Source organism: Rattus norvegicus, chromosome 5 (genome assembly GCF_036323735.1).
Source record: "Rattus norvegicus strain BN/NHsdMcwi chromosome 5, GRCr8, whole genome shotgun sequence".
Lineage (NCBI taxonomy): Eukaryota > Metazoa > Chordata > Mammalia > Rodentia > Muridae > Rattus > Rattus norvegicus.
In genome coordinates this window covers 78,289,821-78,533,613 of record NC_086023.1, presented here as the reverse complement: position 1 = coordinate 78,533,613, position 243,793 = coordinate 78,289,821, and the positions used below count along the sequence as shown (strand labels likewise).

Sequence of the window (243,793 nt, the reverse complement as noted above, 5' to 3'; positions counted from 1 at the left end):
TGTTAATCTGTGTCTTTTTATTTGGGAATTGAGTCCATTGATTTTGAGAGATATTAAGGAGTAGTGATTGTTGCTTCCTGTTATCTTCGTATTTGGAGGCGAGATTATGTTTGTGTGCTTGTCTTCTCTTTGTTTTGTTGGTAAATGATTAGTTTCTTTCTTTTTCTAGGGTGTAGCTTGCCTCCTTGTGTTTGGCTTTACCATTTATTATCCTTTGTAGCACTGGATTTGTAGAAAGATATTGTGTAAATTTGTTTTTTTCGTAGAATCTCTTTGTTTCTCCATCTATGTTAATTGAGAGTTTTGCTGGATACAGTAACCTGGGCTGGCATTTGTGTTCTCTTAGGGTCTGTATTAAATCAGTCCAGGATCTTCTGGCTTTCATAGTCTCTGGTGAGAAGTCTGGTGTGATTCTGATAGGTCTGCCTTTATATGTTACTTGACCTTTTTCCCTTACTGCTTTTAATATTCTTTCTTTGTTTTGTGCATTTGGTGTTTTGACTATTATGTGACAGGAGGAGTTTCTTTTCTGGTCCAATCTATTTGGAGTTCTGTAGGCTTCTTGTATGTTTATGGGCATCTCTTTCTTTAGGTTAGGGAAGTTTTCTTCTATGATTTTGTTGAAGATATTTACTGGTCCTTTGAGCTGGGAGTCTTCACTCTCTTCTATACCTATTATCCTTAGGTTTGATCTTCTCATTGAGTCCTGGATTTCTTGCATGTTTTGGGCCAGTAGCTTTTTCCGTTTTACATTGTCTTTTACAGTTGTGTCGATGATTTCTATGGAATCTTCTGCTCTGAGATTCTCTCTTCTATCTCTTGTATTCTGTTGGTGATGTTTGTATCTACGGCTCCTTGTCTCTTCCTTAGTTTTTCTGTATCCGGGGTTGTCTCCCTTTGTGCTTTCTTTATTGTTTCTACTTCCATTTTCAATTCCTTCACCTGTTTGATTGTGTTTTCCTGTAATTCTTTCAGAGATTTTTGTTTTTCCTCTCTAAGGGCTTCTACTTGTTTATTTGTGTTTTCCTGCATTTCTCTAAGGGAGTTTTTTTTTTTTTTTTTTTTTTTTTTTTTTTTTTTTTTTTACATCTTTCTTAAAGTCCTCCATCATCATGATCAAATGTGATTTTAAATCTATATCTTGCTTTTCTGGTGTGTTTGGATATTCAGTGTTTGCTTTGGTGGGAGAATTGGGCTCCGATGATGCCATGTAGTCTTGGTTTCTGTGCTTGGGTTCCTGTGCTTGCCTCTTGCCATCAGGTTGTCTCTCGTGTTACCTTGTTCTGCTATTTCTGACAGTGACTTGACCGTCCTATAGGCCTGTGTGTCAGGAGTGCTGTAGACCTGTTTTCCTGTTTTCTTTCAGCCAGTTTTGGGAACAGAGTGTTCTGCTTTCAGGCATGTAGTTGTTCCTGTCTACTGGCTTTCAGCTGTTCCTGTGGGCGTGTATCCTGAGTCTGCCAGGCAGGTTACTTGGAGCAGAAAAGTTGGTCTTACCTCTGGTCTCCGGCCTGAAGTCCCTCCTCAGGCCTGGGTTTCAGCTCTCTGTGAGGGCAGCAACCAGAAGGGCCTGCCCTGCCTTCTCTGGTGTCCCTTCACACAGGGGACCCATATGGTGCTAGGCATTTTCCTCTAGAGTCAGAAATGTGGGCAGAGAGTAGTCTCCTCTGGTTTCTCAGGTGTGTCTGTCCCTCTTTGAAGGTCTATCTCTCCCTCCCGTGGGATTTGGGTGCAGGGAGCTGTTTGACTGGGTCCCTTCTGATCCAGGCACAGTCTGGACTGCAGGGCTCCTGCAGCTTGAGTCCCCCTATCTTCCTGTTCCCAGAGTCAGTATACAGTTTCCTCTTGGGCCAGGGATGTGGGCAAAGGTGGGCAGAAGTGGCGGTCTCTCCTGCCCTGCAGTCTCAGGAGTGCCCACACATCTAGGCAATGAGCTCTCTCTCCCGCATGGGTTTGGGAGCAGGGAACTGTGGGCCGGGATCAGCAAGGTTCGGGTGCCAGCTAGAAACCAGAAGCGTCTGGTCCCAGAAGAATTTTGCCTTTGTGTGTCCTGAGTCCACCAGGCAGGTCACTTGGAGCAGAAAAGTTGATCTTACCTCTGGCCTCGGGCCTGAAGTCACTCTTCGGGGCTGGGTTTCAGCTCTCCATGAGGGCAGTAACCAGAAGCACAGTTAGTTCTCTTAACCACTGAACCATCTCTCCAGGCCATCAGTCAGCTCTTCAATTTGATCAATTTTGAAGGAATAAACTCTGTTGTGTGGATGCATCCAGTCACTTTAATGCTATGGAAGAGGAGTCAACAGAGTGGCTTTTTAAATACAAAAATATTAGATGGATTTTTTTTGGGGGGGTGATCTTTTTGTGCACTGTGTAAAGATTGTCTTTGTATTATTCAAATGCTGATTCCTGTACACAGAGATCTGATTACAGGCTGGACTTTGGTACTGTCATTTTAATGAAGTCATCTCCTGCCTCAGTATTTTGTAAACGTTGTTCTCCTTCATCTTCTGATTGGTTAAATACAGAGCTGAATGGCCAATTTGAGGCAAGAGAGGAGAGGCAGGACTTCTGTCTGAGATAGGAGCTCTTGGAAGGAACCTCAGGGGCCGGGGCTCACCAGCCCAACTTGGAGGAAGAAGCAATCGCTAGGACAAGAGACTGAGAGGTAACGTGCCACACAGTACAACATAGAGTGGTATTGTTGAGGCCCACCCCCAGCATAGTTATAGCCATTTTGTTGCCTGCCTGCTAGTCATTGACAGAAAAATAACTTGCTGATCTCTGTTGTGCTGTGAGGAGGAGGAAGAAGAGAAAGAGGAGACGTAATGGAAACTCTCCAACTGTAGCTTTCACTTAGAGCCAAGCAAGATGGAGGTCTGCTTGAACTGTTAGGTCTAAACCACTAAAGAAACTCAGGGAAAGGCCAACCATCCTTCAGTGCACTCCCCCCACCCCCTTATCTGTTTATGAGCTCATCATGTTTTGTTCCCTATATAAACTGACCCTGCCCAATGTGGGGGGGGGGTGTAGCTTTCAGTTCCGGAATCTGAGTTATAGCCTTGATTGATCAGTCTTGGGGTGTGCATCAATAAACCAACCCTGTTTAACTGGAGACCAGTGTTTGAGTGGTTTGTGTGGAGATTCCTGAACCCCAACATTCCGTGCATTGGCTTGGAAAGCCCCCTACCCTTAACAACCCCCTCCTTCCTGACATGGACACCACCAAGCCAGCTGGGCCCTCTGCGAGGAGGTAGGTTTTTCTGGACCTTTGCCATTCTTTTTCTTAATTTGGTCTTGTTCCTGGTATGATATGGAACCTTAAGGGTTCTTTGGAAAGTCAGTTGGATGGTGTTTTGCTGGGCAAACATGTGAAGGAACATTTTGTTAAAGTGGACACAGGTGTGAGAGGCTAAGGCAGACCTGTGAAGGAACATTTTGCTAAAGCAGACACAGGAGAGAGGACATTCTTCTGAAGTAAGCATGTGAAAGGACACATGAAGAAGGATTCTTTGCTAATGACATGCACGTGTTGATCTGCATTACATTGTGTAGTTGAGTTGCATTTGACAGGCTGCCATAGAGAGAAATGTGCCAAAAAACTTGGGGTGCACTGCAGTTTGTTGCCGTTTTCAAGAACTCAGGCTGATTGGATGCACTTGCTGAGGCAAGGCACATGGAGGACATGTGACGTTTGGAGGGTATAAATAGGACTGCATGGAGTGACCGAGACAGAGCTTGGCTTGCTGGTACAGCTAGCCGTGCAACGCTTGTGGGTCAGTCTGCTGATCTTCACTTCCCTGAGAGAGACGCGTCTCCTGGTGTTCCTGTTGGTCCCTCCTGCTGACTGGATCTGAGGCTGAGGCCTGGCTGTCTGCTAGGTGTCACTGCTGTTGCTAACCCAACTGTACTGAACTAGACTGCTGGAGTTTCTGTGAAGTGTTTGCGAGTGGATTAAGCTGCTGCTGCCTGCTAACCTGTGAACTGAACTGTGTCAGAAAACACAGACGGGAGTTGCTCCAAAGAATCTTTCTAAACAAATCTACTTCCCCACTGCCCCATATCCTTTCTTTTCTACTACCTCTGGTGGGTGGGTGGTGGGTTACAAGGAAGGTTAAAGGGTTTAAGAACCATCATTAAAAATAGGATTTGAAAAAAAATAAAGTTATTCTGATACCTTTTGGTGACTCAAGTGAGAGAAGCTGAGTGCAATGGTGCTCTTGATCAGGAGACCGAGGACACCCTGCTTCTCCTCTTGGCTAGGGGCTTGGAATACAATCCACCTCTTTGGACTTGGACTTGGTCAGGATTCTAGCTCATTGAGACTCTGTCGTCGTCGTCTTCTTCTTCTTCTTCTTCTTCTTCTTCTTCTTCTTCTTCTTCTTCTTCTTCTTCTTCTTCTTCTTCCTCTTCCTCTTCCTCTTCCTCTTCCTCTTCTTCTTCTTCTTCTTCTTCTTCTTCTTCTTCTTCTTCTTCTTTCTTCTTCTTAGATTTGTTTTATTTTATTTATATGAATATACGGTAGCTGTCAGACATACTAGAAGAGGGCATCAGATCCCATTACAGATGGTTGTGAGCCACCATATGGTTGCTGGGAATTGAACTCAGGACCTTCTGGAGAATAGTCAGTGCTGTTAACTGCTGAGCCATCTCACCAGTCCAAGAGACTTGGCTTTCTCTGTGTCTACCACTTTAGTTTTGTTTCTTGGTGCCTCTCTCCCCTATCTAACCTTTACCTCCTTCACTATGGGATATTTAGGTCCCTTTGGTGAGATGTCTGGGTCTCTTCCCTCTTTTCCCCAACTCTGTTGGTTGTTCTTGGCAGGCCAGCCTGACCATGTCTGTCAATGTATGTTGGTTGTTTTGTCTAATTGCTAGGCTCTATGCTTTATAGTCAGAGGAAATAAATGGTTGAAAGTTCATCTGCTGGTCATTTTCCTCTTGCCTTAGCTTTAACTGAGTTCAGAGATAATTAGGGGAAAATGGCTGAATTGGGACAACAAAGCTCGATAAACTGGTGCTGCCCTTGAAACTCTACCTGCGGCTAGGAGTCTAGCACTGCTGGAGAAGTCCTGCCTCCTGCCTGGATCAAACGAGCCTGGAGCTGTTGGGCTTTGATTTGTGCTTACATGGGATTTCACACTTTTTTTGATGTGTCAATAAAGAACCTACAGCAAGTGGTTGGGCAGGGGGACAGAGGTGTGACTTTGAGGATTGGGGCAAGAAATGCAGAGGAGAGGAGGGGCAGAATTGCCATGATGGGGAAGCAGAGAGATCAGACTTAAGAGCCCACGGACATATAAGAGGCAGATAAAGTGGTTCCATGGACCACTCTCCTGACTGGGTTTGGGGTAGTAGAGGTGAAATATAGATTTACCAAATGTTAACTCAGGAATATTGGAGGGAAGCGCATAAGCCACATGGAGGTTCAGGAGTGGCCCAGTCTTTGAGCTAGTAAGACTTATTAAAAATCTCTCTCTCTCTCTCTCTCTCTCTCTCTCTCTCTCTCTCTCTCTGTTTCATTTGTGAATCCAGAGCTCTTGGATGGGTGCAGAGCCACATGCACCCAGCAGGAGCACAGAATGGTATAACAATTCATCACTAGAGGAAGCTGCTTGGTCTGTACCAGATGCTTCTTGGCTTCTCTAGTAAGAAAGCTGATGGCTACTCCGGTTACAAAACCCCGGAGCACATGAGAATTGGATTCAACAGGTGGCAAGGTGCTCCTCCTTTGAAATTACAGCTAAAAGAAGTGAAGGAAGATTTGTGTGTTTTAAATGTACGTGGTCAGTACATCTTCATTTCTGACTGGCCTTCAATGTATACATTTTCTATTTCTGCATATCTTGGTTATAGACTATTGGAATGTAAGTTATTAAGTATGGTTGAAAATCTGTAATATCAGACTTTTTGAGAAGACCCACTCTCTGAGCTAGACTAGCCATGGCAGCAGAGAAGACCTAAATCCTAAAGCCGAGGTGGCCCCAGGCTCAGGCAGCACTAGTGGTGAACATCAGTGTGGCACAGGGCCTGTAGGATGTTTTGAGGACCAACTTGGGGCCTAAGGGCACCATGAAGATGCTAGTATCTGGTTCTGGAGACATCGAACTTACTAAAGATGGCAATGTGCTGCTTCATGAAATGCAAATTCAACACCCAACAGCCTCTTTGATAGCAAAAATGGCTACAGCCCAGGGTGACATAACTGGCGATGGCACTACATCCAATGTCCTCATCATTGGGAGCTGCTCAAACAAGTGGACCTCTACATTTCTGAAGGTCCTCGTCCCAGAATAATAACCGAAGGTTTTGAAGCTGCAAAGGAAAAGCACTCCAGTTTTTGGAACAAGTCAAAGTAAGCAAAGAGATGGACAGAGAAGCACTCATCGATGTGGCCAGGACATCTCTGTGGACTAAAGTTCATGCTGAACTTGCAGATGTCTTTACAGAGGCTATGGTGGACTCCATTTTGGCCATTGGGAAAAAGAAGAGCCCACTGAACTTTTCATGGTTGAGACCATGGAGATGAAGCATAAATATGAAACTGATACAAGCTTAATCAGAGGGCTTGTTTTGGATCATGGGGCGTGGCATCCTGATATGAAGAAAAGAGTAGAAAATGCCTACATCCTCACAGGCAACGTGTCCTTGGAGTATGAGAAGACAGAAGGGAATTCTGGGTCTTTTACAAGAGTGCAGAAGAGAGAGAGAAACTAGTAAAGGCTGAAAGAAAACTCATTGAAAATAGAGTTAAAAAAATCATAGAACTGAAGAAGAAAGTCTGTGGTGATTTGGATAAAGGATTTCTCATTATTAATCAAAAGGGCATTGACCCCTTTTCTTTAGATGCCCTTGCAAAAGAAGGTATCGTAGCTCTGTGCAGAGCCAAGAGGAGAAAGGCTGACTCTTGCTTGTGGTAGGATAGCTCTGAACTCCTTTGATGACCTGCATCCTGACTGTTTGGGGCATGCAGGGCTTGTCTGTGAGTATACACTGGGTGAGGAGAAGTTCACCTTTATTGAGAAAAGTAACAATCCCAGTTCTGTCACTTAACTGGTTAAAGGATCAAACAAGCACATGCTGACTCAGATCAAGGATGCAATCAGAGATGACTCGAGGAATGTTAAATGCTACTGATGATGGCTGTGTTGTCCAGTGCAGGTGCAGCAGAAGTGGCACTGGCAGAGGCTCTGATTAAATACAAGCCCAGTGTGAAGGGCAGGACTCAGCTTGGAGTCCAGGCATTTGCAGATGCCTTGCTTATCATTCCCAAGGTTCTTCTGCAGAACTCTGGTTTTGGCCTTCAGGAAACACTAGTTAAAGTTCATGCTGAACATTTAGAATCCGGTCAGCTTGTAGGTGTGGATCTGAACACAGGTGAACCGATGGTGGCCTCAGAAATGGGTGTGTGGGATAACTACTGTGTGAAGAAGCAGCTGCTTCCCTCCTGTACTCTGATCGCCACCAACATTCTCCTGGTTGACAAGATCATGAGAGCTGGGATGTCCTCTCTGAAGAGTTTAAGCCTGCCTGTGATGCTACAGAGTGTTGGGAGGATTGGTTATTTTTGTCCAAGCTTCAAGTGATTTGGTAAAGAATTTTCTCTTCTTGATTGGAGAAAAGGAGCAGGACATTTGACACCTATTCAAATTATAATACTGTAAATTTTTATTTAATTTTTTTTTGCATTGAGTGAACACACTCAAAGGAGGTCTTTTTAAATCCACTGAACAAGATGTTTTCATTACAGGGATACAAAATTACATAATAAGGTAAGCATTGTTGTCTACCAGGTATGTTCCTTAAGTGTTCTTTGAAATTTTGTAATGGTTTTCTCCTAAATAAGGCATGGTGTTGCATGCCTGTAAGCATAGCACTTTGGAAATAAAGTCAGAAGTTCTGCACCAAAAAACAAAACAAAACAAAACAAAACTGTAATATCTGTAACATCTGTATGAAAAGGTTAGCTTAACACAAGTAACTCAGGGTTGAAGCCATTCTGGGCAAGCCATGGCATGAGCCAGCCCAGAGAAAAAGGTTTCTAAAGATACTTTTAAACTGGGGTAAAATTTTTATATAATTCCCGACCTAAAAAACAAACTTCTAAAAGATAGGGTTTAAAGCAATCTTTCTTTAATGAGGTATTGAAATAGTACCTCCATGTATTTGTATACAATAACTGTTCTTGTTAAACTATATATCAAAAATAATGATTTTTGATTTTAGAGACTAGATTGTTAAAACTGTTAAACACTGGTTTTGTCTTCTATAAACTATGGTTATGCTCTATGACTTCACTCTCAAAAAAGAAACTTGAGGCTGGATCCCTCACTCATCACAGCTGTCCTGCCTCCCCTTGTGTTCTCCCGCCTCGTGCTCTCCTGCTACCGCCCCACAGAAATGCTTCAACTACCCACAGTCCTTCACCAGATGAGGCCAGTGACTCGGGCCTATGCCAAAAATGTAAAATTTGGTGCGGATGCTCGAGCCTTAATGCATATCTTTTAGCTAATGCTGTAGCTGTTACAATGGAGTCAAAGAGAACAGTGCTTATTGAACAGAGTTTGGGAAGTCCCAAAGTAACAAAAGATGGGGTCACTGTTGCAAAGTCAATTAATTTAAAGGATAAATAAAAAAATATCGGAGCTGAACTTGTTGCCAATGGCACCACCCCTGCACTGTTCTGGCACAGTCTATTGCCAAGGAGGGCTTTGAGATGATCAGCCAAGGGGCTAAGGAAGTCGAAATCCAGAGAGACCTGGAGGACGGCTGTTGATGCTGTAATTGCTGAACTTAAGAAACAATCTAAACCTGTGACAACCCCTGAAGAGATTGTTCAGGTTGCTACAATTTCTGCAAACGGAGACAAAGACATTGGGAACATCATTTCTGATTCAACGAAGGTTGGAAGAAAGGGCGCCATCACAGTGAAGGATGGAAAAACCCTGAATGATGACCTAGAAATTATTGAAGGCATGAAGTTTGATAGAAGGTGTATTTCCCTGTATTTTATTACCACATCCAAAGGTCAAAAATGTGAATTCCAAGATGCCTATGTTTTGTTGAGTGAAAAGAAAATTTCTAGTGTTCAGTCCATTGTACCTGCTCTTGAAATTGCCAATGCTCATCGGAAGCCCTTGGTCATAATTGCTGAAGATGTTGATGGAGAAGCTCTAAGCACACTGGTTTTGGACAGGTTAAAAGTTGGACTTCAGGTTGTAGCAGTCCAAAGCTCCAGGGTTTGGAGACAATAGGAAAAACCAGCTTAAAGACATGGCTATCACTACTGGTGGTACGGTGTTTGGAGAAGAGGGCTTGAATCTAAATCTTGAAGATGTTCAAGCTCATGACCTAGGAAACTTTGGAGATGTCATTGTCACCAAAGATGATGCGATGCTTTTGGAAGGAAAAGCTCACATTGAAAAACGTAAAAGGAAAAGGTGACAAGGCTCATATTGAGAAGCATGTTCAAGAAATCACTGAGCAGCTAGACATCACAACCAGTGAATATAAAAAGGAAAAGCCTAACGAGTGGCTTGGTAAACTTGCAGATGGAGTAGCTGTGCTGCAGGTGGGAAGGACAAGTGGCATGGAAGCGAGTGAGAAGAAAGACAGAGTTACAGATGCTTTCAATGCTTCGAGAGCAACGTTTGAAGAAGGCATTGTTCTAGGAGGGGGCTGTGCTCTGCTTCGGTGCATCCCAGCCTTGGATTCATTAAAGCCTGCCAATGAAGATCAGAATATAGGTATAGAAATTATTAAAAGAGCACTTAAAATTCCTGCAGTGACTATTGCTAAGAATGCAATCTTGATAGTTGAGAAAATTCTGTAGAGTTCCTCAGAAGTTGGTTATGACGCCAAGCTTAGAGATTTTGTGAACATGGTGGAAAAGAGAATTATTGACCCAACAAAGGTTGTAAGAACTGTTTTACTGGATGCTGCTGGGGTGGCCTCCTTGCTAACTACAGCTGAAGCTGTAGTGACAGAAATTCCTAAAGAAAAGAAGGACCCTGGAATGGGTGCAATGGAGGGATGGGAGGGGGGTATGAGAGATGGCATGTTCTAACTCCTAGAATAGAGCTTTGCCCTTATCAATGAACTGTGACAGGAAGCTCAAGGCAGGTTCCTCACTGATAACTTCAGAGAGGTCACCTGAAGAAAATGACTGAAGAGATGGCTGCCTGATCACTGTAACCATCAATTACTGGTTTCCTTTGACGATATATAATGGTTTACTGCTGCCATTGTCAACACCTACAGATAGTTTATTTTGTATTTTTGAATAAAGTCATTTGTACATTCCTGAAAAAAAGGAAACTTTATTTTGATATTGCAAAAACAACTTTTAAATATTTTAAATATTTAAATAATAAAGCTATGGGACACTTTACATTTTATTAAATATTTTATTATAATGTCTTTATTAATATATGGTGGTTAAATGAAGGAAATTTTAATGAAAATAGCTATAATGATGATGGAAATGATGACTTTAAAAATTATAATGAACAACAATAATCATTTTGGACCCATGATGGGGGAACAATCAATAATAGAAGAAGCTCAGGCAGTCTCTATGATGATAGTTGTGGATCTGATATGAAAATAAAGGATATAGTAACACAAGATTTTTATTTTTAAAAATATAGCTACTGATTAATGCAATATGATGCCAATTAGATATACATTCCTGAGGTCATTTTGTCTTTTCCTTTTCATTACATTAGGTATATTGCCTGCAAATCATGTTAATGATTCCAGGAATAAAAATTAAGAAGTTTTAAGTTAAACTACCTTATGATAACAGCTTGTCTTAGTTAAAGGTTTTACTGCTTTGAGCAGACACCATGACCAAGGCAAATCAATGACAACATTTAATTGGGGCTGGATTACAGGTTCAGAGGTTCAGTCCAGTATCGTCAAGGCAGGAACATGGCAGTGTCCAGGCAGGCCTGGTGCAGGCAGAACTGAGAGTTCTACATCTTCATCTGAAGGCTGCTAGCAGAATACTCACTTCCAGGCAGCTAGGATGAGAGTCTTATAACCCATACCCACAGAGACACACCTATTCTAACAGGGCCACACCTTCTAATAGTGCCACTCCCTGGGCCAATCATATACACACCATCACACAGCTCTCTCAGCCAAAGTCCTTGCCATTTTCCCCAACTTGTTAACCCTTTTCTGTACTGATAGTATCATTAGCATAAATGTAATTAATTATACAGATAACTGTTATATTCTATAATGATATACCATATAAATGTCAGAGTTATGTTTATGGATTAAAAGGTTTTATTTTGATATTAAAAGAGGTTCAATTCAAAACTATGAGTTTTAAGGCTCAAACCTAACGCAGATTGACAGTCAGTAACTTTATAAATAATCAAATCTTTTAATGTGTTCAGAAATATATTTGAAGTCATTCTAAGAACTGATGTAGTTAATTATAAGATTAAGCTTTATTTTGTCTCCTATTTTATGCTTGTAAGGTATAGTTTAGAGCAGATAACTAAAAACATACAAAGGCTGTTTAACTCAGATATGCTTGGTAGGAACTAGCCCTCAAACCCATCAGAGATCTGCTGAATATGACATTTATTTGTTTAAATTTACCATGAAGGACAGAGACTCCCTGATCCTAAGAGTGACCCCCCTGCGCCCCCAAGTTCTCCAAGAAGATATGGACATAATGATAAAGGACACCACTGGGTTGTGGTACCATAAACACTGGGCATAATTGCTTCAATGTCTTGCTCACTGCCAGGGCCCTGTATGAAATGTGGACAAACGGGACAAATGATGAATTGATTGCCATGAGTTGCTTAAGACAAGGTGAGGCCAGTCTCTTCCATGTTCTTCCTCCACAGAAAAAGCCTCTTCATATTCTAGGCCCGATGGCCTAAGACAGCCATTGCTGATGTGTGGCTCAGTGGCAGAGAGATCTATTGCAATAATGGAAAGCATAGATTAGCATTCCTCCAACGTCAAGGCCAAACCATAAAGCAGGAGATTTTACTGACAAAGATATTGAAAAATGTTATCAAGAACAGTCACGGATTGTCCAGTTTGTCAATAAACAAGACACAGCAGATGTTGGTCCTTCACCTTTATATGGGGGAGCCAATTCTGGCAGAACACCAACCATGCTTCCACTAAGGTAGTTGATTAATAGTCATGTTTAGGTAGAACAATGGCTATGAGGAAAAAAATTACAGGCACTAGAATAGCTAGTTGAAGAGCAGCTGGAGGCTCAACATGTAGAGGAGTCCAACATATGTCTCTAGTAAAATGAAATATATTTTTTGCATATTATAACATAAAGCACATTACAGGTGTGCCACACAAACCTACAGAATGAGCAGTTGAGGAAAACTCTAACACTTTCAGAGAGATGCTTAATAAACAGAAAGGGGTTACACAGACCCCTGGAGATAGGTTACATAGTGTTTTATTAACGTTAATTTTTAAACGCTAATGAACAAAAACAATTGCTCTTGAGAGACATTGTAAAATATCTGCTGATCCCTCTACATGGGGAACAAGTTTGAAAATGGCTGAGACATGAATGTCTTCAGCCAGGGCTTCAGCAAATCATTACCAACAAATCTTGTTGGCTACAGAGTCCTCGGGACTTATTATTAATGCCAATCTTTCAAATGGCATGGATCGAAATTTATTGCAGTTATACAAGTATACTTGTATTGGTTATACAAGTCTGAACTGACTTATAGAGAAAGACAGATGCCTTTCCTCATTGAACATAGAGCAGAGAATAGCCTTTAGCTGATTTATGCACATTGCACATTCTATACATGTGTATTAGTCAGGGTTTCCATTGCTGTGAAGGGACACCATAGCCAAGGCAACTCTTACAAGGACAACATTTAATTGGGGCTGGCTTACAGGTTCAGAGGTTCAGTCCATTATCATCATGGCGGGAAGTATGGCAACTTGCAGGTAGACATGGTGATGCAGGAGCTGAAAGTTCTTGATCCAAAGGCAAATAGAAGACTGACTTTCAGGCAGCTGGGAGGAGGCTCTCAAAGCCCACCCCCATAGTGACATATTTCCTACAACAAGGCCACACCTGCTCCAATAAGGCCACATCTCCTAATAGGGCCACTTCCATGCGCCAACCATATTCACCATCACAGTGTGTTAATGCAGAAATGTATATTACTTTTAAAAGTTTACAGAGCAAAAGGACCAAACGTCAAAGAAGACAAGCCACTCAGGTGATCAAGCCTCACAGAATCCTCCAATAGCTATTTCCTGAAAGGTTTCATGAATTTTACAGGAAAGTGAGTGGAACTTGTGAATATCATCCTGAGTGAGGTCAGAGCCAGAAAGTCATGTGCGGTGTGTACTCACTTATAAGTGGATATAAGTGCAGGATAACCATGCTACAATTCATAGACCCAAAGGAGGATGTGTGCACCTTACTCAGAAGAGGAAACTAAATAGTCATAGGAGGTGGATGGAAAGGGGGAACTGTGTGAAGAAGAGAACAGGGATGTCAATTAGGTGTGAGGAGATGGAGGGAGGGAGAAGGCTGGGAGTGAGAATGGAAATCAGCAGGGTCACCTCTAGTTGGAGACTTGGGAAAGGAGAGGATATAGGGAGTCTATAGGTGTGACTCTAGCTGAGATTCCTACCAGAGGGGGATATAGAGACTGAAGTGGCCACCTCCTATAGCCATGCAGGACTTCCAGAGGAGGGAGGGAGTCATCAATCCACCCATAAAACCTTCAACTCCAAATTTGTCTTGCTTACAACATGTGCAGGGATAAGAATGGAGCAGAGACTGAGGGTACAGCTAACCAATGACTGCCCCAATTTGAGATGGATGCCACGTGAAAGAGTAAACTATTAATGATACTCTGCTATGCCTTCAGACAAGAACTGAGTATAACTCTCTCCTTCATCTGGAAGCCTCTCCATCCTGAGAGGTTGGAGGCAGATGCAGAGATCTACAGCCAAATATCAGACAGAGCTTGGGGAATCTTGTAGAGGAATGGGAGATAGAAATGAGCAAGGTAGAAGGGTCAAGGACACCAAACATAGACCTATATAATCAACTATCCTGGGACGATGGGTCCTACAGAGCCTGGGCCACCAACCAGGGAACATGCAGGGGCCAAACCTAGACTGTCTACACATCTGTGGCAAATGTGCAACTTGGTCTTCATGTGGGTCCCCTAACAAGTGGAGTGGGCTTGTCTTGTTCTCTGTTGCCTACCATTGGATCCCCTTCTCCCCTACCTTTGGGTCTTAGTGGGAAAGGATGTACCTAGTCCTGTTGGGACCAAATGTCCTAGGGTGGAGTGGTACCCATGGTGGGGGCTCCCCTTCTCTGAGGAGAAGGAAAGGGTGCAATGGTATTTGTAAGGACTGGGAAGAGAGGAGGGAGGGGGCTGTGATGGGATGTAAACTGAATAAAAATATCTGCATACAGAACAACTTCAAAATGGCCATTTAAGATTGTCTAGTCTCACAGACTGTTCCAGTCAGGACTGCAATTAAAGCCTTGGACTTTTCCATCACATAGACACTAGACAGCCACTGTTACAGCCAGCTTTCTTAGGACTTGACTATCTATCCAATTTTCTTACGGCCCCCAAAAGATGCTGCAACCCCCAGGCAGCAGGAAGCAATTTTATGAGAACAATGTCCCATTCCCAAGAGGTGGGTGGGTGGTTTTTGGTCATTTGATGTGTGGTGGATGTTAAGGGGGTGGGGGAGGAGGAAGAAGGGTTGACAGCAAGTTGTTAATGGTCTCGGTCAGGCAGGAACAAAGGCAAGGAGGTTGGTTTCAGGAATCTTTTTCTCCTTTTTATTTCATCTATCCTTCTTTCTCTCCTATCTAGTATTAAGAGAAAAGAGGGAAGAAGGGATATAGGGAAAAGAGAGAAAAGGGATATAGGGATGACATGATAAATCACTCAAACTATTGAATCTACTTTTGAACTAAAGAGCATTAACAGGTCAATACTTTACATCGGTATGGACTTTTGTATACTGATAGAAATTTAAGGTTACATTTTGCTGCAGCACGCTATGCATGCATGTTTCAACTCTTAGGCATTGTACTTATGGAACTAATTTAAAGATGTAATGTAAAGTTCTAGTCCCTGAAAGTTACGGTTACAAAATATTAGGATAATTAAGAAATGCAAGTTTGTGGTCAGTCTGAAATGGAAACTTAAGGGTTCTTTGGAAAGTCAGTTGTGTTGAATGGTGTTTTGCTGGGAAACACATGAAGCAATGTTTTCCTGAAGTGGACACTGGTGAAAGACTAAGGCAGAGTTGTGATGGAATGTTTTCACTGAAGCAGACTGTCTTAGTTAGGGTTTTACTGCTGTAAACAGACACCATGACCAAAACAAGTCTTATAAAGGTCAACACTTATTTGGGGCTGGCTTACAGGTTCAGAGGTTCAGTCCATTATTATCAAGGTGGGAGCATGGCAGCATTCAGGCAGGCATGGTGCAGGAGGAGCTGAGAGCTCTACATCTGCATCTGGATTGATAGTGGAAGACTGACTTCCAGGCAGTTGGGTAAGGGTCTTAAGACCATGCCCACAGTGACACACCTACTCCAACAGGACCACAACTCCAGATAGTAACACTCCCTGGGCCAAGCATATTCAAACCATGACACAGACACAAGAGAAAGGATGTTCTGCTAAAGCAAGCATGTGAAAGAACACGAGTTGAAGGATTTTTTGCCAAGGACGTGCATGTCTTGGTCTGCCTTATGTTGTGTAGTTGAGCTCCATTAGTTGGGACTCCATAGAGAGAAATACACCAAAAAACTTCTGGTGGTGTACTGCAGTTTTCTGGCCACTTCCTCAGGCTTGGGTTGATAGGAAGAATGATGTCAGCTGGGACAGATGTATGTGCTGTGGCAAGACACATGGAGAGCATGTGATGTTTGAAGAGAGTATAAGTACAACTTGATGGACAGTGACAAGGCTGAGCTAGGCTTACTTATAGAGCTAGCTGTGCAATGCTTGTGGGTCTCGTGTCTTTGCTGAACTTTGCTTCACCGAGAGAGGCACAACTGTGTAGAGGCTGAGGCCTGGCTGTCTCTGCTAGGTCATGGCACCCCTGCTGATTCATGTTTGCTATCTACACTCTACCAGTCTTGACTGCTGGTGTATCTGTGAGGTGTTTGCGAGTGGATGGAGCTGCATGGGCCAACCTGTGAACTGAACGGCCGATTTCCAGTCAACACAGATGGGAGCTGCTCCAAAGAACCTTTCTAAACAGCTCCACTCCCTGTAGCTTTCCTTTCCCACTACCTCTGGTGAGTGGTGGGCTACAAGGGAGGTTAAAGCATTTAAGAACCATCATTAAAAATCAGGTTTGAAGAAATTAGTTACACCAGTCAATCAAACTTGTGTTCATGTTTTGTATTAGTTTAGATAACTACAGATATAACCATTTTTAGTCTCCTGTACAAGTTTTCAAAGTTAAACAGATAGTAAATAGTTAGAAAGAAGCAATGTTTGCCTATTCAGATGAACTGTAGATAGACAAAAGCTCTTCAAATACTTCAGAGATCTACGGACTGTGGCGTCTAAAGATTTTGTTATTAACAAGGCTTTTCTTGACAGCTTTTCTTGACAGGTGCTCCTGGCAGCACCCCCACTCTCCTTCAAAGAAGATAATGGGCACCAGAGAACCCCCCTGTGGAGTATTCTTCAAATGTGGCAAAGCTAGCCACTGGGCAAGAAAGTGCCCTTCCCTTGCCTCAACTCCTGACAGCATGCTGTCCAAGCTCTGGACAAGCAGGACAAGGAAGCTGACTGCCACAGCTTGCTAAGTAGGCAAGTCCTTCCATGTTCCTGCTTCACAGGTAAGTCTGTCAGATATACTGAAGGGCCAGAAGCCTGAAAACTGAATGCTCTAACATTACAGAGGAACCTTGGCTGACTGTACAGGTTAGCTATCAACCTCTGTCATTTCTGCAGTTTTGGAAGCTGCTTACTCTGCACTTCCTGTCTACTCCGATAATATTTATCCATCTCAGGTCTCTGACAGGGTTGAGGACTAGATAGTTATAGTCTCATAATTAAGCTTAAATTGTTTAGGATTTAAGAACATGTTTTAAGGTCTAAAAAGATATTTATAGGCTGATAAATGTAAGTTATGATAGAAAATGATTTAGGTATAGAACCTTGGACTCACCAAGATAGGATTGGTCTCATTAGAATGCTTTCTCCAGTGTTGCTGTCTTACTTAGGGTTTCCTTGCTATGAAGGCACTGACCAAGGCTCTTATAAAGGCCAATATTTAATTGGGAATAGATTACAGGTTCAGAAGTTCAGTCCATTATCATCATGATGGGAAGCATGGCAGTGTCCAGACAGACATGGTGCTACAGAAGGAGCTGAGAGTTCTACATCTTGATCTGAAAGCAGTCAGTAGGAGGCTCTGGGTCACATTGGCCAGACTTGAGCATGTATATGAGACTTCAAAGCCCCACCTCCACAATGATAGACATTTTCTAACAAGGCCAATAAGGCCACACATCCTAATAGTGCCACTCTCTATGAGCCAAGCTTATTCAAACCACTATAGTTGCCATGCAAATGTACTGGACATTGTCAATATAATTCTTACCTGATAGTTTTCATACCTGTTCTTGCTGTATATAGTTTATTGATATTTTAGGAAGAGCCTTTTATTAGACCGGAAGGTAGAGACGTTGGGGTGATGTTTTTATGCAGGGTGCAAAGATCGTCTATATATTATATAAATGCTGATTTCTGATTCAGCAAAGATCTGATTACAGGCCAGACTTTGCTATTGTTGAGTCTTATCTGTCTCAGTGCTTCATAAACTCTCCCTCCCTCACCCGATTGGTTAAAAAAAGAATGGAAAGGCCAAGAGCTGAGGCAAGAGGAGGAGGCAGGAGTTCCTGCAGAGACAGGGAGACCAGGAAAGAAAGAAACATGGGCAGGGAGGCAGAGGAGCAGGCAGGAACCAGGACCAAGATTGAGAGATAATGAAACATGGGACACTACTTGGCCAGGACAATACTGGCCAGGGCAGTATTGTCGGGCTAGAATAGCTAATAATCTGCCCAGCTATAGTGCCTAAGCTATTATAAATATCTTATAACTATGTTTATTATTGTAAATATAGTAGGTCTTTGTGTCATTATTCAGAACTGGCGCTGGCAAAGAGAGGCCTACAGTTATGTGTGTGTGCCTGCACGCATGTGCACACAGGTAGTGGTGATGAGGTACAGGCCTATGTAAATGTACAAAAGGTCCTACCATTCCCATTAGAAGGTATTTCTCCAATATAGACATACATAATTGCATAAAGAATACTTTTTGATGGCATTGCTCATGATAGTAAACATTATGAACCTAAGTGCATGCTTATCTGTGTGTATGCATATCTGTGTGTGAAGGTGTGTGTGCACATGTGTCAGTTTTCAGGTCAGAGTTCAATGGCAGATGTCTTTCTCAGTCATTTTCCACCATACTGTTTTTGAGATAGGGTCTCTCACTGAACCTGGAGTTCTTGGTTTAGTAGATTAGCTGGCCAGCAAACCCCAGGAACTTCCTCTTTCTGCCTATCCCGTAACGGAAATTATATACCCATCCCGTGCTTTGGGCTTTTTATGTAGTTGCTGGGGATGGAACTCAGGTTCTCATGGTTGTACAACAAGCACTTTTTTGACTCAGTCATTCCCCAAGCCCTGAAAGCACAATTTAAAAGCCAGACCCTAAGGACAATTTAAACATATATTTTGTTATATATTTACCATATAGATGTTTAAAAGAGTGAATAGTTCTGTACTTTGTGGTTATAGTGGGTAAGAATATGGGTGTGAGCAGGTGTGGTAGCACATGTAATCCCAGCTCTGGGGACTCTGATTTAGAAAATTGTGGAGGCCAGCCTGGTCTAAACAGTGAGTTCCTGGTTTAGACAAGTTTCCCTCCGAATAAGAGCTCAGTTTGTATCCCTGTGACAGAGTGCTCCTCTAGGGCTGCCTAACTAGTCAGACTGAATCAAGTAAGAAAACAAATATATTCAGAGTACTGACAGCATAGTTCAGTGGTAGAAGCCTGTTTAGTATGTACCAGGCATTGGGGGCCATTCCAACACAGCACAACATGCTATAGTACAGGTACAACGGAATACAACACAGCCAGACAAAACCAAACCACTCTAATCCACTGTCTAGACTCAAGCCTCCACTCCTCATTTACTTTCTAGTTTGTGGTGCTGCGGCTGTGTCCCTGAATCACTCTGTGCCACAAAGATCCCACTTCATAAACCTGTTGAGAGGAGTATATGAGTCCAATACTTCATTTTGTACCAGGAAGAATTAACACTTTATTAACCATGATTATTATCAGTGATATGGAAAGGGTACTTGTGAGGTTTTAATTGGTATGATGATAACACACAATAATATGTACAACAAGATTCCACTGCTCTGGTTAAAAATCTCAGTGTACACACACGCCGGTGATTTGCACATGTGGAGACTGGAATTTCCATATATGATAAGTTGCTAATTATTCTTGTCTAAAGGCTAACATTGCCTCAGCGACTGTGGAAAGGCCTTCAGGAGACCCAGCTGTAAGGCATTTTCTCAACTAGTGGTCAAGGTGGGAGGACCCAGCCCATTGTGGGTGGTACCGTTCCTGGGCTGGTGTTCTTGGCAAGCTGAGCAAGCCAGGGGAAGCAAGCCAGTAAGTAACACGCCTTCATGGCCTCTGCATCAGCTCCTGCTTCCTGACCTGCTTGAGTTCCAGTCCTGACTTCCTTTGGTGATGAACAGCAATGTGGAAGTGTAAGCTGAATAAACCCTTTCCTCCCCAACTTGCTTCTTGGTCATGATGTTTGTGCAGGAATAGAAACCCTGATTAAGACAAATTGGTACCAGCATAGTGGGGTATTCCTGTGACAACCTGACCAGGTTTTGGGGAGGACTATGGAAGGACTTTGGAACTTAGAGCTAGAAGAGCTATTGGGATGTTAGGAGCTTTGAAGATAATGTTAAGAACAGTGCAGAAGATGGAGGCCTGGCTTCTGAAATTTCATAGGGAAGATTAAAGACTCTTGTCAGGGCTATGTTGTTTTGATTGTGAAGATTCTGTGGTTTTGGTTAGCTGGGGCTGAAGAATCAGCTGTGATTAACAAGATACCAGAACACTAAAGCAAACCTTTGCAGTACTGGAACTATTGATACTTGTCAGCTGGAGCTAAGAAATTAGTGGTGATTAAGAAGAGACCAGCGGGGTTGGGGATTTAGCTCAGTGGTAGAGTGCTTGCTAAGCAAGCGCAAGGCCCTGGGTTCGGTCCCCAGCTCCGAAAAATAGAAAAGAAAAAAAAGAAGAGACCAACATCATTGAGGTGAGATCTTCTGGGAAGTGTTTGAGAATACAAAGAGGCTGTTTTCCAGAGATAGCCAATGTGTAAGAGTCACCCAAGTGGTACTGGTTTTGAAGGCATGAAGGGGTCATGAAGAGCAGCTGAGGCTGGACACTGTGAGAGGCTATGGAAGGCCATTGGTGAAGGTGCAGCCTCAGTTGCAGTTGATGGCCCAGGACTGAAGGGGTCATGCAAAGGAGTTGAGGCCTGGCACCATGAAGAGAGCCTGTGAGAGGCTATTGGTGAAGCCTAGTTGCAGCAGAGGACCCCAGCGTATTGGAGATGCCAGTACCATGAGATGACCACCAAGAGCAGCAGCAGCAGTGGAGTACAGGCATCTGGAGCCTAGAAGACAAGGTGTGCGCTACAAAGGGCAGAGCTGGAGAAGTGACCTAAGCCCTTGGAGGAGCCCAGAAGATTGTGAGTGGATCCCAGACGTTGAACAGTTAGTTTGATTTTGCTTTTGATTGTTTGTGACTGTGCCCTGATATTCTTCCCTCTTGAAGGAAGAAAGTATTTTAGCGGAGTCCATAGTTAAGAGATTTTGAATTTTAAAAGATATTGGATATTTTAAAGGGATTGAACTTTTAATATGTAAAGTCTGCGGGACTCTCAAAGTTATTTAGATCTTGGGGATGAGTAAAAAAGTAAGGGTTGAGGCTTAATAGTGATGTGTTGTGTGTCAAGTTGACAAGAGGGTCAATTGTACTGGCTGGTTTTGTGTGTCAACTTGACACAAGCTGGAGTTATCACAGAAAAGGAGCCTCAGTTGTGGAAAGGCCTTTAGGAGACCCAGCTGTAGGGCATTTTCTCAACTAGTGGTCAAGGTGGGAGGACCCAGCCCATTGTGGGAACACCCTGGGATGGTGTTCTTGGCAAGCTGAGCAAGCCAGGGGAAGTAAGTCAGTAAGTCAGTAAGAAACATCCCTCTATGGCCTCTGCATCAGCTCCTGCTTCCTGACCTGCTTGAGTTCCAGTCCTGACTTCCTTTGGTGATGAAACGCAATGTGGAAGTGTAAGCTGAATAAACCCTTTCCTCCCCAACTTGCTTCTTGGTCATGATGTTTGTGCAGGAATAGAAACACCGACTAAGATAGTGGCCATCTTTTACTTGGTTTTTATTCGACATGGCTATGAAAGGATCCACCTGAAATTAAGGAAAGACACTTTCCCTAACCTTGGGGACTCAAGGCACTCAAATCTCTTTGAGCTTCCTTTTACTAGAGGTTGAGTAACATTAAACGCTGTGAGGTAGGTGCTGGTTCGTGAAGGGCCTTTAATGTAAATACTCTTTCATATCTTCTCCTTTTAAATGACCAAAGCTGTCGTGACTGCGCCTCTCGCCATTTGACAGACAACTCTTAAGGCTCTTCCCAGGTATCGGACTGTTTCGACTAGGAAATGTCAGTCAAGCCGTCCCTTTCAGGGGATTACGGCAGGATAGCTATCATGGTGGCCTGGCAGCTTTGAATACTGCATTGAAACCGAGGACATTCAGCTGTAGTTTTGAGCACCATTATGACGATATATGCTCTAAAGGTCTCATTTTAGGCTTGTCCATCCTAGTCAGCTTGCACTAGCTCTCGGAGACGTCACTTTCAACAGGGTAAGTCTCAGTGACATTTTGATGGGGCTACCTATCTTGGGCTATGTCTGCTTAGGCCAAGGGGAACACGTTCCCTGGTGACTCAGCAAAAAGCTCTTAATTGACACACACAAACTAGGTCATGATTGCTAAACACAAAGCTTTGACTGGTGGGGCTAGAAGCTGCTCCTAAACATGCTCCACCCTCTTTCTGGCTCTAAAAGCAGCCTGCTTCTTAGTCTCATGGGGTCAGTTTTGAAGGCTTCTTTTCCATGTATTATTTCTGTATCATATTAGGCTCCTATAAAAGTCTCTCTAGAGTGACCTTTCATTGGCCCACACACAGTCTTTACTACAGGTAGAGCAGGCTGAACTTGTTGCATGGAGAGAAGACAGCACTGGGGTGGTGTTCAGCCTGAGCAGGGGTACTAAACAGAAGAGGTGGAGGCAGCAGCGGGAATGAGAAAGTAGCTGGAGAGCTTCAGAGAGCAGCTCATGGCAGGAAACTGTAGAGAGAAGAGCCCAAAGGTAAGGAACCGTGAAGAGCTGAGTCAGTGAGGCTGAAAGCCCCTTCCATGGAAGACTTGTAGAGAGAGCTGACCAGGGTTCAGAGCCAAGGGTCCTGATAATTGAAGTTTGCTGCTGTAACACCAGCTGCTGGGTTCTGTGCCTAGAGTGATAGCCTCTGACCTGAGTTCCTAAGGTTCCAAGTCTCTGGCTGAGCAATTTTGGAGCAAAAGACCCCTGACTAAGGCTTGCTTTGACCTGAGCACTTACATGTATAGTATAAGCCTCTGGCTTTTAAAACTTACAGTCATACACCTCTGGGTCTCAGGGCTGGACTATATGCCTCTGAGTCAGTAAGCTTCTAATGCTCAAGAGCTCAGGAAGGCTAACACTAAGGAAGCTACTCTTGACACTTTGAGATTTTATTTATTTTATGTGTATGGGTGTTCTGTCTGCACACGTATGTTTGTTCACCACATGCATGCAGTGCCCACAGAGGTTAGTCAGATCTTGTGAAACTTGAGTTACAGATGGTTGTTAACTGCCATGTGGACCCTGGGAAGTGAACAAGGGTCCCCTGGGAGGGCAACCATGCTTTTAGGCTGAGCTGTCTCTAGCATCTATTTTTGCCATCTCTGAACATCTAAGTGAATCAAAAAGACCCTTGGCCAGCCTTTCACGACATTTGGACTGCTCTCCTATAGTACATAACTAGGAGAGTGTGTATGCATCAAAGTGCTGACAAGTTTTGAATTATTTCTGAGGAGTAAACTGAGGGGATAATGGTACTGGGAGGGGAGAGACATATTTCTGTACTTCAGTATTGTGCATTAATGACCACTGCACACTTATTTTGGAAGAAATACCGAACCAAAGAGCAAGAATGTCCACTAAAAAGGGACTGAGGTTCAGAGAAGTATGTAAATCTATAGTCAGTTTCAAGGCCCCAGGAGGGAGAGTAGCACCAGATTGGGGAATATGGGAGTAAGGGTGGGGAGAAGGTAAATATACTCTCCAATCATTAATAAACACGATGGTAATATAGTTCTTTGAATTAATGTTGAAAAATGTTTGTGGGGGTTGAAAACATTTACCTAGAACCTTGATCCCCACCTGTGTTTGTTTTTCTGTCACTGTGAAAAATGACCATTTAAAACAAGTAAAATTATATTTGGCTCACAGGTTTAGAGGTTTGGCACATGGTCACTTTGTTCCATTGCTGTGGACTTGAGGTGAGGCTGGACACATGGCAGGCTGTGTGTAGTGAAATAAAGCAGCTCCTCTCATGGCAAACAGGAAGCAGACAGCAATGACAGGAAGAGACCATTGCAACACAGACCCTAAGGACACACCTCCAGTGACATACTTCCTTCAATTAGCCCAACCTCTTGCTTTTCCATGGGCAATGAAACTGTGCAATCATCATTAACCTCTGATTAGGCCAGACTCTGAGGATCCAATTATTGTCCCAAAGTCCAGCATCTGGCATAACAAGCATTAGAGAAGGAGCGTGTGTGTGTGTGTGTGTGTGTGTGTGTGTGTGTGTCCCCATATCCATGTTTTATCACTATGAACCAAACTGTACCTGGTGCTGTACCTTAGGTCTTGAAACATCAACAAATCTTACATTTCATAATTTTTCTCTTGGGTATGAGATGGATGAGGTATCTGAACAAGAGAAAGGATTATTTTTTATGATAATTATAAAGATAATGTAAATTTCTTTGTAACTGTAATATTACTACAGGAAGAAAGATAATGTAAATTTCTTTGTAAGTGTAAAATTACTACAGGAAGTAATATCATTGGTGTTTGTTGCTATTTCGCACTTGTCTGTGTTACATTCGGAAACACATGCATTCAAATTTCAAGGCATTGCTAGAGCCCTGGGGAGTCCATTTTGGGGGAATATATGCAATTTCAATTCATTTTTAGGGTCTCTATTATTTTTTTCTCTAAAAAAAAAGCATTTGATCTGGACCTAATTTCTTCGTATTCATATAATCCTTTGATTTGAATTCCATTTTGCAGCTGTACACGACCATAAGACCTCGTGGATAAACTAGAGGCTTAAAGTTAAAAGTCGGGATTTCCACTAAACTCGGGTTAAGAGGAAGGAATCTAAACCACGTCTTGGTAGCTCAAATATCGTGGTTCCCGGCTCGCAGCTCGCTCGGGAGGCTAACATTGTTAGATGGGCATCCCTCAGTGCGATCTCTCGGTGCAGGTCCCTCTGTGCTCTAACTTCGGGGTTGCTCGGAGGCTCGGCCTGAGTCAGCTCGCTGGCCGAGAAGTTGGGCGCGAGGTGCAGGGCGGGGCTTCCTCCTCCGACTCGAGCCCCGCTCTACTTTTCCGAGTCCGCGTTTCTTCCTCCGTCCGGGCGCGTGTTCCTTCAGCTCCGGCCAGGCGGACGTGACAGCCGCAGACCTTCAACGCCAGAGCCCGGGGCCGCACGCCTCGGGGAAGCTCTCTGGCTCAGCTCGGCCGCCCACAGGCTCTTCAGGAGCGGCCGCGGGTCTCCTCAGGCCCGGCCCATCCTACACCTCGCTGGTCGCCGCAGCATCCCGAGCTATGGATACCGGCTCCGACTCAGGTCAGAGGCCGCGTGCGTGCGGCTGAGGGAAGAGGCTGAGGTGGGGTTGGCTCGCCGCGTCTCCGCTCCGCGCTGGGGAAGCTTGGCGGCGGCAGGTGGGCAGGACGAGGCGCGAGCGAGCGAGGGCGGGCGCGCGGGGGGAGGGGGAGGATGGCTCAGCTCTTTCTAAATATAAGAGCCGGCAAGAGGCGAGCAAGCCGGGCGCCGTGCCGAAGAGCCGCCGCGCGGTCTCTTGGCCGCACGGGTGGCAGCGGCGGCGGCGGCTCCTCAGAGGCGCGAGGCTGAGGGGAGCTCCCGAGTCGTGAGCTCGCGAGGCGCGGCGAGAGCGACGCTCGCAACGCGGAGGACGCAGGCGGCGGGCGGGCCTCGAGGGCGCAGCGCGTCCCGCGTGAGAGACTCAAGGCGGCCCCGGGCCCCTGCGACACCGCACGGCGACGGCCGCGAGCCCCCCTCGCCGGCCGTCCGCCCCTCCCTCGCTCGCTCCCGGGCGCAACATGGCTGCGGCGGCCGCCTCCGCCTCCCAGGACGAGCTGAGTAAGTGCGGCGCAGAGCCTGCGGCCGCGAGCCGGACTCAGCTCCACACAGGGCCGGGCCCGGCCAGACACTGGAGGCTGGTGGGACGCGGGGCCCGGGCAAGAGGGCGTGCGGTGGTTTCGGTGTGCAGGGGGCTCGGGCGCTTGGGCCTGGCGGGAGGGCGGGCGAACGGGCGAGCCGCCGCCGCGGGCGCTTGTAGGCCTCAGGTTTGCACTGTCACGTCGTGAAATTGAAACCAGAGCTCTGGGCATAGCTAGCCCTGCTCGAAATCTGCTTCGGCCCGGGCTCTGGGGGATCCCGGTCTCCTGACTTGCTACCGGAGCTGGCGTGCGGCCTGTCGCCCTAGGTTGGACAGTGTCCACCCGTCCGTTCCGTCTGACCCCCGCATGTCCCCAGATTCTGACTGACGGGCGACTTCTGGAAATGGAGCTTTTGGGAAGGAGAGAGGGTGCCTTTTCCCCCTCACGTCCAAGGAATCAGCAGAAAGGTCACAGATAGGAGATGACTTTCAGGTTGAAGCAGTAAAGACCAATAGGGCCGCTGTTAATGGTAGAAAAAAAGGACCCAAAACGCGGGGTGACTGAGCTGTCAGAAAGGAGAGACAATCCCACTCCATGCCAAGCGTTGCAATTTTCCATGGGATGACGATCCAAGCTCTCTGGGAGCAGTGGTCACTCTTAGTGCCAGGCCGCCCAGCCTGCTGCCAGTATTCCACTCTATGCTTTGTGGGAAGTGTAGTTCTAGGATGTTGTCGGCCTATTCTGGGGTCATAAATATTCAATTTTCATGGAATATGTAGAATAATTTATTTCGTTTTGGGTGGTTAATTCAAACGCTTTAGGGTATTTAAGAGCAACCACCCCCCCCCCCCATGTTGCCCTTCAGTAAAGACTAAAGAAGAAAGGTGCTATTTGGGAATGATGTATATTTTAAATGCCGGGATGGGTGAAGTGTTGTAAGCTTATGTTTGTGAAGCTTATGTTATTAAAGCGTCTCAATCGCCATGTGAAAGTAGTTAAACTTAATTCATGTTTCTTTGGTGCTTGGCAGTTGAAAGCTACTTTTATGAATGTGATCTCACTTTTGCCCTCATAACAACCTTGTGTGACAGGTAGGTAGGAATTATCCTTGGTTTAAAGAGGAGGCATAAACGTTTAGAGGGATTAAGTTCCTTGCTGCTTTGAACTGGTGGAGCAGGAGTACTAGTTGCTGAAGTAAACGTTTGATATGACTCTGGGAAGAAAGAAGAATCTGAAGAGAGCAAGATGAGGTCTCAGGGTGAGGAAAGGTAGATGTAAGGTAGCCACAACGTTGAGTGTTTGCCTGTCAGTCCCAGTGGAATCACCACTTGACCTTTGAAGAGACCAATTTCTCAATTTTACTTCTCAGTATTTTTATTGTGGTAAGATACACATTACAAAACTTATCATCTAACCATGTTTTAAGTGTATAGTTCAGGGTCATTGTGTACATATGCTCTGTTGTTTGATCACCACCTTCATCCATCTTCAGAATTCCTCATCTTGCAAGACTGAAATTCTGTACTTGTTAAACAACTCTCCTTTCCCTCCTCTTCCTTGCATCCCCTGGCAGCTACTTTTCTGCTTTTGTCTCTGAACTTCCCTAGCTAACTTTTCACTGTGCTTGTTTTGGCGTGTGGTTGTTTTTTTTTATTTAATATAATGCCTTCAAAGTTTGTCCTTGCTGTAACATCTGCCATGACTTTCTTTTGTAAGATTGAATAATGCACCCTGGCATGTAATACATTTCTTACCCATTCATCTCTCTATGGACAAGTTGCTTTCAAATTTTAGTTGTCATACATAATGCTGCTCTGGTCCTCCCTTCGGTTCTTCTGGGAATATACCCTTAACTTTTGAGGAACTGCCATTTTTTGGTTTGTCGTTTGTGGCTCTGGGGATTGAAGACAGGAATGTTCACATACTAGGCGAGTGCCCTACCACGAGTTACCCTTACTCCCAGCCTGCCATTTGTTTTCTCAGTGACTGTAACCACTCCCACTCCCACCATCATTGCATAAAGGCTTTCACTGCTCCATATCATTGCCAATAATTATTGTTTTCTGTATTCTCACTGGTACCATTTTAGCAGATATCAGGTCATCTGATATTAATCAGGAATAAAAAATATATATTTTAAAATTGATATATCTCATGGTGTTTGGGTTTCTGTTGTAACACTAACTAAATTAACATTTCAGTTACTGGTAGAGATGGGAAAGAAAATGAGAAAGAATTAACAATTTGGAGTGGCTCACGTGTTTCTGTATCTACAGTCTGTACCTGTATATCAGGTACCTGTTAAAATGCTGATAGTATTTCTGGTTAAGGGATTTATTGACATTAGCAGCAAATGTTAAGTTAGGAACACATAGTCCAATTCTAGCTGTTCTGTTTTCTTTGGTCAGATTACCAAAGAAGTGTGTTGCTTTAGCCTCTGTTTTTATTCTGGAGAGATTAAAGACTTGATATTTGGTACCATAGAATAAGGAGATCATATACATGTACACAGGTTAAGATATATCAAATGAGGATGGTAACATTTCTGGCAATCCCAAGCATTTATAAAGCTGAAGCCAGAGTGACTATAGGTTGAGGTAAACCTGAAGTAAATAGCAAGAGTCCTCGGCCCTCCCCCCTCCGGTCCACAGAAGCAATTTTTTATTTTCGGTAAGAATGACAGTATTAAGAGGAGATGAATAGTAAAGGTGCCTTGAGGGCTCCAAGAAAAAGGCATCTGGTGGTATTTTACTGTTTTTGAGATTGGGCTTGTTATGTTGCACATGCTAGTCTCCAACTCTTTGGCTCCAGTAATCTTCCTGCCTCAGCCTCCAGAATGCTAGGACTAGTACTAACTACAGGCTGTTACTACTGTGTCTGACTTTCTGTATAATACATGATAATAGCATTCCTCTGGGTGGCAGCATCGATTTTTATCCTACTAGTTTATTATGGAACGCAACACTCAGAGAAACTGAAAGTAAACACACACACACACACACACACACACACACACACATACACACCCCACCTGGTGGCATATTGTTCAGTTACATTAAGTCCTCTATCTTTCATATACACAGCCACTTTTAATTATATTGCCATAGTACACTGTAGGAGCTCCTGAGTAGCAAAACTGACATTCACTACATTCTTCCTTCTGTTATCCCTTCTTTCTTTCCCCTCACCCCCCTTGAAACAGGGTGTGAGTATATTGTCCAGGCTAGCCTCAAACTATTGGCTCTTTTACAGGCATGGACTACCATGCCCAGCCTTTGGTTGATTGAATGATACAGACCTTTGAACTTGGAAGTGACTAAAAGGTAGGAAGACGAGATAGTCTTCAGTTTTGTTAGATTTTATGTTCTTTTTAAAAAAATATTTAAATCATATATTTTTCTTCAAATCATATGGTTATAACAGAATAGTAGTAAAACTAATGTTTTTTTTGAGAGTAACTACTCTCTTGTACTCTAGAGAGGTCCTCTAGTTTGTCCCTACTTACTGATTCCTGAGTGACTGAGTTTGGTGCTGTCAACCAAATGGTACCATTATCTTAGAGCATAGTTAGGGCTTGAACTTAGGTTCTTTGATTTAAAAAATTATGTCAGTTCTGCTCTGTCAGCGGTTAATTTCCTTACAGTTATACTATAAAGAAGTAGTTATATTTTCAATTTTTTTCTTTTAGTTTCTTGTGTAAGGATCAGAATCAGGGTGAGTATGCTGGAGAAAGCTTCTATTGTGCCAGTGTTCTATGTTTGATGAGCAGAATGTACTTTTGGATAGTATGTGGAAAGAGAGATTAATTAGTTCATATTAAAAGTGTTTTTTAAAATCTAGTTTGTAATTACTTATGTCTGGTTTTCTTTGTATTTAGGCTCATATTTGCAATTGGAGTGAATTCAGTAGAGGGCAGATAGCTAGATTTTATTCTAACATTATCCTTTATTAGTTTATGGAAAAACCAGCACTGTAACTGATTGAGTAGCTGGGAGAGGTGCTCCTGACATAGGAAGAAAGGACTCAAGAGTTTTTGCTTGAACGACTGCTTAGTAGTTTCATGGCCTTGGCTTATAACTGTTAGGCGGCATTCAAACCTGATCTTTGTTGGGTTATAGACACTCTTTAAGAAGCAACATATAATCTTAAGATTAATTTGATCTTAGGCACAGCCATGTGAAATCTTAGTGGTATCATATAATCAACATTTCCAGCAATCTTCAGAGTGGTTTTTTTTAGAGGGTATGTGGCAAGCTGGTATGTAGTTGGGTAGTTGAATAATTAATTATTTGGTCATACAGAAATAGTGCTTCAAAGCTAATCATTGTAATCACAGATATAGACTATTGAGTTGAACTTTGTAAAAAGGCTGTCAAGCCCATATCATTGAATTTTGGTTACTTAAGCAAATAGGAAGTTAAGTTAAAATGGAAAATGACTACAGGATTTCTCTTTCTCTCACTCTCTCTTATCCCACAGTTTATTACTACTCTATTCTTTTTGAATTATGCTTCAGGTAAACAATAATTTTAATAAAGGCCAATGACAACAGTTGGCATGGAGATACTGGTCTTGTTCAGAAGATAGGTGTTAAAACTGTAGGCAGTGCTAGTATGCTCAGATGGTTTGATCCAGTTGTTGATTTCTCCTTTTAGTCCTAACCAAGACTCTTGTATTATTTGTTTTATATACATATTTCCCAATTCAGTAAGCAGACTTTTAAGATTGAGTGAATAATTTTTGGTTTTGTCTTCAGAGTGCTTATAGTTAATTAGACACTGATTTATATTGTCAGTATAAATAGCTAATATGAAGCATGATATGAAAAATGTTTAATATGGGTCTTTGGAAACCTCAATGAATGAGTATAGTATTCTAGGGTCTAAGGAATAATCGCTTAAATTGAAACATGGAAGAAGAGCGATAATCATGCATTTTAAGAAAAAGGCTAAATAAGTCATATGAGAGGAATAAAGATGTGTTTTCTGTGGCTGTATGAAGAACTAGGAAAAGAAATAAACTTGGTAGTCTGAGATTTGGTAAATAGTGCCTTCATTTTTTGGGATCTAGAACAAATTACTTTTCTGAATATCCTTTCTTTCTCATAAAATGGAGTGATGGCAAGAAATACTCATGGTGGTGTTAAGATAGTTATATGTGCAAGTGCTCTGTATAAACAGTTTGGGAATCTAAATTTACTAGCATTTCGGTATGGGGAAAGGCAAGAACAGAAAACACTAGAAAGTTAGGATGGGGCCAAGGTATAGAAATGCCAACCAATGTAAAGAGTTTGAACTTAGTTCTGTAGACAGTAGAGAACCAGCAGAGTTCTGAAAGGGCTGTTACACAGCAGGAGAAGGTCTGCTTTATAAGGATAACAGATGATGGTGGTGAAATAATTAATTGCAAGAATCCACAGATCAAAAGCACAAGATTACAAGGAGGGGATCAAAACGGGTAAAGAAATGCAGGGTCTGAATTGAGACAGTGGAAATGGATTTGGCAAGGAGATAATACTAATTGGAGTCCTAAAGTTTGTAGAAATGATTGGGTTGTTATTGTATAGGTGACGGTTATTAAAGAGAGGGAAGAATTAGGTACAATCTAACTGGAGACTGTAGGATAGGGAAATGGGGCAGAAAGTAGCTTTTAGGCAGACTTAGAGAATTGGAAATGGAGAAGAAACAAAAATAAGATTATAGTCAACAAATGAATGAATGCTGGAGAAATCTTTATTGAATAGTTTAAGAAGAACGGTTTGGATGGTAATTCTGAAATTACAGTCAAAGCTGGTTTCAAATTTATCCATTTATCACTTTTGGTTAATGTGTCCTTGAACACAAAACTGCCTACCTTTGGGCCTTGGTATTCCCATTTGTAAAATAGGGTTATAACAAAACAAGCTTATAGGGTTCTAAGAATGGGAAGAATTGATGCATGATGCATGTTAAAAACTTGGTAGTATTTGGCACATGGGTTGCACATGGGTCCATGTGGGAAATTTGATTCTAAAGCTTTGAAGAGGTGGGGATGATGGGCTCATAGGAATGGATGGCTTGTTCTGAAGATAGCTCTTTGGAGCCTGTGAATATGTAGGGAGGGTTGAGATGACAATATTCAAGGAGCTAATAAGTCCTGGGAGAAGTCCTGGAGTTATTGTTATTAACTTTTGTTTTCTCCTGAGTTTTGAGACAAAGTCACACTATATAGCCCATGCTGACTTCAAACTCTTGATCCTTGTGTTTTGACTTCCTAAGTACTTAAGCATTTATATTTTTCAGTTACATTCTGGTAACATGTGTACTGGCTAACTAACCCTCTTCTTCCAAAACCACTGTGTAACTGAGATACTTCCTTCGATTTTAATGTAAGGTTTTAATATACTTATGATATGCACATATTTATATGATAATTACATGTTGAATTAGTACTGGAGTTTTAAAATCTTTAGTCAGTTATTATCAGTATATTTTTTGAAGCTTTAAGTAGGCTCAAATTCTGTTTATGCAATACCCTTCTTCACCAAATTTGATAATCACTGTATTTTTCCTTATTCTATTTGCAAAGGAGGGCATCAAAGATGTTAGCAAGAAATGAAAAGTGCTTATTTTTCTTAAAATGGTAGCTCTGTGTACAAGTCTTAATTGTATTTTTTTTGGTGTTCTAAATAATAGATTCTTTATACAATTGCATATGTACGAGTGGATGAACATACCATTGGTGATCCAGAGGACTTTTGTCAAGATTGGATAAACCATGTATCACATTGATTGTAGAGGTTAGTAGATTTAGTTCCTGAGGATATGTGCATTTTTATAGCAGATTTAAAAATGCATAGGTTATTAGGTAGAAATTTCCACTAAGATCTTCACTTTTCCCCCCATTTTTCCTTTTTCCTTTCCTAGTAACCTGAGACAACCAGTGAAGTTCATATTAGTTTGTATGTGTCTGATACTTTTATTCTCTGTGGTGATAAATATAAAAGAATGAGCAAAAAAAGAAGAAAAAAAATCTAAAACTTGAAGTTATTAGTTAGCAATGTGCACAGGTAGAAACAATGAATGACAGTTTATAACTAATGTGATCTGCTATACAAAAAACATTTTACAGTTTCAGGAACATTGTTATGGAATCAATTATTTTAACTTTGACAAAGAGGTACTGTAGGAGGCATCTTTATGGTAATTGGGTATTCCTGATTCTGCTACTTTAATATGTACTGTGATTTTTTTTTTTAAGAGCTGTTTTATTCTGTTAGTGTTACAAAGTTTTGCTTTTCGATAATACTGGATAGTTCTTTGAAACTCCATGAATTCAATACTAGTGACTACTTGCGGTTTAGTAACTTCAGTCCAAAAGTCTATTGTGTGCCTGCCTATCTTCTATAATTCTTAGACTAATTTAACTATTATTTTATGACTTTAGTATGTATACTGCTAAATACAGTATATAATGGCTAATTCATTTAAGTGGAATTTTGAGGGCCGGAATGTTTTATAAATCAGATTTCAACTTCAGAATAAATTTTGGTTTATTTTTGCTGTTTCTCATCTTTTTCTGTGGTATGTGGAGGAATAAAAATTGGGAGGTTGGAGACCTGTTTAGTAGAACAATGAGCACATTGCTTATTCCACCCTAGATTCTTTGTTTTGGAACCATGAGAAATGTATAATACTTTTATGATATACTGAAGACAAGCAGTCCAGAACACAAGTGCTAGGATTTAAATTGTGACTTTTTAGGCAGGAATGGTGGTTACATGCCTGTGTGGTAATCCCTGTATGGAGGAAGCAGACACAGGAGGATTACCACAACTTTGAGGCCGTCCTGGACTACATAATGAGTTCCAGGGCAGTTGGGGTTATAGTGTGAGATACTGCCTTAATGAACAAAACTCAAGCAAAGAAACAAACAAAAAAATTCAGAAATTTTCACATCCAAATGAGCATTTTTCTTCCAAGTAATTAACTGCTTTTGATGGATATTAACTCTTCTGCATTGGACTATTATGCAACCTGAATTCTTATGTAGTATCTCCCTCAAACTTGCTTTTGTAAGCCAAAGTGATCTTTCTGCTCACTACCTTATTAAAATTAATTTCTACCTGGTTCCTGCCAGTTGCTTGCTCTGAGGAGGAAGGCCTTTTTAGAGGTAGGAGTATTTGTAAACTTAAGAGTGTTTATTAGGACTCTGGTACTTAACTCACTGCATCTCATAAATTGATGAGGACTCTTGTCAAATCATCTGGTCCAGCTGTCATACTGCCTTCATGATTTCTTTCCTATGTGTATGTGTGAAGAGGTGAGAAGTTGAAGGCAGTAAGGAAATAAACTTGTAGGGAGTTGAGGTGAGCAAGAAGAGGGACGCCTTTTTATGAATCTTACTGAGTTGGTAGGGAGTTTAAAGTAGTCTGGCATCTTATACAGAAGGCAAGGATTTCATACATACCAGGAAATAGATTTGTAACTTTGCCTTGCTTAAGGAGTTTGCTACTAGTTTTGTAGATAAAAAGGCCCATGACTTCTGAGGATGAAATAATGTCTATCCACCCCTAACATGTACCAGTGGCAAACTAAAGAAATTCTACCCAAGTTGAGCTTAGCCAAACAAGGAGTTTATCTGTGCTTCCTACTGGAGCCTGGGTGAGGGGCGACTTAAAGGAGAGCTCATTGCAAAGAATGTCAATTGTCACGAAAATTGAGCAAAGAGCTGTGTAGATGACTCCTCTTTTCTCTGCAGTTGTTTACTGTTTATGTGACTGGGGAAGGAATAGCATAACATTTTGGGCTCTTGAGCCTCCAAAGTTTCATTAGCTTCCAAAGTCTTAAGATCCTTTCCCCCCTCTCTATGAGGGAATGTTTCAGTTTGGAGAAAATAACTATAAAGGGCATTTTTAATTGGGCATTTGTCTTGGCCCTGAGGACAGAGAGACAAACATGCTTTGCCAGCCTTAGTTCTGCGGGGCAGGAGTACTAGAAGTGCTGCATAGGTAAGGAGGGCCATGCCGGTCCCCTCAGACTGTCCTAGCTAGAGGTAGGCAGCTTTTGCAGGAGCTGACAGATTGTTTCATTCTGGGATTCAGTCATTCCTTATTCCCAATATACTATTGTATTTGTGCTTTCTACAGGAGCACTTGGCATTTGTTTTTTAAAAAGTATATTTGCATTTAGTTGAGTTCCTTTTAAAAAGGCTGGAGTAGGGGCAAACTTCTATTTTAAAAAATCTTAGGAATGAAGATGGGAATTCTGATTTCTAGTATTATTTTATGAAGAAAAACCCTGCTGTCCTTATTTGGGTCCTGCAGGTGTTACAGAGTGACAGTTAATGACTTAAAGTGGTATTTAGGAATCAACAGATGGAGTGGACTTTCAGGACTAGAACTAGTTAGATTTATAAGAGAATAATCATATCAGTCAGGTCTTTCTTATTTTTCAGTTTTAGCCTCAAAATAATTAAAAATGGTTTTCAATGTTTGAAGATTCCCAGTCTCTTCTTTACATGTCTTGATCATCACTTCCAATTGTATAATTTAGTTCAATTTTTCTTAGCTTGTAGGTTCCCATTTTTGAAAACACTGCTTGGGTTCTGCTTATTTCAGGTTGACACAAGAATCAACTCACAACAGTGAGTGTCTGTCATACACTCACTATTTTCTTTACTCTTAAATATTTCTAAGAAATATTTATTATTATTTATTGAAGCTGAGGTAAGTTACAGGGCAGCCTTGTGTTTAGAGCACTTGATTTTCTATGCTCCAGTTGGTCCCCTTGTCATTTCCCTCTTTTTCTTTTTTCCTTTTGCTGTAGAAACAGCTTGCTGTAACTCCCCTGATTTGGATGAGTACAGCTTTGGCACATAACAGGGAATCTTACTTTCTTGTCATGGCATTAAAACATGTCTCATTTTCATCCTAATTATAAGTAATCACCAGTTTCTTTTCTTATTACAGTTGTTAGATGCATAAACTTCTAAATAGCTTTCATAATGCATAAAGAATTACTATTCTCTGCATTCAACCAGTATTTGAGCATTTACTTTCTTAAAGGAGCTGAGTTGAGTATTTGGTTAAAAGAGACTCAGTCATAGGTTCTGAACATAAGCTGGAAGAAGATGGAGGCATAAGCATGCAGTAGGGTAGAGTCTGATCAAATTGGTCTAGAAAAGGGAAGATTGAGCAGTTACAGAATATGTAGCAAAAGATGGTGATCATCAGAAGTATAGAAAATGTAAATGATGGGGCAGGTGTTGGGAGGGTGTTGAGCTGAGACAGCTCCAGGATGCCTCCTGTAGCTGCATTCAGCAGAGGCTGGGAGATTTGAATTGCCCACAGAAGAGAATTTTTGGAGTCAGTATGAACAGAATTGGAGTTCATTAAGAAGAAATCATGGGAATCGTTAGAAAGAGGGGTGCTCAATGAAAATATAAGACAGACAAAAGTGTGGGTGTGGGTTACTCAACAGAGAGTTGCAATTACTTGTCTCTCTAATAATTATTTAGATGATTTTGGTGGGTTCTGAAGTTACATCTAATAGGGTTGTTAAGAGACTTAAATGTGGCCATAGGATGGTTTCTAATGTGCATGTGTTGTGTAGGATTACACTCAGTAGAAGTCAACCTTGGGTTATAGATTTCTTCTCTTCCCTCCTGAATTTTTTTTAAGCCTCTGTACTTTGTATCCTACCCAGAAAAGGACTATAGTGAGCCCATAGGACCAGGTTGAAAATGGTGTGTGTGTATAGTGTAGTGAGTAGCTTATGAGTTGGGCCGCAAGTAGGATAGATTTAGATATGTGTAGACAGAAGAGCGGTCTAGTGCATTTGGGAGAGTGCACTATGTTGAGTGACTTGCTTGGTCAAAAGAACTGGACTGGGATAAACTGGATGTGGTGGCACACATTTCGATTCTAGTACTTGGGAAGTGGAAGGAAGAGATCTGGAATTTGAGGACAGTGAGCTAGAGCAAGGATGTCTCAAAACATTTGGGCTGGGAGAATGTATGGCATATGTAAGAAACAGGGATTTGGATGGCTTTGGGGAGTGATAGCGTACATAGGTAAATGTTTGTCTAGGCTAGACAGCCTACTCCCAGGAAAGATTCCCTTTCTGATATTAATTACAATGCATCGGTAGCATGTTTTTTAAATGTACTTCATGGAGGTGTTTTTCTTTTCTTCTACAAGGTCTTTATTTATATTTGGATCAAGTTGATCGCTGGCTTAAACCAAGATGGTACTTGCAGTGAATCAAAATACTTACGGAACAGAGAGGGACCTTTCGGAGAGCCTTGGAATTTCAGCTAGAAATTGTTCAGATCTTCTTTCAGCTTTTCCAAGCCTTCATGCCATTCTTTCTTCAGTTCGACTTTCTCTGATTTTGTGATTGATAGGATGGGGTTGAGATATCTATCATATTTGTAGTTTATGATTCTAGATTCAGCCAGTCAGAGGAGGCTTGACTTTTTTTTTTTTTTTTTTTTTGAATCCCAATTCTGAATACCTGAAGAAAGTTGCATCAGAGATCTGTCCTGATTGATATATTTGATACTGGCTGTGGTCAAGGTCAAATGAATGCTGTATACAGTTGTCTCAGGATTTAGTATCTTCTCTGTCTTCTTTTTCTGCTGAAACCAAGCTATATTTTAGCACATTGGAAGGAACATTGTGATCAGAGATGAACTGCCAGGTAATAGCTTTGTAATCTTGATCAACATAGATTTGTAGGTCCTTTCATCTCATATAAAGTGGAGTGACTTTTACCTACTTGAATAATGGTTTGTGGGAGAGATACTTCTGTGTCTCGTTTAGTTATCTTTGGCAAGCGTGTTAGGTCATGAGTTCCAGTTTTTATTTTCATCTATAAATACAAATATCTATATTATATTATGTTTTTCTGAGACCCAAAAGACCCCATGGTCATTTTACATACAAAAATTTAAAAAAAGTAACTATTGTTGAGAAGATGTTCATAAATTATTTTATTATAGTCTAGGATATTTTTGTGGTAATTAACCAGATAATTAAAAATATGCTGCAGCTTTAGGTGGTAATTGGTTTGCTATATGCTGGGACATGGTCTAGGTATTTCTCAGCTTCTTTTCCAAGCTCAGCTTAAGACCTCTAATATTTGTTTTAGCTTTTATTTTTCTGTGCTGGGTATTGAACTCAGGTTTTACACATGCTAGGCAGGTGTTCTACCACTAAGCTACATTCCAGAGCCCCTCATTTATATTCTGACATTTACTCTCATATTCATAAAACTTGATGTCTTCATTAGAAAATTATATAAAAACAGACTTATCACTCAGAAATACCTGTTTTCTTTTATGCTCTTGAAGAAATTAATAATTAAACAAATGTCAGGCAGTATGCTTTTTTTCTTTGCATAATCTATGAGGAGTGTTGTGATAGCAGGTTGTCCTGAAAAGGTTACCCTTTCCCATTCTTTTTGTGTTTTCCCCACAAGTAATGGTATGACTTAGAAATATATCTTTATATCTTTTTCCTTACATGGATATAATAGTTGGCATTGCTGAACTAGAAATTTTTTTTTTGGGGGGGGAGTTACGCTTTAAAGTAGTTCTAAAGGTTTTGGTACTTTTCCTTAGACCAAATACTCTTATTTTATTCTTTTACATTTAAGATTCTTTAAAGGTTCTGTGATTAAGATTCTTTCCTTATTCTTGAAATAGAAATTATTTTAATTGTTCTGTACTTTTTAAATAAAGAAATTTATTGTTATCGAAATTTAAAAATACAAAGAAACGTCAATGATACATTTTCTTCCCTCTTTTATACATGTAAACATAAACAAAATTTTTGTGTATATATAATATCTTTAAAATAAATGTTTCAAGTAAAACCAAGAATATTAAGAAGAAATTGTGGAGAACTATGGTGAAGACTTGAGTTTGAGTTGTGTTGTCAGGGATAGAACCCTGAGAACATGTTAAGCAAATGCTCTATTACCGTCCTTTACCCCTACTTAATTGACTCATGCGTATTCTATCTCTCATAATTTTTGAGACTTTTTCTACTAGCTTCAGATCCTTTCTTTTAAAAAAATTGTAGAGATCATTCAAGTCCTCTGCTATTGCTCTTTCTTTCCCCCTTTGTATATTTCTTCTCCCTCCTCTCCTAGACATGGTCATTTATTCCTGTAGTGTTTATATCATGAACAGTATACATTCTGCATTTAGAAACTTTCTATAAGTACAAGTGCCTTGTACACGCCTATCTTTCTGACTTGTTTTCTTGCTATGATCTTAAGATTTTTTTCCAACATAGTACTATTGTTCATGTAAATATGACTCTTGTTTTTAATCACTTGTGACCCGCTACATTTAATCCACTCTCCTGTTGACTGATTTTTGGTTGCTTTCAGTTTTCACTCTTGCTATTGACCCTGTGACTATGAATGGTTTTATGCATATGTCCTTAGCTCTTCTTAGAAGATTTGTTCCTTCCACCTCCAGGATCATGCGTGCTATACAAAGTGCTATACCCAACGGCCTGCCTGCCTGCCTATCTTTTCTTTCTCTTTCCTTCCTTGATTTTCTTTGGATTTTGGGACAGCATATTTGGAACTCACTACACTGGCTTCAAATTTGTGGCAGCTCTCTGGAGTCCTATATGTGTGAGTCACTGTATCTAGCTTGGTTCTCTAAAGTATTTGTATTCAGTTTTTTTTTTTAAAGTTAAAAACATACAAGATATTTATAATGTACTCCTTTCCCTTTTTACTTTATAGAACTAGTTTTTTAAAAAATATCTTGTTGGTATTTTATGCTCTGTGCTTGAGAGTATGTTTGAATTTTTCATTTCCAGATTTTCATTCAATGTTTAAAATACCTTAGTTTTTAATCCATATTATTAATTTACCTGAAAGTATTTTTTATGATATTTATTTCTGGTTATCTTCTGTATTCTCTATTTCAGTTTGTTGATTTGTTCCTCTTAAATATTTTTGTTATATAGACTCTTAATTACTGTAACTTTATAATAAGTCTTAAAATGTAGTAGAGTGACTAACTTTGTGGGAATTATTGGTTATCTTTGATATTCCATCTTATTTTTATTCACATTCCACCTGATTTTTATCTTTTCAACTTTCATGAATTCTTTTCTATAGAACATATTCTACTATTTTTATAATGACGGGTTTATTTGTAGATTTTTTACTGTCTTCCAGATATTTTTGACTCTTCTGGTACAAAATAAAGTCATGGTGGACTTTTGGCTAGGGACGTAGCATGACGTGTGTATAAGGCGTTGAGATTGGTTTAACCTCTTTGTAGAGCAGAAGGCCTGAGGTTATGAAGGCAGGCAGCAGGGTTTCAGCTGCAGTTGGCCTTGCCAGGTGATTGCTGAGCAGAGCCTTTCTACTGAGCTTTGGATGCTGAGTATTGTGGAAGGTTAGTGTCAGTTTCTTTAAATTGTGGGGACTTAGGCATTTTAATCATAGAATCCACCAACCTGTTTCATCTGATACAGAAATCTGAATATTTCTAATCTCCTTATTCTAGCCATTAGAATTGTTATAATTCAGAATACCATTTTCCCCTATAAGAACTTTGACGTGTTGCACACATTTTAATACTTCCTTTTTGGAGTCTGTTCTCATGTATCTCAGTTGTCTTCTTTACCCTGATCCTGTATGCAGCATGAACTTCTTGTTCCACATACTCTTCTCATAGCTATTATACAAGCTATGAGATACTGGCAGTGTATTCTTTATACTGCATTCTCATGAACCTTTTGTTCACTTTGCTTAGAAGTAGTAATAATGTGTGCTTTCTGTGTTGTCTGGGTTTTGTATGTAATATCATATTTGCTGTAGATTTTATAGAGATATATTTTGTCAGAGTGGTAATTTCTTTCTAGGCTGGTTGTTTTCAAATCTACATTTACCAGCTCTGCTCTGTGATACTGGGTTTCTGTATTTTCCAGACTCCTCTACCAATTAGCTTCCTGTCTTAAGCCTCCCCCTTTCTTGCCTCAGTAAGAATATTCTTTCTTCCTTCTAGAAATTGTATTGTTTTATCTTTCATATTTTGAGTTTTGGGAATGGTGCTAAGGATGGAACACAGGGGCTTGTTTATGCCCATACTCCATCACTGCCTGTCTTTAGCTTTTCATATTTAGATTTATGATTCATCAGAAATTTATCTTCTTTCATGTTTGATGTGATGAGGTAGGAGTTACATTTTGTTTTCCCATAATACAATGCAACTGTTAGTGCAGTTTACTGAAATAACAATATTTACTTACTCATTTCATTCATAACTTTGTTTTAAAACAGGTGACTCGTTTATGTTTATCTTTTAAGGATTTTGTATTTTTTTCAACTGGTCTTTTTTTTTTTTTTTATTAACTTGAGTATTTCTTATATACATTTCAAGTGTTATTCCCTTTCCCGGTTTCCGGGCAAACATCCCCCTCCCCCCTCCCCTTCCTTATGGTTGTTCCCCTCCCAACCCTCCCCCTATTGCCACCCTCCCCCCCATAGTCTAGTTCACTGGGGGTTCAGTCTTAGCAGGACCCAGGGCTTCCCCTTCCACTGGTGCTCTTACTAGGATATTCATTGCTACCTATGAGGTCAGAGTCCAGGGTCAGTCCATGTATAGTCTTTAGGTAGTGGCTTAGTCCCTGGAAGCTCTGGTTGCTTGACATTGTTGTACATATGGGGTCTCGAGCCCCTCCAAGCTCTTCCAGTTCTTTCTCTGATTCCTTCAACGGGGGACCTATTCTCATGGCATTCGCCTCTGTATTTGCTGTATTCTGGCTGTGTCTCTCAGGAGCGATCTACATCCGGCTCCTGTCGGTCTGCACTTCTTTGCTTCATCCATCTTGTCTAATTGGGTGGCTGTATATGTATGGGCCACATGTGGGGCAGGCTCTGAATGGGTGTTCCTTCAGTCTCTGTTTTAATCTTTGCCTCTCCCTTCCCTGCCAAGGGTATTCTTTTTCCTCATTTAAAGAAGGAGTGAAGCATTCACATTTTGTTTTGCACTTTTTTTTTTTTTTTTTGGTTCTTTTTTTCGGAGCTGGGGACCGAACCCAGGGCCTTGCGCTTCCTAGGTAAGCGCTCTACCACTGAGCTAAATCCCCAGCCCTGTTTTGCACTTTTAATTATTGTAGTTTTTGGCAACTTTTGATATCTTGTCATATAAGCTGTTTTTCCTCTTCAGCATCAATTAGTTTGATAAATACTGGTGTTTTTTTTCCTCTGACTTTTTTCTTTTTTCTTTTAAAATCATCCAGGTTATCCTTTGTAAATCTTAGTGCTTTGTAGAAATGGTAGAGTCAGACTTTTATTTAGTACTCTTTAAAATACTTTTGCATTGATATTGGATAATGTTTTCTACAGATCCGTTTGGGGATAATTGACGTGTTGTTAGTATGTATAAATTGTAACTCTTACCTGAAAGGCTCTGAAACAGAATATTTGATTTTTGTTTTTAGATTAAGAAGCTTTATGTATTTATAACTTGGTAGCTTATGGATGAGATCCAAGTCTAACCAGAAAATTTCCTTATGTCTTCCATTTACTTATATAATAGGCTTAATATACTTGCATTTTGACTGTGATCTATGTTAGTTCAAGTATAGCATCAGTAGTAGTCTTGGATTGTGAATATCAGATTTTAAATTATTGGATGAAGAGATCTGTTTTATTGTGATCCATGCTTATTGGGTACTCTTTGAATTTTCTTCAATTTTTTACAGCACAGTACATTTTGGTTTTCTGTTTAGAGGTCTTACATAATTTCCCCTTAATATCTCTCTCTCTCTCTCTCTCTCTATATATATATATATATATATATATACACACACACACACATATATGTATATATACATACACATATATGTATATATACATACACATATATGTATATATACATACACATATATGTATATATGTATAAACACATGTATATGTGTATGTACATATATATGTTTTTATGTGTCACTGAAAAAGATTTTTTCAAATTAGATAAATTGATTGACACAGTCTTGCCGTATAGCTCAACCTGGCCTTGAATACATGTTCCTATTGCCTTAGCCTCCTGTGTGCTGCAATTACTAGTTGTGCTATGTGCCTGAATCACAAATTCTATTTTTAATGATTTGTTATTAGTATATAGACAATTAACTTGTTGTATATTGTTATTTTAATAATTTATAAATTTTGTTGTTCTGAAAATATTCTTTCCAATTTAGTGCATTTTATTATTTTTGTCTTATTATTTTGAAAAAAATTTGCAGCAAATATTTTAGTAGATTTATTTATTTATTTATTTATTTATTTATTTATTTATTTATTTGCAGTGCTAGAGATTGAATTTGGGGCCTTGCAAGTGATAGACAAGTGCTTTACTACTGACTTACATTCTTAGCCCTTGAATAAAATTCTTCCGTTTTTTCATTTTTTATTGGTTATTTTATTTATTTACATTTCAAATGTTATCTCCCGTCCCCATTTCCCTTGTAAACCCTTTATCCCAATCCCTCTACCCCCTGCTTCGATGAGGGAACTCCCCCACCCACCCACCTACTCCCACCTTACCACCCTAGCATTCCCCTATATTGGTCTCCACAGGACCTCCCTTTCTATTGATGCCAGATAAGGCAATCCTCTGCTATGTAAGCAGCCGGAGCCATGGGTCTCTCCATGTATATTTACTCTTTGGTTGGTGGTTTAGTCCCTAGGAGCTCTGGGGGTCTGGTTGGTTGATATTATTGTTCTCCTTATGGGGTTGCAAACCCCTTCAGCTCCTTTAGTCCTTCCCCTAACTCCTTCATTGGGGTCCCAATGTTCAGTCTGATGGTTGGCCATGAGCATCCACATCTGTATTGGTAAGGCTCTGGCAGAGCATCTCAGGGACAGCCATACCTGGCTCCTGTCAGCATGTACTTCTTGGCATCAGCAGTAGTGTCTGGGTTTGGTGTCTGCAGATGGGATGGATCCCTAGGTGGGGCAGTCTCTGGATGGCCTTTCTTTTAGTTTCTGCTCTACTCTTTTCCCTGCATTTCCTTTAGATAGGAACAAACAACACTATGTCAGTATTTTTGAGATGGGTGGTTAGTCCCATCCCTCAACATGGGGCTCTATATATACCCCATATAATTATATGTATGAGTTTTATGTGTGTGAGTGCTTTTCTGCATATACATGTGCACACCATGGCATTCCAGATGCTCTTAGAGGGCAGAAGAAGATGTTGGATCCCTTGGAACTCCAGTTACAGATGGCTGTGAGTCTCCATGCTGCTGATAAACTAAACCCAGGTCCTCTGCAAGACCAGCGAGTAGTTTTAACCACTGAGTCATCTCTCCAGTCTCTGAATGGAATTCATACTAGTGAACTTTTTCTGTGTTATTCCCCAAATAATGGAGAACGTAGTTAGTATTTTATCATTAAATACAAAGCTGTAAATAAAAAAATAAAATTCTTATCAGATTAAAGAAGTTCTCTTTTTAACCGTATTCAACATGGATAATTTATTCCTGTCTTATTAACCTGGGTACCTTTTAAAAATATGTTGAAATATTACAGATTTAACTTTTTTTAAATCCTGCTAGTATGATTAAATACATTTAAAATGTACTTAAATGTTAAATTTTAACATTTTAAATGTTAAACTGATTTTAAATGTTAAACTAACTTTTCAAACATTTTTGAAATAAGCCCTCCTTTAGCACATGATGTATTATTTTTATGTAACATGTCTTTGCTTTGCTATTTGACTTACAATTTTTACTTGCCTTTGTGTTCAAGTAACCTACACTTTATTATATATACACATAATATGTATTAATTATATGATTATGATTTTATATAGTACATGTTATATATGATTTTATATAGTACATGTACTTTACTGCCACGCTTGACAAGCTTGGATTTGACAGTTTGATCCCTGAGCACACATGGTAGGAAGAGAAAACCAATTCTAGCAACTTGCCTTTGGACTTCCAATAAATGTACTCTTTTGTCTGTTGGCACATGGGATTTTAACTCTCAGGCTGGCCTTAGTTTTCTTTTGGTGGTGGTAAATGGAGGTGTTAACATCCAGTATAGGACTCCTATTGCCTGTGAGATTCTACATTTAATCTTAGCTGAAACGTGTTCTGAAACTAAAAATGTGGCTAAGTTTCTAATTTATATTATTAACACTGAACCAGAGTTGCTGTTGAAGCAATGACTTTGGTTTTAGGACATCTTGCTCTAGTCACAACCTCTTCAAACAGTTTGCACTCACTGTGGAGTGCCATGACAGTGGCCATGACAGTACTTGGTGATTTTTAGATGATCCTACCTGTGTTGCTGCTATCCCCACTCAGAGCATGAGTGAGGTCATTTTTCCTTGTGCTTTAACAAAAACTGCTAGGCAGGAATCTGTGCACATTTAAAGCTTGTGATTGGTGGAACTGGAATCTGTGTACAAGTTTGCTCTGACAGTTTCATTGGGCCAGTCTGAGGCTTCCCTTCTATGTACAACTACCCCCTGGGTTGCAACTTTTGGCTCCCGTAAAATTTAGTGTCTGTCTCTGTCTTTGCCTTTGTCTCTGTTTCTTCCTCTTTCCCCCTTCCTCTTCCCACCTCACTTTCCTTCCCTCTCTTTCTTCTCCTTCCCCCTTCCCTCTTCTTTTCCCTTCTGCCCCCCTTCCTTTTTTCTTTCTTGCCTTCCTTCTTAGAGCTCATGTAGTGCTGGAATTACAGGTATGTGACACTATGTTAGCTATTAGATGTGATTGTTTTATGTTAGATAATATTCTGTAATGGTTAATATTGTCAACTTGATAGAATTTATAATCCATCACCGGGGAGACAAATCTCTGGATGTAGCTATGAAGGAGTTTCTAGATTAGGTTAAAGTGGGAAGAAGACAGATCCTAAGTTCAGATAGCACCATTTCATGAACTAGGGTCCTGAGCTAAATAAAAACGAGAGAGGCCTGGAGAAATGGCTCAGTAGTTAAGCAGAGAACTGAATTTGAATCCTAGCACCCATCATGGCAGACTCACAACCACCAGCTCTGGGATCTGATACCCTCTTCTGGCCTCTATGGTCAATCATACTATATGTGTGGGCATGTGCATGCATGTACACACAAAATTTAAAAACATAAAAGTATTGTTTTTAAAGGAGAAAGTGAGCCGAGTACCAGCTTTCATTAGTCTTTGTTTCCTGAATAGGAATTCAATCTGACCAGTTTCATTGTATTCTTAATACCATGTCTTTCCTGTGCTGATAGATTGTGTTCCCATACTGAGATCCAAAATAAACTTTTCCTTTCCAAGCTAATTTTTGTCACTTATTAAATCATAGCAATGAGAAAAAAAAAGTCCTTTTCAATTCTGTGAATATAGTAAGGGTTTTTTCCCCCCCTTTTCTTTTCTTTCTTTTTTTGATATTGGAGTTTGAACCTAGGTTTTTGTACATAGTAAGTATATACTGTGCCCTAGACTAAACCTGCAGCCCTCTAAATCTTTCCGTCTCTGTCAGCCTCTTTTCTTCATCTCTTCCCATCCATCCATCCATCCTCCTTTCTTTAAACAGGGTCTAATTGTGTATTTCAGGTTAGCCTTGGGCTGTTTCTTCTTTTACCTCAGCCAGCCCTTTGAGTGCTGAAGTTCTATGCTCTATCTTGCTTGGCCCACATCTGTTTTTAATCACATTTCAAAACACATTTTCCCCTTCTGGGCTCTGTGAGAGTTTCTAATAATTATGTGCTTGTGCTTTACATATTTTATGTTTTATTTCACAATGAATAAATCTTAAAGACTCCAGAAACAATTTAATTTCCTACATTTCTCCATATGCTAAAGGAGCATTTTAGATAGATTTTAAAGACTTGAATACAGAAAGCAAAATCATAAGGCATATGAAAATATAGAAAAATATATATCTTAGGTCTCTCCAAGGCTACTACTAGGTTCAGTACTTCAGAGTCTAGGAGGACTCAGAACACTGAACAGATATTTGTACTCTTAGATTTATTACAGTGAAACCCCCAAAGGGAAAAATGTATGGAGTGAGTCTGGAGGAAACCATGTGCAAGCTTCCAAGACTCCTTTGCTGGCAGTCACACAAAACAGGCTTTAATGCCTAATTCCTCTCCCATTGAGTTGATGAGCTATGACATGAGTGAAATGGTGTCTACTAGGGATAGTCATCACAGACTCAGTGTCATTCTTGTCATTTGGAACTGGTCACATTGACACTATTTGCCCAATGTAACAGAATTCTCCAAGAAGTAGAATAGTGTTTAGCATAAAGTATATTGTTTGTATAAACAATTCAGACATGGTGAGCCATTCTTACCTGAATGGTGAGAATGCTCTTGTCCATGTTTCCAGATGTCAGTTCTACTGTGCTTTTCTCTATACATTGTAATTTTTAAAACAATGATCTTGGCATGATAAACAAAATTTTAGGCATGGCTAGAAGAAACTAAATATAGCCATAAAGCAAAGTAATGGTAAATTGAACTGTATTTAGACACTGAGAAAAGAAAAAAGACATCTGGAAAAGAAAAAAAAAAGCTTTATAAAGGGTCAGAAGGGAAACTAAAAAGTGGTTTACTATATGGGGAAAAAGTGTTAAATTTTACTTGGCAAATATGTAAAAAGCTCTTATAAAGGCCAGCAAGATGGCTTAGTGGATAAACTTGCTTGCTGTTCAAGCTTGCTGATAGCATTTTGATCCCTAGATCAAAAAGGTAGAAGGAGAAAACTGACTCCACATATGCACTGTGGCACAGCTTTTCCTCCCTATCTTTACCTCTTCTTCCCTCCCTCCTGTCTTCTCTTCCACCCCTTACTCTCTCACACACAGTAGTGATAGCAAATACAATTAAAAACCTTTTATAAATAATCAGTAAACTGAGCAGTGGGTTTGTTTATCTATACTCCCCATATGTAGGAAGCTGAGACTGGAGGATCACAATTTCATTGCTTGCTTAAGGCATATTGTAAGTTTTGAAATACATATCTTATATGCTATGTGTAAAATCTGAAAAGAGATTTATCATTCTAAAGGCCTAAGATAAAAATTTATGTAAATTGAGGCCTAAGATAAAAATTTATGTAAATTGAATGCCAGCAGCAAACCACTGAACTGAGAATAGGACCCCCGTTGAAGGAATCAGAGAAAGAACTGGAAGAGCTTGAAGGGGCTCGAGACCCCATATGTACAACAATGCCAAGCAACCAGAGCTTCCAGGGACTAAGCCACTACCTAAAGACTATACATGAACTGACCCTGGACTCTGACCTCATAGGTAGCAATGAATATCCTAGTAAGAGCACCAGTGGAAGGGGAAGCCCTGGGTCCTGCTAAGACTGAACCCCCAGTGAACTAGACTGTTGGGGGAGGGCGGGGAGGGTTGGGAGGGGAACACCCGTAAGGAAGGGGAGGGGGGAGGGAGATGTTTGCCCGGAAACCGGGAAAGGGAATAACACTCGAAATGTATATAAGAAATACTCAAGTTAATAAAAAAAATTTATGTAAATTAAAAGAGGAAAGGGAGGCCAGGTTTGGTAGCGTACACCTTTAGTCCCAGCTCTTAGAAGGCAGAGATAGGCAGTTATTTGTGGGTTCAAGGCCTGCCTGGCCTGCAGAGATCCAGGATGGTCAGGGCTCTGTAGAGTCTCTGTCTATAAACAAAACAAAAGAGAGCCTGTCTCAAAACAATAACAAGGGAAAGGCAAAGTATAAATTAATGTTATGTTCTAGTTTTGAGATTATGTAATATTAACATATGAATAAAAATAGCTGTCAAAAATGTTTCCTGTATTTGAACTGGGGACATATGAGCCTCCTTCAGTGAAATGCTTGCTGTACAAGCAGGAAGACTTGGTAGAGATCCTCCAGCATCCTCACAAAAGCCAGAGGGTGGCATGTAGTTGTAATCAAAGTGGTGGGTCACTTCTGGGGCTTACTGATCAGCTCAGTTCACTGAATTGATGAGTTTCAGATTCAGTGAGAGATTTTTGTCTCAAAAAATGAAATGGAGAGTAGTGGAGGAAGAGAACTGTTATTGACCTCTGACTTCCTCATACAGTGGGTCTGCACATGGATACAACCCCCCCCCCATTGAATCAATTACTTTTCCTGTTGCTATAATAAAATTTGTAACAAAAGCAACTTAATGAAGGAAGAAAGCACACAGGCACACAGGAATTTCAGCTAGCTGGCCACATTGTACCTACAGTTGGGAAGTAGAAGTGAGTGGCCATATTTAATTCACTTTCTCCTTTTTCAACTCAGGATCTCAGTCCATAGAATGGTACTGCCTGCATGAAGGATGGGTCTTCTCATCCATGTAACTGAATTTAGAAGCTTTTTTATTGATGCATTCAGACTTTTGTCTCTCAGGTGATTCTAGATTTTGTCAAGTAGACAGTATTATCTCTTTTTCTCTCACATTCTCACTAACTCTCTTCCCCCTCCTATCCCTCCACATTTAGCTGATTGTTTAAAGGGAAATATTAATGTTTAAAGGGAAATAATAGTGTCTCCAACTTTTTGATAAGCAAAACAGTGGGAGTTTTGAGTAGAAAAATATGAAAAGATGGAGCTTTCTCCTGTTTCACATTCTGTTTATCATCTGTTAGAATCTACTGTGATAATTAGGAGAATATCACTTAGCACTAACAGCTTATGAAAGAAAGATAGATGTGAGTTTTAGATTCCCTTTGAATCTTCAGAACATAAGGTTCTATCTCTTCCTAATTTTGAAAAGGTCCTTTTGTTGCTATAACAGAATACTTTAGATAATTTATAATGAAATGCCTTTCATTTTCTTGCTTTTTTTTTTTTTTTTTGTCCCTCTTCTTGAGACGGAACCTTACATATCTTAGGCTAACCTTGAACTTGTTATATAGCTAAGGATGTCCTTGAAATTAAAATACTATTGCTCACACCCCCTAAGAGACATCATGTTTGATAAAATGTAGTACTGAACTTTTTACCAGTGGATCCATACACATCCTCTCACCCCAGTATTTCTGTTCTTTCTGAAAGCTGGAAGTCCACATTGAGAGGCTTTCAAATGTTGAGGTTCTTTTTTTTCCTTTTTTTTTTTTTTATGTCATACCATGTGGAAGAATAAAAGTACAAGAGGGTCACAATCTTAGGAAGAAAAATACCTGTATGTCCTCATATGTGGATCCTCATGTGTGGATCCTAGGTGTGTGCATGTGTGTTTAGGGATGCACTTATACCACATAATCACATATATGGAGGTCAGAAGACAACTTGCAGGAATTCTCTCCTTCCACCTTGTGATCCTGGGAATCAGCTCAGGTACAGGCTTGGCAGCAAGTACCTTACCCTAGGAGCCATTTCTCGGTACCCTGCTCCCCTCTTTAAGATAGACTCTTGGTATGAGTAGGGCAGCCTTGAACTTCTTAGCATCCTGACTCAGCCTTCATCATGCTAGGATTGCAGGACTAGGTTAACCACACCCAGCTTGATTAGCTTGTACTTAAAAGAACATTGTTTCTAAAAGATGACCTGAGTAGTTATACATTGATCCTTTCTCAATTGAATGTGGAACATTTAACTGCCTGCTTGAGAAGTAATAAATACCCTTGTATGATGTTTGGTAATTTTTATATTATCACATTGCATTACAAATGATTATATGAAAAATAACTATAATATATGTCCCTTTTTAACTTTGTCATAGATTTTTCTAGGTTAATTTTAAGAAAATCTAACTTTTTGTCTTGTCTGTAAACAGTTTTTTCCTGCCTAGGAGCTGTAGTACACTGAAGAATATGCTTTTTACTTGGACCTTTCACAGATGTAGTGGCTGAATTCACCATTTCTAAGGAGCAAGTTCTAGGACAGCCAAGGCTACACAGAGAAATCCTGTCTTGAAAAGCAAAAAAAAAAAAACAAAAAAAAAAAACCCCAAAAATTTCTTTTACAATAACATTCAGTGTTTATTAAGTAGAATCATCTTGTCAAGTATTCCCAGAGTTTACCTGCTTCACTTTCTTTGTTCTAGTTTCCTTTCTTAAACTAAACTTGAACTTTACTTGGGATTTTATTAGGCTTTTAAAAACATTTTATAGATTATTTGTGAGTTTCATATCATGTGCCCCATCCTGCTCATCTTCTTATCCCCTCATATCTGCCCTTCACCCTTGCAAAACTCCCCCCACCCCAAAAATAAAACACATACTTAGTTGTGTTCACATGCACGTGTGCTCACACTCCACCACCACCACCACCACCACCACCACCACCACCACCACCACCACCACCACCACCACCACCACCACCACCACCACCGAAACCCCAGAGCACAGAAAACATCTCTTGGTGGAAGCTGTAGTATGTCAACAGTGTGGCCCACTGTACATGCCTGTGTCCACACATTGTAAATATCTTTTGCAATGAGTCATTGGTCTGGTCAAGGTCTCTGGCTTCTGTGTCAGCATCAATATTGGATCCTCATTGAGACTCCTCCTGGTTATACTGTTGTTGCCCTGTGTCATGGAGATCCTGCAGCTTTGGAACAGCAAGACTGGGCCTTTCACCAGTCCCAACCATTCTCAGATGGTATAGATTTTGGGGTGGGCAATTCTAATATTATTATTATTGAATGTCTTTTGTTTCCCAGTATCCTGTTCAAGACTGCATTTAATAGTTAACCCTAGCCTCTCTGGGGCAGTATCTTAGTTTGCCTCCCCCAACCCCCTACCTTTTCACGATCTTGGCAGTATTGAGGAGTACTGATCAGGTACCCTATAGAGTGTCTTCCAGTTTGGATTTTCTGATGTTTTACCAGCAAATAGACTTGGATGGTGGGTTGTTGAATGAATACAAGAGTGCTAAAATGTCTGTCTCGTTACATCCCATCCTGCACACATTATATGATATGACTGCTGAGAAAAATGGCTTTTCTTGGGCGAGAGTATTTTTCCATTGTAAAGTTAATATATTTCCTTCTGTTCTAAGTAGAAACTAAATCCAGGGTACCCTGAAAAGAGAAAGAGGACAGGGATGAAGTATACTTCCTTTAGGAATATATTATTTTGAGTTCTTCCATAAGAAAGATTTACCTTTTTTCTTTAGTTTGTTGACATCAATAAAGACCTATGTGGGTTTTCTAATTTGGCTTTTTAACCCAGCCCTATACAATTTATTGTTTTCTGTTAGTTGATCTAGTATTGGCTAGCAGGAGTTCTTTCAGGTAGATTTCAGTACCTTTTTGACATTTTCATCTCTAGTACTATAAGATGTTCCAGGCTTCTTTTTAAGTCTTTTTTTCCTGTCCTAAGCTCTAGAATTATTTTCCCAAGAAGTCTATCTCCTTCTATTATATTTAAATTATATTTAAATTATATTTAAATATATTTAATTATATTTAAAATAAGATTCATGTTGGATACAGGGCTTGTATGTTTCTCTGTGTGTGTTGCTACTGCTGTTCTTTCAGGGCTCACTGATTGATAGATCTATCTACTTTCTTTCACAGATGGAATATTTGAGGCAAACAAAAAAGTAATTCTTGGGGCTGGAGAGAAGGTTTTGTAGTTAAGAGCACTGTTCTTCCTAGCATCTATATGGCAGCTTACAACTGTCTGTAACTCCAGTTCCAGGGGACCTGATACCCTCACACAGACATACATACATATAAAATACCAATACATATAAAATAAAAAAGTAATTTTTAGTATCTGTTATAAAACTTAGCTAGTTATCAGTCAGTGGGTAGTCTGAGTTTCATTTATATGATTCCTGATGCCTGTCTTTTGGCTAACATTATTTGAAGTAAGTTTCAGTAACTGTATTAGCTCATCTGAATATTTTTTCATTTTTATCACTAAGTAGTAAAAATTTTCAAAAATAAATTTTAAAATTGAGGTATAGTTGGCATGATGCACTGATCAAGAGATAACATCTTTTCAGCTCATTCCTACTGATAATTTTTTTTTTACACACTGATTTGTGGTGTGTGTGTGTCTTTGTGTGTGGGTATTGTGTGGTGTAGTATTTGCCCACGTGTATTTTTGTAGTTATGTACCCTCATGCACAGGGAGCCCAACTCTATTAACTCCATACTTATTCACTTGAGATAAGGTTGCTTATCAGCAAGCCCCAGTAATCCTTTTGTGTCTGCTAGTTCACTTATAGGGTTATAGGTGTGCATGTGACTATACCCAGGTGTTTGCCTGGTGGTTTGAACTCATATCTTCATCCAAGAGCTTTTACTTGCTGAGACATCCCTATCTCTTTTTCAGACAGTTATCTTGTTATACAGATAAGCCTGACCTTAAATGTAGAGTGATCCTCCTGCCTCAGCCTTTCAAATGCTGAGTTACATTACAGTCAAGCACCACTGTGCTCAGTGCTTCTTACAGTTTTTATAAGAGCCTTTGAGAAATAAATATCTCATTATGGTACTTTTTTTTTCAGTGCTGAGGTTCAAACCTATGACCTCATAAATGCCTAGTATTTAAAAAATTAACAGTAATTTGCAATCAGGTATTTGGCATTTGTGTGAATTCTCTTCTTCATCACCTTCCCCTCTGTCCTATATAGTACATAGGTCAAAGATATATGGTGGCTTGTTTAATAATTACTATCTACATTCTGTTGAACATACCCCCATGGTCTTGTCTAACATGGTTCTCACTATGGCTTTCCTGTGGGATACTTGTCTCTGATTTTCTAGTTCAGTCCCACCATAGCAGTGGTCATTGGTTTTGTCTTTGGAGAAACTTCATCAGTTTGTCCCTGAATCTGGTCAAAGTTCCTCTGTTGTGTTCTAGCCAGGTTTATAAGATTACTTAAAAAACAAAACAAAACAAAACACTTTTTTCTTAGTAACTGACTCCTTCAGAAAGACTAACTGAATTACTCTGGATTATTCTCCTTTCTAGAGATTAAATGTCTAAAAACAGTTGTACATGGTTAGCTAATAGACCCTTTTTTTAGCAGTACAGTCACAATCATATGTCTGTGGGGCTAGTCTGCTTCAAATTCTTGACTGAAGGATCTGCAGTACAGAAAAAAGAAATAAGCTATAAAAATAGGCTTGTTTATGTTTGGTTTGCCAAATTTTCTTGTTTTCTTTTATATTATAGATCAGCTCGAACGGGTCTTTTTACGACTTGGCCATGCTGAAACAGATGAACAGTTACAAAATATTATATCTAAATTTCTTCCTCCTGTTTTGCTCAAACTGTCCAGCACCCAAGAAGGAGTACGGAAAAAAGTAAGCATGTTGGGGACCCTTTAGGGAAATAAATGATGAATAAGTGAATATATATATATATCATGAAGTGAGTTTTTTATTTTCATGTTGGAATGTAGGTTCATGATCCTAATTAAAGCTTTCCAAATGTATGGTAAGTCCAAGAATTAGCTTTCATAATGAAAGAGCTTAAATGCCTACCTAGTACAGCTGCCTTCACTACTTACTGCACTTGTTACCAGTGTCAGGTAATTTAATCAGGATAATTATCTGGACTGATTGAAAACTGAATATGAAAGCCAGTTTAGAAAGGGGAAATATTCTTTAATCATTAGTTGATGGTGAATATATCCTTAAATAAAGGTAAAGATAACCAAATAAGCTTTTTGAAAGCAAACTATTCATAAATAAGACTAGACTTTACATCTTCAAAATACTGTTTCAAAAAGCTATATAATTATAATATCACTATTTATTTTTAAATTATTCTGTTTGGAGCACTTTCCCCTTTAGTTTGTAACATAGTTTATTATTTCTTTTCCAGTATATTTGTGACAGACCTTCTGGTCTTGCAGCTGTCATCGGGTTTCTTCCCTTGGGATACTATAATTGGTTGACATTGACTTGAATGTCTACCCTAAGAGACTCTGATTTGCTTTCAATGGGAAGAGTATCTCCCAGAATGTCTTTGTTGCAGGAAAAGATGGACAGTCTTGACATATACTTGTTATTTTTATTTGCTGTTAATCCTTATTTGCTGAGGTAGAGTGTGATTGATTGGTCATGCCATTTTCCTATTTAAAGCCCTTCAGTGGATTTTTCTTGCTTTCAGGGTATCAAAGGCCTTTTACAAATTGATCTTTACTTATTGTTGTTAGTCTGGTTATTTACTGAATTAGGATTTATGGTATATGCTATATTTGCTTTCCTCTTGCTGAGACAAAATATATAACAAAAGCTAGTTAAGGAAGGAAGAACTTATTTTGGCTCAGAGTTTAAGAAAGGATGATTAGAAGACATAGTAGCAAGAATATGAAGAATATGAAGGCAAATGCTCATATTATATCCACTCAGTAAGAAGAGAGTGGGTGGAAAGTGTGGCCTGTCTATAAAGCCAGAAGATCTGCTCCGCAGTGACCAACTTCTCTTAGTGAGATGTCCTATCCTCAAATGGTTTTATTTTTCAAAATAGCATCACCAACTGGGTACCAAGGAATAAAATATATGGGCTCATGGGAGCACATTTTACTTTTGCTGAGAGGGAAGAAGAAAGGAGAAGATGAAAGAACAGGAGGCCGTGGTTATGGTAGATGGAGTTCTCTTGGTTGACAAGGAGATCCACCAGATTAAGAAATGGTGGACTGAATGTGATTTCCCTGGAACTAAAGAGGTCACAGTGGATGACAGAATGAGGGATTGGAGGAAACAGGATTCTAGGGCACTGATTTGAAAGGGTGTTAGCGATATCTTTACTTGGCTGCTGGAGATTTAGAGTGGAAGCCCAGAGGAAGTAGCCAGAGAACCATTTAGACTGAGTATTTTTAGTAGATTGTAAAACAAACAAACAAACAAACAAACAAACAAAAAAACCCCTAAAAACTCAAACTTGTTTATATAAGATATTTTTATTTCTTTGTATTTGATCTTTTTTTTAGGGTAGAAAATCATCTATTCCTAATCATTACTAATTTTTGGTTATATACCGTTCAATTCTGTTGTACTATTTATCCTATTATCTTTTCAAATGGAGACTTTTATTCTTGTTCTTAGGTTTCTTTTTGTATGTATGTATGCATGTTTATGTGTGTGTGTTTGTGTGTATGTGTTTACATGCTTGTATATGCATGTGATTACATGCTTGTATGTGCATGTGATCACACATATGTAATAGCTAGAGATTGATGTTGGGTGTCTCTCCTAGTTGTATACCACTTTTTAAATATGCTTAAAGATTTTTAAATTTTCATTTTGTTTGCAAGGATGTTTTACCTACATGAATGAATGTCTATGTACCATGTGGATGCCTGGTGCCCACTGAGGCTAGAAGAGGGCATCAGATCCCCTAGAACTGGAGTTACAGATGGTTGTGAGCCTCTAAGTGGGTTCTGGGAATTGAATCTGGGTCATCTAAAAGAGCAGCTTATAGCTCCCATGCCAACTTCCCATTCCTTTCTTATGCTTTGAAGGAGGCCTGATCTCTTACTACACCTGGACCTCTCTGATTTGGCTAGACTGGCTGGCTAGTGAGCCACAGGGAACCTGCTGGCTTCATTTCCCCAGTACAGGCACATGTGGCATCATGTCCAGCTTTTTTCTTTTTTAAAATATGGATTCTGGAAAAAAAATGAATTCTGAGAGGTTGGACTCAGGCCTATGTAGCTAGCATTTTATTGATTGAACTGTCTTCTCAGTTCTTAGCCCTAGTTGTTATTGATTATTTTTTTTTTTTTTTACTTATTCTTTAGTGGTGTTAGGTGATTTTTAAGGATAAAGTAAACATACTTCAGTGTTTTGCTAAATTCTATTATAATCCAGATCCTACTTTTATTTACTCTGGATTTACTCTGGATTTCAGAAAGATATAATTTGCTATATTTTTTTAGACCCTGATTCTTTTTAAAATCATTTTTCTCCTTGAAGTTTATTCCTTAGAACTCAGTGTTCCTACTACATTTTCTCAGAAGTACTCCTTGATTTGGCAAACCAAGTATATCTAGAAACAGTAAAATCTTATATTTTACATTGTAATAATCTTGGTATATTGCAAAACATAGATACTGTATTTCTGATTCTGATACATCCCATTAAAAGATGAAGTAGCTACTTCTCACTAAAATAAGTAATATCTAAGAAATGAATTTATTTTTAAGATATGATTGATAATTCCAGTTTTGTCTTTGCTTTAGGTAATGGAACTGCTGGTTCATCTGAATAAACGCATAAAAAGCCGTCCCAAAATACAACTTCCAGTAGAAACACTATTGGTTCAGTACCAGGACCCTGCTGCAGTTTCCTTTGTCACGGTGAGAGTTCTTTTGAAATGTTTTTGTTTTGTTTTGTTTTTATTTTTTTTATTTTTTTTATTTTTTTTGTTTTTTGGCTTAAGTCAATCTTCTCAATGTTTAGTTGATGCCATCAATGTATATTGGCAAACTTAAAGTTTCATTCTTAGACCATACCTAACTGAAACAGTTCTTTTAAAAAAAAAAAAAGGTGTGTTATTTTCTCATGGAGTACTGATTCACAGGTACTACTGCTTCAAAGAAGTTAGAGGAACATGATAATGAATGGCCATTTATTGGGCAAAGAAATGTTGGTGAATAACTGTAAGGTATTTAATATAAAAGAAGAATGACTTTACTTACGTAGAATCTGAACAAGTTGGTCTCAAAGAAATTAAGAGTAGAATAGCGGTTATCAGAAGTTGGGGAAAATTAATTGCTAGGTACTAAGGTTAGAGAACAGGAACTTCTGTTGTTGCTCAGTTAGAATGACTGTAGGTAATCAATACTTTACATAGAGGTGCCCAGGATGATGATGGGACTTGTAGTTCCTTTGACTTGTTCGGTTTTTTTTTCGCTTGAGCTCAGAAGTTTAGGAACAGCCGGAACAAGTTATGGAATGCTCTTCTTGAACAGCAAAAGTAACTCACAGAAAGCTATAAAAAAAGGCTCTCAAGGTTTCGCCTTAATGAAATGATTAATATTTAAGGGTATGTTTAACCTAATGGATTAATGGATAAAATGTATACATAAATTTAAGTGTCACATGGTACTCTATAATGTGTATACTTTTTAAAAAAATTGCAGTACAGGAGATTAAGTCAAGGGACTTTTGTATCTAAGGTAAGCATTCTAACTGAGCTATATCTCAACCCAGTACATATAATTTTTGTTTTTATGTAAATAAGAGTGATTTAGTTCTTAGTTTATGAGGCAAATCTGGAAAGAGAGAAGGGTTATAGAATATAGGCACAGTACAGCGATTCTCTTTCTGATGTGTGTACTCAAAAGATACCCTCTTTTGTAGTGCAGTAAACCTGAGACTGGCAAGTATTCCTCTTCAGTTCATGAAAACAAAGTTTAAAAAATGTTGGTGTTATATGATGACAGATAGTGTTTTTTCCTGGCTCTTGTAAGTTTTCACAGTGGGGCAAAATTTCCCAAATTGTTTTATCAGGAGTCACAAAACTTTTGGGAGGTGCTGTGTTTGTTTTTGACATATAAGTTCCATTATAAGACAGTATCTTTCCTTTAAGCAAATACAAACATTGAAGTCAGTAGCTATGCCAAACAGGAGGCCTTATGAGGCTTGTTCATTTTTGTGAAGAGTCCTTCAGATTAGCAACTATCCTATTTGTAAGTGTGGATTTATACTCATGAGTTTTATTCAGGTGTAAATTTTGCATGGGTTATAGAGTTACTGACCACATGTGCAGCGCCCAGCTTCCCTGGCTTACCTGTCATCCATTGCTGAGTTGTTACTGGATTGAGGAAACCACAGAGTGCTGCAGTTTCTAAAGATGGTTTTAGTAACTGACCTGTGAAATGGAAGCTTGAGATTTATTAGCATGTGATCTCGGATTAATACAGCAAACTGGGAGATCTGATGATACTGTTTGCTATTCAGGTTTAGATAGGCTAAATGGTTTTTCTTCCTAGCAATAGTGATTGCACATGTGACTGCTTTACCTTTCTTACATAAAAAGCTGACTTTAAAACAAACCGTTTGAAGAAGTTGTGCTTAAGTTCTTCCCCTGAGATGAGTCAGTTGGATAAGCTGTAATAAACAGAAGACGATTCTTGTGATGCTTTTGTTACAGCTGTAACTTTCTGTAATTAGACTTTTCTTCCATACTCACTTGCTTTCTCTTACTGCATTAGAATTTTACTATAATTTATGTTAAGATGGGCTATCCTCGCCTGCCAGTGGAAAAACAATGTGAGCTGGCCCCTACACTTCTTACTGCCATGGAAGGGAAACCTCAGCCACAGCAGGACAGGTATGGCTCCCTCACTTCTCTGCTTCCCATCTGTAAGAGTCATCAACCTGTGCCTTTTGTATACTGGTCACATTTGGTTTTACTTGGCAAATGGAAAGACTTGGGATTAGTTACCTGAAGGATAGTTGAATTTTCTGTGATATTTTAGTTACTGTTTTATTAGTAGCATTATAAAATTCTTCATATGAATAAAAAAATGTGTAAGACTGATGACATTTTTCTAAATTTAACTGCTTCAAACTTTTTTGTTTTTTAAAGTTTATGTGAGGTTAAAAATCTTTTTCTTTGATTTGTTTTTCTTTTCATCTGGAGAGATGGCTTGGTAGTTAAGAGTGCCGTCTGCTCTTTCAGATGATCCAAGTTCAATTCCTATCACTCACATAGTTCTTGCAACTACTTGTTAACTCCAGTTCCAGGGCATCCAGCGTCCTTTTCTGGCTCTGGACACTAGGCTATCTTTGTAGTGTACATACTTGCATGTATGTGAAATACTCATGTATGCATTAAATAACTCAAAAGAACATTTTCCCTTAACATTTCTGTATTGATGGATAAAACATTTCTTAGCAAGTTTGAGAAGCAATAGAGTCTCGTTAATATAGGCACTGGAAAAAATGAAGGCCTTACATGACATCATTTGTATGTGGGCTTAGTGAAGACATCTTAATCTCAGACCTGTCAATGAGAAAGTTTCCAGTTCTGGTTTACTTGTCAGTCAATCAATTGTTTGATAATGGTCTTGGGGATCAAACTCAGGGCCTCACAAGCCTTGCTCAAAAGACTACAGCTGTTTACAATCAGATTAATAATTGAAGCAAATTTTTATTGAAAGAATATGTTGAACTTTACTTATCTTAAATGTAATATGAAGTACCTTCTGGTAAAGTCAAATCTACTTTATACACATTTTTCTAGATTTTTAAAGTGATGAACCATGTTGGCTAAATGCCAATTATCACCAATACTTTGAGATCTTTGTTCATTTGTTGCTTTTTTGTTTTTGTTTTTTGTTTTTTGGGTGTTTTTTTTGTTTGTTTTTTGTGGTTTTGAGACAGGGTTTCTCTCTGTAGTTCTCTGTGTTGTGGAACTTGATCTCTTAGCCAGCCTGATCTCAAATTCCTGAGTGCTGGGATTAAAGGCATGTACCGCCCCCATGCCCAGCTTAATACTTGAGCCTTTTATTTTTATTTATATGTTTTTTTTTTTATTAACTTGAGTATTTCTTATATACATTTTGAGTGTTATTCCCTTTCCCGGTTTCCGGGCAGACATCCCCCTCCCCCCTCCCCTTCCTTATGGGTGTTCCCCTCCCAACCCTCCCCCCATTGCCGCCCTCCCCCCATAGACTAGTTCACTGGGGGTTCAGTCTTAGCAGGACCCAGGGCTTCCCCTTCCACTGGTGCTCTTACTAGGATATTCATTGCTACCTATGGGATCAGAGTCCAGGGTCAGTCCATGTATAGTCTTTAGGTAGTGGCTTAGTCCCTGGAAGCTCTGGTTGCTTGGCATTGTTGTACTTTTGGGGTCTCGAGCCCCTTCAAGCTCTTCCAGTTCTTTCTCTGATTCCTTCAATAGGGGACCTATTCTCAGTTCAGTGGTTTGCTGCTGGCATTTGCCTCTGTATTTGCTGTATTCTGGCTGTGTCTCTCAGGAGCGATCTACATCCGGCTCCTGTCGGTCTGCACTTCTTTGCTTCATCCATCTTGTCTAATTGGGTGGCTGTATATGTATGGGCCACATGTGGGGCAGGCTCTGAATGGGTGTTCCTTAAGTCTCTGATTTAATCTTTGCCTCTCCCTTCCCTGCCAAGGGTATTCTTTTTCCTCATTTAAAGAAGGAGTGAAGCATTCACATTTTGATCATCCATCTTGAGTTTCGTTTGTTCTAGGGATCTAGGGTAATTCAAGCATTTGGGCTAATAGCCACTTATCAATGAGTGCATACCATGTATGTCTTTCTGTGATTGGGTTAGCTCACTCAGGATGATATTTTCCAGTTCCAACCATTTGCCTACGAATTTCATAAACTCGTTGTTTTTGATAGCTGAGTAATATTCCATTGTGTAGATGTACCACATTTTCTGTATCCATTCCTCTGTTGAAGGGCATCTGGGTTCTTTCCAGCTTCTGGCTATTATAAATAAGGCTGCGATGAACATAGTGGAGCACGTGTCTCTTTTATATGTTGAGGCATCTTTTGGGTATATGCCCAAGAGAGGTATGGCTGGATCCTCAGGCAGTTCAATGTCCAATTTTCTGAGGAACCTCCAGACTGATTTCCAGAATGGTTTTACCAGTCTGCAATCCCACCAACAATGGAGGAGTGTTCCTCTTTCTCCACATCCTCGCCAGCATCTGCTGTCACCTGAGTTTTTGATCTTAGCCAATCGCACTGGTGTGAGGTGAAATCTCAGGGTGGTTTTGATTTGCATTTCCCTTATGACTAAAGATGTTGAACATTTCTTTAGGTGTTTCTCAGCCATTCGGCATTCCTCAGCTGTGAATTCTTTGTTTAGCTCTGAACCCCATTTTTTAATAGGGTTATTAGTTTCCTTGCGGTCTAACTTCTTGAGTTCTTTGTATATTTTGGATATAAGGCCTCTATCTGTTGTAGGATTGGTAAAGATCTTTTCCCAATCTGTTGGTTGCCGTTTTGTCCTAACCACAGTGTCCTTTGCCTTACAGAAGCTTTGCAGTTTTATGAGATCCCATTTGTCGATTCTTGATCTTAGAGCATAAGCCATTGGTGTTTTGTTCAGGAATTTTTTTCCAGTGCCCATGTGTTCCAGATGCTTCCCTAGTTTTTCTTCTATTAGTTTGAGTGTGTCTGGTTTGATGTGGAGGTCCTTGATCCACTTGGACTTAAGCTTTGTACAGGGTGATAAGCATGGATCGATCTGCATTCTTCTACATGTTGACCTCCAGTTGAACCAGCACCATTTGCTGAAAATGCTATCTTTTTTCCATTGGATGGTTTTGGCTCCTTTGTCAAAAATCAAGTGACCATAGGTGTGTGGGTTCATTTCTGGGTCTTCAATTCTATTCCATTGGTCTATCTGTCTGTCTCTGTACCAATACCATGCAGTTTTTATCACTATTGCTCTGTAATACTGCTTGAGTTCAGGGATAGTGATTCCCCCTGAAGTCCTTTTATTGTTGAGGATAGCTTTAGCTATCCTGGGTTTTTTGTTATTCCAGATGAATTTGCAAATTGTTCTGTCTAACTCTTTGAAGAATTGGATTGGTATTTTGATGGGGATTGCATTGAATTATTTGTATGTTTTTTGAGGCAGGGTTTCTTTGTGTAGCCCTGGCTGTCCTGGAACCAACCCTGTAGATCCAGGCTAGCTTCAAACTCACAGAAATCTACCTGCTTCTGTCTCCTGAATGCTGGGTATTAGGAAATCAAGGCAATTCCCTAAATTAAGATTTGTTCTTAATTGGTACCAAAGACGAATAGCTCCTCATATAATTGCCAATTTATATTAAGTGTTCTTTGCCATGTTTTTTATTTGCATGTATAAAAATTGATTTATAAAGTAGCTGCAATAAATACAATTTTTCTTTCAGCTTAATGCATCTTTTAATACCAACTCTTTTTCACATGAAATACCCGGCTGAATCATCCAAATCAGCTTCTCCATTTAATCTTGCTGAGAAACCAAAGACTGTGCAGCTGCTCTTGGACTTTATGCTGGACGTCCTTCTGATGCCTTACGGGTGAGTCAGAGTGACAAAGCCAAGCAGTGTGGTTCTGAGAGTGTGCTCTCTGGGGATTATGTACTGCTTTAAATGATTCCGCTTACTTGTGACATAGCTCTGAGGATTTGCATCAGTCGTAAATGCTGAAGTCCAGCTCTCCATACTGGCTGTATAGATGAAGTAATGCTGTTGTGAGTTTAGACTTCACCAGTTCCAGCTGAAGTAAATGCTGAGCTCCTAGTTCCATGTACCTGTAGGAAATCCTATCTGGCTTTTCTTTTTCTTTTTTCCTTGATGTCCTGAAATCTCTTTTGCACTGCTACCATTTAGTTGTGGATCTGTTTGGCTCTTACTACAATTTTGTTCTCATAGCTTCATTTTCTGATTCACTTTCTTTAGTTAGTGTACAAAATGAGATGTATATTGTACTTATGTGCATATCATCAGACCTTGCTTACCCCTCTATGTCTTCAAAGAGCCCTGTAGAGTTGCCTGATTCTTAGCACAGATCTTGTAGCACATCTTAGAACCATCTTCTCAATAGTACATGTATTTAGTGGTTCATCCTCCCCTCCAAGTACTTTCTACCTTATTCTTCAAGGTAATGCAGTTCTCACTTTACGATGTTTCTCTACAGTGAAAAGAGCAAAGTCACTTTGGAAAATATCTCTTACTGGCTTGATGTCAACTCGGTGTCTGACAGACATTTCTCCTCCTGTGTAGACATATTTGCTCTACTTTCTGTGTCCCTCACAACTGCCACGAACCACCTGTGTAGTACTTTGTGTTTTTATCACATTGTGGACATTCCTCTTTCTGAATAGTTTGAAGTGTTTTAGCACACTTTTGAATCTGGCCTAGCTTCCAGATTGTGCTCTGCCATTAGCCACCCGATTTGGTCTTGTTGCTAGAGCTTGTTTTCTAAACGGCTACTTTTATTCCATTTTTTCCCTGATCTTGAGTGTATGTGCACATAGAGAACCATGCACACGCAGCAGAGACGAGAGGTTCAGGCTGTATGATCTTTCTCTTCCAGTTTACCCTCCTGCTGCTCCTCTAGTTTAATAGCTTGACTTTTCAGGGCCTTCACTGCAGGCAGGAAGCTGAGATGGTGAACTGGAAGTGGGGTGAGGCTATAAAAACTCCCATATCTCACCTTCAGTGACTTCACTTCCTCCTGCAGAATTCCACCTTATGGTTATGGGATGTAATCTTCCCCAGAAGCACCAGCAATTGGGAGCTCATTCAAACCACCACAGCTTCCAAGCTTTCAATTCTTTACTTATAATGAGAATTTTCGTATCTATTATTATCAGTATAGAATTATATCAGTATAGAGTTAAAGGGATTTCAACTGTTTATATCAAATATGATTATGAGGAATAATAGTTTTAATTGGATAAAAAATGAACTCATTAGAGTTCTTATTTCTACTCTACAAGCTAAAAAGTATATAAGATAACAATAACAAGGAAATACATACAAAGAGCTTTGAATATATCATGAAAAAATTCTTAATTTTTTTTCAAATTTTCCTACTTTTAAAACTTTGTTATTATTCTTTATATCTGTACAGAGTATGAGTGGAGGTCAAAGTATAGTTTTACGGAGTTGGGTCTCTTACCTTTAATGGATTTTAGGAATTAAACTCAGGTTGTCAGGCTTGTGTGGCAAATGCCTTTAACCATTGAGCCATCTTGCCAGGCCCTGCCTTTTTCTCTTTAATGCCTTTTACTTTGGTTTTAACTTTTAGAATGTTATGTGCTTGTATGGTAGGCATTTGTGAGAGGCTTCAGTGAGTTTTCTTTTCTTTTCTTTTTTTTTTTTTGGTTCTTTTCTTGGAGCTGGGGACCGAACCCAGCACCTTGCGCTTGCTAGGCAAGCGCTCTACCACTGAGCTAAATCCCCAACCCCTTCAGTGAGTTTTCTAATGTGAATTACAAAGTAAGGAAAATAACTGTAAAAGCTTTGTTTGGAGCCTAGAACAATACTAACTCATAAGCCTTGTGGAGTCAACAGGCTTATGTCTGTATTTGTCATTAAAAAAATCAAAATGCAGTGAGTCTGTACTAATTTATCAGACAATAATATGTACTTGGAAATGGCATAAACATTTTGGACTTCATTTACAACTGCCTCAAGTTATTGGTTCTTCTGATTAATTTGCTGAAGATATAGATACCTTTGTGATTTTTATGCTGCCAGGCAGCCTTTAATCCTCACAGAGGCAGGTGGATCTCTGAGTTTGAGGCCATCTTGGGCTACAAAACCAAAATAATAACAAAAGTGATTCTTACGTGGAAAATTTTATTTTAGTTGTTCTTCTGGCACAGTGATGCTAGAAGTGACTCTTTAATAGAGTTCTACATGTTGTGATGACCCCAACTATGATGTTACCTTTGTTTCTATTTCATAACTGTAATTTTGCTAGTGTTATGAATTGTAATGTAAATAGCTGTATTTTCTGATATTCTTAGGCGACCCTGAGATAGTCATTTTACTCCCACAGGGAGCATGACCCAAAGGTTAAAAACCTCAGCTCTAGCATAATACTGTACACGGACAGTGAGTGTTTTTTGTATATATGTGCATATATATGCACAAATGCATGTTTTTAATAGAGAGTTAAAGTTTTATTTCCTTTTCAGATATGTGTTAAATGAATCCCAGAGTCGCCAGAATTCATCTTCATCACAGGGTTCTTCTTCAAACAGTGGGGGAAGTTCTGGAATTCCGCAGCCTCCCCCAGGAATGAGCTTTTATGCAGCTAAACGAGTTATTGGTGACAACCCGTGGACACCTGAACAGTTGGAACAGGTATCACACAGTTTGTTCTTTATAGGAGTTATTGGCCCTGAACGCTTGCCCCTATGAGGTTCATGGAAGCATGTGCAATGTAATTCCTGTATATTCAGGTTCTCAAAAGAATATGTTGGAAAGGAGCAAACTATGTAAAACGTTCTTTTCTCCTGTCATTTATTTGTTAAGCCCTAGGGATGGGGGGGAGTGGGAAATGATCTTAGGTTTTTCTAACATTGTTCACATCTTTCAAATACTATGCATAACCCATTTTATATTGAGCAAATTTAGCTTTCTGTCATTTTAATTTATAACTATAGGTCTTAATTATGTAGCTCCTTTGATGCAATTAAAATACAATATATCTTCCATTATTCAATTTTTTAGGGCTTTACATTTTGTGTAAAGTGAGGAACCTCTATACGTCACAAGTGACAATGTGGGGAAAAGCATGACTCCCTTTTATATTTCTTCTTGGGGTTTTAAAATTGGCATTAAGAATTTTATTCTGGATTTAAACAGGACACAGATGTTCTCTGAGCAGCTTTTAAAAATGACTGGTGCTCTACAGAGAAGGTGCCTCCCTGTGTCTGTCACCAGGCACCTCAGGGAAGAACAGAGATCAGTATGTAATTATTTTGGAATTCAAGCAACATGGGTTAGTCTTCCACTCCTTCCTTTACTTCTCCATAGCAGTCTCAGTGGTGTGGTCCTTTTCTTTTGGGAATGTGAGTGATCATTGACAAAAGTGCTTTCAGGAGGGGAAAGAAGCAAGTGGCATTCTTGCCACTCAGAACTGGTAGTGTTGTATTCAGTGAGGACTATGACTGATTAGATCTACCTCATGCTTATACACCTCTTATTCCCCCTAAGCCATAGTGTGAGTCTGGAGACCACTCTAATGAGTGTGACCTACGGCAGGCACTATACTGGGTACTTTGAGAACACTGTCTCATTTAATCCTCACAGCAACTAATGAGGTAGAGAAATTAAGCTCCTCTTCTAAAAGGTACGGAAGTTGTGAGATTCACCAGGGTCTCCTTTGTGTTACCACACTCTGAACCTAGTCCTCTGTGAGGCTTAAAGCTGGTTATACTGGAGAGTACTAGTTACTGCTAGTATTCATTTATGGTCTTGAGTTGGTCATTGCCTGCTGAGTTTAAAGGTTTCTGTATATGTTTTGTCTGTTTCATAATCTGGTGCTGAAATGAATAGTTTAGCTTTAAAAACAAAAACTTCTTAATTTTGAACACTGTTTTTTCTCAAATCAACTTTCTTTCTCTCTCCCTCTCCTCTCCCTTCCTCCCTTCCTCCTTTCCTTCCTTCCTCCCTTCCTCCCTTCCTCCCTTCCTCTCTCTCTCTTGGTTTTTCAAGACAGGGTTTCCCTTTGTAGCCCTGGCTGTCCTGGACTGTCTCTGTAGACCAGACTGGCCTCAAACCCAGAGATCCACCTTCCACTGCCTCCTTTGAGTGTTGGGCTTAAAGGCATGTGCTACCACACCTGACTAAATATTATCCATTCTTTTTTAAAAATATTAAAAATATTTTTATTTTTTTCTGATTCTAAAGGTAAAGGCTTAAGTAGTCAGGAATAGAATTAAAGGGTGCGGGATATGTAGCTTAGTCGATAAGAGAGTTTATCTAGCATGCATGAAGCTGTGGTTGAGGCCTGGCACTCCATGACTAAAACATGGTGGTGTATGTTTAAAATCCAGCACTCAGGTGTGAAGGCAAGGACATTCAAAGTGATCACAATTATTCTTGGTTCATTTGAGACCCTGATTCATAAAAAAGAAAAGAAACCCCCCCAAACAGCAAAACCTCCCAAAAGAATGCTCAGTGGTAGAGTGCCTAGCAGGCGGGTGTAGGGTCCTGAGTTCAATCCACAGCCCTACAAGGAAATGATGTAACAATCCGCCTCTAGTTCTGCCTCTTGTCTGTCTGTCTGTCTCTGTCTTTCTCTCTGTGTGTGAACAGTTTTATATAATACATTTATATTTGCCATATAATAGTTTCTTTCTGTGTGTGTGAACCATTTTATATAATACATTTTTATTTGCTACATAATAGTTTAGTCTTTTTACTACATAGTCTTTGAAGATTAAAGAAAAATTTGTCCTTTTACTGATTGTATAAAATTTAATTATGTAAATTATGTTTTAACTTGTCTTTTATTGATGAGACTCTTGTCATTTTTAGTTTTTAGTATATTTATTTTCATTACATATTGTATATTTGACTTTTATAACCATCCCCTTTGCAGTTTATTTAGTGAAACTGTATCTCTTATAATTAAGTTCTGCTGAGTAGACCTTTTTTGTCATCAGCTACATTTTTTTATTGGCATTCTTTTTCATTTAATTTTTAAAAATTTCTCATTTAATAATTGAATATTTTATTATTCCTAATTCATACATCTGAGAATTATTATGTAACTGGTTTTTAAAGTGAGGTTAAAGTTTTACTTTTCAGGTGTATTTGTCCCAGAATGATTGGTAGTGAAGTTCATAGTTTTTTCACATTTCAGGAAATTCTTAGGATCTATTGTGCTTCATTGAGCAAGTTAGATTAAATACTACTCTTTGGATTGAGTCACATTGGATTAACTAGCGTGGGTTTGAAATCATAGTCTATTTTTAGTCTTAAAATAGAGGACAAGGATGTTAGCAGTAGAGTAAAACTGAAATGTGAGTTGTTCAGCTTTTTTTCTCACAAGCATCCATCAAACACTGTCTGTAATGAGTCACCTTTCTCAGGATGGAGACAGAGATGTTAAGTCCTCCTCAGTCTAGGAAGGTTGTGTGCCCTAGTTCGGAGACTCTTCATTTGTGTTGCCGTAGACTTGTCTTTGAAGCCTACCTTCATCATTTGTTGTGTGGTTAATATCTTAAGACTTGCCTCAGTTCCTTCATCTAAAAGTGTCTGTAACAATATCTACCTCATAGGTTGTGAGGGTTAAATGAAATTGTGATGGTTATGACATTTAGTGTAGTGTCTGGCAGATTATAAACCTAAGGAGGAGCTCTACTGTCCGTTAATCCGTGGCTGCGACCATGTTGATATGTTAAACAGTAGTTTTAGTGAGTGCGCTTTGTTTTCCTGACCCTCCTTTCTCCTTCCCTTCACGTATTTACAGTGCAAATTGGGTATAGTGAAATTTATAGAAGCTGAACAGGTGCCTGAACTTGAAGCTGTTCTCCACCTGGTGATTGCTTCTAGTGACACACGCCATAGTGTGGCAACCGCGGCAGACCTGGAATTGAAAAGCAAGCAGAGGTAATTACTTCCTTGTTAAGCTTTCGAAATCAAAGGGCCAGCGCTCTTAACCTTTTGCAGGGCTTTATGAAGTGATGTATTCAGCTTAGGACACTAGGACAAAGTGCAAATGCATTTCAGAGCCGAGATAGGTTAGGTATGTCATCCTAGGAAGTAACACTCACTGCTAGGCAGATAAAGCAAGAGTTAATGTTGACAATGATAGACCCAAGAAATAATCAACTTCTGATTTTTCTTCTGTCTCAAACCAGTTAAGATCACTTTTAATAATGAATGTATATGTGTTATAGTTGTTATAGTAAAAACCAGGTTTATTGAAAGAATTGCTGAGTAAAACTTACATTTACATTGAAAAAAAGATACAAAAAGAAATAGACTTAGAGAAATATTCTGTATGAATAAAAATCAACAGGAAATGAGTATCTTGTACCTATGTTAAATATAGCTGTTGGTATATGTTGGTAAATCCATTTACGTTTCTGCAGTAGTACTGTATCTTATTTCCTATTTAAGCAGCAAAAATACACAGACACAGACACAGACACACACACACACACACACACACACACACACACAGAAGACCTGCGAATTCACCTTCTAATATCATTCAAAAGAAGAAAAATATATTTAGAAATGTTATAACTTTCGTTATTATATCATATCATATAGATATTGAAAAATAAAAACATCAAATTTCCACAATAGGGATAAATTAGTAGATAGACTATTGTGTATCTTTCAAAATTATAAAAATGTTGTAGCAACATATAAATTAAGCAGAATACAAAATGATATGTTTGTCTAATTCTAAAATTTAAACATTACATAGATCGAAGAATAACATAGATTGAATCTATTTGGCTAAAAAGTAAAATCAAACCAGACAGTAGTGGCTCATGCGTTATTCCCAAGTCGAGTGTCACATAATTCAGCACTTGGGAGATGGGGTAGGAAGACCATAGGTTAAAGTTAGCTTTTGCTACATAGTGAGATCCTGTATGTATATTTAAAGTTTAAGTGATGAGGTTTTAGTAAGTGGTTTATTTTGAGATGGTTTTGTTATGTAGCTGATGCTGTCCTTAGGCTTTCTACCGTTGTGACTCCGCCCACTGAGGATTATAGGTATGTGGTTCCACGTCCAGAAGGTTGAATGCATATAGTTTGTTAAAATAACATTTTACAAGACAGAGAAATAGTGAAAATGCCATAAAACTTTATAAATGCTGTATGTATTTTACTTTGCTTCCTCTAAGAAGACAGTGCAAGGAAGTATAATAAAATAAGGAAATTAACTTAATGAATCTTAGTTTGTTCTATTGCAGTGTTTGGGTAGTGGCTGGGAATAACTTCCACTAAAGAGCACATGAGGTGCAGGGCTCCGTAAACTTTTTTAAGTGATTTTTTTGTTTGTGATCCTTTTTGTTTGAGAATTTTTTATGTGAGTTTGGATATATATTGTATGAAATAGATTTAGAGAGCAAATATTTGCTGGTAATAAATCATAAACTCATGTAAAAATTTTTGCTATACATACAATTTTTCCATTTATTTATAAGGAAATCAGCTTTTTTATTAATAAGATGGATAGGCTTGTTCAGTTTTACACACAGAATTAACTCTTGGCTGGATATTGGTATTTAAGACAGAATATCGCTAACATGCTTGGGGTTGGTTGCTATTTTGGTTTTATAATGGTTACCACTAAGAACTCTTGCTTTATCTACTCAGTACAGAATTGCAGAAGGAAGGGTAAAGCATCTAGAAATTATTGGAGATTCTGTCCTAATCCTATGCCAAATCCCTTGCAATGATTTTTTTTTTAAAGTTAAACTAAAGTCAGCAACTCAGCAAGTTTTAATCAAGTATTCTAACATGATACAATTCAAAGATAGACTCATTTGATATTTGCATACTGAGGAATGAAAGTAGGAAAATATACAAGTTTTATTTTCTGTGTTTAACCCAGTTTCTATAAGAGATGGAGTGAAATGTATAACGTGCTGGTCTTTAATAGGTTTCAGTCATGCTTGTGTAGTGTGGACTGATACCAAGTTCAGTGCAAAGTGTCTATGTAGCATTCAGACTAAGGCTGCAGGGAAGCTGCATGCTTCAACACAGGTTAGCACTGCCAGGACACTGGATGCATTACAGTTGATTTTCAGTAAACTTCTGGTTTTTCCATTTTTAGAAATTTTACTACTCAAAATTTGTAATGACCCCATATTTAGTAATGTGATACCTACATGGAAGTCTTGACCCACAGTTAAGGAGGGGGCAAATCTTAATTTTGCTCATGGCTTTTATTGATTGAATTTGAGAGCCAAGCTTAACCTGCTAGACTAGATGAAGAGAATTGAAGTACATTATTTTCCCTAACATTCTTTCAGGTCTCAATTTTTTTCTTTTCTTTTTTCTTTTAGTTACTATTTTTATTTTCAGGGGATGACTTACATGTGTGTAGGCATACCACACGCATGCAGTGCTCACAGAGCCCAGAAGAGGGCATTGAATTCCCTGGGACTGTACTTACAGATGGTTGTGAATGACCATGTGGTTGCTGGGAATTGAACTCAGGACCTCTGGCAGAGCAGTCAGTGCTCTTAACCACTGAGCCATCTCTCCAGCTCAATTTTTTTTCTTAGTGCTTATAATTTAGAGTATTTCTGGTATCCATTTGAGGGAACAAATTTTGGAGTGTTAAAAAATTCTTCCTTCAAAATTTTAAGTTTGAACTGGCATCATTTTGGCTTCATCTTTATACCATATTGTAGATTTTGTTGTCGGAAGCCTAAATGTATAAAAATGTATTAATTTTGCTTTTAGGATAAAAAATGTATATACCATAAAAGTACATTAAGATTGTAAAATTCTGTGGGGGAGAACACATAGGTAATCATTTTATGGGAAAAAAAAAAACCCTCAGAGTATCTCTCCAGGCTTTGTTTGTGCTGTTCTTTTTCTACTTCTTGCTGTACTGTCATGCTGTTAGAACCTGGAAAAAGATGTCACCACAGTCAGTGGTTGTCACAATGAAAAGCCGTAGCACCAGGTGGTGGTAGCACAGGCCTTTAATCCAGCACTCAAGAGGCAGAGGCAGGCAGATCTTTGGAAGTTCATGGCCAGTCTGGTCTAGAAAGTGAGTCTAGGATAGCCAGAGTCACACAGAGAGACTCCTTCTGAAAAAACAAACAAATAAAAGATTAACTGCAAAATACATAGTCAGAAAAGTAAACCTTAAAAAAGAATGGTAAAGCAAAATAAGAGGAACAGTGAAATCTCTCCTCAGTGGGTGATGAAGGACACGGAGCAGACAAGCAGTGAGTGGGGCAGCCTAACACTTTCACACACATACAGCGTAAGCTGAAAGCAGAACAAATGCTGAGAGTCAGAGAGAAGACAGCATGGGAGGACTTCAGCAGTCAAACGAAGTGAAAGATGCTGCTATTATTAGGCTTGTAAATGAGTGAATGAGGCCCACTGGTGGTGATGGTCACTACTCCCCTTCTCTTTATAGAGCTCAGATAGGGATGCCTCTCTGTGACAGATGACTTTGTCACTTCTCAGATTTAGATATTGAGACTATTAGGCTAGTTGAAGGATTGGATGGTGCCAGGAACCAAATAACAAAATTGGAGAAAGACAATAGCTTCCAAGTTCCTAGGGTGTGAGATTTGAGGCATAAAACCATTTTGTTGTTTATCATTTTAAAATTCTAAATGGTTAAAAAGAAGCATCAACCACTGACCTAAGGGCTTTTGGAACAAGGGCAGTACATGTCTGCTCTTCAGAGTCACTCCATGGTGTTGTTGACTCTGACCCACCTGTGTGGGAACTTTGTCCCGTTTTCTCCCCACCTGTGGTGCCGAGAAGGGCCATTGCTGCAGTCATCAGTTGAGTCAAGAAGGAAGAACTGGATCTGTAGTTTTTAAAGCTAAGTTTGGCAGTAGTCACTTTTATTTCTTCTCTTCCACAGTATCAGTTGTCAATTCGTGTGTTTCTGACATTTTTCTTTGATGATAAATATTAGGATTATTTTTTTAATCATTGAAATGGGAACAAAAAAATTTTAACTATTTCTATTGAAATCTTCCATAGCTTAATTGACTGGAATAATCCTGCCATCATTAATAAGATGTACAAGGTATACCTTGGGGATATACCACTGAAAACAAAAGAGGTAAGCTGTTTTGATTTAGTCTCAAATTAGCATAAAAGCATTTGTTCTTATGAACTGTATTCCCTAGTTTGTAAGCTGAATCCACGGCTTTTGAATTACTAGTTTTAAGCCCTGTTTGTCTGTATGAATTAAACTCCTGAAAGGCGAGTTTCATAGATTTGGTGTTTTCAGTGAAGATGCATAAATAATCTAGATGAGGGATCTGCAAACTTTCCACAGTCTCTGAGCCTATAACTACTCAATTTCTATAACATGAAAGAAGCAATAGGCAGTATATAAATGAACGGATATGGTTATATTTCGGTAGAAATGATATAACTGATACTTGAATGTCATATAATTTCATGGGCTACAAATACTATTTCTTTTATTTTTTTCCACTTAAAAATATAAAAGCAATTTTTAGAAGTCTCAGTTCTTGTTGAAATAAATGATGGGCCATATGTGATTTATAAACTATATTTTACTACTTCCTGGCTTTGAATCTAGAACAAAAGATTGTTTCTGCAGCCTCCAAGTAAGATCATTGCTTAATAAGGTCTTCTCCCTGCGCCAGTCCAAACACACAGTGTGATTTGTGTATTTGGTTGCTTTCTTTTAAGATCATAAGTAGGAGCTAATAATTCTAGCTAGATTAAATTACTTTAGCAGAAAGAAGAATGAATTGAGGCCCTTGGAGTGTAGCTTTGCGTGCCTATACACAAATGTGTTTGGAAGAGAGATTTGGCTAATCATTCAACTCCTCTCTGCCTCGTATTCTTTGTGTAGAAAATGAAAGAATTGGATAGAGTACACTCTATTGACCTCTTCGGAGTCACACATTTTTAGAGATTGTCAGTTGTTTTTTAAAGTTGATATTTGCACTGATATCATAGAAGTGAAGGTGGTGCTACAGACCAAAGAAAGCTGTGCCTTGTGCTTATGGAAGAAGGAGAGGAAGGGAGAGGGAGAGCAGGACACAAAGGGACGGGGAGGGAGAGGGAGAGTCAGAAGGGAAGGGGGATAGTGGGGGCAGAGTAATTGTGCTTTTTCTTAAGAATATCTTCATGAAGCATTAGAAATTATTTTACTTGAATAGGTACATAAGCTATATGTATTATGACTGGTATTTTGACAGACCTTTTCTCTCAAAAGAAAAAAGAACATATTAATGAAAACTGAAGTGACTTTTTTTTACCTCTCCTTATTGGAATGGTAAAAATTGAACTTACAAGGAAATATTAGAATTGTAGGAAATTTGAACTCATTGATATAATAACTTAGCAATATACTTCCTGAAGAGATTGATGTTGCAAGAAATATTTAAAAAATATGTATTGGGATAGTTTATGTTGCTATGTGTTGTTTAACTCAGTAAGACAGTATTTTCCAGATAATTGGTGATAATTACAGAAGCATGCAACCTAAGGACTCCATCCACACTGTAAGACAGGGGGACTTTATTTAACAGCATCTGCAGGAGCTCACCGATTTGGCTTAAACTCTAAATTATAATTAGGCTTTCAGAAACTATTATTTATTAAGCTTTGGTTTAGAATCAAAGATCTACAATTACTTTTAAAAAGGACAGAAATCATCTCTATTTTCTCACCATGTGTCCATGCAAGCTGGGATTTAGCCCATCAAGCAAAACAACTACCACAGCAGTTTGAAAACAGAGTATGAAAAAAACCCAGCTCTGTTCTAGATGCTTCCAAAAATAAAATGATTCTCTTCTTCAGTGTAGTTTTTTAAAAGTTTGCCTTTTAAAAGAAAACTATTGCTTATTAAGACATTAATTTATTGATGTCTCAGATTTCTCGGTTTTAATATCTAATGTAACAATTGTTGGTTGGTGATACTGGTAAGTGAGAGCTTTTGGAATCTTCAGTAATTAAAGCAATTTCAGAAAAAAAACATTTGTTTTATGTTTGTGAGTATTTTTGCCTGTCTGTATTGTGTGTACCACATGGGTGTCTGTTTCCCACAGAGGCTAGAGGAAGGTACTGAATTCCCTGAAACAGTAGTTATGACTGTTTGTAACCCACCATTTGAGCCCTGGGAATCAAGTTAGTTCCTCTGCAAGAGTAACAGGTGCTTTTAAACTCCTAGGCTTTCTCTCCAGGACCTAGGACTCTTAAGTACCTTTAAAGAGTAAAAAGACAAAAATAATTTTAAAAAGCTGTTATAACAAACATGTTTTTCTCAGGGAGCAGTTCTAAAGCCAGAGCTAAAAAGAGACCCAGTCAGTACCAGAGTGAAGTTAAAGATCGTTCCTCATCTCCTGCGTTCTAGACAAGCTGCTGAAACGTTCCCAGCTAACATTCAGGTAATCTCTATTGTCTGGAGGGAAAAAGTGGTTTCAACAAATAGCTTTACTTACCCCCGAAATGGAATCAGTGAATATTCAGGAAGTAGGCATATATATATATATATATATATATATATATATATATATACACACACACATACATACATATATATGCTGATATATCATGACTAACAATTTTATTTATTGATTTTAACTGTGTAAATTATTATATAAAAATATACTTTGAATATGATGGTAACTTCATCCAGACCAGTTTTCTAGTCTCATAGGAAACAAAACTAGGCTGGAGGATGGTGGTGCACTCCTTTAATCCCAGCACTTGGGAGACAGAGGCAGGCAGATTTCTGTGAGTTTGAGGCCAGCCTGGTCTAAAGAGTGACTTCCAGGACAGCCAGGGCTACATAGTAAGACCCTGTATAAAGCAAACAAAACCAAAAACCAAACCAAAACAAGCAACAACAGAGTAGAACAAAACAAATAAAAAAACCAAACAAACTAATGTGTGTGTGTATCTTCAAAAATATTATCATAGTTATGTAAATAAGAGGCAGTGGGCAGTTCTGACTTTGCCTTCTCAACATCCTCACCTTCTGTGCTTATAGATGATATTAGCTCACTGTTGCTTCTTTTTTTTTTTTTTTAAAGATTTATTTATTTATCATATACAAGTACACTGTAGCTGTCTTCAGATACACCAGAAGAGGGCATCAGATCCCATTACAGATGGTTGAGAGCCACCATGTAGTTGCTGGGAATTGAACTCAGGACCTCTGGAAGAGCAGTCCGTGCTCTTAACCTCTGAGCCATCTCTCCAGCCCTCACTGTGCTTCTTGATGTAATGACTGCAGAAGTCTTTCCCCTTGTCTCCTAGCCCCATTGAGTCTGTTTTCTGTGTTGACACCAAACTATCTTTGTAGTGGGAAATTATTGACGGTGTGGATGGGCGGGTACTGGGTGGGTAAAGGGTACTAGATCCTGCAAAAGGTCTTATTTTTAACCAAGTTACATCTGCCTCAACCCTCAAGGCAAATTTTTGGTAATCTAATGTATTTATATTAGTTCATGTTTAAAATTATGATATAATGCACTTGACATTTGCTGTCTTAGTCATTTAATACAGTTACACTGGCTTTAGAAAAATCCATTGCTACAATTCTTTTCATCCTGTAAAACTGAAACTGTTTATAGAACATTATCATTGTTCTTTACCCCCCTGCCAATCATTATTCTGGCTTTTGTCTCTGAATTTCAGTTCTTTATGAATGTCTCATATGTGAAATTTAATAGTATTTGCTTGTGACTAGCTTGTTTGAGTACAATGTCATTGAGGTCTATCTGCTGTAGCATCCTGGCATACTTTACATTTCAGTTTTTATATAATGCTGCCATGAACACGAATCTTCAGGGATCTCTTTGGAACGTTGTTCTCAGTTGTTTTATGAATAGATTCTACTTCTGAGTTGTTTGATTATATGGTAATTTTCAGGTTTTGAAGAGTTGCCATACTATGTTTCTTGTTGGCTGTATATGATTCACCCTTTCTCCATATCTTAGTAACACTTAGTTTTCAAAGGAAGTTTCACAGGGAAATGGTAGCCTCCCTAGTAGATATGATGCCATGTTTCTTTGTAGTGTGCTTTTTACTGTTCTCTTCCTCTCTCTCTCTCTCTCTCTCTCTCTCTCTCTCTCTCTCTCTCTCTCCCTCTCTCCCTCTCTCCCTCTCTCCCTCTCTCCCTCTCTCCCTCTCTCCCTCTCTCCCTCTCTCCCTCTCTCCCTCTCTCCCCCCCCCTCCCCCCCCTCCCCCTTTCCCCCCTTTGCCCTTTTCTCCCCTCCCCCCCGCTCCAACTCTCCCTTTCTAGTTTTGTTTTTCAGATGGGAGCTGCTTGCTTCCTTGCTTAGACTTAAGAATTTCCTAGCACAATTCCTAGTAGAATTGTGTGCCCTACTCCCCTCTCTGCTGGGATTTGGTCTCATTTTGGCTAGCACAGGGTGTGTGCATGCTGTCATAACCACAGCGAGTTCATGTGTGTAGCTTGTAGACTCCTTTTTATGGCAGGGCAGCATTCTGTCTTGGCCTTGGGTTTGGACTGTTGCAGATCCTCCATGGTGACTGCAGGGTTGACAGTGAGGGCAGGAGAAGGCCCCTCCTCCCTCACCAAGCTGTGCCCAGTTGTGTCATGTCTCATCTATGCATTGAGCCCAAACTGGTTGCTGCAGATCTTCAGTTGTGACCTGGAGTGTGATACTGGGAACCCCTACGCTCACATATATATTCTATATTATGTATAAAATGCCTGTTAGATTGTTCTTACACCTAACCATGTTTATGCTGTTCCTCAGCTACTGTCAGTGCTTAACAACGACTTTGGGTTTGTCAGTTAGCAGTGAGCATCTGCTTCTACAGTTGCTATTATGCTGCTTCTACAAGAGAGATTTTTTAAGTGTTGGTAGCAGATAAGATAGTCATAATTTTATTGGATTTATTATAGAAGTTCTTCCCATTAGGGTGTTACTGTTTAAAGGTGTTTGCTGCCAAGCCTGACAGTCCTGAGCTCAATCTCTGGAACCTACATTGTGGATGGAGAGATCTGACTCTTTCACATTGCCCACTGATCTTCCACACACATGCCATGAAATGCCCCCACCACCAATAAAGAAATATAAAACAATAAAAAATGAAATGACAAAAATATAATCCAGTATTAGACTATTTTTGGACCTGGTGTTTTAAAAATCATTCATTTTATAATATGGCGAGGTGATAAAAGGATTAATTCGAATGCTGATGTTTTATAGAAGAAAAAGATTTATGATCCACATATGATATGCAATTGTTAGGTGTTTTCCCTGTTTGTAACAGAGGTGGAATATCATATACCTGTCAAAGGTGTACCAGGGAAGAAGAGGCTCATCTGCATAGCAGCTTGAAGGACTATGTGACTGACGGGGGAAGAGAGGCAGAATCAACTGTTAAGTAGAATGGTGATCCTGTCATTAGAAATGCGAATACAAGGAAAAGTAGAATCTTACGGAAGCTGGGCAATAAGTTTTGAAAACACTCAAAACTGGACTTATTTTCAAAACACAAAATTACTAGAAATGTTATTTAAACCCTATGAGATACATGAATATTTGATCCAAAACTTCTGGGAGATGTTCATGTATATTACGTACCATCTTCTGAATCAGAATGATCAGAACACTACCTAGGAAATGGTGCTTGGAGACTGGTATCTAAGTTGGTCCGTGGCCATTTTTCCTGCTTATGGAAACAAGACAGATCTGCAATCATTGCAATGTTAAGGAATCCATTCTAGATGTGGGAAACTGAGGCCTTTATCACCTAGAAGGATGAAATGGACACATAAACACCAAGCCATAGACTGGTGAGGTACTGTGGTAGAAGCCAATGCCTACCAATACAAGAAAGAGTGTGTTCAGTGGGAAAAGAGGTGTGACCTGGAACATTGTAGGTACAGTGGCATGCTTTAGTGAATAGCAGGACATGTGGACATGTTTATTACAGGAGAGGGAGTCTGTGCTGGATATGGGTTAAAGCAGCAGCATGAGAGAGACCTAACCATGAAAACTGTATTTAAGGAGCTTTTGTTCACATACAAGATGTGGGACCAGAAGGGGAAAATTCCTAACTATTCACCAGTTACTAAGAACAAGATGAGATTACCAGCTTCTGTTCTCTAAGCTTCACCCATTATTTTAGTCTTTGGAATATTGGTATGAGGTAGGTGTTAATAAAATTTGGTTTTTTTTTGTTTTGTTTTATGGTTTTTAATTTTTTTTTTTTAAGAATCACAGAACATTTAATTGCACATTAAATTCACATCCATCATCAGACACTGGGATTATATTGGCCACTTCCACTGGTCAGCAGGGGGTCCTCCACCAGTGGCTCCCCTGGCTTCCATTGCAACATTTTTCTTGCCAGGCTTAGTTCTTTTTCAGCCTGAAGAATCACCTCTTCTACTTCACCACCCTGAAGCAAGTTTTCTAATTTTTTAACATCTGGTTCCAGTTTGACCATATCCAGCTTCTCACTGGTGATCGGTTCTGTGTATTTTCTGTAGGCTGCATGTTTAGGAAAGTGCTTCAGAAGATCAAGAAACTTTGTATACAATATTGTTAGTCTCTCGTGTGGTGTGTCGCAAACGGCCAATCCCACCAGACCAGTAGTCTTCTTCACCAAGCCTGCCATGACTCTTAAAAATTTTTTTTATTCAGTATATTTCAATCACATTTTTCCCCTCCTTCAAGTCATTTTAGAGTCTCCCTACCTACCCAATCCAGTGTTGGTTCTTTATCTCACCTCTCAACAAAATAACAGCAAATCAAAGAACATTCCTCCGTACATACTATAGTAACCTCCAAACAAAAATCAAAGCAAACAGGCAAAACACCAATAAGAAAGAAAAAAAAACCTCCATGAGTTTGTTTGGTGTTGTCCCGCTATTGGGAATGTGGTTGATGTATCCAGTGACGCTCCACTGCCAAACACTGATACACTGATCTTCCTTCTGCCAGTAGGTACCAGAAGCAAATAGCTTCTTGGTTAGGGGAGGGACTTGATGTCCATTTCCCCATCTCTGTGCTGAGACCCTGTCTGGCTTGTACCTGTGTGGGTCTTGTGAGTGCTGCTACAGTTTCTGTCAGTTTATCAGTGCATCAATATCGCTATGTCTGGAAGACACTTTATCATCTCTGCTTTATAATCTTTCCACCTCCTCTTCCTCATAGTCTCCCAAGCCTTGATTCTTGGGAAGAAAGAGCTGCTTTTGTGATGTGATAGTGAGGTACTTATCTTTTTTTTTTTTTCTTACCTCCGAATTTTATTTGTAGTGATGATGGGTGTAAAAATTTAAATATGAGACAACCTGGTCAAAGAAAACATGCCAATCCTACCTAACAGCCTTAAAAGTGGTGTTTGCAGAGTGGGATCATACCATTGCACACTCATTCCTGAAGTGCAAATGTTGCTATAATTTAATGCTGCTTTTGATTCATTTTCACAAATTAAACATTACACAGGATTGAAAAGTACACCCAGGGCCTTTACCCATGTCCCAAAGGCCCTCCCATTCAGTCTTCTTCCAATGTTAACGTGGACCCCAACGTGTTCATTGGAGTTTAAATTTACTTCCCACAGTCAACAAAGTATACGTGAACAGAAGCTCTGTATATAACTATATAAAGAAGACTGCATCATAAAGTCCAAGGGATCCAGGTGACATGAATATATCCGCAAACTGTCTTTACCATCCCCTTCTCTGAAACACGACATACGTGTGCTTCTTCCTGGAACACAGTCAAATGCTTCTACATCTTTGATTTCACTGTGGTTCTAGAGAAAACTCCAGCGTCACCTGACCTTTCCAGTCTATTGAATGAAAAGGCTGGTTGCTACTCGGACTCTATAACCTGAATGACGCTGACCCTGGGAAAGGGAAAAGTCAGTTCCTCTTCTGCCCGATTCCAGCCATGCTGCTTTCCTTTTTTTTTTTTTTTTTTTAAGATTTATTTATTATATATAAGTACACTGTAGCTGTCTTCAGACACACCAGAAGAGGGCACTGGATCTCATTACAAATGGTTGTGAGCCACCATGTGGTTGCTGGGATATGAACTCAGGACCATAAAATTTGTTAAAAACAGCAAACAAAGTAAAAGATAGGACCAGTGACATGGCTTATCAGGTAAAGGAGCTTGCTATCACACCCAAGAAACCTGAGTTTGATCCTTGGAACCCATATAAGAGAATAAAAACTGACTCCAATTATGTGCTTTTCTGTCTATTAGCACAGGGGATTTTTCTCTCTCCGCCATGGCTTGATTTTCTTTTGGTGGTAGTAAATGAAGGTCCATTCTACAAGTAATCCCAGCTGAGTTTGTATTTTGAAACTGAAAAACACTTGGTAAATTCCTAACTTATATTATCATTTTTGGATATATAAATAATATTTTACCTTTTAAAATTGGTCAGCTAGTGTTGTTCAGTATAGAAACTATACTTGCTTTGAGGAGTGTGGTGTAGTGCAGAGGTTTGAATCTTGTTGAATCTTGTTGAATCTTGACTGCTATTTGAAAATGCCAGAGTGTTATTTGTTAATGGGTGTCTTTGACTTTGTTCATTTTACATAGGTGGTATATGATGGACTTTTTGGCACAAATACAAACTCAAAGTTAAGAACATTGTCCCTGCAGTTTGTACATCACATTTGCATAACGTAAGTTTTATTTTATCTTAGAAACTAATTAACTATTCACTTTTTTTAGAGTAATCAAGTTTCAGATATTTTTCTTCCATCTTTCCTAACAAGCAATTTTTGTTTATGTTAGAGGGCTTCCTCCCCCCCACCCCCCCCTCCGGAGCTGGGGACCGAACCCAGGGCCTTGCACTTGCTAGGCAAGCGCTCTACCACTGAGCTAAATCCCCAACCCCTCCTCTTTTTTTTTTTTCAGATTTATTTTTATCATTTTAAAATTAGTTGTACTGGATATGTCTGTGTGGGCATGTGCATGTGTGTGATGGTTCCTGCAGAGTCCAGAAGAAATTGTTGAATCTCCTGGAGCTGGAGCGGCAGCTTGTGAATAGTTTGTAAATTGCCCAGTGGCAGTGCTGAGAATAACACTTGGGTTCTGTGGAAGCCAGCAGTACAAGCGTTTACTGTTGAGTTATGTATCAAATCTCTAGAAAGATTCAGTTCTTAAATAATGTTTAGTTTCTTTTATTGCTAATATTTTAAATGATCTTCTGAAAGGATATCTTGATTTTTTTTTTCAAGTTGCCCAGAAATCAAGATTAAACCACTTGGTCCTATGCTTTTGAATGGTCTCACTAAGCTAATAAATGAATATAAAGAGGTAAGTGACTTGTCTTAAATTTTAGCATTTCATAAAGTATTTAATGTAACAAATCTTCTAGGCCCATCCATTGATATAGTTAGTTTGGCATTGACCTTTGTTTCTTAACATTTTTATTTGAAGTGACAATTTTATATACTATTGCCATTTTTTTGCCTTTTAAAGAATAGTTGTGGGGCTGGAGAGATGGCTCAGTGTGTTAAGAGCACTGGCTGCTCTTCCAGAGGTCCTGAGTTCAAATCCCAGCAACCACATGGTGGCTCACAACCATCTGTAATGGGATCTGATGCTGTCTTCTGGTGTGAGTGAAGACAGCGGCAGTGTACACATATAGATAAAATAAATAAATCTAAACAAAAAGAAATGAAACAAGATTATAAAGTTTAAAAAAAAAAGAATAGTTGTTAAAACTGATAATATCTTTAAGGATGTCATCACTTTAAGCCATGTATGGAAGCGAATATATTTTATGATACATGTATGTCCTATATAAAATTGAAGTTAAATTAATTTTATGCTTTATTTCTATATAGAACTATTTACAGTTGACTTAAATAGTGTTAATTATTAAGGGGCTCAGATTTTACTAATTTATAATTTTATCAAAATATATATATATATTCAGTAAACTTTTGATTCTTTAAGTGGTAGGATTTCTTGGAGTGTAGAGTTTCAATATGTGATTTTCTTTGCTACGTTTCTTCCACTCTTATATATCTTGAATATGCTAAATAGATAAAGGATTAAGTCCAGGTAACATTGAATTTCTCAGGCTTAGTTAAACATGAGTCCATCTTTGCAGTACTTGAGATCAGTATCTAAAGCTAGAGTTGTATTTGCATCCTAGGTCTGTTCTTTGATGAGCTACTCAAGTTGTTTGGACTCTTGTTTATAGTATTCTGAAAATGAAATGTGTTAGCAAAGTTGTTTAGCATAGGCAGGACACGTTATTTAGATATTACAGATGGAACTGTTGATTTGTTTATACAATTTGGGATCAAGCTTTTTTCTTCCATTGGATAATGCTTACCTGTTTTTTTTTTTTTTTAAAGCATTAGAAGTTAAAGTAAATTTTTTTGCGTTGCTTTTTGAACCCTGACTGTCCTGGAACCTGCTTGTAGATCTGGCTGTCCTTGAACTCAAGAGTTCTGCCTGCCTCAGCTTCCCAGTGCTGGGATTAAAGGCGTGTACCATCCCAGGACACTTGGCCATTTTTCCCCTTCAGGGTCTAATACATTTTAGCATTGTTTTATGGCATAGATTATGGTATAATCAGGTGCTTTAGAGTGGCTGGTAGAAATAAAAATGCTTTGAAACTTTTAGAGAGAAACCATATTGCAAAATAAGTTTCAGGTGGGTTCAACCTTGTGGATTATGATAGGTATGCATGTAGGGTAACCCAAAATTATAAACTGACGTAAAACGTACGTGTGTGTGTGTGTGTGTGTGTGTGTGTGTGTGTGTGTGTGTGTGTGTGTGTGTGTGTGTTCCCTCCCTCCCTTCTTCCCTCCCTTAGTCTATACCTCCCTCCCTCACTCTGTCCGTCTTTCCTCTTCCCTCCTTTTGTAACTCAGTTGCAGATTAGGTGACAATCATGTTAGCAAGTTGGACATTCCTGACCCAGTCCAGACAAAACACAGAACTGAATCTTACTTCCAAGTAGCATTTACAAACTTTCCCAAGAGATGTCAATAAGTCAATAAGTTGGTGTTCAGCCATTGGACGCTGAATTCTAGGTCAGATGGACAGTGTTTATCTTATAGCAGTTTTACTGTGTTCTGAGTAATGCTGATTCTCAGTTTTTGCGACGCTGTAAAGCTCTGTCTATATCTTAGGTGGACGCTACTTACTTTCAAATGACTCAGATCTCATTAATTTGCTATAGTATAAGAAATGAAAAGAAGCCATTTATTTTATTATAGGTGTTTAGAAAATTGTACTTATGTGTATTACAGTTTTGTTGGGGGAGGGAAGATAAGGGATAAATTTCCCAATAAGTCAAGTGTATTGGAAATTAATTTGGTGTTGGCAGAATACATGGTATTGAAAATACGATGAAAATAGTGCCAGATAAGAGAAGTCTTTCATGTGTGACCAGTGTATTTGGATGCAAGATTTTGTTTGTATTTTCTTGTGTTCTGGGTTAGGATTTTTTTGTGGTTTGGATGGTATTATTATGTAGGACACTGACTGAAAAGTAAAATAATACATGTGATTGTGGCAAAAGGACTTGCCGTTTATTGCATTTTTTTGTTGCTTTTTTATTATTTCAAGGACCCTAAACTATTGTCAATGGCGTATTCAGCTGTTGGAAAACTCTCTAGGTGAGTAATGTTTTTTCTTTCATTTTTGCTTTTTTCTGTGAGAGATAATCTGTTGGAAAATGAGAAAAATTTATCTGGTATTAATGGATGGAGAATAATTTGCTATGATTCCAATAGGAAATGTATTTTATAGCAATAAACTAATGTCTTTTTAGAAAAGATATGAGTCATTTAAGTTTGAAAAATATAATATAATCTTAAATTTAGTTTTCTAATTAAGTTTTAAACGTAATTGCGTCAAAATAGGTTACTATTATGCTTGCATAATAGATTACAATAGACATTCAGTTAACCTTAAGTGTTCTTGTTGCTTCTTATCACTAAATCTTTTAATGCCCTCTGATAGTACTTGTATTAGAACATGAATGATCCTGTTTTCAAGGATATGTCTATTTCCATCTGCTCAATACGATCTCCTCACTTCAGTTCCTTCTGGTGTCATGTTTCTTCACTCACACTGGAGGGGACAGATGAAATGTTGTCAGTGGTTCCATATGCTGCTGTGCTCCACACACTGACTGTGCATTGCTCTCCTTTGATATAAAGGGAAATAGGATTCAGAAGAAAGTCACCCAAGGTCATTTTACAGCATGGGATTGTCACAAACTTTGTCTTTATATCTATCAGCAAAAAGTAGGAAAACCTCTTACTATGACAGATTTTCATTTAACTTGTAATTTATTATCTCGTCACATTAAAATCAGGAAGATTACCTGAGTATATGGAATATTATAGAAGGAATATCTGGAAAACATATATGTTAGTGGAGGATTATATAATTGAAAAGTTAAATAATCACTTTAAAAAATATTTGGTCCTGGAGAAAGTAAGCTAATAATACCGACATTCAGTGTTGTGAAAGTGTGAGTTGAGGAATGTTTCTATATATAGCTTCTTTTTCTCTCCTTTCATTCCATTGAAATTTATGATAATGTTATTCATACATTCTCTTACAGTCGAATGCCTCATTTATTCACTAAGGATATAGCTCTTGTACAACAGCTTTTTGAAGCCCTGTGTAAGGTAGGGAAACATTGTTAAGTATATACTTCTTCATGGATACTTTCCTGAAAGTCAGCAGGAGAGAACCACCATTTTTACTGCCTTTATAGGAAGAACCTGAGACTCGACTCGCTATTCAGGAAGCATTGTCTATGATGGTTGGAGCTTATAGTACCTTAGAAGGAGCACAGAGAACTTTAATGGAGGCACTTGTAGCTTCATATTTAATAAAGGTAGGCCCACCTATATGAATGACAATGGCCAGAGGTGTGTGTGTGTGTGTGTGTGTGTGTGTGTGTGTGTGTGTATTTTAGATTAACTTTTTTGTGTAAATTGTCCATATCATTTTCAGTAAGTGTGTACAGTTACATACTATTCCAAACAGGATAAATGAAAAATCCTCTTTCTGGTTTTCTTTTTAAATATGCAATATACTTTAGTATCTCTAGTCATCCTTTTATATACTGGGGCACCAGAACTTACTTTTTTGTATCTAACTTCCTTGTTACCTACCTTTCCTGATCTTTCCCTGTCCTCTATTTTTCTTTTTTTTTTCCGGAGCTGAGGACCGAACCTAGGGCAGCGCTCTACCACTGAGCTAAATCCCCAACCCGCCCCCCCGCCCCTCCCCCGTCCTCTTCTTTATCTGTAAACTGGCTATTCTCAGTTTCCATGAGAGCGACTTTCTTAGAAAGTTGTCTTAGGAAGACTGACAGGACTCTTAGAGGTATGGAGTGAGATAGTGAGGCATTTGTTTTTCTCTGCCTAGTTAACCTGTTTTGTAGTTCATTCGTGTTGCTGCATTTGACAGTACTACTTTTTAAATTGTTTTATAATTCTGAGGATTCAACCCAGGGTCTTGCTCAATTACAAATACTATGCAAATACACTTCTACTGAGCTTATTGCCATATTGTATAGTGTTTAGAAGGAAATTTGATTGTTTTTCTCTGTAAAATTTTGATTATTAAGAGGTATATTGGTTGTATTTATGACTTATGATCGGTTTTAATTCTTCATAATGGAAATGAGGTTTTGGGTTGAAGGGAATATTTGTAGGTATTTTGGAATGTCTATAGTATGTGTAATATATAAAATATAGATTATTACAGGCTATATATATTCGTAACAGGTATATATTATAGGTTATATGTATATGTGTGTTATATGTAACATATATATGTTATATGTATATATAACCTGTAATAAATAATAAAACATTATCGAATGTTTGCCTTAATTAGTTCTTTTTCTTTTATTTTAAGAGATAGAGGAAATTGAGAAAGGTAATTAATAGAATATACGGATGAGATTAACATGAATTTTTTTTTTTAAAGATTTATTTATTCTATATAAGTACACTGTAGCTGTCTTCAGACACACCAGAAGAGGGCATCAGATCCCATTACAGATGGTTGCAAGCCACCATGTGGTTGCTGGGATTTGAACTCAGGACCTCTGGAAGAGCAGTCAGTGCTTTTAACCACTGAGCCATCTGTCCAGCCCCATGAATATTTTTTTAAATTAGACTACCATGATATATTTAAGCATGCAATGGAATTCTTAAGAGGGTCAGAAAAAGCATCTGGTGTCTACTGAAATACAAAGAGCAAATTATATGTGTTTAGAAGCTTGCTCTGTGTGTGTGTGTGTGTGTGTGTGTGTGTGTGTGTGTGTGTATATATATATATATATGTATATGTATTGTTCTGATGAGCTCTTGGTGTGTTGTTTGTGTGCTTCATGGTCTTATATCATAGCAAAGTCTTAGACATATCTGGACGCTCATTAGAACACTTAAACATTTTTCCAGAAAATCTTACGAGTAGGAGTGATGCTTGCTATAATGCTTGCAGATAATGCTTCTGCTCACTTAAATAAAATCAAGTAGCAGTGTAACCAAGACAAAAATAAGCTTCTTTTTTTCATAGACTGCTTTTAAAGTAACCAAAACCGTAGGTTAAATTGTTTAATTTAAACTAGTCTTTAACATCATTCTTCTTTTTGTAGCCCAGGGAATGTAGATAGTATGAATTTCAGAAGAATAAGGCATATATTTCTTGATTTTTTTTTTCACATACTTCACTTAGCTTTGTGGCTGGAGGAATATGTTGAGGGAAGGTATGTAGAAGTAAGCCTTTAGCATCAGTAAATTAAACTGCCAGTTTCATACATTTTTAATCTAAGTTATGTGAATATATTTGCATAGTTGAGTTTCAGCTTTGAAATCAGTTGTTAACCAGAACAAATCTAAGAAAGATAGAAATTTTTTTGTTGCAAAATTATAGTAAATAAGGTCAGATTCTGTTCCTTGTAAAACAGCTGAATTTCACTTTCTCTTGATTAAGAGTCTACAGCTGGGGAGATGAGGCTAGTAATGAAAAACCTCACAATGACCCACCTCCACGTGTGCACTGGAGATGTGTGTGTAGAGATTCTTTGTAGCTAGGATCTTTGTAAGTCATAAAAGCGCTCATTACAAAATGTTAAATACTTCTAAGCAGCATGATTCAAGGTCTTCAAAAGGGCTAACTAAGTAGTAGAGCTTGTATATAATAATTGTGAGATCTGGGGTTAATATCCAGCATTTCCTATCCCCTCAAAAGAGAGTTCTTGAACAAATGATTTTTATTTGTTTAGACATACATTTATTGATATGTTAAATTTGATATGTTAAATTTGACTTATGGCTGGATGGAGATGCTGATAATTGAATTCTTTTTTTGGGGTGTTTGTGGGTGGATGCCTTTGTGTGTGTGTTCAATAGCCTGAAGTTCAAGTTCGGCAAGTTGCAGTGAAATTTGCCAGCACGGTGTTTCCCTCAGATCATATACCTTCCAGATACTTGCTCCTACTGGCTGCCGGAGACCCGTAAGTTTAACAAGCTGTCAATTTGAATTTGGGTTACCTTTAAGTATATTTAAAATTACTAAAATTTATGTTGGTTGTTGTGTTGGCTTATGAATTTAGAAGTAATTTATTAAGGAATTCAAAGTATACCCCTTCAAGTAACTTGCAGTCATGTAGCTATATATTTATGTTGGGTTTGCTGGGAGTTGAACTCAGGAACTTTGGAAGTGCAGCCAGTGCTCTTTACCGCTGAGCCATATCACCAACACATCGTAAGATGTGTGAAGTACTCTAATATCTGCCATAATATGTTCTTATTCCTTTTAAATTAGATCATCATTTTAAAGCCACATTTATGATGAAGCACTAAATAAAATTAAGCTTCCTTTTATCACTTGCATATCCATTCTATATACTCTGTGGTCTTTTTAAAAATAACAAGAAGTTACTTGATAACTGTTTGAAAATTTTAACTAGTTCAGTTTTATGCCTTTAATATCCACTTTTGGTATAAATTTTATACCAAAATTTGTATACATATATATTTTGTACACACACACACACACACACACACACACATATATATATGATCTTTTTGTTTGATATTTTACAGATCCTCTACTTCTGATTTCTGATCTTGATTTTTTTTTCCTTTTTTATTTGCATTTCAGTTTGGCACCACTGGCTTGGATTGTTAATCTTGATTTTGTTGACCTTTTTTTTTTTTTTTTTTTTAACCCCCTTTTCTACCTTAAGCTTTCTGACTACATGCCAGATTGCTTAGGGTTTTTGAGCTAATGTAAGATTAGAACAAGATTTCAATCAGGAACTTAGACAGACTTTAGCTGGTGTTTATTTATACCACACACAAAACAAAACAAAACATGACTCAGTATTTTTCCTTTTTAGTTTAATAAAAATTGTTCTGTTCAAGTGAGAGCTCCCGACAGTGTGAGACTCTGCCTGGTCATTCCTTCCTGTCTGCTGTTAATTAGGTGCTATCAGGAATTCAGGACCAGCCCAGAGGTAGTTAAGGAATATTCAAAAGACTTCTGTGGTATAGAAGCAAAGCTGTGAGGTCATTTTCTTGGTGTCTTGAAATAGATTTTATATTGTATTACTAATGCCATTCATTCACCAGGTTTTGTAGATTTGTAGGCTAACTACTGAGATGTGTGAGAATTGAGGGGGGATACAGAACACAGGATGCTCTACTATTTCTAATGAATGTTATAGTTGTTTGTGACTTAGTTTTAATAAGAGTAAAGCATGCAAATAGAGCTTGTTTTACATAATGAGTTGTTGTAATTAATTTGTCTTGTTAGCAGTGCATGCCAAGTGACTCTGTAGATTGCATTAAATTATGAAAAGGATATAATTTTTTTTATATTTAAGCAATATAGCCAAAAGTATACCCAAGACATTTTGTTAGAACCCTAGCTATCAAATAAAATTTGTTTCCATTTTTCAAGTGTTGACTTTCCAGTTAGTAAAATTTATGTTTTACTCTTACTTGTCCATCTCAAAGGCGAGAAGAAGTTCATGGTGAAGCACAGCGTGTATTACGGTGTCTTCCTGGTAGAAACAAAAAGGAGAGTGCTTCTAAGCAGATGCCGTCTTTTCCAGAAATGGTGTATTACATTCAAGAAAAGGTAGGGATTTTAACTATAGGTAATTAGTTTGAAACATTTAATAAATATTGAAAATCAAAATCAGCATTTTAGAAGTACAGTTGCAATAATTAAATAGTAAGGTTCCTAGGAATTACAGTATTTATAGTAAGAGGAAACCGCAAGGTAAGGAGACAAGTATAATTTTTACATGCAGTTAATTTGTTTCTTCAAAATATGAATGACTTGTAATTCCTTTAGTGCTTGTTAACATTTTGAGTATGTTGAAAAAAATTTTCCTTCGGTAAGGCATAGGTAAAAACAAATCTTTAAAAAAATTAAATTTTCTTGTTGTTCTTATTAGATACCAGGTGTTATAAATTTAAGGGTGCTTTAGAGAGCAGTTGAGATTTTCCATGATTTTTATTCCATATTTTGTTGTAAATCTTCACTTTGTACAGTGTTTCTGCAGCTGAATCAGAGCAGTGGTCTTCAGTGCTGACTTTTTACCTTGGTGTCACTTTGATTTTGTTAGAGCGTAATTACATTTTTGTGAGAGGGACAGGACACGCCCTGGGAAAGTGTTTTGTTCACACTGGAGGGTTAGCTAAGTGCACCTGTGGCTTTTGTAGTAGATGTGAATTTGATTTCCAGGACCCATGTACTCCTGCCTGTGGCTATTGCTTCAGATGATCCAGTGCATCTGTCCTCTGTGGGCACCCGCACTCACATGTGCATAACCACATCCAGATAACTTAAAATGATAAATAAGTCTTCAGGAGTGGAGAGAAGGCTGAGCAGCCAGGAACAGTGAAGAGCATTTGCTACCTTGCAGAGGATCTGAGTTTGGGTTCCTGTGTCCACATGACACCTCACAGTTATTTCTAACTCCAGCTCCAGGGGATCTAACACCCTCTTGCCTCCAAGAGCTGTGCATGCATATGGTACACTTAGATATGTTCAGAGAAAACATGTATATAAATAAAACAAGAATAATTAATTTTTCTAAAAAAGAAAAACTCTTTAAAAAGGCAAAAGGTACCGAGAGATGGCTCAGGGGTTAGGAGCGTAAGCAGCTCTTTCGGAAGACTTGCGTTTGATTCCCAACATCTGCATGGTGGCTCACATTCTTCTATAACTCCCAATTGCAGAGGACATGGATATGATGCCCTCCCTGGCCTCGGTGCACACACACATTCAGCCAAACACCTATACATACATATATATGTACATATGCACACACATACAAACATACAAATGCATATATGAAACAAAACAAAAATCAAAGATAAATGCAAATGATCAGAGATAGAGATAGCTGTAAAGTTATTTTCAGCTGAATAAGAACAGTTAATTTTCAAAAATTTAATTTGTTTTGGGATTATTTTTATTAGGCTTCCCATCGAATGAAAACTCCAGTCAAATACATGACCGGAACAACTGTCCTTCCATTTAATCCAGCAGCATTTGGAGAGGTAGGGCTTGAGCATCTTTGTGTGATGACTGTGAAAGCTAACACCGTACCTGAGCTGTTGTGTCTGACCTTGTTGCTTTATAGGTAAACTTGTACTATGGTTGCAATGTACTGGTAGGTTGTTTATTTTGAAAAACAAGACCTGCATTTGGTAACTAGTTTTGTTTTAGTTTATAATTAACTCGAGGTTCTCTACCCATACCCAGCCCCTATACTGGGAATCAAATGTGGGGCCTTAGACATGCCAGGAAAGTACTCTACTGCTGAGTCAGTCCTAGGTTCCCAGCCCCAGGAAGAGTTTTGCTTGTTCTTATGACAGAACACTTGGTTACTTTGTAGTAAGTTGGATTTAACTCCTAAAGCCAACGTACTATTGAAGTTGCTAGAGTTTTCCAGGTTAGAAAGCAAAATAGGATTTATCACATATTTTAGGAGGATTAAGTTACCACATCCATTAAGGTGAATTTTATGTTTTAAATTATTTAAACTATTAAATAGCAAATAGTCTTGTTTAGAGTAAGAAGATGGGTGGGGCGGAATTCCTTGGTAGACTGTATACTTAGCATCTGAAAGAATATGACTTCAATCTCAGCATGAAGAAGAAAAAAAGTCAAGCTTTTTACTTTCATTAAAAAACATATCTGGATTTGTGAAATCTTGTAATACCTTTTGTTAAATTATAATAATTTAGTTATCATTGAATCTTGCTTCCTGACTTCCATTAAGATTTTGTAAAGTTTTGTGAATAAGGGTGGGGATGTAAAAACTGAAAATTATCACTTTGACGAATATGCCCCAATACTGATTTTTTAAGAAGCTGATACTTTGGGGCTGCAGAAGAGCTGGGTTTAATTCCCAGGACCTACATGCAGCTTATTTAATTCCCAGGACCCACATGGCAACTGTCTGTAACTCCATTTCCAAGGGATCTGACACCCTCACACCAATGCGAATCAAATCAAATCAAATCAATTTTAAAAAAGAAGCTGGTATTTCTCATCCTTCTTGTTTTAGATAGTTCTGTACCTGCGCATGTGCCTGGCTCATAGTGCAGGGGTGGTGCCCACCTCTCAGAGTTTGGCCGATATGCAAGATCATGCTCCAGCCATTGGACGATACATACGGACTCTAATGTCAAGCAGCCAGGCCACAGCTTCATCTTGTAACAAGAGTGGAGAAACCAACCCTGTTCAGATCTACATTGGCCTGCTTCAACAACTGTTAGCAGGTGTTGGAGGTAGGAAGCTAATCATACTAAGAAAAATACTAAAGCAAGTAAGCAAAAAGTTAATTTTACTTTCTCTTCAGTATTTGCCCATCTGCCTTAATGGATAGGTTCCAAACTCATGGTCTCACAGGTGACCCTGGTTAAACTCTGTGGGCCTCAAAATAAAATAAAAAGACAGTAATTTGGGAGAGCTACTTGTAGGGAGAAGATAGTTATATATGCGTATGTGTGTGATGATAGGGATGAGAGAAATAATGGAGGGTTGAGGGTTACACTAATCAGAATATACTATATAAATAGATGAAATTATCAAGGAAAATTTGGTAACAATTTACAGCAGAACTATTCCAACCTTCTTGACTTCTGTAACTAAACACTGACCTTTGTTTACTTTCTAAGCCTACCTGCTTGATCCTTGATATATTTTTCATTTCAGAAAGAAAATGTTGATGTAGATACAGATTTTGTCTTTAATATGTAGAGTGTAATTTTTCGATTTTTAGGCCAGAATTTGTGTTTCAGCAGTAGCATTATATTTGAGAGAAATTTAGGGGTTTCTGTATAGAAAGTGCATTCTCTTTTCATGAGAGTTCAAATGGTTCTAAATTCTTACTTAGGTTTACCAGTCATGTACTGTCTATTGGAAGCTGTGTCGGTGTATCCAGAAAAATTGGCTACCAAATTTGTAGACAAAACAGAATGGATCAAGGTATCTCCTTATGTTTTTCTCTATGAATTCAGATATTTCAAACTAATCGAAACGTTTTGGTCTTCCTACTAGTCTTATGCCTTTCACTGCCTTCAGGACATTTAAAAATTCCCCACAAGCAAATCCTTACTGAAAAGCATGTAGGCTAACATTGCTCATGACCCATCTCCATGATGCTGGGAGACGAATTTAAGAATCATCAATTTAAAAAAGTTATTTTTCTTCTTCAAAAAATAACATTTTATAATAATAGGTATACATATTTTGAAAACACTTATATTATAAATTTACTTGTCAGTAAAACACCTCTTTTCTGTAATTGTATACTGCCTCCTTAAATCTTTTCAATGTTCTACCCTTTTCTTGTTTCTGACAAACATGCAAAGTACATTAATCGTTTTATGGGGGAACCTTCTGTTTTACTTATGCACATAAAACAATGCATTTAAAATGATTTTCTTTCTTTTATAGAAAAGATAGTGCACTGTTGCACAGTTTGTACCTATAATGGGTAGTAGAGCCTGTAGTTCATCTTATAGCTGTGGAGAGAACTCCCATTTATTTTAGCCTCACCATTATCCATTGCATGGTTAATTCTGGATCACGGCTGCTGACCACTTAGGATACTCATGTTTTCATGACTAACTACTATATAATTCTGTTTTTCATACAAGGAAATGTCACACTTTTTTTTTATAGCTAAGAGTTTTATTGTATTTCATGGAAGAGATGTAGTAGTGAGAAGTGTACTTTTATATTTCCCAGATGTGGAGGACATGGTGTCTGTGATGTGTACAGTGCCCAGTTTTCATGCAGGCAGCACTGTGCATGTGGCCAGCTAGGTGGGAGTGCTACTCGATCAGGGTAGCACTGCAAATGTTATCAGGTGTAGCAAGTAAGAATGTAAGTTACATTTGAGTCTTAGATTAGACATTTTAGTGAAAATATAGCCCATACAGTTATATACCTCTGTTGTGCTTTGTAATATAGTTCTTTTTGGAAACTGTAGCTTGAGTTATAGTAAAGTCTATGGATTTTATCTTTAAATGTGAAAAAGGGGATATAGTTTGTCAAGAGAGAATACTTTTGTATTTCTCAAGAAAAAATTTGGTCTCCTAAAAGTGCTTCTTGTTTTTTTTAAAGGCTTTTTATTCTTTGTGAATTTTTTTAATTTAAACTAATCTTGTGAGTATTGATTTCTTAGTAGAAGATAAAAGTTTTCTATGGGGGTTGGGGATTTGGCTCAGAGGTAGAGCGCTTGCCTAGCAATCGCAAGGCCCTGGGTTCGGTCCCCAGCTCCGGGAAAAAAAAAAAAAGTTTTCTATGATCTGAAGAGAGACTAGACTATGAGTTTGATTCCAATGCCTGTTATTTTGTGACTTGTGAACAAAAAATACAGTTTGACTCTTGCATTTTATGGTCTATAGGATATTAATGCTTTTCACTTTATTAAAAAAATTTTATGCTGGATTTTGGAAACAGGACTTTACACATGGTAGATAGGTGTTTTCCCTCTGATCTACAATTATAGTCTCTTTATATTTTTAAATAGTTGAAAAAAAGAACAAAGGACATTATTTCATGACATACAAACTGTAGTTCTCATTTTTTTGGAACCCAGCTGTGTGTTATCTGTGCCTGCTTCTGTGAACTGCAGTGGCACAATGTGGTAGTCTCAGCAGTGACTAGGTAGCCCATCTAGCCTGTTTGCTCCTCCACACAAAAAGATTTGCTGATCTCTATTTGAAATCAAATGTATTTATTTTATCTGTTTCAAAGTTTTGTATCTCTTTATGAAAATGCAGCTACGATTTTTATATATAATTTCAACTCATAAAGTTTTTTCATTTAATTTATCTTTAATTAAAATGTAATTATCATTCCTCCTTCTATTTTCTCCTTGTAGCCCTTCCCATGTTCCTTCCAACCTTTCAAATTGATAGCCTGTTTTTCTTTTATTATTATTTCATATATATATGTGTGTGTGTATATACATATGCACACATACATACATATACTCATATAATTTAATATTTGTTTTTTATGTGTATGTCATTTTAGGGCTGACCACTTTGTATTAGATAACCAGTCAGGGAGCTCATCTCTGAGAGTGGCTAATTCTCCCTCAGCAATCATTGCTTGCCTGTAGTTTTTTGTCTAGGGGTAGGACCTGATACTATTTCCCTCTTGGTGTGTTAGCATGTCTATTGATGTTGTCACTGTTTGCATCTTGTTAATTCAGTCATTTTGAAGAGAGGCAGTCTTGGTATTCTGGCTCTTACAACATCTCTATCCATCAACTGTTTTTGCTATTATGTGAGCTAAAGAGGCAGGAACTATGCTGCAGATGTATCCATTCATGCTGAGTTTTCCCCCACAATCTATTGGTATTTTATTTGCACTATGTTCAGTTATGGTTTTCTATAACAGTCTCCATTGTTCTAGAGAGAAGCCTTTTTGATGAGACATGATAGCTGTACTTACAGTGATAGGGACAAGATTTAGAGTGTGGTTAGAAATTATCCTGGTGTCAGTAGTGCTAGTATATTCTCTTCTAAAGTCTGTGACCTCACCAGTCCTGGGCAGTTGGCTAACTTTCTGGTACCAGGAATAATTTTCCTCCTGTTGAATAGGTCTTGAGTGGTTAGCATGGGTGTGTGGGGACTGCCACTCCTGCACCTTTATGGATAGATGCCTTATCTATCGTGCCAGTCATTGTGATTAATAGGTGTCTCAGCTGAGTAGGACTGCTAATTGTTTCCCTCCCTTTGTAGCTTTCATAGTGCTTTCTGGTACTGTGGAAGCTAGATTGCAGGAAGAAGGATTTCAGGTTAGATCCAGTTCAAATATATTAAGCTTGTTCTTTCATAATTTCATATGCATACATAATTCTTTCTGATGGTTCTCTCCCTCATTCTCCTTTATCTTCCTTTCACCCATATTACCATCCCAGCACCAGCCTCTTTCCCATATTTATTACTTTTGATTTTGCTTTTCGTAAACATTTAATTTAACTGACCATGTGTGTGACCTTTGTATTATAACTCTCCATTGAAGCCTTTCAGAGTATTTTTTGTTTTAAAAAATAGCTTTTGCATTATTTTTTCATGGATACCAATAGATTGAGTGTTAAAATCTATCATTTACTTTTGTACATGTTAGCTGTCAGCAGGACGATGGTTATGATAGTTATCTATTTCTTTTTCTCTTGCTCAGAGCTTGATGAGTAGCAGTAAAGAAGAAATGCGTGAATTGGCGGCTTTGTTCTATTCTGTGGTTGTGTCAACAGTGTCTGGAAAGGAGTTAAAGTCAATGGTAGAACAACTGATAAAGGCCACAAAAGACAATCATGTATGTTATCAGTTTATCTTCTTTGTTATTTAAATAACTTTGTATTTTAACAAAGCACAGAAACTTGCATCTGATATTTAGGCACTGTTATTAATCATAAAGGCAAAGTTTGGTTTTTTTTTTTTTTCATTCCAACAGATTTATCACACTTGAGCTAAGTACTGTTATGGCAAGAACTTAGGAATTGCTTTGCTAGAAAGCATCAGTTTCTGCTTTGAGCCTGTAAGATAGTGAAAAAATATGAAAGTTTGACATTTTTTTTAATACCCTTTCTTTCAGTTCTGAAATAGGTGAATCTCACAGGACCATCTTCCTAGATTAGGAAATTTACTTATAAGGTTGAATTTACCTGATTTTGTTAGATCTTTTTGAGCCTGGGTCTCACTGTGTAGTCCCAACTGCCCCTAGACTTGCGATCTTTCTACCTTAGCATGTTCCACCACATCTCGGCCCCATTCTTCTTCAGTAGACGATAGGGTTTTACAAAATATTTGATAGTACTAGTTTTTAGGTTTCCATTTATAAAGTAAACTTACAAATTCTTCGCCTTCATAAGTAATAATTGAGATTGTGATGATTTAGTCATTTCATTTAACAGATTTTAATTGTTTCTGAAAAGTACTGTTTTTAAGGTACTGTGCACATTGTAGTAGGTAATTAATTGGGAATCCCTAGAACTGCCTGGTGTCCAGAATTATTAGCTCTCCTGCCACATCTCTGCTACCACTTAATCATAGTACCTACAAGAAAGCAAACTTTATTAGTATAGTGCTTACTTGTATTTGAAGATTTTAGCAGTTAGAAAAAGGACTGCTCATTGTATTTTGTTGGCAGTATAGAGAAGAGAAATTAATTACTAGCTATATAGTGATATAAACAAGAAAGTGTCATGGATTGAAGTGATGCTCAATGGGTAAGGACACTGGCTGCTCTTTGAGAGAACCTGGGTTCAATTTCCAACACCCTCATGGTTACTAAAAACCATATGTAACTCCAGTTCCAGGGAGTAGACATCTTCTGGTTTCTGGAGGCATTGCATGAGCATGGAACAAAAGCATACATTCAGGCAAACACTCATACACATAAAATACAACTAAGAAAGTATAAGGACCATAGAGGCTTATTTTAAATGTCCCACAGCTGGAGGTTTTATGAGATTAAGGTACCTAATTCTGGATGTCAGTAAAGATCCAGCTTAATTTCTCAGAATTCTGTTAGAAACTCTTGTTAAAAATTGCCATTGCCTAATTTTGATTCATTGACTTCCAGTAAAGGCCAGAGTAATCATTTTCTTTTTTAGTCATAGGTTTATCAGGGACATTATCCTAACAAGTTATTTCAGTGTATTTCTTCATGTGTGAAAAAGAAACAGTGCTGTTACATTGTTAAATTCAGAGCCCTGAGGTACAACATGGATCTTTGCTTGCCTTGGGATTCACGGTGGGAAGATACTTGGCTAAGAAGAGAGTGAGAATGGCAGAGCAGCATGACCTGGAGACAGATGATGACCTCTTGCCTGAACAAGAGGAGGTCATTCGGAGTGCTACAGAAACAATAGGTCAGTGTGTGAACTGGTTTGCTTGGCTGCTTCAGGTTTTCAATTATTTTAAAATTTTAATATGGTATTTTTGTTTCTTCTTATAGCACTTGTAAAGGCACAAGCTTTTCCATAAAATAATTTCTGTTTTTAGTAAAAATGAAAGTGTGTGTGTGTGTGTGTGTGTGTGTGTGTGTGTGTAAACATGTTTTTATATTCCGGTGCCACTTATGGGGAAAAAACTTAACATTCAAGGACTCTAAGCCTTATTGCCATGGTATCTTACTGTTGCATAATGTCAACAAATGGTCAATCAGAAAACGTTATAGACCTTGATTTTCTGTTGCTACCTTAAATAATTAGTACATAGCCAATTGGTTTAAATCATAAGAATAATTAGTATGTGATTCTCTTGTGTCTAAATATGCTTACAGGTTCATTTTTAGATAGTACATCACCTCTGTTGGCAATTGCTGCCTGTACAGCCCTGGGTGAAATTGGCAGAAATGGTCCTCTCCCGATCCCCAGCGAAGGATCTGGATTTACTAAGCTGCACCTGGTAGAAAGCTTACTCAATAGAATTCCTTCCAGTAAAGAAACAAATAAGGCAAGCCTTTTCATTTCTTCCCCTTGTATAATTCTGTTTCTATTCATAGCTGTATAATCTAACAAGACTGGGTTATTATGATTATAGTCATCTTCCGATATTCATCCATGCACACTGCAGCTAGAGTAAGGTTTTATTAATGTGTTAAAAATGATAAATAAGAAACTTTGATAAACTTAGCATTTGCTTTGGAATCAGGGAGATGTGAATAAACTATTTTGTGTTATCTTTTGACCTAGTTATTCTAATTTAACTCCTTTAACAGTTAGACTTACAGTAAAGTTAAAAATTCATTGAATAACCATTTTTTTTATACAAAAGCTGGTTAATAAAATACTAGTTTCACGATTTGTATAATTTTAGGGCAGTTCTAAATCTTATTTTTCCTACAGCCAGTTTTGTTTGAAGCAGAATGAATAATCTGAGGAAAAGAACAGTTGTAGGTTTTTTGTTTTAAATTTTTTTATTAGATATATTTCTTTACTTACATTTCAAATGTTATTTCCCTTCCCGGTTTCCTGTCTGTAAGCCTCCATCCCTTCCCCTCCCTCTACCCCATATGGGTATTCCCCCCCATACATTCCCTTTACTGGAGGTCCAACCTTGGCAGGACCAAGGGCTTCCCCTTCCCCTGCTGCCCCAACAAGGCTATCCTCTGCTACTTATGCAGTTGGAGCCCAGGGTCAGTCCATGTATAGTCTTTGGGTAGTGGTTTAGTCCCTGGAAGCTCTGGTTGGTTGGCATTGTTGTTTTTATGGGTACAGTTGCAGTTTTTTTAAGTTGAGATAATTGTTTTCATAGACATTAAGACATTCTTTATAATTAAGTACCTGATGTTGAAAGAAAATGATTTAATGAGTAGAAAATATCAGTTTACTATAAGTTAAAAAGATTTTGTAATCTTCTTCTTGGTTTAGCTGTCACTTAAAACCAAAACAGTCACACGTGTCACTTTCTTTTTAACTATCATTAACCAGTCATCATTAGCCATTGATAAATAATACTGCAATGTGCCCATGGAATATGCTATAAGTTTCTCATGTATTAAAATTAAGACTTTAAAAAGATACCATGAAATAGATATAGTTGTCTTTTCTGTGAGATAGCAGAGCACGACTTTCAGAGAGTTGATATAATTGCCTAAAGGATGCTAGGTAGTAGAGACAGTTGGTTCCTGGGTTCTCTGGGCTTGTCAACCACATTTGCGATGTTGGCAGTTTACATGGTAAGCCTAGGGCTTTCTTCTTAGTTTTAATTTTTGAAGATATGGGTCCTTAATGGGCTTAATTTTCTGTTTTTAATGTCTTTAATATAATCTTGTAAAACTGGGTGCTTTTGTGACAACGTAGGCATCAGTACCTGAGACAGGCTGCCTCTTCCTGCCATCTTGGGAGCACTGTTTTTGAAGTAAAGTTTCTGTTTGTTTAAACTTAAAACAAGAATCTGTGCTCTTCCAGATGAAAGAACGAGCAATCCAAACATTGGGCTACTTTCCCGTTGGAGACGGGGATTTTCCCCACCAGAAGCTCCTTTTACAAGGTCTGATGGATTCTGTGGAGGTATTTATATTTTTAGTTATTCAAATAAAATGTGATTTTAGTTGTTTTGTTTACTATGAGATTTTAGAATTTTGTTTTATTAGGAGGTTATTAATTTAGTGTCTATGTTAGCACTCGCATGCAGTGTTCATAGAGGCCAAAAATGGGAATTGGATCCCTTGAAACTGTAATTACAGATGGTCATTAGTTACTGTGTGGGTGCTGGTGACTGAACCTGGGTTCTCAGGAAGAGCAGTCAGTACTCTTAAGCACTGAACCATCTCTCCAGCCCATACTCTTGAGATTTTTTTTTTAAAAATTTAAACATTTGTTTCTTTATCAAATATTTAATTTTGAGTTTTAGCTTTAGGTTTACTACTGTGTTAGATATACATAGCTCTGTAAATTGCATGTCTGGGAAAGACTCTAATTGTTTTTGAGCGAACCATGGTGTAGTATAAGTAGAAGAAACCACTTAGCAATCTTTGGGGAGTGGAGACTGGTTCTCTAGTTGTTCTTGAGTTGCTGATGCCTAATGTGGGGACAGAACTCTAGGTAGTGAATTGTAATGTGTCTTAGCATGACCTAATCTTTTCTCTACCACATTAGAGGTGATCCTTCAGATTTCCTCATACATACTTTGTATGCCCACCTGTTTGCTCTGACCCTCTGTAAACCTTGTACTTCCATTTCAGATTATTGTTATGCTCCTTGAAATAATTTTTCTGACACTTAAACTGTTAGATTCTTTTGGAAACCTTTTCATTATGGCATCATCACACCTGACTGTACTCGGAAGGCAGGGTCTGCTTTGCTTATCATTACACAAGTATCTAACAGTGTGGTTGCAAAGGTAGATTCTCATAAATCTTGGTAGAAGTGTGAATGGGAATGTATTTGCATAGAATCAGGAGAACACTAAAAGGAGTGTGCGATTGTGTCCAAGATGTCTGGTGTAATCTGCTTGGAGGGGAAGTTACTACTGAGCCCTGAAGGATGAGAAAGGGGATAAATGTTAGTTGAAGATAAAAGATGTAAGGATTGAGATTACTGAGTAAGAGAACTGGTATTGAAGTTCAGGCTTAGAGTCTTTTGTTTCTCCTCTGTTGGAGAGTAAATCCAGGGCCTTGCCCATACTAAGCATACACTCCCCTGCTGAACTGCTTCCCAATTCTCATGTAATGTTTTCAAAGTGAGTTATACTAATATCATTATCATCATCAGATGCCTGATGTCTTAGTTACTTTTCAACTGCTGTGACAAAACACTACAGCCAATGTAACTTGCAGAAGAAAGTTTATTTGTGGCTTACAGTTCAGAGTGTGAGTTCATGACTTTCATGGCAGCAGGCAGACAGGTAGGCATGGCACTGGAGTAGTAGGTTGAGAGCTCATGTCCAGATCCACAAGTCCCAAGTTAGAGAAAGCTGACTTGGAATGGCCTAGCTCCAAAACCTACTCCCAGTGACACACTTCCTCCAACAAGGCCATGCCTCTTAATCCTTCCCAAACAGTTCTACCAACTGGGGACCAAACATTCAAATATATGAGCCTACGGACTAGCCTGAGTCACTGAGTTAGTTTCAGTGTGGCAAAAGAATGAAAATAAAGCTGAGAAGTAGGGTATCAAGCAGCTCTTTTATCGAAATGGATATTTCTCTTATTAATGGGTTTCACTTTCCTTCCTTGTAGGCCAAGCAGATTGAACTTCAGTTCACTATTGGTGAAGCCATTACCAGTGCTGCAATAGGAACTAGTTCTGTGGCTGCCCGAGATGCCTGGCTGGTGACTGAAGAAGAATATATACCTCCTGCTGGTATCAAATACTTACCTAATTGATTTATAGTTGCTGAGTGGTTTCTTCTCTGTTAGTTGCAAAAGTAATGTTTTCCCCAAATATTGATACATGCCTTACTAATTTGGTCTGCCAAGCAGGATTAAAGAAGATTGAGCATAGCTGGGCATGGTGGTGTATGCCTTTAATCCTAGCATTCAGGAGGCAGAGGCAGGAGGATCTCTGTGAATTCAAGGCCCGCCTAGTCCATGTAACAAGTTCCAGCCAGAGCTATGTAATGAGATTCTGTTTGGGGGGAAAAAAGGAAAGATTGAACATGAAAATTAGAACTTCCTTAGACTCTTTTATCTAATTCTTTACTACGTAAGGAGACTTCTCTGTCCTCTGCCAGTCCTGGAAGTACATTACAATTTAGTTACTGCATCATTTGAAAGAAAATTTTGAGCATATGTTAACAGATACTAAAATCTCAAACTAAAATGATGTATGCTTGAAATCCCAGCACTTGGGAAGCTAAAGCAGGAGGATTACAAGTTAGAGGACATGTGGGATATATAATGAGATCAGAGCCAGTCTGGGCAACACAGTGAGACTTTATCTCATAAACAAAGCAAAACAAAGCAAAAACCAACAACAAAAGAAAAAAAAGAAAACCAAACAAGGTCTAGTGAGACCACTCAGCAAGTGCTGCCAAGCCATGGCCTGAGTTCTATCCCTGGATCCACATGGTGTAGAAACAACTTTGGCAAAGCTGACCTCTGACCTGCACGTGTGTGCTGTGGCATGTGCTCTCATGTATGTGCACATATGTGTACATGTACACAGAAATGTGAATAAGCCTAATGTTAACAATTAAAGAAGAAACAACAGAGCAAAACAAAAAAAAATCCGAAACATAGACTCAAATAATTATTTTAGTTGATTTAAATTTAGAATTGAAATACATTTTATTATTGGACCAGGATTTTTGGTTTTACTTTTTAAAGCTAAAAGAAAAGTCAGAAAGCATATGTATTTTATCTTCTTAGTTGGGAAAATTGAATAAGAATATTTTCATGGCAACAGTACTATTGTGGATTGTATCCATACTGAAAACAGTTACTGCACTTAGTCTGAAGTTAACATCTAACAGTGCAGTGTCTTCTTCATTTCTTGTTTGGTGTCTGTCATAGAGAGACTGTAAAGGAAACGGGGAAACAGTTTTTCCAGTAGTAGTAGGTACCAGTAGTAGTAGGTACCAGTAGTAGTAGGTACCAGTAGTATTAGGCAGGATGACTGTGACTGGTAGAAGCCAAACTAGCTGGCCGAGGCTTTTGTTTGGATACATAGACAGTAAAACAATAATGGGGAGAGACAAATGTGTCACAACTTGAGGAGAAAATGAAACCCAATGATATTGTTCAGTTTTTAGCTGGAAATTTAGAAATATTTAATAAAGAAAAATTGCCGAGATTGAAGAGACTAGGATAATTTTTATCCAATAAAATTTGAATAATATGAGATTATTATTCAGATATTTATTTGAATAATATAAGAAGATTATTTAGCTTATGTTAGCTTCTGGACATTCTTGGTCATTTGGATTTTAACATTGGGTTATTGTGTGGTTGTTGATTTAAATATGTTTTTTTAAAGAAAATTATATTTGGTTATTTTAATTGTAATCTTTCTTTGCTTATTCCTCAGGTGCCAAAGTGAATGATGTTGTCCCATGGGTTTTAGATGTTATTTTAAATAAACATATTATCAGCCCCAACCCACATGTGAGGCAAGCAGCCTGCATCTGGCTCCTTTCTCTTGTGAGAAAGCTAAGTACCCACGTAGAAGTGAAGGTGAGTTTCATAAAATTCATTGGATACGTGATGAACTCTGTAAGGATCCCGAAGTACTTAAGAATTGAAAGCAGGAAGAAAGTAGATCAGAGTTGGAATCATTGAAAAGTAGCAGAAGTTTTGAAATAATTACCATGTGAAGCACTAAAGGATGGTGATCTGATTAATACTGGCAAGAAAATGATCTAAATGCAAAGATGTCGAGTCAGAAGGGCTAAGAATGAAAGACTCATATTGGGACAGTGGTTAGACTGGACTGAGTGCTTAGACAACCTGTGTGTGGTACAACCTAAGACAATATGGATGCCTGGAAAGTTGACCGCATAGAAAGGGTCATGACTGCCATGATCCTTAGACTCTCTGGCCTCAATGGACAATAGCAGTGAGAGTCTTGTTTTCTTGGAGAGGTAGGATTTCAGTGCTCTAATGCCTGTTCTTTTCTTCCAGTCCCATCTTAAAGAAATCCAGAGTGCATTTGTTTCTGTTCTGTCAGAAAATGATGGTAAGTTGTTGGTAAATATTTGATTTGTCACCTTTATTTTACTTATATTTAATTTTAAAAGTGTGAGTGAATGAATTATAACACAAAAACTTGAGCCATGTGACTAAAACAAAACTAGCCACATGCCTTTAATCCCAGCATGTGGAGCTAAAAGGCAAGGAGGATCATGAGTTCTAGACCATCCCGAGTTATATATAGTAAGGCTCTGTCTCTACTACAGAACTGCAATAAAATTAAAAAATAAAGATAATTGTATTAAGGTGAAAGCCAACACTAAGTACCACAGTACTATCTTCCCACTAACGTTCTGAAGTACAGGAAATAGACATTCATTCTTTTACGCACGTTAGAACATCTACAGTTTTACATTTTTTAAATGCAGCTGAGGCCTTAACATTAGTGTTAAAGTTCTTCTATTTTGGATTACTTTTCCTTTTCGATTAAAGCCAGCAGAACATGTTATATGTTAGAAATTTAAATAATAATTTAAAAAATCTTATTTAAAACACATGGACTAGTATTGCCTCTATTTTTCTAAAATTGGATATGGATGTCTTAAAATCCTAGGAGAGTATATTATCTCTAATATAAACAGTATATGTAGATATTCTGATACTGTGGCTTTTATAGTGACACTAGTTCATTGGCATTTTATTAGTTTTTGGTCATGATTCTCATCTTTATTTATTGATGATGCCTTTTCCACTAACTTGATTTAGGAAAATAAGAGTACTTCTACTTTTTATATCTTTACTTTTGTAGAATTTTAGAGTGAAGAGAATACTTGAAAGAAAGTAAGTGGCCAGGAGACAAATTTCTTTTAGAATAGTATAATTTTGTCTACCTTTTTTGTAGAACTCAGCCAAGATGTCGCCTCAAAGGGGCTCGGGTTGGTTTATGATCTGGGCAGTGAGCAAGATCAACAGGAGTTGGTGTCTACACTTGTAGACACACTTAGGACTGGCAAAAGGTACAGTGCACCTCAAATTTCAGCTATGAATGCTTTGGACATTGAGGATGACATATGGAAGAAGAAGAATTCCACCTTCTGCTTACTAAGCCATTGCATATAAATGATTGCAAACGGTTTAATTATCCCGATGATTACTGTTAACTTTCAGAAAATGTCAAAATTGAATGGTCTTATGACACAGCATTGGATTAGAAAAGCATTTTAATACTTTTGGTAAAAAAAAAAAACAGTTAAGATGTGATATGAAGAAACTTGAATGTCATTCATAGTCTGATGTGGATGATTACATGGAGGGAGATTGGTTTTGTAATTGCTTGCTGCTTTCTGTGACTCCCTTGAGGAAAGGGTAGTTTTTATGTGTGATATATTGGCTGTAATTAATTTGTGAAATTTTTTGTTTATATTTGATTTTAGAAAATTTGCAGTCTGGTATGAAAGAATAATTTTATATATTATATATACTAGACACAGGTTTTATCAGTTTGCAAATGGATTGTATCCCATTGTTGTTGGTATGGAAAATTTGAAGCTAATTTAAATTCTTACTGATTTGTTTTAGAGTGAAACATGAAGTTTCTGGAGAGACAGTGGTATTTCAAGGGGGTGGCCTTGGCAAAACACCTGATGGGTAAGTGTGCTAAATCTAAACACATTGATCAACTAAGGGAGTATAGGAATGTTGTTTGCTGATGGATTAAATAAAAATGGCCTGGAAAAAACCCCTACTGTCTTAGATTGGGTTTTACTAGGCTTTAAGATAGAGATTTATATGCTGCAAGTTTATTGGAGAATACCATTAGGATTGTCTTTGGGAGCAGTGAGCCAGGAGACTGCTGGTGACAGAGGGAACGTTGATCTGAAGCCATAACCTCACTAGATTCTTGAGGATCTTCAAGCTAGGATCACGTGAACCTTCATGGCTGTCTGCTTTGAGCCACAGAGCCTGGCCTTTCGGCTTCCTTCTTAGGCCTTTATGCCTGTTCAGTGAGTAATCATTTGTGACAGGCTGCTCAAAGACTAAAGTTAGTTCTCAGAGACTGATACTAGGTCTAGAACTGTCTGCTTCTAGGAAACTGAGTCCTGAGTAGATATCCTACAGTGTAGAACTACATTAAATTCATCTCAATTTTTTTTTCTGGAGATACTTTTTGTGTTTGATTAGTCTGCTAGTTTAATATTTCAAATTTACTTTGGTGTTGTCCCTCTTTCATTATTATTATTTCAGTATGGTTATATTGTCATTTGTTTCCTCTAAGAATTGTCAGATAATTGCTGTCTTTCTGTGACATTTGGAACATGAGAACATTGCAGGTGGTTTCTCTGTCCTATGCTATTCTTTATCTTACTGTTTTCACATTCAAAGTTCTTTTTATTTGCTTGTTTTTCTAAATTTTTCTGAGCTTTTCTCTTTGTTTTCTTCTTCCTCCTCTCAACTTTTTGGGTGGGTGAGGTCTCATTATCTTATCTTTGTTGTTCTTGAACTAGTTGGCTCAGTTGAATCCTCTGGTACAATTACAGATGTACAAACCACTTCTTTATGAATTTTTAAAAAGTGCTAATGTTTCATAAAATGATATACCTAGAGGATATTTAACATAGTGATATTTTCTAATCACTCATGGTTATGAGAGATTGCATACAACATGATGAACTTTCAAGGTGTCTCCAGAGCTACCAAGAGCTTCACTTCCGGGGAACATGCAGGCACATTTTAGGTATCGTGCTCGTGACTGTCAAGTATCAATCCGGTTTACAGTTGGAGGCTGTAAGGTCCATCATAGAAGGGAAGGAATGCGTGGTTGCAGGACTCTGCCTCCTCACCCCTTAGCAAAATAGAAATTGAGATTGGACAGGAATTGGAACCGGACTCTACCATCTCAAAGCTCACCTCTTAGTAACCTCCTTCCTCCATACAACAAAGATCCACCTCTTACAGATCCTGCAACCTTCCAAAAGAGCAGCCTGAGCTGGGAGCCAAATATTCAAACACTTGAGCCTATGGGAGGTATTTCCCATTTAATTTGCAATAAATAGGTGTTTACCAGCAGGAAGATTCAGGAATTATTGATAACTGAGGTGTATGACTTTTTATATTTTCCTCAACCTAGTTTTCAGTCTCCTCAGGGATTGTGGTATTAGCAATGGAGGGGAATACAGTTTAAAAGAGCCCCTGCAATATTGATGCTGAAATTTAAATCAGGCCAAAGTAGCTACAAAAATATTTTATTGTGTGTTTCTTTTTGTTTGTTTCTAAGTCAGGGCCTCTCTACATACAAGGAGCTTTGCTCTCTGGCAAGTGATCTCAGTCAGCCAGATCTGGTTTATAAGTTTATGAATCTGGCAAATCATCATGCAATGTGGAACTCCAGGAAAGTAAGTTGTTACTTTATTTCATTTCTTTCTTCACTTTTTGCTGGAGAACAAACTCAAGCTGTCATTGTATATATGACAAGTGCTCTACCACTGAACTTTATACCCCAGCTCTTACTGAGTTTTTAGTTTTTTACTTTAAAACCAAACTTGTTACATTAGCCATGTAGAGCGAGTTCGTGTATAGTTAATTTTGAAAATCTGTGTCTGAGAGCCAGATTACCACATTAGCCATTATTTGGTAAAGCTGGAATACTAAGTAATGTTCTATTTAGGGATAAATTTGGGAAAGAATATTTGAGGCCTTTTTGTATTTAATATGTAAACATTTGATTATGGCAGTCATGTATAAATTAACCTTTATTATTTTTAGGGTGCTGCTTTTGGTTTTAACGTAATTGCTACCAGAGCTGGAGAACAGTTGGCTCCTTTTCTGCCTCAACTAGTTCCTCGACTTTATCGTTACCAGTTTGATCCCAACCTGGGAATTCGACAGGCTATGACAAGCATTTGGAATGCATTGGTCACCGACAAATCAATGGCAAGTATCTGTGAACCTGTTTGCTGAGGAAAACATGGTAGCTTGCTTGTGGCACCACATAGGATTTAAACCAAACACCTGCTGGCCCTTTTATATTTCTTTGCTTTTCACTGCTTGTTTGCTTTTTTCTTTCAGTGATGCTGTTCACTGGTTGGACAGATAGTTAAAAGAACATTAGTACGTTCACACAAATGGAGTATTGTATGTTCATAAGGACCACTGATGCCATGGAGAATGAGTCTCAACCTATGCTTAAAGAGTTATTTTAGTTGGGGAAGACAGACAAAAGAAATCAACAGAACCAAGGAAATATATTATTATATATTGTATAAATATATTAATATATATATAACATATTCCCTTGGTTCTGTAATCTGGCTGTTGATTACATTCAATCCTCCTTTCAGATGTGAAGGTTTCTTGAGAACAACCTCTAAATACTGTTGTCCTCTTAGCTTTCTTTTTACTAACCACTGGGCATATAAACAGTCCATTTACTGTAATGGTATTACTCAGTTCTGTACTGGCTTAGATAGGACATGTACTCCATCCATGTTGCAAATCGAATTTCCTGCTTCATGTCTTCACTTGACTGTTCTTTACATGTACTATGAATATAACAGATCCAGTCAGAAGCTGAAAAGAAAAGACAAAAGACACATTTCCTTTGTTCTCACTGCTCATGTATTTGTCCAAGCCAGACAGCTTGATATCACCCCCCCCCCTTTTGTCTGTGTCTTATAATGCCCAGAATCCCACATCAAATTTAGCAGTAGTTTCTGTTGATTCTGCTTCTATCAAATGTTCCTTGAATCTGCTCCAGTCCCTGAATTCTTCCTTTTCTTCTCTGTCCTGTGTTTTATTATCCACATAGCAGTAAAAGTGGTTTTTAAAATTACAAATTGGATTTTGGTTAAAATTCTTAAATGAATTTTTTCAGTTCATGTTTCCCCCCAGTATTGGAGTTTGTACCCAGTCTCTTAAATGTGCTGGGCAAGTGCTCTTCCACTGACAATACTCCCCTTAAAAACACCTATTTTCATACAAGATCTCGATCTGTTTCAGGCTAGGTCTGAACCTTTGTGTTTGCCCTCATCCTCTCGAATATCGTAGGTTACAGGGGTGCGCAATTACTTTTAGCTCGCAGCCTACTGTTATTATTAAATTGTTATCACAAAAGCTTAGATCAAACTCACTTTCCTTCTGAGCCATTATCTAATATTTATTTTTGTACCAAGTGCAGACCAGTGAGATACCATCTTGCCACTGAAGTCCTGTGTGATAGAGCAGTGCAGTAATGCGTTGTTGGATAGGGTTTAACCTCAAGAGGGTGCTGTAGGAGCAGGGGAGAGCCAGTAGGCCAGGATTCTCTGAGTGCGGTCACTCCGAATCTCTATGGACAAAGATTGCACATGGAAGAGAACTGAGAGGTATTATATGTGTGCCAAGGAACAGAACTGAGACTAATAAGAAACTTTTGTGACAAGATGAGTCACAGTGGGCATTGTGTTGTATAAAGCCCAAGTAATTAGACTTCATTCTCATGCACCATGGAAAAGAATCATCTTTCTTTACATTTTTAAGTTATTGGAAAATAGTAAGAGAGTTTCAGACTGAGAGGCCTACGGTCACTTTTAATTAAAAAAAAAAAAAAAGATCAGTGTTGTTGGAAGGCAAATAATTGGATTGTTAGATTTTACAATTTTCATTTTATCCTTTTGCTTTTATTAGGTGGATAAATATTTGAAGGAAATTCTTCAAGATTTGATTAAAAACCTTACCAGCAACATGTGGCGAGTTCGAGAATCCAGGTATCACTTGGAAACTTTGATTAGCCAGATAGAGCTGGAAAATTCCCCTTCAACTTTCTAAGGATTTTTTTTTAATATGATGCAACAAAAATTAAGTTAAAACCATCATATTTTTAGTTGAGTTCTTTAATTATTAAACTCTACTCACTTTGCTTGAGTAGTAGTAGTTTATATAAGTATGAAATTAAAAATTTGTGAATCATTTGTTAAATTGATAGACATCAAGTTGTATAATTTCATGGCTTTATATTTTAGAATGTATTTATATATGCAGTTTGTACACATTAAATGCTTGTTATGTACTTGGTGATGTATTGGTTTATCATTTAAAGGGATAGATTTGATATATTTGAGGTAATACTAGAATAATCATGATTGTCTTAGGGTGAGAGGTTAGGACTAGAAGTATAGGTAGGAGTCTGTTATTGTTCAGTATGACTGTTTGATAGTAAAATATTGGACTTGCTTGATCATATATTTGAAATCAAGTTTTTATTTTCAGCTGTTTAGCTCTGAATGATTTATTGAGAGGAAGACCTTTAGATGACGTCATTGACAAACTTCCAGAAATGTGGGAAACACTTTTTAGAGTACAAGATGATATTAAGGTATTAGAGAAATAAACCTACATTTATATATATTCGTACATATTTTTAAAGTGGAATCATTAAAATATACTATAGCTTTTTAAAATGTATTTCAAAATTCCCTATCTTGATAATTTTGGGAAACTGTTTTATTTCTAAATTTCAGCTTTCATGTATATGTCAAGTTAAAAGTTTGGATATCTTTATTTGGGTCTAAACTGAACTGACTTAAAGTGATGGCTACAGCCTGCCTTTTTCAATAGAAATTTCATGATGATGTTGGATTAGGAGCAAATCCCCGTTATGAAGTAATTCATAATGACTAAAGTTTATACTGTGATTAATGCCAAAGTATCTCAGTTTCCTAGGGTACCTCACTTGCTTCCTGGGATCACTGTAAAAGTGTTTAGGTGATTATTTTGAAAGGAAAATATCTAAGCTATTTTGGAGATTGTTATTTTATCATAGATGGATGCTGTTGTCGCGGTCCTATGACCAAGGCAGTCTGTCAAGGTCAGATTCTGGGTAGAAGAAAACATTTACTTGAGATAAAGAACAAAGAGAAGGAGGAAGAATCTGAGGCCTGGTAATCCCCTTCAAAGGCTTGCTCTCAGCGATCTAGACTTTCTTCCCCTATTACTAAGACTGTAGAAGTGCCTTTCCTGGGACCCAGCCGCTAGCATGTTATCTTTTGAAGATAAGCAACTAAAGTTGGATCTATACTAAAGGATCGAAAGCTGGACTAAGTTTGAAGCTATTTTGACAATAGCTTAAAATTAGGTAGACGACTAAGCTTGTCTGTCTTGTTGCTTTATTCATCAGGAAATTTTTTGACCAATAGCTATTTTTTTTACATGGTCAAAAATAGATCAAACATATATGTTCTTTAATGGGCTAAGAGTCTAACAGAACAACATGTATCTAAACCCGTTATTGAAGATTATGCTATTTCGTATTCGGATCTAATTAGAGAATGGATGAAAATGAGTGCTGTCTAGTACGGATAATGGCAGGCTTTTTCCATTTTGTAGGAGTCTGTACGGAAGGCAGCAGAGCTAGCTCTGAAAACTCTGAGCAAGGTGAGAATACTCATCTCACGGTGGGGAACAGGAGGGTGGGGTTCGGTTCACCATAGACTGGACAGTGCTTTTTTTTTGTCATATGAAGTAGTGTTTCCTTGTAATTGGCTTCTTGTGTAGTTTACTACTTTTAATAGCGAATAAGAGAGTGGGTCTCAATATACTATGTTTAGTGTATATATGTAGTGTACCTTGAAAGCCTTTTACTTTTGGCTCTTTAAATGGTGAACATCTGCAGGACTCCATGAGAGATATGTGTTTGCTTTGACCCTGAAGAACACATGGCTCACTTAAATGAAGCCACATATGCCTTTCCCAAATTAAGAGGGTGACAAGCTTTTTGAAACTAAATAGTCTGCCCCTTGGACTTAATTTTGTAATTTACACTCTAATTGCCTAAGCCTTATCCTCTATCACATTACTGAGTAGTAAAAGAGTACATTTTAAATCCTGATGCCTTTCATGTCTAGGCTTGTGTTCTTTACCACAATGTTGTCCTGCAACCTGCAGTGGTGAAAATGGTTACACACAAGCACTTTAAAAAAGTGCTCTCTCAAACATTTTTCATCATATTTTTAGCTCCTTTGTTTCTCACTATACAAATTAGAAAGTCAAAACTTAAAAGAATAGAATATATTATCAGATTTTCTGTTTAGATAGAGCAGTCCTCTAGGACTTAGTACTGGTCATTCCTCTATTTCCCTATAGCCCCCACAGTGGCATAGAAAGTAGACTCAGTTTTTATTCCCAATAGTGACATAAAAAACACTTTGTCAGAGAAATGCTTTAATAGTTGTGAGGCCAGCTTCACTAATGTCCCTGCTCTTTGTATGTGAGGTTTGTGTGAAAATGTGTGACCCTGCCAAAGGAGCAGCTGGCCAGAGAACCATTGCTGTCCTCCTGCCCTGCCTTCTGGACAAAGGAATGATGAGTCCTGTGACGGAAGTCCGAGCCCTCAGGTGTGGTTTGGTTGAAGTGAATGTATTGGAATTAACTTAGCTTCTAGCCAGTCTTGTAGAATATGTGTTTTCTTGAATGTTAGATCACTAAAAATTTGAAAATGGATGGAGAGAATCCATTGAGGTAACTTAAGCCTTTGTGAAAAGATGTGGGCCAGAGTATTGTTATAGCCATACCTCCCGGGGACCTTGATTTTGACTACTATTCTGAGTTGCATATATTCTATTGGCATTGGCCCTTTTCCTTAGCAAACACATATCTTCCTGTTATGCCACATGTCTTGAGGGGCTTGCTTGTTGAGCATAACTTACTGTCCTTGGTAAACTAGTCTATATGGTGATGGTTAATGGCTTCTAAGTCTACCAGCTAAAAGGCAAATGTGGAACTTAGTGATGGTTCAGGCTTTCCAAACTTGAGCCCAGTCATGACTCTAATAGGGTAAAATGACTCAAGAGGATGTGCATCCTGATGTAGTGGGATAGGATATATTCAGCCTTGCTTAAGAAAGAGCCTTGTCTGGTTTCAGAGGCAGAGTCCACTCATATTAGATATATATATATATAGTAGCCCAGCCTGGTCTCAAACTAGTGATTCTCTGGCCTCATACATCATATTTTTAAAATAATTGAACCTTGTTTTAGTCTACACATATGTATAGGGGATATGTTAAATAGCACAATTTGAATGGAATCAGTGAGGTTAAATGAGAAAACAAGAGAAAGATCCTGGTAAGGTTTCAAGAATCAAGCTGGGTATGATGGCACATGCCTTTAATTCCACTACTTGTGCATAGAGGCCATTAGATATCTGTGAGTTCAAAACCAGCCTGGTCTAGATAGCAGGTTCCAGGTTAGCCAATGTTGAATAGAGTGAAACCTTGTCTGGAAAAAAAAAAAAAGAAAAAAGAAAAAAGAAAAAAGGAAAGGAAAGGAAAGGGGGAGAGGTGGGGGAAGCTAGTTTGAGAATGGTAATGGATAGACTTTGAACTCTGAGTTTGGATTCCAACAGACTCATTTTTTTTCACTCCTCTATGTGTTATGTGTGCTTGCTTAAAAATATCCATAATTGCCAGATGGTGGTAGTGCATGCCTTTAATCGCAGTGCTTGTGAGGCAGAGGCAACCAGATCTCTATGACTTCGAAGCCAGTCTACAGAGCGAGTTTCAGGACAGGCTATTCAGAGAAACCCTGTCTCAAATAAAACATTGCAAAACAAATCTGTAATTTTTTTAAGTGCCAAGAGATGAGAGAACCTGGGTCCAGTCATAATCAGAAACCCCACTTTTCAGTTGCCAGGATTAGGCTTTGAACCATGAGTGTATATCTGAATGCAAGTGCAGAACATCCTCATGATTAGGTTGTAGGCCTTCTTATTTGTGAAGGGATTCAGACAATGTTTTCTGTGTGTCCAGCATTAACACTCTTGTGAAGATAAGCAAAAGTGCAGGAGCCATGTTGAAACCACACGCACCCAAACTCATACCAGCACTCCTAGAGTCCTTAAGTGTGCTGGAGCCTCAAGTTCTCAATTATTTGAGTCTCCGGGCTACGGAACAAGAAAAGGTAGGTTGATAGCAGGAGGTATATTTGTAAGTATTGCTAAGGTATGATCACTGTTAAGATTTGTTCAGTGCCCATAGATAAACACTCTATGCAGTGGATTTTCTTTGTTTTTTAGATTTTTTTAAAGGGGGAAGGTCCTGTTCAGCATATATATTTGTTAATCAGATAAAAATCAACAACTTATTAACATAATTTTAACAGTCTAAAAATTATTTTTATACTTTTTATGGCTGGATATATATCTAACCATCTACAAAATGTCGAAGTAAAAATTTATTTGTAGACTTTGATCTAAAGTTGCTCTGCTTTGTCTTTGATAGTTATTTTTCAAAGGTTGTATATGAGTCATTTATTGAGGAAAAATTAAATCAACCTGGAAGGGTAGGAAGCAATCCCCTAGAGTCTCCTCTATGAACAGTTTCCTGGGGGATTTTAAAAATTCTTTCATACTTATAAGTCAAAAAAGCCCCAGATAATCCAATTTAAAAACAAAATCAGACTTGAGGATCTTTTCAAAATCTGTCGATTGCCGTTTTGTCCTATTAGTCTTTTCCTTATAGAAGCTTTTCAGTTTCAAGGTTCCGTTTATCAATTGTTGATCTTCGAACCTGAGCCATTAGTATTCCGTTCAAGCAGTTTTCCCTGTACCAATGTGTTCAAGGCTCTTTCCCACTCTCTCTTCTGTTAGATTCAGTGTATTTGGTTTTGTGTTGAGGTCCTTGATCCACTTGGACTTGAGCTGTGTGCAGAGTAATAAACATGGATCAAATTGCATTCTTCTACATGAAGACCAGCACCATTTGTCAGAGAAGCTTTCTTTCTTCCATTGTATGGTTTTGGCTTCTCTGTCAAAGATCAAGTGTTTATAGGTATGTGGGTTTATTTCTGGGTCTTTAACCTGTCTGTTTTTATCACTATTTTTCTGTAGTACAGCTTGAGGTCAGGGATGATGATTCCCCCAGAAGTTTTTTTTATTGTCGAGAATTGTTTTGACAATTCTGGGTTTTTGTTTTTCCATCTGAAGTTGAGAATTGCTCTTTCCATGTCTGTGAAGAATTGTGTTGCAATTTTGATAGGAATTGCATTGAATCTGTAGATTTCTTTTGGTAAAATGACCATTTTCATTATGTTAACCCTACTGACCAATGTTCATGGGAGGTCTCTCTATCTTCTGAGGTCGTCTTCAATAATTTTTGTTCTTCAGGGACTTGAGGTTCTTGTCATACAGATCTTTCACTTGCTTGGTAGAGTCACACCAGATGCTTCGTATTATTTGTGGCTATTGTGAAGGGTGTTGTTTTCCTAATTGCTTTCTCAGCCTGATTATAAAAGAAGGCCACTGATTTCTTTCAGTTAATTTATATCCAGCCACTTTACTGAAGTTGTTTATCAGTTGTAGAAGTTCTCTGGTAGAATTTTGGGGGTAGCTTATGTATACTATCATATCATCTGCAAAGAGTGATATTTTGACTTCTTCCTTTCCAATTTGTATCCTCTTGCTCTCCATTTGTTGTCTAATTGCTCTGGTTAGAACTTCGAGTACTACATTAAATACACAGGGAGAAAGTGGGCAGCCTTGACTTACCCCTGATTTTAGTAGGATTGCTTCAAGTTTTTCTCCATTTAATTTGATGTTGGCTGTTGGTTTGCTGTACATTTCTTTTATTATGTTTTGGTATGCGCCTTGAATTCCTCATTTCTCATGAAGGGGTTTGGATTTTGTCAAAAGCTTTTTGATCACCTAATGAGATGATCATGTGTTTTTTTTTTCTTTTATTTATATAGTGGATTACACTGATGGATTTCCATATATTGAACCATCCCTGCATCCCTGGGATGAAACCTACTTGATTGTGGTGAATGGTGTTTTTGATGTATTTTTGGATTTGGTTTATGAGAATTTTATTGAGTATTTTTGCATCGCTGTTCATAAGTGAAATTGGTCTGAAGTTCTCTTTCTTTATTGGGTCTTTGTATGGATTAGGTATCAAAGTAACTATGGCCTCATAGAATGAATTAGGTAGTTGTCCTTCTGTTTCTATTTTGTTAGAATAGTTTGATTATTCTGTAATTGCATTTTTAATTTACTGGGGTATAAAGTCTATGTATGTTTTATTTCATTCTTTTTAATTCATTCATACTAAAGTCAGGTGATTACATTTTGTACGGAGGTTTTACAAGAGTAAAGGCTATAAACCCCCTTTTTTCTCTATATCTTTGATAATAGTGAGTAATTGAATATAATTGCATTGAATTGAATATAATTGAACAACATCAGTTTTATTTTGAATGTCTCTTTTATATATGTTGTCCATTATCTTTTTATACTCTCTTAGCTCCAGCCTGTTCATCCCCTCCCACCTGCCCAAACCGAGACCTTTTGTTTGGAACACTGTATCAACTGAGCTAAATTCCTAACTCTTGGATCTAAAGAGATATCATAGCAATTAGCTACTCTTATAGAGGCCTGGAGTTCGATTCTTAGCACTCACATTAGACATTTTATACCTTTCTGTAACTGGCATTTGTGAGCATACAGTTATTTGCACATGCCTTACTTTTATACTTTATGACTCTTGTTAGCCATTTATATATTTCTCTGAATTTTGTTTCTATTCTGTACCTAGTTATTTTTTTATATTTATGTTTTGTTTATTGGGATGATTTTATATATTATATATATATAATATATAACATGTAGTGTCAGTGTTTTCTCTCAGTTCACTATTTGATTATTAATTTGCATAATCTCTTGTAAATTACTTTTTTCCTTTGCTTCTTAATAATGTTTGTTGTTTCTTCTTTTTTTTCTTTTCTTTTCTTTTCTTTTTTTTTTTTGGAGCTGGGGACCGAACCCAGGGCCTTGCGCTTGCTAGGCAAGCGCTCTACCACTGAGCTAAATCCCCAACCCCGTTGTTTCTTCTTTATTGGGCACTCTTTCCTGTTTCAGTAGATTTGACACCTCCTATAAAATATTTACTAGTATTAAAAATTAGGGAACATAAATTCTATATCTTTTTGCAAACCTCAGCAAATCACTTGTACATGCCTAACTCTCTGGATAGTAATAACCTTTCCATTAGTGTAGTTTTGATCAAAATAGCATTGTAAATATGAATCCACATAATAAAATTAAAGAATTAAATGGATTATATAAACATATACACTATTTTGGTGGGTTCTTTTTAGACAGTGTTTTAAACATTATGTTGTAATTCAGTGTATTATCTTTTTAAGTGGCTAGAGAACCTGAGACTCATGAAGGTTGAATGACTTGCTTAGAGCCATGGTATCTTTGTTAATAAATACATCATTACTTAATTTCTGGTAGTAGAAGGGATTGATCCTGGCACCTTGTTCGTGTTAAGCTACTAGTGAGGTGCACTACCAGCCCTCAGATTTTGTTTAACTGTTGTCTGAATTGGGATATGCTAATTTTACAGTTAAGTGAGGTCAGAAGAAATTAGAATTAGTCTGTCATCTGGTTTCCATATTGATTGATTACTTAAAGACCTTTAGAAATAAGACCCTTTAGTTAGTGTTTGTATGGTTAATTCCTGAGTATCTTGCATTTCTGCTCTTCAGGATGCAATGGACAGTGCTCGGCTCAGTGCTGCCAAATCCTCCCCCATGATGGAGACAATCAACATGGTGAGTTCCAAACACAACTGAAAATATGGTTCTCCAAAGACCTAATGCTGTGTACCATGACACAAACCTAAGGGGATTTATTGATAAAATACTATGACCGCAATTGTTTCTTTCAAAATTCTTAAGTATTTGACCAGCATACAAAAATTTTGCTTATTTATAGACATTTTTCTTAACTACTAATAAAAGTAAATTGTCTGAATAGCAAAATTTGTCAAATTTCATGTTACATGGAAAACTGCATATTAGGAGATCTATCTGTAGCTTGTATCTATTTTTGGTCAGGTTCAGTGATGTGTTATTTACTTTATCATCATTAATTATTTTTATTATTATCATTGTCGTTGTCATTGCTCTCTTGCCTACCTCTGTTGGAGAAATGTCTTTGGAAAAGAAAGGTGTAAGATGAGAGGCATTTTAATGAGATAGACAGCATAGAAGGTGGACAGGAGCTGAGCGATAGTGGTGTGCTACAGGTGTTAGAAATGTGGAGTGAAGAGGTCGTGGCACCGGGAGGCTCTGAGAACCTTGGCAGAGTCACCTTCTGGGCATTTCCTGTAGTGATTATTAAGAGCTTGCAAGCTACCAGAAACTGATTGCTAAGCAGATGATAAATGGGACAAAAGTCAGGTTTTAGTGTCTACTGGGGACTGCTGCCAATATTCTAAGAATCTTATGTTTTAGTTTTATTATTGGAGCAAATGAGAGGAATATTTAGCAAGCATCATTTATTTAGAAATATTTATAAGTAATGAAGTGTGTGCTTGTATTTTAAAAAATATAACAAGCTATGATAAATCATCTAAGAATCTGACTTATTTGTGGTCTAGTAGGCTAGCCCCAGTATGGAAGGTCAGTTGTAATCTAGGCATTTTACATTTGATATAGATTGATAGAGAGGGATTGAAGAGAGGTAATCATTTATTTCCTTTTAGTAAATTCATGCTTTTCATTATTTTGTGTTTCAATTTAATAGTTGTTTCTAATTTAATGTCAAACCATTAGTGAATTTTCTGTTTGTAGTACTGTAGTAGTTTTAATTTTTCCAGAGCAAAATCAAACCAGCGATTTTTCAACTTAGTATTAAAACTAGTAGGTGCATATTTTGACAGACATAGTTTTTAAGTAAAGATATGGTACTGACTTAATTATCTGCTTAGGCTTACTTTTATATTTACTCTCTTTTCAAAGTGCCTGCAGTATCTCGATGTTTCGGTGCTAGGTGAGCTAGTTCCTAGATTATGTGAGCTGATCAGAAGTGGTGTAGGTCTTGGGACAAAGGTAAGATTTGTGTGTGTGTGTGTGTGTGTGTGTGTGTGTGTGTGTGTGTGTGCGTGTGCGTGTGCGTGTGCGTGTGTGTGTGTATGTGTATGTGTTGGGGGCATGTATGTGTGTGTTTATGCACATGCATGTGGAGGCCAAATGTATCTTTATTTTTACCTTTTTGTGTATCTTTCACTATTGCTTTCCACATTATCTTTTGAGAGTGAGTCTATTGCTGAACCAGGTGCTCACTGACTGCCTAGGCTGGCTGCCAGCGAGCTCAGTGGATCTCGCTCTCCCTGCCCTCAAAGTTCTTAACATTACAGATATGAACCCAGGTTTTTATGTTGATGCTAATGTGATCTTAGGTCCTCATGGTCCTCATCGTAGGTTCTTCACCTACTGAGCCATCTTCCCAGGTCACAGAAGTATATTTTTATAAGAGCAAATATGTGTTTGTGATAATTGTTTTAAACAACAAAAAAATGACCATCATGTTTAAAAATTAATGTTTCTGTAAAACATAATCCACATTAAGTATTTTGTTTCTCTGGTTACATGAGTAACTTAAAATGTGTAACTGATTCGAAAGTATGTATTTATTTAAGATAAGGCCTCTTATAGTTTAGTGTAGTCTCACGCTTACTATGCAGTGAGGATGGCTTTGAACTTTGATACTTCTGCCTATTTTTCCTAGTGCAGTGATTACAAGTATCATGTTGTATACTGTCGTGCTTACATGTTTCAGACTCTGCTTGTCTTGTTTTTGTTTATGGTTACCATGTAAGTGCTCTTGAATTTTCTGTTATTACCAGTTAATGGAGAAGCTCACTTATCTGTTAGAGGAGTAATCATTTTAGATAGTAATTAGAAGTTTTCATGTAAGGTTTAATAGATGTTTGGGTAGAAAAATACCTTTCGTTTGTTTGTTTGAAAATCTTAAAAAGGTCAGATACTCCCTTTATCTGTTTAACTTTTCCTATTGTTAATTTTTTTTTTGTTGTTGTTTTAGACTAAATCTCATGGTGTCCCCACACTGCCTTCTTGCATCATAGTGCTGAGATTGTGCGTGTCACGGGATTCAGCCTTGCCTCCTTTTAGATGAAATAGATAACTCATTTCTTCATCTGAAAAATTAATACTTGAGTTCCAATTAACATATAAATCAGGAGAAAGTTAAAAATGCCAGCACTTTTTACCTTGCAGAGAAAACGGCTGTTTATGTCTGAGTGTTTCCCTCCCATGTGTTTTCCGCATGCATGTCTTCCTCTTTATCTTCTCTAAAGGGTACATGATGCTCTGTTTATAACGGCACATCATTTATTTCAGTCAAATAAGCAGCATCTGATTTTTCAGAATTTAAAGAGCTATTAAATACAGTACCCTTTTTCTCTTTGTACATATAAAAACTGTTTTCTTAGAGATTTCTGGTCATGGAGTTGTTAATGCAGTTGTTTGTAATAACACGTGTTATTTCCAAAGTTATACTTGTCTTCTTTCTTATTCACACTTTAAGTTCTTACTCCTTTTTTTTTTTTTTCTTTTCTTTTTTTCGGAGCTGGGGACCGAACCCAGGGCCTTGAGCTTGCTAGGCAAGCTCTCTACCACTGAGCTAAATCCCCAACCCCAAGTTCTTACTCCTAAAATAATAATGTGTGTAATGATTTTAAAATGTTTTCCTTTTTCTATATTGAATCTCAGAGGGCTATTAGACTGTGTATGTTTTACGTTTAAATTATTGGTGCCTAAAGGAAGTAGTTTGATAGTGCATAGAGACAACAAACTTAGACCTTTGTTTTGGTGACCTTAAAGGGAGGCTGTGCCAGTGTCATCGTGTCTTTAACTACACAGTGTCCCCAGGACCTGACACCTTACTCAGGTGAGTTTTTCATATGTAGGGGGTACTGCTTCATGACTGTGTTTATTTCAGAGGGTTTTTTCTTTGTTTCTTTTTGCTTTTGTTTTTTTGAGACATGGTTTTTCTGTGTAGCTCTGACCGTCCTGCAAACTCTCTGTAGACCAGGCTGGCTTTGATCTCAGAGACCTATCTGCTTTTGCCTTCTGAATGCTGGCATTAAAGGCATGCACTACCACTGCTTGGCTATTTCAAAGTTTTAAAAGGAAAATTACTGGGTCATGTTTGTGTGCTTTGCATCCACTTAACCTCTGACCCAACCATTCTGTAAGCAAACTTTTATTGTCTCACAGTTAAGTTTGTCAGTAGCATAAGGATATAAAAGTATCTTTCATTCTGCAGAACTTTTTAATTGTTCAAAGCTAATTTTACATGAGTGCTTTTTTTTCTTCCTCGTCTAGATAGGCTTCTAGGTGAGATTCTATATCTACCTCTCATTTTTGTACCTTTTTTACGATATTCTGGACAGAAGTTAATTTTTAGTTTTGAATGAAATGAGATTAAGAAAGTAGGTAGTACACATAATATTTAAAAGACCTAAACTTCTATGTAGTAAACCTGATTAACAATATTTAGCCAACCATATAATTGACTGTTTTTATTATTTCTGTAGGTAAACTTATGAGTGCTTTGCTTAGTGGTCTGACAGATCGGAACAGTGTAATTCAGAAATCCTGTGCATTTGCCATGGGCCATTTAGTTCGGGTGAGTTGACTTTCATTCAGTTAAGCACAAGTCTGGTAATTCTATAGAGAAGTGATGAGAAGTGTTTGTTTTCAGACTTCACGGGATAGCAGCACTGAAAAACTGCTACAGAAGCTCACTGCCTGGTACATGGAGAAGGAAGGTACTTTTGTTAGTCATTCTAAATCTAGATATTAGCCAAATAAGCTGTATACTGTTTTGGTGGAAACATTTAAATTGCTTTATCTAGCTTACTTACCCTGAAAAATAGTTAAATAACAAAATTTTGGTTTCTTTTCTTTAGAACCTATCTATAAGACCTCTTGTGCTTTGACAATTCATGCAATTGGAAGATACAGCCCTGATGTATTGAAGAACCATGCTAAAGAAGTTCTGCCCTTAGCATTTTTAGGCATGCATGAAATTGCTGATGAGGAGAAATCCGAAAAAGAAGAGTGTAATATGTGGACTGAAGTGTGGCAGGAAAATGTACCTGGTTAGTAAATGATGGTTGCAAAATAAACGTGTTTCCTATGAATACAGCTGGAATTTTTGACTCACATTGTCTGATCATAACTCTCCCAAGAAGTTCAGCAACATATATCACATTTTGAGCACATCCTGATTTATTTCTAAGTTTGCAAAGTGCCACTCAGAGCTCTTCTCTTTGACTTGCTACTTTCTGTGTGAGAGAGAATATAAACAGTATAAAGCAAGGGAGGGCTTTGTGTAGGTTAGCGGAGTGTAATGTGATCTTGTGTTGCCTTAGGGTGTTACTGTAGAGTTGTGTTTTAACCTCGATACACATTGTGATGATGACCTTTTAGAGTAACATTCCTGGCAGTGTGTCCAAGCTCATGAATTCCTACTGTTAAAGAAGCCATACTACCCACTGTCTCTCCAGTTAGCAGGTGATATGCTTTATCAGCTGACAGTCACTGCTTTAAATGAATGACACTGACTTACTCACAGTTAAAAATTATCTTTTAAAAATTTTCTTGTCACTTAAGTGTTACAACTTCTCTTTTTCTTTTTAAATGTAGGTTCCTTTGGAGGTATTCGATTGTACCTGCAGGAATTGATTACTATTACCCAGAAGGCTTTACAATCACAGTCTTGGAAAATGAAAGCCCAGGGTGCAATTGCTATGGCATCAATTGCAAAACAAACAAGCTCTCTTGTACCTCCTTATCTGGGGATGATACTGAGTGCATTGGTACAAGGCCTGGCTGGAAGAACATGGGCAGGAAAGGTAAAGGAATTCATGCTAAAGAATTGGGACTGGATCTTCCTGTAGAATAGGAATCTGATTTTATGTGACTTTGGATTATTTTTGCAGCTAAATTTTCTAGCTAGAGGAAGACTGCCTCATTATCTATGGAATTTTATTTCAAAGTATGCCCCATATGTTCTTGATCTTGAATAAAGCATAGTAATACTGGAGATTGATATATTTTTACATATTGAGCTTTACAAGTTACCTCTTAAACGGTTACCATTTTGTGCCCACTGACCTTCAGTAGAGCCAGAACTGGTTATATGTGAAACTGAGTGCACTGAACTGCTTTGGATCCTGACATCTTTGAGAGTTGGGAACTCTCAAGGGCTATAGAGAAGTGTGTATAGTGAGCATTCTATGGAGCATACATTCTATGGGGCAGTGTATGTACTCTGTTTCATAAAGGCCACTATTGGCCACCATAGTATTGTGGACATAGTACTGAATAGCCTGTAATCTTGATTACTAGTTCTTGGGCCTTTATGAATTAGAGATTCATGTGCACAGTGCATTAAAGGTGAGATAAATGTTACTTTTGTTGTTATGAGAATGTAACGTGTGGGTTTAATAGTTTTCTTTCATCTTTAATGTATCAGGAAGAACTATTGAAAGCCATTGCCTGTGTAGTGACGGCTTCCAGGTAAATCTTCTTTTAATGAACGTATCATTTCCTAAAATGAAACTTAAAGTTGTAGCTTTCCTAACTACGCTGATGTTTTTGGTTGAATCCTATAGTACAGAGTTGGAAAAGTCTGTGCCCAATCAACCCACCACAAATGAAATTCTTCAGGCTGTCCTGAAGGAGTGTTGCAAAGAGAATCTGAAATATAAGATTGTTGCAATCAGCTGTGCAGCTGATGTTCTGAAAGCCACCAAAGAAGACAGGTTCCAGGAGTTTTCGGACATTGTCATGCCCCTCATCAAGAAGGTAATGGCTGCCCATGTCATCTCTCAGCTTTTCATCCATCCTGGCTGTATGTTTTGTTAGGTGGGACAAGGTTAGCTGCAAAATAGCAGAAAAATCCCAAAGTATTAAGGCTTCAAACAAGATGGAAGTTTGTTTCTCACTTGCTAGATGGAAGCCCCATAAATTCTTGAGGGATCCCCTTCTTATACATTACTCTCACGCTCTGTGGTTTATCTGGGTCCCAGGAGATGACAGAATAGATGAAGTACGGTCATAGTGAGCTCATAATTTCTCTCAAGAAAAGTTTTGTAAATGGAAACATCATGTTGATTCATGTTCCACCAGCCAGCACTTCATCACATAGCCCCCATTGGCAGCAGCTGAGGTTGGAAAGGTAATTTTCCATGTGAACATCCAGTCTCTGCCTGTTGGAGGAGGACGAGAGTACCTATGTAGTGAGCAGCTTCTACCTTTCCCTTGCTAGCGTGTGCACGTGCCAAGTAGTTATTCAGTATGAACGCAAGGAATACTGTGTGTTGTATAGTTCACCTCTGCATTGTCCTGGGGAAATTTTTGGTTAGAAAAAAGATGACCTGCTTAATTTGGAAACCAATGTTTCAAAAAAAAAATTTTTTTTTTTTAATAAATTGGGCATCATAAGGAAAGAAGGATGTCATTGGTTTCTTTACTTGTTTTGGTTTTCTGAGACAGACTCGTTTATTTTACTGTAGTGCTAGCTGTCCTGGAACCCACTATGTGGTTATGTATACCAGGCTGGCCTCAAACGCACAGAGATCCATCTGCCTCTGCATCCCAAATGCTGGGATTAAAGACATGTGCCACCATGCCTATTTATTTTTAAAGCATGAAATATTTTAAACATTCTTATGTCTTATGTTGCCCCTATTTCATATATTTGTTTTCTTTCAGTAATAAGGCTGCCTTGGTTATTTCTCTAATAATGTGTGGGTCTTGGAGGCATATTTTAAGTGGATTATATTGCCTATAAATTGATTGGTCTTTTTACCAGTTTATCAAGTTTGTGTGTTTGAAACATTGCCAAGTTCTTTCCATCTTTAATTCTCCTGCTCCAAATGCAGGTCTTTTTAGGTTATACTCAACATACTACATATATAGTATTTTCAGATACAAATTGTTTAAAAGTATTTCTCAAATTTATTCGATATGTATAATTTTAATACAAATGGAGAACTCCCGGTAGAGAGCTCAGCATTTAGTTCTTGGTCAATATCTCCTGTTCTACACTCTGTTTTAATAGTATAACTGTAGCTTTAAAGAATTTCCTTCCCTCTCTTCTCCTCCCCCTCTTCTCCCTCCTCCTTTCTTCCTCTCCTCCCCTCCCCCTCACCTTCCCCCCACTCCCCTCTTCTTCCCTCTCCTCTGATATATCTTAGAACTCACTTGAAAGCATGGGAGTTCGTACAACCAAAGCTGAAGACGAAAATGAGAAGGAAAGAGAGCTGCAGCTGGAGTCTCTGCTGGGCGCCTTCGAGAGCCTGGGAAAAGCATGGCCTAGGAACCCAGACACCCAACGTAAGCACTGGAACACACATTTATACAAGTGCTGTAGCCAGGAGTCACTTAGTAAGAACATAGTTTTTTTTTTTTCTGTGTGGCATAGTAATATCCCTTAGGTAGTCTGAATATTAACAGTGAGAATTTTTACTCTTTCATCAGCAAATAAGAACCTGGATCACTGTATTACTAGGGATAGAATAAGAAAGAGAGATGGCTTAGCACTTAGGCATACTCATTGGCTTCTCTCCAGAGAACCTGATAAGTTTGATTCCCAGTACCCACATATGTCATCCAAGGGCACTGGGCACCCATGTGATGCACAGATACACATGCAGGCAAAACACTCATACACAAAAGAAATAAGATAAAAATAAAATAAATCTTTAAAACAAAAGTATCAAGAACTGGATGGCTTTAAATAACAAGAATTTCCCCCCACCTCCCAATTCTGGTGAGTAGAAGTCTAAGATCAAGTTGTTGGTGGGGTTGGTGTCTTCTGAGATTTCTCTCTTTAGCTTCTGAGTGCTTGCCTTTCCTGTCTTCACATGGCCTCCCTCTGTGTTGCTGTGTCCTGATCTCTTATAAGGGGGTCCCATATGAGTCTTTTAAATAAGTATATCTTCTAGTACAGCACACTAATGTTGGTTGTACAGTTGGATGCATAACAACCACAAAGTACTTTATGTAGATAATTTGACTGTAGGTAGAGGGAATAACACTCGAAATGTATATAAGAAATACTCAAGTTAATAAAAAAAAAAGTTTTGTTAACTTTGAATTCGTAGCTATTCTCTGATAAACTCACAATAAATATTAAGAGTTCCTTCCTTCTAAAGTCGCCTGCCTTGCCGTCATGTCTTCAGTAAGCAAGTGATAGCTGTTTTATTGAGAAACTCATGACAGAGATTTTCAGAATTAAACATATATTTACAGAAAATTGAATAGTAAGCCATGATTATTAGTTCAAGTTATAGTTACAACCTATTGACAAGGCCATTACATTTAAACAGGTGCTATTTAAGTTTGTCTTGTTCTGGGAACTATACTCTGTCCCAATGACAGTCTTTGTGTTAATTATTTGTAAACTCAGGCATAACATTTTCTTTGAGCCTATCATTCTTTGTTTAACATATGAAGAATTTCCTAAAGAAACTATCACTTTGTGAGTAGTATTATGGATTATAGTAGAAGTTGGATTGCTTGATACCATTAGCATGAATGACTGTTGCTTAATAGCCAGAGAAAGTTGAAAAAGGGAATTCCATAGGAAAGATAGCATTCCACGCGAAGAGTTTTAACACAAGACATGGAAAATGTACGTTAGTTTACCAGACACTGAGTAGAGCCAAGGGTGTTCTCTAAGAATGTCAGCGTTGCATACGAGCTTCTCACACTTCATAGTGTCAGCGGGAATTCCTGGGTTTTGTCTTTTTAAATTAGAGAAACAAATTACAAGCCGATAGGGGTAGAATTTTTACCCCTTCCTCTCATGTTTTATATTTTAACCTTATTAAATTTTATAGTAGATATCCAATTTATGACCTGCCCTTTGGCCGTGTGCCAGCAGGGTAGCTATGAATGTGGCCTGACATGTTGAAGTGACCGAAGTTTGGAAAGCCCTGTTCAAAGCATTTAAAATCAACTTCTATTTTTTATTTTTGTTGAGTTTATTCTCCTATCAGTATATTAATTGTATAATGATGGTGACAATTGTGATCAGACTAGCTTACGATAAAAGACAACTGACCATTGATAAACCCACAGTTGGAAGAGTATTTAAGGGTACTTAAGGGTTCCAGACCTTTTGGTTTTATTAAGGGAATTTACAAGGGAAGGGGAGTGTAGCTAAGCTATTGTCTCTATTTTATGGAGGGCAAAATGCCTTAAGATCAAATCATTAGAATACATTCGTGTGTGTGTGTGTGTGTGTGTGTGTGTGTGTGTGTTAATGTTAATGGCTTAGGGAAAATTCCATGTCTTTAGTTAAATTGCCCTCACATTACTCCACTTTAGTCTTTGTCTAATGCTACTTTCTGTTTTTTTCTCCATCCTTTGTTATCTTACATATTTCTTCCTCTTTCCCACTTGGTCATCTGCCTAGGTTGTTATCGTCAGGAGATGTGCAAACTGATGTGTGAGCGGCTAAGACTCAGCACATGGAAAGTGCAACTAGGTGTCCTCCAGTCAATGAACGCCTTTTTTCAGGGGTAATGTGCTTCATGATTCAGGTTTTTATTTTATCTCCCTATTGAATGGATTCCTTAACCTTTACACATTCTTCTTTCAAAACAGAAAAGATTCTTTTCTCATACAGTATATCCTAATTATAGTTTATTCTCCTTCTACTCCTCCCCGTTTCTCCCCACTTTCCCTCTCCTCTTATCCACTCCGTTTATGTCTCCCATAAAGCTCTCTTTAGGCTTCTAAGAGATAACAACCAAACATGACAAAATAAAATACAATAAGATGAAACAAAAACCATCACAGCAACCCAGTGGGAAGAAAAGAGTCCCAGGAGCCATCACAAGAGTCAGAGAGCCACTCGCTCTCCTAGTCAGGAACCCCATAGAATTTTAAGCTAGTAACTGTAAACTATACGCAGTGGACAAGCTGTAGAGCCATAAAGCCCTGTGCTTAGTGTTCCAGTCTCCGTGAGCTCATATGGCTCTTACTTGAAGTTGGTGTCCTCCTCCCTTCTTGCTCTTAACAGTTTTTCTACCTCTGCTTCCTAGGAATTTCCTGAGCTCTAAGGGGAGGGATTTGATGGAGACCTCCCATTTAGACTCTTTCCCCACATTGTCTGGCTGTGGGTCTCTGCATCTGTTCCCATCTGCTTCTGGTGGAAGCCTCTCTGTTGATGACTAGATAAGGCACTGATCCATGAGTATAACAAAATATCACTAGGAGTCATACTATTGATACTTTGATACTTTTTATTTTCTTCTTAGACCAGTAGTGTTTGGTTTTATGCTAGGTCTCTGGGCTATCTAGTCTCTTTGTTCTTGGTTACCCAAGCAGTGTTGGATATGGGTTCCTTCTTATGGAGTGATACATAAGTCAAATCAGACATTGGATGGATTCTCCCACAAGTTCTGTGCCACCATTGCCCTAACATATTTTGCAGGGAGGACAGATTTTAGATCAAACGTTTTATGGCTAGGTTGTTGACATTTCTATTTTGGTAGATTGCTGTGTACCTTCCCACACCAAAGAGACAAGAACGTAAGGGTGAAGGCTTCATGTAGGCACCAGCTCATCTTCACCATGTTAATGAGTTGTGTGGATGTTGTCCTCTGCATTGGGGCCCTGATTTTAGTTTGCAGAGAGCCACCCTTTGTCTTAACAGCAACTTGGGTAGTTTGGGGATTTCCATGGGATCCCCTTGACCAACAGCTCAATTGAATACAACCCAGTCCTGCTACTGGGATCCTTGCCTGGCAACAAGAGATGACCAGCTGAGACTCTATCCCATTACTAGGAGTCCTCATTACGATCACCTCCATAAATTCCAGGTTTCCACTGCACTAGGTTTTTACATCACCGTATGAATGCCTACCGGTTTCAGCCATTTCTCCCCATATTTTCCTCTATCTCCCCCACACCTTGCCTTTCCCTGCCTGCTCCCATCCTTATTCTCTCCCAATCTGCCTGTAAATCCAATTTTCCCCTCCCAGGGAGATCCATGCATCTCCTCAGACTTCTCTTTACCTAACCTCTCTGAGTCTATGGATTGTAGCTTGGTTATCATTTACTTAATGGTTAATATCCACTTATAAATGAGTATATATAAAATTTATCTTTTTGGATATAGGCTACCTTATTCAGAATGATTTCCTAATTTCATCCATTTGCCTTCAAACTTCATGATGTCATTTTTTTTAAACAGCTGAGTAAGACTCCAATGTGTAAATATACACATTCTTATGATCAGTTTAGCTATTACAAGTGTCTCAGATAACATGGTAAGATGTCATGTACAGATAGAAGTTATGTTAGGCAGGATTTAAATGGTTAAGAGTCGCATTATACATCACTTTCACACTTACAGGTTAATGCTTCTGGAAGAAGAGCATGCAGATCCTGAAGCTCTGGCTGAGATTCTTCTTGAAACTTGTCAGTCAATTACGTATTCTTTAGGTGAGCAAGTAACAAGAACTTGAGTGATTTGTTGTTGTTGTGGCTGTTGTTTATTTTGTTCTTGGTGTTTATGATCAGGCACAGTCCCTCATGCGGCCACTCTACCACTGAGCTGCACCCTCACCCCTTTTTATTCTGAGTTAGGTCTCGTTGTGTTACCTGGGCTGAGATTCACTTTATGGCCCCAGTCACCAAGGTAACTAGGATTATAGCTTGTGTCCCGATACTTGGCTTAAATAACCCTGATTTTAAAACTAAGGAGCTGAGTCTCAGGATCTAGACTTGTGGAACAACTACTGACTGTTCTGTTTATGTGCCACATGTCCCCCAGCAGGGGCATGTTATCTAGAATTACAGTAGACTTTTAGATTGTACCTTTACTTTATGTCAGTTTTAAACACTAGTTCCTAGTTTATAAAATAGTTGTTAAAATAGGTTAGGTAGTACGTATATATACTTTATGTTTTTCCTGGGATGTTTAAAAGTGTATTACTTACAACTTGTCCCTTTATTACTAAATTCTTCAGTGTATATTCCTTTTTATAACATCATTATGGTATCAGATTTATACAGTTTTGCATGGATGCAATGTTTTATTGTTTTTTTCCCTCATTCATACTTTAATTTCTTCAATAATTTTTTGTAGGATCTCATATTCCTTATTACTCTCCATTAAAACATTACAGTCAAGGATCACATATAAAATATTATATCTTTTAGTCTCTTCATCTGGTACACTTCTTCAGCTTCTTGTTCTCTTATATTACACTCATGATTTTGCAGGATAAAGTCTTTCCCTCTCTCCTTTTTGGAAAAAATAATACAGTTCTCATTTGCTCTTTGTCTGACATTTCCTCAGGCTTGGATCTGGCTTATGAATTCTGATGCTAATGATAACAATTTTTCTTACATCAAGAGGCATGCCATGTCCACAGCTCTGACTTTCAAAGATAATTTTGTTTACCTAATTCAAGGTACCATGGTTTTTCTCTATAGTATTGTTCTTACTTTTTTTTTTTAATATCTAATAGGTAGTGCTTGAAAACATGCTATTGCTACCTGCCTTACCTCCAGGAACAGGCTGCACTACCAGCTCCCACCCAGAGTCCTTTGAACCCATGGATAAAAAACACAGACACACACAGTTGTTCAGTTTCGACTTGCCTTTGACACAATTGCTGGGTGCTACTTATCTCCCACCTGGAAAAGCACGCCCTTATCAATACTCTGAGCTCCTCTCCACCTGCCCAAACTTTAGCTGCTCAGTTATATCTAATCCCACCTAAACATCCCCAACTGCCCACTTGTAGGATCAGCCTGTGGCCATACAGTCTGAGGTCTAACATGGCTGGTTCCCTTTTTCCCCTCTCTCCTCGCATGTCTCTTTGCCTGTGGGGAACTGGAAATCCTGCCTATTCTTTCCATCCAGCAATTGGCCCATGGCTTCTTTACTGACAAGTAGACTATAGAGAACTAAAATCATTAAATTTTAATTTCAATCAATTCAACCAATTGGGGAACAGGACCTTAGCATCAGAACCACCCCTACAACATACTTTAAGATTATTCAAATAATCTCTTCGAAATTGTAACTGTTAAACAGTCCATAAAAATACAAAATAAGGCCATGTAAATGTACTTCTCTCCAAGGTGTTTGCTTTAGATTTTTACATACATTTGTGATTCTTCTATGAGCCAATTTAACATTAACCATTTAGTAGCTGGCATTTTATTTTGAACAAGATTATTCTCTTTTTCTTTATTTATGCATCATTAACTGGTATTAGTTCATACCCCCTAACCTCTTAATGCTTTGTAATTAATTATTTTTAGGATTTATTTTTAATTATGTATATGTACAAATAAGTACTACTGTCCACAGAGGCCAGAGGTGTTAGGCCCTCCTAGAACTGAAGTTACATGCAGTTGTGAGCTGCCAATGTGAGTGCTGAGACTCGAACTCTTGGCCTCTGCAAGAGGATTATATGCTGAGCCATCTCTCCAGCCCCTGATTATTTTTATTAATTAGTTAATTGTTTAGGTGACCCAGGTAGGGTTAATGAAAGTCTTTTAAAGCTGAATGCCCTGTCCTTTTGATGGGTCACTATTGGTTTTTGTAATACATCTTCCCCGCTGTGGACTAGGATGCATATTAGTTTTTGTTTGACAGTTGATCAAAAAATTCGATGCCTTTTGTAAAACAGTGTGAATCAACGCAAAATTTGTTTTATTTGTAATTTTTGGAAATAGCTTGCATTTCTAGATATAGAATAGAAAGCTAACAAAATTGTCTTTTTAGGTTTGAAGGTGTCCCTAGATGATATTCTTCAGTGAAATGAGGAGGATCATGAAGATCCAAGATTGGTCTTAGGTGTGACATGATGATGACTGTGCGTTTGGGATAATACTTTTAAATCCCTCACATCTAAGATGGGTCTTTTAAATATTACCACTTAGGATTAATGGATGGCTATCTACAGCGCCTCAAAATAGTGTGTGTGGACATACAGCATAACTTAAGTATTTGATAATAGTTATTGAATAGACCTTGACTTCAAGAATGAATCCATAAGAGTTTTAACTTTTTATCTTTCAGTAACATTAATTTAATTTTGGAAGTTCTCTTTTTACAACATACTCTTGAATTGCATATTTTTCTTCTTAGAAAATAAAACCTACTCGTCTGTGAGAACAGAAGCTTTATCTGTGATAGAATTACTGCTTAAAAAACTTGAAGGTGAGTTCTTCATAACTTTGATTAGAGCACCATAAATCCAAGGTACATCCTGTGAAACACTTCAGAAAATTTTTTCTGTTTTGCGTATATGGTATAAAGTGCATATTAATGTATCTGTACATACAAGTAGACTATAGAGAACTAAAATCATTAAATTTTAATTCCAATCTTGTTCTTTTTGTTTACATATTTCTAATGATTATTAAGCTATATTATCATAAAGTAATAAAGTTTTGTTTCTTTCATGAACTCTGACATACTCTTGGTTAATTACAAGAAGTGGTTGGCAGTGATAGAGTAGACTTGTTTGCATGTAAATAATAGGACACAGCAAGAAGAGGGCCAGGTTATTTTATCAAAGACCCACTTGAGTTTACCATATTTGACAACAGCTTACTTTTAGTCCTGTTTCTTTTCTTTCTCCTTTTTCTTCTTTATGAAACCTTATAAATTTTATGTTGTGTCAATGGTAGAAGAAAAATGGCTTTTTTTCCTCCCAGTGTTAAATATCTGTTACTGGTTTCAGTGAGGGCCCCTTCTGCCTTCACTGCCTTTTCTTTTTCCTATTCTGGTCCATGAGCTAATAGTGAAGATGATGAAACAGTTTACTTCCCACCCTTGTGAATTGGTGTTTGTACTTTTTCCTCTTTCGGCCAGAACCTATCATAGGTTTCTACAAAATGGGCCCTTTAGTCTCAGAGATATCATATGATCTATTTTTTTCTTGTTAAAATAAAAAGGCATAGGCACTTGGCCATATGGTTGAATTCTCAGTTTTCCAGGTAACTTTCTTGAAGCTGGACATGTTGGTACAGGCCTGTAATCCCGGCCTTGAGAGGTAGAGGTAGAAGATCAGGAGTTCAAGGCCAACTTGAACTACATGAAACCCTGCTACAGTTATAGTACTTGCTTGAAGTCACATCACTAGAAAATAAAAGCATTATCAATGGAGTTAAGATTTGCTGTGCTTCCTTGTTTTTAAAACTTTGTAGTATTTATTTGGTTCTTTAGGGCTTTTGTGTAAGAAAGGAGTAATAAAGTGTTAACTATACAATTATAAAACCTTTTAAGGTGCTTCTTTTTATGAGTCTTACTAAATAGCATTCTGTTATGGTTGAAGTGACTATCTTGCTCCTGTGCCTTGATACGTCATTCTTCCCTCTGTGCTTTGGTAGTTTATCTCCCCAATGTCTCAGTCTCACTCATACTAGGGAAAGGGTGGAACTCCCCAACCTGCTTTCAGGCTATTGTCAGAAATTGGGTTTGAGACACCTGACCAACCTGTGATTGTTATATACTGTGCTCTTAATGATAGAGTTGCTGTGTGGTTGTTTGGGGAATAGGATATAGAAAATTTTTATTCTTATTCTATAATGATTTTCTTTGTTTTCTTTCCCTTCAGAAGGTAAACAGTGGGAAAGTTTGACAGCAGAATGCAGAAGACTTTTGATTGAGTCTTTAGCTACTATGGAGACAGACAACAGGCCAGAGCTGCAGGAGAAAGCCTCAGTATTGAAGAAAACACTTGAAAGTCTGGAATGAATGAGGAGGGGAAAAACAAGTGCCATGTTCTTTCGGGATTGAAAATAGTGGTGATTTTTTAAAAACCAAGTGGGGGAAAGTAAAGGTTACTCTGTAGCATGCATCATTCCGTGGCTGAAATAAAAAAAAAAAGCCTTAAATTTTGCTCCTTATTAGCTTTATTTTACTTGTCTTTAAAGTATGTGGGCTAAGTGAACTATTAACTTGGGTTTTTGAAAGGTAGTTGTAAATATGTCTGGCAACCATTGTTGCCAAAAGAACTGAAACTATTATAAATGAAATACAGGGCAAGCAGGATTAAGATTTTAGCACTACATCCATGCTGAACTCGCTGTAGAAAGGGATCCTGTAGGTCACTCGATATGTAACCTTACTTCTTGCACTCCCTAAGATATAGGATTGGGATGGCAAAGCCTCTGAGGCCAGGCGCCAAGGCCACAGACCCAAAGTTTAACATCCTGCCTTGGATATTTTTCTCAGCCTCTTACCAAACCAGTGTTTATCCTGCCCCTATCCTAGAAATTCCCAAAGTGAGGTACATTTTAGGGTGTCATACAACAGTTCTCATTCTAGCGCTAAACTGACTCTTATCACTGGACTCTGAAACTCACATGCTATGCATTTCCTGTGCATAGGTGGTCACTTTTCAGGGAATGGTTTATTCAGCCTGTTTATAGGTTGAGAATATTCGAACTTCATAAAATTCTGATTGCTGTCATGTTACTGGAAAATAAAAGTAGATTGGAGTAAGGTTAGAGCAAGTCTGTCTGTATTTGTGATCATGTATTTTTCCAAAATCTAAAATAGCAGTAAAAATTAGAGATTGCCTTGGTTTAGACCACTTAAAAACCTGGAAACAGTAACTTAACACTTTCTACTGTCATGCATACAGTGTGACTTGGAAGGAAGGATGGGAAGCCTTTTAGTTAACTGTCTGAGATTAAATGCCCTCTCTCAAATTAGCATGATAACATTCAAGTAAACTGTTGTTGCCAGGGTCTTCCCCCTGCTTTCTGCTGCTCCTGTACCTGCTGAAGGGTGCAGGGTTGTTAACTTAAGTTTATGGTAAGCTAAAACCTCTAGCTTGTCTTTTTGGAGCACAAGATTGATTTATATATTCAGTACTATCTCTTTGATGACATCAACACCTGGAATCTTCATGGTCAGTATTTTTGGTCAAAACTCCATGTTTAGTTTGGTAGTCTGCAGACCAGTGTATTTCAAGTATTTTTAACTGTGACTCACAATAAAAATAACATCTGATTCAGAATGTGTGTGTGTCTGTGTGTGTGTGAGTGTTGGTGTATGTATGTGTGAATGTAAAGCCCTTAACTGAACTATTTCATGAAGAAATACTTAGTTGCTAAGTTTGGTACACTTTAATCTCTTTGTGTCTCACTGTTGTAAATGTTCTTCAGACTCACTCGATTCATTTCCTGATTCACAAACTAGGTTGCTATTTAAGTTTGAACAATACTGCCACTGATAACACCTAAACTTCTACTGTATTTGAGACTGTTTCTGACTGAAGCTCTCTACTGAAATGTTCATTGCTCATTTGGTATCATCTTTGCTGATACTGGACTACAGTAGTGAGTTTGTAGAACATCGTGAGTTCTAAAGAATCTGTCGTAGAATTGCATTTAAGAATGGCTTTTGCTCTAGAGAAAAACAAATGGTTTCAAATGTTCTTTAGAAAGATGTGGCCTCTCAGGATATGATGGGTTTTTTTTTTTTTTTTTGGATCAGCATTGAATGCATTAAGGACCTACCTGACTTTCATTTGTAGTGTCCAGGACGCTGCCTTGGCAAGAATGCAATGCAGGTCAGGTATGTTGTTGAAGATGAGAGGGTAAGGGCAAGAATAATGTACTTGGTCTGTAGCAAATGTTGAAATCTCATCCAATATTATGCTTTTTAAATTTTTTTGTTATTTAACATTGGGGATTTCCCTTGGTGCTGAGATGGTGCTAAGACACCTGAACCTTAGTGCTATTGCTTTACATGTCTTTTACTTTCCTGAGCACATTTCTAATTATATACTTAATGCCTTCATGCTCGCCAGCAAATCATCTTCACAGCTAGTAATGCTGTGTTACTGTTTCAAATATACTTTATGCTTGGTATGCATATATGTTTATTTTAAAAGGTTAATAATCAGGACTCTGTAATTGTAGAATGTTGGTACTGGTGAACATGTGGTAAAGTACCTGTACATGCATATATCATCAGTCTTTATTTGCCAAAGCTATCTTGAATGACTTGATTTTTCTCTATATATTCATTTCTGTTTGTCACACAAATAACTAGTTTGGAAGACTTGTTCCTTATTCCTGCCATTAGTTCAGTAACTCTATCTTTATTGAGACGTGAAAAATGTCTGGATTGTAGCAGTTGGGTTGAATATGAAAATGGTCTACGGTTTGGTGGTCAAGAGTAGCTGTTCCATTGAATGTTCGTGTCCTGCTTACACTTTCTTGGGGATCTGTCTATAACACAGTCCACTTAAATAAGAGGGCTACCAAATCCCCATTGCTTTGCCCTTCCATTTTTTTTTTTAAACTCATGTATTATACAGTAAGAAAAGAATGTGACCTCACTGGTTGGTGCCCTATCAGCAGTTGTGCTGTCTGAGCACTGCCTGCCCTTGTGGAACATTTCTACCTGCTGCTGTCACAGTATATTCATGCTGCTTGTTAAGTTCAGGGAGTTATTTTGACATTGGCACTTACAAAACTGTGCAATCTGTCATTAAATGGATGTATATGTAACAGATTTTTGTATTTTATATGCAACTTCGTAGATCCTCTGCAATATGTACTTAGCTACCTAAGCATGAAATAGACTTATTTGAAAGAAAAAAAAACTCACTTACTCCCCAAAGATATTAAATGGTAAATAAAAGTTGCATGACCTGGCATTTTGACGTAGTGCTTTAGTTTTTCCTAGTTCTGTAGGAAAGTAATCTAACTGCTAACACGTTGATTGTTACGCTTGAGGAAGGAAAGAAGCCCCACTATTCTCAGCTATGTCTAATTAATCAAAATTGCTGGCTTAAATGTCTGGGGTACTTAAGTTCCAAAACAGCATGAACTGCCGCTGCTGCCACATCTTGGAAGAAAATTGTTTCATGATACAATTTTCTGGTAAAAGTGACTTTCCATGAGCAAGTGGAGACAGCAGGTAGTTGTGTTGATCACGGCGAATGTACGTCATTGTGGACAGTGATGCTTAGGTACAGGAAAACATACTTGCAGTATAGAAGATAGGATTAAAGCATTATGTTGATTAGTCACAGGTAAAAGCTTACCAGCTTGAGCCGTTAAAATGCCTTTAGTAGTCTTGTCATACTGGCTTTGAATTGATGAGAAAGGATTGAAATAGCCAGTCTTTCAAATGATGTTTATGGAATTATTAACAGTTTCTTTACCTTTAAAATGGTATGTTTAGGGATTGGGGGGTAAGATGGTTGATGAAATGTTTTTTCTAGATAACTATTAATAAGAGTTGATAAGAAAGGAGAAACTAGGATATTCTGAGGAAAGGAGATAACTAATAGTAAAGACAGATGAAAAGAATGGAAGATTCGGAATGTGAGGAAGAAAAGAAATAGCTCACGACTCTAACCCTGGCTTTCTTGCCTGGGAGGGGACCATGTAACTACAACTAGAAGGTAAGTCAGGCAGCCCTGTTGATGACAGACTGGCAGCCTATAGGAGATGCCCATAGTCTTCAGAAGCCTTAAATACAGTGTGACAGCGACTCCTACACTGCTAGGCTAGCTCTAGAGACGAAATCTATTTCCTTTTTCTGTACATCTCAGGTTGCTTTACAGCCAGGTACCTTTACCTTGAGAGGGAACCTATTTGAGAGATGGAGCAACCTTAGAGATATGTGAAACGGCATCTCAGGGACCCTAAGGATACCCTGCCACAGTGTCTTCATGGGAAAAGGTTGTAAGAGGCAGCTGTGCCGAGGGCCAGATTTTAAGTTTTGGGGAGTGCGTGGAAGGTGTGGTGGTGGTCCTGCCTTCTGTGGCTACCTGTTGGTTACTGCAGAGGCCTTGAAGGATTGTTTAGCCTCAGACTTGCCTTTTCTGCGTTTATGGTTTGCTGTTAAATGAGACTGCGGTGGTGGGTTACTAGGATTCCATAGCCGCCTGCCTACCACAGGGGATTTATAGCTAGGGAAGGTAAGCCCAGCAGAGAACCATTGATTTTGAAAACTTGAATTGGGGAGATCTAGAGAAAATAAATATACATTTAGGTACATAGGGCTTGCCAAAATTGAACTGTAGGGTTAAAATGTTCAACAATCAGTGACATTGAAGAATAATAGAGTTACTCAACAAAGAATGGTTCAGGACTAGATGGATTCACAATTGAATTGTGCCAACACTCAAAATTATTCCATAAAAATTGAAAAGCATATTTCTTTATTGAACCTACAAATCTGGCATTCAATATGTAATGAATACAACAAAAACTATAGGCAATTTCCTTAATACCTACACAAAAGATTTTAACTTTATATTGATTCTTTGTGAGTTTTACATCATGTACCCAGTCCTACTTCTTCTCTCCTTGTCCTTTTGTATCTGCCTTCAACCCTGAGGCAAAGAATCTTAATACTACAAATCAAATTCAGCAGCATAATTAAGACCATATACCAATATCATGTTGGTTTCATCTCAGTAAAGGTGTCATGTTAAAGGAAAATCAATAAATAGAATATAGCATACAATAGATTAAGTATATAAATCATATTACTAGATGAAAAACCTTTGACAGAAATCCATATGATAAAAGCCCCAAAGAAACTAGGAATACAAGGACCTATACCTTACTATGATAAAGGCTGTATATATAAAAGTCGTATAGCCAATATTTTACAAAATAGGAAATGAATGTTTAGAAAACATCTCTAAAATCAGAGATGGCACAATGTGTTCCCCCACCTAAATATAATACTTGAATTGTTGGCCACAGCCATTGGCAGGGGGAAATAAAGGGAAGCAAGCCAGACTGGAAGAAATCAAATTATTTCTATTTGTAGATGATATTTCTGGGGAAATTAAGTGTAGAGGAATTTTAATCCAGCAACGTGGCTACTCTGGCTAAGATAGGAGACATGCTCTAAATACACTCGATCCTAAACAATGAGGGTAAAGTTAGTGTGTAGAAGGAAATACCCATGCTTGAACGTGATGTCTAATTGAGAGACAAAATGATGAATCAGGAAGATTTGACAGAATAGCATATGCCCAACTCTCACAATAACAGAGAAAAAAGAGAGGCTACTTAAAAGGGAACAGTGCAGACAGGAGGAGAGAAGCAATTTTACCAAGACAGTTATAGAGACAGGTTGCAGAGAGAACAAACAAGCTAGACATAAGTGAAGACAGAATGAGCCAGAGAATGAGAAGGAGCCAGGTTAGGACATGCTGCCAAAATTAGTATGAGGCCAAGCAGAACAATTCAGTCAGAAGCTGAAAGCCAGTTTGAATCAGCATGAAGAGTTTTGAACAGAACAGCGGAGTTGAACCAACCAGCCAGAGTTCAGAAAGAGCTAAAATGGGTGAGCTTATTCAGCATAAGTCTCAGAAGCTGAAAACATTCTAAGCCCGGATAAGATTGTGCAGATGTTAGAAATTTCCAGAATTAGGCCTAGGTTAGCAGACACCTTCAGGGACAATTCAGGTGAATAAGAAATCCTTTGACAATTGAGTGCCCTCTCAGGAATTTTAATCTTGTTAATAAAAGAATTAAGAACAAAGTCAGATAAAAAATTCCAGGACAATTTTCATGGGAGTTTTAAGAGGAAGATCTCAGGATGGGCAAAGTAAATATTGAGTGCTTCCAAGAGGAGGAAGATAGAAAAGACAAAGTTGTGTTATCTTTTTGAGTTAGACATGGGGATTAGGCAAACCAGGCCAAAAAGTAGTCACATGCAAAAGGAGGTCAAGAGTATTTCAGAAAAAAAGTGTCAAGTTCAAAGTGTCAGTAAACTTTGCTTAGGGGAAAATATGGGAAAATGATACTTATCTGATTCAGAAAGTTGGCCAGACTTACGAAGATGTGTGGCTAGGGCTCTAAGCAACTGCACTAAGGGTAGACTTTCTGGGAGGGACAGGGACATCTCAGTAAAGGGGTAACTAGTCTTCTATCTTTTTAATGTGGTTTAAGGTGAAGCTGCCTTCCTGGGGCAGATGATTGACTGCCCTAACTAGACTGTTAGGCTCTACTCAGGCCAGAGCTCTCGTTCTTTTAGCTAGAAGTAATGCTTTCCATTGGTTAGGAAATGGGCTGAAATTGGGAGATTGATATAACCTATTTTTACCAAAAAAATCAGATGTCCAGTCCTGAAGCTGCCCACCAGAAGCACTTAGTGCCTAGACTAGAGTTTTAGTTCCTTATGGACAGCCTCCAGGTTGGGGTGTTCACTTAGGAGATAAGAACCCTTTGTTCCTTTCTGAGATTCCTGGCTAGAGAACCAATGGCATCGCTGGAACTGCTGCTTTTGAGGTCCCTGCTCTGAGCTGCTTGTTCAATTCCTATTTTCTGTTCTGAGTTTGATTTTACTTGGAAGAGCCTGAAGACTTACAGCTAATAAATATCTTCAGCAAAGTGTCCTGGTACACAGATCGGCATAGCTTTCCTTATATACCAAAGTGAGCATGCTGAGCAAGAAATCAGGAAAATAGTTAATAACAAAACCCCAAAACAAAGAAATCTAAGAATAAACCTAATGAAAGGATATAAAGTCCTCTACAATGAAAACTATAACACTGAAGACTCTAGAAAACAATGTTCCTAGATTGACAGAATTAAGTACATAAAAAAAATGGTCATGTCACCAAAGGGAATATAATTCTTCACAGAACTAGTTCGAACATGAAACAAAAGCACCTCAAATAGCCAAAGCAATCTTGAACAAAATAAGTAATGCCAAAAATATCACAATACTTGTTTTATTATACTAAGAAGTGATAAAAATAATATGAGGCTAGCCTTGAAACAGACACATGGACCAATGGACTAGAGTGTCAGTTACATGTCTGGATTACAAATGGTGAACTTGCCCAAGTGCACAGATCAGATGATCGAGAGGAAGGTAAAGGTTTAACATCTTGATAATTATAGGCATTATATTTCCTTTATTAAATATATACACAAATGGATTTGTGATGTCATCTAAATAGGTAGTCATTGTTGGCTGAAAAATTGTAAAATGATTGATTAGAAAGAATCTTCCCCATTGGAATCAAATCATTTGTTTTCTTTGGGTTTGTGTTGCCATTAAATGGGAGTTAGTGTTCTTGATATGCCTTGGGGTCTTATTTTTTATCCCAAATATTATGGTGCTTAATTTTATATAATTAAAACTATATTATAATGAAACTCAATCTTTGAATAGTACCTACTTCTTTGTGTACAAGATAGTGAATTATTTTTTTAATGTAAATTTAACATAAAATGAGTTTTCCCTCAAATCTCATTTTAAAGAAAAAAATGAAGTAGAATGCTAGAGAGTCCTAATGACTTAGTAAACTCTATGAAAATGTTCATTGCAAAGAATCATTTCACTTCTGGATTACTTCATTAGTGAAATTTAATTTCCCCCTAATTTGAATCTTACTTGTTTCATTGTCTGCGCATTGATTCCGTCTTACAACTGTGGTGTGAGTGTGGCCCACAGGACAAATCCAGCCTGCTCCCTGTTATAGATGAAGTATCATTGGAATGCAGCAGGGTCTATTTGTTTACAGTTTAGTCTATTGCTGCTTCCATGCAGAGCTGTGTGGGATTATGACAGAGATCATAAGGTCCACAAACCTAAAATATCTGTTCCTTAAAAAGCATGAGCCCGACCTCAGAGAATTGGTAGAAGAAAACGAAGAGGGCAAGGTATACAAGTGTATCTGTTTCATCACTAGTTCCTTTAAAACATTCTTACAAAGATTAGTTTTTTGTGAGTGTTTTTAAGTTCATAAAAAAAAGATTGAGCGGAAAAGTGTAGGAATTTCTTATATAGGTACCATTTATTGATGAATGGTTTATTAACTAAAAACTAAGTGTTTTTTTTTAAGGAAAAGATTGATTTATACATTCTTACAACAATTATAGCTGGTCTGTAGTTTTAAGTAAAGGAGAGAATGTGGATAATGTTGCATCTGACAAAATACTGAGAATTCAAGATTTAAAATTAGTTTCCAAATGTAGTTTAAAGTATAAAATCCAGGATATTTATTTACACCTGAAACTTCTGCCTGCTTACTTATTTTGATCCTTGTATGTTGGATTGATTTAGGGTCACTTTTTTTTCTACATTAATTTTCCTAATTTGATCTTGAATTATTTTTCTTCAGTAATTTTAGAAATAGAGTTTCAAAGTGAAATATTCCTCTGGAGTAAGAAAATACAAGGGAAGAAAAAAATCATGAAAAACATTTAGAGTGTTTCTCAGAGAAAGGATTGTTTCTATATGTTTTTGTTTTGGTGCAGGGACTAACTGTCCAGAATTCACAGTCTATAAAACAAGCTGCAGTTAATTTAAGAGGATAAAATTGTAGAGATGTTCTATGATTGGTGAGTGGAAAATGTGGCTGAATAATCAAATCAAATTTGGGAGGTTAGAAAAAGATAATGTGGAAATTAAATATGTCATATGTTAAGTAGTTAGTGGACCGAAGAAGAAATCAAGTACAAGTCTCAAGTTGATGCTCCAGTCTTTCTCTTATGTATATACCAGGGGGGAAAAGTAAAAACAAAACAACATAAGTCCAAAAGACATAGAAAGGAAGAAGTAAAGTTCTGAGTACAAGAAGATAAAACCAGGGGTATTAAAGATGAGAAATGGAAATTGAAATTTGTCTTTTGAAAAGTCAATGAAGTCGACAAGCCTGTAGCTGGACTGACAAAAACAAAATAAAACAAAAAACTTAATTTTTAAAATAGGAATGAAAATTAAAAGTAAAGAAATGCTATGAATAACTACAGAAAGACACAAAACTCAAGATGTAGAAAATTTTGGTTATGCTCAATAAATTGAGTTAGGAACAGATAACTACTCACAAAGAAAAACTATGCCTGAATGGTAAATTTGACCAAATACCTTAAAAACTACTTCCTCCCAAAAAATATAAGAGGGAGTACTTCCTAACTCCTTTTATGTGGCCAGAATAATTACCATGATTTAAAAAAAAAACCAAAAAACTAGAGGAAAATGTAAGATGAAAAGCCGTCAAGCTGCTGATGTATGCTCTCGTTTCTTTTTGGAGGCAGGCAGAGTTATGAGTTTTCCTTTTAGCAGTTCTTTCATTGTCCCATATATTTTGGTATGTTGTGCCTTCATTTTCATTATATTTTTAAAAAGTCTTTCATTTCTTTATTCTTTGACCAAGTTATCATTGAGTAGAGGGTTGTTCACCTTCCATGTGTAGGTGGGCGTTCTGTCGGGGTTTTTTTGCTTGCTTGTTTGTTTGGTTTTGTTGTTGTTGTTATTGAAGACCAGCCATAGTCCATCATGATCTGATAGGATGCATGGGATTATTTCAATCTTCTTGTATCTGTTGAGGCCTATTTTACGATTATATGGTCAATTTTGGGAAAGGTTACCATGAGGTGCTGAGAGGAAGATATACTCTTTTGTCTTAGGATGAAAGGTTTTATAGATATCTATTAAATCCATTTGGTTCATAACTTCTGTTAGTTTCTCTATGTTTCTGTTTCCATGATCTGTCCATTCACTCAAAGTGGAGTGTTGAAGTCTCCCACTATTATTGTGTGAGGTGCTATGTGTACATTGAGCTTTAGTAAAGTTTCTTTTAGGAATGTGGGTACCCTTGCATTTGGAGCATAGATGTTCAGAATCGAAAGTTCATCTTGGTAGATTTTTCCTTTGATGAACATGAAGTGTCCTTCCTTTTCTTTTTTGTTAACTTTTGGTTGAAAGTCGATTTTACTCGATATTAAAATGGCCAATCCAGCTTGTTTCTTGAGACCATTTGCTTGGAAAAAATTTTTCGAGCTTTTTACTCTGAGGTAGTTTCTTTGTTACTGAGGTGTGTTTTCTGTATGCAGCAAAATGCTGGGTCTTGTTTATATCTGTTAGTTTCTGTCTTTTGGGGGAGGGGGTTGAATCTATTGATGTTAAGAGATATTAAGAATAAATAATGAATAATAAAGAATGATTGTTGCTTTCTGTTATTTTTTGTTGTTAGAGGTGGAATTATGTTTGTGTGGCTATCTTCTTTTGGGTTTGTTGCAAGAAGATTACTTTCTTGATATTTCTAGGGTGTAGTTTCCATCCTTGTGTTGGAGTTTTCCATCTATTATCCTTTGTAGGGCTGGATTTGTGGAAAGATATTGTGTAAATTTGGTTTTGTCATGGGATATCTTGGTTTTTCATCTATGTTAATTGAGAGTTTTGCTGGGTATAGTAGCCAGGGCTGGTATTTGTGTTCTCTTAGAGTCTGAATGACATCTGCCCAGGATCTTCTGGCTTTCATATAGTCTCTGGTGAGAAGTCTGGTGTGATTCTGATAGATACACCTTTATATGTTACTTGACCTTTTCCCCTTATTGCTTTTAATATTCTTTCTTTGTTTTGTGCATTTGGTGTTTTGATTTTTATGTGATGGAAGGAGTTTCTTTTCTGGTCCAGTCTATTTGGAGTTCTGTAGGCTTCTTGTATGTTCATATGGGCATCTCTTTCTTTAGGTTAGGGAAATTTTCTTCTATAATTTTGTTGAAGGTATTTACTGGCCCTTTAAAGTTGGGAATCAGGGCTGGGGATTTAGCTCAGTGGTAGAGCGCTTACCTAGGAAGCGCAAGGCCCTGGGTTCGGTCCCCAGCTCCGAAAAAAAGAACCAAAAAAAAAAAAAAAAAAAAAAGTAAAGTTGGGAATCTTCACTCTCTTCTATACCTATTATCCTTAGGTTTGATCTTCTCATTGTGTCCTGGATTTCCTGGATGTTTTGGGTTAGAAAATGCATTTTGCATTTTCGTTGACTGTTGTTTCAATGTTTTCTATGGTGTCTTCTGCCCCTGAGATTCTCTCTTCTATCTCCTTTTTTCTGTGATTCATGTTCTCTTTCCTAGGTTATTTTTTTTTATCTCCAAGGTTTTCTCCCTTTTTTATTTATTTATGTTTTTTATTTCCCTTTTAGATCCTGGATGGTTTTGTTCAATTCCTTCACCTGTTCGGTGTTTTTTCCTGTAATTCTTTAAGGGATTTTTGTGTGTCCTCTTTAAAGGCTTCTACCTGTTTACCTGTGCTCTCTTGTATTTATTTGAGGGAGTTATTTATGTCCTTACTAAAATCCTCTATCATCATCATGAGATGTGACTTTTAAATTTTTAAATTTTCCGGTGTGATTGAGTATCCATGACTTGCTGTAGAGCGATGATGCCAAGTAGCCTTGGTTTCGGTTACTTATGTTCTTGCCTTGCCATCTGGTTATCTTCTAGTGTTAGCTGCCCTTGTTGTCTCTGACTGCAGCCTGTCCCTCCTGTGATTCTGGTTGTGTCAAAACTCCTCAGAGTCCAGATGTCTCTGAGATCCCATGATTCTGGGATTCTGTGATCCTGAGATCCTGGTTGTGTCCAATCTCTTGGGAGTTGAGCTTCCTCTGTGATCCTGTGATCCTGGGTGTTTCAGAGCACCTCTGATCCTGGGCGTGTTAAAGCACCTGGGATTCGGGTTTTCTCTGGGTGATGTGGGAGTGGGTGGGGAGCCAGCATTCAGCGTCTGCTCAGGGCACTGGTTCAGACTGGAAGGGACCTGTGCCACTGGCTGGTGGTGGTTCCTGCGTTCCTGGATCCTGGGGGACCCAATTACTCCAGGGTTGGGGCAGATGTTGTGGCCTTCTCACCTCTGATCCTGAGTATATTAGAGTACTTGGTAGTTGGACTTCCTCTGGCTGTTATGGGACTGGGTAGAGAGGCAGCGCAAAGTGTCTGCTCAGGGCACTGGTTCAGACTGGAAGGGGCCTGTTCCCCTGGCTGGGTGGGGGTTCCTGTGTCCCTGGATCCTGGAGATCCCAGTTACTCCAGGTGTTGGGGCCGATGTTGTGGCTTCCTCGCCTCTGAACCTTGAGCGTGTTAGAGCACCTATTTTATTTTTTTAATAAACAAATGATACTGGCACAGGATGTCTACCTACGAATGTATGTATGGTGTTGTACTTCTTCCTTCTATCAGACAAAAGTTCCAAAATGTGTTAAATATAAATAATGTAAAAAAACTAAAACTATGTGTGCTGGAGAGATGGCTCAGTGGTTAAAAGTACTCACTGCTCTTCCAAAGCTTCTGAGTTCAGTTCCCAGGCCCCACATGGCAGCTCACATCTGTCTGATGCCCTCTTCTGATGTGCAGATGTACATGCAGACAAAGTACCCATAATACATAAATAAATAAAATCTTTAAAAAAAACCCTAAAACTACATTTTTTAGAAGAAAATGTAGACATAAATTATTATGACCTTGAGTTGGGCCAAAAAAAAAAAAAAGTATGTCTTAGATACCAGATACTCAAGTAACAAACTAAAATATAAGTAGAACTTTGTAAATGAAAACTTTTGTTTGTGTTTTCATAGGACACTGTCAAAACATAAAATAATCACTCACTAACAGGGAGATAATATTGTAGAATTACATATCTAGTAAGTGACTTAGAATAGAAATTGCTGGTGAGATGGATCAATGGATAAAGTGGTTGTTGAGCAAATATAGAGATTTGAATTTGGACCCTCAACATGCAGTAGACACAGCTACACGTGTGTTTGTAATCCTAAGCAAACAGATCCAAAAATAATTTTAGTATCTGAAAAAATAGACTTCAAGCCAAAACTAATCAGGAGAGCTAGACAGACACTACATACTCATTCTAAAAATTTATCAAACATTCTAAACATTTATGCATCAAACACATTGTTGCCCAATTTCATAAAAGAAGGATAATATCCAAAATGATACATCAAGCCTAAACAGTGATAATGAGTGACTTTGATACCCTAATATCACAAATATTCACAAGTTATTCAAACAAAAATGAAATAAACTCTGGAGTTAAATACAATAATCAAATGTACCTACCATCTACAGAACATTCCACCTGAAAATAAAGAACTCATTCTCTTCTCATTAATCTATAGAACTTTCTCCAAAGTTGACCATATATTTCAAAACAAAATAAGTCTCAATAAATACAGGAAATTTGAAACATCCTGATTCCTCTCTGATGCCCATGGATTAAAGCTGGATGTCAGCAACAGAAACACAAACTCATGGAAGCTGAGCTACTCAGTACCGAATGAAAATTGGGTCAAGGCTGGAATAAAAAACAAACAAACCAAAAGCTTTTTAGAATTGAATGAAAATGAAAACACAGATACCAAAATCTATGAACCATAAAGAAGGCAGTTCTTAGAGAAGAGCTCAAATCACCAAGTGCCCACATAAAAAGCATGACAGAGCTCATATTAATAACCTAAGATCTGCTAGTCATATATCTTTAAGTTTTATTGTAGTTTATAACCAAATCCAAGAGTATTTTAGTTGATTACTAGTTTTCTGTATAAACTGTGTCTCATTGTCAGTTGTCATAAAATTCTTACTGCCTCAATGCCCTCTGATAGGAGAAATGTGATTACTGATCTTTAGGAGAACATTTCAAGGGAAACAACACCCTTCACAGTAGTCACAAGTAATATATCTTGGCTTAACTCTAACCAAACAAGTGAAATATCTATATGATAAGAACTTCAAGTCTCTGAGGAAAGAAATTGAAGGAGACCTCAGAAAATGGAGAGATACCCCATGATCATGGATTGGTAGGATTAACATAATAAAAATGGCCATCCTACCAAGAGCAATCTACAGATTCAATGCGATCTCCATCAAAATTTCAACACAATTCTTCACAGACATGGGAAGAACAATTCTCAACTTTGTATAGACAAACAAAAATCCCAAGATAGCCAAAATAAAAGACAACAATAAAAGATCATCTAGGGTAATCACCATTTCTGACCTCAAGCTGTAATACTGAGCAGTGATGATAAAAACTGCATGGTATTGGTACAGAGACAGGTTGATCAATGGAATAGAATTGAAGACCCAGAAATAAACCTACACATGTATGGACACTTGATCTTTGACAAAGAAGCCAAGAATACACAGTGGAAAAAAGAAAGCATCTTCAATAAATGGTGCTGGTCTAACTAGCAGTTGGTATGTAAAAGAAATGAAAATAGATTCATTATTTGTCACCTTGCACAAAGCTCAAGTCCAGGTGGATCAAAGACCTCAATATAAAACAAGATACATTGAATCTAATAGAAGAGAAAGTAGCATGGGCGGCAGGGGAGAGGGGAGACTTCTTAAACAGAACTCCAAGGCTCTAAGATCAAGAATTGATAGATAGGACCTCATGAAACTGAAAAGCTTCTGTAAGGCAAAGGACATTGTCAATAGGAAAAATGGCAAACTCTAGATTGGGAAAAGATCTTCACTAACCCCACATCAGATAGAGGGTTAGTATCCAAAATATACAAACAACTCAAGAAGTTAGACTCCAAAGGCAGAACAAACCAAACAAGCAAAAAAAACCCAAAACAAACAAACAAACAAACAAACAAACAAGCAACCAACCAAATGAACAAAAAACACAATTAAAAAATGGTGTATAGAGCTAAACAGAATTCTCAACAAAGGAATCACATGGAAAAACAAAAACCGAGGATAGCCAAAACAATCCTGAACAATAAAAGAATTTCAGGAGGAATCACTATCCCTGACCTCAGGCTGTACTACAGAGCAATAGTGAAAAAAACTGCATGGTATTGGTACAGAAATAGGCACAGTGATCAATGGAATCAAATCAAAAACCCAGAAATAAGCCCACACACCTATGGATACTTGATTTTTGATAAGAAAACAAAAACCATACAATGGAAAACTGAAAGCATCTTCAGCAAATGGTACTGGATAAATGATGTATAAATGTAAAAGAATAAAAATAGATTCATACTTATAACCTTACACAAAAAGTCCAAGTAGATAAGGACCTCAACATAAAACCAGATACACTAAATCTCACAGAAAAGAAAGTTGGAAATACCCTTGAATGCATTGGTATGGGAGACAATTTCCTAAACAACACCTATGGCTCAGGCTCTAAGATCAACAATTGATAAATGGGACTTCATGAAACTGCAAAGCTTCTGTAAGGCAAAGGATACTATCAATAGGACATATCAGCAGCTCACAGATTGGGAAAGGATCTTCACCAACTGCATCTGACAGAGAGCTAATACCATAATTTACAAAGAGCTCAAGAAGTTAGACACCAACAATCCAAATAACCCAATTGAAAAGCAGGGCACAAAATTAAACAGAGAATTCTCAACAGAGAAACCTTGAATGACTGAGAAACACAAAACGTTCAAAGTCCTTAGTCATCAGGGAAACGCAAATCCAAACAACTCTGAGGCTCCATCTTACAGCCATCGGGATGGCTAAGATACATAGCACACGCTGTCAAGGATGTAGAGCATGGGGAAACACTGATGGAAGTACAATTGCTGGAAATCAATTTGGTGTTTTCTCAGAAAACTGGGAATAGTTCTACCTCAAGACTCAGCTATACAACTTCTGGGCATATACCAAACGATGCTCCAACATCTAATAAAGACACTTGCTCAACTCTGTTCATAGCAGCTTTATTTGTAATAGCCAGAAACTAGAAACAACCTAGATGTCCCTCAACTGAAGAATGGATAAAGAAAATGTGATACATTTACACAGTGGGATACTATTCAGGTATTAAAAACCAAGATATCATGGATTTTGCAGGCAAATGGGTAGAACTTGAGAATATCATCCTGAGTGAGGTTACCTAGTTCCAAAAGGGCATGCATTGTATGTACTCACTTCTAAGTGGATATTAGCTATAAAATATAGGTACCATGTTATACACAGACGCAAAGGAGCTAAAGAAAGAAGGAAGGCCCAAGAAAGGAAGCTTGAATCTCAATTAGAGGGGGGAATAAAATAGTCATAAGAGGCAGTTGGAGGGAGCGAACTGAAAGAGAGGCAGAATGAGGAAGAGAATGTGGGATTCAGGAAAGACAGGGGTGATGACTAGAGGGCCATAAAAATGAATGGAAATCTGCAACTGACAGGGGTAAAGAGGTAGGTGGTATCTCCAGGACGAGATATGACCTGGGACAAGGGAGACATCTAAGTATCAATGGAGGTGGCCTCAGTTGTGACTCACTATATTGGGGATATGGAACCTGAAAGGCCATCTCCTTTATCCAGACAGGAACCCCAGTGGAGTGATAGACACACCAACCCACCCACAAAATTTTCAACTCAAACATTATCCTGTCTCTACAAGTAATGCAGGCATGGAAGAGGGATCAGACGCTGCGGGAATGGCCAACCAATAACTGGCCCAACTAGAGACCCATCCCATGGGCAAGCACCAGTCACTATTAATGATACTCTTTTATGCCTACAGACAGGAACAAGTTGTCCTCTGAGAGGCTCCATCCAGCAGCTGACTCAGACAGATACAGACATTCACAGCCATAAAGTGGAGCTTGGGGATTCTTACAGAATAGAAGGAAGGATTGTGAATCTCTAAAGGAATAGGAACCCCATAAGAAGACCAACAGAGTCAACTAACCTGGAGCCTTGGGGCTCTCAGAGTCTGAACCACCAACCAAAGGACATATACTCGCTATACCTAGGCTTCTCTGGTCACATGTAGCGTATGTGCAATTTGTTCTTCATGTGGGTCCTGAACAACTGGAGCCAGGTCTATCCCAAAAGCTGTTGTTGCCTGTACGTGGGATATGTTCTTCTAGCTGGGCTATCTTGTTTGACTTTAGTGGTAGAGGAAGAGCCTAGCCACAGAGATTTAGTGCCAAGGTGGTGGTGGGGAACCCAGGGAGCCCCCAACTGCCCAGAGGAGAAAGGGAGAAGGAATGGGGTAAGGACTGTGGCACAGCATGACTGGGAGGGGGCAGTGAGTGAGATGTAAAGTGAATAAGTAACAAAAAATTAATTAAAAAATTAATAAATTAAACTAAAAAATTAAAAAGAATTGATGCCCAAAATTTGTATTTGCAAGGAAAATTCATCAAATGAATGTCTGTGAAATATTCCTGTCATTTATAGCATATTCTTGCATTCTAGCTTGATAAGATACTGAGTTAATTCTTTCATTTTTTGTATCAATTAGTTTTCCAAAAAGTTATAATTGCTTTTGGGTCATAATTCTGTTCAGAAGCCAAGATCTAGATCTTATATGTTCTATTGTTTTAATAAGGTCAACAGAAGTTCATTTTATACAATTTCTGATCACTCATTGAGACATTCAGTGAATTTTTGTGTTTAAAAGAACAAATATCCTTAATTCCTAAAAACTCAGAAGTAATTTCACAAAAGGAAAAATCATATATCTTAGAATTCATAGAACAACTTTTTTGTTGAGTATTCTGACTTGTGGGACACAATGAAAATAGTGCTAAGGAGAAGATTCACAGCACTAAGTGCCTTATAAAGAAATTGGAGAGACCTCACATTAGCAACTTAACAGCACATCCAAAAGGTCTAGAACAAAAAGAAGCAAACACAGCCAAGAGGAGAAGACAGCAGGAAATAATCAAACTCTGGGCTGAAATCAACAAATTGGAAACAAAGAGAATGATAAAAAGAATCAATGAAGCCAAAAGCTGGTTTTTGTCTGTGTGTGTGTGTGTGTGTGTGTGTGTGTGTGTGTGTGTCTGTGTGTCTGTGTGTGTGTGTGTTTTGAAAAAAATCAACAAGCTAGACAAATCCTTAGCCAAACTAAATAAAAGGCAGAGAAATAGTATCCAAATTAACAAAATCAGAAATAAAAAGGGAGATATAACAACTGACACTAAGGAAATTAAAAAATCTTTGGGTCTTACTTCAAAAGCCTGTACTCCACAAAATTGGAAAAGCTAAACAAAGAGCATGATTTTATAGGCATATACCATTTACCAAAGTTAAATAACTATCAGGTAAACTATTTAAATAGACCCCAAACCCCTAAGAAAATATAAGCAATCATTAAAAGTCCCCCCCACCCAAAAAAGCCCAGGAAAGTCCAGGGCCAGATGGGTTTAGTGCAGAATTCTACCAGACTTTCAAAGAAGAGCTAATATCAGTACTCCTCAAACTATTCCACAAAATAGAACCAGAAGGCACATTGCCAAACTCATTCTATGAGGCCACAGTCACCCTGATACCTAAACCACACAAAGACTCAACAAAGAGAATTTCAGACCAATTTCCTCTAAGAATATTGATGTAAAAATATTCAATAAAATGCTTGCAAACCGAACACATGTAAAACATCATCTACCATGATCAAGTAAGCTTCATTCCAGGGATTCAGGGGTGGTTTAATATATGAAATCTATCAACGCAATCTACCACATAAGGAAACTGAAAGAAAAATAATCACATGACAATCACAAAATCCAAAACCCCACTCGTGTTAAAAGTCTTGGAGAGGTCAGTGATACAAAGCACATACCCAAACACAATAAAGGCAATATATAGCAAGTCAGTAGCTAACATCAAATTAAATGGAGAGAAAGTTAAAGCAATTCTACTATATCAGGGACAAGACAAGGCTGTCCACTTTCTCCATATCTATTCAATATAGAACTCAAAGTTCTAGCTAGAGCAATAAGACACTAAAGGAGATCAAGTGGATAAAAATCGGAAAATAAGTCAAAGTATCAATATTCTCAAATAATATGATAATATAATAAGTGACCCCCAAAATTCTACCAGAGTATTCTATATTATAACCATTAATAATTTTTTTACATAATTAGAGATGGATAGAGAAAGAGAGTAACAAACTTTGTTTTAATGAGGTCTTTGAAAGTATTTTGAAGGGCCTTTGGTTGACTTTTGAAGTGTTTAAAAGTTTGATATAATTGGATCTTTGGGGCATTATCCCTGAAGGCTGAGAAGTTTCAAACCTCTGTATAATACAGCTGCTGAACTTTAAATTGTTCAGGGACAGCGAGTATTCCCCTAAACAATAAGTGGTTTAAACTTATACAGTGCTACAGTTGGGATCCTTTGGTAATTTTGGTTATGTTTGTAACAGCTGATCATTTTGAAAGAAATGCATTGCATAATTGATTTTTCTATAACAATCCATATTTTAAATGTGAATATATTAATTCTTCTTTGCACATAACTAACCATAACTAACCTGTGGAATCTATCATAAAACATTTTTATTTGGACTTTATAGCATGGAATTCAGGTGGGAGAACCATTTTTCCTTGATTACTATTTTTGTGCAGTATAAAAGTATCAAATTCTGAGCACTCAGGCTAACTTTAGTTTTAACACCAGTATACATTTTTTCTTTAAAATAAGTTTGTATAATAATTTACTTGGCAGGGGTTTTAAGTATTAAAATTTTCAGAAAAATCCATAAGAAATAATTTGTTAACTAATAATTAAGAATCAATGATTATTGATAAAAGAAAATATTAATAAGAAAAGGAAAAACTACATGTTTAGTTGCCATAGAAGGGAGGAATTCTGAGGGTTTTTTTTTTCTAGCATACTAAAGCTACATTCAGTGTTATTGATACTGTTTGGACTTTCAGTGTAGGCTGCTTAGGAATCAGTGAGTAAAACGGGAGAAATAAATAAAAGCACTTGTTAATTGGGTAGAAATAAGCCACAGTGGAAGAAAGGAAAGAAGCAGTTTCTTAAACCATGTCTCCATCATCATCCATGAACTAAGACATTGTCATGTCAGTACCCTGGTCAGCATCTCTGTTGACGTCAGCTTCTTAAAGGCAGAGAACAAGAAGACTGACTGTTGGAGCAACAGAAACCCTGAAGCAAGAAACAGAAACAAAGGCAGAAGTACTGCGACATGGACCATCTGCTCGGTGCATCTTTCTAAGAAAGCAGGCAGAGACAGTGGCAACATGGCAGGATGGCAGTGGAAGGAATATTTGAGAGCATACATGTTTGAAGGAAGACTGGAGAGAATCAGAAGGAAAGAAAAGGTTTGACAGTGATAATGAGCAATATAAGTGCAAAAGCAAAATACTTTTTGGGTCTTTCGTTTTGTTTTGTTTTGTTTTTGGTAACAATTTTTGTTAATTTGACACAGAAAGAATGAAATACAACTATCATTTTTAATCTTATTGTCAAAAGCTCTTAAATAGAAGTCTAAAAGACTTTAATTTCTGTGTTTCCTGGAAATCATGCATTTTAAAACATAACAAGAATACTACCCAAGAAAATTTCTTTTAGAACTCTTTAAATATGAAGTAGTGAAAGGAACTGTGTATTGGACATATCAGTGTTTAAATGAGGTGGGTTATTTTGTTTGACTTACAAAATGGTTCTTAAGTGTAACCATAGTGCTTTAAACAATATCATCCTTTATGAAAAAAATTTTTATAAGGTGTTAACTAAACAGAGTTCTTTTAGACCTAGAACATCATAGAATTTCTTTTAAAAATCATTCATTTCTCTCAACATTTCTTCCTTTAACCACTGAAGAATATTCCTGAGTTTTAGCATGAGCTGTCACCTCTTCAAGTATGTGACCTACTTTCCTAAATTGTGTTTGATTTACAGAGTTCAAAATGGACCTATCCAATGTCTATTGATGTTTCCTCCATTTGGTCACTTGCACACCTTTATTGAAAACCTGTTTCAAGGGTAGGATTATGGGCTGACAAAAATATTAAATTGGCATTCTGCCGTCTGCTTCATTGTTTTCTAGACTTTGCCATGGATTAATTAAATAGCTTAAGCCTGTTTCTTCCCCTCAGATCAAAGCACACTATCCTGTAAATTTTTTTTGTGTGTGGTGGAATTGTGTTTATAACAATGAAGATAAGTCTGGAAGTACTTTTCTAGCTAAATGGACATTATATCTATTTATGCTCCTCAGATGAAATGAGGAGAATCTTTCTAGAATAGCTGTTTGTGCTGGTGAGGAAATGCCAGGAGAAAATGTCACTGTTTGGAGCCTTTTTTTCCTGGAGGGATTTTCCCGATACCCAAGGTTAGAGATTGTTCTGTTTGTCTTCAGCCTTGTAATGTACCTGGTTACCATCCTGGGTAACAGTACCCTTATCTTAATCACTGTCCTGGATTCACACCTTCAAACCCCTATGTACTTGTTTCTTGGAAACCTCTCTTTCATGGACATCTGCTACACGTCTGCTTCTATTCCTACTTTACTTGTGAACTTGCTGTCATCTAAGAAAACCATCATCTTCTCTGGGTGTGCCGTGCAGATGTACCTGTCCCTTTCCATGGGATCGACAGAGTGTATACTTCTGGCTGTGATGGCCTATGATCGTTATGTGGCCATTTGTAACCCTCTGAGATACCCCATCATCATGAGCAGGCACGTCTGTGGGCAGATGGCCGCCATCTCCTGGGTGACAGGCTGTCTGACTGCTCTGCTGGAAACTAGTTGTGCCCTGCAGATCCCCCTCTGTGGGAACGTCATCGACCATTTCACATGTGAAATCCTTGCAGTGCTAAAACTAGCTTGTGTGAGTTCCCTGCTCGTGGACATGGTTATGCTGGTGGTCAGTATTCTCCTGCTGCCCATCCCAATGCTTTTGATTTGCATCTCGTATGGCTTCATCCTTTCTACAATTCTGAGGATCGGCTCAACAGAGGGAAGAAACAAAGCTTTTTCAACCTGTGGTGCACACTTGACTGTGGTCATCTTATATTATGGGGCTGCTCTCTCCATGTACCTGAAGCCTTCTTCATCAAACTCACAAGAAATAGACAAAATTATCTCGTTGCTTTATGGAGTGCTTACCCCTATGTTGAACCCAATAATTTACAGCTTAAGGAACAAAGAAGTAAAAGATGCTGTGAAAAAACTGCTGGGCAAAGTGCCCTTGGCACCAGGCATGTGACTGTCACTGATTGGGTACCTGGGACTTTCCCAAGGACGTGCCTGCCACTGGCAGAACTCAGCAGAGAAATTCTAGATATGATTTAGCCCTTTAGGATTCTGACCTGAATGTGAGTTCTGCAGTTCCTCAGCCATGAGGTATTTGTACACAGACTAATTTATTATGGATGTGGTAGGTCCCAAAGTTCACTTACTAATATTCCTTGTCTTGGTGCATCATCGTTTGGAGGATATCAATTTAGTCACTAGAAATTTGCTCCAAATCCAAAATAAACTTGGATAAATGTAGTCAGTGAATCTTAGGGCCAGAAGAATACCTTTTGCGCTTCAATACTTTATAGAATTGGGTAGGATCCTAAAGATATAAACCAAATAACTAAAGAATAATAAATATATTGTCATTGATCATGGAAATACAAAAATGAAATCAAAGAAAAATCAAAATACTTGGCCAACACTGTATTGTGGCAAACTTTGATGGCAATGTCCCTCTGACTTCTTGTCAGAGCTTATTCTACTCATGGTTGTGGCTTCTTACGCGTTGACTAAAAAAAATCCCTGTCTTTTCAAGTAAGGATCTAATATGACTCGCTTGACGCTTGCCTGTCAGCTTTGCTTTTTCTAAGCAAACCTATTACTGAGAAACTATTCTTTCTATGCGCTAAGTCTTTTTTGTTTGTTCATGTATTTTTTTCTTTATTGGATGACTGACTTCACAATGGCTGACAAGGAAGCACTGTTCTAGAAATAACAATATTTTTCTTTAGACACCTTAGTCATTCCAGACCCTGGTATTTTCAATGGCATATTGCAGTAAAAATATAGAGTGGTCTTTCATTAGGCTGTTGTTAATTTTATCTTGGGAATAAAACTGAAAATTCTCTGGAGTTTGTTACAAATGTGTTAAATGTAAACAGTACTAGAGACAGAAATGGATGAAACCTTAACTGAAAGCGTGACCCTAAAGAACCTGGAGACACAGAAGTAGAGCAGCCCTATGCAATCCATTTGCTCTGCTACAAGGCCATCAAGATATGCACATGGAACTAAGTCTTCAGACTGAGATATGACCAGAAGAGGGACAAATAGGTAAGAGATTCTCCAAGTGTCGGAAGAGGGAACCATGAGGGAAATGGGTGGCTCTTTAGCAGAACTCCACCATGACAATAAAGATTCTAGCCACACGCTTAATAAAGTTGCAGTTGTTGAAAATATTTGATCTCAATTAGGGGCTTCCACCATGCCTTTGATCATTTAATTCATGGATAAAACACACACGACTTTTTTTTAAAAAAATTAGATATATTTCTTTACTTACATTTCAAATATTATTCCCTTACCCAGTTTCCTGTCCATAAGCCCCAATCCCCTCCCCCTCCCCCATACACGTATTCCCCCAGTGCATCACCTGTACCACCCCCACCCCCCGGACTATGCGTCCAACCTTGGCAGGACCAAGGGCTTCCCCGTCCACTGGTGCCCAACAAGGCTATTCTCTGCTACCTATGCAGTTGGAGCCCAGAGTCAGTCCATGTATAGTCTTTGGGTAGTGGTTTAGTCCCTGGAAGCTCTGGTTGGTTGGCATTGTTGTTCTTATGGGGTTGCAAGGCCCTTCAGCTCTTTCAATAATTTCTCTAATTTCCCCCAAGGGGGTCCTGTTCTCAGTTCGGTGGTTTGCTGCTGGCATTGACCTCTGTATTGGACATGCTCTGGATGTGTCTCTCACGAGAGATCTATATCTGGTCCCTTTCAGCATGCATTTTTTGGCTTCATCATTCTTATCTAGTTTTGGTGGCTGTATATATATATGGGCCACATGTGGGTCAGGCTCTGAATGGCCATGCCTTGAGTTGCTGCTCTAAACTTTTCTTCCATATCCCCTCCTGTGGATAATTTTTCCCTTTTGAAGAAGGAGAGGGAGCATCCACATTTTGGTCATCCCTCTTCTTGAGCGTCCTGTGGTCTGTGGATGGCATCTTGGGTAATTTGAGTTTTTTGGCTAATATCTACTTATCAATGAGTGCATACCAAGTGTGTTTTTCTGTGACTGGGTTATCTCACTCAGGATGATATTTTCCAGTTCCATCCATTTGTCTATGAATTTCATGAAGTCATTGTTTTTGATGGCTGAGTAGAACTCCATTGTTTAGCTTTACCACAATTTTTGAATCCATTCCTCTGTTGAAGGGCATCTGGGTTCTTTCCAGCTTCTGGCTATTATAAATTAGGCTGCTATGAACATAGTGGAGCATGTGTCTTTGTTGTATGTTGGGGCAACTTTTGGGTATATGCCCAAGAGAGGTATAGCTGGGTCCTCAGGTGGTGAAATGTTCAATTTTTCTGAGAAAACTTGAGACTGATTTCTCAATCCCACCAGTCTGCAATCCTACCAACAATGGAGGAGTATTCCTCTTTCTCCACATCTTCGCCAGCATCTGCTGTCACCTGAGTTTTTGATCTTAGTCATTCTCACTGGTGTGAGGTGAAATCTCAGGGTTGTTTGGATTTGCAGGTCCCTGAGGACTAAGGATGTTGAACATTTCTTTAGGTGCTTTTTGGCTATTCGATATTCCTCAGCTGAGAATGTTTTGTTTAGCTCTGTACCCCATTTTTCAATAGGGTTATTTGGCTCTCTGGAGTCTAACTTCTTGAGTTCTTTGTATATTTTGGATATTAGACCTCTATCAGCTGTAGGATTGTTAAGGATCTTTCCCCAATCTGTTGGTTGCCATTTTGTCCTAATGACAGTGTCTTTTGCCTTTCAGAAGCTTGGCAGTTTCATGAGGTCCCATTTGTCGATTCTTGATTTTAGAGCATAAGCCATTGGTATTTCATTCAGGGAATTTTCCCCAGTGCCCATGTATTCGAGACTCTTCCCCACCTTTTCTTCTATTAGTTTGAGTGTATCTGGTTTGATGTGGAAGTCCTTGATCCACTTGGACTTAAGCATTGTACAGAGCGATAAGAATGGATCAATTTGCATTCTTCTACATGCTGACCCCCAGTTGAACCAGCACCATTTACTGAAAATGCTATCTTTTTTCCATTGGATGGTTTTAGCTCCTTTATCAAATATCAAGTGACCATAGGTGTGTAGGTTCATTTCTGGGTCTTCAATTCTGTTCCACTGATCTACCTGCCTGTCTCCGTACCAATACCATATACTTTTTATGACTATTGCTCTGTAATACTGCTTGAGTTCAGGGATAGTGATTCCCCCAGAAGTCCTTCTATTGTTGAGGATAGTTTTCGATATCCTGGGTTTTCTGTTATTCCAAATGAATTTGAAAATTGCTCTTTATATCTCTATAAAGAATTGAGTAGGAATTTTGATAGGTATTGCATTGAATCTGTAGATTGCTTTTGGCAAAATGGGAAATTAATCCTGCCAATCCATGAGCATGGGGGTCTTTCTGTCTTCTGAGATCTTCAATTTCTTTCTTCACAGACTTGAAGTTCTTGTCATATAGAAGTTTCACTTGCTTGGTTAAAGTCACACCAAGATATTTTATATTATTTTGGTCTATTGTGAAGGGTGTCATTTCCCTAATTTCTTTCTCAGCCTGTTTATCCTCTTAGTAGAGGAAGGCTACTGATTTGTTTGAGTTAATTTTTTTTATTAACTTGAGTATTTCTTATTTACATTTCGAGTGTTATTCCCTTTCCTGGTTTATGGGCCAACATCCCCCTAACCCCTCCCTCTCCCCTTCTTTATGGGTGTTCCCCTCCCCATCCTCCTCCCATTGCCGCCCTCCCCCCAACAATCACATTCACTCAGGGTTCAGTCTTAGCAGAACCCAGGGCTTCCCCTTACACTGGTGATCTTACTAGGATATTCATTGCTACCTATGAGGTCAGAGTCCAGGGTCAGTCCATGTATAGTCTTTAGGTAGTGGCTTAGTCCCTGGAAGCTCTGGTTGCTTGGCATTGTTGTTCATGTGGGGTCTCGAGCCCCTTCAAGCTCTTCCAGTTCTTTCTCTGATTCCTTCAACGGGGGTCCTATTCTCAGTTCAGTGGTTTGCTGCTGGCATTCGCCTCTGTATTGGCTGTATTCTGGCTGTGTCTCTCAGGAGAGATCTACATCCGGTTCCTGTCTGCCTGCACTTCTTTGCTTCATCCATCTTGTCTAATTGGGTGGCTGTATATGTATGGGCTACATATGGGGCAGGCTCTGAATGGGTGTTCCTTCTGTGTCTGTTTTAATCTTTGCCTCTCTATTCCCTGCCAAGGGTATTCTTGTTCCCCTTTTAGAGAAGGAGTGAAGCATTCACATTTTGATCATCCGTCTTGAGTTTCATGTGTTCTACGTATCTAGGGTAATTCAAGCATTTGGGCTAATAGCCACTTATCAATGAATGCATATCATGTGTGCTTTTCTGTGATTGGGTTACCTTACTCAGGATGATATTTTCCAGTTCCAACCATTTGCCTACGAATTTCATAAAGTCATTATTTTGATAGCTGAGTAATATTCCACTGTGTAGATGTACCATATTTTCTGTATCCATTCCTCTGTTGAAGGGCATCTGGGTTCTTTCCAGCTTCTGGCTACTATAAATAAGGCTGCTATGAACATAGTGGAGCACGTGTCTTTTTTATATGTTGGGGCATCTTTGGGTATATGCCCAAGAGAGGTATAGCTGGGTCCTCAGGCAGTTCAATGTCCAATTTTCTGAGGAACCTCCAGACTGATTTCCAGAATGGTTGTACCAGTCTGCAATCCCACCAACAATGGAGGAGTGTTCCTCTTTCTCCACATCCTTGCCAGCATTTGCTGTCACCTGAGTTTTTGATCTTAGCCATTCTCACTGGTGTGAGGTGAAATCTCGGGGTTGTTTTGATTTGCATTTCCCTTATGACTAAAGATATTGAACATTTCTTTAGGTGTTTCTCAGCCATTCGGCATTCCTCAGCTGTGAATTCTTTGTTTAGCTTGGAACCCCATTTTTTATATTTTTGGTTGTGAGCCTAGCCTTTAACGGCTGAGCCATCTCTCCAGCCCGGAACCCCATTTTTTAATAGGGTTATTTGTTTCCCTACGGTCTAACTTCTTGAGTTCTTCATATATTTTGGATATAAGGCCTCTATCTGTTGTAGGATTGGTAAAGATCTTTTCCCAATCCGTTGGTTGCTGTTTTGTCCTAACCAGTGTCCTTTGCCTTACAGAAGCTTTACAGTTTTATGAGATCCCATTTGTCGATTCTTGATCTTAGAGCATAAGCCATTGGTGTTTTGTTCAGGAAATTTTTTCCAGTGCCCATGTGTTCAAGATGGTGCCCTAGTTTTTCTTCTATTAGTTTGAGTGTATCTGGTTTGATGTGGAGGTCCTTGGACTTAAGCTTTGTACAGGGTGATAAGCATGGATCGATCTGCATTCTTCTACATGTTGACCTCCAGTTGAACCAACACCATTTGCTGAAAATGCTATCTTTTTTCCATTGGATGGTTTTGGCTCCTTTGTCAAAAATCAAGTGCCCATAGGTGTGTGGGTTCAATTCTGGGTCTTCAATTCTGTTCCATTGGTCTATCTGTCTGTCTTTGTACCAATACCATGCAGTTTTTTTTATCACTATTGCTCTGTAATACTGCTTGAGTTCAGGGATAGTGATTCCCCCTGAAGTCCTTTTATTGTTGAGGATAGTTTTAGCTATCCTGGGTTTTTTGTTATTCCAGATGAATTTGCAAATTGTTCTGTCTAACTCTTTGAAGAAATGGATTGGTATTTTGATGGGGATTGCATTGAATCTGTAGATCGCTTTTGGTAAAATGGCCATTTTTACTATATTAATCCTGCCAATCCATGAGCATGGGAGATCTTTCCATCTTCTGAGGTCTTCTTCAATTTCTTTCTTCAGAGTCTTGAAGTTCTTATTGTACAAATCTATTACTTGCTTGGTTAAAGTCACACCGAGGTACTTTATATTATTTGGGTCTATTATGAAGGGTGTCGTTTCCCTAATTTCTTTCTTGGCTTGTTTCTCTTTTGTGTAGAGGAAGGCTACTGATTTATTTGAGTTAATTTTATACCCAGCCACTTTGCTGAAGTTGTTTATCAGCTTTAGTAGTTCTCTGGTGGAACTTTTGGGATCACTTAAATATACTATCATATCATCTGCAAATAGTGATATTTTGACTTCTTCTTTTCCGATCTGTATCCCCTTGACCTCCTTTTGTTTTCTGATTGCTCTGGCTAGAACTTCAAGAACTATATTGAATAAGTAGGGAGAGAGTGGGCAGCCTTGTCCAGTCCCTGATTTTAGTGGGATTGCTTCAAGTTTCTCTCCATTTAGTTTAATGTTAGCAACTGGTTTGCTGTATATGGCTTTTACTATGTTTAGGTATGGGCCTTGAATTCCTATTCTTTCCAGGACTTTTATCATGAAGGGGTGTTGAATTTTGTCAAATGCTTTCTCAGCATCTAATGAAATGATCATGTGGTTTTGTTCTTTCAGTTTGATTATATAATGGATCACGTTGATGGTTTTCTGTATATTAAACCATCCCTGCATGCCTGGGATGAAGCCTACTTGATCATGGTGGATGATTGTTTTGATGTGCTCTTGGATTCGGTTTGCCAGAATTTTATTGAGTATTTTTGTGTCAATATTCATAAGGGAAATTGGTCTGAAGTTCTCTTTCTTTGTTGGGTCTTTGTGTGGTTTAGGTATAAGAGTAATTGTGGCTTCATAGAAGGAATTCGGTAGTGCTCCATCTTTTCAATTTTGTGGAATATTTGGATAATATTGGTATGAGGTCTTCTATGAAGGTCTGATAGAATTCTGCACTAAACCCGTGTGGACCTGGGCTCTTTTTGGTTGGGAGACCTTCAATGACTGCTTCTACTTCCTTAGGAGTTATGGGGTTGTTTAACTGGTTTATCTGTTCCTGATTTAACTTCGGTACCTGGTATCTGTCTAGGAAATTGTCCATTTCCTGCAGATTTTCAAGTTTTGTTAAATATAGGCTTGTATAGTAAGATCTGATGATTTTTTGAATTTCCTCTGAATCTGTAGTTATGTCTCCCTTTTCATTTCTGATTTTGTTAATTTGGACACACTCTCTGTGTCCTCTCGTTAGTCTGGCCAAGGGTTTATCTATCTTGTTGATTTTCTCAAAGAACCAACTTTTGGTTCTGTTGATTCTTTCTATGGTCCTTTTTGTTTCTACTTTGTTGATTTCAGCTCTGAGTTTGATTATTTCCTGCCTTCTACTCCTCCTGGGTGTATTTGCTTCTTTTTATTCTAGAGCTTTTAGGTGTGTTGTCAAGCTGGAGACATATGCTCTTTCCTGTTTCTTTCTGCAGGCACTCAGCGCTATGAGTTTTGCTCTTAGCACAGCTTTCATTGTGTCCCATAAGTTTGAGTATGTTGGACCTTCATTTTCATTAAATTCTAAAAAATCTTTAATTTCTTTCTTTATTTCTTCCTTGACCAGGTTATCGTTGAGTATTGTTCAACTTCCACGTATATGTGGGCGTTTTTCCCTTATTGTTATTGAAGACCAGCTTTAGGCCATGATGGTCTGATAGCATGCATGGGATTATTTCTATCTCAATTATCATATATGGAGAAACCAAGATATTCTATGACAAAACCAAATTTACACAATCCAGCTTTACAAAGGATAATAGATGGAAAACTTCAACGCAAGGAGAGAAACTGCACCCTAGAAAAAGCAAGAAAGTAATCTTTCAACAAACCCAAAAGAAGATAGCCAGACACATGTAATTCCACCTCTAACAAAAAAAATAATAGGAAACAACAATCATTGGTCCCTAATATCTCTCAACATCAGTGGAGTCAATTCCTCAATAAAAGGACATAGACTAATAGTCTGGATATGTTAACAGGACCCGGTATTTTGATGCATACAGGAAACACACTTCAGTAACAAAGATAGACACAACCTCAGAGTAAAAGGCTCGTAAAAAATTTTCCATGCAAATGGTCCCAAGAAAGAAGCTGGAGTAACCATTCTACTATCCAACAAAATAGACTTTCAACCAAAAGTCATCAAAAAAGATAAGGAAGGACACTTCATACTCATCAAAGGAAAAATATATCAAGATGAGCTCTCAATTCTGAACATCTATGCTCCAAATGCAAGGGCACCTACATTCATAAAAGAAACTTTACTAAAGCTCAAGGTGTACATTGCACCACACACAATAATAGTGAGAAATTTCAACACCCCACTCTCAGCCACAGACAGATCATGGACACAGAAGCTAAACAGAGACACAGTGAAACTAACAGACGTTATGAACCAAATGGAATTAAGAGATATCTATAGAACATTCCATCCTAAAACTAAAGAATGTACCTTCTTCTCAGCGCCTCATGGTACCTTCTCCAAAATTGACCATATACTTGGTCACAAAACAGGCCTCAACAGGTACAAGAAGATTGAAATAATCCCATGCGTGCTATCAGATCACCACAGACTAAGGCTGGTCATCAATAGCAGCAAAAACAACAGAAAGTCTACATATACATGGAAGTTGAACAACTATCTACTCAGTGACAGCTTGGTCAAGGAAGAAATAAAGAAAGAAATGAAATACTTCTTAGAATTTAGTGAAAATGAAGATACAACATACTCAACCTTATGGGACACAATGAAAGCTGTGCTAAGAGGAAAACTCATAGCTCTGAGTGCCTGCAAAAAGAAACAGGAAAGAGCATATACATCATCACCTTGACAGTACACATAAAAGCTCTGGAACAAAAAGAAACAAATACACCCAAGAGGAGTAAAAGGTAGTAAATATTCAAACTTAGAGCTGAGATCAACCAAGTAGAAACAAAAAGAACTATACAAAGAATCAACAAAACCAGGAGCTGGTTCTTTGAGAAAATCAACAAGATAGACAAATCTTTAGCTGGACTAACTAGAGGGCATGTAGAGTGTATCCAAATTAACCAAATCAGAAATGAAAAGCGAGACATAACAACCAAATCTGAGGAAATTAGAAAACTTATCAGATCTTACTACAAAAGCCCATATTCAACAAAACTGGAAAATGTGGGGGAAATGGATAATTTTCTAGACAGATACCAGGTACCAAAGTTAAATCAGGAATAGATAAACCATCTAAATAACCCCATAACGCCTAAAGAAATAGAAGCAGTTATTAAAATCTCCCAACCAAAAAGAGCCCAGGACCAGATGGGTTCAGTGCAGAATTCTATCAGACCTTCATAGAAGACCTCATACCAATACTATCCAAACTACCCCACAAAATAGAAACAGACAGAGCACTAACAAATTTCTTCTATGAAGCCACAATTACTGAAATAGCTAAACCACACAAAGACCCAACAAAGAAAGAGAACTTCAGACCAATTTCCCTTATGAATATTGACACAAAAATACTCAGTAAAATTCTTGCAAACCGAAACCAAGAACACATCAAAACAATCATCCATCATAATCAAATAAGCTTCATCCCAGGGATGCAGGGATGGGTCAATATATGGAAATCCATCAATGTAATCCATTATATAAACCAACTAAAAGATAAAAACTGCATGATCATTTCATTAGATGTTGAGAGAGCATTTGACAAAATTCAACACTCCTTCATGATACAAGTCCTGGAAGGATCAGGAATTCAAGGCCCACACCTAAACATAGTAAAAGCCATATACAGCAAATCAGTAGCTAACATCAAAGTAAACGGAGAGAAACTTGAAGCAATCCCACTAAAGTCAGGGACTAGACAAGGCTGCCCACTCTCTCCCTACTTGTCAATGTCTAGTGTGTTGAGGGCCCTGGGTACGGTCGCACACAACCGGGACACAGGGGATGCAGAGCAAAGGCAGAAGCAACTGCACACAGCTGCAAGCATTATTATTATTATTAATTATTATTATTATTATTATTATTATTAATCCTTGTATAGATATGAATATCCACTACTTCAATTTCCAATTTGGCCAGATAACATAAGATCATTATTCCCACAAAACCAGGGACAACTGAGGCAAGAATAAACAAAGAAATAAGATTAAACAAAGGTTTCCTCTCAAAATATTCACACAACAAATCACCCCTCTTTTTATTATCAAAATATACTCACCATAACCAAGACAGCATGAGAACCACTTCCACAGAAACAGGACACAGCAGAACATAGTTTAAGGCCAAGTGAGAAAAACATTTTCTTCTAAAGGTTGGTATTTCAGCTCCTACTGGTACCTGTCCTTGCTTGACCCTGCCTGGGAGCTGCATCTCTGTCTTCCACACCTGCTTATTCAACATAGTACTCAAAGTCCTAGCTAGAGCAATCAAATAATGAAAGGAAGTTAAAGGGATACAAATTGGAAAGGAAGAAGTCAAAATATGACTATTTGCAGATCATATGATTGTATACTTAAGTGACCCCAAAAGTTCCACCAGAGAACTACTAAACTTGATAAACAACTTCAGCAAAGTGTCGGGATATAAAATTAACTCAAACAAATCAGTAGCCTTCCTCTCCTCAGAGGATAAACAGACTGAGAAAGAAATTAGGGAAATTACATCCTTCACAATAGGCCAAAATAATATAAAATATCTTGGTGTGACTTTAACCAAGCAAGTGAAAGATCTGAATGACAAGAACTTCAAATCTCTGAAGTAAGAAATTGAAGATCTCAGAAGATGGAAAGATCTCCCATGCTCATGCATTGTCAGGATTAATATAGTAAAAATGGCCATCTTGCCAAAAGCAATGGACAGATTCAATGCAATCCCCATCAAAATTCCAACTCAATTCTTCATAGAGATAGAAAGAACAATTTGCAAATTCATTTGGAATAACAAAAAAAATCCAGGATATCGAAAACTATACTCAACAATAAAAGGACTTCTGGGGGAATCACCATCCCTGACCTCAAGCAAGCAGTATTACAGAGCAATAGTCATAAAAGCTGTATGGTATTGGTACAGAGACAGGCAGATAGATCAATGGAACAGACCTGAAGACCCAGAAATGAACCCACACACCTATGGGTACTTGATCTTTGACGAAGGAACTAAAACCATCTAACGGAAAAAAAGATAGCATGTTCAACAAATGGTGCTGGTTCAACTGGAGGTCAACATGTAGAAGAATGCAGATCGATCCATGCTTATCACCCTGTACAATGCTTAAGTCCAAGTGGATCAAGGACCTCCACATAAAACCGGATACACTCAAACTAATAGAAGAAAAAGTGGGGAAGCATCTCGAACACATGGGCACTGGAGAAAATTTCCTGAACAAAACACCAATAGTTTATTCTCTAAGATCAAGAATCAATAAGTGGGACTTCATAAAACTGCAAAGCTTCTGTAAGGTAAAGGACACTGTCATTAGAACAAAATGGCCACCAACAGGTTGGGAAAAGATCTTTACCAATCCTACATCTGAAACAGGGCTAATATCCAAAATATACAAAGAACTCAAGAAGTTAGACTCCAGAGAGCCGAATAACCCTATTAAAAATGGGGTACAGATCTAAACAAAGAATTCTCAGCTAAAGAATATCGAATGGCTGAGAAGCACCTAAAGAAATGTTCAACATCCTTAGTCATCAGGGAAATGCAAATCAAAACAACCTGAGATTCCACCTCACACCAGTCAGAATGGTTAAGATCAAAAACTCAGGTGACAGCAGATGCTGGCGAGGATGTGGAGAAAGAGGAAAACTCTTCCATTGTTGGTGGGATTGCAAACTAGTGCAACCATTCTGGAAATCAGTCTGGAGTTTCCTCAGAAAATTGGACATTCCACTGCCTGAGGACCCAGCTATTCCTCTCCTGGGCATATACCCAAAAGATGCTCCAACATACAACAAAGACACATGCTCCACTATGTTCATAGCAGCCTTATTTATAATAGCCAGAAGTTGGAAAGAACCCAGATGCCCTTCAACAGAGGAATGGATTTAGAAAATATGGTACATCTACACAATGGAGTACTACCCAGCTATCAAAAACAATGACTTCATTAAATTCTTAGGCAAATGGATGGAACTAGAAAATATCATCCTGAGTGAGGTAACCAATCACAAAAAACAAACAAACAAACAAACAAAAAACAAAAAACAAACAAACAAAAAAACCCAAAAAACCACACATGGCATGCAGTCATTGATAAATGGATATTAGCCCAAAAGCTCAAATTACCCAAGATGCAATCCACAGACCACATTGAAGCTCAAGAAGAAGGATGACCAAAATGTGGATGCTTCACTCTTTTTTAAAAGAGGGAACAAAAATACCCATAGGAGAGGATATCGAGGCAAAGTTTAAAACAGTGACTGAAGGAACGGCCATTCAGAGCCTGCTCTACATGTGGCATATATATATATCCACCAAAAGTTGATAAGATTGATGAAGCTAAGAAGTGCATGTTGACAGGAACCGGATATTGATCTCTCCTAAGAGGCATCCAAAGCATGTCAAATACAGAGGTGATCACTAGCAGCAAACCACTGAACTGAGAACAGGATCCCCTTTGGGGGAATTAGAGGAAGGATTTAAAGAGCTGAAGGGGCTTGCAACCCCATAAGAAGGACAATGCCAACCAACCAGAGTTTCCAGGGACTAAACCACTACCGAAAGACTATACATGGATTGACCCAGGGCTCCAACTGCATACGTAGCAGAGAATAGCCTTGTTGGGCACCAGTGGAAGGGGAAGCCCTTGGTCCTGCCAAGGTTGAACCTCCAGTACAGGGGAATTGGGGGGGTGGTAATAAGGGGGGACACCCTTATGAGGGAGGTGGAGGGGTTAGGGTGCTTATGGACAGGAAACCAGGAAAGGGAGTAACATTTGAAATGTAAAGAAATATATCAAATTAAAAAAGAAAAAGAAAAAAAATTCTGATCATGTCACTTCTCTACTCAAATCTTTAGTAGCTTTCACTGGCTTCTTCCTGGAAGTCCTTATGATGACATGCAAAGATTTCCATAATTTGATTGCTTGCTCTTTACATCCTTAACTTCAGTCACCAGCGCATCCTTCCTCCTGGTTCTTGTTTTATGGACACCGATGAGTGCTGAGAAGGCTCAGTTGGTACAGTGCTTGCCATGAATTAAGTGCCCAGCACTCATGTAAAAAAGAGCCTGAGCAGGGCTGTGATATCTTTATAATCTCAGAACTGGGGAAACCGAAGCAACTTGGTCTCTGGGGGCTTGCTGACCATTGAGCTTAGTCTACTTGATGAGTTCCAAGCCAGGAAGAGACATTGTCTCTCTTGGGACCCGTAGGGACAATATCTGAAGTTGTCTTCTGACTTCCGTACTTGTGTGCGTTCTCCCATACATAAATGTTTTTGTACATACAAACACACATAAGGAGAACTTATCACAAGTTGCAATGGAGCAGTGGTTTTCAATTTTGCTTCCCTGCTGATATCTTCCTTACTACCCTGCAGGTTCACTGTATGGGCTTTACTTATCACTAGGTACCCAGAAGTAAGCACAGTGTCTCCACAGAGGAGACTTCAGGGTGCCTTTCTGAAGAGCTAAGTATTCCATGGACTTGTGAAATAACAATATACATGTAACAACCCCCTGAGAGCTCTTTAGTAGGTGCCAGGCCATCCCTCTAATAAATGTCTTGTTTTGTCTATTGGTGGTTGATTGGTGATAATGAGGATGCCCATTTAGACCTTTAAAAATAAAACTGTTATCCATTTTTAGCATGGAATTTTAAAGATGTGTGTGTGTGTGTGTGTGTGTGTGTGTGTGTGTGTGTGTGTGTGTGTACATGTGTGCGGAAACCTACAGAGGTCAAAAGAGGGATCAGATCCCCTGAAACTAGAGTTGCAGATGATTATAAGCTATCCAATGTGGGTGCTGAGAACCAAACTCTGGTACACTGTAAGAGTAGCAAATGCTCTTAACCCGTCCCCTTAACATGGAATTTTTTCTTTGTTTTTGAGATATTGTACATGTGTACAAATCACACATACCTATTTTCCCCTCCAACCACTTTCCTACTTCTTCCACCTCTCTAACCTTCATGCTTTTTTCTTTCTTTCTTTCTTTTCTTTTCTTTCTTTCTTTTTTTTTTTTTTTTGATAACACTAACCCAGTTAGTTAGTGGTTATACGCAAAGAATGTGGGTCCATCTACTGGAGTATAGGAAACCCACCAGTGATTCTATACTCAATAATAAGAAAAGAGATCATCCCTCTGCAGCACCTATTTGCTGTCAACAGCTCCTTAGTAGGGAGCGGAGTTTGGTGACCATTTACTCCATATATGCCAGTAATTTACCTGGCTTGATCTTGTGCAAGTACACAGCTGCTGTGAGATCATGTGAGATCTCTGCGTAGTTGTTGTGTAGGGCACAAGCCCATGCTCTCTTAGTGTAGTCAACCCCCTCTACCTCCCACAATTCCTCCTGCCCTTCTTCCTCAGGGTTTCCCAAGCACAGAAGAATCAACATTCTTAACTACTGAGCCATCTCTTTAGCTCACCCCGAAGTCATTAGAATGTTCTCTTTCCCAATAAATTACAACTCTACAGGCCATACTGTAGAGGTTTGGAAATGAAAATAAAAACAATCACTTTTTCTATTTTACAAATAAGTACACATACATGACTGCTAAGTGTGTGAGAACAAGAATGGAAGATCACATACCTAGCACTAGGCTACTTCTAATGTTGTGTTTCTGGATGCGCTCCTCTCACAGGCTCAGCCACTGATTGGTTTTGTGGTTTTCTTTGTATTTCAGTAACAAGAAGAAAAACCTTTTGTTTTTCCTTGTCACGTTTGGGATTTGCTTTTACCATTTTACAGGGTTTATAACAACTCCTTGGTTTTGCTCAATAGAACAGGTACCGGAGTACTTTTGGTTTTCTCGTGATTTCTTTATCTGGCTTTGGTGTCAGGGTAATGAGACTTTACAAAACCTGAAGTGTTGGCTCCTTTTTTGTTTTTTAGAAGAATTGAAGAGGGTTAGTTGTAGTTTTAAAATATATTGTAGAATTCATTGGTGGAGCCTCTGGCTTTGGGATTTTCCTTCTTGGAGCATTTTGATGTCTAATTCAATATCTTTACTGGTTCTAGATCCGCACATATTTCCTGTTTCTTTTTGACTCATACTTGGTAGTATGGGTTTCCAAACTGGAAAGGAAGAAGTAAAGTTATTTCTCTGTGTAGCTGACTTGATGTTGTAGATAAAATTCCTAATAGCTGGAAGAATTCATTTAATATATCATCCAAAAGGATAAAATAATTGGTAATAATTTTTCCCAATATGGGTTTTTTTAATTCAATTTTTTTGAGAACTTTGTACATGAACACTCTATCTACATGAATTCCACCTCTCTGTTCTTCTGAAATTCCTCTCTTGTTTACCACTTCCAGATTCATGGATAGTTTCTTCTTGGATTATTATTGCTATGTGTATGTATATATATATGTATATATAATCTATACATTATATCTATACACTTGTGCATACATGACCCACTGAGTCCATTTAGTGTTGCTCTTGTGTGCATGTGTTCATGGCTGATCATTTGACATTGGACAAGCGATGTGTGAGCTTGTCCCTGGGAAAATCTTACTCATCTCTCAGCAGTCACTGACTGCCTGCAGCTCTCCCATCAGGAGGGGACGACGTGGAACTTCCTCTGTTCACACTGACACTGCACCTGATGTGCTCTTCATCTCAGCTCTGTTCAAGCAACCATATTGTTAGCATTTCTTTTTATTTTTTTATTAATATATTTCTTTACTTATACTCCAAACGTTATTCCCCTTCCCAGTTTCCTGTCCATAAACCCCCATTCCCTCCCTTCCCTCTCCCCCATACGGGTATTCCCCCTATAAATCCCCCTTAATACCCCCCCATATTCCCCTGCAATGGGTGTCCAACCTTGGCAGGACCAAGGGCTTCCCCTTCCACTGGTGCCCAACAAGGCTATCCTCTGCTACCTATGCAGTTGGAGTCCTGAGTCAGTCCATGTATAGTCCTTGGGTAGTGGTTTAGTCCCTGGAAGCTCTGGTTGGTTGGCATTGTTGTTTTTATGGGGTTGCAAGCTCCTTCAACTCTTTCAATACTTCCTCTAATTTCCCCCAAGGGGGTCCTGTTCTCAGTTCTGTGGTTTGCTGCTAGCATTGACCTCTGTATTGTACATGCTCTGGATGTGTCTCTCAGGAGATACTATATCCGGTCCCTTTCAGCATGCATTTTCTAGCTTCATCAATCTTATCTGGTTTTGGTGGCTGTGTGTGTGTGTGTGTGTGTGTGTGTGTGTGTGTGTGTGTGTGTGTGTATACATATATATATGTATATATATATATATATATATATACATACATACATACATATGGGCCACATGTGGGTCAGGCTTGAGTTGCTGCTCTAAACTTTTCTTCCATATCCCCTCCTATGGATATTTTTCCCACTTTTATGAAGGCATCCACATTTTGGTCATCCTTCTTGGTGAGCTTCCTGTGGTCTGTGGATTGTGTCTTGAGTGATTCCAGCTTTTTGGCTAATATCCACTTATCAATGAGTGCATACCAAATGTGTTTTTTTGTGATTGAGTAACCTCACTCAGGATGATATTTTCCAGCTCCTTCCATTTGCCTATGAATTTCATGAAGTACTTTTTGGCCATTCAATAATCCTCAGCTGAGAATGTTTTATTTAGCTCTGTACCCCATTTTTAATAGGGTTATTTGGCTCTCTGGAGTCAAACTTCTTGAGTTCTTTGTATATTTTGGATATTAGCCCTCTATCAGATGTAGGGTTGGTAAAGATCTTTTCCCAATCTGTTGGTGGCCGTTTTGTCCTAATTACAGTGTCCTTTATTTTACAAAAGCTTTGCAGTTTTATGAGGTCCAATTTGTCGATTCTTGATCTTAGAGCATGAGCCATCGGTGTTTTGTTCAGGAAATTTTCCCCAGTGTCCATGTGTTTGAGACTCTTTGCCACTTTTTCTTCTATTAGTTTGAGTGTATCTGGTTTGATGTGGAGGTCCTTGATCTTAACTTGGGGTTTATTTGGGACTATTGTGAGGGTCTTGGACTTAAGCTTTGGACAGGGCGATAAGAATGGATCGATTTGCATTTTCTACATGCTGACCTCCAGTTGAACCAGCACCATTTGTTGAAAATGCTGTCTTTCTTCCATTGGATGGTTTTAGCTCCTTTGTCAAAGATCAAGTGACTATAGATGTGTGGGTTCATTTCTGGGCCTTCAATTCTGTTCTGATCTACCTGCCTGTCTCTGTGCCAATACCATACAGTTTTTATGACTATTGCTCTGTAATACTGCTTGAAGTCATGGATAGTGATTCCCCCAGAAGTTCTTTTATTGTTGAGTATAGTTTTCAATACCCTGGGTTTTTTTGTTATTCCAAATGAATATGCAAATTGCTCTTTCTATCTCTATGAAGAAGTGAGTAGGAATTTTGATGGTTGCATTGAATCTGTAGATTTCTTTTGGCAAAATGGCCATCTTTACTATATTAATCCTGCCAATCCATGAGCATGGGAGATCTTTCCATCTTCTGAGATCTTCCTCAATTTATTTCTTCAGAGATTTGAAGTTCTTGTCATACAGATCTTTCACTTCCGTGGTTAAAGTCACACCAAGATATATTATGTTATTTAGGACTATTGTGAAGGGTGTCATTTCCTTGATTTCTTTCTTAGCCTATTTATCCTTTGAGTAGAGGAAGTTTACTGATTTATTTGAGTTAATTTTATACCCTGACACTTTTCTGAAGTTGTTTAACAGGTTAAGTTGTTTAACAGGTTAGTTCTCTGGTAGAACTTTTGGGGTCACTTAAGTACACTATCATATCATCTGCAAATAGTGATATTTTTATTTCTTCCCTTCCAATTTGTATCCCTTTGACCTCCTTTTGCTGTCTAATTGCTCTGGCTAGGACTTTGAGAACTATATTGAATAAGTAGGGAGAGAGTGGGCAGCCTTGTCTAGTCCCTGACTTTAGTGGGATTGCTTCAAGTTTCTCTCCATTTACTTTGATGTTAGCTACTGGTTTGCTGTGTATTGCTTTTACTATGTTTATGTATGGGCCTTGAATTCCTGATCCTTCCAGGACTTGTATCATGAAGGGGTGTTGAATTTTGTCAAATGCTTTCTCAGCGTCTCATGAAGTGATCATGTAGTTTTTATGTTTTAGTTGTTTATATAATGGATTACATTGATGGATTTCCATATATTGACCCATCCCTGCATCCCTGGGATGAAGCTTATTTGATTATGATGGATGATTGTTTTGATGTGTTCTTGGATTCGGTTTGCAAGAATCTTATTGAGTATTTTTGTGTCAATATTCATAAGGGAAATTGGTCTGAAGTTCTCTTTCTTTGTTGGGTCTTTGTGTGGTTTAGCTATTTGAGTAATTGTGGCTTCATAGGAGGAATTTGGTAGTGCTCTGTCTATTTCTATTTTGTGGAATAGTTTGGACAGTATTGGTATGAGGTCCTCTATGAAGGTCTGATAGAATTCTGCACTGAACCCATCTGGTCTTGGTCTCTTTTTGGTTGGGAGACTTTTAATAACTGCTTCTATTTCCTTAGGAGTTATGGGGTTGTTTAGATGGTTTATCTGTTCCTGATTTAACTTCGGTACCTGGTATCTGTCTAGAAAATTATCCGTTTCCCCCACATTTTCCAGTTTTGTTGAATATAGGCTTTTGTAGTAAGATCTGATAAGTTTTTTAATTTCCTAAGATTTGGTTGTTATGTCTCGCTTTTCATTTCTGATTTTGTTAATTTGGATACACTCTCTGTGACCTGTAGTTAGTCTGGCTAAAGGTTTGTCTATCTTGTTGATTTTCTCAAAGAACCAGCTCCTGGTTTTGTTGATTCTTTGTAGAGTCTTTTTTGTTTCTACTTTGTTGATTTCAGCTCTGAGTTTGATTATTTCCTGCCTGTCGCGCGCCCAATGTCCCGCCAGCAAGAACGAAGCACGGAAACAGGATTCTTCTGCGAGCAAGCCTTTACTGTGTTACAGCTCTTCTTAGTGTTACAGCTCTTCTCAGTGTTACAGCTCTTCTTAGTGTTACAGCTCTTCTGAACAGGGACCCCGAGCAGCAAAATCACTCGGCTTATATAGACAACAGTATGCTAATTATCTCTCAGGGATTGGTGGGGCTTGGATCACCCCACTACTTGTCCTCCAGGGATTGGTGGAGAATGAATCACCTCATTAGCATATTAACGGTCAACTAACACCTGGTGCATAAACCGCACATGTGCAGTACCGCTGTTCACCACTAGAGGGAGCCCTAGCAAGGGGACAAGCCTGCACATGCGCAGTAAGTCGTTTATATCCAGACAAGGCTGGATGTCGGCGCCATCTTTGTTTCGCAGCGCCGCTCTCTACACCTGCCTTCTACTCCTCTTGCATTTGTTTATTTCTTTTTGTTCTAGAGCTTTTAGGTATGCTATCAAGCTGTTGACATATGCTCTCTCCTATTTCTTTTTGCAGGCACTCAGAGCTATGAGTTTTCCTCTTGGTACTGCTTTCATTGTGTCCCATAAGTTTGGGAATGTTGTATCTTCATTTTCATTAAATTCTAAGAAGTCTTTGATTTCTTTCTTTATTTCTTCCTTGACCAAGTTGTCTTTGAGTAGAGCATTGTTCAACTTCCATGTGTACATGGGCTTTCTGTTATTATTGTTGTTATTGAATACCAGTCTTAGAGTGTGGTGATCTGATAGGATGTATTGGATTCTTTCAATCTTCCTGTATCTGTTGAGGCCTGTTTTGTGACCGATTATATGGTCAATTTTGGAGAAGGTTCCATGAGGTGCTGAGGAGAAGGTATATCCTTTTATTTTAGGATGGAATGTTTTTATAAATATCTGTTAAATCCATTTGGTTTATAACTTCTGTTAGTTTTTCTATATCTCTGTTTAATTTCTGTTTCCATAATCTGCCCAGTGATGAGAGTGGGGTGTTGATATTATTGTTAGGATTTCATAGATGCATCCTCCTTGTCATGCCTTGGGGACATTATCTAGCGACAGATGTCTGGGCCTCTAGTTCTTTTTTTTTTTTTTTTCCACGTGGAAAGGTTTAATGAAAGAAGAAGAGTTGAAGAGGGGAGAAGTAAAGGCTGGCCATAGGCATGTGGGGGGAAAGGGGGATGGGGAGAGAAGGGACAAAGGGGAAGAGCAGGGAAGAGAAGAGAGCAAAGAGCAAGAGCGGACCTCTAGTTCTTAAAATCTTTCTGCCCCCATCCATGGTTTTCCCTTAGTCAGAGGTTGCTTTGAAGGTGTATCAGTTGGGGGTGGGAACCAACAGTCAATTGGGAATAAACTTAATCCTTAATTTCAAACTTGTGAGATTGCAGAGTAAAAACTTCAAAAACTTTAAAGAAGGGCTGTATGAGATATTCTGTGCTTATGCATTGTGTGTGTAGATGTGCACATATTTATGCATGTATGTGTAGATTTCTAAAAGTCATTGTTCCTTAGTCATTTATAATAATACTTATGATAATGACTTTTTCTTCCTCTCCTCCTCCTCCTCCCCCTCCTCCTCCTCCTCTTCCTCCTCCTCTTCTTCCTCCTCTTCCTCCCCCTCCATTCTTTGAGTAAGAAAGTCTCTTACTAAATGTAGAGTTTAGTAACTGGCTAGATTGTCTGGTCAGCAAGTTCTAGTGACCCCCTTGTCTCCCCATTCTCAGTGCTAGGATTAATGATGGCATGTGTCTTAGAGAGTGTTTTACTGCTGTGAACACACACCATGACCAAGGAGACTCACTCTTATAAGGACAACATTTAATTGGGGCTGGCTTACAGATTCAGAGGTGCAGTCCATTATCCTCAAGGCAGGAACATGGCAGCATCCAGGCAGACATTGTGCAGGGGGAGCTAAGAGTTATTCTTCTTCATCTGAAGGCTGCTAGCAGAATACTGACTTCCAGGCAGCTAGGATAAGGGTATTAAATCCCATACTCACAGTGACAGACCTACTTCAACAAGGCCACACTTACTAATAATGCCACTCCCTGGCCCGAGCATATACAAACCGTCACAGCATGTAATGCTTCACTGGACTTTTCATGAAAGTTCTAGGACTCTGAACACAGGTCCTGATGCTTGCACAGTAGCACTTTACTGACTGAGCTATCTCTTTACCCTCAATCTCTTAAGATGAGCTATTATTCCCCAAAGCGATCAGCAGATTTAGTGCAACTCATATAAAAAACCTATTGTATATTTTTTTCTATATCAATTACTAAGGAATACCAAATAACCAAAAATATCTTGCAAAATAACAGAGTTGGACGACTTACACTTCTTGTCATCAATACTTGTTCTACAGCTGTAACACTTAAAACACTATGGTAATGACACAAACGGGATGTGCAGAACAATGGGATAGGACTCATGGTCAGAACTAAGTCCAGGCATCTAGTGTCAGTGGACCAGGATGCCAACAGTGTTCATCAGCATAGACCAGCCCTTTACACAACAGAATATCTTCATGCAAAAGAGTGAATTTGGACCTCATTGAACAAGTATATCATATGTGAAAGCCAAAACTGTAACATTTGGAAGAAACAGAGAAGTAAATATTCGTGCCCATAACATAATGGTTTCCTAGAAATGACACAGAAAAGTCTATGCAACAATACAGATTTGATCAAAATTAAAAATATTTGAGCATCAAAGGACACTGTGAAGAAAGTGAGAAGGCGGCCTGCAGAATATAAGAAAGTGCTAGGGATACATTGAATTAGCATCTCATTTACCTGTTGTCTGAAGAGTTCTGTGACAAAAAGACAATTGATTAGCAAGCAGGCGGAAGACTTGAATAGACAGCTGTTCAGGGAAGATATACCTGCATCCAGAGAGTGCATAGAAAAATGTTCACACTATTAATCAGAGAAATGGAGCTCCAAACTGTAATGAGATACCACCACCTTCCCATTGGGATAGATAAAACAAGTGAAAGAAAATAGCAAGTGTTGGCAAGGAGTTGGGGAAGTTGAAACTCATGCCTTGGTGATGCAAAACGGCATAGCTGCTATGAAGACTAGCTTGATAGGTCCTTGAGCAGTTGTATGCCCCAGAAATTCCATTTGAGGTCTAGATCCAAGAAGATACTGTATACAAAGACTCATTTCAGCACTAACAATTCAAATAATTAAAATACAGAACAACTCACATATTTGTCAGCTGACTGATGGCTAAACAGATATGTCACTCCTATGATAAAAGATTACTCAGCCTTAACAGTGAAGTCATGACTCCTGAGACATGTGTGGACCTATTGAAGACATGCTAACTGAAGTAAGTCAGACACACCAAGTCACTTGTATAGACAGTCCAGATTGTCCAAAGGAACTGTTCCATAGGAACTGAAAGTGGATTACTGGTTATCTAGGGCTTCCTTTTGGGGTGATTATTCAACACTGAGCATGGGTTAAAATGACGAACTTTATGCTATATGAATTTTACCTTAATAAAGAAATAAAATGTGATGCCTATTAATTATAGCAAATGCTTTGAAAGTTAGATGAAATAGACAAAATTTCTAGGAGAACAGAGTTAATTAAATAATAAATGGAACATGTACGAGATTGTTACTTGGTAGCTAAAATGTTTTCAGCAAACAACCTATAAATTTTTACCAAATACTCAAGGAATAAGATACTCAAATTGTGGAACAGAAATGGGAACTTCCAAACTCATTTTCTGAATGTTATATATATATTGTTGAGTATAAAATGACCCAAAAGTATAGGCTTAATCTTTTTAAACCCAAAGAAATTACATCACTTTACAGTGTTTTACAGATAGAAATAGCGTTTTATTAAAACGTGCATGCTTCTCTAAATCACTCAGGGGTTGCTGGCTAGACAGCAGGTTACTCTGCCCACACGTGGCTCTAAACCCCATAAAGGCAAGATGACTGACAGAGCAATCCACAGAGCAGTGGCTCACAGCTGTGAGCGGGCATTCCCGATGCTGGAAGACCAGCTAATCTAGAGTGGTTGTATACTAACCTTTGCAGACCTCTGCCCCCAAAATCTTCTGCTACCACTGTGAAGGGAATGGGGAGGACAGAAGGCAGATTCTGCCAGAGAGAGAGAGAGAGAGAGAGAGAGAGAGAGAGAGAGAGAGAATATGAAAGCCTGTCTGGGAGCTGAGCTAATGCCCAGCTGTAAGCGGAGTCAGGCTCCCCACAGAAACACTCAGAGTGTGTGTGTGTAATCTCCTCTGAGTAACAGACCTTGCTTTGTTGATTTGAGCTAGGTTTTCAGAATTCTGTTGGACAGCGTTTTAGTTTAGTGTTATGGTAGTATGCCTTTCTTTTATCCAGGTGCTCCAAGGTAAACATGGACATTATGCTGGACCAACAAGCCTGTCACTTCTTATGTAGAGGAAGCCAGAAAGAGGAACTGGTAATAGCTCAGTTTCCTTGTCACACCCTGGTTGTTCATGTCCCAGGAGAGGTGTGGAACTGTGAGGTAGGGAAGGTGAATTGATGTTGGACTGACATAGGAATGAGGTAAAGAACAGAGGTCTACCTACAGGGAGATGGAGTTTATTCTGAAGGCATGGGGAGGGGGGTCTTGTCTAAGAATGGCAGAAATAATCACTGAGTAGAAGGACCACATTATTTATTTATTTAATTTGTGTGGGTGGTGGGAGCCCAGACACGTATTATCTGCTCTTTCTGCTTTTGTATGGAGGACGATGATTTGTGGAGCTGGCTGTAAGTGAAGGTCTCTGGGCCTCCATCTCAGCAGTTCAGATACAATAGAACCAGGCTGGAACCCAGAAACTCAGCTTTTACAAACAGTCCTAGTCATTCTCCGCCAGGAGATCATGGGCCACATTGAAAGGAGCAAAGTCCACAGTTTTTAGGTATCCTTACCTTCTTTATCTTCCTTACCTACTTCATCTTTAAGTATCCTTACCTTCTTCATAGGACCTATAACATCAAAAAGCAGAGCGAGTTTTCCTATTCCTACGACCCTTTATTAAGTATTCTGAGCTGTTTTCATCTCCCATATTTCTTTCTGACTCAAAGGAGAAGTTAACTTCACTTCCACCTCAAGTCCTCCTTAGGAAAGTTTCTGAGATTAAAAGTTCCCTTACTTGTTTCTTAATCATTAGCTTACTGTCACCTAGCTCACCCTTGGGACTGAGACCCCTGGCCCTCTAGTTAATAAGTGTGTATTTCCAGAATGGCACTGCCTCTGGGGCTCTAACCTATAATGAAGTCTCTTGAAACCCAGCTTCCTCCAGAGAAGCAAGGATTAGCCTGAGACTTGCACATGGCCTAGAGGGAGCTGTTCCAATGAGGTACTGATGCCCCACAGAAAGCAGTGCATGACTTGTGTATTGTATTAACAAAGGCATTCTCTTGTGGTTCATGAAGAGCTAAGCCAAAGTGGCTGTTTCTCCCAGAGGCCGTGGGAAGGTTTTCTCAGAGGGAGCCCCTATAATGAGGGAAACAGTGCTAGGAGGATGTTTCATACACTATACAGCTCCCTAAGCAAAAAAGCCCTTCTCAGTGATGCCAGGTTCTCTCCTCAACTCCCACCTCTCTGTTTTCAGTGGGCACATGGATTAGCCAAGTACATCATTCTGAGTTTATCCTCTCTCCTGCCTCATCAAAAAGAAAGAAGGTCCCCTCAACATTGAGTTAACAGCACAGGTTCTGCGCAAGGCAAGTGTGTTAGCACCATGCTTGGAGCAGAACCATGCCCATAGTATCTGTTGACTTTCAGCATCATCTTGCCTTGTGATTATTCTGGACGGTCCTGGTTCACAAGAAGCTAGTTCCAATACCAGATTGCCTGCAGCTGTGCCTCCAGAAGAATTTTCATCAAAATCCCTTCCCAATCCCCTTATGATAGTTATCATTCAGCCACAGGCAAAAAGTCTCTCTGGATGGAATTTACATCTTGGAAAACAACATTCCAGTGTAAGAGAGGCACTGATAAACAGGAGTGACAGCATATTTTACCCAAATGTTTTCCAAACGCACAGTAAAGAATGATTTCACATTTGGTTTCTTTTCAACTGCACAATTAATATTTTCCTGTAAACCGATGTGAAGTGGAAACTTAGGGTTCTTTGGGGAGTCAGTTGGATGGCGTTTTGCTGGGGCAAACACCAGAAGAAACGTTTAGCTGAAGTGGACACAGGTGAAAGACTAAGGCAGACTTGTGAAGCAATGTTTCTCTGAAGCAGACACAGGAGAGAGGATGTCCTGCTAAGGCAAGCACGTGAAAGGACATGTGATGAAGGATTCTTTGCTAATGGCAGGCAGGTATTGGTCTGCCTTACCTTGCACAGTTGAACTGCATTTAACAGGATTCCATAGAAATGCAGTAAATGCTACAGCTAGCTTTTCTCCAGGCAAACCATTTCCCCCCCTTTGGGCTCAAATCAGGAGTTCTTCACCCCAATTCATCAGGAAACAAGTATATATAAGAAGACCAGTATCTCACTTGCCTAAGTTGGAGTGGGTAGCTTTGGTCTCTTGGTATGTTATGGCTATTATCATCTAGGGTGGTAGGTTGTTTTGTTTAATTTGTTTGTATTCTATGTTGAAAGAAATGTAAGGTGTTTTTTAATTGTATATTAATAGATTTAAGTTTTTGTTTAGTTACTGAATATTAATAGAAATTTAAGTCTTGTTCTTTAATTATCATATAGTGATAGAAATTTGAGTTTTTCCTTTAATTATTACATATTGAGAGGAATATAAGTTGTTTTGTTTAAATTATTGTATACTGACAGAAATTTTTGTTAGACTATTGTTTCACTATAGTGTACATAAGCCATCTATTGAAAATATGATGGTTCTTGTAATTATTTCTGTTGTGTATAGATTGTTAATGTTAGAGAGGAGGACAGTTCTTAAGCAGAAAGGGAGATATGAAGTGGAAACTTCAGAGTTCTTTGGAAAGTCGGTTGGATGGTGTTCTGCTGGGGTAAATACGAGAAGAACATTTAGCTGAAGTGGACACAGGTGTGAAAGGATGTTCTGCTCAAACAAGCGCGTGAAAGGATAGGTGATGAGGGATCCTGTGCTAATGACAGGCAGGGATTGGTCCGCCTTACACTGGGTAGTTGAGCCGCATTTGTCAGGACTCCAGAGAGAGAGACACCGAAAGACTTCGGAGGTGTCCTGCAGTTTGTTGCAGCTTCCTCAGACTTGGGCTGATTGGCAGAGTGATGTCAGCTGAGACAGATGCCCTGTGCATGCTGGGGCGAGACCTGTGGAGGACGTGTAATGTTTGCAGGGTATAAATAGGACTCAATGGGCAGTGCAGGAGGCTGGGCTAGACTTGCTCAGAGAGCTAGCTGTGCAGCGTTTGGGTCTCACAGCTTCACTGACCTCTGCTTCACTGAGAAAGGCACAGCTAAGCACTCCTGGCATTCCTCCTGTTCCCTCCTGCTGATTTGTGTTGAGGCTGGGGCCTGGATGTCTCTGGACTGCTGGTCTACCTGTGAAGTGGTTTCGAGTGGATCGAGCTGCCGCTGCCTACCTACCTGTGAACTGAACTGCCGATTTCCAGACAACACAGGTGGGAGTTGCTCCAAAGAACCTTTCTAAACAGGTCCACTACCTCCATCCCCTGCCCCGATCCTTTCTTTCCCACTACCTCTGGTGGGTGGTGGGCTATAAGGGAGGTTAAAGTGTTTAAGAACCATCACTTAAAATAGAATTAGAAAGAAATTAAAGTTACACCGATGAGTGCTGTGATTCCCCTGACCACTTTCCCACCTCTTCGAGCTTCACCGCCAGAGTTAATGCAAGCAGCATGAGGTGCGTTGGCGATGGCAGTCAAGTGAGCTATGTCTATTCCCTCCCCTTACACCCAGAACAGTGCTTTCTGACTCGTGGATTGTGGGCAGAAGCACGAGGACATTTCAGAACTTTCTTAGCAATAGATAACCAGGTCGCTGTGTTTGAGAGTCACGTTGTGTGTTTACAGGCTGAATTTTATATATTGCAGCCCTAAACTTAGCCCCTCCAAATGGGACTGCGTTGCTTAATATGGTTATTACAGAGGTGGGTTCAATTAATTCGAACCATTTAGAATGCAATCTGACTGAAATTAGACTAGAAATAGTAATTAGGAATTACAACCTTAAATACAAGTATGAAAATGTAATAATGAAGCCCCTTATTTCATACAGCTTATATATACTAATTAGAATTACAAGCTAAACGTGAAAGCCATGGGACTGATTTATCTTACTGAGACTCTTAATACCTATGGTTGGAAGGCAGGAAAGACAAAACAAAACAAAACAAAACACCGAAGGACCAAGATCAAGAAAGAGGAAGGGACTAATCTAAATCAAGACAAGTCCGCAAAGACAAGGTTGGGGGGTGGGGGGAGTTCCTGATGGCGTGGGATGAAGTCCTTTGCCCTTGCAGAAGTATGACCCTTCTACTTACTAAGGCGGCAACAACCTTTCCTTACTTGAAGACCCTAAATGATCTTTTCTCCCCAAGTCACCTTGTCTACTCACCAAGATCTGCCCTTTCTAACTTGCTGATTGCGAAACTAATAATTACGATTGTTCTTGGAGGTGTGCTGGGGCTGGATGACAAGGAAAGAACATGGCCTCAAAGGATCTTGGGTACTTCATGAAAAGATGAAACAAAAGCAGGACGACATGACTACCATTAAAAGTATGGAGAGGATTTCTGCTGTAGATATAAGGGAGAAAGGGAGAAAGGGAAGAGTCAAGGCGGGACACAGCCGGCGGACCAAGAGATGAAGCCTGGGCCTGGAAGCCACGAGAATTGTAGCCAAAATGGCTGAGTTACATTATATAGTGATCAGCCTTGGGGCGGGAAGTGGAAGCCCAGCCCTTCGAACGGGACATTTCCTGTAAGGGGCCCGTGAGAAGTGCTGGGAGGAGCCACAGGTACTGAGGGATGATGCTGGGAGAGCTGGGAGGAGCCACGGGTACTGAGGGATGCTGGGAGAGCTCGACGACAGCATCCGCTTAGACATGTGAAATAGGCACCTCAGTTAGCCAATTGTCCTGGGTTTCTTTGAGCCCTAACAATGACCACATTGCAGCAGAAATCTGCAGGTGCTGGATGTGGGTGGGTTGTGGAGTTAAAGGATGAAGGGAGGCTTGAAGAACCCTCTCTTAGGAATAGAATAATTATAAATGATATAAAAACATTTCACATACAGTTGTTTTGTCTTTTCACATAACGTGATGTTTCTCTAATTGAATAAATATGTGGCTGCATCTTTTTTGTTACTTGTTTTCTTTTTCTTTTTTTTTTTGAGACAAGGGTTTGTTGTGTAACCCCAAGTTGGCCTTGAATTTATTATCTTCCTGCTTCGGCCTCTCAACTTCTGGGCTTATATGCATATACCACGATGCCACGCCATCATCAAGAATACATTTAAAATGCTGTACCTCAGAAAGTGGCTCTCTCTCTCCCATCTGACACTGAGTCAGTTTTGAGATGGTTTTGCATGCCTCTGGAATAAGCCCATTTGCCCAATAGTTGAGCTGTAACACTTACTCAGTATTTCCATGTTTGGGCGACAGCTTTGTTCTTTCTGTCTAGAATCTCTCCACATGTTTACTTCAGTGGAACAAAAACAAAGTGCTAACGCTTGTTGCTTTTGCTAAAGCCAGTCCTGAAAGCACAACAGCTTCAAGAAGCCTCGTTTATTCAAAACATGCAGCTTTTGTTTGGTTTTCCTTTGCTTGTTTTCTGGAGACAGGGTCTCATACTGCTATGTAGGTCAGGCAAGCTTTAAACTCAAGTGATCCTCTTGCCTTAGCCTCTGAGTGAGATGGATTTTGTTTTCTGAATAAGACCTTTGTGTTGCCTTGAGAACTGATGAATGTCTTTCAGTGCTGTGCCTTATAGGGAACATATACACAAACATAATATTAATTTTATTAAGGTAAAATATTATTGCTCATGCCCTCCCTATTTTAGAAAATGAAATATTACAAATAATAATCAAATGTAGTTGGTCTTTTAAAAACATCAATACATACGAGGAGTCATCAAAATTTTTATTTGAGATAGGGTCTCACTAAGTATGTTAGTTACTGAACTTGCCATTCTCCTGCCTCAGTCTTTCCAGCACCGAGAATATAGGTGACATCATGCTTGACTTGAATTTTTTGAGGATACCAAAATAGGAAAAGAAGTGTAAATAATCAACCACATAGTGAACATCTGCAGAACTAAGTCTTAGCATCTAGTATCCAGTGGGTGATGGCATTAGTTGATAGCCAGTGAAAATGATGATCATTTCCTTTATTTTATCATGGCCAGATTTCTCTTCTCATACAACCGAGGTTCTAGAAATAGAGTCATGGTGAAACTCAGGACAACTGAGGACCATTCTAAGAATTCTCCAGACTGGGGCAGTGAGTTTGAGAAAGGAAGAAGAAAGGAAGAAAGGATGTATACATAGATTCTCGGTGTAACACGAAGCGATCAAAAGCACCAGAGCAGAGCGCATGACAGACACTGCCTCCATCTTGGGTCCCGCTAGGGAAATTCTTTAAGCCTCCCAGGATGTTGTTAGGTGGCCCTTTGGTTTTGCTGCGTACCTGCATGTCTGGCTTCACAGCGTGCTCTCCAGTACTGCGACCAGAACAAAGCAGACAAAGTCCTAACCCCAGGGACATTCAGGAGGAGAGCAGCATCGTGAACTGCCTAGAACACTGAAGAGCATGGCGGACTGCGGCCAGTGGGCGTTCAATTCTGATGACAGGAGTGCTCTTTCGAGAAAACCTACAGAATGATCGGCTCAGGAAAATTTTGCGTATTAATATTTCCTGAATTCTTGGAAAATCCTCCCCCCCTTCTCTCTCTCTCCTTTTAAAAAGCAGCTATGTCCCAGAGGTGTTAGGTGTTTATTTCCTGACAGGAGATGCAACTCTGTCCGTACAGCGCTTGCTTAGTGTGAACAAGGCTCTGAGTTCAGTTCCCAGCACTTCATAAAATCCCCAGCACTCAGGAGGGGAGTCAGGGAGATCCTGGGGTTCAAGGTCACCTTTACCAGCTGAGTTTCAGACCAGCTGGCTTACAGAATGAGAAGAAACATGCGTTTTCTTCTTCCTACTCTTTCGTGTCCCCTTCTCTTCTCTCCTTAGAAATATGTATTTGCTCTTTGGATTGTCTTACTACTTATTCACACACCTTGATATTATCTTTTTCTTATTTGAATCCGATCATCTTCCCTATGGGAAGTTTATTATAAATTAAATATAAAGTTTTATGTAAGTTGATTGACCCAAAAGTAAATGTTCCTATAGTTTAAAAGAGTAAATAGGTGGTGGGGAGATGGTGGAACAGCACTTGCTGTTCTTGTAGAGGGCCATGGTTCTATTCCCTGAATCAACTTAAAAGGCCTCATAACTCCACTAACTGCAGTACCCGGGGGAATCTGACACCTACTTCTATCCTCCTTGGACACCCGATAAGACATAGCACGAGAGAAAGAGAGAAAGAGAGAGAGAGAGAGAGAGAGAGAGAGAGAGAGAGAGAGAGAGAGAGAGAGAGAGAGAGAGAGAGAATATAAAAAGAAATCGATTTGTTTGGCTGGGCTCCTGCTAATTTTTATGCTCACACTAGGGGGCACTGTGTAGTTATTAAGGCCCTTAATGTTTGCTATTTTATTCTAATGTCGAATTCACAGCTCCTATCCTTTATGTCAGTATTTTACCTTCTGCGATAACAGTAGGATATGAGAAAGATGTTTTTTTTTTTCCTTCTATAACAGGAAACCAAACCAAACCAAACGAGAATTAGAACAGTGTCTGATGTAAGTTAGGAGAGATGCACATTTGAGAGAGTATGGATTTCTTTTTGGCTACTTTTGGGTTATAAATTCACATTAGTTGATACAGCCAATATACAAACTTCAGTTGTAGCAACCAGAGGAAGAAACAGGATATGACCCCTTTGTAAGATGCTTGTAATATCCCCAAGGAGGCTGGTTAAAATTCCGTCTCTCTGCAGCTTAGTTAGACCCCGCTCTTCCGCTCCTGGCCCTTTTGGAATGGTTTTAGCTGAGGCTGAAGTTACAGAATAACAGCTTCGTAGCTAGACTTCGCGTCACGTCACGTGTTTCTTCACAAAACAAATTCCCCAGGATCAGCCTTGTGCCCCAGCGCTGCTCAGCCCTCTGACCGCAGTCTTGCTGGGGCCTGATCTCTGTTGGGACTGAGAAAGAACTCAGGTTCCAAGTCCTTCCTGCTGCCTAGCTTTGCCATAAAATAAACCACAAGGATTGTCTGGGATCACGATATACCGTAGAAAACGTAAACTATGAATTAGGGAGATTTGAATTCTCTCATTAGGCCAAGTTAACCTAGCACTGAAACTGCTTTCAAGATTATTTAAACCGTGCCTTAAACTTAATTTTATTTTTCTACACACTTCATACAATTATATTATTTAATATTTTAGAAATGACGTGTCCTCATTAATTTTCATTTATAATATTTATTAAAAACTCACATAGTTGTATGGTTGCTGTTCTTATGGTTGCTATTTGTGACCCTTGACCCAAGATGTACTCTCTGCATTGAAGACCTGATTTACCAGGGGCTTGCACCTGACCTCACAGTTTGCTAACACTGGGGCTGTCTTGGGCAAAGCACTTGATTCTCCCAGATTCATAGTGATGAAAAGAACAGCACCTTCACTGTAGTCCCTTCACACAGATTAGTAGCCCGAAAGTGACAAAGTTGGCAGAGTATTCGATGGAATGTTCTGCATTCCCATTATGTCTAGTTTCACACCAGCAATGATGTAACACGTAAGATCCGCAATAAAAATTGTAAAGTGTTCCAAGATCACCCTGGAAAAGTATCACATACAAAACACAGAAAGGGGGGAAACCCATTTCTTGCATGATGGCATCAATAGAAAAGGGCATTTAAATAAATTCAAATGATTACAATAAATGTTGCATGCTGGAATGAATGCTTTTTCTAAACGTAGAAAAGGTTAGTGTTGGGATTTAAACATAGGACCATGTGCATGTTTAGTGTGCACTCTATCACTGATCTGGATCCCAAGCTCCCAGGAGAGTATTTTGATTAATTTTGTGAATTGTTTGAACAAAAGGAATAAATCAAATAACAGAAGTACGACCTATTTTTTTTTTAGTGTTTCGAATCATGCTTAGAATATGTTGCTTAACAGACTACTCTAAAAGTACAGTCATTTTAGAGGACCGTAGGGAGGTTCCTCAAAAGAAGAACGATATAACTGCTGTAACCCAGCAAATCCTACTTCTGAGCTCATTTCCAAAGGATTTGAAATCAGTTTGTTGAAGAGATGTGCTTGATCACCCAAATTAATTATAACACTACGCAGCCATGGAACTGACCCAAGTGTTGTACAACCCAAGTGCATTATGGGTTGTACAACAGGATACCACTTTGCCTTCAAAGAACAGAAAATTCTTTATTCAGCCATAAGGAAGAGAGAAATTATGTCATGCATTAGAAAATGGATACAACTGGAGAGCAACAGACTAAGCAAAGTGGAAGCCAAACTGAGAGAGGCAAATATTGCTTGTTTTCTCTCATTTTTGGAACACACATGCATACACACACACACACACACGAGTATTGTTTATGTTGTGTGAGAGGGGTATTCATATGTCACAGTGTTCACGTGTGTGGTCAGAGGACAACTTGTGGGATTAAACTCTCTCCTTCCACCATGTAGATCCTTGGGATAGAATTCAGGTCACCAGGCTAGTGTCTCTACCTGCTGAACCATCTCAGCAGACCTGGATCCTAGACCTTATAGAGCATTTACAGTCTCATGCCACCCCCCTGTTCAATCTCTTTGCTTCATGCCTTCACTTGATGATGTAAGATCTCTGCTTCCTGCTCCCCACTATGATGGGCTCTTTTAACTTAACACTGTCAGGGGTGGTTTCTTTTGAGTGTGGGCTGCCGTTCTTTTCCTAATAAATACAGAAGCTAATTTTTTTTCATGTTAAGCAGACAAAGCTCCCCTTTGAGACATAGAGTCTGAACACCAAACACAGGACCCATTATCTCTGAAACATTAAGGGCCACATTCAGTCCTTAGAAATGGCCAGGGGTCCACTCATATTCAGAAGCATGGAATTTTCACACATCTAGGAAGTGATGCCAAACTGAATTTTGACTGGTGATGTGGGCACCTTAAGCTGTGATGCAGACAGGGTTGCCCACTGATGGCCATGCGCCATGCACAGACCCGCGTCAGACTGCCCACCACGAATTAAGTATTGTTTATGATCAAACAAAACCCAAGGGCTTCAAATTAAAACAGAAGGGATTCCCAGGCATATTTAATGTTGCGTGTGCTTGTGAGGAAATAAGCTTGCACTTCTTATACTTAGAATACCTACAGTGTTGCATTCAAAATTAGAGACAAAAAACAAACAGATGAAACAACAAAATGGGGGATTACTGATTGGTTTATGTGCAAGGAGATGTGGAGCTGAAGACTTTCGCACAGTTGGTGGATGCTAGGTTAGGGTTCCCCACATAGACAGATGGAGGAGTAAGCTGATCTCTTAGAGGGTCAATATCGGAGCAAGGGTCCAATTTTAGGCAGATTCGTAGCTTCTGCTGCACCACATGGAGGAATGGCGGAGATCTGCCTCCTAGATGGGAAGGTGTCCAAGGTCCAGGCAAGAGGCTGGGCTTTGAAGATCGGGTCGTGGGCAAGATCGCCCCAGGGTTTTCAGACCAGCATAGTTTAAGTCGTGCAGCTGGTTGTGTGGCTCTTGCGACTGAGCACAGGCTTCTGAAGAGACAGAAGGAGGCTCCTGAACCAAGGGGAGAAAAGGCTGAGGCTGGATGTGGTGGGTACCAAACAGTAGCAGCAAGGCGTTGCTAGGATCCACGTCCAGAACAAAAATGATTTGCTACAGGGATTCCTGATTAATTCTGACCAAATCCTTCTTAAAGCTTTCTCCCTCTTTCCCTCCCTCCCTCCTTCCCTCCCTCCCTCCCTCCCTCCTTCCCTCCCTCCCTCCCTCCCTCCCTCCCTCCCTCCCTCCCTCTATCAGGCTGGGATATACTACAAGGTTCAAGTGATCCTCTTCCCTCAGTCTCTAGACCACCCAGGACTCCAGATGCTGTCACTGCATCTGGCTCCATTTTCTTTTGCAGAGAACTGCTGGACACCAGATCCAGATCAGATACACATTCACAGGAAACCTCGGAAACCATGCCCAGCCTTTCTTAACTTAAACACTTCAGGGCACACTTCGGTCTTAGGGGGCCGTAGGACTTAGCTATTTCTTTAGGAGTTATAGGACTGTTTTCATGGTTTATCTGATTTCACTTAGGTACCTGGTATCTGTCTGGAAAATTGTCCATTTCATCCAGATTTTCCAGTTTTGTTGAGTATACACTTTAGTAGTAGGATCTGATAATTTTTTTTGAGTTTCTTCAGATTCTGTTGTTATGCCTCCCTTTTGATTTCTGATTTTGTTAATTTGGATGCTGTCTCTGTGCCCTCTGGTTTGTCTGGCTAAGAGTTTATCTGTTTGATTTTCTCAAATAACTATCTTCTGGTTTTGTTGATTCTTTGTATAGTTCTTTTTGTTTCTACTTGGTTGATTTCAGCCCTGAGTTTGATTATTTCCTGCCTTCTACTCCTCTTGGGTGTTTTTGCCTCTTTTTGTTCTAGAGCTTTTAGGTGTGCTGTCAAGCTGCTGACATATGCTCTCTCCTGTTTCTTTCTGCAGACACTCAGAGCTATGAGTTTTCCTCTTAGCACAGCTTTCATTGTGTCCCCTAAGTTTGGGTATGTTGTGCCTTCATTTTCATTAAATTCTAAGAAGTCTTTAATTTCTTTCTTTATTTCTTCCTTGACCAAGTTATCATTGAGTATTGGCCTGTGTGCTTGAAGTTTTCCATGGACAGCTCTGGTCCGGCTAGGTGCGTGGGTTCTGGCAAAGGGGAGAGAACTCAGACAAGAGGAGGAGACTGCTTTCACCCTTCTCCGCTGCTGGTGCTGCTCTGCCCGTTTCCACCACTGAAACAAGACTTTGGCCCGGGCTGAGCCAGCAAGGGACTGACTAGCTGGTGAGGGGTGCAGAGCAGTTAGCTTCTGGTGGCAATTTCAGGAGAGCAGGTCTCTTCTCCAGGTGGTGGTATTACAGCTCTTATGACAGAAGCTCTCAGACAATGGAGTAATTCCTGCACACCTTTAATCCTTCTGAATAGGATTCTTTAATACAGTTTCCGGATGGGTCAAGGTCTGACAGCAGGTACTTCCTATTGGTTTGACCTGAGAGCTTGGGAATGCCTCATTTACATATTTGGAGGCGTGGCCCTGCTTCTACATGACTGATCTGTCTTGAGCCTATGTGACCTGTCGGGGGGGGGGGGGGGGGGGGCTGTAGCTTCATGAGTGGGGCCAGATCTCCTGGGAGACTGGTAATTCTCCTGCCATCCCAAAGGATCCCCATGGATTCAGCTTGTCTCAACCAGGAATCAGGGTACCTTTCACAGCCTGCCGCCCCACAATTGAGTAGAGTTTGTTCAGCTTCCATGCGTATGTGAGTTCTCTGTTGTTTTTGTTGTTCTTGAAGACCAGCCTCAGTCTGTGGTGATCTGATAGCATGCATGGGATTATTTCAATCTTCTTGTATCTGTTGAGGTCTGTTTTGTGACTGATTATATGGTCAATTCTGGAGAAGGTATCATGAGGTGCTGAGGAAAAGGTATGTTCTTTTGTTTTAGGATGAAGCGTTCTATAAATATCTGTTAAATCCATTTGGTTCATAACTTCTTTCGCTTCATTGTGTCTCTGTTTAGTTTCTGTTTCCATGATCTGTCCATTGATAAGAACAGGGTATTGAAGTCTCCCACTATTATTGTGTGTGGTACAATGTATGCTTTGAGCTTTAGTAAGAATTCTTTTACGAATGTGGGTGCCCTTGCTTTTGGAGCACAGATGTTCAAAACTGAGAGTTCATCTTGATAGATTTTGCCTTTGATGAGTATGGAGTGTCCTTCCTTATTTTTTTTTTGATAACTTTTGGTTGAAAGTCAATTTTATTCGATATTAGAATTAGCTTGTTTCTTGGGACCATTTGCTTGGAAATTTTTTTGAGCCTTTTTCTCTGAGGTGTGTCTGTCTTTGTCACTGAAGTGCTTTTCCTGTAGGCAGCAAAATGCTGGATCCTGTTTATGTATCCAGTCAGTTATGTCTTTTTTTGGGGGGGGGGATTATGTCCATTGATGTTAAGAGATATTAAGGAACAGTGATTGTTGTTTCCTATTATTTTTGTTGTTAGGGGTGGAAATATGTTTGTGTGGCTATTTTCTTTTGGGTCAGTTGAGAGAAGATTTCTTTCTTGATTTTTCTAGGGTGTAGTTTCCCTCCTTGTGTTGGAGTTTTCCATCTATTATCCTTTGTAAGGATGGATTTGTGGAAAGATATTGTGTAAATTTGGGTTTCTCATGCAATATCTTGCTTTCTCCATCTATGGTAATTGAGAGTTTTGCTGGATATAGTAGCCTAGGCTTTCATTTGTGTTCTCTTAGGGTCTGTATGACATCTGCCCAGGATCTTCTGGCTTTCATAGTCTCTTGTGAGAAGTCTGGTGTAATTCTGATAGGTGTATGTTTATATGTTACTGCTTTTAATATTCTTTCTTTGTCTTGTGCACTTGGTGTTTTCACTATTATGTGATGGGAGGAATTTCCTTTCTGGTCCAATCTATTTGGAGTTTTGTAGGCTTCTTGTATGTTTATGGGCGTCTCTTTCTTTAGGTTAGGGAAGTTTTCTTCTATGATTTTGCTGAAGATATTTACTGGTCCTTCGAGTTGGAAATCTTCAGTCTCTTCTATACCTATTATCCTTAGGTTTGGTCTTCTCATGTTGTTCTTAATTTCCTGGATGGTTTGGGTTAGAGTTTTTTGCATTTTCTTTGACTATTGTGTCAATATTTTCTATGGTATCTGCTTCCCCTGAGATTCTCTCTTCTATCTCTTGTGTTCTGTTGGTGATGCTTGCATCTATGACTCCTGATCTCTTTCTTAGGTTTTCTATCTCCAGTGTTGTCTCTCTTTGTGATTTCTGTATTGTTTCTCTTTCCATTTTTAGATCCTGTACAATTTTGTTAAGTTCCTTTACCTGTTTGATTGTGTTTTTCTGAACTTCTTTAAGGGATTTTAGTGTTTCCTCTTTAAGGGTTTCTACTTGTTTATCTGTGTTTTCCTGTATTTTTTAAAGGAATTATTTCTGTCTTTCTTAAAGTCTTCTATCATTGTCATGAGATATGACTTTAAATCCAAATCTTGTTTTTCTTGTTTGTCGAGGTATCCAGGACTTGCTGTGGTAGGGAAGCTGGGTTCTGAAGATGCCAAGTGGCCTTGGTTTCTGTTGCTTAGGTTCTTGCCCTTGCCTCTTGACATTTAGTCATCTCTGGTGTTAGTTGATCTTGCTGTCTCTGACTGAAGTTTGTCCCTCCTGTAAGCCTATGTGCCTGTGATCTTAGGAGTGAGAGAACTCCTGGGAGAGCAGCTCTCTCCAGGCAGGATTTGGGTCTGTAGGGCTGTGGGACAGCCTTAACTCTGGGCACAGATGGAGACCAGAAGGATCAGATTCCTAATTACAAAATGTCTACTTTTCTTTCTCCTCCTTTGTCTTTCTTGTTTGTTTTTTGAGTCCTAATATTTTTGACATTTTCTTTCAATGTCAGAAATATTAGATTGTATGGTTATTGTTGTTCTGAAATAATTTTTCCTGTAATCAAATTTTTATTTTCATGCCCTCTCAGGGTAGTAACAGCTTTTCAGGTTATAATTCCATGTCATTTTTCTTTCTTTGTTCTTCAAAGGAAATTTGATTTTGTTTTTCTGAGGATTGAATGCAAAGTTCAGTAAACACCAAACATGTGCTCTCCCCATCCCCACTCCTCAGCCCCCCAGCCCAGCTCAGATATGTTATGTTGAATTCTCTCCTTTCTTTCATTTTACCTTGTTCCTTCTGTATCTCTTCTCAGTTTAACTAATTTTTCATTAAAGTCACTGTTTTTGTTTTACAAAGATTGCATCTCCTTGTATCTTTGGGAGCAATGGACAATTAGTTATCAAATTTGTACTCTTTTAGAAAACTATTATTATTATTATTATTATTATTATTATTATTATTATTATTATCTCTCAGTTTCTTGTAATGGTTGGTCTTTCTTCTTGGTTATAGTACTTTTCTGATAGAGCTAAGTTGATTTTCCTTTGATTATTAAATCTGAACCTTTAGTTGACAGGATTACAAATCAGAGTTGAGTTCTATGATCTATATATGATCTATCTTTCCATCTACCTACCTATCTTTTCCTGTCACCTGAAAGTTGCCTTTTGTTAGCATATCTTATCATAGCAACAGAAACAAAACTAGGACAGTTAATAAAATGAGTTTTAAGTTGGACGTGATGGAACATATCTTAAATCCTAGCACTCAGGGGCAGAGGCAGGAAGAACTCTATAAATTTGAAGTCTCATAGTAAATTCCAGGCCTGCTAAGGCTACCCAGTAAGGCCTTGTCTCAAACAAAACAAGACAAACAACAACAAAACGAGTCTAAAAATTATTTGAAACATTTACTCTTACTTCCTTTTTAAAGGTTTGGTAGGATCAGCAGTTATGCCATTTGGCTTTGGGCTTCTGTTAAGAGACTTGACAATGGACTTGATCTTTCTCTTTGTTATTGGTCTGTTCAAGTTTTTCTGTCCTGATGGTTCAGTTTGGTTTATGCTCATCCAGAAGTAGATCTATTTCATATGGGCTTTCCCAGTGTTTGCTTTGTAGCTGCTCACAGTGGTCTGGAATGACCATTTAATCCCCATGGTATCAGCTGTAATGTGCTGTTTTAGAGAATCTGATACTGATTGTATCGGTGCATATTTTCTCCTTGATTTTTGGGTAGTCTAGCAAATGGTTGTCAACTTTGTCTTTTCAAACAACAGAACTGTGTTTGTTTATTTATTGGCAGGGTCTCTGTGTAGTCCTGGCTGTCCTGTCTTTGAGCTCAGAGATGAGCCTGCCTCTGTTTCCTGAGTCCTGGGATTAAAGGCATGTACACTATGGCTGACCCTCAAACCTATTCATTGATCTTTTCTGTGTTCTATCCTATTTCATTTGTTTTTGTTGTAATCTTTGTTTTAATTTCCTTCTGTCTATTTTGTTTTTTTTCTCTCTTGCTTTATTTGTCAAGTGCATCATTAGTTCATTTATTTAATTTATTTAAAGCCCCCTCTCTATTTTACCTAAGTAGTTAAAAGCTTCCTTCTTTGGATCTAGTTTTAGTAAAACTCATGTGTTTTGGCATGCCATGTTTTCACTTTCCTTTGTGTTTAAGACATTTACATCTTTTCTTTTGACCTCCTCATTGGCCATTTGAGAAAATGTTGCATTGGGGAGAGTCAGAGACTTGGGGGCACTCAGTTTTAACTGGGCTCGATGTTGTCATCAAACCTCCCCACAAGGCTCAGGGTCTACGCAGAAGAGGAGGCAGAAAGACTGTGAGAGGTGACGGATGACTTCAGGGAAGCAGTGTCTCCGAGATACCACAGGATGGAGGCACATCTGAATGCTCAGACAGTGTGCTGGTCTGCATAGGACCTGTGCAGTTTATGCTAGGTGGGTGCCAGCTCTGAGATGGGGAGGAGACATGGGGCTCTACCCCTAACCAAGAGGCTATTTGGAACTGATGCCAGCTGGCAAAGGGAAAATCAGTTTCCTCCAATGGAGGATCACTGGGTAGTTGGGTAACAAAATCCAAACCTCCTGGTTTTGTTTGTTTGTTTGTTTTGTGGTCTTTTCTTTCATTTTGACTTTTTGGGGAATTTTTACTCTTGTCTTACTGATTTTTTCATTTGTTTGATTCTTTTTTTCTTTGAAAAGAGAGAAGAACCATGAACTTGGGTGGGTAGGGGGATGGGGAGGATCTGGAAGGAGTTGAGAGAGGGCAAACATGATCAAAATAGAGTGTATACAGTTGGAAATTAACTACAAAGAAAGTGTTCTTCTCTTTCCCTGTGGTTATATAATTTCTAAGGCTTTGCATGGATTTCTAGTTTCCTTTCATAAAATCAGGGCAGATCATCTATGATTTTTTACAGAGCTTTATTTTATGTGTGCTGGTTGTTTTGCCTGTACATACGTCCGTGTGTGCCTGGTGCCTGCAGAGCCAGAGGAGGTTGCCAATTTTCCATGGGGTTGGAGTTAAAGACAGTTGTGAGCTGCCTGGGACTAGAACCTGTGTCTTCTGGAGGAGCAGCCGGTTCTCTTAACTGCAAAGTCACCTCTTTAGCTCCTCAAAAAATATTCAGTGTTTGAAAATTTTAAACTGTTTTGTAAGTGAAGATGTTACTGTCAGGAGAATATCCCCCATGACAAAAGTATGTTTTCGGCAGCTGTTGGGTGAAGTATTCTCTCAAGTGTCTGTTCGATCCATTTGCTCTATGACATGTATTGTTTGACTCTAAAGTTTGTGGGGATTTTTTTTTTTGGTTGATTAATCTTTATATTGATAAATCTGAAGTTTTGAAGTTCCCAGCCATTATTGTGATAGAGTCTGTCTCTCCTTTTAGATCTAATAATCTTTGGTTCCTATAGAATGGTTCATTTGTGGGTGCAAATATATCTACAATTTTAATTGCTGTCATCGAGTGTATCCCTCTGTCACTGTAAAATGGCATTCTTTGGCAAATTAGGACTAAAAGATATTCATCTTCTAAATACATTATCCGAATACCATTGTTGTCTGTGAAGGACAAATTCTGTCAGTGGGTTTGGAGAACAAACAGCCTGCCCAATGGATCTAAAAATTAGAATTCACTTTCTTATCCTAGTAGTATACAGACTCCCTGTTTAAAATGTTCCCTCCCCCACCTCAGTATGAGAGGAAGAATAATACAGGCACTGCGCTGACTTGCCCATCGTGTGGAATCCATCTTACCTTCCACGGTTTCAGGGTCCCAGATGGGAGATACTACCTTCCAGGGGGCGTTCTGGGGTGAGTATGACTTCCCTTGGTTTTATGCTGACTTACTTTTGAGATCTCCGGTGTTTCCTCCCACTCCAGATGAGTCCCGAGAATCTGGATAAGGGACTGGGGTCTCAGAGCCCCGTGGGCTCGGCACTTAGTTGGGGTCAGAGGGAAGAGCATTTTCACATCCTTCTAGTTTGTCACCCTCAATGGCAAACAACTTCTCCCGGGTGTATAAAATCTGCTATTTCCTTCAGCGAGAGGATAAAGGACAGCATTGCATATGTCAGGTTATGATGTAGAGAGCCTCTCTCTGGTAGGAGAGTATGTATACAGGGGAGTCCTTTTTGCTTTGCCTAATTTGGGCTTCATAATGGTGAGAATATAAGTTTTCTTTTAAACCAAGTTGTTGTAATTTGTGGCGTCATCCACACATCTAAAACAAGAAAAAATCAAAGCAAGGTATAAATCTAACTCAAAATTTAAAAGCAGCATATACACACTTTTGACTTTTTTCTTTTTAGAGGTATGGAAAGGGCTTTAATGCATGCTTTGAAACAAAGGTCTTCTAGGGCCTCCTGAAACTTCCTTCTTGTCCAGTGTTTCCCTCTTCATAGTAACTGCTGTCTCTTTCTTCATTCCCAACCCATCTGCCTTGAAGTTCCTTATCTTTCTTGTGTTTCTACAGATTTTGACCAGCCCATTCGATTTAAGCATCAGCCAGATGAGGACCTTGAAGTCCAATGAAAATCTGCTCAGCGGTAATGATCTTCCCTGTGGGATAGCCTTTGCGATGACCCTCTCCATTTGCCGTGTATTCTCTAATAGAAGAGTGTAGTGGACTAGAGAGTACACTGAACCAGGACCCAGAAGACTTCTGCCCTAGAAGGTGGTGTGGCTTTCATAGACATATTCGATTATGTGTCCAGTCTTTCTGGGTCTAAAATGAGACTCCGTGACAAGCCTGCAGGAAAGTGGAAGCCTGTGACACGTGACTTGAAAGCACTTCAGGAGCTGGGAACCGTTTTGACACTGCTATGCTTTTGAGCATAAAAATGTGATAGCAGAAGTGGGACTCCTGGAATTATCTGTCCCCACCCTTAACAACAGAGAGTTAAACCTCAGAAAGCTGTGTGACTCAGACAAGGCCACTCAGGCAGGTAGAACCATAATCAGAATAACGGCGCTCTCCCAGATATCATGACAGTCTTAGAGCTAGAATGGGTTTTCAACCATTTGAGAATCAACTAACCATAAACTGATCATGCAGCTTTCAGTGTTGGAAGCGATTCTAGCAGAGCACATGAGGAATGGAGGAACGGAGGCAGACACAGTGTTGGTGAGACACAGGCAAAGCCCGGAGGGAGGGGTTGACGCTGAGAAGAGAGATCTGAAGTTAAGGACTAAGGATTGTCCGCATTGTGTACCATCCTACCTATCCTGCAACACGGCACAGAGATGTGCTTTGCTCTGAGCATTCATTTATTTGAATGATTAACGATGGGTTATCCCTCCACTTCACTGCCTACTTTCCAGTCTCAATTACAGTTCAGCAGCAGCTGTGACTCTCTGTTAGGCGCTCATTTACTGGAAGGAGAAAATTTCCCCTGCCCCGAATCATGAGATTCTTCTTGTCACTGAAGCTTTATTTCCACGAAGCCAGTGATTATGCAATTGGCAGGTCATTTGGATCGCGATGCCCAGGGTCTCACAATCTGCCCGTATACACTGCCGCCATCTTGAGCTGTATACCTGGGCGAATATAATTCAGGTAAGGCAGAAGTCAAGGATTCTTTCCTGAAAATAGGTGATGCCACGTGAGATCTGACGACCAGATGGTGATCAGGGTGGAGCAAGCACTCTCCAGATCACAGGATGCTGGCTGTGCATTGGGAATGAAGCGTGGCTTTACTTGGATGGCTTTGCTCATTCAAATGTTGCATGCTCTATGCTCTGAGGACTTTCTTCATTATCGAGTTTACTTTTCTTATGAAATTTTTTTCCTAGGGAAGTTTCATTACCTCTTTTTGTTTTGAAGTGACACTCTCCATCTGTTTTTGTTGGCAACACAAAGAACCAATTCCAGTATCCAATTAAAATGTTGCAGGCTGATATTCAATAACATGTCATCAAGCATTTCTTGTGAGTGTTCACTATTTACATAGGGAGTTAAGAAGCTGACAGTCACTCTCTGTACTTTGTAGAGTACATTCCAAGCTTCCTTTAAATAACAGTTCTTATTTTGAGGGATGATTCATTGAAGAATTCCACTTAATGGGCCAGAGGAATAAACTCAAGTTCCTACCATGTGCAGTGGGAGACCATATCAGCACATTGCTGCAGTTAAAGGACACAGTGCTAACACACATTCACAAATTCATGGGCTAGCTTATTCCTTATACAAGTTTGTCTCTGTGTCTGTCTGTCGGAGACAAGAACTCATGTAGCCCAGGATGGCTTTGAAATGCTGATTCTCTAGCCTGGGGCTGTTGGCATGTGCCACCATACCTAGCTTCCTTATTTCCTTCCCCTCACCTTTTCCTCCCTCCTCTTCCTCTTCTTTCTCCTCCTCTCCTTCTTTAGACAGAGTCTCACTATATAGTTCAGGCTGGCCTCAAATTTAGAATCTGTCTGCCTCTTCCTTTTAAAAGGTGCTGGGATTATGGGGTTGTGCCATCATACCTGGCTCAGTTTTGAAATTCTCATGTCTCGAAGAACATTTTGTCTCTTCGTGTGCTGCACTCATGAATTTTAACCTCGTCTGAAATCATCTGCTTGAGGCCAGAGGCACAACTCACCACAATGAACTTCATTTGAAATAAAGCAGATTCCAGAAGGGAGCTTTTCAATGATAACATGGTTGGATTTTTCCTGAAAGTAAGATCACCACATGTACAAAATCCAGAAGGAGGGAGGAGACAGATTGTTGGAATATTTGAGCATAAGAAGAAAGTATCATGTTCTATCTCGGGCTGTAGGAGGTAGAGTTAACAGGAGGTGTGAGCGGGCTGGAGAGATGGCTCAATGGTTAAGAGCACTGACTGCTCTTCCAGAGGTCCTGAGTTCAATTCCCAGCAACCACATGGTGGCTCACAACCATCTGTAGTGGGATCTGATGCCCTCTTCTGGTGTGTAAGAAGACAGCGACAGAGAATGACTGGTTGTGACTATATATAAAACCAAGAGGCATGGTCCTGTTTGAGCTATTGATTGAGAGGTCCAGGAGTCTGGGAGCCCAAGTGACATGAACTGAGATAGTAGAGCAAGCATATGGCTGTACTTCTGTCACTCGTTTGTACTTGGGAAATTACTGATTGAATGAAACCAGCAATGAGGCAGTAGGGAATTAATAGATTTATGATGTGCAGATTTTCACAGGCTACTTACATTTGTTATTTCTGTTTTGGTCTTTAGTACTTTACTGGTTTCACGTGGTTGTGCTCCCCTTTGTAGGAAACTCTGAGCTGAGCAGTCTAGGTAGCATCTCAGTTACAAGGGTGTTGGGTTGCAGGCTTTCGGTGGGAATATGGTCCCAGTTCACCAGCTACCTGGAGGAAACTGCACTGCCTTAAGTCGCTGAACTACCTAGGCTTCTGTAGTGACTCAAAGTGGCAATGTCAACCCCGGTGGTTGTGCCATCTGGTAGACATCTACTTTTAAAAGACACTTGTTAGGCATGGTAGCACATGCCTATAATCTCAGAACCTGAGATGTTCGGTGGATGGAGAAGCATGAAGCCAACCTGGGTCACATAGTGATAGAGACCAGTCTGAGAGAGATGCTGCTTCTCTCCTAGGCACTAAGACTGCAGTCCTTGGAAACAGCCACTGTACTGCAGGAGTCCTACAGGATCCCCTTAAGGCATAGAGAGAGAAAGATTATCTTCTAGTTATGCAGAATTGTTCATGCCTTCATCATTACCTGTGAGTTAGAATATAGGAAAGTCCCCTAAAGGGACACATTTTTAATATGCAGATAGCAAACTATGCAATGATGGGTGAATGCTACAGACTTTAGCCAGCCTTTCTCCCCATTGGGAGGAATAGCATATGCTAACACTGCCAGTCAGTAGCCTTGCTGTGTGCAGGGGCCAGAGGTTGATGCCACAGGCTTCCTTTGTTGTATTCGGTTCTGTTTTGTGTCTCTGAGATATCCAACCTCTGGGTCCTGGCTCTCCAGGTAGTGTCAGACCTGGACTCCCTCTCTGGCATGGGTCTCAAGCTGACCAGTCATTAGTTGGCCACTCCCACAATTTCTTCACCATCTTTACCCCAGTATTTCTTGCAGGCAGGGCAAATTGTTCGATGAAGGTTTTATGACTGGGATGGTGTGCCAGTTCCTCTACTGGAAGTCTTGTCTAGTTACAGGAGATGGCTGCTTCAGGCTCCACATCCCCATTGCTAGGAGTCTTTCCTAGGGTAACCCTCATAGATTTCTGGGAGGTCCCATTGTACTAAGTTTAGTTTATACTTCCCCTGATGTGGCTTCCAATTCCAGTTATCTCTCCCAATACTCTCTCCTTCCATCCTCTCCAACTTGTTTCCTTCTGTTCCCATCCTTACTTACCCCCAGTCCACCCAGAAATCTATTCTATTTCCCCTTCCTAGGGAGAGCCATGAATCCCCTCTTGAGCCCCCTTTGTTACTTAGCCTCTCTGGGTCTGTGGTTGGTAGTGTGATTATCCTTTACACCAAATACCCACTTTTAAGTGAGTTCATAACATGTTTGTCTTTCTGGGTCTGGGTTACCGCACACAATGACTTTTTTCTAGTTCTACCTATTTGCCTGCAAATTTCATGATGTTATCTTTTTAAACAGCTAAGTAATATACTCCATTGTGTAAATGTACCATATTTTCTTTATTTATTCTTTTGTTGAGGAATATCTAGGTTGTTTCCAGTTTCTGGCTATTATGAATAAAGCTATTATGAACATAACTGAGCAAGTGTCCTTGTGGTGAGGTGGAGTGCCCTTTGGGTACATGGCTAAGAGAGGCACAGCTGGGTCTTGAGGTAGATAAATTTCTGAGGAATCTCCATTTTGACTTCCAAAGTGGCTGTACAAGTTTGCACTCCCACCAGCAATGGAGGAGAGTTCCCCACTCCACATCCTTGTCAACATGCACAATCGCTTGAGTTTTTTATCTAAGCCATTCTGATGGGTGTTAGATGGAACCTTAGAGTCATTTGGTTTGCATTTTCCTGATGGCTAAAGATATTAGACATTTCTTTAAGTGCTTCTTGGCCATTTGAGTTTCTCTGTTGAGAATTCTTTGTTTAGATCTATACTCCATTTTTAATTGAATTATTTGGTTTGTTGATATCTAGTTTCTTAAGTTCTTTATATATTTTGGAAACTAGTCCTCTGTTGGGTTCAGGGTTGGTGGAGATCTTTTTCCATTCTCTGGAATGCCATTTTTTTCTTTTGATGGTACCCTTTGCCTTACAGAAGTTTTTCAGCTTCACGAGCTTCTCTTTATTAATTGTTGATCTTAGCGCTTGTGTTATTGGTGTTCTGTTCAGGAAGTTGTCTCCTGTGCCAATGCATTCCAGGGCATTTCCCACTTTCTCTTCTATCAGGGTCAGTATCTGGTTTTGTGTTGAGGTCTTTGATCTACTTGGCCTTGAGTTTTGTGCAGGGTGATAGATATGGATCTATTTGCATTCTTCTAAATGCTGACATTAAGATAGATCAGCAACATTTGTTACAATGCTTTCTTTTTTGCACAGATATATCCAGCTACTTTATAAAAAAAATCAGTTGTCCATAATTGTGTAGATTTATGTCTGGGTCTTGGGTTGGACTCAATTGACCAATCTGTCTGTTGTTTATGCAAATATCATTTGGTTTTTCATTACTATAGCTCTCTATTAGAGCTTGAGATCAGGGACGATGATACCTGTAGAAGTTCTTTTATTGTACGGGATTGTTTAGGCTATTCTTGTTTTTTGTTTTTTTTTTTTTCCATATGAAATTGACTATTGCTCTTTCAAGGTCTGTAAAGAATTGTATTGGAATTTTGATGGGGATTGCATTGAATCTGTAGATTGCTTTTGGAAAGATGGCCATTTTTACTATGTTAATCCTACAGATCCATAAACATGGGAGATTTTTCCATCTTCTGATATCTTCTTCAACTTTAAAGACTTTGTTATATAGATCATTCACTTCCTTGGTTAGAATTAGCCCAAGATATTTTAGAGGCTAGTGTGAAGTCCCTGATTTCTTTTTCAGCCTCCCTCCTCAACTTTTAAATTAACCTTGCATGCATCCACTTCACTAAAGATATTTATCAGCTATAGGAGATTCCCCGGTAGTATTTTTGGGGTCACTTATGCTATCATATCTTCTGAGAATAGCGATACTTTGACTTCTTCCTTCCAATTTGTATCCCCTCAATTTCCTTCGGTTGTTTTATTGCTGTAGCGAGAACTTCAAGTACTATATTAAATAGATCTGGAGAGAGTCATCAGCCTTGTCTTGTTCTTGATTTTAGTGGTATTGAGTTGAGTTTCTCTCCATTTAATTTGATGTTAGGTGTCAGCTTGCTGTAAATTGCCTTTAATTATGTGTAGTTATGTTCCTGGTACCCCTGATCTCTCCAAGTCTTTTATCATGAAGAGGTGTTGGATTTTGTCAAAGGCTTTTTCAGCATTTAATGAGATGATTGCATGTTTTTGTTGGTTTGTTTCAGTTTGTTTTTATGGAGGAGTACATTGACAGATTTTCATATATTGAACCATGCCTGCATCTCTGGAATGAAGCCTACTTGATCATGGTAGATGGTCTTTTTGATGTGTTCTTGGATATGTTTTGCAAGTGTTTTATTGAGTATTTTTGCATCAATGTTCTTGAGAGAAATTGGTTTCTAGTTCTTTCTTTGCTGAATCTTTGTGTGGTTTGAGTATCGAGGTAATAGTGGCTTCATAAAATGAACTTGGCAGTGTTCCTTCCCTTTCTATTTTGTGGAATAATTTGGGAAATATTGGTGTTAGCTCTTCTTTGAAAGTCTGGTAGAACTCTGTACTCACACTGATTGGCCCTGGGCTTGTTTTGGTTGGGAGAATTTTAATGACGGCTTCTATTTCCTTAGGGCTATGTTTAAATCATTGATCTTATCTTGATTTAATGTTGGAAAATTTTATCTATCAAAAAATTGTCAGACACCGCCGGAACAGACCGGATAAACAGTTCTCTGCACCCAAATCCCATGGGAGGGAGAGCTAAACCTTCAGAGAGGCAGACACACCTGGGAAACCAGAAGAGACTGCACTCTGCACACATTACTGATTTCAGAGGAAAACACCAAACGCCATCTGGAACCCTGGTGCACTGAAGCTCCCAGAAACGGCGGCGCAGATCTTCCTGGTTGCTGCCGCCGCAGAGAGCTCCTGGGCAACACCCCGCGAGCAAACTTGAGCCTTGGGACCACAGGTAAGACCAACTTTCCTGCTACAAATGACCTGCCTGGTGAACTCAAGACACAGGCCCACAGGAACAGCTGAAGACCTGTAGAGAGGAAAAACTACACGCCCGAAAGCAGAACACTCTGTCCCCATAACAGGCTGAAAGAAAACAGGAAAACAGGTCTATAGCACTCCTGACGCACAGGCTTATAGGACAGTCTAGCCACTGTCAGAAATAGCAGAACAAAGTAACACTAGAGATAATCTGATGGCGAGAGGCAAGCGCAGGAACACAAGCAACAGAAACCAAGACTCCATGGCATCATCGGAGCCCAATTCTCCCACCAAAAGAAACATGGAATATCCAAACACACCAGAAAAGCAAGATCTAGTTTCAAAATCATATTTGATCATGATGCTGGAGGACTTCAAGAAAGACGTGAAGAATTCCCTTAGAGAACAAGTAGAAGCCTACAGAGAGGAATCGCAAAAATCCCTGAAAGAATTCCAGGAAATCATAAATAAACAAGTAGAAGCCCATAGAGAGGAGTCACAAAAATCCCTGAAAGAATTCCAGGAAAACACAATCAAACAGTTGAAGGAATTAAAAATGGAAATAGAAGCAATCCAGAAAGAACACATGGAAACAACCCTGGATATAGAAAACCAAAAGAAGAGACAAGGAGCTGTAGATACAAGTTTCACCAACAGAATACAAGAGATGGAAGAGAGAATCTCGGGAGCAGAAGATTCCATAGAAATCATTGACTCAACTGTCAAAGATAATGTAAAGCGGAAAAAGCTACTGGTCCAAAACATACAGGAAATCCAGGACTCAATGAGAAGATCAAACCTAAGGATAATAGGTATAGAAGAGAGTGAAGACTCCCAGCTCAAAGGACCAGTAAATATCTTCAACAAAATCATAGAAGAAAACTTCCCTAACCTAAAAAAAGAGATACCCATAGGCATACAAGAAGCCTACAGAACTCCAAATAGATTGGACCAGAAAAGAAACATCTCCCGTCACATAATAGTCAAAACACCAAACGCACAAAATAAAGAAAGAATATTAAAAGCAGTAAGGGAAAAAGGTCAAGTAACATATAAAGGCAGACCTATCAGAATCACACCAGACTTTTCGCCAGAAACTATGAAGGCCAGAAGATCCTGGACAGATGTCAAACAGACCCTAAGAGAACACAAATGCCAGCCCAGGTTACTGTATCCTGCAAAACTCTCAATTAACATAGATGGAGAAACCAAGATATTCCATGACAAAACCAAATTTACACAATAGCTTTCTACAAATCCAGCACTACAAAGGATAATAAATGGTAAAGCCCAACATAAGGAGGCAAGCTATACCCTAGAAGAAGCAAGAAACTAATTGTCTTGGCAACAAAACAATGAGAAGAAAAGCACACAAACATAACCTCACATCCAAATATGAATATAACAGGAAGCAATAATCACTATTCCTTAATATCTCTCAACATCAATGGCCTCAACTCTCCAATAAAAAGACATAGATTAACAAACTGGATATGCAACGAGGACCCTGCATTCTGCTGCCTACAGGAAACACACCTCAGAGACAAAGACAGACACTACCTCAGAGTGAAAGGCTGGAAAACAACTTTCCAAGCAAATGGTCAGAAGAAGCAAGCTGGAGTAGCCATTCTAATATCAAATAAAATCAATTTTCAATTAAAAGTCATCAAAAAAGATAAGGAAGGACACTTCATATTCATCAAAGGAAAAATCCACCAAGATGAACTCTCAATCCTAAATATCTATGCCCCAAATACAAGGGCACCTACATACGTAAAAGAAACCTTACTAAAGCTCAAAACACACATTGCACCTCACACAATAATAGTAGGAGATTTCAATACCCCACTCGCATCAATGGACAGATCATGGAAACAGAAATAAAACAGAGACGTAGACAGACTAAGAGAAGTCATGAGCCAAATGGACTTAACAGATATTTATAGAACATTCTATCCTAAAGCAAAAGGATATACCTTCTTCTCAGCTCCTCATGGTACTTTCTCCAAAATTGACCATATAATTGGTCAAAAAACGGGCCTCAGCTGGTACAGAAAGATAGAAATAATCCCATGCGTGCTATCGGACCACCACGGCCTAAAACTGGTCTTCAATAACAATAAGGGAAGAATGCCCACATATACGTGGAAATTGAACAATGCTCTACTCAATGATAACCTGGTCAAGGAAGAAATAAGAAAGAAAGAAATTAAAAACTTTTTAGAATTTAATGAAAATGAAGGTACAACATACCCAAACTTATGGGACACAATGAAAGCTGTGCTAAGAGGAAAACTCATAGCGCTGAGTGCCTGCAGAAAGAAACAGGAAAGAGCATATGTCAGCAGCTTGACAGCACACCTAAAAGCTCTAGAACAAAAAGAAGCAAATTCACCCAGGAGGAGTAGAAGGCAGGAAATAATCAACTCAGACCTGAAATCAACCAAGTAGAAACAAAAAGGACCATAGAAAGAATCAACAGAACCAAAAGTTGGTTCTTTGAGAAAATCAACAAGATAGATAAACCCTTAGCCAGACTAACGAGAGGACACAGAGAGTGTGTCCAAATTAACAAAATCAGAAATGAAAAGGGAGACATAACTACAGATTCAGAGGAAATTCAAAAAATCATCAGATCTTACTATAAAAGCCTATATTCAACAAAACTTGAAAATCTTCAGGAAATGGACAATTTCCTAGACAGATACCAGGTACCGAAGTTAAATCAGGAACAGATAAACCAGTTAAACAACCCCATAACTCCTAAGGAAATAGAAGCAGTCGTTAAAGGTCTCCCAACCAAAAAGAGCCCAGGTCCAGACAGGTTTAGTGCAGAATTCTATCAGACCTTCATAGAAGACCTCATACCAATATTATCCAAACTATTCCACAAAATTGAAACAGATGGAGCACTACCGAATTCCTTCTATGAAGCCACAATTACTCTTATACCTAAACCACAGAAAGACCCAACAAAGAAAGAGAACTTCAGACCAATTTCCCTTATGAATATTGACACAAAAATACTCAATAAAATTCTGGCAAACCGAATCCAAGAGCACATCAAAACAATCATCCACCATGATCAAGTAGGCTTCATCCCAGGCATGCAGGGATGGTTTAATATACAGAAAACCATCAACGTGATCCATTATATAAACAAACTGAAAGAACAAAACCACATGATCATTTCATTAGATGCTGAGAAAGCATTTGACAAAATTCAACACCCCTTCATGATAAAAGTCCTGGAAAGAATAGGAATTCAAGGCCCATACCTAAACATAGTAAAAGCCATGTACAGCAAACCAGTTGCTAACATTAAACTAAATGGAGAGAAATTTGAAGCAATCCCACTAAAATCAGGGACTAGACAAGGCTGCCCACTCTCTCCCTACTTATTCAATATAGTTCTTGAAGTTCTACCCAGAGCAATCAGACAACAAAAGGAGGTCAAGGGGATACAGATCAGAAAAGAAGATGTCAAAATATCACTATTTGCAGATGATATGATAGTATATTTAAGTGATCCCAAAAGTTCCACCAGAGAACTAGTAAAGCTGATAAACAACTTCAGCAAAGTGGCTAGGTATAAAATTAATTCAAATAAATCAGTAGCTTTCCTCTACACAATAGAGAAACAAACTGAGAAAGAAATTAGGGAAACGACACCCTTCATAATAGACCCAAATAATATAAAGTACCTTGGTGTGACTTTAACCAAGCAAGTAAAAGATCTGTACAATAAGAACTTCAAAACTCTGAAGAAAGAAATTGAAGAAGACTTCAGAAGATGGAAAGATCTCCCATGCTCATGGATTGGCAGGATTAATATAGTAAAAATGGCCATTTTACCAAAAGCGATCTACATATTCAATGCAATCCCCATCAAAATACCAATCCAATTCTTCAGAGAGTTAGACAGAACAATTTGCAAATTCATCTGGAATAACAAAAAACCCAGGATAGCTAAAACTATCCTCAACAATAAAAGGACTTCAGGGGGAATCACTATCCCTGAACTCAAGCAGTATTACAGAGCAATAGTGATAAAAACTGCATGGTATTGGTACAGAGACAGACAGATAGACCAATGGAATAGAATTGAAGACCCAGAAATGAACCCACACACCTATGGGCATTTGATTTTTGACAAAGGAGCCAAAAGCATCCAATGGAAAAAAGATAGCATTTTCAGCAAATGGTGCTGGTTCAACTGGAGGTCAACATGTAGAAGAATTCATATTGATCCATGCTTATCACCCTGTACAAAGCTTAAGTCCAAGTGGATCAAGGACCTCCACATCAAACCAGGCACACTCAAACTAATAGAAGAAAAACTAGGGAAGCATCTGGAACACATGGGCACTGGAAAAAATTTCCTGAACAAAACACCAATGGCTTATGCTCTAAGATCAAGAATCGACAAATGGGATCTCATAAAACTGCAAAGCTTCTGTAAGGCAAAGGACACTGTGGTTAGGACAAAACGGCAACCAACAGATTGGGAAAAGATCTCTACCAATCCTACAACAGAGAGAGGCCTTATATCCAAAATATACAAAGAACTCAAGAAGTTAGACCGCAGGGAGACAAATAACCCTATTAAAAAATGGGGTTCAGAGCTAAACAAAGAATTCACAGCTGAGGAATGCCGAATGGCTGAGAAACACCTAAAGAAATGCTCAACATCTTTAGTCATAAGGGAAATGCAAATCAAAACAACCCTGAGATTTCACCTCACACCTGTGAGAATGGCTAAGATCAAAAACTCAGGTGACAGCAAATGCTGGCGAGGATGTGGAGAAAGAGGAACAGTCCTCCATTGTTGGTGGGATTGCAGACTGGTAAAACCATTCTGGAAATCAGTCTGGAGGTTCCTCAGAAAATTGGACATTGAACTGCCTGAGGATCCAGCTATACCTCTCTTGGGCATATACCCAAAAGATGCCCCAATATATAAAAAAGACATGTGCTCCACTATGTTCATCGCAGCTTTATTTATAATAGCCAGAAGTTGGAAAGAACCCAGATGCCCTTCAACAGAGGAATGGATACAGAAAATGTGGTACATCTACACAATGGAATATTACTCAGCTATCAAAAACAATGACTTTATGAAATTCGTAGGCAAATGGTTGGAACTGGAAAATATCATCCTGAGTGAGCTAACCCAATCACAGAAAGACATACATGGTATGCAGTCATTGATAAGTGGCTATTAGCTGAAATGCTTGAATTACCCTAGATGCCTAGAACAAATGAAACTCAAGACAGATGGTCAAAATGTGAATGCTTCACTCCTTCTTTAAAAGGGGCACAAGAATACCCTTGGCAGGGAATAGAGAGGCAAAGATTAAAACAGAGACTGAAGGAACACCCATTCAGAGCCTGCCCCACATGTGGCCCATAAATATACAGCCACCTAATTAGACAAGATGGATGAAGCAAAGAAGTGCAGACCGACAGGAGCCGGATGTAGATCGCTCCTGAGAGACACAGCCAGAATACAGCAAATACAGAGGCGAATGCAGCAGCAAACCACTGAACTGAGAATAGGACCCCCGTTGAAGGAATCAGAGAAAGAACTGGAAGAGCTTGAAGGGGCTCGAGACCCCATATGAACAACAATGCCAAGCAACCAGAGCTTCCAGGGACTAAGTCACTACCTAAAGACTACACATGGACTGACCCTGGACTCTGACCTCATAGGTAGCAATGAATATCCTAGTAAGAGCACCAGTGGAAGGGGAAGCCCTGAGGGCAAGGATTAGACTCACCCTTAGGAACTCCTAATCAGCAGGAATCGGTCTAAAGAGGACTATGCCCCCTTTCCCTTCTAACCTTCTAATCTCTCTCCTACCTAGAGCTGGGGGGTTGGAAGGGTTAGGGTAGCATAAGGATGGAGAAAGGTGGTAGATATAAGAAACGAATGAAGTAGCCAAAGTATGTCTACAGCATGCCCGAACCCATCTGATTTTAGAGTGGGCAACTCTAAATGTAATTGTACTGATGCTACCCTCCACCCCACACACTGTTGGTCTATTGTGAGGTTAGAATAGTCTTATTTTAAAAACCCTTACAAGATAGTCCTCTCCCCCAAAACTCATTGATAATTTCCAGAACGGTTTTCAGGAGTGTGTACATATATCTTGTAAACAGCAGACTGCTACCAAAAGCTGTATGAGCCCACATAAGTCTTAATTTTAAACCCCAAATCTGTGAACCAAAAGGTAACTGGTAATGTCTTTAATGTTGTCACCATACAACACTGAGATGTGCAGACTAAACCCAGGTTAGAATCTTTCCTTGGGGTCTTTTATTCTCCTGCATACCCTCGGGGATACAGCCCACTTTCTCTTTGAGGTTGAACAATGTAGATATTCTTAGTGTGGGCTTTGTTATCTTCTGACATTCTTTTTTTCTTAAAGACAAAAACAATGCAAGAAACAGTGCCTTTATAAGAAGACAAACGGGGTGTAACCCAATAATTGTTCCAGAATGCTTGAAGATTATCATAGTTGTGTTCTTTATTTTTGTTTTTTGTTTTTGGTTTTTTTTTTGTTTGTTTTTTAAAGAGAAACACTCTTTAAAAGAGTGGCTGCTGGGAATTGAACTCAGGACCTCTGGAACAGCAGTCAGTGCTCTTAACCACTGAGCCATCTCTCCAGCCTGTGTTTTTTATTTTTGCATTCCAAATTTCTGTTTTACATGTATTGGAAATATCTTCTAGGTTGTGCTCCAAGTAGATGACTGTGTTTCAAAGTAAGCTTATAAGAGGGACTAGCAAAAACCAGGTCTTGTTCTATTTTTAGATATTCTTTCATTGTCACACCCATCCATCTGTCCATCTGTCTATCTATCTATCTTTCTGTTTTATAGCAAATCTCACAGTTGGTTAGAGATGCTTTCTGATCCAAAGTCTGCTTTTGACAAACTTACCAGTACAATGAAGGAAGCACTGAGCAGAAGGATAGATGCAGTAATACTCAAAATGAACTGGCTGTCCATTAGAGAGGTGAACTTGAGAAAAACTTTCAGAGAGAAGATGGTACCTAAGCCAGGTTTTAAGCAAATACATTTTCCCGTAGGAAGATAAAGGAGTGCGGGGAAATATGACGTAGAGGAGATGATATTTGCAAAGACACAAAAGTATGGAAGTGTGTCATGTTAGAGTCACAAGAGGACAGCTGAGGGGTTGGGAGTCACTTCAGGAAGAGCATTGAACACCTTATTACAGAGCTTGGTTTGATCTTTTTAGAGAATGGGGCCATTATGGTTTTGAGTGGTGGGTGGTCTTATGTGTCCCTAGGATGATGATCACTGTCCATAAGGCTCAAAGTCAGATATGCAAATGTGAGGCCATCTAACCAAGAGAAGGTGGTTATAGGTACTGTTAGTTAGAGAGTGAGAAGACTCGCAACATGTGGTAAAATGGACAGGAATTGGCATTTTTGTTATTGGGAATAAAGAGGAAGCCCTTGGGGTAACAGAAGAAAAGAAACATCTTATTCTGGTTTGTAGTTTTGGCTCCTCTGCTCTGGGTCCTGTGGTGAGCTAGCAAGTCATAGTGGTAGGGAAAACCATAGATGTCATCATCAGGGAGCAAGAGGAAAAAGAGGAAAAGGCAGAGACCCCAGACTCTGCTCCAAAGGTGTCCCTTGGGGTCCCACCTCATGAAGGGTCTCCTATTTCTCACCGGCACAAACCTGCAGATGAAGCAAAGACCCAAACTGGAGCAGGTGACTCTGTTTCCTGGGATTCTTTTTGTAAAGAAGCCAGGGAGGAAAGGAGACCAGAATATAATCAGTGGCATTTTCTGTATGAATGCTGAGGTCCAAGTGCTGCTGGCTGACTCAGTGGAAATGCACCGTATACTTAAAATCCATAGCTCACAGACCAAGAGAGGCCTGAAGAAAGGTGGATTCACGGCATTAACTTGCTCCACTCTTTCTCCATTGCTGAGGTTACTGATTTCCCACAAATATCTGTTCTCTTCATTTCTTTCATTAGCAGCAGGAGTTGGAGCAGGGAGAGCGTCTACTCAGCTGCAGTCTTCCATGGACCTGCCTTCTTTATCGGCTGTTGCTGTGTGGTGAAGGAATGGTTATTTAATGAAAAACACTTTTTAAAATCCCTGAGCTCTTAAATGGAAAAAGGAGAGGGAGTCTAGCTCATACCATGGAGCAGTAGGGAGGGAGGGAGGGAGGGAGAAAGGGAAGGAGGGAGTGTTGGCACTTGAAGCCTTGCCTGCCTTGGCCCCATGCCCCTGACTTTTACATTAAAATTACTTTTCTTCAACTTCCTTTGTTCTTTTTCCAGCCAGCAGACTGAGAAGGTGTTAGGGCCACAGCTTCTAATGCTCAACTGACCAAGAGCAGGGCCTTTTGTGTGAAGCTTGCTCTTCAATGCAGAGCCTGAACAATAACGCCAGCCTTTGCAATCCCCTGCCTTGTTCCTGCCTTGTATGCTGCAGTGTCTACGCCAACATCTCAAGTCTGTGGGCTTGCACCTTGTCTATTCATTTTTGCTCCTGATATAGGTTCAGAATATATCACTTAAAGTGCATAAAACCTGCCTAATCCGGCCCCACCAACTGCCCAGACTCACAGCTCTCTTTTCTTCTTCCCTCTCCTCTCCACAGTGATCAGAAAACCACTTGTAAAACGTAACATGGAAGACAGAGATACTTAGAAGACCAAGAGAGGGCAGAAAGCTACTCAAGAAATTGGCTTGAGTCAGAGGAGGGAAGCTTAGGAGTGGGCGAGACGGTGAACTCATAAAGCGCACGGTGGATGCAGGAGAGTCCAAGCCGGGAGGACAGCAAGGGCCCTGGTGTGGGTTAATTGGTGCCCTGCCTATACTCAGGGGAGAATACACTTTCAGCCACATCAAAGTCTCTTCCAGAAAGAAAAAGAACCCAGAAAGCAAAACATACCTCATTAGAAGTGCCATTTCCCAGAACCCTGGCACCAGACAGTAAGAAACCTGACAATAATTGCCTCTGCTAAGCCTGCTGCTCTCAGCCACCGAACCGTTTGCCTCGAGACAAACAAAGAAAGGAGGCAATATATTTAAAGTTGATTTCTTAGAAAGTGAAACAATTTAGCCAGAGTTGACTTCCGTCAACCAGACATCTTCCATAGCTTCGAAATGCAACCTCTGGGAATCTGTGAAATCCTTCCTTTAGCAAAGCTTTCACCCCGCCCTCCGGAGATGCTCAGACTCCTGCATACGTATTCCAAACATGACTGCTCGTGACGGGCTGAGAGAAGGCCATCTACATCGTCCACCTCATTTGTCCTAGAACTGTGGCCATAGCAAAAACAGGAGGCCAGAGGACCCATTCTACTCACTTTTTAACCCTTTCGTTTTGGTATGATTTTATGTTTAGGAGGAAGTGGCAAAGATATTCTTTCTTTCTTTCTTTCTTTCTTTCTTTCTTTCTTTCTTTCTTTCTTTCTTTCTTTCTTTCTTTCTTTCTTTTTTCCGGATCTGGGGACCGAACCCAGGGCCTTGCGCTTGCTAGGCAAGTGCTCTACCACTGAGCTAAATCCCCAACCCCATGGCAAAGATATTAAAGAGAATCTTCATTCATGTTTCAGCGTAACTATGGGACAGTAGTTAAAGCTATTTGTATGACTGTAACGCTATTCCCTGAACTATAGACTTTGTACGTTTTCCCACTGATGGCCTTTTCACAGTTTTAATATTCAGGTCTGGATATTGCCTCAGATTTCGATCTCACTATGATGCTTTTAGTACCAAGGACATGAATGACAGGTACACACCACTTTCTCTCTTACAGAATAGCCTTGAGAAGCCAACTGCAATCCAGCAATAACTGGCAGAGACTGGGATGGCGGTATTGGAAGTGGCTGTCTGTCCTGCTCCTGGCAGACTACTGTAGACCCTTAGCAGCCTCAGAACAGGCATGAGGACACAGACACAGACAAACTCAGGGGGCTGAAGCATGCCTAGAGAGAGGACAGAGACGAGCTGTATGCCATGATAGCAAATACAGAGGGGCAGTTGCTTAGAGAGTAAAGCTATGCGAATAACTTTTGGAAAGGGGACAGCAAACTCATCTGAGGAAGAGGCAACTGCAAAGGTTGGGGCAGGAGAGCAGTGAGCACCCCACGAAGCACAAACTATGGCTGACAAAATGCCCGAGTTACCACAGGGGCAAGTCTGACTTGGAGCATGCATAGACCATCTGCTTTTGGAAAAGAGGAGGGAAAAACTATCTCAATGAAATTAGAAGGAAGGATACACGGGTGCATCCCAGGCTCCCTCAGTTTCCACTCTTCCTCATTCAGATGGAGGCCATTGACTTTGTGAGAGAGATGGAGGGTCAACGTGAGGGAAACAGAGTTGGGGTTTTCGGAGACTGATACAGATTGCTGGGAGATGTGCTATGGGTTAAGACTGAGGAAATCAACCAAGCCGGGAGAAATGAAAAGAGGGGCAGTGTTATTGACATCCTGAAGATAATCAGGTTATTAGATCTGGGGGTTTGGAGGGAATGGCACCTTGGTGCTGCTCTCAGGCTGCCATACTCCCTAAGGATGTGTGAACCATTTAAGATTAGTTTTTCCTTTCTGTTCCTGTAGCTGTATTATTGGTCATTATTTATCATGTTTTAGAATTAAGTCATGGGTTTCATTGAGATCAATAACTGCTTTTCTTCATTGGGAATCCATGGAGTAAAAGGGGAAAAAAAAATCAATGTTGTCTACAGCGAATGATTCTAGCAACATTTATCCCAATAAAAACAGTAACTAGAATTGGAATCTTTATGCATAGTCAAACCCTGGGTATCACACATAGCAGGCAAGCGCTCTCCCAATGAGCTGTACTCCAGCCCCTGTAAATCTGAGTTTTTAAGCATCTGGTGTTATAGTTCTCTGCCAGACATTTTTCATATGTCTACAAGAAGCCTCAGTCTCAGATGTAGGAAGAAAGTCTTAGAGATGTTCATTCTTCCAACAAATATTGTGCCTTCCACGTGCCAGGTTTCATTTGCGGCGACTGTGATATGTCAGTGTGTGAACAAGGCTGAGATCTGTGACCCCGGCTGTCGTGTTTCAGCAGGAAGTCTAAGTGCACACACAATCTGCTGAACACACACAGACGGCCGTCATCACTGACCTATCATGACAGTCAGGGTAGTGACCTTGCTCATCTCTGGCTGCCTTGGATCCATCCCATCTGTTTGTTTTATATTTTGACAGGGGTGGAATTTTCTACTTTCTGTATTTTATACAGCTTTATAGGACTGTTCATCAATGTGTAAGGATTTTACAAGGCAAAGCTAAGCACGCGACTGGTCCTGATGAGGCTCATCGATCAAATGCTCCTTTCCTGAAACTTGAAATCTGTATAGAGAGGGGAAAAATAAAGAGGATCGTTGAAATTCATTCATCCTTCTGATTTCCTGAAGATGTTTTTATGATGAGATCCTCTGGGGAGCTACAGATTTTATTTTTTGAAGTGTGATTTTAATTGGAAGTCCCTCTATAAACATTCTACAACCAATGCTGCTACCACCATCAACATCACATCACTCGACACCAACACCACCACTACCATCATCATCACCACCACCACCACCACCACCACCATCACCATCATCATCAGATTATCATCACCACCACCATCAGATTAGCATCACCACCACCACCACTGCCATCAGATTAGCATCACCACCACTACCACCGCCATCAGATTAGCATCACCACCACTACCACTGCCATCACCATCACCACCATCACTATCAGATTACTACTAACACCACCACCACCACCACCATCATCACCACATCCTCATCACATCATCAGCATTACCACCACTCTCACTACTACCATTGTTTTTTTCTTACCATACCTTTAGTCTTTGTGGCTGACCAGCAGAAACCTGTATTTGTCTGATCCTAACATCTATTCCTCAATACTCTAACATCCATCCACCATGCATAGGGATGATCAAGAGGTAGTTTCAAGTTTTGTTTTTCTTACCGTACACATTCTGACGTGAAGTTTTCTTGTATGTGATGAGCTCTCTGTGGACTTATCTGTCCTTGATTTTGAACATGGCTTATAGAGGATAAACCCCACTTCATCTCTCTGGGAATGTGGAACAGAGTGGACAGAAAATCAAATTCTCTTTCCCCCAGGTCATCTTCCTCTTGTTGTGAAGTACTTGAGGATTTACCAATGGTCTCGTGGCAAGTACAAGTGTTTGGCATGACATCATTTCCTCTCCGTATCTCTAGCTGGCCATCCTTGGCTGGAGACTTGTACTGACAGGCTACTAGTGTTCAGCAAACATGAATGCAGGTGAGGAAGTGCTCATAAAGGATGAGGAATGGCTCATCCTTTATTTGTGGAAACTAGAAACATCGTTTTTAGCTCCTTGCACAGCTACCGCATTGTATAAACATGAGGACAGTACTCTTAGGGTAAGGGTCATGAATGGTGCTCACGGAATCAAAAGAAAAAAGGTTGTTGACTCAATGCGGGATTGAACTCTTGCCCACTTCTTGGTGAGTTTGCATGAGTGCTAGAGATCCAAATTCAGGCCTTCATCCTTGTGCGGCAGGCACTGTGCTGATCGAGCTGTCATACCAGCCCCTGTGGTACAGATATCAAAAGTGTAGCATTTATTGGTATTTGGAAACATTTATGTCTACCAAAAGTAAAACGAATGTTAGTAATAACAGCATAATAATTTACTTATTATAAATCATATATTAATAAAACATAGTGAATAAATGTCTTACATGACTCAAAGGAATGTATTTGAACTGGGAAAGTAGTACAAAAATTTGAATGTTGCTTATGAAGGCCTCGGGGTGTAGCACTGTGGTGAGAGCATGCACAGGGTGCCGGGTTTAGTCTCCAACACCGCACAATTTTTTAAAGTGTCAAAACCTCATAATTAAGCATGGATAAGCGCATTGGAGAAAATGTTGCATGCCTAGGATAGAGTTTAATATCTTTATTGCACAGAAATGGAAGTGCACAAGCCGTGTCCGGTGACGGAGGGAGGTGACCACCATGTTATGCTGTGGAACCCTGCAGCTCAGGAGCCTGAGCATGTGAGAAATGACCCCAGTACCTTCCTGTGTGGCAGGCATCTGCATGAGACAGCAACTGTCCTTCTTACTCAATTCACATTCTTTCAGAACCAAGTTTTTTTTTTTCTTTGCAAAGTGCCAGTTTGATCTCTCTCTCTTCTTCTTCTCTGAACTCAAAACATTTAAAAATAAATGCACTCAGAAGCTCGTCCACTTTCCAAACCTTTTTGAAAGCAAAACACTGAAGGAAAAGACTTGCATCTCCTGAAAAACCCCAAGCCTCCTTTCAGGAGTCATTGACAAGGAGGTTACACTGTCTCTTGGCTTAGGATGAGTTTTTCCAGCCATTCTAGATAAAGCCAGTATTTTAATGTGGCCACTGAGATTGTGTGAAATCAATACTTCCAAAATATTTTAAAATAATAAAAATCAAGGGGTTGATGGTTTGATGGTTTGAAGGTTCAGAGTCTAGAACCATCCAGGGACAGAGCAAGACTCCTGCCAAGGTGCTGCCCCAAGGGTGATTTAATGGATTGACACAAACAGATCAAAACGCCACAATTTCTACTTGTTTTTCTCACATGGACATAGAGCCAGTCAGTTCAGTCAGCAGAGTTCAGCACTCAGTACAGCTCGGAAAGTCGTAGGTGTGGACCCTGAGTGTGATGGCATAGACAGGACCCAGGGCCGATGCCCAGGTCAGGTCATCCGCACATCCTCGTAAATCACCAAGTGGGATTCTGGGTTCAGTTCTAGCTCTTCCTTGTAACACAGCAGTTCTTCTTAAAGATGAATGCTCCTGACTTTTATCTGGCCTGGTATTTCTCTTTCTTGTTTTTCTCTGTGTCTTCAATGACACAAGTACTGTTTGTCTTCCAGATTCTGTGAGGAGTTACGGAAAGTATATAATCCTTGCCTCGGCGAAGGCTCATGGGTAACTTTCCATCTGTATTTTTGGTTCTCTTCAGTTTGTCTTGTAATATGCTCGACGTATGTTAGACGCGCACTCTGGAGACGATGTTGTTACCCGAGTCCCCCTATCTTGCTCTAAATTCTCTCTGTGCTGCTCCCCTGTATCACAACAGTGTTCTGAACCCTTGCTCCCCACGAGGATAAAAATCATAAAGCCCCCATCTCCCACCACATGCTGCTCAAACCTCTAAGACCGAGCCTCACACCATAGCTGTTTCTTTAAAGCGTCAAGCAGTTCTAACACGTGAGTTGTTTGAGAAACGTTACTCTGTATTGAACGTTTTTATCTTTGATTTTTTTTTCCATGATAATTGTCAAACACATTTCTAGGTAGTTCATGAGAGGAGACCCTTTCATGATGGAGATACAGGATGGCCTGTGTCACACAGGCCGGTACTTCTCATTAGCAGGGATGGAGAACCTTCTACTGAACTTCCCTTTCTGATTCCTTGCAAGTTGACACTCGTGAAGTCAATGGAAGAGATGACGTTTTCTCCGACTGGCAGTCTCTTCATTTCATTCTAAGCCCGAGATTACTGAGGCTGAGGCAAAAAGGTCACAAGTTCCAGGCCAGTCTGAACAACATCATAAGTACCAGGCCATATTATGTAGTAAAACTTTATCTCAAAAATAGATTGGTACATATTCAAATGCAGAATAAAGCTAGTTTTCTACAAGGGGTGGAGATTTCCAGGTTTTCTGAGGTACAGCCGTTTCTCTGCTTTCTGTAATCACTGTGTTGGAGCACCCCCTGCTCTCTCCTGCTCAGAGGACAGGGGGAAGAGTTGGCTTCATTCCCACTGCTCGGTAAGGAAGGCTGCTTCTGGCTGCAGCACACGTTTTCATGGCAGCTGAATATAAGGTCAGAGGCTGAATTCTGAGGAGCAGGATCCTATTTGAGACCAAGGCATATACCCAAGATTGGTCATAAAAGCAAGGAGGTAGCACGAGTCTAGATTTCGAATCTTAAGGCTGACCTTTGACTCTTCCCCGATCCTGATAGCGACTGAGAGCAATTAACTTAGAGAACTGAGAGGAACACAGCTGTGAATGAGTGTCTGTGAAATGACATGAAGTTCTGAAAACAGAGGTTGGTGATTCTAACTTTCCACGTCATCAGAATGGCTACATTGTGTGTGTGTTATGGGTGTAGATGTGTTCGTGTGTGTGCATATATGGCTGCCCATGTATATGTATGCACATGAGAGTGGAGGCCAGAATTGACCTCAGGCCTCTTTCTTAATCACTCTCTGTCTTCTTTGTTCAGTCTCTCACTGAACTGGGAGGTCACTATTTTGGCTAGACTGGCCGGCCAGCAAGCCCCTGGATTTGCCTGTCTCTGCCCTCTGGCAGCCCCAGAACTGTGGATATGTGCTGCTGTGTCTGGCTTTTACATGAGTGCTAAAAGTATGAACTCAGGTCTTCACGCTTGCACAGGTTTCTCTACCAATTGAGTCCTCTTTCTAAGGAGTGATTTAACTAATTGTGTGTATGCGTGCATACAAATGGGTGTTTAAATGCAGGAATTAGAGGACAACTTGTAAGAGTCTGTTCTCTCCTACCACGTAGGTAGGCTCTAGGAGTTGAACTCAGTCTTGGAATCAGGTATTTTATCCACTGAGCCATCTTGCTGGCCTCAGAGCAGATATAGCTTCTAGAGGAATATTGCTTATTGGTTTCTGAGATAGATGGTTCGTAAAATAACCCCAGAGCTATTTTGTTTGAATGGTTGATTATATCCCAGAAGTATTGATACTGCTTAATCAAAAATGAATCTTATCTGCTTCAGATATAATTGAATTAATCAATTTATAACTAATAGTAGAAATATTGGTATTTTATTAATGTATAAAGGATTATAACTGTTGTCAATTCCATTAATTCCTATCATATGCTTGTCCTAATATACATATATATGATTCATTGTGATATGTAAAAACCACCCCAGCAAGTGATATTTTGTCCCTCATCCATTTTACTGAGATTGTCTATGTATGTTGTATGAGGTCTTAATACTCAATTACTATTTACTGCCAGAGGACAATCCATTATATATGTATTTTTCACTTTATAAACATTGTATCTGCTGGCGACCTGATCTCAGGTGTCTTCCAGAAGGCTCATGTGTCGGGTTGGGTCCAGTTGGTGGCTCCAATCAGTGGGAGGCATTCAGATGGAGGGCTCTGACAAGATCACTAGATGAAGCAGATGATTAATTATTCGGCCGCATTATGGGGACACGTTGAAGCTTTCAGAGTCTGGGATGAGTTGGAAGCGGTAGGGATGTGTCTGTTCTGTCTCTCCATCTTTATCCCTCCCTCTGCTCGCGATCATCCAGGAAACGACCAGCCTCTTTTACACGCTCCCCATCCCACGATGTTCATCGTGGTCTCAGGAGACCCAGGGGACCCGACTGAAGCTCTCGAGGCAGAATAAATATTTCCTTCCTTTAAGCTGACGTTCTTGGGTATTTTGTCACAGCAACACCAATATAATGATTGCAACAGTCGTTTGGAGTGCTTCTAGCTTTTAACCCTCATAATTTTAAGACGTTTTCAAATTTCTTTTGGATGCGCTCATGGAAGTGGAATCTCTGAGCCATGGCGTACCCCTATGATTACACTCTATGTTGAAACATGACCTAACTATGTTCTAAAGGGGCAGTATCTCTTTACATTGCTACCAGTCACCTGTGCACAAAGGTTCTGATTTTCCCAACTCCTTGCCCACAGTACAACATGTGACGGATACTCTCTTTTGGATTCTAGACCTTGACGATTTTACTTTTGATGATAAGTGTGTGGTGTTTATGACTCTTTGGCTTTCTACGTTAAGACTGCACGTCATCATCCAAAACTCTCTGAAATTGTGTTCTTTCACTAGAATGTTCTACAGTCTGGTATACGCGTCCCTACAGCAAAAAGAAGGCAAATTGTGAGACTTCTCAACTCTGAATGAACTCTATGAATGAAAAATGAATTCATTCTCGAGCAGGAAAATCTCTGGCACAGCGAAGCCTCGGAATTGTGAGAACTGGGGCTGTTTGGGGAAGTTCTGACCAGACCCTGGTGATTGTTTGCTTTATCACTATGGGAGCAAAGAAGAGATCAACACGGCCTCTCAAAAGGCTTCCTCTTGCAAGATGAAAAACGTGATTGGCAGGAGTGAGGAAAACCGCCAAGGCCGAGAGCAGGCCTGGCTCCCTGTTGTAAGATCAAATAATGACCTCCGGATCGGGACAAAAGAACAACGGAGCTCTGTGTCGATGCTGTTGGCTCTGGCGCATGCTCTGTCTTGGGCTAATAAAGTTTTACTGCAGGTAACATCTGGAGAGGGCAAAGGAGACAAATGTGCTGACCTCAGCAGGCAGTTTACTGTCAGCCTGCCCAGAAACACACTGAAAGCCGGGTTCCAACTCCACCAGGCCTTTCATTCTTGCCAACCCTGCCTGCTCTCCAAAATGCAAGCCCCCTCGGTAGCATGCGTTGTCACTTGCCCTTCCACGATGTATTCTGCTGGACACAGTCCCTGACCAGATTTCAGTGCCATGTTCTTTGACTTTTGAGCTGTAAGAAAATGAACTTCCCAGTTTTTAAAAATTTGAAAGTAGATTTTCTTTAATACATTGTTTTGATTACAGGCTCCCCTCCCCCAACTCTTCTCCCCCCACTTCCCCACTTGCCAAAATCCAAACTCCTTCTTTCTCTCTCATAAATAAACGGGCATTGATGCTGCTGTTGCTGCTGTTGTTGACGACGATGACGACGACGACCATAAAAGATAAAATAAAAACAAATCAGAATAGGGTAAAGCCAAAATAAACAGAAAAAAATGGAGGAAAAGGAAAAGCATAAGAAATACACACAGACTCTGAGACACACACATTCGCACACACAGAAGACCCATTAAAAACAAAACCGGAAACTGTGCACTATAAGCAAAAGATCTGTGAATTTAAATTAAAAAAAACCCAAACAAAAAATTATGAGGCAAAACTTTTCCGAAAAATACCATTTTGTTTTGTGCTAGCTGTTTACTGCTGGGCATGGGCCTGACCTTGAGTGTGGTTTGAAGACCCAGTGGGATTCTATTGGAGGGAACTTACGTTTTCTTTGTTACCGCTGGGAGATAGCTTCTGGGTTAGGGACAGAGGCTGGTGTCTACTTCCCCTCTCCGCACAGATCCATCTGGCACAGGCCAATGCCAGCTCTGTGCTTACTGCCCTGAGTCCATCCGTGCGCCAGCCCTCGTGTGTCTGGAAGGCCTTGTTTTCATGGTGTTCTCCATCCCCTTTGGCTCTTTCTGCCTCCTCTTCCACAGAGCCCCCTGTATTTTGGTGATGTCTGTCTGCCGCACCTCCCCACCATGTACGGGCTCTAGGGGGAAGGAAGGGGAAGCAGAAGAAGCATCACAATGTTTCTTCTCACACTTGCGCGGCCAGGAATGTGGCTCATAGCCATTCCCAGGGGACAGGAGAGAGCCAGCCTTTCTCAAATGCCCATTTTTAATCACAATGTTAAATTGTTACTATTGGAGGCGGGGATAGTTCTCAACTTTCCCCTGAACTCCATATTTGTCTTCACCAATTAAATGCTTTCCCCCCCAAGTTTCCTCCATGCTAGCCCACTATACGGCACAGTAACAGAGTGAAGACAGGAATGGCTTCTTGACTTGTATGCACATCCTTTTTGTCCAATAACCTTGCTTGCTTTTCCTTCTTCCTTTATTATAGTCTGTTTTAGGGAGGGAAAATTTATGAGCAAGTATTGATGTCCCTAGATTTCCAGAGTGTTCCTGTGCCCCTGTGCCCCTGGTGTCTCTGCATCCATGCATGCTTTTCTTCAGGGCCTTGCTTTACTTGCTCCCAACAGGCCAGTGGAGCCTTTTCATTTGTTTCTTGGTCTTTCCTCACATGCTCAGAACTGTTCCTTGGCATTTTGGGGCCACTCCAGAACATTTACTGGCTTTTTCCATCCCTTTGTGTTTCTCAATGGCCACAGCGGGTTCACAGTCACAGCGCTGCTGCAGAGAAGGTCAGAGAATGCTAATGGGACATTTAGCAGTCAGTGTTCCTGTGCGGCTTTTTGTCGAAAATAAAGTTGAATTGACAGAAGGAGAAAATGGAATTCTAACCTAATGTAGAAAGAGTCTTAGGGGATTTATGTGAGTAATTAACAAATATTCGTCACAGACATACTCTCCCTTTCTTAAACATTGCTTCATGAATGAGTTCTGCACATTAAGACATGTATCACAGATGTTACTACTTTTACAACACATAAGGTAAAATTTTCAATATGTTAAATAAACAACAGTAAAATGTGTACACTGGAATTACGTTGAAATTGAACTAGAGACAAAATGGATAAACTGGAGTTTATACTACTATAGTGGCACTCCAAAGATTTTACTCACTTGCCTATAGGAACATGACTTCTTGTAAGCACAGCGTTACACATTCCTGCTGTTTAGATGAAATGAAAAGTCATGTGATGTGGGATAGAAATTCGGTTACTTTGCTTTTGATTGATTCTTCGTTTTATCAGCAGAATGGTGACAGTGACATTGTGCATAGGGCTTTTAGCAGAAGTATTATGTGGCGCAATGTTATTTGAAGACCAAACACACACAGACACACGCCTATAGACACATACACACAGACACAGATGCACACACAGACATAGACACACACACAGACACATACATGCACACACACATACAGGCACATACACAGACACATACACACATATGGACACAGACGCTCACACATACAGACATACATACAGACACATACATACACACATATAGACACACTCACACAGCACATATATGCACACACACAAACACACATAGACACACAAACACATATACACAGACACACACAGAGACATATACACGTACATATACACAGATACATACATACACACATACAGACACAGGAATACACATATGCAAATACAGATACAAATACTCAGACATAGACATACACACACACACACACACACACACAGATACACACACCTTGTAAATTGTCTTTCAGTGTAATGAAGCTATCATACACCTTTGAAGTGGATTGTATATTTTATTGTACGGATAAAGCAAATATTTGTTTTTGGTCTCATTGTTAATACCGCTGCAAGGATCAGCCTTGTAGGCGATCATTTGCTCATATTTATTATTGGAGTGTTTAATTTTGTTTTCCCCATATATAATTACAGATTTTATTCTTATTTATTTTTATTTATAAAATCACTTCATTGTAAAAAGAACTTGCAAACAAAAAGAATCACAGAGCTGGATTACCGTAGCCACTTGGGCAAGCACTTATTGGGACCCAATATATCTCAATGAAGCACTTACACACACACACACACACACACTTGTTTACATACATGCATGTACACATTATTGCCTAGTTTATTTTGTTTTTAATTAGTGTGATGGTTATTTTTGGTGTCAACTTGAATACACCTGGAATTAACTGAAAGCCAAGCAGCTGGGTGCAGCGTGAGGGATTTTTCTTAATTAAATCATTCCAAGTGGAAGGCTTGCCTTTAATCTGGGCCTTGCCTCCTGCTGGGAGCCTATACAAAAGACGAGGAAGAGGAATCTTTTGCTCTTTGCCTGCATGCTCTCACTGACTAGCAAGCTCATTCCTTCACTGGCTTTAGAGCCTACTTCTTCAGGATTCAGTCCTCATGGACTCAACGACTACTGGATTCTTGGACTTTCTGTTGTCTGTTGGTCGGCAGCCATTTTGTTGACTAGCTGGGTCACAGCCACTCTATAAATCTAATAAGTCATATAGATATCTATCTATCTATCTATCTATCTATACACACACACACATATCTTATAAGTCCTTCTTCTTTAGCTTACCCTGACTAATACAGTTAATATACACAATTTCATTATGCCATTTTGGTTGTTGTTATTCTGAATGCTGCTGCTCCTCTACTCTGGCTGCCCATCCCCCTACACTCCCTGCACCCCTCCTTCCTCACTCTCTCACATTACATGCATTCATTACCTCCTTCTATACCTTTCAATGCCCTCTTTCTACTTTTATAACCCATACCTGTGCTCATACCACAGCTATAAAAGTTTAAAATGTAGAGCCCCTGTATTAGGGAACGAGCAGTATTCATTATCCTAACCTGGGCTAGCTCACGTAATGTAATAATTTCCAGATTCATCCATTTTCCTACAGTTTCATTTTTCTTTCTGGCTCAATAAAATTTCTTTGTGTACTTGTACCACACTTCACTATCTGTCCTTCTGTTGATGAACAAATGCTTCGGAATACACTGTATGCAATACATCCAACTTTAGCTATCAAACAAATTTGAAAAAAAAGAATAGAAGAGCATATTAAAAGAATAATGAGGGTTGGGGATTTAGCTCAGTGGTAGAGCGCTTGCCTAGTAAGCGCAAGGCCCTGGGTTCGGTTCTCGGCTCCGCAAAAAAAAAGAAAAAAGAAAAAAAAAAAGAATAATGAACTGGTGAAAGGTAAGAGAGAAAAGGCGCCAGGAGAGTGGGCTACATGTCAGGTGTTAGGAGGACAAAGTCCTGGGTGACTTTTCAGCTCCAGAGCAAAGAAAAGGAGACTCAGAGCCACAAAAGGGTTTCTAGTTCCAAGATGGGGGCGGGGGCATTTCCAGGGCAGCAATTCTCAGAATAGGTAGGTAGTCCACGGTTCACATGGAAGGTCTGGGCCTGCAAACTCTCCTGCCAGGCCTCTTGGCATTCGTACATTTCCCTGTGGGCTGAACTCTGGAAATTGGCTGAAGTGCATTTGGCGCCTGTATCTGCGGGCATAAAGACCCCACGGAAGTGCCGTTAAGATTTGAGTGGGACCCGGAAGGGGGCAATTTCTTTCTTTCTTTCTTTCTTTCTTTCTTTCTTTCTTTCTTTCTTTCTTTTTCTTTTTTTTTAAATTAAGCTTAGTGGGTCTTTAACACTGACTTATTCCTTTGATTTAATAAAAGGGGTTTGAAATTTTAATAAGCGATTTCATCCAGGAGGGGGTCTAGTGAAATGGTGCCCCTGAGGATGGGCTGTCTAAACCCCAGGAAGATCCAGCTGCGCAGAAGCTTTGCAATCTTGCCTTGCTAGGAATGCTTTCTTCTCAGACAGCTCGAATTTATCTTCTAAATGAGCGTAATTACTGAACTCCGAAGGGAGCTGACCATCAGGGGTTCTGTCCCTTGGAAGTAGGTAAATGATCTCTTTCTAGCATTGTAAACCTGTTTGGAGCGAGGGGACTTTTTTTTTAAGTGGTCTAAAGTGTGCCTGTGTCAATCTTCGTGTGTGGATCGACGCCATCTTCTGGTCCAACATGTCTTCCCAGAACACAACCCGGAGTTTACCGCTCTGGGGGTGGGGATTCCAGACCTCCTCCGTGTTTTTCCTTGGAGCTCTCCCTGCTGCTAAGGCAGTGTCTCCTCAGCAGTGTTCCGAGGCTTCTGTGGAATGGAATGTGCTGGTAGGAGTGCAGCTGTTGCCTCTTCAGCTCAGAACAGGTTTGCTTCCCCAAAGATTAATCCGGAGGCAAACTATTTGCAGTTGCCTCTGACACTGACAGCTCTTTAACCCCTGAGGAAAGAAACTGCCCAGACTTTCTCATCCTTTCCCATTTGTAAGTTCTTGGCTCACTTTCCTCCCATCTCGGGTTTTCAGGGAAAATGAGAGAGAGAGAGAGAGAGAGAGAGAGAGAGAGAGAGAGAGAGAGAGAGAGAGAGAGAGAGAGAGAGAGAGAGAGAGAGAGAGAGAATATGAGACTTTTGTGGCCCATCAGCTAGAAGGAAACATACTGCACCAAGAGACGGGTACTTGACTGAAAGACATAATGAACAAGGTTGCTTTTTAGATGCATTAGGTGAGGTGAAGAAGCAGGAACGTGGGTCAGTAATGTCCTTAAAGATCCAGGCTGAGAACTTTCTATCTAGCCAGAAACAGACCCAGAGTGGCCTGGAAGCAACCGTGTGCGTTGTAGGCTGGTGAGTTATGCCAGGGATCCTGGGTGGGCGGAACGATTCCAGAGTGGCTACTGCAAAAGTCAGAGCGCCTCGATGGGGAATGATTTCTTAGCTCAGTAAAACTGCTAACCTGCTATCAGAGTACACAGATTTCCTATGTGAACCCACAACAGAGGGGAAATAATGGCTCCACGCGCTTTTATAGTTAGGTCAGGGAGCTGTCAGGTGGAAAAGCAGAGAGCATAAAAGGAACAGAGAGGGCATTTGGGTCTCTAGATGGTCAGAAACCAAGAGATGTCAACGAGAAAGCCGCCCAGAGAGAAAGACTGACGGGTAGACTAAAGGCTTAGAAAGGCACGTGGTGTGTAGCAGGTGACGGTGAAATAGCTGCTAAGTGAAGGGCAGAAAAAACATACAGGGAGAAAGATAAAGAAAAGGAGATGGAGCTATCTGTGTGTACAGATGTTGAAAGCAAGAAAACCATGGAGTCAAACAAGGATTGTAGAGATATAGACACAGCCAGGCGTGGGACACACATCTGCAGTCCGAGCGCTTGGCAGGCCAAGGCAAGAGAGTGGTTTCAAGGACAACATAAGGTACACGGTGAAAGTTAATATAGAAATAAAGCACAATAAAATACAACATGGCACTAACCACCTGTGCATCTGCCACCAAACCGAACCGAACCGAACTGAACTGAACTGAACTGAACTGAACCGAACCGAACTGAACTGAACCAAACCGAACCGAACCAAACCAAATCGAACCGTACCAAACCAAACCGAACCGAACCAAACCAAATCCAAGGCCTGGGTAGGTAGCTAAATTGTAAATTGCTTGCCTAGCATGTGAAAGGTCCTGGGTTTGATCCCCAGTATTGTATACATGCCTGTGTGGAGAGTGTGTGTGTGTGTGTGTGTGTGCGTGTGTGAGAGAGAGAGAGAGTGAGTGTGTCTGTGCGTGTGTGCATGCGTGTATGTGTCTGTGGGGGTGCGTGCACACGCAAAGACACACACACACACACACACACACACACACACACACACACACACGCTATTCAATTTCATTCCATAGAGAAAGAAGGGATTGGGAGTCAGGACTCTATTGTAATAGAGGGCTGTTGCTGGAGTTTTGGGGCATAGATTCTTTGTCCTGTGACTTAGACCCTTAGGGCATGTGATGTGGCCTGGGAAAGTCACTTAACCTCTTGTGTTTAATAAGGTTGCTTTGCTTTGTTGTTTTGAGGTGGTATAGCAGAAATGTTAGGGTCTAATGGAGTTGTTGGGTTGCACTTAAGACCTTTACTATACGGGTCTATTTAATGGGTACGTTTGGAACACTGTTTTCTCTTTTTCTTTATTAAAATAAGGGGCAAGGGGAGTAGAGGGAGGAGGAAGAGAGGAGAAGGTAGAGGAGTTAATACGGTTGTTTTGTTTGTTTTGCTGGTGCTGTTTTGCTGGGTCAGTTGTAGACTCACTCACAGACTCTACCAACCGAACTAAATTCCCCAGTCTCGAAACTTTTCATAATAAATAAAAAAAATCTTAAGAGAAACAACAAAATGGTTTACTGAGACTGGGCACAGCTAGGTGGTTTTTTTTTTTTTTTTCCCACGTGATCACTGGGGCTAAAGCTGTCAAGACACTGCAGCAAACTGGTTTTGGAGGTCTCTCCTAGGCTGGCTGCACACTGCTCAGAGGCTGGCCAGGCATGATGGAATTACAGCTGCAGCAAGGAGCTAATTAATCTGATTAACATTTGGGGAATGCTCACAGAAGTACTGAAAGATCAAAGGCAGCCTGCTCCTTGCCGAGGTGCAGTGGAGAGGCCTTAAGAGACGGAGCATGGAAGAAATGGGAAACAGAGCCTGGCTGAGGAGGAAGGGGTGGCAGGAGACCTGGCTGGGGGCTTTGGCTTGCAGGGTTCAGTGGTGAAAGAGGAAGCGGCTTGGACAGAAGTCCAGATCGAGGGTGTGTCGAGGAGAGCAGCTGAACCAGTTGATGTGCCCAACCCCAGTGCTCCTCCCTGGAATGCTGGCTTGTTGACCCCTGTACAGTTCTTTTTCCTCCCAGGTGCTCAGCCCAGTTGCTTAGGGAAGCTTCCGTGGGGTGGGTGGGTCACAGAGTCCAGAAGAAGATCAGAGGAGGGAGCTAAAGAGAGCCATCTCTCCAAAGCACACGTATTTTTCTTGGCATCTGGCAGGTGCACAGGATGAAATGTAAGCAAAGACCCAGGCAAGACCAGCCGCTGATTCCCTTAGGGTTTCCACCACCCACGGCGCCCTCCCTTGAGCAAGGCATTCCTTCTCCACGGACAGACGGAAGCTCTACTTCAGAGCTTTCTGGAGGAGTAGCAGTCCAAAGGAAGATGCATCTTAAAGTTCTTTTTTTTTATTCCAAACTTTACTTAATCAAAGAAGGACTTGTGTTATCATCGGTGCCTACTCTTTAGCACTCGCTTTAGGCCTTGAAAGTGCCCAACTCAGATTTGGAGACGGCCCAGTGGGCCAAAGCACTTTCATGAGGACCCGACTTTGAATGCATAGCACCGATATTATACAGTCTAAAGGATTATCTATGGGTGCATGTGCATGTGACATCAGCAGTGGGCAGTGGAGACGGATGGATCACAGGAGCTCACTGACAGACTAGCTAAAATAGTGAGGTTCCAGGCAGGTGAAAGACTGTCTTGAGGAACTAAGATAGAGCAGGATGGTTGATATCTTCCTCTGGTTTCTAGGTCCATGTGTCCATATCACTGCATTACACACACACACACACACACACACACACACACACACACACACACACACACATTTAGCCCATAAATCGAACTAGAGAAAGGTATTTTCATTCCAATTTGCAAGGCAAATTTTTGCGTTGATGTGCACGGAAAAATGTTCCCCACACAATGACTATTGACAGACATCATAGGTCTTACGGTTTACTGCTGTGAACAGACACCATGACCAAGGCAACTCTTACAAGGGCAACATTTAATTGGGGCTGGCTTACACGATCAGAGGTTCAATCCATTATCATCAAAGCAGGAGCATGGCAGCATCCAGGCAGGCATGGTGCAGGAGGAGCTGAGAGCTCTACATCTTCATCTGATGGCTGCTAGCAGAATACTGACTTCCAGACAGCTAGGGTGAGGGTCTCAAGCCCATGACCACAGTGACACACGTACTCCAACAGATCCACACCTCCTAATCGTGCCACTCCCTGGGCCAAGCATATACAAACTATCACAGGTCTATAATGTGAGTATGCAACTATACCAACGTGGCATTCGCACAGACTTGAACACTGTATGCTAAATAAACACCAAAGACTTAGAACATAGTAGAGGAGAAGGGAGAATTTATGCTAGTGTATTTCTCTCTTCAGTTAAAAGACATAATCTTTAAATGGGGGCTGCACTTATGTCTAAGGTACTAACAATTCTAAGTTTTCACCCATCATAAGGCTAGTAGACATAAGCCCAAGATTTTCTTGCTTGCTTTTTATTTTTTTGGGGAGGGGATCTCACATCGTGATGGCTTGCATGAGATGTACATGTCCTCCATAGTCTCTGGCATTTGAATATTTGGTCCCCGGATGGTGGCCCTGTTTCTAGAGGCTTAGGAAGTATGGCCTTACTGGGGGAAGTATGCCACTGAGGCAGGTTTTGAGAGCTCGAGGTCTGCTCTCCATTTCTGTTTGTGACTGAAGATATGACCTCCTAGCTGCTCCAGTACCTGTGCTTGCTTGCCTTCGAGCTTATCCATGGCTGTGATGAAGGACTCACCCTCTGGGGCTATATGCCCCAAATAAACTCTCCTGCATGTTGTCTTGGTCATGATGTCTTATGCAGCAGTAGAAAAGTAACTAGGACACTTATTAACTTGAACTATTACAATGGAGTAGTCAAAGGTTATATCAAGACATTGAAACCAAAGACTACCTGTTTCTCTTTGTCCTCCACTCATTGGAACATTCTGAACATCTCATGTTACATTTTTTATTTTTTTGCACCCAGGTTGTTAACAGTATTGATTTCTTAAAAGCAACTCTTTCCTAAGCTTCTTCTGTATCCAAACGTAACATGTTTGCAAAGTAATGAGGCCGGGCAAGGCAGCTGAAAGACAGTAAGAGAGTAAGGTGGACATAGTAGAGAGCACCTCGTATGATCCCAGCACTAGATAGGCAGGGGACATTTTAAATTCGTGATTTTGCTAGTGTGAAATAGCGGGGCCCTGTGGAAGAAAACCAGCTGAACTTTATCACACCGTGCATTGTCCCAAGCACAGGAGGTGCAGTCCCATGCCTCTTCCCTGTAACTTCCCTCCACTAATGTGTGATCCTCATCGGCCCTGCACATTTTATAGGTGGGGAAATGGTGCTCAGTTGTCATCTGCTGCAGCTGCTCTGGCCACCATACATCAAACCAATTAAATCGGAGCCTCTGGAGGTGGCACCTGGGCTGCAGGACATTTGAAAGGTCCCCGGGCAATTACAAAGTACAGCCAAGAGTTTGGGAGCAATTAATCAACACAAGGGCTCCAAATTGATCATTAGGGCTTCAGTCCAGGTTGGGTAGACGTCAGAGACTGGTTTTAATTTTTTCTACGGCCCTTCCAAATATTTTAAGATTTGCTTTAGAACAAATGGAAAATAAAATAATCAATATGTTGGCATTTAGCGTAATGGTAGAAAAACTGCATAAAAAGAGCGATAATGAGATTCCCACCAGTACAGGAGCCAGGCAGACTTCAAAGGGAGCACTGTCTTGTGTGTGCCTGCAGTGCTATCCCCCGTTTAAGAATCAGTTTTTCTTCCTTTTACTGCTTTTCAAATTACAAATGGGTGCTTACTTTTACTTTATAAGGTGCATAGTAAAGAGACTCATGCTTTTGCCCTTTGTTCATGGAGTGAAGTTTGGTTTTTGAGACAGGGCTTTAGGTATTCTAGACTGACCTTGAACTCACTACCCACCAAGGAGAACCTTAAATTCTCGATCCTCCTGCTTCCACTTTCCAAATGCTAGAGATTTGTGCTTATAAACATTTTCTTACACCTGTGAAATATTTTTAAACGTTATAAAAAGGAGCGAAGCAAAGTACTTTAAAGGCCAATCTTAAAACCAAAATACTTCATTAAAAAATCTCATTGATTGCTCTCCAGTCCACCATCCCGAATGGAGGCACCTGCTCCTGGTGGCGCAGAGCGCAAGGGCCACCGAAAGCAGCAAACGGAGGAAGAGAGGAGCAGGTGGTGAGCATTGCAAGGAAGAGAAGAAGGCAAGGATAGGCCCAGGAGTAATGGAGTCCGAGATCAAGGAATAAAACATGGAAAATGACCATCAGAAAAAGGAGGAAAAGGAAGAAAGGCCACAACATACTCTCAAAACTGAGCCAGCTTCAGCCCTGACTTTCGGGGTTGGCAAAAACTGTGCACTTAGGGGAGGTCGCAGGCGGTTCTGGGTTAGGCAGCCTGTTGCCTACTGTAGACTGGACCTGATGCATAGGGTTGGAGAGCCCCAGGCAAGGATGAGAGAGGAGAATGTTCAAAGGTTTGGGGAGGATAAGATACAGTTCATGGAAAAGTAGAGGGAAAGGCAGCTGAGCCATAGTCTGCGAGTGGTTAGCACTGACCCCCCCCAACCCCTGACCACCATGATGAGTTTTGCCTTATGCCCTGAGTCATGAGGTTTTCTCTGAAGTTGATATGGGGACCCCTGCTTTGTGATGTACTTTTGTACAAGTTTTGAGGTGACTCCTTTTGTGTGGATCTCTTCCTGTTACCAGCTTCTAATTGAAACTTGTGTTGTTTACTGTGCCTGTAATTCTTTGGTTAGCAAAATTTATCAGTTGCATGGGAAGGTCCATATCACATATTGTGAACCTAATAAAGCAGATCAAAAAGGGAAAAAAAACCCAGAAAACCAAAAACCTCACCATTGCCAACCTGCTTTGACATCTAGCTGCCCAGCATCTAGAAGGTAGAGGGAAGAGAATCAGGGATTCAAGGTCATCCTCAGCTACATTATCAAGTTTGAGATGACCTTAGGCTACATGAGACCTTGTCCCAGAAAAAAAAAAATTTCCCCACTAGCTAGATGCCCATACTTCCGGCACTCAAAAGGCTGAGACAGGAGGATTGCTGTGAGTTTGAGGCCAGTTTGGACTACATAGTCAAGGCCAGCCTGAACTAGGGAGTGTGAGATCTTGTCTCAAACACACACACACACACACACACACACACACACACACACACACACACACAAGCAAGAAAGGAATCACTAACTGGAAACATATATTAAAATGTAAGCATTCTAATGCATTCTTTCTGCACATACAGCAAGGTTAGATAGTAAAAAATGAGGCTTGTCCTAGTTGTCTGGCCTCCATAGCAAGCTACTCCCAAACTCAGTGGCTTGGAATGAGAAACCTGGTTTATCAGAAGCAGCTTAAAGAAGCAGCAAGAGCTTGACGGCTTAGCACGCTCTAGTTCATGACTGGCTTGGAGGTACTTGGTACCTAGCTGCCCTCAGTTGGGGTTGGAAGATTCCAGGTAGCTTTTCTTGCATCCTCTCCACCTCTGCTGGAAGCAGGATGGTTTAGGGTCTGCTGACAAGTTTCTTTTTGTCTATGGTTTCTTACCAGTCAGTGAGCCTCAAGAACAGGAGACAGAAGCCCGCATGCCTTTTAATATTGACATTCATGGGGCTTCATTCAAACACAATTGGTCAAGGGAAGTCACAAACCCAGTTCAGCCTCAGTGTTAGAGACATTCTTTGTCTCTTGTTAGGCAGAGATCTGTGTTTTCAGGGTGGGAAGAGTGTCTGGAGGCCTCTTAGAAAAATCTTACCTCTGTAATCACAAAGATGTGCGGGCTCCATAGTCTATTGGCAGGAAGCTGGTTTTGCCTGGTTCTTTGAACTACTTCTTTTAACAGTTACTTTTTGAATACCTACCAGATATCTCTGGGCTTAAGTGTCACCCAGACTGCCAACATAAACAGGTCATCTAGACAAGGAATTCGGGTATAAAATGAAAAATAAATGAGATTCCATTAATGTCCACAGCAGCTTGCTTCAAGTAGGAGCTAATCCAAACACCGTCTGAACTGAAGGCGTGTGTACAGGCTGTCTTTAGCTTTGTTCTGTCGGTTTCTTGAACGTGAACTGCTCAAGTGTAGACTCCAGACGGGCAGTCTCTTTTTCTTGGTTCATTGCTCTCGCACAGGCTAGTTGAAAATGACCAGCCAAAAGCTAGGTATTTTTTATCTCTAACAGATGTGCCAAAAGCCTCTTAGCTTTGGGATTTAGCGTGCAATGCATTTAAAACACAAGTAAGTCCCAAGGAGTAGAAAACTGTAGGGTCATGGTCAGGTGCAAAGAGCAAACATCATGGTGTTTATCTGTCAGGGGAGCTGTGAACATGGGATATGCAGATTGAATGTGGCTGATACAGAGCCCTGGGTGCCTTTCCTTCTCTTATTCATTCTTCTCTTTGTGACGATGGACTTGTGGTTGGAGGGTAACTCTTGGGGTTTCTCATTCTCAACTTGTACTGACCTTTCTAAAGTTTTCTGTTCACCAGGCTCCTCCTCCACACAGAGCTAAGACCTACCTGTGAGGCCTCCCATAACATGGCTCCTCTTCTGAAACTGAGTTCCCAGAGGGCTGTGTCTACTGAATCCCAGACGTCTTTCTTTTTTTCTCTTTCTTTCAACAACTATCCATTCACTTAGCAAGTAAACATTTATTTTTTCTAATGTTTTTTTGGTTGCTAAGGTCAATATTACATGCTAGCCACTCTTCTATGAACTTGGGATACATTTATGAAAATGACAACTAAAATCTGGGCTGGGGAGATGGTTCAGTGGATCAAATATTTGCCACTCAAGTAGTTCAGATCTTAGAACCCTGTGAATCGGGTGTGAACCTGGTATATTTGTGTGTATCTGTAAGCACTGTGCTCCTGTGGCAAGAAGGCAGGCAGAGACAAGAGAACCTCAGATACCCACAGATAGGTGGAAAGTGAGGACCAACCTGAAGATCTCTTTGATCACTACAGATGTGCTCTGGTTGGTGTGCACCCAGTTAACACACATGCATTCTTATGCATCCCAGACCCCCAAGATTTAAGAAAAAAACCCTCACCTAATTCAAAATCTATTAGGTGCTACATTGTAGCAGGGTAGAACATTTAAAAAAACTTCAATAAATAAAAACGTATATAGCATATTAGAGGTGATAAATACCACAGGAAAAACAGGGAAAATGTTTAAAAAAATAGTTGCCAGATAATATCATCAAACTTCCTTAATTGACACTTTACCATTCTGCCCTATTTTCTTCTGCATTCTGGTTCTCACTGTGAACTGTGTAGGAGAGTGTTTTGCATATTTCTTCAAGTGCTGAAGAGCAAGCTAGAGCTGTTAGGCTTATCACTAATTCCTTCTGTTTCTTAAAAGTATGGAATTCTTCACCAGAATTATCAAAACCAAGAAACAGAGATTGACTCCATATTATGGCTTACTATACAGTCAATGCTCACAGTAAACAAATGTTAGGTTATCATTCCCACCCACCCAGGTTTGAGTCTCCTTTAAGCTGGAACAATTTCTCATTTTGTCTGCCAGGTCTGACAAGGTCTCAGAAGGGCCTTGCCCCTGGAGCAGAGTCAGCAGTACGTGTGTCTCCTTGAGTGCTGATGGTCGCTGTAGGTGTAAAGCTGTTTGCCTATAATAATGTACATATTTTACTTCATGTTTCTCTGTCGGGAAATGTTCTACCTGCAAAGGTTAATAACTCCATGTTTTCCAGAAACAGTACAATTCCTGGAAGCAAGAATGTGTCTGGTGATACTGTAACCTTCAGGGCTGCCCTGAAGGCTGTGGGAAAGACCTCTGAAAACATGAGTTCGACAGAAGTTCAGAAATACATAAATCAGTGTAAGAACTGTTCTTTAAAGGATATCTCAACTATGCAAAATATAAGGATGCAATATGAATTGTATGAGGGACTTCCTTGACCCAAAATAACAGAGGCAGCTACTGAGTCAGTTTAGTTGGAAAGATATTAAGGAAGGAGACATGATCTGGTCAATAGAGGAGAAAACCTGGATCACAAAAGAGAGGAATAGTTAAGAAATAGGTCTTAGATAGATGGTTATATAATATTAGTGGCAAAATGGTGTTCTCCTCCATGGAAGCCATCAACAACTAAATTTGACCCAGATATTCTACTCCCTAAAGAAGGCAGTTATTTATATATGCTCCAAATAGAGGTTGGGATGGACAAAATTCTGGTATCAAGAAAAAAGATAATGGCTTAATGATATTCCTACTTTCTGGGATTGCTTAATACTTTCCAATAATAAGTCTTGGAGCTGCCAAGATAAAAAAGAAAAAATACAAAGATTAAGAGAATGTATTGAGGCAGCTAAGATTTATAAAAATGAACTTCAATGCTGTTCACATTGGCATAACAAGAGTTCGCTGTATTGCAATGTGTGTGTGTGTGTGTGTGTGTGTGTGTGTGTGTGTGATATTATACTTTAAAAAAAAAGCTAACTTTCTGACATAAAAATAACATCTATGTCTAGACTTGGCAATCGTAAGCACTGTGCCCTGCAAACTGCATAGAACTTGCTATGCTTAAGAACAAAACAAAACAAAAAATCCCAACAACAACAACAACAAAAACATACCTCCTGTTTGGCTCATTTACCTTGAATGTGCCCTGTATTTCAGCTTCTATTTCTAAGAGTCAAGGGGCTAAAGCTATAAAATGCTGATTTATGAAATGATCAAAAGGAAACCTGGAGTAAATGATTAAACTGTTGTGCAATTTTCTAAGGAAGTAGCTTATGCAATTGTAGGAAATAAAAGACTAGTCTTTGGTCTGCCAGAGAGAGTAATCTCGACAGAGAGCTCTCTCCAGCAGATCACAGAGCTGCCAGCTTGTATCCATCACTGACTCTGAGTCTTCCTTTCCTTGCTCCCATTCATCCCTTCCTCAGGACCCTCTCTCAGGCTGAGGCTGGGCCTTCTGTTTGTCCTTGTGTTTTTTGACTTTTACACTTCCTCTCTTTCTGCCCATTGCCCCACTGTGTGTGTGTGTGTGTGTGTGTGTGTGTGTGTGTGTGTGTGTGTGTGTGTAGGAAGGTAGGCCAGAGGTTCGTATTGGGTATCTCTGTAGTCATTCTTGAACTCAATTTTTTTTTTTTTGAGACAGGGTCTCTCACTTATTCTGGAGCTCATGTGCTTTGCTGGACTCCATAGTGTATGAGTCTCAGGGGTCTAGCCTCTCCTCCTTACCAGTACTGAGGCTCACACGCCTATGCCTGACTTTTTCCAAGTTGTCATGGATGGAAAGCACTTTACCAGGTCAACGTTTCCCCTAACTGTGACTCTGACTTTTTGAAGAAAGTTAGTTAATATTTAAGATGTCTTCAATTTAGGTTCATGCTGTTTCTTAAGGAAGGATTTACAATATTTATTTGTAATGATAGAATTTGAAAATAATTTAATCAGACATTCTTGGGGTTTAGCTAAATTAATTGAGATATACCTTTCCTATGTGGTATTAAACAAATATCAAAATGACAGTATAGGGGCTTTCAGAGGAGCCCTGCTTGGCTTTAGCATCATGTCAGATGGTTCACAAACACCTACTTCTGGCCTCTAAGGGCTCTTGTACTTATGTGAACACCCCACCCCCATACATACACTGTATTAAAAATAATAAAATATATCTTAACAAATGATAGTATAGATACTTCAATATTGACATAAAGAGTTGGCCCAAATACAGCAAGAGCAAAAGACAATATTCAAAACACTTTACAGTAATGATGGGGCTTTTTAAGTAAACAGTTATAGTAAGATTTGCGTATTAGAGAACAGTAGTTATCCGGAGAGGTCATTGCTGTCTCTGGATGATAGCTGGAGTTTTTCTCTTTCAAGTTAATTATAAATGATGCTTTTCTGGAATGAAGATGGTCAGTGACATTTCACAAAGAGGCCTCTTTCTGCAGCCCTACTGTGAGCCTGCACATTGTAGCTTTATCTCCACACGCCCTTAATGTGAAGATTCGTCTCTCAGGCTCCTTTTTCAGGGGTGGCTGGGTAACCTACCACTGACTTTTTAAATTTTATGTTGTAAGTAGCTGGGGTTTGGTGCTGATTTTACTCTAGTTGAAAAAAATTGTTAGTCAAAGGTATGACCTATTCCTTCTGATGTCAAAATATAGCATGGGTGATATTTTGTATAGTTCATTTTTCTTACTTTATCTTATCTCCTTCTGGCCTTAGTTTATCTCTATTTTTGTTAGTTTTTCCTGTAATCCCACCTTTATCTGTTTACTCAAATGTAATTTTTCAGTGGGTCGTGGTGGGGGTACCTGTCACCTACCTGCTCGTGATGCTGAGGCAGGAGAATGGTAAGCTCACACTGGACTGCAAGGTGGGCCCTGTCTCAAAAGGGGAAATAAAAGAAACGAAAAGCTAAGCAATCAGTAATGAGCACAGAAGTAATAATAATAGTAGCAAGGAGACCCCGCTTTGTTCTCTGCGAGCGTCTCACTTTGAAATAGGTCTGTGAGGAAAGCATGACTTAAAATTTGAGCAACTGGAGGCTGAAGTGGTGACTCAGCTGCTCTTCCAGAGGACTGGGGTTGGTTCTCAGCTCCTTCATCTGGTGCTCCATAACGGCCTGAAACTCCAGCTCTCAGGGGAGTCAGATGCCCTCCACGGCCTCTGCAGGTCCCTGCACACATGTGCATATACTCACACATACATACATACATACATACATACATACATACATACATGCATGCATGCATACATATACACATACATACACAAATACATACATACATGCATACATGCATGCATGCATACACACATACACAAATACATACATACACAAATACATACATACATACATACATACATATACAAAACAAAATGGAACAACTTGTTAAGCTACAAGTTAGGATAAAATTCTGTAATACACGAAAAGCCAAGTTAACGTTTTGAGCATTTGCCTCATGTCAGGCGCTCTGAGTTATGGAAGTCACAGGCATTTTCTCATAAACTGCCAGAGCTAGCCTGTAGCTGGGTTACAGTCTCCATGGCTTTCAGATAAGGAAGGCCACCCATGGGCTTTCATTTCCGTTCCATTTCTTCCCTTTAGTATGTGATCAGTTCTTTCTTAGCTTTGAAAGGGAGTGGAAAATTCCTTTATTCTTGAGAAATTCTAATCTTCCATATCCTAGCAGTAGAGGCAAGAAAAGGCTCATAGTGAAGCGCAGTGAGCCCCAGAGGTTTCTGGAGTCCCTGGTTTATGACAGGAAATTGCATAACTCACTGCTGGGCTGGAGAGGCGCTGGTGCCCATGACTGCAGAGCAGACGGGACGAGCAGGGCTCAGATAGACAGTAGCGGTGATGGATGAGCTGGCTGGAGAGTAGGTCCTTGGCTAAGGCAGAGAGAATGATGGAGCTGTCCCGGCATTTGGCAGAGGCAGGGATAGCTGAGGGAAGAGACAATGGAAAGAAGCAGAAAGGCTCCAGCGACTTGTCTTGTAAGGCCAGAGAGCACAGTCACTCATCTATCCTGTCTGCCATCTGCTCTTGTCTAGGAATGGTGGACTATAATGCCACACAGCTCTCCATCCTTTCTCTGTGTGTAGTAAATAAGCAAGGTGTAATGGTTGCCCCCAGGATGGAGTTGGAGACTATTTACTCATGAGCTTTTTAAACTCATGTTACTGGGGGCAGGTTATTGCTATATACTCCCTACTGGTCTCAAATTGTAGATCCTCCTGCCTCAGCTTCCTAAGTGCTGAGGTTATAGACATGCACCGTCACACGCCAGTTTGGTCTCGTAGATCCTCCGTATAAACATTCACCCATTTAGTTCCTTTGTTCGCCACTGTGGCAAAATACCAGACAGAAATGAGTTAAGAGACGAAAGGTTTAAGAGCTCATAGTTTCCTTAACTGAGTTTCATCCTGTTAATGGCGGAAGAAGCTTGGTAGTGGGATAGGCTCCATACGTGGCTTTGGGTCTAAGGTAGCTGTTTGTCCACACAGTAGCAGGCAGGCTAGTCTAACCCAGAGGCTTACCCGAGTGACCTACGTTCACTAAGCTCTACCTCCTGATGGCACCATAGCCCTCAAAGCAATGCCACTAGTATGAGGAGGGATATTCAAAACACAGGCGGGTGGGAGTCATGCAGATTCAAACTACACCACTCATTATGCTGTACGACACTCACTGGGAAAATGTTTAAAATGGCACTGCAAAAGAAGCCATTGCATAACCACTGAACTGAGAACGGGACCCCTGTTGAAGGAATCAAAGAACAGACTGGAAGAGCTTGAAGGGGCTTGAGACCCCATATGAACAACAATGCCAACCAACCAGAGCTTCCAGGGACTAAGCCACTACTTAAAGACTATACATGGACTGACCCTGGGCTCCAACCTCCTAGGTAGCAATGAATAGCCTAGTAAGAGCACCAGTGGAAGGGGAAGCCCTGGGTCCTGCCAATACTGAACCCCCAGTGAATATGATTGTTGGGGGGGAGGGTGGTAATGGGGGGAGGATGGGGAGGGGAGGGGGAGGGGTTAGGGGGATGTTGGCCTGGAAACCGGGAAAGGGAATAATAATCGAAATGTAAATAAGAAATACTCAAGTTAATAAAAAAAAAAAAAGAAGTCATTGCATGTCCATAGGACACAGAATCAGGGTCAGCGAGTTACTTTAGTACATGGAACGTGGGCTAGTTATCTGTGTTTTTTAAATGACAGCTTAAAATATGTCTTTGAGCAACGTGGAATCCCTGAAAACCACTCAGTGAAGCAATGCATTGTAAAAATTTACCCCTAAAGACAAAAGGTGCTAAATATGAAATTCTCAAAGCTCCTAGCCTATCTTTCTTTGTCTGTCCATCTGTCTTTTGAGACAAGGTCCCATGCAAGCCAAGCTCACCTTGAACTCCCTGTGTAGCTGAAGGCAGACTTAACTCCTGAACCTTCTGCCTTCTCCCAAGCACTGGGACTTTAGGCGTGAGCCCCTGTGCCAGATTCAAGCCTTTCTTAGTCTTTATGTTTTCTTATGGATTTACTGTGGAAGAGGGACAGACGTAGGAAAGAAGGCAGCCAAGCTTGTTTGTTAAAAACATAGGAAGTTTACCCTGCCATAGTACCTGGAACCTTTTAATACCGGCTGCCTTTTGATTTCTTAGGCACTGATGTCTATCCTAATCCTAGGACAGAACAGGCTGGGCAATTGAGAGGCAGAAGCAGGTCGATCTCTGTAACTTTGAGGCTATCCTGGTCAACATGGAGAGTTTCAGGCCAGCCAGAGCTAATCAGTATGACCCCGTCTCACAACAAAACAGAGAGAAAAGTAAAAGAAAGAAGAAAAAAACACGAAAAAGGAGTCTCACACATGCACTAAGGATTGTGAGGTGGAAGATGATCCGGGTGGACTCGAACGCCTTCACAGATGCCCTCGTGGGAGACACAGGCTCATTAGACAGACATCTAGACAGAGGAGGACGCTGTGTCCGCAGGGGCTGTTTTGATTGGCTAGAAAAGGGAAAGCAGGAGCCGTGCTCTATTTCTAGTTACTTAAATAAATTCCTTTCTAAAGTTTTATTCAGCAGGTGGGAAATTCAGTAGCTTGTGTCAGCTTGCAGGTTGATGTCTTTATGCAGGAAGGCGGGTACAGGATAGAACGAGGCCTGTCATTGGACGGGTAGGAAGGATGGGCAGGAGAAAAGTTTTAGAAAGAGGAGAGGGAGGAGAGAGAGAGGGAGAGAGGGAGAGAGAGAGGGGGGGAGGAGAGGGAGAGGGAGAGGGAGAGGGAGAGGGAGAGGGAGAGGGAGAGGGAGAGAGAGAGAGAGAGAGAGAGAGAGAGAGAGAGAGAGAGAGGAGCTAGGAGAATATGGCGGCAGATGTTAAGATTCTTCTCTGCACAGATACAGGTTGACATGTCTATTTTTAAGGGATGGGTGTGTACAGGATTTTGTGCTGTCCACATGGTCAAATTATATCCTATCAATCAGATCAGAGGTTATTGTGTGGTGTGTTCTTTCATGTGATGACTTAATTGAGTCCACAGTAGGAAGCCACAGAGCCTCAAGATGGGCGGTCTGTGTATGAAACTGGCGTGGCAGCGACCCACCTTGGGAACTAGATGGGTAGAGAGATGGCTGCCAGGCTCAGAGAGTAGCCGCCAGCACTGTGAGATGGGATTGAGCTTAGAGGGTGAGACGCTTTGCTGACTGAGATAAAGATATCCCGCAGATGCCATGGGGCCCTACAGTGCAGGCAAACCATTTTTTTTTTATTATTTACCACACATCAGCTCTATTCCAGAGCACACAGGTCTAAGGTGGCTTAAACTGTGCTCATTGGCAGTTGACATCAGTTGTTCTCTGAGTATCAGACTCTCCCGGCCCCTGACTGAAGGTCTGCTGCTCCACTGCTGTGCTCGTAAGTGTTTCCTGATGTTGCTTCTGGTCCCACCTCTATGAGAGCTCTAGGTAGACATCTTCAAGGCTTTCTACCCTTCAGTTTAATCCAGGAGTATGCCATTCTGCTATGAGATGGAGTCAGCCTGGGGGATCCCCCCCTTCTTCTTGCTATTTCTAGTCATTTAATTTATGTCTCGCTCTTCGAAGTTCCCTCTAATTGTTTGACATTTGGAGCACGAAGCCAGAGTGAATCGCAAACTGTTTATCCTTTCTGTTACTGTTGGCTTCATAAAATGTGGGATGAACAACTCTCCAGGAATTATTATAGATGAGCATTAGGGCTACCAAACCATACACAAGTGTTTGGAGTGGAAACTCCAGTGTTCAGACTAGGTACATCCCAAAGAGCAGCCCCGCTAAGGAATTCTGTATGTATGCCTTAGAACATGGGTGGATGCATTCAGTCGTACTTACAATTATGAAGACTGAAAGCAGCCACAACCCCCTGTGAGGATCTTTCTTGATTGGTTAGATGTGTTTAACTGCTATGGGAAAATATCTCATAGACACAGAAATTCTTATGTGGCTTATGTGTTAGATGACTTTATGGAAATTATATTGATTTTGTTAGATAGACAATGATATTATGGTTTGCTGGAGACTATGTTTATTATTAGAAGGTATGTGTAAATGATCTAGTGGTGGCATGTCCTAAAGTCTACAACTTTTACAGAGGTTGACAAGAGTGTGTATCGTATATATGCAAGTTGTAGGGGTATGTATGGAGCGTGTTTGTATTGTGTATTGTGTAGACTATGCTATGCTTGTGTGTGACACGGATCAGTATATATATATATATGTATATATATATGTATGTATATATTAAATAGAATAAGGCTGTGCACATGCAAGCATTGTACTATATATATATATCATATTATAGTATGTGAGGGGTGTGTGTGTGTGTGTGTG

At 39.4% G+C, this 243,793-nt stretch overlaps 2 protein-coding genes and 4 pseudogenes across 5 annotated transcripts; 5 read left to right on the top strand and 1 right to left on the bottom strand.

The window, feature by feature from the left end:
• Positions 5,925-7,909, top strand: Cct6a-ps4 (chaperonin containing Tcp1, subunit 6A (zeta 1), pseudogene 4; annotated as a pseudogene).
• Positions 8,365-10,303, top strand: Hspd1-ps10 (heat shock protein family D (Hsp60) member 1, pseudogene 10; annotated as a pseudogene).
• On the top strand, positions 24,537-135,165 carry Ecpas (Ecm29 proteasome adaptor and scaffold). 4 transcript variants are annotated; one of them, XM_056985548.2, is made up of 50 exons: positions 24,537-25,087; positions 32,316-32,419; positions 53,750-53,880; positions 56,766-56,882; positions 58,743-58,861; positions 62,431-62,580; positions 65,211-65,379; positions 68,498-68,637; positions 72,733-72,814; positions 75,003-75,122; positions 81,279-81,364; positions 81,923-82,001; positions 84,276-84,325; positions 85,282-85,348; positions 85,438-85,560; positions 88,094-88,197; positions 89,705-89,828; positions 91,181-91,261; positions 92,275-92,497; positions 93,106-93,197; positions 96,414-96,548; positions 97,944-98,106; positions 98,520-98,692; positions 100,150-100,251; positions 101,922-102,045; positions 103,711-103,856; positions 104,304-104,358; positions 105,214-105,328; positions 105,891-105,959; positions 107,587-107,704; positions 108,075-108,242; positions 109,974-110,053; positions 110,556-110,661; positions 111,672-111,719; positions 112,557-112,678; positions 114,091-114,241; positions 117,827-117,892; positions 119,084-119,173; positions 120,968-121,034; positions 121,684-121,775; positions 121,851-121,917; positions 122,059-122,250; positions 122,798-123,006; positions 123,630-123,673; positions 123,769-123,961; positions 125,356-125,494; positions 127,581-127,686; positions 129,528-129,616; positions 132,282-132,353; positions 133,756-135,165. In XM_056985548.2, exons 2-50 carry the CDS (start codon positions 32,398-32,400, stop codon positions 133,893-133,895), a joined length of 5,520 nt encoding a protein of 1,839 aa, XP_056841528.1. In that variant the 5' UTR covers positions 24,537-25,087; positions 32,316-32,397; the 3' UTR covers positions 133,896-135,165. The 4 variants fall into 4 exon arrangements, with proteins under 4 accessions (XP_056841528.1, XP_056841529.1, XP_056841526.1 ...); XM_056985549.2 differs by lacking the exon at positions 32,316-32,419; XM_056985546.2 differs by lacking the exons at positions 24,537-25,087; positions 32,316-32,419 and adding an exon at positions 25,239-25,621.
• On the bottom strand, positions 78,889-79,338 carry Ndufa5-ps4 (NADH:ubiquinone oxidoreductase subunit A5, pseudogene 4; annotated as a pseudogene).
• Positions 135,166-154,932: 19,767 nt separating the features above from the next.
• Positions 154,933-155,874, top strand: Or2k2 (olfactory receptor family 2 subfamily K member 2). Its single transcript, NM_001000582.1, has one exon. The coding sequence runs from the start codon at positions 154,933-154,935 to the stop codon at positions 155,872-155,874; it is 942 nt and encodes a 313-aa protein (NP_001000582.1).
• Positions 155,875-232,642: 76,768 nt separating this feature from the next.
• Positions 232,643-233,022, top strand: Bex1-ps1 (brain expressed, X-linked 1, pseudogene 1; annotated as a pseudogene).
• The last annotated feature ends 10,771 nt before the right edge of the window (positions 233,023-243,793 follow it).

Bases quoted from the DNA above. Each gene is read 5' to 3' on its own strand.
- Ecpas (XM_056985546.2), top strand. From the start codon at position 25,582: ATGGCTGCGGCGGCCGCCTCCGCCTCCCAGGACGAGCTGA. The intron at 53,881-56,765 runs GTAAGCATGTTG...TCTTTGCTTTAG, and splicing joins AAGAAGGAGTACGGAAAAAA to GTAATGGAACTGCTGGTTCA. The intron at 122,251-122,797 runs GTTAGTAAATGA...TTTTAAATGTAG, and splicing joins GTGGCAGGAAAATGTACCTG to GTTCCTTTGGAGGTATTCGA.
- Or2k2 (NM_001000582.1), top strand. From the start codon at position 154,933: ATGCCAGGAGAAAATGTCACTGTTTGGAGCCTTTTTTTCCTGGAGGGA.